This window comes from Prunus avium, chromosome 3, assembly GCF_965620075.1.
Source record: "Prunus avium chromosome 3, drPruAviu1.hap1.1, whole genome shotgun sequence".
In the NCBI taxonomy this organism is placed as follows: Eukaryota; Viridiplantae; Streptophyta; class Magnoliopsida; order Rosales; family Rosaceae; genus Prunus; species Prunus avium.
Genome location: NC_142286.1, coordinates 34,949,392 through 35,223,641, shown reverse-complemented (window position 1 = coordinate 35,223,641; position 274,250 = coordinate 34,949,392). Strand labels below are relative to the sequence as shown.

At 35.8% G+C, this 274,250-nt stretch overlaps 23 protein-coding genes, 1 long non-coding RNA gene and 2 pseudogenes across 29 annotated transcripts; 7 read left to right on the top strand and 19 right to left on the bottom strand.

Annotated features, from left to right (window-relative positions):
• Nucleotides 1-46,284: 46,284 nt before the first annotated feature.
• Nucleotides 46,285-46,995, bottom strand: LOC148296026 (secreted LysM effector LysM1-like). Its single transcript, XM_088251259.1, has 2 exons — nucleotides 46,836-46,995; nucleotides 46,285-46,737 (listed from the first exon to the last, which is right to left on the bottom strand). The coding sequence occupies exons 1-2, from the start codon at nucleotides 46,933-46,935 to the stop codon at nucleotides 46,559-46,561; spliced, it is 279 nt and encodes a 92-aa protein (XP_088107385.1). The 5' UTR covers nucleotides 46,936-46,995; the 3' UTR covers nucleotides 46,285-46,558.
• Nucleotides 46,996-54,797: 7,802 nt separating this feature from the next.
• On the bottom strand, nucleotides 54,798-55,440 carry LOC148296025 (Wound-responsive family protein). Its single transcript, XM_088249841.1, has one exon. It carries the CDS (start codon nucleotides 55,289-55,291, stop codon nucleotides 55,025-55,027), a length of 267 nt encoding a protein of 88 aa, XP_088105967.1. The 5' UTR covers nucleotides 55,292-55,440; the 3' UTR covers nucleotides 54,798-55,024.
• Nucleotides 55,441-59,747: 4,307 nt separating this feature from the next.
• On the bottom strand, nucleotides 59,748-62,460 carry LOC110772268 (vesicle-associated protein 4-2). Its single transcript, XM_021976698.2, has 7 exons — nucleotides 62,034-62,460; nucleotides 61,381-61,451; nucleotides 61,070-61,151; nucleotides 60,809-60,927; nucleotides 60,288-60,365; nucleotides 60,055-60,174; nucleotides 59,748-59,944 (listed from the first exon to the last, which is right to left on the bottom strand). The coding sequence occupies exons 1-7, from the start codon at nucleotides 62,308-62,310 to the stop codon at nucleotides 59,885-59,887; spliced, it is 807 nt and encodes a 268-aa protein (XP_021832390.1). The 5' UTR covers nucleotides 62,311-62,460; the 3' UTR covers nucleotides 59,748-59,884.
• A 1,921-nt stretch (nucleotides 62,461-64,381) lies between these two features.
• LOC110772204 (uncharacterized) lies at nucleotides 64,382-65,017 on the bottom strand. The gene has a single exon (XM_021976623.2). The coding sequence runs from the start codon at nucleotides 64,915-64,917 to the stop codon at nucleotides 64,489-64,491; it is 429 nt and encodes a 142-aa protein (XP_021832315.2). The 5' UTR covers nucleotides 64,918-65,017; the 3' UTR covers nucleotides 64,382-64,488.
• Nucleotides 65,018-65,680: 663 nt separating this feature from the next.
• Nucleotides 65,681-66,319, bottom strand: LOC110772244 (uncharacterized). Its single transcript, XM_021976672.2, has one exon. It carries the CDS (start codon nucleotides 66,209-66,211, stop codon nucleotides 65,930-65,932), a length of 282 nt encoding a protein of 93 aa, XP_021832364.1. The 5' UTR covers nucleotides 66,212-66,319; the 3' UTR covers nucleotides 65,681-65,929.
• Nucleotides 66,320-67,300: 981 nt separating this feature from the next.
• On the bottom strand, nucleotides 67,301-67,942 carry LOC110772209 (uncharacterized). Its single transcript, XM_021976627.2, has one exon. It carries the CDS (start codon nucleotides 67,820-67,822, stop codon nucleotides 67,547-67,549), a length of 276 nt encoding a protein of 91 aa, XP_021832319.1. The 5' UTR covers nucleotides 67,823-67,942; the 3' UTR covers nucleotides 67,301-67,546.
• A 4,416-nt stretch (nucleotides 67,943-72,358) lies between these two features.
• On the bottom strand, nucleotides 72,359-72,879 carry LOC110772200 (uncharacterized). Its single transcript, XM_021976618.2, has one exon. It carries the CDS (start codon nucleotides 72,769-72,771, stop codon nucleotides 72,502-72,504), a length of 270 nt encoding a protein of 89 aa, XP_021832310.2. The 5' UTR covers nucleotides 72,772-72,879; the 3' UTR covers nucleotides 72,359-72,501.
• Nucleotides 72,880-82,941: 10,062 nt separating this feature from the next.
• LOC148296024 (uncharacterized) lies at nucleotides 82,942-83,635 on the bottom strand. Its single transcript, XM_088249856.1, has one exon. It carries the CDS (start codon nucleotides 83,522-83,524, stop codon nucleotides 83,252-83,254), a length of 273 nt encoding a protein of 90 aa, XP_088105982.1. The 5' UTR covers nucleotides 83,525-83,635; the 3' UTR covers nucleotides 82,942-83,251.
• Nucleotides 83,636-84,938: 1,303 nt separating this feature from the next.
• LOC110772259 (uncharacterized) lies at nucleotides 84,939-85,414 on the bottom strand. The gene has a single exon (XM_021976689.2). The coding sequence runs from the start codon at nucleotides 85,344-85,346 to the stop codon at nucleotides 85,080-85,082; it is 267 nt and encodes an 88-aa protein (XP_021832381.2). The 5' UTR covers nucleotides 85,347-85,414; the 3' UTR covers nucleotides 84,939-85,079.
• Nucleotides 85,415-88,608: 3,194 nt separating this feature from the next.
• Nucleotides 88,609-91,913, top strand: PSB29 (photosystem II reaction center PSB29 protein). Its single transcript, XM_021976621.2, has 5 exons — nucleotides 88,609-88,903; nucleotides 89,461-89,728; nucleotides 90,543-90,759; nucleotides 90,883-90,998; nucleotides 91,503-91,913. Exons 1-5 carry the CDS (start codon nucleotides 88,714-88,716, stop codon nucleotides 91,564-91,566), a joined length of 855 nt encoding a protein of 284 aa, XP_021832313.2. The 5' UTR covers nucleotides 88,609-88,713; the 3' UTR covers nucleotides 91,567-91,913.
• A 194-nt stretch (nucleotides 91,914-92,107) lies between these two features.
• LOC110772201 (diacylglycerol kinase 1) lies at nucleotides 92,108-97,718 on the bottom strand. Of its 2 annotated transcripts, XM_021976620.2 has the most exons (14): nucleotides 97,265-97,718; nucleotides 96,998-97,009; nucleotides 96,662-96,870; nucleotides 96,386-96,508; nucleotides 96,148-96,276; nucleotides 95,563-95,648; nucleotides 95,135-95,258; nucleotides 94,542-94,590; nucleotides 94,210-94,292; nucleotides 93,584-93,651; nucleotides 93,416-93,493; nucleotides 92,949-93,033; nucleotides 92,744-92,860; nucleotides 92,108-92,636 (listed from the first exon to the last, which is right to left on the bottom strand). In XM_021976620.2, the coding sequence occupies exons 3-14, from the start codon at nucleotides 96,857-96,859 to the stop codon at nucleotides 92,316-92,318; spliced, it is 1,461 nt and encodes a 486-aa protein (XP_021832312.2). In that variant the 5' UTR covers nucleotides 96,860-96,870; nucleotides 96,998-97,009; nucleotides 97,265-97,718; the 3' UTR covers nucleotides 92,108-92,315. The 2 variants fall into 2 exon arrangements, with proteins under 2 accessions (XP_021832312.2, XP_021832311.2); XM_021976619.2 differs by lacking the exon at nucleotides 96,998-97,009 and having other exon boundaries at nucleotides 97,265-97,717.
• A 1,223-nt stretch (nucleotides 97,719-98,941) lies between these two features.
• LOC110772229 (coumaroyl-CoA:anthocyanidin 3-O-glucoside-6''-O-coumaroyltransferase 1-like) lies at nucleotides 98,942-99,523 on the top strand (the record flags this gene model as incomplete). Its single annotated transcript, XM_088250674.1, has 2 exons — nucleotides 98,942-99,188; nucleotides 99,237-99,523. Coding segments are annotated over 2 exons (534 nt in total), but the record flags the coding sequence as incomplete, so codon positions are not given.
• A 3,545-nt stretch (nucleotides 99,524-103,068) lies between these two features.
• Nucleotides 103,069-104,670, top strand: LOC110772242 (transcription factor MYB41-like). Its single transcript, XM_021976668.2, has 3 exons — nucleotides 103,069-103,308; nucleotides 103,402-103,531; nucleotides 103,634-104,670. Exons 1-3 carry the CDS (start codon nucleotides 103,176-103,178, stop codon nucleotides 104,478-104,480), a joined length of 1,110 nt encoding a protein of 369 aa, XP_021832360.1. The 5' UTR covers nucleotides 103,069-103,175; the 3' UTR covers nucleotides 104,481-104,670.
• A 5,088-nt stretch (nucleotides 104,671-109,758) lies between these two features.
• On the top strand, nucleotides 109,759-111,566 carry LOC110772243 (putative GPI-anchored protein At4g28100). Its single transcript, XM_021976669.2, has 2 exons — nucleotides 109,759-110,962; nucleotides 111,052-111,566. The coding sequence occupies exons 1-2, from the start codon at nucleotides 110,321-110,323 to the stop codon at nucleotides 111,382-111,384; spliced, it is 975 nt and encodes a 324-aa protein (XP_021832361.2). The 5' UTR covers nucleotides 109,759-110,320; the 3' UTR covers nucleotides 111,385-111,566.
• A 979-nt stretch (nucleotides 111,567-112,545) lies between these two features.
• LOC110772195 (equilibrative nucleotide transporter 3-like) lies at nucleotides 112,546-115,897 on the bottom strand. Of its 3 annotated transcripts, none has more exons than XM_021976610.2 (10): nucleotides 115,417-115,897; nucleotides 114,795-114,902; nucleotides 114,586-114,690; nucleotides 114,247-114,402; nucleotides 114,008-114,151; nucleotides 113,780-113,885; nucleotides 113,432-113,604; nucleotides 113,181-113,341; nucleotides 112,848-113,106; nucleotides 112,546-112,762 (listed from the first exon to the last, which is right to left on the bottom strand). In XM_021976610.2, exons 2-10 carry the CDS (start codon nucleotides 114,834-114,836, stop codon nucleotides 112,655-112,657), a joined length of 1,254 nt encoding a protein of 417 aa, XP_021832302.1. In that variant the 5' UTR covers nucleotides 114,837-114,902; nucleotides 115,417-115,897; the 3' UTR covers nucleotides 112,546-112,654. The 3 variants fall into 3 exon arrangements, with proteins under 3 accessions (XP_021832302.1, XP_021832301.1, XP_021832303.1); XM_021976609.2 differs by having other exon boundaries at nucleotides 114,795-114,861; nucleotides 115,417-115,896; XM_021976611.2 differs by lacking the exon at nucleotides 115,417-115,897 and adding an exon at nucleotides 115,282-115,367 and having other exon boundaries at nucleotides 114,795-114,861.
• Nucleotides 115,898-117,729: 1,832 nt separating this feature from the next.
• Nucleotides 117,730-119,410, top strand: LOC110772230 (tryptophan decarboxylase TDC2-like). Its single transcript, XM_021976652.2, has one exon. It carries the CDS (start codon nucleotides 117,745-117,747, stop codon nucleotides 119,278-119,280), a length of 1,536 nt encoding a protein of 511 aa, XP_021832344.2. The 5' UTR covers nucleotides 117,730-117,744; the 3' UTR covers nucleotides 119,281-119,410.
• A 222-nt stretch (nucleotides 119,411-119,632) lies between these two features.
• PETC (photosynthetic electron transfer C) lies at nucleotides 119,633-121,727 on the bottom strand. Its single transcript, XM_021976683.2, has 5 exons — nucleotides 121,566-121,727; nucleotides 121,222-121,463; nucleotides 120,553-120,670; nucleotides 120,140-120,322; nucleotides 119,633-119,887 (listed from the first exon to the last, which is right to left on the bottom strand). Exons 1-5 carry the CDS (start codon nucleotides 121,602-121,604, stop codon nucleotides 119,786-119,788), a joined length of 684 nt encoding a protein of 227 aa, XP_021832375.1. The 5' UTR covers nucleotides 121,605-121,727; the 3' UTR covers nucleotides 119,633-119,785.
• Nucleotides 121,728-126,380: 4,653 nt separating this feature from the next.
• CYCD6;1 (Cyclin D6;1) lies at nucleotides 126,381-128,646 on the top strand. 2 transcript variants are annotated; one of them, XM_088250013.1, is made up of 6 exons: nucleotides 126,381-126,801; nucleotides 126,996-127,046; nucleotides 127,249-127,344; nucleotides 127,425-127,626; nucleotides 127,737-127,867; nucleotides 127,968-128,646. In XM_088250013.1, exons 1-6 carry the CDS (start codon nucleotides 126,625-126,627, stop codon nucleotides 128,220-128,222), a joined length of 912 nt encoding a protein of 303 aa, XP_088106139.1. In that variant the 5' UTR covers nucleotides 126,381-126,624; the 3' UTR covers nucleotides 128,223-128,646. The 2 variants fall into 2 exon arrangements, with proteins under 2 accessions (XP_088106139.1, XP_021832317.1); XM_021976625.2 differs by having other exon boundaries at nucleotides 126,382-126,801; nucleotides 126,966-127,046.
• A 15,868-nt stretch (nucleotides 128,647-144,514) lies between these two features.
• On the bottom strand, nucleotides 144,515-145,911 carry LOC110772256 (transcription factor MYB15-like). Its single transcript, XM_021976684.2, has 3 exons — nucleotides 145,720-145,911; nucleotides 145,484-145,613; nucleotides 144,515-145,327 (listed from the first exon to the last, which is right to left on the bottom strand). The coding sequence occupies exons 1-3, from the start codon at nucleotides 145,850-145,852 to the stop codon at nucleotides 144,826-144,828; spliced, it is 765 nt and encodes a 254-aa protein (XP_021832376.1). The 5' UTR covers nucleotides 145,853-145,911; the 3' UTR covers nucleotides 144,515-144,825.
• Nucleotides 145,912-150,080: 4,169 nt separating this feature from the next.
• LOC110772213 (uncharacterized) lies at nucleotides 150,081-151,283 on the bottom strand. Its single transcript, XM_021976632.2, has 3 exons — nucleotides 151,105-151,283; nucleotides 150,851-150,980; nucleotides 150,081-150,750 (listed from the first exon to the last, which is right to left on the bottom strand). The coding sequence occupies exons 1-3, from the start codon at nucleotides 151,235-151,237 to the stop codon at nucleotides 150,174-150,176; spliced, it is 840 nt and encodes a 279-aa protein (XP_021832324.1). The 5' UTR covers nucleotides 151,238-151,283; the 3' UTR covers nucleotides 150,081-150,173.
• Nucleotides 151,284-158,199: 6,916 nt separating this feature from the next.
• On the top strand, nucleotides 158,200-159,870 carry LOC110772247 (uncharacterized). The gene is made up of 2 exons (XM_021976675.2): nucleotides 158,200-158,822; nucleotides 158,931-159,870. Exons 1-2 carry the CDS (start codon nucleotides 158,568-158,570, stop codon nucleotides 159,492-159,494), a joined length of 819 nt encoding a protein of 272 aa, XP_021832367.1. The 5' UTR covers nucleotides 158,200-158,567; the 3' UTR covers nucleotides 159,495-159,870.
• Nucleotides 159,871-161,268: 1,398 nt separating this feature from the next.
• On the bottom strand, nucleotides 161,269-165,492 carry LOC110772197 (uncharacterized). 2 transcript variants are annotated; one of them, XM_021976613.2, is made up of 5 exons: nucleotides 165,345-165,492; nucleotides 163,074-165,070; nucleotides 162,423-162,524; nucleotides 162,160-162,337; nucleotides 161,269-161,662 (listed from the first exon to the last, which is right to left on the bottom strand). In XM_021976613.2, exons 2-5 carry the CDS (start codon nucleotides 165,053-165,055, stop codon nucleotides 161,471-161,473), a joined length of 2,454 nt encoding a protein of 817 aa, XP_021832305.2. In that variant the 5' UTR covers nucleotides 165,056-165,070; nucleotides 165,345-165,492; the 3' UTR covers nucleotides 161,269-161,470. The 2 variants fall into 2 exon arrangements, with proteins under 2 accessions (XP_021832305.2, XP_021832304.2); XM_021976612.2 differs by having other exon boundaries at nucleotides 163,074-165,492.
• Nucleotides 165,493-165,874: 382 nt separating this feature from the next.
• On the bottom strand, nucleotides 165,875-168,777 carry LOC110772260 (G-type lectin S-receptor-like serine/threonine-protein kinase At2g19130 pseudogene; annotated as a pseudogene).
• Nucleotides 168,778-212,659: 43,882 nt separating this feature from the next.
• On the bottom strand, nucleotides 212,660-215,505 carry LOC110772262 (G-type lectin S-receptor-like serine/threonine-protein kinase At2g19130). The gene has a single exon (XM_088250824.1). It carries the CDS (start codon nucleotides 215,359-215,361, stop codon nucleotides 212,833-212,835), a length of 2,529 nt encoding a protein of 842 aa, XP_088106950.1. The 5' UTR covers nucleotides 215,362-215,505; the 3' UTR covers nucleotides 212,660-212,832.
• A 30,612-nt stretch (nucleotides 215,506-246,117) lies between these two features.
• On the bottom strand, nucleotides 246,118-248,941 carry LOC148296023 (G-type lectin S-receptor-like serine/threonine-protein kinase At2g19130 pseudogene; annotated as a pseudogene).
• An 8,692-nt stretch (nucleotides 248,942-257,633) lies between these two features.
• LOC148296022 (uncharacterized) lies at nucleotides 257,634-259,907 on the bottom strand. The gene is made up of 3 exons (XR_015834602.1): nucleotides 259,654-259,907; nucleotides 258,843-258,906; nucleotides 257,634-257,882 (listed from the first exon to the last, which is right to left on the bottom strand). It is a non-coding gene; the product is annotated as an uncharacterized LOC148296022 (long non-coding RNA).
• Between the last annotated feature and the right edge of the window lie 14,343 nt (nucleotides 259,908-274,250).

The window sequence follows — 274,250 nt, the reverse complement described above, 5'->3', positions numbered from 1 at the left end:
TAATATATTTGACTGATTTGATTAGTTAAATTAGTAATTATATTTTAATTATTATTTATTTAGTGAATAATTAGTATTAAATATGTTAATTAACTTCATGAATTATACTACTTAATAAATAGCACTTCAATTTTTCTTTTTCTTTGTTTCCTTTAATATTCACTAAGTAAATAATAACTAAAACATAACTACTAATCAAAGTAATTAAAAAAGAGATACATATTATGCTACTTAAAGGGTCTGTAAAATAGTATAGCCGCGCGGCTATACTATTTAAAAAAAAAATTAAAAACTGGGTATAGCCGTGCGGCTGTACTATTTTTACATGTAAAAAAAGAGGAGCCCAGTCATTAGGCGCCACGTGTCAAGACAACTCTACTTTTAAAAAGAATTAAGAACACAGAGTATAGCCGCGCGGCTGTACTCATTTTTGTTTTTTAAAAAAGAGGACCCTCCAGCGATCAGACGCCACGTGTCAGTATACTATTTTTGAAAAAAAAATCGTAGTTTAGCCGCACGGCTATACCATTTAATATATAAATTAAAAAAAGAAAAGAGGATCCTCCAAGTTTCATTAGTTTGTACTTTATATATTTTAATTTGCTAGTTTCAACATATCCAAAGTAGATATTAATAAGCCACTACTATATAATGTTTTAGTATAACTTTTATAACATATATTATTGGTATTCAATAATATATGACAGTGATTTGTATAATACGTGAACTTTGTGTGAATTATTGAAAATTGTAAAAAATATGGTTATTAAGCTTTAGAAATGCGTATGTACATGTACAATACGACTATTATATGTTTGCTTTTTAAAAAATAGTAGACATGTATAGAATACGAATGTATTATTGAAAAATACATACGTACATATATACTTATATATATAAAAGACTATAAGATATTAATTAAATTAAAGAAGTTGGGGGGAAAACAAACTATTTTTATATTTTTATAAAAAAAATTAAAAAAAAATAACATAAACACTTCTCCCGACGAAATTTCGTCGGCATAGGTCTATGCCGGCAAATATTCGTCGGATTAGGTTTCTCCCGACAAAAAAACCTCTGCCGACGAAATTTCGTCGGGAGAGGTCTTTTTAAAATATATATATATATATATATATATAAACTTAGGATGTTTAGGTTAATTAATTTTTGAAAATTTTATTTTTATTAATTAAATAATATATTTGACTGATTTGATTAGTTAAATTAGTAATTATATTTTAATTATTATTTATTTAGTGAATAATTAGTATTAAATATGTTAATTAACTTCATGAATTATACTACTTAATAAATAGCACTTCAATTTTTCTTTTTCTTTGTTTCCTTTAATATTCACTAAGTAAATAATAACTAAAACATAACTACTAATCAAAGTAATTAAAAAAGAGATACATATTATGCTACTTAAAGGGTCTGTAAAATAGTATAGCCGCGCGGCTATACTATTTAAAAAAAAAATTAAAAACTGGGTATAGCCGTGCGGCTGTACTATTTTTACATGTAAAAAAAGAGGAGCCCAGTCATTAGGCGCCACGTGTCAAGACAACTCTACTTTTAAAAAGAATTAAGAACACAGAGTATAGCCGCGCGGCTGTACTCATTTTTGTTTTTTAAAAAAGAGGACCCTCCAGCGATCAGACGCCACGTGTCAGTATACTATTTTTGAAAAAAAAATCGTAGTTTAGCCGCACGGCTATACCATTTAATATATAAATTAAAAAAAGAAAAGAGGATCCTCCAAGTTTCATTAGTTTGTACTTTATATATTTTAATTTGCTAGTTTCAACATATCCAAAGTAGATATTAATAAGCCACTACTATATAATGTTTTAGTATAACTTTTATAACATATATTATTGGTATTCAATAATATATGAGAGTGATTTGTATAATACGTGAACTTTGTGTGAATTATTGAAAATTGTAAAAAATATGGTTATTAAGCTTTAGAAATGCGTATGTACATGTACAATACGACTATTATATGTTTGCTTTTTAAAAAATAGTAGACATGTATAGAATACGAATGTATTATTGAAAAATACATACGTACATATATACTTATATATATAAAAGACTATAAGATATTAATTAAATTAAAGAAGTTGGGGGGAAAACAAACTATTTTTATATTTTTATAAAAAAAATTAAAAAAAAATAACATAAACACTTCTCCCGACGAAATTTCGTCGGCATAGGTCTATGCCGGCAAATATTCGTCGGATTAGGTTTCTCCCGACAAAAAAACCTCTGCCGACGAAATTTCGTCGGGAGAGGTCTTTTTAAAATATATATATATATATATATATATAAACTTAGGATGTTTAGGTTAATTAATTTTTGAAAATTTTATTTTTATTAATTAAATAATATATTTGACTGATTTGATTAGTTAAATTAGTAATTATATTTTAATTATTATTTATTTAGTGAATAATTAGTATTAAATATGTTAATTAACTTCATGAATTATACTACTTAATAAATAGCACTTCAATTTTTCTTTTTCTTTGTTTCCTTTAATATTCACTAAGTAAATAATAACTAAAACATAACTACTAATCAAAGTAATTAAAAAAGAGATACATATTATGCTACTTAAAGGGTCTGTAAAATAGTATAGCCGCGCGGCTATACTATTTAAAAAAAAAATTAAAAACTGGGTATAGCCGTGCGGCTGTACTATTTTTACATGTAAAAAAAGAGGAGCCCAGTCATTAGGCGCCACGTGTCAAGACAACTCTACTTTTAAAAAGAATTAAGAACACAGAGTATAGCCGCGCGGCTGTACTCATTTTTGTTTTTTAAAAAAGAGGACCCTCCAGCGATCAGACGCCACGTGTCAGTATACTATTTTTGAAAAAAAAATCGTAGTTTAGCCGCACGGCTATACCATTTAATATATAAATTAAAAAAAGAAAAGAGGATCCTCCAAGTTTCATTAGTTTGTACTTTATATATTTTAATTTGCTAGTTTCAACATATCCAAAGTAGATATTAATAAGCCACTACTATATAATGTTTTAGTATAACTTTTATAACATATATTATTGGTATTCAATAATATATGAGAGTGATTTGTATAATACGTGAACTTTGTGTGAATTATTGAAAATTGTAAAAAATATGGTTATTAAGCTTTAGAAATGCGTATGTACATGTACAATACGACTATTATATGTTTGCTTTTTAAAAAATAGTAGACATGTATAGAATACGAATGTATTATTGAAAAATACATACGTACATATATACTTATATATATAAAAGACTATAAGATATTAATTAAATTAAAGAAGTTGGGGGGAAAACAAACTATTTTTATATTTTTATAAAAAAAATAAAAAAAAAATAACATAAACACTTCTCCCGACGAAATTTCGTCGGCATAGGTCTATGCCGGCAAATATTCGTCGGATTAGGTTTCTCCCGACAAAAAAACCTCTGCCGACGAAATTTCGTCGGGAGAGGTCTTTTTAAAATATATATATATATATATATATATATATAAACTTAGGATGTTTAGGTTAATTAATTTTTGAAAATTTTATTTTTATTAATTAAATAATATATTTGACTGATTTGATTAGTTAAATTAGTAATTATATTTTAATTATTATTTATTTAGTGAATAATTAGTATTAAATATGTTAATTAACTTCATGAATTATACTACTTAATAAATAGCACTTCAATTTTTCTTTTTCTTTGTTTCCTTTAATATTCACTAAGTAAATAATAACTAAAACATAACTACTAATCAAAGTAATTAAAAAAGAGATACATATTATGCTACTTAAAGGGTCTGTAAAATAGTATAGCCGCGCGGCTATACTATTTAAAAAAAAAATTAAAAACTGGGTATAGCCGTGCGGCTGTACTATTTTTACATGTAAAAAAAGAGGAGCCCAGTCATTAGGCGCCACGTGTCAAGACAACTCTACTTTTAAAAAGAATTAAGAACACAGAGTATAGCCGCGCGGCTGTACTCATTTTTGTTTTTTAAAAAAGAGGACCCTCCAGCGATCAGACGCCACGTGTCAGTATACTATTTTTGAAAAAAAAATCGTAGTTTAGCCGCACGGCTATACCATTTAATATATAAATTAAAAAAAGAAAAGAGGATCCTCCAAGTTTCATTAGTTTGTACTTTATATATTTTAATTTGCTAGTTTCAACATATCCAAAGTAGATATTAATAAGCCACTACTATATAATGTTTTAGTATAACTTTTATAACATATATTATTGGTATTCAATAATATATGAGAGTGATTTGTATAATACGTGAACTTTGTGTGAATTATTGAAAATTGTAAAAAATATGGTTATTAAGCTTTAGAAATGCGTATGTACATGTACAATACGACTATTATATGTTTGCTTTTTAAAAAATAGTAGACATGTATAGAATACGAATGTATTATTGAAAAATACATACGTACATATATACTTATATATATAAAAGACTATAAGATATTAATTAAATTAAAGAAGTTGGGGGGAAAACAAACTATTTTTATATTTTTATAAAAAAAATAAAAAAAAAATAACATAAACACTTCTCCCGACGAAATTTCGTCGGCATAGGTCTATGCCGGCAAATATTCGTCGGATTAGGTTTCTCCCGACAAAAAAACCTCTGCCGACGAAATTTCGTCGGGAGAGGTCTTTTTAAAATATATATATATATATATATATATATAAACTTAGGATGTTTAGGTTAATTAATTTTTGAAAATTTTATTTTTATTAATTAAATAATATATTTGACTGATTTGATTAGTTAAATTAGTAATTATATTTTAATTATTATTTATTTAGTGAATAATTAGTATTAAATATGTTAATTAACTTCATGAATTATACTACTTAATAAATAGCACTTCAATTTTTCTTTTTCTTTGTTTCCTTTAATATTCACTAAGTAAATAATAACTAAAACATAACTACTAATCAAAGTAATTAAAAAAGAGATACATATTATGCTACTTAAAGGGTCTGTAAAATAGTATAGCCGCGCGGCTATACTATTTAAAAAAAAAATTAAAAACTGGGTATAGCCGTGCGGCTGTACTATTTTTACATGTAAAAAAAGAGGAGCCCAGTCATTAGGCGCCACGTGTCAAGACAACTCTACTTTTAAAAAGAATTAAGAACACAGAGTATAGCCGCGCGGCTGTACTCATTTTTGTTTTTTAAAAAAGAGGACCCTCCAGCGATCAGACGCCACGTGTCAGTATACTATTTTTGAAAAAAAAATCGTAGTTTAGCCGCACGGCTATACCATTTAATATATAAATTAAAAAAAGAAAAGAGGATCCTCCAAGTTTCATTAGTTTGTACTTTATATATTTTAATTTGCTAGTTTCAACATATCCAAAGTAGATATTAATAAGCCACTACTATATAATGTTTTAGTATAACTTTTATAACATATATTATTGGTATTCAATAATATATGAGAGTGATTTGTATAATACGTGAACTTTGTGTGAATTATTGAAAATTGTAAAAAATATGGTTATTAAGCTTTAGAAATGCGTATGTACATGTACAATACGACTATTATATGTTTGCTTTTTAAAAAATAGTAGACATGTATAGAATACGAATGTATTATTGAAAAATACATACGTACATATATACTTATATATATAAAAGACTATAAGATATTAATTAAATTAAAGAAGTTGGGGGGAAAACAAACTATTTTTATATTTTTATAAAAAAAATAAAAAAAAAATAACATAAACACTTCTCCCGACGAAATTTCGTCGGCATAGGTCTATGCCGGCAAATATTCGTCGGATTAGGTTTCTCCCGACAAAAAAACCTCTGCCGACGAAATTTCGTCGGGAGAGGTCTTTTTAAAATATATATATATATATATATATATAAACTTAGGATGTTTAGGTTAATTAATTTTTGAAAATTTTATTTTTATTAATTAAATAATATATTTGACTGATTTGATTAGTTAAATTAGTAATTATATTTTAATTATTATTTATTTAGTGAATAATTAGTATTAAATATGTTAATTAACTTCATGAATTATACTACTTAATAAATAGCACTTCAATTTTTCTTTTTCTTTGTTTCCTTTAATATTCACTAAGTAAATAATAACTAAAACATAACTACTAATCAAAGTAATTAAAAAAGAGATACATATTATGCTACTTAAAGGGTCTGTAAAATAGTATAGCCGCGCGGCTATACTATTTAAAAAAAAAATTAAAAACTGGGTATAGCCGTGCGGCTGTACTATTTTTACATGTAAAAAAAGAGGAGCCCAGTCATTAGGCGCCACGTGTCAAGACAACTCTACTTTTAAAAAGAATTAAGAACACAGAGTATAGCCGCGCGGCTGTACTCATTTTTGTTTTTTAAAAAAGAGGACCCTCCAGCGATCAGACGCCACGTGTCAGTATACTATTTTTGAAAAAAAAATCGTAGTTTAGCCGCACGGCTATACCATTTAATATATAAATTAAAAAAAGAAAAGAGGATCCTCCAAGTTTCATTAGTTTGTACTTTATATATTTTAATTTGCTAGTTTCAACATATCCAAAGTAGATATTAATAAGCCACTACTATATAATGTTTTAGTATAACTTTTATAACATATATTATTGGTATTCAATAATATATGAGAGTGATTTGTATAATACGTGAACTTTGTGTGAATTATTGAAAATTGTAAAAAATATGGTTATTAAGCTTTAGAAATGCGTATGTACATGTACAATACGACTATTATATGTTTGCTTTTTAAAAAATAGTAGACATGTATAGAATACGAATGTATTATTGAAAAATACATACGTACATATATACTTATATATATAAAAGACTATAAGATATTAATTAAATTAAAGAAGTTGGGGGGAAAACAAACTATTTTTATATTTTTATAAAAAAAATAAAAAAAAAATAACATAAACACTTCTCCCGACGAAATTTCGTCGGCATAGGTCTATGCCGGCAAATATTCGTCGGATTAGGTTTCTCCCGACAAAAAAACCTCTGCCGACGAAATTTCGTCGGGAGAGGTCTTTTTAAAATATATATATATATAAACTTAGGATGTTTAGGTTAATTAATTTTTGAAAATTTTATTTTTATTAATTAAATAATATATTTGACTGATTTGATTAGTTAAATTAGTAATTATATTTTAATTATTATTTATTTAGTGAATAATTAGTATTAAATATGTTAATTAACTTCATGAATTATACTACTTAATAAATAGCACTTCAATTTTTCTTTTTCTTTGTTTCCTTTAATATTCACTAAGTAAATAATAACTAAAACATAACTACTAATCAAAGTAATTAAAAAAGAGATACATATTATGCTACTTAAAGGGTCTGTAAAATAGTATAGCCGCGCGGCTATACTATTTAAAAAAAAAATTAAAAACTGGGTATAGCCGTGCGGCTGTACTATTTTTACATGTAAAAAAAGAGGAGCCCAGTCATTAGGCGCCACGTGTCAAGACAACTCTACTTTTAAAAAGAATTAAGAACACAGAGTATAGCCGCGCGGCTGTACTCATTTTTGTTTTTTAAAAAAGAGGACCCTCCAGCGATCAGACGCCACGTGTCAGTATACTATTTTTGAAAAAAAAAATCGTAGTTTAGCCGCACGGCTATACCATTTAATATATAAATTAAAAAAAGAAAAGAGGATCCTCCAAGTTTCATTAGTTTGTACTTTATATATTTTAATTTGCTAGTTTCAACATATCCAAAGTAGATATTAATAAGCCACTACTATATAATGTTTTAGTATAACTTTTATAACATATATTATTGGTATTCAATAATATATGAGAGTGATTTGTATAATACGTGAACTTTGTGTGAATTATTGAAAATTGTAAAAAATATGGTTATTAAGCTTTAGAAATGCGTATGTACATGTACAATACGACTATTATATGTTTGCTTTTTAAAAAATAGTAGACATGTATAGAATACGAATGTATTATTGAAAAATACATACGTACATATATACTTATATATATAAAAGACTATAAGATATTAATTAAATTAAAGAAGTTGGGGGGAAAACAAACTATTTTTATATTTTTATAAAAAAAATAAAAAAAAAATAACATAAACACTTCTCCCGACGAAATTTCGTCGGCATAGGTCTATGCCGGCAAATATTCGTCGGATTAGGTTTCTCCCGACAAAAAAACCTCTGCCGACGAAATTTCGTCGGGAGAGGTCTTTTTAAAATATATATATATATAAACTTAGGATGTTTAGGTTAATTAATTTTTGAAAATTTTATTTTTATTAATTAAATAATATATTTGACTGATTTGATTAGTTAAATTAGTAATTATATTTTAATTATTATTTATTTAGTGAATAATTAGTATTAAATATGTTAATTAACTTCATGAATTATACTACTTAATAAATAGCACTTCAATTTTTCTTTTTCTTTGTTTCCTTTAATATTCACTAAGTAAATAATAACTAAAACATAACTACTAATCAAAGTAATTAAAAAAGAGATACATATTATGCTACTTAAAGGGTCTGTAAAATAGTATAGCCGCGCGGCTATACTATTTAAAAAAAAAATTAAAAACTGGGTATAGCCGTGCGGCTGTACTATTTTTACATGTAAAAAAAGAGGAGCCCAGTCATTAGGCGCCACGTGTCAAGACAACTCTACTTTTAAAAAGAATTAAGAACACAGAGTATAGCCGCGCGGCTGTACTCATTTTTGTTTTTTAAAAAAGAGGACCCTCCAGCGATCAGACGCCACGTGTCAGTATACTATTTTTGAAAAAAAAAATCGTAGTTTAGCCGCACGGCTATACCATTTAATATATAAATTAAAAAAAGAAAAGAGGATCCTCCAAGTTTCATTAGTTTGTACTTTATATATTTTAATTTGCTAGTTTCAACATATCCAAAGTAGATATTAATAAGCCACTACTATATAATGTTTTAGTATAACTTTTATAACATATATTATTGGTATTCAATAATATATGAGAGTGATTTGTATAATACGTGAACTTTGTGTGAATTATTGAAAATTGTAAAAAATATGGTTATTAAGCTTTAGAAATGCGTATGTACATGTACAATACGACTATTATATGTTTGCTTTTTAAAAAATAGTAGACATGTATAGAATACGAATGTATTATTGAAAAATACATACGTACATATATACTTATATATATAAAAGACTATAAGATATTAATTAAATTAAAGAAGTTGGGGGGAAAACAAACTATTTTTATATTTTTATAAAAAAAATAAAAATAAAATAACATAAACACTTCTCCCGACGAAATTTCGTCGGCATAGGTCTATGCCGGCAAATATTCGTCGGATTAGGTTTCTCCCGACAAAAAAACCTCTGCCGACGAAATTTCGTCGGGAGAGGTCTTTTTAAAATATATATATATATATATAAACTTAGGATGTTTAGGTTAATTAATTTTTGAAAATTTTATTTTTATTAATTAAATAATATATTTGACTGATTTGATTAGTTAAATTAGTAATTATATTTTAATTATTATTTATTTAGTGAATAATTAGTATTAAATATGTTAATTAACTTCATGAATTATACTACTTAATAAATAGCACTTCAATTTTTCTTTTTCTTTGTTTCCTTTAATATTCACTAAGTAAATAATAACTAAAACATAACTACTAATCAAAGTAATTAAAAAAGAGATACATATTATGCTACTTAAAGGGTCTGTAAAATAGTATAGCCGCGCGGCTATACTATTTAAAAAAAAAATTAAAAACTGGGTATAGCCGTGCGGCTGTACTATTTTTACATGTAAAAAAAGAGGAGCCCAGTCATTAGGCGCCACGTGTCAAGACAACTCTACTTTTAAAAAGAATTAAGAACACAGAGTATAGCCGCGCGGCTGTACTCATTTTTGTTTTTTAAAAAAGAGGACCCTCCAGCGATCAGACGCCACGTGTCAGTATACTATTTTTGAAAAAAAAAATCGTAGTTTAGCCGCACGGCTATACCATTTAATATATAAATTAAAAAAAGAAAAGAGGATCCTCCAAGTTTCATTAGTTTGTACTTTATATATTTTAATTTGCTAGTTTCAACATATCCAAAGTAGATATTAATAAGCCACTACTATATAATGTTTTAGTATAACTTTTATAACATATATTATTGGTATTCAATAATATATGAGAGTGATTTGTATAATACGTGAACTTTGTGTGAATTATTGAAAATTGTAAAAAATATGGTTATTAAGCTTTAGAAATGCGTATGTACATGTACAATACGACTATTATATGTTTGCTTTTTAAAAAATAGTAGACATGTATAGAATACGAATGTATTATTGAAAAATACATACGTACATATATACTTATATATATAAAAGACTATAAGATATTAATTAAATTAAAGAAGTTGGGGGGAAAACAAACTATTTTTATATTTTTATAAAAAAAATAAAAATAAAATAACATAAACACTTCTCCCGACGAAATTTCGTCGGCATAGGTCTATGCCGGCAAATATTCGTCGGATTAGGTTTCTCCCGACAAAAAAACCTCTGCCGACGAAATTTCGTCGGGAGAGGTCTTTTTAAAATATATATATATATATATATAAACTTAGGATGTTTAGGTTAATTAATTTTTGAAAATTTTATTTTTATTAATTAAATAATATATTTGACTGATTTGATTAGTTAAATTAGTAATTATATTTTAATTATTATTTATTTAGTGAATAATTAGTATTAAATATGTTAATTAACTTCATGAATTATACTACTTAATAAATAGCACTTCAATTTTTCTTTTTCTTTGTTTCCTTTAATATTCACTAAGTAAATAATAACTAAAACATAACTACTAATCAAAGTAATTAAAAAAGAGATACATATTATGCTACTTAAAGGGTCTGTAAAATAGTATAGCCGCGCGGCTATACTATTTAAAAAAAAAATTAAAAACTGGGTATAGCCGTGCGGCTGTACTATTTTTACATGTAAAAAAAGAGGAGCCCAGTCATTAGGCGCCACGTGTCAAGACAACTCTACTTTTAAAAAGAATTAAGAACACAGAGTATAGCCGCGCGGCTGTACTCATTTTTGTTTTTTAAAAAAGAGGACCCTCCAGCGATCAGACGCCACGTGTCAGTATACTATTTTTGAAAAAAAAATCGTAGTTTAGCCGCACGGCTATACCATTTAATATATAAATTAAAAAAAGAAAAGAGGATCCTCCAAGTTTCATTAGTTTGTACTTTATATATTTTAATTTGCTAGTTTCAACATATCCAAAGTAGATATTAATAAGCCACTACTATATAATGTTTTAGTATAACTTTTATAACATATATTATTGGTATTCAATAATATATGAGAGTGATTTGTATAATACGTGAACTTTGTGTGAATTATTGAAAATTGTAAAAAATATGGTTATTAAGCTTTAGAAATGCGTATGTACATGTACAATACGACTATTATATGTTTGCTTTTTAAAAAATAGTAGACATGTATAGAATACGAATGTATTATTGAAAAATACATACGTACATATATACTTATATATATAAAAGACTATAAGATATTAATTAAATTAAAGAAGTTGGGGGGAAAACAAACTATTTTTATATTTTTATAAAAAAAATAAAAAAAAAATAACATAAACACTTCTCCCGACGAAATTTCGTCGGCATAGGTCTATGCCGGCAAATATTCGTCGGATTAGGTTTCTCCCGACAAAAAAACCTCTGCCGACGAAATTTCGTCGGGAGAGGTCTTTTTAAAATATATATATATATAAACTTAGGATGTTTAGGTTAATTAATTTTTGAAAATTTTATTTTTATTAATTAAATAATATATTTGACTGATTTGATTAGTTAAATTAGTAATTATATTTTAATTATTATTTATTTAGTGAATAATTAGTATTAAATATGTTAATTAACTTCATGAATTATACTACTTAATAAATAGCACTTCAATTTTTCTTTTTCTTTGTTTCCTTTAATATTCACTAAGTAAATAATAACTAAAACATAACTACTAATCAAAGTAATTAAAAAAGAGATACATATTATGCTACTTAAAGGGTCTGTAAAATAGTATAGCCGCGCGGCTATACTATTTTAAAAAAAAATTAAAAACTGGGTATAGCCGTGCGGCTGTACTATTTTTACATGTAAAAAAAGAGGAGCCCAGTCATTAGGCGCCACGTGTCAAGACAACTCTACTTTTAAAAAGAATTAAGAACACAGAGTATAGCCGGGCGGCTGTACTCATTTTTGTTTTTTAAAAAAGAGGACCCTTCAGCGATCAGACGCCATGTGTCAGTATACTATTTTTGAAAAAAAAATCGTAGTTTAGCCGCACGGCTATACCATTTAATATATAAATTAAAAAAAGAAAAGAGGACCCTCCAAGTTTCATTAGTTTGTACTTTATATATTTTAATTTGCTAGTTTCAACATATCCAAAGTAGATATTAATAAGCCACTACTATATAATGTTTTAGTATAACTTTTATAACATATATTATTGGTATTCAATAATATATGAGAGTGATTTGTATAATACGTGAACTTTGTGTGAATTATTGAAAATTGTAAAAAATATGGTTATTAAGCTTTAGAAATGCGTATGTACATGTACAATACGACTATTATATGTTTGCTTTTTAAAAAATAGTAGACATGTATAGAATACGAATGTATTATTGAAAAATACATACGTACATATATACTTATATATATAAAAGACTATAAGATATTAATTAAATTAAAGAAGTTGGGGGGAAAACAAACTATTTTTATATTTTTATAAAAAAAATTAAAAAAAAATAACATAAACACTTCTCCCGACGAAATTTCGTCGGCATAGGTCTATGCCGGCAAATATTCGTCGGATTAGGTTTCTCCCGACAAAAAAACCTCTGCCGACGAAATTTCGTCGGGAGAGGTCTTTTAAAAATATATATATATATATAAACTTAGGATGTTTAGGTTAATTAATTTTTGAAAATTTTATTTTTATTAATTAAATAATATATTTGACTGATTTGATTAGTTAAATTAGTAATTATATTTTAATTATTATTTATTTAGTGAATAATTAGTATTAAATATGTTAATTAACTTCATGAATTATACTACTTAATAAATAGCACTTCAATTTTTCTTTTTCTTTGTTTCCTTTAATATTCACTAAGTAAATAATAACTAAAACATAACTACTAATCAAAGTAATTAAAAAAGAGATACATATTATGCTACTTAAAGGGTCTGTAAAATAGTATAGCCGCGCGGCTATACTATTTAAAAAAAAAATTAAAAACTGGGTATAGCCGTGCGGCTGTACTATTTTTACATGTAAAAAAAGAGGAGCCCAGTCATTAGGCGCCACGTGTCAAGACAACTCTACTTTTAAAAAGAATTAAGAACACAGAGTATAGCCGCGCGGCTGTACTCATTTTTGTTTTTTAAAAAAGAGGACCCTTCAGCGATCAGACGCCACGTGTCAGTATACTATTTTTGAAAAAAAAATCGTAGTTTAGCCGCACGGCTATACCATTTAATATATAAATTAAAAAAAGAAAAGAGGACCCTCCAAGTTTCATTAGTTTGTACTTTATATATTTTAATTTGCTAGTTTCAACATATCCAAAGTAGATATTAATAAGCCACTACTATATAATGTTTTAGTATAACTTTTATAACATATATTATTGGTATTCAATAATATATGAGAGTGATTTGTATAATACGTGAACTTTGTGTGAATTATTGAAAATTGTAAAAAATATGGTTATTAAGCTTTAGAAATGCGTATGTACATGTACAATACGACTATTATATGTTTGCTTTTTAAAAAATAGTAGACATGTATAGAATACGAATGTATTATTGAAAAATACATACGTACATATATACTTATATATATAAAAGACTATAAGATATTAATTAAATTAAAGAAGTTGGGGGGAAAACAAACTATTTTTATATTTTTATAAAAAAAATAAAAAAAAAATAACATAAACACTTCTCCCGACGAAATTTCGTCGGCATAGGTCTATGCCGGCAAATATTCGTCGGATTAGGTTTCTCCCGACAAAAAAACCTCTGCCGACGAAATTTCGTCGGGAGAGGTCTTTTTAAAATATATATATATATAAACTTAGGATGTTTAGGTTAATTAATTTTTGAAAATTTTATTTTTATTAATTAAATAATATATTTGACTGATTTGATTAGTTAAATTAGTAATTATATTTTAATTATTATTTATTTAGTGAATAATTAGTATTAAATATGTTAATTAACTTCATGAATTATACTACTTAATAAATAGCACTTCAATTTTTCTTTTTCTTTGTTTCCTTTAATATTCACTAAGTAAATAATAACTAAAACATAACTACTAATCAAAGTAATTAAAAAAGAGATACATATTATGCTACTTAAAGGGTCTGTAAAATAGTATAGCCGCGCGGCTATACTATTTAAAAAAAAAATTAAAAACTGGGTATAGCCGTGCGGCTGTACTATTTTTACATGTAAAAAAAGAGGAGCCCAGTCATTAGGCGCCACGTGTCAAGACAACTCTACTTTTAAAAAGAATTAAGAACACAGAGTATAGCCGCGCGGCTGTACTCATTTTTGTTTTTTAAAAAAGAGGACCCTTCAGCGATCAGACGCCACGTGTCAGTATACTATTTTTGAAAAAAAAATCGTAGTTTAGCCGCACGGCTATACCATTTAATATATAAATTAAAAAAAGAAAAGAGGACCCTCCAAGTTTCATTAGTTTGTACTTTATATATTTTAATTTGCTAGTTTCAACATATCCAAAGTAGATATTAATAAGCCACTACTATATAATGTTTTAGTATAACTTTTATAACATATATTATTGGTATTCAATAATATATGAGAGTGATTTGTATAATACGTGAACTTTGTGTGAATTATTGAAAATTGTAAAAAATATGGTTATTAAGCTTTAGAAATGCGTATGTACATGTACAATACGACTATTATATGTTTGCTTTTTAAAAAATAGTAGACATGTATAGAATACGAATGTATTATTGAAAAATACATACGTACATATATACTTATATATATAAAAGACTATAAGATATTAATTAAATTAAAGAAGTTGGGGGGAAAACAAACTATTTTTATATTTTTATAAAAAAAATAAAAAAAAAATAACATAAACACTTCTCCCGACGAAATTTCGTCGGCATAGGTCTATGCCGGCAAATATTCGTCGGATTAGGTTTCTCCCGACAAAAAAACCTCTGCCGACGAAATTTCGTCGGGAGAGGTCTTTTTAAAATATATATATATATAAACTTAGGATGTTTAGGTTAATTAATTTTTGAAAATTTTATTTTTATTAATTAAATAATATATTTGACTGATTTGATTAGTTAAATTAGTAATTATATTTTAATTATTATTTATTTAGTGAATAATTAGTATTAAATATGTTAATTAACTTCATGAATTATACTACTTAATAAATAGCACTTCAATTTTTCTTTTTCTTTGTTTCCTTTAATATTCACTAAGTAAATAATAACTAAAACATAACTACTAATCAAAGTAATTAAAAAAGAGATACATATTATGCTACTTAAAGGGTCTGTAAAATAGTATAGCCGCGCGGCTATACTATTTAAAAAAAAATTAAAAACTGGGTATAGCCGTGCGGCTGTACTATTTTTACATGTAAAAAAAGAGGAGCCCAGTCATTAGGCGCCACGTGTCAAGACAACTCTACTTTTAAAAAGAATTAAGAACACAGAGTATAGCCGCGCGGCTGTACTCATTTTTGTTTTTTAAAAAAGAGGACCCTCCAGCGATCAGACGCCACGTGTCAGTATACTATTTTTGAAAAAAAAATCGTAGTTTAGCCGCACGGCTATACCATTTAATATATAAATTAAAAAAAGAAAAGAGGATCCTCCAAGTTTCATTAGTTTGTACTTTATATATTTTAATTTGCTAGTTTCAACATATCCAAAGTAGATATTAATAAGCCACTACTATATAATGTTTTAGTATAACTTTTATAACATATATTATTGGTATTCAATAATATATGAGAGTGATTTGTATAATACGTGAACTTTGTGTGAATTATTGAAAATTGTAAAAAATATGGTTATTAAGCTTTAGAAATGCGTATGTACATGTACAATACGACTATTATATGTTTGCTTTTTAAAAAATAGTAGACATGTATAGAATACGAATGTATTATTGAAAAATACATACGTACATATATACTTATATATATAAAAGACTATAAGATATTAATTAAATTAAAGAAGTTGGGGGGAAAACAAACTATTTTTATATTTTTATAAAAAAAAATAAAAAAAAATAACATAAACACTTCTCCCGACGAAATTTCGTCGGCATAGGTCTATGCCGGCAAATATTCGTCGGATTAGGTTTCTCCCGACAAAAAAACCTCTGCCGACGAAATTTCGTCGGGAGAGGTCTTTTTAAAAAATATATATATATAAACTTAGGATGTTTAGGTTAATTAATTTTTGAAAATTTTATTTTTATTAATTAAATAATATATTTGACTGATTTGATTAGTTAAATTAGTAATTATATTTTAATTATTATTTATTTAGTGAATAATTAGTATTAAATATGTTAATTAACTTCATGAATTATACTACTTAATAAATAGCACTTCAATTTTTCTTTTTCTTTGTTTCCTTTAATATTCACTAAGTAAATAATAACTAAAACATAACTACTAATCAAAGTAATTAAAAAAGAGATACATATTATGCTACTTAAAGGGTCTGTAAAATAGTATAGCCGCGCGGCTATACTATTAAAAAAAAAAATTAAAAACTGGGTATAGCCGTGCGGCCGTACTTTTTTTACATGTAAAAAAAGAGGAGCCCAGTCATTGGGCGCCACGTGTCAAGACAACTCTACTTTTAAAAAGAATTAAGAACACAGAGTATAGCCGCGCGGCTGTACTCATTTTTGTTTTTTAAAAAAGAGGACCCTCCAGCGATCAGACGCCACGTGTCAGTATACTATTTTTGAAAAAAAAATCGTAGTTTAGCCGAACGGCTATACCATTTAATATATAAATTAAAAAAGGAAAAGAGGATCCTCCAAGTTTCATTAGTTTGTACTTTATATATTTTAATTTGCTAGTTTCAACATATCCAAAGTAGATATTAATAAGCCACTACTATATAATGTTTTAGTATAACTTTTATAACATATATTATTGGTATTCAATAATATATGAGAGTGATTTGTATAATACGTGAACTTTGTGTGAATTATTGAAAATTGTAAAAAATATGGTTATTAAGCTTTAGAAATGCGTATGTACATGTACAATACGACTATTATATGTTTGCTTTTTAAAAAATAGTAGACATGTATAGAATACGAATGTATTATTGAAAAATACATACGTACATATATACTTATATATATAAAAGACTATAAGATATTAATTAAATTAAAAAAGTTGGGGGGAAAACAAACTATTTTTATATTTTTATAAAAAAAATTAAAAAAAAATAACATAAACACTTCTCCCGACGAAATTTCGTCGGCATAGGTCTATGCCGGCAAATATTCGTCGGATTAGGTTTCTCCCGACAAAAAAACCTCTGCCGACGAAATTTCGTCGGGAGAGGTCTTTTTAAAAAATATATATATATAAACTTAGGATGTTTAGGTTAATTAATTTTTGAAAATTTTATTTTTATTAATTAAATAATATATTTGACTGATTTGATTAGTTAAATTAGTAATTATATTTTAATTATTATTTATTTAGTGAATAATTAGTATTAAATATGTTAATTAACTTCATGAATTATACTACTTAATAAATAGCACTTCAATTTTTCTTTTTCTTTGTTTCCTTTAATATTCACTAAGTAAATAATAACTAAAACATAACTACTAATCAAAGTAATTAAAAAAGAGATACATATTATGCTACTTAAAGGGTCTGTAAAATAGTATAGCCGCGCGGCTATACTATTTAAAAAAAAAATTAAAAACTGGGTATAGCCGTGCGGCTGTACTATTTTTACATGTAAAAAAAGAGGAGCCCAGTTATTAGGCGCCACGTGTCAAGACAACTCTACTTTTAAAAAGAATTAAGAACACAGAGTATAGCCGCGCGGCTGTACTCATTTTTGTTTTTTAAAAAAGAGGACCCTCCAGCGATCAGACGCCACGTGTCAGTATACTATTTTTGAAAAAAAAATCGTAGTTTAGCCGCACGGCTATACCATTTAATATATAAATTAAAAAAAGAAAAGAGGATCCTCCAAGTTTCATTAGTTTGTACTTTATATATTTTAATTTGCTAGTTTCAACATATCCAAAGTAGATATTAATAAGCCACTACTATATAATGTTTTAGTATAACTTTTATAACATATATTATTGGTATTCAATAATATATGAGAGTGATTTGTATAATACGTGAACTTTGTGTGAATTATTGAAAATTGTAAAAAATATGGTTATTAAGCTTTAGAAATGCGTATGTACATGTACAATACGACTATTATATGTTTGCTTTTTAAAAAATAGTAGACATGTATAGAATACGAATGTATTATTGAAAAATACATACGTACATATATACTTATATATATAAAAGACTATAAGATATTAATTAAATTAAAAAAGTTGGGGGGAAAACAAACTATTTTTATATTTTTATAAAAAAAATTAAAAAAAAATAACATAAACACTTCTCCCGACGAAATTTCGTCGGCATAGGTCTATGCCGGCAAATATTCGTCGGATTAGGTTTCTCCCGACAAAAAAACCTCTGCCGACGAAATTTCGTCGGGAGAGGTCTTTTTAAAAAATATATATATATAAACTTAGGATGTTTAGGTTAATTAATTTTTGAAAATTTTATTTTTATTAATTAAATAATATATTTGACTGATTTGATTAGTTAAATTAGTAATTATATTTTAATTATTATTTATTTAGTGAATAATTAGTATTAAATATGTTAATTAACTTCATGAATTATACTACTTAATAAATAGCACTTCAATTTTTCTTTTTCTTTGTTTCCTTTAATATTCACTAAGTAAATAATAACTAAAACATAACTACTAATCAAAGTAATTAAAAAAGAGATACATATTATGCTACTTAAAGGGTCTGTAAAATAGTATAGCCGCGCGGCTATACTATTTTAAAAAAAAATTAAAAACTGGGTATAGCCGTGCGGCTGTACTATTTTTACATGTAAAAAAAGAGGAGCCCAGTCATTAGGCGCCACGTGTCAAGACAACTCTACTTTTAAAAAGAATTAAGAACACAGAGTATAGCCGCGCGGCTGTACTCATTTTTGTTTTTTAAAAAAGAGGACCCTCCAGCGATCAGACGCCACGTGTCAGTATACTATTTTTGAAAAAACAATCGTAGTTTAGCCGCACGGCTATACCATTTAATATATAAATTAAAAAAAGAAAAGAGGATCCTCCAAGTTTCATTAGTTTGTACTTTATATATTTTAATTTGCTAGTTTCAACATATCCAAAGTAGATATTAATAAGCCACTACTATATAATGTTTTAGTATAACTTTTATAACATATATTATTGGTATTCAATAATATATGAGAGTGATTTGTATAATACGTGAACTTTGTGTGAATTATTGAAAATTGTAAAAAATATGGTTATTAAGCTTTAGAAATGCGTATGTACATGTACAATACGACTATTATATGTTTGCTTTTTAAAAAATAGTAGACATGTATAGAATACGAATGTATTATTGAAAAATACATACGTACATATATACTTATATATATAAAAGACTATAAGATTTTAATTAAATTAAAAAAGTTGGGGGGAAAACAAACTATTTTTATATTTTTATAAAAAAAAATTAAAAAAAAATAACATAAACACTTCTCCCGACGAAATTTCGTCGGCATAGGTCTATGCCGGCAAATATTCGTCGGATTAGGTTTCTCCCGACAAAAAAACCTCTGCCGACGAAATTTCGTCGGGAGAGGTCTTTTTAAAAAATATATATATATAAACTTAGGATGTTTAGGTTAATTAATTTTTGAAAATTTTATTTTTATTAATTAAATAATATATTTGACTGATTTGATTAGTTAAATTAGTAATTATATTTTAATTATTATTTATTTAGTGAATAATTATTATTAAATATGTTAATTAACTTCATGAATTATACTACTTAATAAATAGCACTTCAATTTTTCTTTTTCTTTGTTTCCTTTAATATTCACTAAGTAAATAATAACTAAAACATAACTACTAATCAAAGTAATTAAAAAAGAGATACATATTATGCTACTTAAAGGGTCTGTACAATAGTATAGCCGCGCGGCTATACTATTTAAAAAAAAAATTAAAAACTGGGTATAGCCGTGCGGCTGTCCTATTTTTACATGTAAAAAAAGAGGAGCCCAGTCATTAGGCGCCACGTGTCAAGACAACTCTACTTTTAAAAAGAATTAAGAACACAGAGTATAGCCGCGCGGCTGTACTCATTTTTGTTTTTTAAAAAAGGGGACCCTCCAGCGATCAGACGCCACGTGTCAGTATACTATTTTTGAAAAAAAAATCGTAGTTTAGCCGCATGGCTATACCATTTAATATATAAATTAAAAAAAGAAAAGAGGATCCTCCAAGTTTCATTAGTTTGTACTTTATATATTTTAATTTGCTAGTTTCAACATATCCAAAGTAGATATTGATAAGCCACTACTATATAATGTTTTAGTATAACTTTTATAACATATATTATTGGTATTCAATAATATATGAGAGTGATTTGTATAATACGTGAACTTTGTGTGAATTATTGAAAATTGTAAAAAATATGGTTATTAAGCTTTAGAAATGCGTATGTACATGTACAATACGACTATTATATGTTTGCTTTTTAAAAAATAGTAGACATGTATAGAATACGAATGTATTATTGAAAAATACATACGTACATATATACTTATATATATAAAAGACTATAAGATATTAATTAAATTAAAAAAGTTGGGGGGAAAACAAACTATTTTTATATTTTTATAAAAAAAAATAAAAAAAAATAACATAAACACTTCTCCCGACGAAATTTCGTCGGCATAGGTCTATGCCGGCAAATATTCGTCGGATTAGGTTTCTCCCGACAAAAAAACCTCTGCCGACGAAATTTCGTCGGGAGAGGTCTTTTTAAAAAATATATATATATAAACTTAGGATGTTTAGGTTAATTAATTTTTGAAAATTTTATTTTTATTAATTAAATAATATATTTGACTGATTTGATTAGTTAAATTAGTAATTATATTTTAATTATTATTTATTTAGTGAATAATTATTATTAAATATGTTAATTAACTTCATGAATTATACTACTTAATAAATAGCACTTCAATTTTTCTTTTTCTTTGTTTCCTTTAATATTCACTAAGTAAATAATAACTAAAACATAACTACTAATCAAAGTAATTAAAAAAGAGATACATATTATGCTACTTAAAGGGTCTGTAAAATAGTATAGCCGCGCGGCTATACTATTTAAAAAAAAAATTAAAAACTGGGTATAGCCGTGCGGCTGTCCTATTTTTACATGTAAAAAAAGAGGAGCCCAGTCATTAGGCGCCACGTGTCAAGACAACTCTACTTTTAAAAAGAATTAAGAACACAGAGTATAGCCGCGCGGCTGTACTCATTTTTGTTTTTTAAAAAAGAGGACCCTCCAGCGATCAGACGCCACGTGTCAGTATACTATTTTTGAAAAAAAAATCGTAGTTTAGCCGCATGGCTATACCATTTAATATATAAATTAAAAAAAGAAAAGAGGATCCTCCAAGTTTCATTAGTTTGTACTTTATATATTTTAATTTGCTAGTTTCAACATATCCAAAGTAGATATTAATAAGCCACTACTATATAATGTTTTAGTATAACTTTTATAACATATATTATTGGTATTCAATAATATATGAGAGTGATTTGTATAATACGTGAACTTTGTGTGAATTATTGAAAATTGTAAAAAATATGGTTATTAAGCTTTAGAAATGCGTATGTACATGTACAATACGACTATTATATGTTTGCTTTTTAAAAAATAGTAGACATGTATAGAATACGAATGTATTATTGAAAAATACATACGTACATATATACTTATATATATAAAAGACTATAAGATATTAATTAAATTAAAAAAGTTGGGGGGAAAACAAACTATTTTTATATTTTTATAAAAAAAATTAAAAAAAAATAACATAAACACTTCTCCCGACGAAATTTCGTCGGCATAGGTCTATGCCGGCAAATATTCGTCGGATTAGGTTTCTCCCGACAAAAAAACCTCTGCCGACGAAATTTCGTCGGGAGAGGTCTTTTAAAAAAATATATATATATAAACTTAGGATGTTTAGGTTAATTAATTTTTGAAAATTTTATTTTTATTAATTAAATAATATATTTGACTGATTTGATTAGTTAAATTAGTAATTATATTTTAATTATTATTTATTTAGTGAATAATTAGTATTAAATATGTTAATTAACTTCATGAATTATACTACTTAATAAATAGCACTTCAATTTTTCTTTTTCTTTGTTTCCTTTAATATTCACTAAGTAAATAATAACTAAAACATAACTACTAATCAAAGTAATTAAAAAAGAGATACATGTTATGCTACTTAAAGGGTCTGTAAAATAGTATAGCCGAGCGGCTATACTATTAAAAAAAAAAATTAAAAACTGGGTATAGCCGTGCGGCCGTACTATTTTTACATGTAAAAAAAGAGGAGCCCAGTCATTAGGCGCCACGTGTCAAGACAACTCTACTTTTAAAAAGAATTAAGAACACAGAGTATAGCCGCGCGGCTGTACTCATTTTTGTTTTTTAAAAAAGAGGACCCTCCAGCGATCAGACGCCACGTGTCAGTATACTATTTTTGAAAAAAAAATCGTAGTTTAGCCGCACGGCTATACCATTTAATATATAAATTAAAAAAAGAAAAGAGGATCCTCCAAGTTTCATTAGTTTGTACTTTATATATTTTAATTTGCTAGTTTCAACATATCCAAAGTAGATATTAATAAGCCACTACTATATAATGTTTTAGTATAACTTTTATAACATATATTATTGGTATTCAATAATATATGAGAGTGATTTGTATAATACGTGAACTTTGTGTGAATTATTGAAAATTGTAAAAAATATGGTTATTAAGCTTTAGAAATGCGTATGTACATGTACAATACGACTATTATATGTTTGCTTTTTAAAAAATAGTAGACATGTATAGAATACGAATGTATTATTGAAAAATACATACGTACATATATACTTATATATATAAAAGACTATAAGATATTAATTAAATTAAAAAAGTTGGGGGGAAAACAAACTATTTTTATATTTTTATAAAAAAAATAAAAAAAAAATAACATAAACACTTCTCCCGACGAAATTTCGTCGGCATAGGTCTATGCCGGCAAATATTCGTCGGATTAGGTTTCTCCCGACAAAAAAACCTCTGCCGACGAAATTTCGTCGGGAGAGGTCTTTTTAAAAAATATATATATATAAACTTAGGATGTTTAGGTTAATTAATTTTTGAAAATTTTATTTTTATTAATTAAATAATATATTTGACTGATTTGATTAGTTAAATTAGTAATTATATTTTAATTATTATTTATTTAGTGAATAATTAGTATTAAATATGTTAATTAACTTCATGAATTATACTACTTAATAAATAGCACTTCAATTTTTCTTTTTCTTTGTTTCCTTTAATATTCACTAAGTAAATAATAACTAAAACATAACTACTAATCAAAGTAATTAAAAAAGAGATACATATTATGCTACTTAAAGGGTCTGTAAAATAGTATAGCCGCGCGGCTATACTATTTAAAAAAAAAATTAAAAACTGGGTATAGCCGTGCGGCTGTACTATTTTTACATGTAAAAAAAGAGGAGCCCAGTCATTAGGCGCCACGTGTCAAGACAACTCTACTTTTAAAAAGAATTAAGAACACAGAGTATAGCCGCGCGGCTGTACTCATTTTTGTTTTTTAAAAAAGAGGACCCTCCAGCGATCAGACGCCACGTGTCAGTATACTATTTTTGAAAAAAAAATCGTAGTTTAGCCGCACGGCTATACCATTTAATATATAAATTAAAAAAAGAAAAGAGGATCCTCCAAGTTTCATTAGTTTGTACTTTATATATTTTAATTTGCTAGTTTCAACATATCCAAAGTAGATATTAATAAGCCACTACTATATAATGTTTTAGTATAACTTTTATAACATATATTATTGGTATTCAATAATATATGAGAGTGATTTGTATAATACGTGAACTTTGTGTGAATTATTGAAAATTGTAAAAAATATGGTTATTAAGCTTTAGAAATGCGTATGTACATGTACAATACGACTATTATATGTTTGCTTTTTAAAAAATAGTAGACATGTATAGAATACGAATGTATTATTGAAAAATACATACGTACATATATACTTATATATATAAAAGACTATAAGATATTAATTAAATTAAAAAAGTTGGGGGGAAAACAAACTATTTTTATATTTTTATAAAAAAAAATAAAAAAAAATAACATAAACACTTCTCCCGACGAAATTTCGTCGGCATAGGTCTATGCCGGCAAATATTCGTCGGATTAGGTTTCTCCCGACAAAAAAACCTCTGCCGACGAAATTTCGTCGGGAGAGGTCTTTTTAAAAAATATATATATATAAACTTAGGATGTTTAGGTTAATTAATTTTTGAAAATTTTATTTTTATTAATTAAATAATATATTTGACTGATTTGATTAGTTAAATTAGTAATTATATTTTAATTATTATTTATTTAGTGAATAATTAGTATTAAATATGTTAATTAACTTCATGAATTATACTACTTAATAAATAGCACTTCAATTTTTCTTTTTCTTTGTTTCCTTTAATATTCACTAAGTAAATAATAACTAAAACATAACTACTAATCAAAGTAATTAAAAAAGAGATACATATTATGCTACTTAAAGGGTCTGTAAAATAGTATAGCCGCGCGGCTATACTATTTAAAAAAAAATTAAAAACTGGGTATAGCCGTGCGGCTGTACTATTTTTACATGTAAAAAAAGAGGAGCCCAGTCATTAGGCGCCACGTGTCAAGACAACTCTACTTTTAAAAAGAATTAAGAACACAGAGTATAGCCGCGCGGCTGTACTCATTTTTGTTTTTTAAAAAAGAGGACCCTCCAGCGATCAGACGCCACGTGTCAGTATACTATTTTTGAAAAAAAAATCGTAGTTTAGCCGCACGGCTATACCATTTAATATATAAATTAAAAAAAGAAAAGAGGATCCTCCAAGTTTCATTAGTTTGTACTTTATATATTTTAATTTGCTAGTTTCAACATATCCAAAGTAGATATTAATAAGCCACTACTATATAATGTTTTAGTATAACTTTTATAACATATATTATTGGTATTCAATAATATATGAGAGTGATTTGTATAATACGTGAACTTTGTGTGAATTATTGAAAATTGTAAAAAATATGGTTATTAAGCTTTAGAAATGCGTATGTACATGTACAATACGACTATTATATGTTTGCTTTTTAAAAAATAGTAGACATGTATAGAATACGAATGTATTATTGAAAAATACATACGTACATATATACTTATATATATAAAAGACTATAAGATTTTAATTAAATTAAAAAAGTTGGGGGGAAAACAAACTATTTTTATATTTTTATAAAAAAAAATTAAAAAAAAATAACATAAACACTTCTCCCGACGAAATTTCGTCGGCATAGGTCTATGCCGGCAAATATTCGTCGGATTAGGTTTCTCCCGACAAAAAAACCTCTGCCGACGAAATTTCGTCGGGAGAGGTCTTTTTAAAAAATATATATATATATATATATATATATATATATATATATAAACTTAGGATGTTTAGGTTAATTAATTTTTGAAAATTTTATTTTTATTAATTAAATAATATATTTGACTGATTTGATTAGTTAAATTAGTAATTATATTTTAATTATTATTTATTTAGTGAATAATTAGTATTAAATATGTTAATTAACTTCATGAATTATACTACTTAATAAATAGCACTTCAATTTTTCTTTTTCTTTGTTTCCTTTAATATTCACTAAGTAAATAATAACTAAAACATAACTACTAATCAAAGTAATTAAAAAAGAGATACATATTATGCTACTTAAAGGGTCTGTAAAATAGTATAGCCGCGCGGCTATACTATTTAAAAAAAAAAATTAAAAACTGGGTATAGCCGTGCGGCTGTACTATTTTTACATGTAAAAAAAGAGGAGCCCAGTCATTAGGCGCCACGTGTCAAGACAACTCTACTTTTAAAAAGAATTAAGAACACAGAGTATAGCCGCGCGGCTGTACTCATTTTTGTTTTTTAAAAAAGAGGACCCTCCAGCGATCAGACGCCACGTGTCAGTATACTATTTTTGAAAAAACAATCGTAGTTTAGCCGCACGGCTATACCATTTAATATATAAATTAAAAAAAGAAAAGAGGATCCTCCAAGTTTCATTAGTTTGTACTTTATATATTTTAATTTGCTAGTTTCAACATATCCAAAGTAGATATTAATAAGCCACTACTATATAATGTTTTAGTATAACTTTTATAACATATATTATTGGTATTCAATAATATATGAGAGTGATTTGTATAATACGTGAACTTTGTGTGAATTATTGAAAATTGTAAAAAATATGGTTATTAAGCTTTAGAAATGCGTATGTACATGTACAATACGACTATTATATGTTTGCTTTTTAAAAAATAGTAGACATGTATAGAATACGAATGTATTATTGAAAAATATATACGTACATATATACTTATATATATAAAAGACTATAAGATTTTAATTAAATTAAAAAAGTTGGGGGGAAAACAAACTATTTTTATATTTTTATAAAAAAAAATTAAAAAAAAATAACATAAACACTTCTCCCGACGAAATTTCGTCGGCATAGGTCTATGCCGGCAAATATTCGTCGGATTAGGTTTCTCCCGACAAAAAAACCTCTGCCGACGAAATTTCGTCGGGAGAGGTCTTTTTAAAAAATATATATATATAAACTTAGGATGTTTAGGTTAATTAATTTTTGAAAATTTTATTTTTATTAATTAAATAATATATTTGACTGATTTGATTAGTTAAATTAGTAATTATATTTTAATTATTATTTATTTAGTGAATAATTATTATTAAATATGTTAATTAACTTCATGAATTATACTACTTAATAAATAGCACTTCAATTTTTCTTTTTCTTTGTTTCCTTTAATATTCACTAAGTAAATAATAACTAAAACATAACTACTAATCAAAGTAATTAAAAAAGAGATACATATTATGCTACTTAAAGGGTCTGTAAAATAGTATAGCCGCGCGGCTATACTATTTAAAAAAAAAATTAAAAACTGGGTATAGCCGTGCGGCTGTCCTATTTTTACATGTAAAAAAAGAGGAGCCCAGTCATTAGGCGCCACGTGTCAAGACAACTCTACTTTTAAAAAGAATTAAGAACACAGAGTATAGCCGCGCGGCTGTACTCATTTTTGTTTTTTAAAAAAGAGGACCCTCCAGCGATCAGACGCCACGTGTCAGTATACTATTTTTGAAAAAACAATCGTAGTTTAGCCGCACGGCTATACCATTTAATATATAAATTAAAAAAAGAAAAGAGGATCCTCCAAGTTTCATTAGTTTGTACTTTATATATTTTAATTTGCTAGTTTCAACATATCCAAAGTAGATATTAATAAGCCACTACTATATAATGTTTTAGTATAACTTTTATAACATATATTATTGGTATTCAATAATATATGAGAGTGATTTGTATAATACGTGAACTTTGTGTGAATTATTGAAAATTGTAAAAAATATGGTTATTAAGCTTTAGAAATGCGTATGTACATGTACAATACGACTATTATATGTTTGCTTTTTAAAAAATAGTAGACATGTATAGAATACGAATGTATTATTGAAAAATATATACGTACATATATACTTATATATATAAAAGACTATAAGATTTTAATTAAATTAAAAAAGTTGGGGGGAAAACAAACTATTTTTATATTTTTATAAAAAAAAATTAAAAAAAAATAACATAAACACTTCTCCCGACGAAATTTCGTCGGCATAGGTCTATGCCGGCAAATATTCGTCGGATTAGGTTTCTCCCGACAAAAAAACCTCTGCCGACGAAATTTCGTCGGGAGAGGTCTTTTTAAAAAATATATATATATAAACTTAGGATGTTTAGGTTAATTAATTTTTGAAAATTTTATTTTTATTAATTAAATAATATATTTGACTGATTTGATTAGTTAAATTAGTAATTATATTTTAATTATTATTTATTTAGTGAATAATTATTATTAAATATGTTAATTAACTTCATGAATTATACTACTTAATAAATAGCACTTCAATTTTTCTTTTTCTTTGTTTCCTTTAATATTCACTAAGTAAATAATAACTAAAACATAACTACTAATCAAAGTAATTAAAAAAGAGATACATATTATGCTACTTAAAGGGTCTGTAAAATAGTATAGCCGCGCGGCTATACTATTTAAAAAAAAAATTAAAAACTGGGTATAGCCGTGCGGCTGTCCTATTTTTACATGTAAAAAAAGAGGAGCCCAGTCATTAGGCGCCACGTGTCAAGACAACTCTACTTTTAAAAAGAATTAAGAACACAGAGTATAGCCGCGCGGCTGTACTCATTTTTGTTTTTTAAAAAAGAGGACCCTCCAGCGATCAGACGCCACGTGTCAGTATACTATTTTTGAAAAAAAAATCGTAGTTTAGCCGCATGGCTATACCATTTAATATATAAATTAAAAAAAGAAAAGAGGATCCTCCAAGTTTCATTAGTTTGTACTTTATATATTTTAATTTGCTTGTTTCAACATATCCAAAGTAGATATTAATAAGCCACTACTATATAATGTTTTAGTATAACTTTTATAACATATATTATTGGTATTCAATAATATATGAGAGTGATTTGTATAATACGTGAACTTTGTGTGAATTATTGAAAATTGTAAAAAATATGGTTATTAAGCTTTAGAAATGCGTATGTACATGTACAATACGACTATTATATGTTTGCTTTTTAAAAAATAGTAGACATGTATAGAATACGAATGTATTATTGAAAAATACATACGTACATATATACTTATATATATAAAAGACTATAAGATATTAATTAAATTAAAAAAGTTGGGGGGAAAACAAACTATTTTTATATTTTTATAAAAAAAATTAAAAAAAAATAACATAAACACTTCTCCCGACGAAATTTCGTCGGCATAGGTCTATGCCGGCAAATATTCGTCGGATTAGGTTTCTCCCGACAAAAAAACCTCTGCCGACGAAATTTCGTCGGGAGAGGTCTTTTAAAAAAATATATATATATAAACTTAGGATGTTTAGGTTAATTAATTTTTGAAAATTTTATTTTTATTAATTAAATAATATATTTGACTGATTTGATTAGTTAAATTAGTAATTATATTTTAATTATTATTTATTTAGTGAATAATTAGTATTAAATATGTTAATTAACTTCATGAATTATACTACTTAATAAATAGCACTTCAATTTTTCTTTTTCTTTGTTTCCTTTAATATTCACTAAGTAAATAATAACTAAAACATAACTACTAATCAAAGTAATTAAAAAAGAGATACATATTATGCTACTTAAAGGGTCTGTAAAATAGTATAGCCGCGCGGCTATACTATTAAAAAAAAAATTAAAAACTGGGTATAGCCGTGCGGCCGTACTATTTTTACATGTAAAAAAAGAGGAGCCCAGTCATTAGGCGCCACGTGTCAAGACAACTCTACTTTTAAAAAGAATTAAGAACACAGAGTATAGCCGCGCGGCCGTACTCATTTTTGTTTTTTAAAAAAGAGGACCCTCCAGCGATCAGACGCCACGTGTCAGTATACTATTTTTGAAAAAAAAATCGTAGTTTAGCCGCACGGCTATACCATTTAATATATAAATTAAAAAAAGAAAAGAGGATCCTCCAAGTTTCATTAGTTTGTACTTTATATATTTTAATTTGCTAGTTTCAACATATCCAAAGTAGATATTAATAAGCCACTACTATATAATGTTTTAGTATAACTTTTATAACATATATTATTGGTATTCAATAATATATGAGAGTGATTTGTATAATACGTGAACTTTGTGTGAATTATTGAAAATTGTAAAAAATATGGTTATTAAGCTTTAGAAATGCGTATGTACATGTACAATACGACTATTATATGTTTGCTTTTTAAAAAATAGTAGACATGTATAGAATACGAATGTATTATTGAAAAATACATACGTACATATATACTTATATATATAAAAGACTATAAGATATTAATCAAATTAAAAAAGTTGGGGGGAAAACAAACTATTTTTATATTTTTATAAAAAAAATTAAAAAAAAATAACATAAACACTTCTCCCGACGAAATTTCGTCGGCATAGGTCTATGCCGGCAAATATTCGTCGGATTAGGTTTCTCCCGACAAAAAAACCTCTGCCGACGAAATTTCGTCGGGAGAGGTCTTTTAAAAAAATATATATATATAAACTTAGGATGTTTAGGTTAATTAATTTTTGAAAATTTTATTTTTATTAATTAAATAATATATTTGACTGATTTGATTAGTTAAATTAGTAATTATATTTTAATTATTATTTATTTAGTGAATAATTAGTATTAAATATGTTAATTAACTTCATGAATTATACTACTTAATAAATAGCACTTCAATTTTTCTTTTTCTTTGTTTCCTTTAATATTCACTAAGTAAATAATAACTAAAACATAACTACTAATCAAAGTAATTAAAAAAGAGATACATATTATGCTACTTAAAGGGTCTGTAAAATAGTATAGCCGCGCGGCTATACTATTAAAAAAAATATTAAAAACTGGGTATAGCCGTGCGGCCGTACTATTTTTACATGTAAAAAAAGAGGAGCCCAGTCATTAGGCGCCACGTGTCAAGACAACTCTACTTTTAAAAAGAATTAAGAACACAGAGTATAGCCGCGCGGCCGTACTCATTTTTGTTTTTTAAAAAAGAGGACCCTCCAGCGATCAGACGCCACGTGTCAGTATACTATTTTTGAAAAAAAAATCGTAGTTTAGCCGCACGGCTATACCATTTAATATATAAATTAAAAAAAGAAAAGAGGATCCTCCAAGTTTCATTAGTTTGTACTTTATATATTTTAATTTGCTAGTTTCAACATATCCAAAGTAGATATTAATAAGCCACTACTATATAATGTTTTAGTATAACTTTTATAACATATATTATTGGTATTCAATAATATATGAGAGTGATTTGTATAATACGTGAACTTTGTGTGAATTATTGAAAATTGTAAAAAATATGGTTATTAAGCTTTAGAAATGCGTATGTACATGTACAATACGACTATTATATGTTTGCTTTTTAAAAAATAGTAGACATGTATAGAATACGAATGTATTATTGAAAAATACATACGTACATATATACTTATATATATAAAAGACTATAAGATATTAATCAAATTAAAAAAGTTGGGGGGAAAACAAACTATTTTTATATTTTTATAAAAAAAATTAAAAAAAAATAACATAAACACTTCTCCCGACGAAATTTCGTCGGCATAGGTCTATGCCGGCAAATATTCGTCGGATTAGGTTTCTCCCGACAAAAAAACCTCTGCCGACGAAATTTCGTCGGGAGAGGTCTTTTAAAAAAATATATATATATAAACTTAGGATGTTTAGGTTAATTAATTTTTGAAAATTTTATTTTTATTAATTAAATAATATATTTGACTGATTTGATTAGTTAAATTAGTAATTATATTTTAATTATTATTTATTTAGTGAATAATTAGTATTAAATATGTTAATTAACATCATGAATTATACTACTTAATAAATAGCACTTCAATTTTTCTTTTTCTTTGTTTCCTTTAATATTCACTAAGTAAATAATAACTAAAACATAACTACTAATCAAAGTAATTAAAAAAGAGATACATATTATGCTACTTAAAGGGTCTGTAAAATAGTATAGCCGCGCGGCTATACTATTAAAAAAAAAATTAAAAACTGGGTATAGCCGTGCGGCCGTACTATTTTTACATGTAAAAAAAGAGGAGCCCAGTCATTAGGCGCCACGTGTCAAGACAACTCTACTTTTAAAAAGAATTAAGAACACAGAGTATAGCCGCGCGGCCGTACTCATTTTTGTTTTTTAAAAAAGAGGACCCTCCAGCGATCAGACGCCACGTGTCAGTATACTATTTTTGAAAAAAAAATCGTAGTTTAGCCGCACGGCTATACCATTTAATATATAAATTAAAAAAAGAAAAGAGGATCCTCCAAGTTTCATTAGTTTGTACTTTATATATTTTAATTTGCTAGTTTCAACATATCCAAAGTAGATATTAATAAGCCACTACTATATAATGTTTTAGTATAACTTTTATAACATATATTATTGGTATTCAATAATATATGAGAGTGATTTGTATAATACGTGAACTTTGTGTGAATTATTGAAAATTGTAAAAAATATGGTTATTAAGCTTTAGAAATGCGTATGTACATGTACAATACGACTATTATATGTTTGCTTTTTAAAAAATAGTAGACATGTATAGAATACGAATGTATTATTGAAAAATACATACGTACATATATACTTATATATATAAAAGACTATAAGATATTAATCAAATTAAAAAAGTTGGGGGGAAAACAAACTATTTTTATATTTTTATAAAAAAAATTAAAAAAAAATAACATAAACACTTCTCCCGACGAAATTTCGTCGGCATAGGTCTATGCCGGCAAATATTCGTCGGATTAGGTTTCTCCCGACAAAAAAACCTCTGCCGACGAAATTTCGTCGGGAGAGGTCTTTTAAAAAAATATATATATATAAACTTAGGATGTTTAGGTTAATTAATTTTTGAAAATTTTATTTTTATTAATTAAATAATATATTTGACTGATTTGATTAGTTAAATTAGTAATTATATTTTAATTATTATTTATTTAGTGAATAATTAGTATTAAATATGTTAATTAACATCATGAATTATACTACTTAATAAATAGCACTTCAATTTTTCTTTTTCTTTGTTTCCTTTAATATTCACTAAGTAAATAATAACTAAAACATAACTACTAATCAAAGTAATTAAAAAAGAGATACATATTATGCTACTTAAAGGGTCTGTAAAATAGTATAGCCGCGCGGCTATACTATTAAAAAAAAAATTAAAAACTGGGTATAGCCGTGCGGCCGTACTATTTTTACATGTAAAAAAAGAGGAGCCCAGTCATTAGGCGCCACGTGTCAAGACAACTCTACTTTTAAAAAGAATTAAGAACACAGAGTATAGCCGCGCGGCCGTACTCATTTTTGTTTTTTAAAAAAGAGGACCCTCCAGCGATCAGACGCCACGTGTCAGTATACTATTTTTGAAAAAAAAATCGTAGTTTAGCCGCACGGCTATACCATTTAATATATAAATTAAAAAAAGAAAAGAGGATCCTCCAAGTTTCATTAGTTTGTACTTTATATATTTTAATTTGCTAGTTTCAACATATCCAAAGTAGATATTAATAAGCCACTACTATATAATGTTTTAGTATAACTTTTATAACATATATTATTGGTATTCAATAATATATGAGAGTGATTTGTATAATACGTGAACTTTGTGTGAATTATTGAAAATTGTAAAAAATATGGTTATTAAGCTTTAGAAATGCGTATGTACATGTACAATACGACTATTATATGTTTGCTTTTTAAAAAATAGTAGACATGTATAGAATACGAATGTATTATTGAAAAATACATACGTACATATATACTTATATATATAAAAGACTATAAGATATTAATCAAATTAAAAAAGTTGGGGGGAAAACAAACTATTTTTATATTTTTATAAAAAAAATTAAAAAAAAATAACATAAACACTTCTCCCGACGAAATTTCGTCGGCATAGGTCTATGCCGGCAAATATTCGTCGGATTAGGTTTCTCCCGACAAAAAAACCTCTGCCGACGAAATTTCGTCGGGAGAGGTCTTTTAAAAAAATATATATATATAAACTTAGGATGTTTAGGTTAATTAATTTTTGAAAATTTTATTTTTATTAATTAAATAATATATTTGACTGATTTGATTAGTTAAATTAGTAATTATATTTTAATTATTATTTATTTAGTGAATAATTAGTATTAAATATGTTAATTAACATCATGAATTATACTACTTAATAAATAGCACTTCAATTTTTCTTTTTCTTTGTTTCCTTTAATATTCACTAAGTAAATAATAACTAAAACATAACTACTAATCAAAGTAATTAAAAAAGAGATACATATTATGCTACTTAAAGGGTCTGTAAAATAGTATAGCCGCGCGGCTATACTATTAAAAAAAAAATTAAAAACTGGGTATAGCCGTGCGGCCGTACTATTTTTACATGTAAAAAAAGAGGAGCCCAGTCATTAGGCGCCACGTGTCAAGACAACTCTACTTTTAAAAAGAATTAAGAACACAGAGTATAGCCGCGCGGCCGTACTCATTTTTGTTTTTTAAAAAAGAGGACCCTCCAGCGATCAGACGCCACGTGTCAGTATACTATTTTTGAAAAAAAAATCGTAGTTTAGCCGCACGGCTATACCATTTAATATATAAATTAAAAAAAGAAAAGAGGATCCTCCAAGTTTCATTAGTTTGTACTTTATATATTTTAATTTGCTAGTTTCAACATATCCAAAGTAGATATTAATAAGCCACTACTATATAATGTTTTAGTATAACTTTTATAACATATATTATTGGTATTCAATAATATATGAGAGTGATTTGTATAATACGTGAACTTTGTGTGAATTATTGAAAATTGTAAAAAATATGGTTATTAAGCTTTAGAAATGCGTATGTACATGTACAATACGACTATTATATGTTTGCTTTTTAAAAAATAGTAGACATGTATAGAATACGAATGTATTATTGAAAAATACATACGTACATATATACTTATATATATAAAAGACTATAAGATATTAATCAAATTAAAAAAGTTGGGGGGAAAACAAACTATTTTTATATTTTTATAAAAAAAATTAAAAAAAAATAACATAAACACTTCTCCCGACGAAATTTCGTCGGCATAGGTCTATGCCGGCAAATATTCGTCGGATTAGGTTTCTCCCGACAAAAAAACCTCTGCCGACGAAATTTCGTCGGGAGAGGTCTTTTTAAAAAATATATATATATAAACTTAGGATGTTTAGGTTAATTAATTTTTGAAAATTTTATTTTTATTAATTAAATAATATATTTGACTGATTTGATTAGTTAAATTAGTAATTATATTTTAATTATTATTTATTTAGTGAATAATTAGTATTAAATATGTTAATTAACATCATGAATTATACTACTTAATAAATAGCACTTCAATTTTTCTTTTTCTTTGTTTCCTTTAATATTCACTAAGTAAATAATAACTAAAACATAACTACTAATCAAAGTAATTAAAAAAGAGATACATATTATGCTACTTAAAGGGTCTGTAAAATAGTATAGCCGCGCGGCTATACTATTAAAAAAAAAATTAAAAACTGGGTATAGCCGTGCGGCCGTACTATTTTTACATGTAAAAAAAGAGGAGCCCAGTCATTAGGCGCCACGTGTCAAGACAACTCTACTTTTAAAAAGAATTAAGAACACAGAGTATAGCCGCGCGGCCGTACTCATTTTTGTTTTTTAAAAAAGAGGACCCTCCAGCGATCAGACGCCACGTGTCAGTATACTATTTTTGAAAAAAAAATCGTAGTTTAGCCGCACGGCTATACCATTTAATATATAAATTAAAAAAAGAAAAGAGGATCCTCCAAGTTTCATTAGTTTGTACTTTATATATTTTAATTTGCTAGTTTCAACATATCCAAAGTAGATATTAATAAGCCACTACTATATAATGTTTTAGTATAACTTTTATAACATATATTATTGGTATTCAATAATATATGAGAGTGATTTGTATAATACGTGAACTTTGTGTGAATTATTGAAAATTGTAAAAAATATGGTTATTAAGCTTTAGAAATGCGTATGTACATGTACAATACGACTATTATATGTTTGCTTTTTAAAAAATAGTAGACATGTATAGAATACGAATGTATTATTGAAAAATACATACGTACATATATACTTATATATATAAAAGACTATAAGATATTAATCAAATTAAAAAAGTTGGGGGGAAAACAAACTATTTTTATATTTTTATAAAAAAAATTAAAAAAAAATAACATAAACACTTCTCCCGACGAAATTTCGTCGGCATAGGTCTATGCCGGCAAATATTCGTCGGATTAGGTTTCTCCCGACAAAAAAACCTCTGCCGACGAAATTTCGTCGGGAGAGGTCTTTTTAAAAAATATATATATATAAACTTAGGATGTTTAGGTTAATTAATTTTTGAAAATTTTATTTTTATTAATTAAATAATATATTTGACTGATTTGATTAGTTAAATTAGTAATTATATTTTAATTATTATTTATTTAGTGAATAATTAGTATTAAATATGTTAATTAACATCATGAATTATACTACTTAATAAATAGCACTTCAATTTTTCTTTTTCTTTGTTTCCTTTAATATTCACTAAGTAAATAATAACTAAAACATAACTACTAATCAAAGTAATTAAAAAAGAGATACATATTATGCTACTTAAAGGGTCTGTAAAATAGTATAGCCGCGCGGCTATACTATTAAAAAAAAATTAAAAACTGGGTATAGCCGTGCGGCCGTACTATTTTTACATGTAAAAAAAGAGGAGCCCAGTCATTAGGCGCCACGTGTCAAGACAACTCTACTTTTAAAAAGAATTAAGAACACAGAGTATAGCCGCGCGGCCGTACTCATTTTTGTTTTTTAAAAAAGAGGACCCTCCAGCGATCAGACGCCACGTGTCAGTATACTATTTTTGAAAAAAAAATCGTAGTTTAGCCGCACGGCTATACCATTTAATATATAAATTAAAAAAAGAAAAGAGGATCCTCCAAGTTTCATTAGTTTGTACTTTATATATTTTAATTTGCTAGTTTCAACATATCCAAAGTAGATATTAATAAGCCACTACTATATAATGTTTTAGTATAACTTTTATAACATATATTATTGGTATTCAATAATATATGAGAGTGATTTGTATAATACGTGAACTTTGTGTGAATTATTGAAAATTGTAAAAAATATGGTTATTAAGCTTTAGAAATGCGTATGTACATGTACAATACGACTATTATATGTTTGCTTTTTAAAAAATAGTAGACATGTATAGAATACGAATGTATTATTGAAAAATACATACGTACATATATACTTATATATATAAAAGACTATAAGATATTAATTAAATTAAAGAAGTTGGGGGGAAAACAAACTATTTTTATATTTTTATAAAAAAAATTAAAAAAAAATAACATAAACACTTCTCCCGACGAAATTTCGTCGGCATAGGTCTATGCCGGCAAATATTCGTCGGATTAGGTTTCTCCCGACAAAAAAACCTCTGCCGACGAAATTTCGTCGGGAGAGGTCTTTTTAAAAAATATATATATATAAACTTAGGATGTTTAGGTTAATTAATTTTTGAAAATTTTATTTTTATTAATTAAATAATATATTTGACTGATTTGATTAGTTAAATTAGTAATTATATTTTAATTATTATTTATTTAGTGAATAATTAGTATTAAATATGTTAATTAACTTCATGAATTATACTACTTAATAAATAGCACTTCAATTTTTCTTTTTCTTTGTTTCCTTTAATATTCACTAAGTAAATAATAACTAAAACATAACTACTAATCAAAGTAATTAAAAAAGAGATACATATTATGCTACTTAAAGGGTCTGTAAAATAGTATAGCCGCGCGGCTATACTATTTAAAAAAAAAATTAAAAACTGGGTATAGCCGTGCGGCTGTACTATTTTTACATGTAAAAAAAGAGGAGCCCAGTCATTAGGCGCCACGTGTCAAGACAACTCTACTTTTAAAAAGAATTAAGAACACAGAGTATAGCCGCGCGGCTGTACTCATTTTTGTTTTTTAAAAAAGAGGACCCTCCAGCGATCAGACGCCACGTGTCAGTATACTATTTTTGAAAAAAAAATCGTAGTTTAGCCGCACGGCTATACCATTTAATATATAAATTAAAAAAAGAAAAGAGGATCCTCCAAGTTTCATTAGTTTGTACTTTATATATTTTAATTTGCTAGTTTCAACATATCCAAAGTAGATATTAATAAGCCACTACTATATAATGTTTTAGTATAACTTTTATAACATATATTATTGGTATTCAATAATATATGAGAGTGATTTGTATAATACGTGAACTTTGTGTGAATTATTGAAAATTGTAAAAAATATGGTTATTAAGCTTTAGAAATGCGTATGTACATGTACAATACGACTATTATATGTTTGCTTTTTAAAAAATAGTAGACATGTATAGAATACGAATGTATTATTGAAAAATACATACGTACATATATACTTATATATATAAAAGACTATAAGATATTAATTAAATTAAAAAAGTTGGGGGGAAAACAAACTATTTTTATATTTTTATAAAAAAAAATAAAAAAAAATAACATAAACACTTCTCCCGACGAAATTTCGTCGGCATAGGTCTATGCCGGCAAATATTCGTCGGATTAGGTTTCTCCCGACAAAAAAACCTCTGCCGACGAAATTTCGTCGGGAGAGGTCTTTTTAAAAAATATATATATATAAACTTAGGATGTTTAGGTTAATTAATTTTTGAAAATTTTATTTTTATTAATTAAATAATATATTTGACTGATTTGATTAGTTAAATTAGTAATTATATTTTAATTATTATTTATTTAGTGAATAATTAGTATTAAATATGTTAATTAACTTCATGAATTATACTACTTAATAAATAGCACTTCAATTTTTCTTTTTCTTTGTTTCCTTTAATATTCACTAAGTAAATAATAACTAAAACATAACTACTAATCAAAGTAATTAAAAAAGAGATACATATTATGCTACTTAAAGGGTCTGTAAAATAGTATAGCCGCGCGGCTATACTATTTAAAAAAAAATTAAAAACTGGGTATAGCCGTGCGGCTGTACTATTTTTACATGTAAAAAAAGAGGAGCCCAGTCATTAGGCGCCACGTGTCAAGACAACTCTACTTTTAAAAAGAATTAAGAACACAGAGTATAGCCGCTCGGCTGTACTCATTTTTGTTTTTTAAAAAAGAGGACCCTCCAGCGATCAGACGCCACGTGTCAGTATACTATTTTTGAAAAAAAAATCGTAGTTTAGCCGCACGGCTATACCATTTAATATATAAATTAAAAAAAGAAAAGAGGATCCTCCAAGTTTCATTAGTTTGTACTTTATATATTTTAATTTGCTAGTTTCAACATATCCAAAGTAGATATTAATAAGCCACTACTATATAATGTTTTAGTATAACTTTTATAACATATATTATTGGTATTCAATAATATATGAGAGTGATTTGTATAATACGTGAACTTTGTGTGAATTATTGAAAATTGTAAAAAATATGGTTATTAAGCTTTAGAAATGCGTATGTACATGTACAATACGACTATTATATGTTTGCTTTTTAAAAAATAGTAGACATGTATAGAATACGAATGTATTATTGAAAAATACATACGTACATATATACTTATATATATAAAAGACTATAAGATTTTAATTAAATTAAAAAAGTTGGGGGGAAAACAAACTATTTTTATATTTTTATAAAAAAAAATTAAAAAAAAATAACATAAACACTTCTCCCGACGAAATTTCGTCGGCATAGGTCTATGCCGGCAAATATTCGTCGGATTAGGTTTCTCCCGACAAAAAAACCTCTGCCGACGAAATTTCGTCGGGAGAGGTCTTTTTAAAAAATATATATATATAAACTTAGGATGTTTAGGTTAATTAATTTTTGAAAATTTTATTTTTATTAATTAAATAATATATTTGACTGATTTGATTAGTTAAATTAGTAATTATATTTTAATTATTATTTATTTAGTGAATAATTAGTATTAAATATGTTAATTAACTTCATGAATTATACTACTTAATAAATAGCACTTCAATTTTTCTTTTTCTTTGTTTCCTTTAATATTCACTAAGTAAATAATAACTAAAACATAACTACTAATCAAAGTAATTAAAAAAGAGATACATATTATGCTACTTAAAGGGTCTGTAAAATAGTATAGCCGCGCGGCTATACTATTTAAAAAAAAAATTAAAAACTGGGTATAGCCGTGCGGCTGTACTATTTTTACATGTAAAAAAAGAGGAGCCCAGTCATTAGGCGCCACGTGTCAAGACAACTCTACTTTTAAAAAGAATTAAGAACACAGAGTATAGCCGCGCGGCTGTACTCATTTTTGTTTTTTAAAAAAGAGGACCCTCCAGCGATCAGACGCCACGTGTCAGTATACTATTTTTGAAAAAAAAATCGTAGTTTAGCCGCACGGCTATACCATTTAATATATAAATTAAAAAAAGAAAAGAGGATCCTCCAAGTTTCATTAGTTTGTACTTTATATATTTTAATTTGCTAGTTTCAACATATCCAAAGTAGATATTAATAAGCCACTACTATATAATGTTTTAGTATAACTTTTATAACATATATTATTGGTATTCAATAATATATGAGAGTGATTTGTATAATACGTGAACTTTGTGTGAATTATTGAAAATTGTAAAAAATATGGTTATTAAGCTTTAGAAATGCGTATGTACATGTACAATACGACTATTATATGTTTGCTTTTTAAAAAATAGTAGACATGTATAGAATACGAATGTATTATTGAAAAATACATACGTACATATATACTTATATATATAAAAGACTATAAGATTTTAATTAAATTAAAAAAGTTGGGGGGAAAACAAACTATTTTTATATTTTTATAAAAAAAAATTAAAAAAAAATAACATAAACACTTCTCCCGACGAAATTTCGTCGGCATAGGTCTATGCCGGCAAATATTCGTCGGATTAGGTTTCTCCCGACAAAAAAACCTCTGCCGACGAAATTTCGTCGGGAGAGGTCTTTTTAAAAAAAATATATATATATATATATATATATATATATATATATATATATATATATATATATATATAAACTTAGGATGTTTAGGTTAATTAATTTTTGAAAATTTTATTTTTATTAATTAAATAATATATTTGACTGATTTGATTAGTTAAATTAGTAATTATATTTTAATTATTATTTATTTAGTGAATAATTAGTATTAAATATGTTAATTAACTTCATGAATTATACTACTTAATAAATAGCACTTCAATTTTTCTTTTTCTTTGTTTCCTTTAATATTCACTAAGTAAATAATAACTAAAACATAACTACTAATCAAAGTAATTAAAAAAGAGATACATATTATGCTACTTAAAGGGTCTGTAAAATAGTATAGCCGCGCGGCTATACTATTTAAAAAAAAAAATTAAAAACTGGGTATAGCCGTGCGGCTGTACTATTTTTACATGTAAAAAAAGAGGAGCCCAGTCATTAGGCGCCACGTGTCAAGACAACTCTACTTTTAAAAAGAATTAAGAACACAGAGTATAGCCGCGCGGCTGTACTCATTTTTGTTTTTTAAAAAAGAGGACCCTCCAGCGATCAGACGCCACGTGTCAGTATACTATTTTTGAAAAAACAATCGTAGTTTAGCCGCACGGCTATACCATTTAATATATAAATTAAAAAAAGAAAAGAGGATCCTCCAAGTTTCATTAGTTTGTACTTTATATATTTTAATTTGCTAGTTTCAACATATCCAAAGTAGATATTAATAAGCCACTACTATATAATGTTTTAGTATAACTTTTATAACATATATTATTGGTATTCAATAATATATGAGAGTGATTTGTATAATACGTGAACTTTGTGTGAATTATTGAAAATTGTAAAAAATATGGTTATTAAGCTTTAGAAATGCGTATGTACATGTACAATACGACTATTATATGTTTGCTTTTTAAAAAATAGTAGACATGTATAGAATACGAATGTATTATTGAAAAATATATACGTACATATATACTTATATATATAAAAGACTATAAGATTTTAATTAAATTAAAAAAGTTGGGGGGAAAACAAACTATTTTTATATTTTTATAAAAAAAAATTAAAAAAAAATAACATAAACACTTCTCCCGACGAAATTTCGTCGGCATAGGTCTATGCCGGCAAATATTCGTCGGATTAGGTTTCTCCCGACAAAAAAACCTCTGCCGACGAAATTTCGTCGGGAGAGGTCTTTTTAAAAAATATATATATATAAACTTAGGATGTTTAGGTTAATTAATTTTTGAAAATTTTATTTTTATTAATTAAATAATATATTTGACTGATTTGATTAGTTAAATTAGTAATTATATTTTAATTATTATTTATTTAGTGAATAATTATTATTAAATATGTTAATTAACTTCATGAATTATACTACTTAATAAATAGCACTTCAATTTTTCTTTTTCTTTGTTTCCTTTAATATTCACTAAGTAAATAATAACTAAAACATAACTACTAATCAAAGTAATTAAAAAAGAGATACATATTATGCTACTTAAAGGGTCTGTAAAATAGTATAGCCGCGCGGCTATACTATTTAAAAAAAAAATTAAAAACTGGGTATAGCCGTGCGGCTGTCCTATTTTTACATGTAAAAAAAGAGGAGCCCAGTCATTAGGCGCCACGTGTCAAGACAACTCTACTTTTAAAAAGAATTAAGAACACAGAGTATAGCCGCGCGGCTGTACTCATTTTTGTTTTTTAAAAAAGAGGACCCTCCAGCGATCAGACGCCACGTGTCAGTATACTATTTTTGAAAAAAAAATCGTAGTTTAGCCGCACGGCTATACCATTTAATATATAAATTAAAAAAAGAAAAGAGGACCCTCCAAGTTTCATTAGTTTGTACTTTATATATTTTAATTTGCTAGTTTCAACATATCCAAAGTAGATATTAATAAGCCACTACTATATAATGTTTTAGTATAACTTTTATAACATATATTATTGGTATTCAATAATATATGAGAGTGATTTGTATAATACGTGAACTTTGTGTGAATTATTGAAAATTGTAAAAAATATGGTTATTAAGCTTTAGAAATGCGTATGTACATGTACAATACGACTATTATATGTTTGCTTTTTAAAAAATAGTAGACATGTATAGAATACGAATGTATTATTGAAAAATACATACGTACATATATACTTATATATATAAAAGACTATAAGATATTAATTAAATTAAAGAAGTTGGGGGGAAAACAAACTATTTTTATATTTTTATAAAAAAAATTAAAAAAAAATAACATAAACACTTCTCCCGACGAAATTTCGTCGGCATAGGTCTATGCCGGCAAATATTCGTCGGATTAGGTTTCTCCCGACAAAAAAACCTCTGCCGACGAAATTTCGTCGGGAGAGGTCTTTTTAAAAAATATATATATATAAACTTAGGATGTTTAGGTTAATTAATTTTTGAAAATTTTATTTTTATTAATTAAATAATATATTTGACTGATTTGATTAGTTAAATTAGTAATTATATTTTAATTATTATTTATTTAGTGAATAATTAGTATTAAATATGTTAATTAACTTCATGAATTATACTACTTAATAAATAGCACTTCAATTTTTCTTTTTCTTTGTTTCCTTTAATATTCACTAAGTAAATAATAACTAAAACATAACTACTAATCAAAGTAATTAAAAAAGAGATACATATTATGCTACTTAAAGGGTCTGTAAAATAGTATAGCCGCGCGGCTATACTATTTTAAAAAAAAATTAAAAACTGGGTATAGCCGTGCGGCTGTACTATTTTTACATGTAAAAAAAGAGGAGCCCAGTCATTAGGCGCCACGTGTCAAGACAACTCTACTTTTAAAAAGAATTAAGAACACAGAGTATAGCCGCGCGGCTGTACTCATTTTTGTTTTTTAAAAAAGAGGACCCTCCAGCGATCAGACGCCACGTGTCAGTATACTATTTTTGAAAAAAAAATCGTAGTTTAGCCGCACGGCTATACCATTTAATATATAAATTAAAAAAAGAAAAGAGGACCCTCCAAGTTTCATTAGTTTGTACTTTATATATTTTAATTTGCTAGTTTCAACATATCCAAAGTAGATATTAATAAGCCACTACTATATAATGTTTTAGTATAACTTTTATAACATATATTATTGGTATTCAATAATATATGAGAGTGATTTGTATAATACGTGAACTTTGTGTGAATTATTGAAAATTGTAAAAAATATGGTTATTTCTGCACCATAAACTGAATCGCAAACTGGGCTAGTTTCTTCCTTTCCAAATCCAACTGCAACAAACATTATGCATGTGTTAAATATGAACAACTAAAAAGAAACAATTGTAAAGGAAATTGAGGAATTAAGTTAGGGAATAATTCTTACTGCCAAGTTGTCTACACTCAGCCATGGAAACCATTAGAAGAAGGGAGAGCAGTAAAATCAAGTTTATGATTGCCACTCTGCTGCTAGCCTTTGCCATTTGCTTGCACTTGTTTCTCTGAGTATATATAATACAGTAAAAACTCTGTGTTTCTTTGGGTTGCGCTTTTCTCTATATATTTATAGAGGGAAGCCCACAAAAAGAAACCAAGTTTGTGATAGGGAGCTTGGAACATTGTAACTTTGATATCCTTGGTTCAAGAGGGCCGGCTTCTGCATGTTTTAATTATAATTACTAGATTTGTTTGCAATGATAGTTAGAGGCTAATTTTCTATCGCTCAGTATATGTGAGGAACAATGTGGCCGGTTCACAAAATCTAAATATATTAAGCACTAGACATTGTAAGCCATAGTATCAACTTGTACGTCTTTGTATAGTATCAAAGTATGGAGTGACACTTGTGGATGCAGAAAAACTTTCTTGGGAGAGGTCCCCGCATATGCGCTTGATAGTACCTAGGAGGATTAGGCTTGGGCCATGCCTGGGGTACCTTGGGAAACCAAAAAAAAAAAGTATGGAGTGACACACTTGATAAGATTGCATGATATCCTTTATATCATTTATGTGGCATGCCTAAATTTGTAAGACATTGTTAATATGATATTGACTATCCACATTTTGCGTGTGATAGTATGCTATATATATAGCTTCGTGTTTTATACGTGCTTCACTAGTCTGTTTTGTTTAGTTTATGTGTGAACTTAATATAGTTGAATCATGAGATATTGGAAGCAATTAAATAAATGAATTATATAATTCAAACTGGGAGTAATGTAAGATTAATACTGTTCTTGTTTTTCTTGTTTGGCAGGTTGTTTTGGAGTTGTTAGCAACAATTATGATATGTGACAAATAGTCGAAGTTTCATATAAGTGCTAACAGCCAGAGTGATCCCCTAACTACTTAAAATCATCCACTTTAGTTAGTACTAACTTTTCTAAAACTAGAGAGATTAACAAGTCCACAACTCTATAGCCATCAGCCTCCACAGCAGCCTCTTCACAAAATCATAATGTTGAGCCAAATTTCTTCTTTGACACACCAATCGAGTACACCCATTTTGAATCATGGATAACATTTGTGTATTCTTTTTTAATGTTTTATTGCCTGTAAGGGTTGTTTGTGAATTTTTGCGAGCAATTGTGATATGTGACAATTAGATTGAAATTTTTTATATGCGGGTAAGTTGAATTTTAAATAGAACCATTATGGACTGAAACCAAATGTTCTATCTTCATGTATATGCAAATCTAAATAAAAGTATTCAAAGAGAATGAAGATGATACATGCAAATGAACATGACTATTACATGTGTTTTTATTTTTGTTCGGATTAGTTGTATCGAACTAATTGTGAGTAATCAAACAGAATGTAATACTTCATTATTCAAAATTTCCGAAAATCAAAGCTTGAGCTTCTTCCCCATTCTCCCTAATCACCATAGTTATGACAAGGTGAGGAAAGAAACCATAACAAGAAACCATAAAACAACACTAAACACTGATGACCAATAATAACTATTGTCCATCATTAATTGACAAAGTAATGAAAATACATTGGGAGGACATCAAAGCTCATATCCTCTTTATTAGTGCAATTAAGTGTTTCCTCAGTTGACAATAACTTGCAGCTCAGTTGGCACTCCCTTCAGTACAAAGCCATTGACCCACAAAGAAGTCGTCACAGTTGATATTAGGGTTGATAGAAAGGAAGAAATCAAAACTCAAGTTGAACTCCTGGCTAACAGAAGTACACGTATCACCCTCCTCTGCACCATAAACTGCAATGCAAACTGCGGCAGGTTTTGCCCCTCCAAATCCAAATGCAAACATGAATGCATGTATTAGATCATATATATGAAATCATTTAAAGGGAAATAAGGAATTAAGTTAAGATAATAATTCTTACTGCCAAGTTGTCTACTCTCTGCTGTGGCAATCATTAGAACAAGAGAGAGCACTAGAATCAAGTTAAGAATTAGTGCGACTTTGCTACCAGCCTTTGCCATTTTTTTTCACCTTCTTCCTCTGAGTATGAAGTATAAACTCTGTGTTTCTTGGGTTGTGCTGTAAAAGAGTTGCTAGGAGTCTATATATATAGAGAGAGCCAGCTAGGAACATTGTTTACTATGATTCCTTTGATTCAAGAGGGCCGGCTTCTCCATTTGTTTGCCATGAGATTTATTACCACTAGGAACAATTTAATGCGTGTAGCATTACTCATCATCACTCAGTTTATGTGGAGCATGGCCGTTTATAGATGCATTGGATTGTTCACTGCAGGCGATGGTATAATTTGGTGTACAGAATGATACAATTACCAGCCGTCTTACACTCTACTGTATACCACCGCTGTATTAACAATGACACTAAATAATAATTTAAAATGGAAAGTGAATTAACAAACTTTGGTTAATTATGAGTTTTTTGTTGTTGAATTTACTGATGGTAGCGGTATGTCATTTCTCTTTTTAAAAAAATATTTTCAATGGCAAATACATTCCAAACGTGGCCAGCATTTCCCACTCTTATGTCAGGCCATGTGCCTCGCTGATTTAGCCCTCAGTCCCGATGAAACAAAGCTGTGTAAGTTCTTGAACTGAGGGCTAAGAATGGTAAGGTTGATGGCGGTGGTGGCTGGCATTTGACAGCCACAAGGGGTCCATGATACTACTATTCTGGGATTGTCATGGTAGCGGCGTTTTCATGACAATACTTTACAGTAAGGTGCTTTTCAGCTCCATGAGCCCCTCTACACTCCGCTTCTGTCTTCTCGGCAGTTTTGTTTTCCTTAGAGCATTTCCAGCAATTGCCCCTTGCCATGGCCCGGGGGGAGGCAGTCACTATTCACGTGAATAGTGGTTGTCCTTGCAAAAAGCAATGTTGGTTTCCAGCAATTGCCCTAGTTTAGGGCAAACACTATTCATTTGTTTGTTTTTTTTTCACAAATTTGTTTACTTAAATAATTAATTTGGACAATATTTTCGGATAAGATTTTTGGGTTCCTACGTGTCAATACTATTCATATCTCATAATCGGATAAAATTTTCGGATAAGATTTTCGGTTTCAAATTTCAGATACATTTCAAAATTCAAATTTCATATAAATTTCATCTGAATTTCAAATTTCAGATAAGATTTTCACCCTCTAAAATTGCACCACGTGTCATCCTTATCCGCCAAAAATTTTCTATAAAACTAGAGCCTCAGCTCATACCTCTCACGCCATATCTTCTCTTCATTTTCATTTCTCAGATTTTAGAATTCATACTCCAATGGCAGACATGAACGAGGTCTTGGAGAGGCAAATCCGAGAATTTAGAAAAAGAAGGCGTAGACGAGCTGCAGGCAAAAGGGCGCAAGCAGAACTGGATATGCAAATTGTCACAGCAGTGGCTATGCATGACGAAGAAAACCAAAGCTGCGGTGGTTCACGAGAAGGTCGTGGCCCGAATGTGGACAGACATAGACATTCTCAGGGTAAGAATCTTCTGGAAGATTATTTTATCCCAACTTCTCTGTACTCTGATGTTGATTTTCGAAGGAGATATAGAATGCAACCTCATTTGTTCAATAAAGTCATGCATGATATTTGCAATTATGATGAATATTTTGTTCAAAAGAGAAATGCTGCCGGAAATTTGGGACTTCTTCCCGAGCAAAAGTTCACAGCTGTTATACGAATGTTGGCGTATGGCTCATCTGCTGATCAAGTGGATGAGATTGGCCGGATGGGGAAGTCCACTACTTTGGAGACCTTGGTGAGATTTTGTGATGCAGTCGAAACTCTGTACACCATGGACTACCTGCGCAGACCTATGCCCAAGGACCTGCAACGGCTTCTACAAAAAACCGAAGAGAGAGGATTTCCAGGAATGGTTGGTAGCATCGACTGCATGCACTGGCAGTAGAAGAATTGCCCGACCACTTGGCAAGGCGATTATGGGAATCGGAAAAGCCAAAAAAGCATCATCCTTGAAGCTGTTGCAGGTTTTGATACGTGGGTTTGACATGCTTTCTTCGGAGTGCCGGATCTCAAAATGACTTGAACGTCCTGGGTCAATCCCCGGTGTTCAATGATGTTTTGAGAGGTGAAGCCCTAAATATCACCTATCAAATCAACAATACTGTCTACCAAAATGGATATTATCTAGCTGACGGCATCTACCCGAGGTGGACCACATTTGTCAAGTCAATTCCGCCTCCCCGATCCTAGAAGCAAATTTTTTTTTCTACCTATCAAGAGGGGTACAGAAAAGATGTGGAGATGTGCTTTGGTATCCTCCAAGCCCGATGGGCTATTATTAGAGGTGCGGCACATATGTTTGATGAGGAGGTGCTGAGGAGCATAATGATCATGACATGCATCATCCTCCATAACATGATTGTGGAGGATGAGTATGATTATTCATCTGAAGACGTGTACGAACCAGATCCAATGAACACGGCCTTGACACGAATTTATGAAAAACCCATGGAGCCAAATGGAGAACCAGTGCAGCATGAATCGTTGGTTAGGGACGGTGGTGTAATGACCCATATGATTGATCGATATACGGAGATGCAATCGTCTTATATTCATGAACGACGTCAAGTTGACTTGATGGAGCATTTATGGGCGGTGAAAGGCAATGACGGTGAATGAAGTGAAGTGAACAAGTTTGTTTTATTTCTTATGTTTATGTTTTATTTTTTGTTATGCTTTTTTAGTTTAATGCTTTGGTTCTGGTTTGTTTATTTGTTATGCTTTGAATGCATGAATTACAACTAATTTGCAAAATAAAACATTAAAATACAATGAAAATAAAATACATGAATTACAACTAATTTTCAAAATAAAACATTCAAATACAATGAAAATAAAAGGCAAGCAAACTAACTTAATGGTTTTGATCATTTAACCAATCCGTGTTCCTAGGTCCATCATCACGAAAAAGTCGTCGTCTCATAACATCCCTTCGTTCTAGCTTTCAAAATTGTTTTGTTTCAGGGGACATATGGCTTTTATCCATGGCCATGGTTTCCCGATCCTGCTTCTCAATGTTTTGCTTGCGTACATACTCCCTTTCTTTTACACATTCCACTTGAAATATCCTCTCATCTTCTTGGTTTTTCCTCTCTATTTCAAGTCTCATGGCGCTTTGCCTTGCAATTTCCTCCAAAAATTTAGATGAATTACTAGTATAATTACTCACTCTCTTCGCCTTCGCCGCCTTTCTCCCAATAGGCCTCGGCTCCTTTTGGATGGGTGAGTCTTCACTCATCGGGGAATCGAGAGGCAAATCCGATTCCGTTGAATTATGGAGTGGTGTCTCGTTCAACACAACGGTCGGATCCGTGGGAATAATTCTGAAACGTTTGCAATTTTTGACTACCTCCCAACATTCATGATGGTAAAAGATTTTTTTCCTTGCCCAGTAGCACCAAACCACATTTGTGCTTGCACAATCTATTTATAAAAAAATATTGGAAATACAAGAAACATTAAAAAAATATTGGCAATGCAAGAAACATTAAAAAAATATTGGCAATACAAGAACTATTAACAAAATATTGGGTATTTATGAAATATTAACAAAATATTGACAATGCAAGAAACATTTATAAAAAAATATGAGGACATTAAAATTAATAAAACAAAAATTACAAATAATTTACCTCATCGGTAAGATTTTCCCCGCTTCTATGGTTGTCCATCACTTTTGCCAAAGCATTTCTCCATTTCCCCAACTCTTTATTGAGAATTTTCCACATACTAGACAATGCCATTTCCGTACGGGTTGAACCCGATCTTTCACAAAATTCGGAATGAATTTTTTTCCACATTTGAAAGAATTTTATCTCGTTACCCGTGACGGGACAATGAGAAATTTGGACCCAACACTCACACAACAAAACATCTTCCATGGTGCTCCATGCCCCAACACCGTCGATAGAAGAAGCCATAAAGATGATAAAGAAAAATAAAACTTGAAAGTGAATAAAATGTTGAGTAAAAAGTGAATAATAGTAGAAGTAGAAAAAAAATGTATGAGGATTTGGTGTTAAAAGTGAAGAGTAGTGATAGGTATTTATAGAAAAAAAATTCCAGTATTTTTTGGTATTTTTTTTTATAAATTTCATATTTTTTTTCATATTTTTATAGCAAAAATATTGGCTGCCGTTGGATTGGAGAGAGAATCGCAATCGGAGCGCCCAGCGAACGCCACGTGTCCCAGAGCCGTTGGGTGCGCGCAGGGCTGACGTCATCGATGAAGTCAGCACGCGGAGATCAAATTTTTTTACCGTTGGCACGTACATTGCACTTAATATAGTTGAATCATGAGATATTGGGAGCAAATTTGTATGCTATATATATAGCTTCGTGTATTATACGTGCTTCACTAGTCTGTTTTGTTTAATTTATGTGTGAACTTAATATAGTTGAATCATGAGATATTGGAAGCAACTAAATAAATGAATTATATAATTCAAACCGGGAATAATGCAAGATTAATACAGTTCTTGACCATTAGTTTTTACATATGTATTGTTTTAAAATGTCTTCTTGTTTGGCAAGTCGTTTCGGAGTTCTTAGCAACAGTTATGATATGTGACAATTAGATTGAAACTTCATACAAGTGCTAAAATCATCCAGTTTAGTTAGTACTAATATTTCTAAAACTAGAGAGATTAACAAGTCTACAACTCTATAGCCATCAGCCTCTTCACAAAATCACAATGTTGAGCCAAATTTCTTCTTTGAGACACCAATCGAGTACACCCATTTTGAATAATAGATAACATTTGTGTATTCTTTTTTAATGTTTTATTGCCTGTAAGGGTTGTTTGTGAATTTTTGCAAGCAAATGTGATATGTGACAATTAGATTGATATTTTTTATATGCGGGTAAGTTGAATTTTAAATAGAACCATTATGGACTGAAACCAAATGTTCTATCTTCCTGTATATGCAAATCTAAATAAAAGTATTCAAAGAGAATGAAGATGATACATGCAAATGAACATGACTATTACATGTGTTTTTATTTTTGTTCGGATTAGTTGTATCGAACTAATTGTGAGTAATCAAACAGAATGTAATACTTCATTATTCAAAATTTCCGAAAATCAAAGCTTGAGCTTCTTCCCCATTCTCCCTAATCACCATAGTTATGACAAGGTGAGGAAAGAAACCATAACAAGAAACCATAAAACAACACTAAACACTGATGACCAATAATAACTATTGTCCATCATTAATTGACAAAGTAATGAAAATACATTGGGAGGACATCAAAGCTCATATCCTCTTTATTAGTGCAATTAAGTGTTTCCTCAGTTGACAATAACTTGCAGCTCAGTTGGCACTCCCTTCAGTACAAAGCCATTGACCCACAAAGAAGTCGTCACAGTTGATATTAGGGTTGATAGAAAGGAAGAAATCAAAACCCAAGTTGAACTCCTGGCTAACAGAAGTACACGTATCACCCTCCTCTGCACCATAAACTGCAATGCAAACTGCGGCAGGTTTTGCCCCTCCAAATCCAAATGCAAACATGAATGCATGTATTAGATCATATATATGAAATCATTTAAAGGGAAATAAGGAATTAAGTTAAGATAATAATTCTTACTGCCAAGTTGTCTACTCTCTGCTGTGGCAATCATTAGAACAAGAGAGAGCACTAGAATCAAGTTAAGAATTAGTGCGACTTTGCTACCAGCCTTTGCCATTTTTTTTCACCTTCTTCCTCTGAGTATGAAGTATAAACTCTGTTTCTTTGGGTTGTGCTGTAAAAGAGTTGCTAGGAGTCTATATATATAGAGAGAGCCAGCTTGGAACATTGTTTACTAGGATTCCTTTGATTCAAGAGGGCCGGCTTCTCCATTTGTTTGCCATGAGATTTATTACCAGAGGATAAAAAATTTAAACGTATCAAAGACATCAACTTACAATCTAATGTGTGTAGCATTACTCATCATCACTCTCAGTCTATGTGGAGCATGGCCGTTTATAGATGCATTGGATTGTTCACTGCAGGCGACGGTATAATTTGGTGTACAGAATGATACCATTACCAGCCGTCTTACACTTTACTGTATACCACCGCTGTATTAACGACACTAAAGAATAATTTAAAATGGAAAGTGAATCAACAAACTTCGGTATGTCATTTCTCTTTTTTTTTAAATATTTTCAATGGCAAATACATTCCAAACGTGGCCAGCATTTCCCACTCTTATGTCAGGCCATGTGCCTAGCTGATTTAGCCCTCAGTCCCGATGAAACAAAGCTGTGTGTAAGTTCTTGAACTGAGGGCTAAGAATGGTAAGGTTGATGGCTACTATTCTGGGATTGTCAGCGTTTTCATGACAATACTTTATAGTAAGGTGCTTTTCAGCTCCATGAGCCCCTCTACACTCTGCCTCTGTCTTCTCAGCGGTGGTGTCGGCAGTTCCTCTATCGATTCCTTGCGGCTTTGTCTCGGTGTCTTAGGGGCGGAGTTAGAAACTTTGTACAAAGGGGGCATCTCAAATATTGAAATATTTTCCTTTACGGTGGTGACATTTGAATTAATTTTTTATTTGATACAAAATCCCTAAATTTGATTACTATACTCTATTATTTTATATATCACATTACCTATTTATTCATCATTAATACAAACAAAAAAATATTGAATCAAATTAAATGTATTTTGTTAAATATAGGTACTAGGAAAATTTGGATTGTAGTTGATTATTATAAAATTTAGAGTCAAAAGAAGACAATAAAAGAGATTTAGAAGGGGTAGTAATAATGACACCCCCCCGGCGGCTCCCTCCGCCCGTGGCGTCTGGTCTTCTCCATAGACCATGTTATGTTCCTCGACTCTTATAATGTCTTTCCTCAGTGATACTAATGCAGTCGAGGATGTTTTTAAAGTGTATATGGCACTTACCTCTTGGATTATGGTTATGTGTTGAAAGAGTTTCTTAATCTAAAACAAATGATTATTCGAACAAAGAATTGAACTTATGAATCTTATGGTCACATTTCAAGTGAAGAAAAAAACAGTTGAAATAGAAGAGAAATAAAATTGCTTGCTTGTGGTTACAATTTCAAGTGGAGAAACAAATAGAGATAAATAGTTTACCTAAGAATTCTCAATTGGTGCTCAAGGGGGCAAAAATGGAGACAAATAAAGTCAAGATGATTACCCACTAAAACATGGAGAGAAAATCTAACAAGTTTTTTGTTTCCTGTTTTATCATGTTTCTTCATCTTTATATATAGAATTTGAAAGTTTTTATACAATTTAGACAAAATTCTTCCATCCCCCAGTGAAGTAGCTTCCTACCGAGTAAGAATTCTATATTTGTCTCGCCTAAATGCTATATATAAGTCAATTCTATATTTATATAAGTCAATTCTATATTTGTCTCACCTGGGGCCATATATAAGTCTCTCGCCGGAAGTAGCCGGATTTCAACTTATGCCCGTAGGGCCTTTGCATCACGGCCGCGTTATTTGATTGCTCATGGCCCAATGTACTTATAGTATAATTTGATGGCATGTATACGACTATTATTTTACAATATAAACGATTTTAAATGGAATACTCTTGTTAATCAACAACATTTATGTATGTTGTGAAAACTTTTACCACCTAAGTTGTGATCGAGGCTTCAATTTCACAACTAAATTAAACACCAATTAATATTAGTCAATTCATTTTATTCAGTTAAGAAAATTTTAATTTTTAACATGAACTTGGGTTTTGTAAATTTTTTATTACTAGGAGAAAGTCTTGAAATTTATTGCTTTTCTTTTTTTCTTTTTTCTTTTTGTTGATCAATTGAAAGTTCCTTTCATGAAATTTAAATAAATAAATAAAAGAGAAAGAGATGAAAATAAAAGGTCCCATCTATTATTCATGGTTTTCCTCTAAATCTCCACAATTTAAGATTTTCTGTACAATTTACAAAGAAAGATTCCATCCGCGACAACTCAATCATGGAGTTACCTGTTTCAATTTAACCCAACTTTTTCCACACCTCAACGAGAGTCAACGGCGACTTCCGAGTTAAAAACTCCAACCATTCTTCGCCGGAAAATTCCAATCGCCGGCGATGTTAGCCCTGACCCCAGCAGTTCAAGTACATGACTTTTTGGATAGACTCGTCGGCCTGGTTCCGTCTCTCCTCACAAACTTGGGAGAAACCCGACCCGACTGCGCCTGATAGTGGGCGGAGATCCGAAGCGTCCCCGGCACCCCCCAAGCATCTCCTCCTGGTTAGCTGAAAGGATTTAAGACCGGATGTCCACTTAGGCCCCTGGTCGGCAGGGCCCTGCACCACGGCCACGCTCGCCGCCATCCAAACTCTGTTCAAATGGTTCATCTTCGATTTCTAGACTCTGAAACTCTGAAACTGATATTGAAATTATGGGTTGTTATTGCTTTTGCTGTTGTTGTTGGTGTTTGTGAAGTCCGTAAGAGTGTGAGTTTAGGAGACAACGGCGTTAATTTATAGGGAAAGAGGGAAGGAAATGAATCTGGGTTTGGCTGAAAAACCAGTGGTTTTTGAGAGAGCGGAAATGGTTTTGGGTAAATAAGTGGTGACTGGTTGGGCGTGGTGGCCCAGCTTCTTTTGGCGTTTCCTCAGTGCTTTGGATTGGAGGTATCGATAATTTTGATGTTTGATTGTGTCAAAACTCTGCAATTTGATTTTCTCCTCAATTTCTCGAGAATTTGAATTTCATATGTATGGTGAAGGGATGTTATAAGTAGATAATGTGTTTTTCTTTTATAAGATAATGAATTTACGCAAAACTAGATTACGTCAGTGAGTTTGTCTCTTTTCACTTTTTCAACCTTTTCTTCAAGTTTGATTTGACTCCATTCCTAATTGATAAAATAGAAAATAAGTGAATGATTGAATCATTAAATCAGATAAATAAATTTGATCTTAACTTTTATTTTTAAAATTTGATGACTCAATTATATACTAGCCTTTTCTCATGCGTTTTTGCACCTGCGAGAGGCTTTTTTAAAAAAAAATTAAATTAAAAAAGATAATGGGTAGTTGTGTTTTATAAAAATAGGATCTATTATCTAATTTTTCTTTTAATATGAAACAGTATGAATTTACCATATTATTCTCATTTAATTAATAATTTTAAGAATATTTTTTGATATTCTGAATGTTTTATTGTTCTCTATCTTTTGCTTTATATATATAGATAAAATTAATAATTAATTTAATAGTATTTCTCGTTCTAACAAAACGACATCTTAACTCTAAAATTCTACTTTCTATTGACAAAAAAATTAATACAAATTATTTAATTTTCTAGATGTTATATTTCCCTTTCTTTGATGTTGACGAGATATTATAAAATCTGTTATTTCCAACTTCAATTAGACTAAAGTAGCTCAAAACAAAGACTAGGAGAAAAGTAGTGTGAGATATATTTAATTATAGAAGATTCACACGGAAAGTTTGCGTACAATAATTCTGCAAATTATAGATAAAAAAAATGGGGCTAGAGTTATCGCGAGAAACAACGATATAAAAGAGAGACGAAGAGAAGGAGAGCCTATGAGCGAGAACAGGTGTCGAGCTTATCCGAATTCTCAGAGGACATCAGATGACTCAGCATCATGGATCCAATAAGTGTCCAACAACTTCTCTCTCTCTATCTCTCTCTAGGACTTGGACGCAAATGACCTCTTCAGCATGGGGCCCGGCCCGCCCACACGTCGTCGTCTTTTACGACTTAATCGTCGTATAATAGTAAGTTGTCGCCTCCGGGGCAATTTTGTCTTTTCGATAGTGATGGGAAAAGGATTTGATATGGAGGAGGGAGAGGGACACGTGAGGGGGTGGGGCCTCTTTTATGCGTTTTGGCGCCATTGGGTGGTCACTGTCATGGGGCAGGCATGGCTATCACGTGCTGCTGTGGGGTCCCCTGCTGCTGGCTATGGACTCTTCTTCTATTTATCCTGGCGTCTTCGGCGTTACAAATTACAATGAATAATAAACTAATTCTGTTTTGTTTCTAGCTAGTAGTTAGATTTATACAATTTTCGACGGATGAGATTGGATGCAATTACGGAATCGAACGGCTACCATTTTTCTTCTTTTGATTGAAAATAGGCCGACAACATTATTTTCCATAATTCATAGGAAATTGAAACAAAACAGGAAAACTGGAATTGTAATCCCCCGGTCTTTGTTCATATGAATCCAAGACGGTTTTTGTTGTACCTTGTACGGTGTACATCACGCTGATGTAGCATACCAATTCCGAGACAAATTTTGGTTAACAGTTGTACGGCATCAGCATCTCAAGTTTCAAAATATAAGGGTATTATTATCATCCTCCAAACTTGTCAATAACAAAATATAGAAAATTTTCATCTTTTTTAAACCTTGATGTTAGATTACGTTTTAATTTAGGCATATTATTCACGTCGATATGCTATTTTAAGGACATTCGTAAATATATCTTACGTGAATGATGAACGTAATCGAAAGATTAAAATCAAAATCTAATCTAAATAATAATACAAGAACATGTATTAGGATGAAGAGAACATAACCCTTGTGATCCATTTAAAAAACTCTTCTACAATGTAAGTTGTTGCTGGATATAGCTTAGGGTTTTCAGTTTTTGCAAGGATTGCATAAACCAGGATGATTTCATACAATGATTGGATTGGGGATCAAAATGCAAACTTGCTTCATATCCATAGGCCAATGGATATTTGTTTATTCTTATCACTATAGCAAACGGGTCGCCTTCATAAGGAGAGGTCCACCCACCTATCAGCTTTCATGAACATAATAATTGTATTTGCAATAATAATATGCGCAGGTCATTATCAGAGAGAGAGTGGGGGAGAGAGCTGGAACGGAACATATAGAAATAGTGCTTTTATAATAATCACTTTTAGACTTCTGCCAAAAAAATGAGAATCTAAAAACCCTGGTATTGAATGTTTGAACTTCCGTGATAGATTTTATTTTACACTGAGAATCTGAGATGGTGATGTGCAGCATACCAAAGGCTCGACCTTTAAGTATTATCCACTCATGCTGATTATGGATTTTTAATTCTCTGTGGGTTTCATAATTTACGCTTTAGCAAGAATTAATAAACAAATTTCACTAGGATGGGAACATAAAGATCTTCCAAAAAAGGTTAAAAAGTGTAGATAGTGTTACTTTTTTAATTTGAAATTACAGGAAGCAGGTATTTATCCAATTCTTTTATTAATTATATTATAAAAGCGGGATTACTACTTAGTTGGAGATTATTTTTTTAATACAAGCGATACAGGGGATGAGGGTTTCTTATACACACAACTAAAATGTCACGGGGGGTTTGAACATAAAACCTCTAATATGCAAATCAAAGCCCTTTTCTATTGGACTACACCTCGTTGGAAATTAATTTATAATTACAGGCAGCTGTATCCATCCATTGTCATTGGCTTACATTCCAATGTATTGACAAAGTAGTTTAAAAGATAAGATCTTCTCTTTATTCTCCATAACATCATATAATCTTTTTTTATTAGAGTAACTGCACACATATTCTTCATGCCTGAAATATAAATCTCTTTCTTTGGTTATATCTCAAAGATCATAGACATGCAAACAAAAAGCTAAGCAAAGATATTGCTACGAAGAAATGGTGTTTGTTTCCATTGGATGTCACAGTATAGAAAGCCCTGGCCAAGGTTCCCCAATATCTTCATATAATTTTTTTTTGATGAAATATCTTCATATAATTTGATGGATAAGTTTTGGTTAACATGTTAATTTATTGTTAGTGGACCATAAAATAAGTATTATACTCAGATCTCAATCCAGTTTCCTTTATTCTACATAATTAAGTTGGAGCGAAAATCTTGACATCTCAACGCGGTTTGAAGCTGTCACAACTCTGAATAATACCAAATAATTGTTGTAGTAATCTGATTCAGGATCCTTTCAGACAAAACACACACATAGATCAGGATCCTTGAAGTGTAAAAGTGTAAGCCAGCATGGCAGCAGAGTTGTTATGTACCTACTTACCCATAATCCATATAATCACTTCCATGGAGCAAATAATTGTAATACTCTATAAGACACTTGTTTGAGCCATGTGACCTAACCAAAGAAAAAGGATATATATATATAGAGCTTTCGTTGAGGGATCTCTAAAATAAACTCATGTGAAGGATACCCTTATAGGGCCCACTCCACATAGTATTTCACTAATCCAAACCGTCTATTTTGTAGATATTCATTCAAAGATCATTTCTACAAAAAATTCACTTGCATCCGATATCATTTAACCATTCAGTTAAATAATTAAAATTTAAGTATATCACCGTGTTCATTGATTTGGAATGTACAAATTCTATTTTTCCTTTGACAGCTTGCCACTTCTTCAGAGTTCTCATTATTGGAGTTGCAAATGTTAAAAAACCTGATTACTGCATGTCTGATGAAATTTGATAAGCTATCGAACTTCTCAAAACTTTGAATAACCCAATTCCATTCTATGTGGGAAAACAACCCAAACTGCATCAAACATTTCTACAAGAATACAAAATTCATGAAGAAAACTTATGGTAAGTAAATTAGCCGTATGGAGAGGTGTTTGTGTTGGATATCTCAAGAGAGAAGTGAGCCAAAACAGCCAGCTAGAACAGAGATCATAAGTTCTGTAAAAAATCACTATTGTCATTTATGCTATCTACAAGTACATTAGGAGACCTGAAGCAGAACTTCAGACTAATTTTTCTCATAAAAAGGACAAAGCAAAATTAAACAAAACAAGAAACAAAAATGTAACATCTATCCACAACGAAACATGTTTCCATTTACCTTTAGATTGCTCAACGGTCTTCCACACATGAATAGGCGACAATTCAATCATATATAGAAACTTTTACACTAGAGAAAGAAATGATCTAAACAAAAAGGAACATAACTCTACACTGAATCAACCCCTTCAACCTGCTGCTGGGCTAGGTACCTTTCCCTGCGCTCTTTCTACAAAGGAAACCATACATACCACAAGTAAGAATGTTTACAGTAAGAAATGTATAAAGCTCAACATCATCATTCTATCAAAAGAAACAAAAACATGTCAAACGCCTCACCCATTCATCTATGACTAGTCCTTCCCCTACAATTCGGGGGCCTGTTTCTTCTGGAGGCTTCTTTCGTGCTTCGAGGGCAGCCTCAGCCTCAGCCAATTGCCGCTTAAGTTTTTCCATTGCCTTTACAAAAATCAAATTGAAAGTGAAAAAGCTGCGGCCAAATTAAGACAAACAAAAAAGTATGCAGAGTGCAGGAAAATGACAGGTTAGCGATGCATCCACCATCTACTTACAAGGGTAGGGCGTTCAGGATCCAGGAAAACAACACGCAAAACCTGCTCAACCACGACTTGGTCCTTCTGCTCATCAAACTGCATAAATGCATGTAACAGTTAATGTTTAATATCTAGGAATTATGATGCATACTGGTTTCTATTTGTGATAGAAACAAAAATATACAGAACTTTTCAAGAATCAACGAGATTTATAGTAAGATCAACCTGATTGAGGAGTAGAAGATATATGTTCTAATTATAGGAAAGTTTCAATTAGAATTTCTGCAAACATTTGCTATGAAGTACATGACTTCTGAACGTTCACTAATTATATTGCCACAGCAGGCTATAGACAACAGAGAAAATGACCTCAGTTCTGCTATCTCAAGTCTACTTACAATATCTCTGATTATTTTGAGGGAATGTGAAAGTCCAGTAGTTATTCGTTCCATTTACATAGAAAAATTAAAAAACTATTATTGTGGAAAAGCAATGTATTAAGATACAGTAGAAGTTATACAAAATATCTGCAATTATACCAGTTCTGGTACGTAGTCCATATCTCCTTTCACTTTCAAGCTCATGATCTTGAACTTAACCCTGCTCTTCTGGTCTACTAGTTTTTCATTGCTCTCTGGAGGTTCCACAAACTTGAAGACTGTCAATCAAGTTACAATTTTCAGACGATAACTCACTAAAATCTAAAGTAGCTAGCATGTTATTTACTGCAAACGGAAATGAAAAATAACCCAAAAATGAATAGAAGAGTGCGTGAGGGAAGACCATGAAGAATGAATTACCAGTTGCAATAAGACTTTCACCCGGAGCAAGTATTCCCCCCGGAGGACGCATGTAACAACTCTTTGGTGCCGTTGTTTGGAACTAAAACAACCAACATGTAAGCAGTTAGGTGGTTCTGTTTGGTAATAAGCGTAACAGATCAAATTGACAGCAGAAAACTCCTAATGCTGTCATCCCCAATTTTCAATTCAATTGTTGTCCCAATTTGATCACAATACTGGTTTATGACTAGTTTCTGATATGTAAAAGAAGTAAAATACTTAATAAGGGGGAAAACACAAAAAGGGGTCTTAGAGGAGTCAATCGATACCTTGAAAGCTACATGAGACTTGCTTGTGTTTTTAATTCCAATGGCACTCTTGACCTGCTTACCAGGTTCATCTTCAGAGAAAACAGTCACAGAGTGAGGAAAAACATAACTAGCTTGAATCATCAATCGGCAAAGGAATTGAGCAAGCATTACACGTTTCTAATGATTAGCAAATATATCTTGAGTGAACATCTTATAAGAAATCCTGGGTGATGCTAACAATGTGAGAACAACCCATATTCGGATCAATGAAACCACTCCACACTAGACAAATGGATACATCATACAACAGAAACAAACTAAAGAAAGAGAATATCAGAAATAGAGACACCAATAAGAACCGACCAGATCAGCATAAAACAATTGGAACCACTGTAAGTCTTTAACTCATGAATTCAACAGATCATGCAACTTAAGCAAATCAAAGAACAAAGAATGCATCTCTATGTACTAAATGTCGAAGACCCAGATAAGCAATTGGCAAACCAGTGTAAGCTCAAAAACAGACATCATGAAACTAATTACTCACCCCAAAAGAAACAAAAGTTCCACCCTTTACCTTCAAAATTCTCAGAAAATGAAATAGATGACCAAAATCAAAACCATTATACAAACAACAAAGATAATTAAAGCAGACAAGGTAAGGGGCGTACATGGAAAAAAGAGCTTATTAGCAGGATCAAGACGGAGCCTCCTCCTAGCAGGAAGCAAAGACTTGGTCACATACGACACCGTACTGGCAGAATGAAGAGCCGCACGCTCCACAGACTCGTGAGTCTGACCCAGCTGGTGAACATTGTGCATAGAAGACAAGGTCGAAGACGACGACGAAGAAGAAGAGGAAGAGGCATTTCTCGACTGCCCAAATGGATTTTTGAATAGACTCCACAGCTTCCCATCAGGCCCAGATTTCTCAGCTTCCACAGCCATTCTCGACACCCGCCGGAAATTCGCTTCACGGTGGCCGCCGGAAAATGGGTTTCGCCGGAGATAGTTGGAAAAAAAGTGAAAAGAGAGATTTTGTTTTGAGCTAATTGAAGGCTGAAGCTGAAAGATTGAGGCTTTGGTGCAATGCGTGTTTTAGTTGTGTCTCTGGTTGTGAAAGGTCTTTATGATAGCCAATGCCAAATGTGGCCGAATGAGACCTTTCGCTCTGGACTTTTTGGATTGTCGGAATTGGCGGTGGTTACTTTTTACTCACTCTCCCTGTTGATGTTGGCTGGCAGTTGGTAGGAGAGCTTCAAGTTTGAAACTTTTGGGCTAAATATTGGCACTATATCTTAGACCCAAAAAAAAAAAATTTCCATAATACGGGATTTTAGACTAATTAACCCTTAATCTACTAATATTTTTATTTACAATACTAAAAGAGATATACAAAATCAGACGTAGATTAAGTCAATTGGCCGGGATAGTGAGTTCACCCCTTGCACCCGGATCCCTTCCTGTAGATTAGTGGTTTACAATAATTAACAGCTTGATAATGATTTACAACAAAAGAAAATGACAGATAGCAACAATATAGCTACCCATTGGTGGAAGAACTATTGCTTCGGATAACACTTGCACCAAATCAAAGTTCTCTTTCAAATCTTCTTATGATTCCTTTTTTCTTTCTTGTATTTTTATTCTGATAAAGGCTTAAAGAGGAGAGCATGGCATAAGGCCATCATAATTAAAATAGGCTATGATGTTTAGAGCATTAGAACATGTTCTGGTGGTGCCATGAAAGATAACGACACAGCAAACCCACCACTGATGCTCCCATGTGGCCCTCTTGTGAAAGGCATCTCATCTTTTCCAATATCCCAAATCAATGAAATCATGTTTCGTACACAATAATTTGACCTATACCATTTTTCATTTGATTTGGGGGCAATAACAACAGTTGCTAACTTGCTATGGTATAATCAAACAGCTTTTGCGTAAAGTTGCTTTCTGTTCTTTGTATCTTGTTCCACAGTCTAGAATAAGTTGATGGACCCAAGAGCTTATTGCTTGAAGATTAGAGCACTACCATATGACAGTAGCTACTTAATTCTATGCTCTAATTTCAGGATAGTGATTGATTGGACATAATTCAATTCGATTGTTTTTAGTCTAGGAAACATTTTACTAGGATTATGAATCATATTTTGTCATATAATTCAACCCACCGAACAGGCCTTAAGAGTAAAAGCATAGAGTTGTTATTTCCTCTCTTTTCAGAACAAATTCTTACAAGGATATGATGATATTAAGATTATAGATCAGGATGTGTACATCTTGAAATACACACACACACAAACATACATAATGCTTAGTGATGATTTCATAAACATGGAGGGGCATGCAGCATATCTTTCCAGCTCAGTTGGGTCCCCAACAGCTCAAGTACATAATTAGTCTAAGTGGTTCTTCTGATTGCTTCAGATTCAGAGTCCCCTGCTTGCAATATTTCTTCTTTGACTCCATTGTTGAAGATGTAGATGAAGAAGATTTTCCCGCTAGTGTAGACACTGGCATAATGTTGTTAATTAGTGCATGTTGGTAGCTCTGCAGGGATCTCCATTTGCTTAGATTCTTTTCTTTCAACTCCTCCACAGCTGCAATAGTGCCCAAAACAGCCCAAGCCTTGCTCTTCCACCTCATTTTTTAACTTTTGAATGATGGCCACTACCAGTAATTTAAAGAACAAAGTAGAATTTGTTACAGTAAGTTGGAGAGAGTATTGGGATAGTCATATAGAAGCATTGAGACTATCTAACTGAAGCCATAAATATGCAGAGAGAGAGAGAGAGCTAAGGGGGTGATGAGAGTGGAGGTGGTTTCACTTGGGTTGTGGTTTTTGGCCATACCAGCGGCTATTTTGTTCTTTTCAGCCTAGAATTTTGGGGGAAAGGTTGGTTTCAGTTTTCCTTTGGGTAGTAATAAAGTTGTGTTCTTCTTATGATCGGATTAGGCCAAAGCCAAGATGCTGTGCCAAATTTAAAACTTTAGTTAAGCAAGAAGAAAAACTGAATTTGGAAAACATATGTGCCCAATGTATTTTACTAAATTTATAAGAGCATTTGCGTTAAAAGTAATTTACAATGGCCTTAAGCTAAGCTAAGCTTAATTTGGTTGGTGTCAGTTGGGACCCCAAGAGTTAAGATACATCACTTTCCTCATAGACTCCTCTGACTGCTTTATTTTCTCTTCTCTCATGATCATGCTTGAAGCCATGGCAGAAGAAGAAGAAGACAGCTTCTTGGCCTGAGAAAAAGACCTGAGATGGTTCTTGGCTTGCTGGTGCACCAGTCTCATGGGATAGTTCCATCTGCACACCCCTTGGTCTTTCAACACTTCCACAACTCCAACTGTGGCTGCCACAAACCAAGCCCTACTTGCTGTTGCTGCACTCATCATCTTGATTTTCCTTTTTCTTGGGATGTAAGTCTCTTTTTTTTTTTTTTGGTCAAGGGATGTAAGTCTCTTAATTTGTATTGAAATTATGATAAGATAGGTCTTTTGCAAGAGAACAAAATTTGAGAAAGGTTGAGTTGAAATAATTGGCATGGAGGGTCTCTTTATATAGAAAGGAAATAATAAGTGACTTGAGCTGGATACATGATTGAGAAAAAGAAAAGGCCAAAATATTGGGAAAAAACCGGAGGCTACTACATCAGTTGCTGCTGGTTTTGAGCCAAGGAAATCCAGTGGATTTTCTGGTTTGAACTTTTCTGCTGGGGTACACAAGACATTGTGCGCACCTTGTTTTTTCAAAATAATAATGCTTTCAAGGCCACAGAATATATGGGAGAGTAAAAGCATTTGTCATCATTCCAGTGAATAAAAAAAATAGGAATTCATTATTATACCCAATATAAGAGTCTAAATTATTAAAAAATCTACAATATAGGAGCCTAAATTATTAAAAAATCTACATGAAATGGACTTTAGAAACAATATAAACAAAACTGCCTTTGTTTCTTAAAACAAACCCAACTCAAAACCTCATAAAAAAACAATATAAACAAAACTGCCTTTGTTTCTTAAAATAAACTCAACCCAAAACCACATAAAAAAACCCCAAAACACTCGACAATACATAATTTTTTGAATTGTTTTTGGATTTGTTTATAGAAATTAAATAGTTAGGGATTTATTTACTAGTTATGTACATTATATTGCATTCACTATTTTCTCTGGCTATGGACAAAATTATTTACTAGTTGGTACGAATTATTGGTAGGATCTGCATAGAAAATTTGATTTTAACCCCTTCCTTTCCTTAACAGACCATACATGATATAGATTTTAATGGTTAGGGCTAATGATCAGATATCAATTTTCATATTAATTGTATGTATCATAGAGAACTCAGAGATTTACAATTTACAATAATTTTGTAAATAAACAAAATTTCTTCAGGCTGCACAGCCTACACCAACCATGGTCAGCTTAACCGCATGTTTCCAGCTATCATCATGCCATGCCTCGAAACTTGAAATTTTGTAATCCAAGCCTGCCTTCAGTGCCAAATTGTATTGATCATCTTCTTCAGCTACAAATTATATAGTTGCTGAAATCAATTGGGTCCCCAGCAGCTGAGGTACATGACTTTCCTGAGAGACTCTTCAGACTGCTTCACCTTCTCATCTCTAAGCTTGCTTGAAACCAGAGCAGAGGATGCGGAAGAGAGCTTGTTAGCCTGAGAAAAAGACCCAAGTTGGCTCTTTGCATGCTGCTGCATTAATCTCATAGTATAATTCCACCTGCAGATCCCTTGGTCTTTCAAGGCCTCCACAACTCCAACACTTGCTGCCACCACCCAACCTCTCCTTACTGCTGTTGATGATGAACTGCTCATATTGATATCTTCTTCTGTAAACTCTTAACAAGAACACTCTTAAACTTGATGGGAAGTAAAACTGATGTTTCGAAGTGTTTGAATTTTGATGAAGTAAATGGGGAGTTGGTGTTGCTTTTATATGGATGGAGTGTGAGTGACACTAAAACTAAGCACATAAAATGTGGGAAAAAAAAAAAAAAAACCATGGGCTAGCTCTGGCTATTGGGGTTTTTGCTGGGGGTAGCCAGTGGTTTTTCCTCAACGGTGAGTCAGGATTGGGCTATTTGTCACATTCATTTTTTTTCTGTCAACTATTTGTAACGTTCATTGACGGAGACAAAATTGGGTTGGGTAGGACCAAAGCACACGGTTTTCCTTTATAAAATCCATTTAAGCCTCAGGTATGGGAGGAAAGACCACTTCTTTTTGTTTGTTTTCTAGTGGAAATTATCTTCTTCTTTTTTTGGTTTGGAGACAGTCCAATTGGTTTGAGTTAAGAAATATTTTAGAAGGAACGCTTCTTGGAAACTACTGGTGAAAATACTTGGGTTTGGAAATCCATTACTATATTGATATTATAATATTCTAAATTCATATTTCCAATAGGATACTACTTACCTCATTTGACTCATCAGCTATTGACAGGAATGTAGGATATTTTCCTTTCCAATAGAGCATGAGATGTATTGGCTGAGCCATCATGGCTAATCTCATGGCTAATCTTCTGTCCTAGTTTCAGATTGGGATGTTTGTAATCCTTCGAATTAATGAATAACTCTTTCAGATTAAAGAAGGAGATTCCAAATGATATGGTCATAGATTAGATACAAACTTGGCTTAATCTGAAAGTGGGAGTAGTGCAATTCTGTCAATCAATCCATCGTAGCACTAATTTGTGTGAGGAAATTTACAGTGTGGATGATCATGGCTCAACATTTCAACTTCAAATTCCATAAAACGTTTCCTTCTTCAAATCTACTGCTTTGAAATTAAACAAATTCAACTCAGACCTGTAGTGTTGATAAATCTTCCACTCATGACAAAATAAACAATGGGCAAAATATATACACAAAAAAACAGAGACCAAAATAATGATCAAGGCAACAATTCTCAGAAACATATATGTTTTATCTGGTAATTGTCTTAACATGACATAATTTACATCAATTTGCCCCAAGCAGACATGAATTGTCTGACATTTACAAGCACAAATGATTGTCAATATGTAACTATGTCCTCATTTGGTGGAGCTCTTCATGGGTTGTGTCATCCCTCGTTCATGCTCAAGCTCCATTGCAGCAACCGCTTGCACAAAAATGTGATCTTTTTGCTCTTGTTTTTGTGCTGATTGAATTAGTTGGGACCCCAGCAGCTCAAGTACATGACTGTCCTCAAAGACTCCTCTGATTTCTTCAGCTTTTCATCTCTGACTTTACCCAATGCAGCTGAGGCAGAAGAAGATGAGAGCTTGTTGTTGGCATGAGAAAATGACCTGAGTTGGGTTTTGGCTTGTTGGTGCACAGATCTTAAAGCAGAGTTCCATCTGCAGATCCCTTGGTCCTTCAGTGCCTCCACAACTCCAACACTTGCTGCCACAATAGCCTTGCTTGCACTTGATGAACTCATCATGATTATGATTTCTCTTCTCTTCTCTTCTCTTCTCTACTAGATTTTTCTGTCTTTGATTTTTTTGAACTCTTCAGTTGGTATGTGAATGTGTAAGTGTTTGATGAAGGAGATGAGCAAAGAGTGCTTCTTTATATAGGGGATTAGAAACGGTGTGCTTTTTTGTCTGCCCCCAAAAACTAGAGGCGGTTTCCTCAGTGAAAGCAAATGGGTCTTTTTCCTTTGGGATAGAAAAGCCAATGGCTTTTGTTTCATTTGGACCTTGTGGATGATGCACTATGAGCTCAGATATTACTCAACTGGACATCCAGATGCAGTGGAAATGATCAATTAAACATGGGTAGAAGTGGGATTTCAGAATTTTGATAAGCAAAACACTTTGCTGCCACGTGGGCACATGGTTTTGCTTTGCTTTCTTTTTTTTCCTTTTTTTATTATATTGAGATAACTGTACTTCATTCAATAACCAATCAACATAATACAACAAAAAGAAGGAAAGGGATGTACAAGTTTGGGCCTCTGTAAAAAAATCTTTGGCGTAAAAAACTCCCAAAAAGAGGAAAATTCGCCAAAAGGTAAAAAAGCGCCTCCCAGTTGACATCGAATACATAAATCAACAAGTAGCTTTTAAATCTGCAGCAAGCAAAGAACTCAATCAAGGAGGCTCCTCCTCTCCTCACTTCATGTATAAAAACCAGTGTTCCTAATAGCATATTGGGCTAGCTCATGAGCAACTACATTACCGTCCCGTCATTGCCATTCACACGAGAAAGATCTAAACCACAACCGCATCTTCTTAATATCTTCCACCAAGTTCCCTTTTACTTCAAAACACTCTTTGTCAGAATTGATTCTATCTACTGCCCCTTGCGCGTCTATTTCCAACACAATGTCTTGAAACCCAAAATTATGTGCGAACTTATATGTATTTATGCCCGCAGTTTAAGAGTGAAACTATTTGTTTATTTGGTTTGGTGTGGACCGTGGGGGAAAAACAAACATCATAGTATTGTTTGATGAGTATGATCTAATCTACATATTACATGAATTTCCTCCACGATAATTACATGAATTTCTTACATGATAATTAACGTGATGGTATTGCTCACCGCTAATTAAAAGTGGTGAGCAAAAATACAAAAAGAAAAGGTACCTCCCACCATTTCTGAAAGCACCATCAACACTTAATTTGATATAAAATGTGTGTTAGCATAAAAACTTTTTAAACTAAGTAGCTTGATTAATGTTCAAGTTTTTGGTGCATAGAATAATAAATTGTATATATCATAGAGAATTCAGGGGATCTAATAAACAAGGCTGAATTAATAATCAATTGGGACCCCAGCAGCTGAGCTTACATGAAACGAAAGCAGAGGATGAAGGTAGGAGGAAAGAAACCCATAAAATGTGGGCAAAACCATGGATGTGTTGGGCTTGTAGCTTACTAGCATTTCTTTGAGAAAGAAACCATTCAAGACAACGGATTTTACTCAATTATGATAAATCCTTCAGTTAAAACGAAGTAAATAATGGATTAATAAGAAAAAGCAAAAAGAAAAACGCGAAAAGAATGATCAAGGCATCAATTGCTCAGAAATATGTATGCTTTTGCTTTATATGGTAATTGTCATAACATAACATAATTTACATCAACTTGCCCCAAGCAAGCAAGCAAGCAGACATGCATGAATTGTCTGCCATTTACAACGATTGCGTTGGACAGTAGTATGTAACCCAACAAGTTTATATATCTTGATCATTTGATATATATAAAACTCAAGGAGCCCTTTCATGGGTTGTGTCATCTTTGTATTCATGCCCAAGCTCCATTTCAGCAACCGCTTGCACAAAAATCTGATCTTTTTGCTCTTTGTCTCTGTGCTGATTGAATTAGTTGGGACCCCAGCAGCTCAAGTACATGACTGTCCTCAAAGACTCCTCTGATTTCTTCAGCTTTTCATCTCTGGCTGTACTGAAAGCAGCTGAAGCAGAAGAAGATGAGAGCTGAGAAAATGACCTGAGTTGGGTTTCGGTTTGTTGGTGCACAGATGTTAGAGCAGACTTCCATCTGCATATCCCTTGGTCCTTCAATGCCTCCACAGCTCCAACACTTGTGCTTGACATCATGATTATGATTTCTTTCCTCTTCTCTACTATTTCTCTCTTAAATCTTTTGAACTCCTCAGCTGTGAATGTGAATGTCTGAGTGTATTATTGATGGAGAAGATCTCTCTTTATATAGGGGATTAGAAAAAGAAAAAAGGTGAACAGAGCTGGTTTTGTTTTCTTCTGTTTCTTATCCAGAGGTATGTGTGGATTGGAATATCACTCTTGTGTACGTGCAGAGGGATTGGGATATTCAGATAAGCACAACGTTTTGCTGCCTCATGGGTACATGGTTTTGATTTGAATTATTGTATTTTAGCCCGCGGTGTGGGAGTGAAACCATTTGGTTTGCTTGTTTAATTTGGAGTGTGAGGGGCAAACGAAAGAACAGTCACTTACTTATTTTGGACTCTTCTTGGAGTGTGGGCCAAACGACAGAACAGTCACATGATTGTCACAGGTGGATGTACATCGTTTGAGAATCAATTAGTATATCATAAAGAAGAAAGAGTGACATTGAAGCCTTTTATATACAAGTGAAAAATGTTATGATATTCTCAGAGAAGAAAAAAAAGGTTAATGACAATGTTATGAACAAAACAACATTATTTTCTCATTTATAACGAATTTTTAAGGGAAAAATTCAAGGGTACATCTAAAATCTAAAAGTCATAATTTAAAGTACAAAATTCATTCACATTAGATATAAAAAAAAATTAAAAAAATTAGGAATTCACCTGATTTTATAAATTTCTTATAATCATGCCTTCAAATTCCTAGGCTTGCATAAAACATCCAACTTAGAAAGCTTTGGTCGAATTGAATCACAAAGTTTTGGTTGATTTGAAGATTAAAAGTTCAAAAGACGTTTTGGTTGATTTGAAGAATAAAAATTCAAAAGACAGAGAGAACCAAAAAAAGGAAGAACAAACCAAGAAAAAAAAATCTGAAACATGTTAAAAACAAATGGGTGGTGCTAGAGGCATCAACTTTGGGCACCAACTCTCTAATAGAGGTGGAGCCCGCCAATACAACGGGTTCCACGCTTTATTAGAGAGTTGGTGCCAAAAATTGGTGCCTCTAGCATTTTCCAAAACAAATAGGTAAAAAAAATTGTTGGGTTAGGAAATTGAAAACAGGGGCCCGTTTTCTTTAGTAAAAGTCCCCCTATTTTACTTTCTTTGGTCTGATTGTCAAAAGGAATAAAGGGTTTATTTTAAAAAATTGAAGTGTACATAAATAATTTTTGGGTTTCTTTCAGAAGTGGGCTAGAAAAAAAATTGGAGCCCCAAATATTTTGGCCTATGCTATCGCCCAGCCTGCACAAGTTATGAGCCGGACTTGAGCACATCATTAGGCCTTTTTTATCCAAGTGATATTGCCGGAGGGAGGTGTTCTCATACACACATTGTTAATGAAACAATTAGTCTGTAAGTCAGATCCTTTTCCACTTAACAAGACTCAGCGATATCATAGAAGTTTGAAATTCGAATAATTAGTCTGTAAGTCAGATCCTTTTCCACTTAACAAGACTCAGCGATATCATAGAAGTTCGAAATTCGAATAATTAGTCTGTAAGTCAGATCCTTTTCCACTTAGTCTGTAAGTTAGATCCTTTTCCACTTAACAAGACTCAGTGATATCATAGAAGTTCGAAATTCGAATAATTAGTGTGTAAGTCAGATCCTTTTCCACTTAACAAGACTCGGGTCCTTTTCCGATGAACAAGACTCTGTTGACCTTGACCAAATGACAAGGCCTTTTGTTAACACTTCATAACCCTCTGTAAAGTTAATGAGGATTCTCTTTCTTCATTCTAAGTGAGATATCAGTATATTAAGAGTTAATTTTAAAGTTTTGGTTGATCGAAATGAACCGTCTGCCTTTTTATTTTGCCAACAATGATCAATAGGATGAGATAACCTTGTGTGTTCTTGTTGCCCCCAACTGAAAATTTTCAACTCGTTTGTTCTCTGTGTTTTGTTTTGTGATAATCTCATCTGGTTAGTTGATTGACTGCAAAATAGAACTTAAAGCGTCTCTATTTGAAGGAGGAACCATTAATAAAACCAACATGTGTTGAATTAGAATTCCAAATAAGTAAGCTAAGGTTAACCTGGTCGAGAATTGTCTAATTAATAGATCCAAAGTTCATTGATAAAAACCAAAGAACATAGATTTTCTTGTTTTTTTGGTTGATTGGGAAAATTTACATTCAAATAATGTATACAGCTTCAATTCAGTCTCAAAAATCTTCAAATCTTGAGGGACTTCACCATGAGCTCCAATTTGTGTCAATAAAGACCCCAACAGCTCGAGTACATGACTTTTCTTAGAGAATACTCAGCTTGATTGATTCATCTCTTCGGAATTCATTTTGTTCAAAACCATAGCAGCAGAAGATGAAGATGAAGATGAAGAAGAGAGTTCCTTGGTTTGTAAGAAAGATCTCATATTGTTCTTGGCATGCTGGTGCACAGACCTCATGGTGGTGCAACTCCATCTGCAGAAGCCTTGATCTTTCAAAGCCTCAACAGAAATGTGATCTTTTTGCTCCTGTTTCTGTGCTGATTGAATTAGTTGGGACCCCAGCAGCTCAAGTACATGACTGTCCTCAAAGACTCCTCTGATTTCTTCAACTTCTCATCTCTGACTTTACTGAAAGCAGCTGAAGCAGAAGGAGATGAAAACTTGTTGGCCTGAGAAAATGACCTGAGTTGGGTTTTGGCTTGCTGGTGCACAGATCTTAAAGCAGAGTTCCATCTGCATATCCCTTGGTCCTTCAATGCCTCTACAACTCCAACACTTGCTGCCACAATAGCCTTGCTTGCACTTGATGAACTCATCACGATTATGATTTCTTTTCTCTTCCTTACTGACCTCTCTTTGATGCTTTCAACTTCTCAGTTGTGAATGTGAATGTTTGAGTGTGTTGATGGAGAAGATGATCTTGAGGTGCTTTTTATATAGGAGATTTTTTTAAGAAAAGGTGGGCTTGTGGCAAAAACCAGAGCTGGTTTTGTTTTCTCCTGTTTCTTTTGGTAAGGTATGTGGATGTTTACACTATATGTGGGGATATTACTGTTTTGTACATGCAGATGCAGGGGACATGATGCAGTAGGCAGGGGTAGAAGTGGAATTTATGATTTTGGAGTTTGGATGAGCACAGAGTTTTGTTGCCTCAAGGGCACATGGTTTTGATTTAAATTATTGTATTTAGGCCCGCAGTATGGGAGTGAAACCATTTGTTTGCTTGTTTGATTTCGAGTGTGGACCAAAAGACAGAAACAGAGTCTCTAGTCACTTTATTTTGGTATGCGGGCTAATAGCAAGGTCTTAAATATCGGAGGTATTGGAAATATCGGAAGTCAAAAAATACGAAAATATTGCAGGAAATATCGGGATATTATCGGTATCGGAAAAAATTGAATAAAAACCACGGAAATTGTAAGAAAAACTTGGAAATTTTTATTGAAACTTTGCATGATGTTTATTTAGTCAATTATCTATTAGTTTATCACAAAAAATTGGAAGGAAATGCATTGCATGATGGATTTAACTGATTTAAGTTGATTATATAGCGAGCTGGCAAACACCGTAAGTGTAGAAAATATGTAGTAATTAATGAAAGAAGATTAAACACACTCATTTATATATAATGAATTACTATAATATTTTACACTTTATACATTGCATGGTAAGATACATGAGTGACTTAGTACCACATATAGTTCCTATGAGGTTCAAAATTTTCACTATCTTCATCATCTCTATGTGTAGAGTAAGTAAATTTTGAAGAGTAGTCATCAAATGATAAATCCCCAAAATAATTTTGCATGTAATTGTTAACATGCCACCCATATGGATCCGAGATTGGTTGACGTTGTCCATAAGCAAAATCATTTGAAAATTGAGTCTCTGATTCTTTCCATGAGTCACTTGATTCCATCCCAACAGGAATGGAATATGAAGGGTAGGGAAATGGTTGGTTATGAGTATAACCATAGTTACTACTTCCAACTCCAACAAAGTCCGAAGTTATAGATAACGAGTCATCTTCTTGACTTGACAAAGTCCCCTTGCCTCTTTCTCTACAAGTATAGTCCTTCCCTATGGCACCAATTCCTGGTCATGCCCGCCTACTGCCATGGTCCTCATCTTGTGTTGCATGCGTGAAGTTTGCCTCACCATCGGAAGTATCGGAGACATGCTTTCCGTAGAGTGCTCTCTTATCTTGTATCTAGGATGTTTTTATTGTTTCTACTGAAAAGTCTCTCTCTCTCTCTCTCTCTCTCTCTCTCTCTCTCAAAAGAGGCGTTGCCTCTATTTGTATTTTGTGTTGTTTCTTGATGTTTGAATTAATTGAATGAAGCTTATCAGTTTTAGCTTCAGTCTTCTTCCTTCTATTTTTCTTCTGTGTCTGTGTGAGAATATTTTGTTGCTTGAGCATTGAGAATCTGCATGCTAGTTGTGTTGTTTGGTTTGTTTGTCTGTGAGTTTGCTGGTGTGGGTTTTTCAGTTCTCTACATTTTTTGGGTTTCATATCGGGATATTATCGGGATATTATTGGGATATTATTGGGATATTATCGATAATATCTCGATATATTGCCCAAATCATTCATAAAATGTTGAAAATATATTCCCGATATTATCGGGATAATATCGGGATAATATCGATATATTGACGATAACACTATGGTTAGTTGTTAAAATATCGGACCCCCAAAAATCAGATATTATCGATATTTAATACCTTGGCTAGTAGTAGCGTCTGTGAGTGAACCCAGTGGTTTACTTGTTTGTAGTTGTGAAGATGGGAGCTTGAAAATGTCTCATATTGGATAGTTGATAAATTGCGCGAAGTTTGACTACTTCCTCCATTATCAATTGATTTTGGAGTGGAATCTCAACTTCCTTCAATAATTACATGAAGCTCACATGACTATAAAGCTCACATGATTATATATCACATTGGATAGTTGAGAAATTGTGTGACGTTGGACTACTTCCCCCATTGCCAATTAATTTTGGAATGGAACCTCAACTTCCTTTAACAATTACGTGAAGCTCAGCAAGATTGACCGCATGCTTCTGTGAGTTTGCAAGGAGGGAGAGAATCGTATTGTGTCCTGGCATTGCAGCAGAAGTAAGATTTGATATGAGTGTGTGTTTGTGGTTAAGGAGTTGATTTGAGAATTTGAGGATTTTGATTTGAGGAATTTGATGTATGAATTTGATTTTAGGATTTTGATTTAAGGAGTTTGATAATAGGATTTGATTTAAGAGGTAAGGAATTTGATTTAGGATTTGGGTTTGAATTTGAGGGTATGATTTGAGGGCCTAAAGACAACCTATGATCAATTGCTTTAATACCATCCTAAAATATGAATATGGTTTGAATACTTTAGGTTAATTGTATTCTTCTCCATAATGAGGTATATATAAGATTTTACAAGGGTACTTTACAAGAAAATATATACATAAATTAATTATGAGAATATCTCCTAATTATACAAGGATGTGTCAACTATATAAAACAAGGAAGTAAATCACCTAATTAACTTAGGAAATAAATCTCCTTGATTTAGTAGGTTAACTCATTTCAACAATTTGGGCCTTTGTAAAAAAATCTTTGGCCTAAAAAACACCCAAAAAGGAGGAAAATCCGCCAAAGGAAAAAAAACGCCTCCCACTTGACATCAAATACATAAATCAACCAATAGCTTTTAAATCTGCAGCAAGCAAAGAACTCAAACAAGGAGGCTTCTCCTCAATCCATGTTTGTGTTCCTAATAGCATATTGGGCTAGCTCAGGAGCAACTACATTACCATATCATCACTACCATTCACATGAGAAAGATCTAAACCACAACCGCATCTTCTTAATATCTTCCACCAAGTTCCCTTCTGCTTCAAAAACACTCTTTGTTAGAATTGATTCTATCTACTGCCCCTTGCGCATCTATTTCAAACACAATGTAGGAGTGAAACTATTTGTTTACTTGGTTTGGTGTGGACCGTGGGCAGAAAAACAAACATCATCGTTTCTTTCCTTCTCTCTATTTGCTTCGGCTAATTATAGGCGTGAGTCTATTATGTGTTGACATGTCATTAAAGAAATAGTGAGCATTATAATTAGGTTAATTGTCATTTGATGAGTATGATATAAAACTAAAGGAATTGAGAGAGAATTTAAGAGAGTATAGATGTAGAGAAAGCCATAAGAATGTTCTCTAGGCTTGTTCATCTTCTCCGTATCTTCTTATTGATATTGGTGCCTATTTATAGGCAGAATACATACATTCAAAATTACATAAATGTTCCCATTGATAGCATAATGGGTGAGTCATCTGGAAGGTATAGTTGGGTATGATCTCACATACATTAGGTATACTAAAGTATTGTGGGCATCCATTACATATATTTTATAACACTCCCCCTTGGATGTCCACAATACATGGAATATGCCTCATTAAAAACCTTGCCAGTAAAACCCAGTGGGACAAAAACTGGTCGAAGGGAAAAAGAGTACATAATCATGTGTAACATAAAAATCTGTGTATAGAACACTGACACGCGTGCGACACTGCCTCGTTAAAACCTTGCCAGGAAAAACCCAGTGGGACAAAAACCCGGACGAAGGAAAAAGAGTACAGTGTATGAAGATCTTTATTGATGGCACGCTCCCCCTGATGCCTGCAAAATTTCATTAGGCCATATTGTTGACCATCTTTCTAAATGTAGTAGTTGGCATTACTTCCTGTGAATTATTCTTGCAATATTGTAGGAATGCTCCTCCTGAAGAGTTACTCCCCCTGATAACTCCATACATGTCTTATATTGCTTATCACATTTGTTCTTCACTGATTGAGCTTTAGTAATGCCTGTATAAAACTTGCTCTTGTAGCATCATTGGAGGATGTATGTGTGTCTTCATTTATTTAATCCCTGTCGAAGTTAGAATAATATAACAATATCTAGACTATAAATATTTTACTACATACAATGGCTTGAATAATGACTCTAAAATATTTAAAAACTATGAGCTCATACTTATAAATGTTTGTCTGGTATAATCACTCACTCATACATATTCTTGTATGTTTTGAGGATACTTGCATATGCTATTCTTCATAAGCTCTTCGGGAGTCTAATTCTCATAACTTCAATCATTTGAATATGTTGCAACGTTTTGAATTCGAATTCAATCAAAAGTACTCTCTGAGGCAATTTATTCATTTCAAGTCGATTGAGTACTTACACTGAGCTTCAAGCTCTATAGTGAGCGTCAGGCTCTACACTGAGCGTCAGGCTCTATACTGAGCTTCGGGCTCTTTTCTCTTCTTCTAGATTTCTTTGTGCAATTTATATATTGCATGGCACATTATATCTCTTAGAATTTATTCTTTTGTATTCTTCAGGAAAATCGCTTCTGGTGATATGTTTTAGACACTTTATAATCTTTATAGATTTCTCATCTCAAATTCCTTTATTAAATTAGGGGAAGCCTTTGTAAACTCTTCAAGAGTTCTAATAAAATTCTTTATATATATACTGCAATGATGGTAAACTCATTTCCAAAATTTGGATTATTTATACATATAGATATTTATTAAGTTGATTATACCATATTCTCCCATAATACTTTAATCCTCACAAGGATCATTACAAGCCATCATTTGCTTCAGGCATTTTGAATTCTTCAGGAATTTTCATACATATGAATTTTCCATGAATATGCATAACATAGCTGCATATGTTTACCATCATAATTCCATGTCTTTACTGGGAAACATTGTGCCATATCATCAAGTGATTTATTTCACTTCATCTTAAACACCATTTTACAACATATACATTTTCAGATCCTTTTGGTGTTTTTATTTATAAGTTCGATCATTGCACTTTTTCAGGAAATTTTCAACTGTACTGGACTGCCTCTTCCAGTTGGCCAATCTTTATTTACATTTGTCGACAATTATAACAAGTGGTGCAATATCATCATGTATAGCCCTTAATAACTTTAAGTACGTACTATAAACCAATATATCATCAATTCGTGATCCCATCATTCTCATGTGCATGCGCATGCATAATTTATAAGCATCTCATTGCTTTCATTATTTTCTGGTACCAGTGCCATTTCAGAGGCTTTCATTGTCACTTCATGAACAAATATCTCTTCTAAAATATAGAATTTATAGAATGTGGATCATAACCTCTTCTAGAGCGTTATTTTAAATAGGGCTTAAACTTTGCAATTAATCTCCACTTCTGAGGAGTTTGGAACCTATAGATATGTCATGCTTCAGGCATCCAACATCTTTATCTATCATGCTTCAGGCATCCAACATATTACTCATTACTATGCGTTTGTATGTGCTTGAACTTCTGGCATTTGACTTACAGTCTTTTTCTGTCTGAATTTGCTTCTAGCATTTATCTTTTATACCAATTTGTTTGATGGGACAATAATAAACATATTCCATAATCATTCACGCCGTTCTTTGTTCTTTCAGGAACAACCAATTCTCCCCCTAACGACGAGAATTTTGCCTCATCAAGATGAATCCAGAAGTATTATAAGCATAGGTTTTTGGAGACAACAAAGAACAGAAACTTCAGGTTCACTTAATAGAATCACAAAGATACAGTATATCATAGAATCTCTGATTCTCAACAACAAGTGATAGGGAAAAAGCTTATAATATAAAAAGCAAACTCACAACGATCTATAAAAAGTGTGAGGCTTACAACCTTTCTCTGATCATTAGGATGTAGAGAGGTTACATGAAGAACATGAAATATACTGGTAAGATACTTGTTGTGATGGAAACGTACCATGCATCATGTTCTGGGGATATATCAACCATATTCTGATCCATGAAGCATATGGATCGTTCTCTTCTATCATATGTGAGAGAGGCATATATGTTCTAATGAACAATGTCCTCTGTTTCTTACCATAAATGGACCCAGAAGCTCAGTGAACGAGGCTGATACATGATCAAACAACTACTCTAACAAAGTAGGGGATCATGATCAAAGATAATCTTGCTTCTGAAGGTCTTGATCAAAGATAATCTTGCTTCCATGGAAATCTTCAGGATTCCTAAGCACGCCAAGTGCTGTTGAGAGAATTCAGGTTGATATCTCATCCTTTCTTTAGAAAGCAACAACAAAGGGGTATTATGAAACCGTCCAAAGGTGGGGAATATATATAGCAGAAATAAGAATATAGAAAACAGGTGGCTTAAATTTAAACCATACGTTAGTCCCTAATCAGTCAGATTACTTTTCATAAAATTCTCAATAAGACAATCCGGAATTTATGCAAAGAGTAAAACGATAAGAATTGAATCCTTTTTATACATAAAAATATCTCAAAGGTCGGATCGAATACCTTACCATGGTCGACAAGCTTGAGTGGGCAGAATAGATTTTGTGGAACAAGAATTCGAATTATATGGATGGTTGTCAGTTGCTCACCTATATATATGATGCTTACAATGCACGGTTCATCAGTAGATTACGTTTCCTACTTTCTGCCATTACTTAAGTGGTTTATTTCCACATCTTCTTCTCAAAAATGTCTTCCTATCCTCAAAATAATTTGGATTTGAATAATGCTCCCCAGGAGCAAGTATTGTTAGCTCAGAGATCAGATAGTGGGGTTGTCAATGACTCTCTGGTTGCTGGCATGCAGTATGCTGCATTAGTTACCAACTTGGGACAACGGCTGCTGGCCAGATCACAAGAGGTGCAGGCACTTAGATCTCAAGTCATAATACTGCGCAGAAGGCTGACTGAGGCTAATCAAAAACTTAGAAGACTGGAGAAAAGTAATAAAGATTTGGAGGAACTTGTTTCTGTGTTGCAAGTTCATGAGGAGAATGAAGAACACAAAGATTCTCCTACGGATGCCCAAATCTGAGGCATTAAATATTTTAGTAACTTTGATTATGTAATTTTCCCCTTTGTAATATAGAACTGCAAGTTCCAATTCTCTATAATAATATGAACATAGTATCCACTAAACCTTTAAATCATATGAACTTCAAGTCCATTTTTGAAATAATATGGATGACCAATAAAACTTCAGGTTCTTTGTAATCTTGATCTTATGATTCCCTAATTGTGATATCAAAAATATAGAACTTCAGATTCTATGTAAACATCTTGTATGTTTGTATTACAGAACTTCTGGTTCGTGGAAATTTATCTCATATATATAAAACTTCGGGTTCCATGAATTAAATTCCAAATAAACACACAACTAGCTAACAAACTTCATGTTCATGATATTCTTGAAAAATTAATTTCATATATTTGAAGCTTCAGGTTCAAACATGTGGATTCGATAATGAATTAGTAATTGTGCTTTGAATTTCAAATTTATATTTAAGCAAATGTTCACAAAACTTCTAGTTTTGGATTACACATAAAATACTGAAATGAAATAAATAAGATACAATAAAAGTAAGACAATAATTAAACTGCTGTAAAATAAATAGGTGAAACTTCTGGTTTTTCATTTAATTGCTCTTTTATGAGTTTAGGGAACTGCAAGTCCCTTTTTGTATAACGGATTATCCAAAATGGTTAATATTCATGCATAATACATTTGCCAGTAGATTTACTATTCGTGTGTCTGACACTATTATCATATTATCAAGGAGCTTCAAGTCCTGGTTTACATGTCAATGATTTTTGGGTCCGATCATATTTTCACAAATATAATTTCAAAGAGATTGCCAGCTCTCATTTTATTTCATTATTAAAGATCTTCAGGTCCTAATGTAGTATGATGAGGATCAAGGAACGTCAGGTTCCAATTTCTTGCATGATATACAATTCATCATAATGAACTTGTAAAATAAATTCTCAAAATAAATATGCAGTAAAATAAATTCATAAAGTAAATTGCTTGCTGTATGGGCGTTAATTCCGCACCATACTTTAAATAAAGTAAATGTACGATAAAATAAATGCGCTTGTATGAGTAATAATTCTACTCCATACTTTAAATAAAAATAAATAAATGTGGGGATAAAATCGCCACTTAATATAAAACGAACTTCTGGCCAATTTAGATTTACATGAATTTATGGACTTCTAGCCCTTCATTATATATATTAAAGATCAAGATCTTCTAGTCTTATTGATCATAAGTGAGCTGCAAGTTCGCAGGTATCCCTGATAATCAATTTCTTGTTTCTGCCATTTCATGATGATTGTAGCAATTGACCTTTCATAGGTTATGTTGAATAATCAAATAGATTATTAGGAACCATACATATTTAAAGATAATTATCAATAAAAGCCGAACACATGTAAGTATATTATATATTGTATGTATATATTAGGTAATATATTAATTTATTAAACTAAAATATAAAAGTATGGACGGAAAGCTTCTAGCAATAATATCAAAAAGTTTCAGAAAGATGCAATAAAGTAACATATATTTATAAAAGACAAATAAATAGAATTGATCTTTGTGTAGGATATCACCACGCATGCTCCTTAAGTGTATTTCATAAACATAGTGGATGGACACCTTTACTTGCACGAGCTTCTCCTGCACAACTTTACTTGCTTTTTATGGTCAATATGAATATATATAATATTATAGATATAATAATGTAATAAACTATCAGGATAAATAAAAGTAGAGGACTTATCTCTCAGATAGTCACTAAAAATTCTTTTTCCTTGTTTTGTGCCGTAGCCCTTTCAGTTGGCATCTCCTTCCTAAGCAGATCACAGTTCAGTCTCCATCCCATCCCTGGTAAGTCTCTCTTTGGTACAAGTACGACTTTTATGTAGTGTTTTCATGGGAGATAGAGGGATGGAGGCGGTGGGTGGTGTTTATCTAGATTGTGTTTTCTTTACCCCTTTCTTCTCTTACATGTTTGTATATATTGTTTTAGAGAGGATATTTGTAGTTGCAGAGGTTAGCAGCTAAGGCTTGAGATAGAAAGGTAATGAAGCAGAGGAGTTTGATCGGAGAACTCAGTTGGTATTTTGAAAGCGAAGTCGTGCTGATAACGTGATATAAAACTAAAGGAATTGAGAGAGAATTTAAGAGAGTATAGATGTAGAGAAAGCCATAAGAATGTTCTCTAGGCTTGTTCATCTTCTCCGTATCTTCTTATTGATATTGGTGCCTATTTATAGGCAGAATACATACATTCAAAATTACATAAATGTTCCCATTGATAGCATAATGGGGTGAGTCATCCGGAAGGTATAGTTGGGTATGATCTCACATACATTAGGTATACTAAAGTATTGTGGGCATCCATTACATATATTTTATCCGGAAGGTATAGTTGGGTATGATCTCACATACATTAGGTATACTAAAGTATTGTGGGCATCCATTACATATATTTTATAACAGAGTATGATTTAATCTATATATTACATGAATTTCCTCCACGACAATTACATGAATTTCTTGCACAATAATTAACGTGATGGTATTGCTCATCGATAATTAAGAGTGGTAAACAAAAATACAAAAAGAAAAGGTACCTCCCACCATTTCTGAGAGCACCATTAACACTCATTTGATATAAAATGTGTGTTAGCATAAAAACTTAAACATTAATAAGTAGCTTGATTAATGTTTAAGTTTTTGGTGCATAGAATAATCAATTGTATATATCATAGAGAATTCAAGGGATCTAATAAACAAGCTGAATTAATATTCAACCGGGACCTCAGCAGCTGAGCTTACTTGAAACGAAAGCAGAAGATGAATAGGAAGGAGGAAGGAAACCCCATAAAATGTGGGAAAAACCATGGGATGTGTTGGGCTATAGCTTTTGTTGGAGAAAGAAACCATTCAAGACAATGGATTTATCCCAATTAGGGAAACTCAATTATGTTTCACTACTAAATACTCAAATTTATAGGATCATAAATCCTTCAGTTAAAACGAAGTAAATAATGGATTAATAAGAAAGGGAAAAAAGAAAAACTCGAAAAGAATGATCAAGGCATCAATTGCTTAGAAATATGTGTGCTTTTGCTATATATGGTAATTGTCAGAACATAACATAATTTACATCAACTTTCCCCAAGCAAGCAAGCAGACATGAATGAATTGTCTGCCATTTACAACGATTGCCTTTCCCAGTAGTATGTAACCCAACAAGTTTATATATCCTGATCATTTGATATATATAAAACTCAAGAAGCCCTTTCATGGGTTGTGTCATCTTGTTTCAACTTTGTGTTCATGCCCAAGCTCCATTTCAGCAACCGCTTGCACAAAAATCTGATCTTTTTGCTCTCTGTCTCTGTGCTGATTGAATTAGTTGGGACCCCAGCAGCTCAAGTACATGACTGTCCTCAAAGACTCCTCTGATTTCTTCAGCTTCTCATCTCTGACTTTACTGAAAGCAGCTGAAGCAGAAGAAGATGAGAGCTTGTTGTTGGCTTGAGAAAATGACTTGAGTTGGGTTTTGGCTTGCTGGTGCACAGATCTTAAAGCAGAGTTCCATCTGCATATCCCTTGGTCCTTCAATGCCTCCACAACTCCAACACTTGCTGCCACAATAGCCTTGCTTGCACTTGATGAACTCATCACGATTATGATTTCTTCTCTCTTCTTTACTGATCTCTCTTTGATGATGTGAATTTCTCAGTTGTGAATGTGAATGTTTGAGTGTATTGATGGAGAAGATCTTGAGGTGCTCTTTATATAGGGGATTTTTTCTTAAAAGGTGGGCTTGTGGCAAAAAACCAGAGCTGGTTTTGTTTTCTTCTGTTTCTTTTGGTAAGGTATGTGTATGTTACACTATATTTGGGGTTATTACTGTTTTGTACATGCAGATGCCGGGGGTTATGATGTACTATACAGGGGTAAAAGGGGGAATTTAAGATTTTGGAGTTTGGATAAGCACGGAGTTTTGTTGCCTCATGGGAACATGGTTTTGATTTAAATTATTGTATTTAGGCCGGCAGTATGGAAGTGAGTGAAACCATTTGTTTGCTTGTTTGATTTCGAGTGTGGGCCAAAAGACAGAAACAGAGTCTCTTGTCTCTTGTCACTTTATTTTGGTCTGTGGGCTAGTAGTAGCGTCTGGGAGTGAAACCAGTAGTTTACTTGTTTACGTGCAAATTGCAGATGTGGTTGTGAAAATGTGAGGGTGATCAGATAGTTGAGAAATTGTGTGAAGTGTCAATTGATTTTGGAGTGAAACTTCAACTTCCTTCAATAATTATGTGAAGCTCACATGATTATATCTTATATTGGATAGTTGAGAAATTGCGTGAAATTGGACTATTTCCCTATTGCCAATTGATTTTGGAATGAAACCTCAACTTCCTTCAACAATTACGTGAAGCTCACGTGATTCTCATGTGTATGGACGGACAAGTGTCCCTAACATCTGCTGCCCCCAAAAACTAGAATGTTTCCTCTAAATTTCCATCACTCTTGTTGGAGAAGTGATCATGTTAGGGTTCACATGATTGTCGCATGTGGATGTATGTCGATTGAATATCAATTGGTATATGATGAAGAAGAAACACAACATACTAAATAAAAGTTGTAAATGAAATATCACTTAGTTAAGAGTTAGTTTGTTAGTTTGTGATAAAAGTGTCGTATATAGTTGATGAATTAAATGACTGATAAGATGGAATATCGACATGTCTAGTGTGTGTTTGTTTTATATTTGAAAAACGTAACGATATAAGATTTGATCTAAATGAACCCTTTGGATTTTTACATTACTTTTGTACTTGAAATTTGTCAACGATGATCAATAGGAAGAGATAACCTTGTGTTCTTGTTGCACCTAACTGATATAAACTTCAACTAGTTGGTTCTTTGTTTTTGGTTTTGTGATAATTTCAACTGATTAGTTGTTTGACTGAAAAATAGAACCAACGTTAATTGAATTAGAATGTGAAATAAGTACTGATACAGTAAGCTAATTAATATCACCTTTAGATCCAAAAACTAGTATTAAGAGATCCAATGTTCATGTTCATTGATAAAAAGCAAAATCTGTGATTTTCTTGTTGCAGGGTTGGGAAAATATACATTCAAATCATGTATATACAGCTTCAACTCAGTTTCAAAAATAAATTAAAGTGGTACATCCTCAACTACCTATAATATTGGAGGGATTTCAATAAGGGACCCAACAGCTCAAGTACATGACTTTTCTTAGAGAATCCTCAGCTTGGTTCTTCTCTTCAGAATTCATTTTGTTCAAAACCATAGCAGAAGAAGAAGACGAGAGTTCCTTGGCTTCTAAGAAAGATCTCATATTGTTCTTGGCATGCTGGTTCAAAGACCTCATGGTGTAACTCCATCTGCAGAAGCCTTGATCTTTCAAAGCCTCGACAGCTCCAACACTAACCGCCACGATCCAAGCTCCTCTTGTTGCACGCATCTTCAGTTAATTCAACAGAGCACTCTGCTTTTTTCTGTTTCTGGGGTGTTTTTTTTTTTTTTTTTTTTGGACCCTAACACTGAATGTATAATATATATATACACACATAAAGCAAAAAAAAAGACAAAGTGGTTTTGAGATTTGTGGAAATCCGGAAGCTGCATTTGTCCCTTGTAGATTATTATTGCATATAAGACAAATTATGCAGTGGTTTTCTGTGAGAAAACCTGAGGTTTTGCATCTTGTTTTTTGATGAAGCAACGGAAGAAGGAGCTAGCTCTATTATTGTGATCTCAGCTATTTGTCTCCTTTTGTACATGCTTTTCACCCATTCATCCCTTCCCTGCTGCTCTGTGTCTTTATTAATTTGCTTCCCTTCAAAACTGAAGGATGATGAGGGTGTATTTTTGTCTCCTGATACGTACGATCCATTTCGTGCTACTAGCTACATTCGTGTTTCATGTTATCAAATTTGTGTCATGCTCGTACCAACTTGTTTTTGTTCTACACTTTTTTGAATATGGAATTTTTTGAGCAACTTTTGGAAGGGATATTTTGATCATTCATCTATTTCTTTTTCCAAATATTGCTCATTTTCAATTTTCAAATGACTGCTTTAGTCCTATACGAGAGGCTACTCAAGCTGCGGTGATGAAATCACTCTTTTTGCTGTTAGAATCAATCGTCATCGTCCCCTACATAATTTAGCACGAAAACGAATTAATTAGACCCTGAATTACCACTTGATGATCCCATATTTTTGACAAAACTCATCTATCTTCACTACTTTTGAACTCTAAAAGCTAGTAGCCATTACTCCAATCAAGAGACACATAATTAGCCAAAACCCCGTTTAGCGTTAAACCAAAAGCCAAGAAATAAGTTAACAAAATTTGTAAAAATCAGATGCTGCAAGTATAGACTTTTTTTAAAAAATAAATAAATAAATAAATAAAGATTTGTTTACTTAAAAAGAAAAAAAAAACCAAGCAGTTAGCAGTGCTCTAGAAACTAAAAAGGCATCACCATGATAACTACACTCGTGCCTTGCCATCAAGAAAAATCCAAACCAGAATCTGATCTGCACAAGCCTTCTGAAATAAGGTTTCCTTGTACCACCTATGAGGCCATGAAGAAGAAGAAGATTGAAGTGGAAGAGAGACAGATGTGCTTAAGGAACGCCGAAAAGGTTGAGAAAGTCATGAATCTAATTTGTTGGGGCCCTAATTAGCCATGCCGTTTTTCCATACGATATCAATATACTTATGAACCTAACTACAATCATGCCGATATGATACGTGTACTGTGCATGATGTAATCTCCTCCTTGTTATACTATACGCAGCTTTTCTTCCTTCAAAAGAGAGTTGTGAGTTTTGTAATGGAAAAAAGCTAGCCCGCTTCTTAGGCTGTAGAGCCACACATCACTGCTTGATGATCTAATAAAATAAATGCTTACTTCTGCAGTTAATTTTCTTCTTGACAGGTACAAAATATTGTGCATGATTCATATGAAAAACAGTCCTGAGTTAGTTTTACAGCACAGCTCTTCATGAGTTTAAAACTAAAGATAGAAGAAATTAACAACTTAAGTCCTCTTGGAGAGAGACTAATTAATCTAGGATACTTTTATATTAGAGTGTCTGCTATGACTCATCATGTGTTAGGACCCCAGCAGCTCAAGTACATGACAGTGCGAAGCGATTCTTCTGCCTGCAGCTGTTTAAGCCTTTGATGAGTTTGATCACTAGTAGTAGTGCTGTTGTTTGCAGCAGCTTTATTGAAAAGTACTTTTGGTGTAAGACCACCATAAATTTCTGCTATAGTTGGCCTAGTAGAAGATGAGACAGAATAGTTGCCTTTAGGAGCAGAAGCAGAAGCAGAAGCAGGAGCTTGGCCATTAGTTCCTTGCATCATTGTAAGTGATTTGTGAGCCCTGCACTTGGAGTGTTATGCACTCAAATTAAGAATGAAATATATGGCTACAACTTGGAAGCCAGCTTCCATTTATAGACACAGAAGCAGCAGGGCAGCAGCATAGCTGGAAAATAAAGATTTAGAGGTTTTGTCCACAAAAAAAAATGGTGAATTTCCTTTCCTGGTTTGCTAAAGATCAAGAAATATCTCCTTTAGAAAAGAAAAGAAGAAAAAAAAGAAAAGCTTTTGTTGGGGTTTGCCACTTGGCAAAATCACATCACTCAAAGCCATTGAGATCTTGGGGTGTCCTGAGCTTTTCTTCTCATCTTTCCTGTTTTGTTTAAGAAGATAGTATCACAGTCACAGACAGAAAACTAAAAAACAATGCAGAGCACGTTGCTTCCATCGACATTGGAGGCAGAGAAGGCATATTTCCACATGAGTCGATGTTTAGCCTGTACACGTTTAACTCTACAACTGGATAAGATTGACACCTAACAATCCTTGCAACTTGCCCTTCTCCTTTTCTTCTTTCTTAAGAGTTGAATTTCGCTTTAATCTTTAGTTTCATTTTCTATGTTTGTATGTGTTTTTTTTTTTAATGTGCGTTTCTTATTGGTTATCGCCATTGACTGTTATGAATCTTCCAACACATTGATGTTAATCATTGATGTTGTACTCTATATCTATCTCTGCATATTCAACCTTAAGAAGTTTTCTCAACTATTTTTTCAATTTATGATATGAATTTTTCTTTGATTTAAGTAAAAGAATATATTATTTCTTAATCATGAATGAAGGGAAATCAAAACAAACTAAACCAAACCAAACCAAACCAAATTCATCATCAAAATGAATTGATTATACTACTATTTTGAGAATAAATCGAATCAAAATCATACCGAATTAGACATACTCTAAATCAAAACGACTTTTGCACATCTATAATTTTGACAATATTGATTAACGATGTTAGATATTATTTTAATTGGAGTTACACTATTTTCACCCCCTTTCAAATTAATCTCCCCGCAACCAATGATTAACATTTGAATGTCGACAATCATGGCTATAGGCGTCAAACTAAATTTAGACGGCACATAATCTAAATCAAAACGACTATCGCTTTCCATGGCCTCAATCAAAAAGAGAAGAAACAAAATAAACTGACTATCCAGTAAAATATCAGGCGGCCCGGTCCAATTCAGTCCGACCCATCACCATGTCTCTCTTTCAGATACCACTACACGAAACACATACCACTTGTCGAAAAACTACTGGATCACAACACTTGGATAAGCCTTTTCGTGGACCTCTATCTCTCTCACACTCTTTCCCGAAAATTATTTTATAAATTAAAATCCTAAAACCCACCAAATTCCCTCTTCCTCTCCACTATGCTCAAAATTTTCCCGGAAAATTTCCAACTCTAAATATTCTCTCTTCCAAAAATGGCTGCCGTTGCTTCTCTCTCTTTCTCGGCCCTGAGTCAATGTTCTGATAGAAAATCGGTAATCTCTTCTACTTGGAATTTGGCTTACAACTCCGAAGGTCTCCGGCTCCGTACGAGCTTTTCCTGCAATAATGGTGGTGTTCGAGCATCGAGTTCGAGTTCTCGTATGGTGATTCATTGCATGTCAGGTGGGTTTTGCTTAGTAGCTTTGTTTGATGCCATTAAATTGCTATCTTTTAACGTTGCTACATTTTATCAGGAACTAGACTGGACCTTGATTTTAAATAATTTTGTGTAGAAATAGTGAATTTTCCATTCATTTCTGCTTTTTTACCTCTTCGGCCTGCTATAGCTTACTAAATTAACATCGTTTAAAGTAAAATTAAGCTTTTAGTTCGATCTAATTTAGCTGTTATATTTTCTTTTTTTCCAAGTTATGCCTTTCCTTATATGTTAATAGTAGGAAGTTATTTTACTGATATGGAAAGGAATAATTTTTCTAATCATCTTGCCTTGATCATGTGGGATAAGAACAATGGAGCCTTGATGAACTAATTATCTAGCTAGATGTTCATATTCATCAGGACCCATCTTTGGTTCCTGAACCAATATGCTTGAATTTTATCAGAGTTTATATTAGTTAAATTTTTTTCAACAGACTCTTAATTTTTATTCCACAAGAAGTTTATAATTAAATCCTCCATAATTTTCTTGGTCTTCTTGTGCTTGCTTACTTGATGTGCAGGTGCGCCTACTGTAGCTGACACAAAGTTGAATTTTCTTAAAGCGTATAAGCGACCAATCCCTAGTGTTTACAACACTGTGCTGCAGGAGCTGATTGTCCAACAGCATTTGATTAAGTACAAGAAGTCATACCGTTATGACCCCGTGTTCGCCCTTGGTTTTGTCACTGTATTTGATCAACTCATGGATGGATACCCCAGCGATGAGGATCGAGAGGCAATCTTCCAAGCTTACATCAAAGCATTGAATGAGGACCCAGAGCAATACAGGTTTGTCACTTGTGTGGGATCTTCTCCTCTCTGTTTTTTTCCATTGCATAACTTTTTATTTCGAAACAAAGAAATGTGGTATGTAAACTGTGGCAAACTGACAATCGCATTATCTGAGGTTTCAAAATTATGAAAACTAAGTGAACATGTAAGCTACTAATTGAGATTGTGATAACCAAGAAAATCCTATTAAGAAGATATCTGAATCATGCAAACTGCATAATGCTACATCAGAGTTTCCTAGTTTATGCCAGAAGATTGGTTGATAAAATAATCTGAGACACATCCATTGAAGGATCAGTTTTGATATCAGAAAAACAAAGGGAAAACCACTGGTCATGGGATGCTTGAGGAAAAAAAAAAAAAAAAAAAAAAGGAATCCTAATTTGTTAAGTATTCTATCATTTTCTTTTTTATCTTGAAAAATCTAAGAAGTAGATATAATTTTTTTATATAAAAATAAAAATGGTGATTTAATTAATTTAATTCATCAACCACAGAAATGGTTTCTTCCTTTTCCTCTGCTTTTCCAAATGTAAACTGTGTCTAAGAATTTACACCTCTTTACACTACAAATATGTCATACTGGCCATGACCATGACCAATCATTTATGCTTCCCCTTCAGAAGAGTAATTTTTGTGAGGAAACAATTCTTAATCTGTTAACTGTCAAAACTTCTACTGCATTTTTTTTTTCCAGTGAGAGTGTCATGTGCATTTGAATTTTTATTTTTGCATGTAATCAATCTCTTTCTTATATATTTGAGAAAAGTCTCTACCTTTACTAGATAAGTTTCCATGCTAAGCACTACAGAATTGATGCACAAAAGTTGGAAGAGTGGGCTCGGGCACAAACTTCCAGTTCATTAGTTGAGTTCCCATCCAGAGAAGGAGAAATTGAGGGGACATTGAAAGACATTGCAGAAAGGGCAGCAAGCAAAGGAAGTTTTAGCTACAGTCGTTTCTTTGCTGTTGGGCTCTTTCGTCTTCTCGAATTGGCAAATGCAACTGAACCAACAATATTAGAAAAGGTTAGACTTGCCAGTCCAATGCATCAACATTACAACTCAATGATAGGTGTTAAGCCAAATGTTAAAATTACTGCATTTTGTGCTTGGTTGAGTTAATGACCGTTACAATTTGGTTGGTAACAGTTATGTGCAGCCTTAAACATTGACAAAAGAAGTGTGGACCGGGACCTTGATGTGTACCGCAATCTGCTCTCCAAGCTGGTTCAGGCAAAAGAACTTCTAAAGGAATATGTGGCCAGGTAACATATCCCTCAGCATGATGTCCGTTATTGAATTCATAGTATATTATATATGACAGATAAGATGGACATGATAATAATCCTCAAAATAGACTGAAGTTTTATAGATAGTTTGAACCTTCTCCTGTTCTGAACGTAAGTGCAAGGATCAAATACGTAAACATTAGCATGCATACAGGGTAAGTTCTGTAATCATAGAGCTTTTAAGTCTGAAGGTTCTTGTATTGGAATCAAGTATACACCTGTGGCTCTGGTACTAGTTGTCTCTACCTGATCACAATTCACACTACATCCACAATTGAAGCTATAATATTTAACCAGTTAATCCCCTAGACCTTATAAAGTTAAAATCCATAGCTTTAGTTCGATTATCTGCAGACTGTACCTCTTGGGGTATAATTTATGGGTTTTGGCTTATGATTCATTAAGGACGGAGAAGCTTTTGTGCTTACTGTGTTCCAATGGGTAACCATAGTATTTCAATGCAATGATTTTGGCTTTCAGGGAGAAGAAGAAAAGAGAAGAAAGGGTTGAAAGTCAGAAGGCCAATGAAGCAGTTACCAAATGAATGGGAGACTACCAATATGTTCACGAGTAGTCGGAGTGGTGCCTCCTTCAAAGCTGGTCACTCTCCACGAAGCTGCAGATCCCCAAATCTTTGAGGTAGAGTTGGAGTTTTTACACTTAGGCATGTACCTTTCCATCAACTTGTAGGTTTGCTGTTAGTGTATTGCTTGCAGTGCTGCTCCAGCAACAGCCTATGTTCCCGCGTGTCTACATATTTACTTTTTATTATTACCTTTTGTTTTAAAAAAAAAAATGTATTATAGCTTGTAACTACAATTCTTGATTTGCAATATTTGAATCGGGTTCTCCACAGTAAAGCTAAGTGCTAGTTTCTCGTTCTCACCCTAATCAAGTGCTTCCATAGCATCACTCTTGCCTCCATTGCCTAAGCTTGACTGTACAAGTAATCACGATTTTTATGCACTGTGTATACATATGATTGAGCCTACTATCATAAAGATTTCATCTTCCTGGTTCATTAAGTTTCTTTTACTTCAATGCTTGTACCCTTGTTCTGCAAGGCCTTGATGGGATCCAACGAATTTGAGAAGAATTATTTGCATTCGATTCATTCACATAAATCAATAATATACAGCTGGATAACAATTCTTCACAAAGAAATAAAAAGATCTTTCATGGTTGACTGCTGGAAATGGTACTAAGCTAAGATGGCAATGAAATCCCAATAGAAATCTCACTCGTTCACAAGGGAATTAGGATGGGACAGACAGGAATGACTTAATAAGAGGTTTAACTAAGCTGAGAAATATCAATTTCTTCTGGGAGCTTAAATGTGTCTGCTGCACCAAACTTCCTATACTCTGCTGATTCATGAGCTTCTTCATCTGAATCCTCTTCATCAGCTTCATGGCTGGTCGGTGACACGGGATTGTTAATGCTTTTCGACCTGCAGCCGTGCCTGGCAAGAATGTTCACCTGGCGAAGGTGAGAGATTTCCACCATGACAGTTTCATCATCAACTGGGAGGGGTTGCTTCCAAGGTTCGCCATCGATCCTCATGTACGTATGATCGATTGCACCCTTGTGAAACAGAAAGCGGATCCGGTGGGCCTATCACCGTAAGATTAGCATAAAATAAGCCAATTATGAACATAATTTCGGCTTGATCAAGATTCATTGCTGCAAATTATGTAACAAAACCATTTCATATTTATTACCTGGGTAAGACGAGTCCCATGCCCCTTTGGCGCAAGCAAAACAAGCCCATGCCATGCATCTCTGAAACCAACGACCTCAATGCGGCCATCGTCTACATGTGGAGGAGTAAATTCTCCCTGCAAAGTGAAATCCACCAAAGAATTTGTTAGACATAATAAATAAATAAAAATTGGATCCAATTCACTAAGTGATGCGTGAACCAACTTTATGCCTCCTCCTACTTGGCATTCCCCAAGGATTAAATCCACCAGAAAAGCTAGGTAAATTGAGGCACACAATTGACTTGATGCTGAAAATTGAAACGCAGAGGTTAATAAAGAATAATTGGACATTATTTGTGAAATAAAATCATGCATCAAGTACCACAGAGACGAGAAACAAAATATTAAATCAATTTAATTCTTGTGCAAGAGATGTTGCCCTTTTGCAGTAGAGCACAACACAGACTCATGAGAACGAAGTTCACCACCCATGCAAAATGAAAACGAGGGAACACAGTACAAGTAGTGCAACGAAATTTTTAAAGAGAAAAGTGACGTTGGACATAGGCAGCATGGAAATTTTTCTTAAAGGAACTGGAAAATTAATTAGCAACTGGATCAAATACAGAACTTGGCATGAATCCAAGATCAAGCAAGCTCAACTCAGTTATAATATAGACAACAATGTACCTTGGAGGAATTTGGAGCTCTTCCCATTGACCACCGTGGTTTTTCATGATCATCAACTTTGCAAATTGGTTTATGTTCCTATTTCAAGAGATATAGTTAATTTCATATTCAGTAAAGAAGATGCTAGAAGGTAATCCATTGCTGAACGGGCAATCTCTAGATGCTCACCGGGAAGAAGACTGAGAAAGGGAAGAAGAAAACCAGCCTTGTGAACGGGTAATCTTTGCATAAGTACTCTGTATTTAGGATTAAAGAAAAGAGCAGAGGAATAAGTAGTGCTTCTCTCTATATCATAATATACATGAGCAAGATCCAGTTAAACTGAATGACATGAATGCTGTAACAGATTTAACCGCACCAGAAAATTTACCGTATATGACTAACACTATAATAGTTCATGATAAATGAGGGGTTGCAGGCAAAATTACTAAGTTAATGAATTCATTTCTCCGAAAAGAACAGAATTAGAACCCTAAGGTCTTTCAGTTATTTAATGGATTGTGAATGCCTTCATCTCGCTGTTCATGTTAGCATCAGCACTAATGGTGTATGAGGATCAAGTTTAATAATGCGTGACAAATTCATCTATTGAGGTTCATGTACATTGCAAAAGTTAGCTGCTCTATGTGTAACACCTATGGCGTATAGTACCAACTAATATTTCTAATTTGCATCCTACCTTTTAGTTTGTGTTATCTATTATAAATTTTCTCAAGTAATTTAATATCAAATAATTATCATGATTTAACTACACGATATCCATGGATCATAATGGTTCTTCAAGAAGTATGTACCTGATTTGACAACTGGTTTTTAAACTTTTCGGGATGCAGCTTTCGCTCAGTATGAAACGCATATGATACTTGAGCATCCATCCCTACAACCATAAACATGTAGTCCATTTCAATAAACACAGTTAAGTAAAGGAAGATATTATCAACACTTATTTGGCTTATATACAGGAAAAAAGAAGATAAGATGCTAATTTTGAATATCACTACAAACAAGTGACAATGGTGGGACTTAAATCGACTCAGCAAAAGGAGACATTTTCTAGAAAGAATGAGATAGCTATGCAGATTAAGGCTCAAAATATTTGACAAGACTCCAAGGGAAGAACTCTTACCCATACTGAAGTAGTTCCAAAACCCCCCACGAAATGTATGGTAACCTTCCTGCAAAGCACCCAAAAATTTGTGTGTATAAAACAGCAGACCAAACGTGTCTCCAACAAGAAAGAGAAGAGCTTTGAGCCTTCACAAAAGGAACGCCAAACATTTAAAAGTGACACTTCTTTTAAACATCATTCCATCAGTTGATTACATTTTCTTGATTACTCCAATATAATTTTGGTTGAAATTTGTGCTTAGAAAAAGCGCATAAAAAGTGAAAAGTTGAAGGTTAACTCCATTTGGTTATATAGGTTGATGAAGGAACATGGCAAGAATAAAAAATTAGACTCTAGTTAGAAATCAGGCCCTTTTGCAATCATATGCAAGTGATATGCAATTTTGACACATCTAAGGTCAACAGTGAAACCATTAAATTTTAAAATCTATCTGCATTAGATTTGTTCAGAAACAAATCAACCAAGAACAGAAAGCTGGCTCAGCTCCTGAAAGATAGCTTGACTTAATTTGCAAAGTAACTGATTTTAACTGCCTGCTACTCCATGGATCTGGTTCTTTTCGCTACTAAAACAGATAAGAGAGGACTTACCACGCTCAGCTCGTTTGTATCAGAGACTCGGCCAAATGCATGCAAAGAATGTGGAAGCTCAAGAGGAGCAATGGGATCCAATGGACCATCTTTTGGAGTCTTCATCCTCATGAGGAGGTGCCAGCTATATCAGAATAAGGAAGAAAAAACAAAATCAGAATTTGCAATTACTAAAAAAGGAGAACTGGTTAAAACTTGCAATGAAGATGAAGGAGACTTAAGGAAAAAAAGGACTCAATAAAATTAGTCATCAAAGAATTCATACTTCAAAACTCCATCTGCAGACAGGTAAATCTATTATATGCAAACAATTAAGGAGATGATTTAAATGATGAGATGTGAATCATCTAGAAACAGTACTGTGAATCTACAGCACTTCGAATTTACAAAAATCAGGATGTAAAAAGAAACAATGATGACTGTCAAACCTGTCTATTTTCATTTCCTTGGCTTTCTTTACTTCATTCAAAAACGATTTCACAGATTGAGGATCTGTCCCGGGATTCTTCTTCCCCTGATAAATTATCAAACAGCATGTCATGCATGATGCAAGCGATCAATGGCTGCACTATTACCTTAGCCATGAGAATTACAAATCACTCAGAACATTTAAACTTGAGTAAAGTACAAACATGGCAGCACTACTTAAGGATTGCTGGTAAATATTGTGTCTTCAAACAAGAAATTGAGAAATGTATGGGTAGTATGCACATCTACTTGTAATAAATAAAAAATTCTGAGATTTTTGAAAGTAAAAAGAAAAGATTAAGAAGAGAACTAAGTCTACAATAAAAATGGCGCAAAATGCCCTTCCATAGAGTGCATTAACAAGTTGAACTCTGAAAGGTACAAGAATCAAAAAGACATGAAAGCAATCCTAGTTCTAACTACTGACTGCCTGCATAATATCAAAGCATATTGTGGTTTTGCATAAATGACAACTCAACCAGGCATCCAAATATGATTAAGGTCATTCTAGACCATAAAAGCCACTGGGACAGGAAATTGCCTACCCATCCAAATGCAAATGGAAGATTGTTTCCAGTTCCCAAGGGTACTGTTGCTATTGGGGGTGAATGAGATAATTTGAGATCAGAAACAACTCCAAGAAGCCAACCAGCAGTTCCATCACCACCTGCAACCTAGAGGATTTGGTACATGTCAGAAACAGGAAAGGGCAACAGCCTGCAAGGTCATGAAAAATAAAAATAAAAATAGCACACCATTTATGTTTATTATAATTTGACTCACAATTATTCTCAATTTCTCTTGAATCTTTGTAGCAACTTCATCCCCATTCTGCTTGAGTTTTTCAAGATTGGCATAGATTCGGCTCAGCACCTTATCAGGAGTCTCTTCCCCCAAATCAAAAACCTACAAATAAGCTAGTTCAAGATCAGATTCGCAAAAAAATTGAAATAAAAATAGCCGCTTAATGCAACCGCTGAAGTAATAATCAATCCATAATTTAAATTGAGAAATTTGACAACATTTGACCATACAGAAAAGAAAAAAATATATTAATACCTGAGTTTCATTGAGAAGGGAACGGTACGTTACAAGAAGATCCCCACCTAGCTGACCACCACTTCTGGAGTTGATAAACACTAAAACTGGACACTGGGGTACATCAGGTACTTTTTCACTCTCTGATTTTGGCACTAGTACATACTTTGGAATTTTGAAATTGTTCAAGAAGTCCTCCCCAGAGTTGGAATGTGCCATTTTTCCTCCAACTGTATTATTTAAATCATAATTAGCAATATTTTGTAATAAAAAGCCTGAAGATAGCCATTTCTACAACCAATATAATAGTGATTTAGAAATAAAAATAGTAACTTTGCAGGATACTGATGGACATACTCAAAATTCAGTCTATGCAAGATATCCAAACGCCAAAGGGCAAAGACATCATTCAAAGAAATTTTGTTTGGATGCCGAGAATACATACACAGGAAAAGTAACAGGAAAGAAAATGTTCAAATTTTGAATCTTCAAGTCTCAGCATGAAAAGAAATACAGTGTCTGGTGAAGCAAAAGATAAACCAACAATACAAATCCATTGGGTAAACTTGGAAAAGAGCTAAAAGTTCGAATTGGGTGAGAAGGCAAAGAAAGAAGACCAAATACCTATTGAGCCGAGGAGATGAGAGCCTATGACCATTTACCAGATAAGCTGAATGATGGAAGTGAGATTCTGAAATACCCGGGAAACAGAATTCAGGCGGAAAAGTAGACCTAATCTCGGGGAGAATATGCAGTTGAGGTTCAGAAGGGTTAAAGATGGAGGCTTTTCGGATCCAGAGAACCAAAAGTTGCAGAGAAAACGCGGAATGTGGAGATTATATGATATGATACAGTTGACTTGTTATTCTTCTTTCTAAAGCTCATTGTGGAGACGTGATCGATGCTATTAAGCATGACCGAAGGAAGCTATTAAAACGTGATCGAAATTATTGAAGATGTGAAGGCAAAGTAAATGTCTTGGATTGGAAATTACTACTATGCACAAGATGAAGGGAAGCGAACGTTCCTATTCTGTCGTTCTGTGCTCAACCTGTGAAAAGAGGATAGCGTTTGTTTTGTTATCTTTGACCAATCACGATATATTCGTATGACATAGCATTAAGGACCGAAATATAAAACATTGCTATTCTCTTTGCACCAGTGTTTCCCTCTTCTGATCATTCAAAAAAACCATGTTTGGTACGCGTTGCTAAAAGCACTTTTACAAAAGCACTTTTACGTAGCGAAAAGCGCTTCTAATTTCATCTAAAAGTCCTTTAAAGTACTTTGAAGTTTAGCATTGCCAAATGGAACATCTTTTTGGTATTTTGATTTGTGGTCTGATGTCGGATTCCGCTAGGAATCCTCTGGTGGGGCCCCGCTTCTGCTGGAGGCGCCTGGTTGGCTGCTGAAACAATGTGGGATTAGGGGACGCTGGGACCAACATTCCAACATGTCATCAATCGTTGTGGTTGTGGTTGTGGATTTGGATTTGGTTTTGAGAGTTGATTTTCTTCTTGATTTACTTTTTTCAAGGTAACTAATAATGATTCCGTGTTAGAGATTCCCATATGATCTGGCCCATTTGCGAACACGTTTATGCACTACCCATTAATATCACATAATATGGTGAATCAAAGTTATCAGAAAAAATGTGTACTAAAAAAAAAGTCATCAGAAAATGAGAAGTAAGGGGACACTTTCCATGAAGTTTCCTCACATTTTGTTACTTTCAACATCCCCTTCCCACCCAAACTTATTTCATCAAGACATCCCTCTCAAATAATTACGAGATATTTTGTATCTTTTCAGTTGTGCCTTTCACATATCTCTACCACACACATATTCATCTTACTACATGCCTACATATAAGACCCGAAATTAATTCATGTACTAGTGGAAAGTTGGTTTAAGAGGAATGCCAAGTCTCTCTCCACCAAAAGATTCAGCTCCCACAACTCTCTTCCCCTCACTTTCTTAGACTTGCCTTGGCTTTTTCCATGCACCAACCTGTTACACGCCTCTACTTCTATGAATTCCCTCACCCAACCCACCGTTTCACCCAAACTCTCCTTCCAACATTCAAACACTCTCTCTCCAACACTTATTCCCTCTCTCTGGTCACCTCACTTGTCCCCCACCTCCCACCATGCCTTACATCCTCTACTCGGCAAACGACTCTTCAGTCACACTCAACATTGTTGAGTCCACAGCCAATTTCAACCATCTTATTAATTATAGGCAACCACCAAAGGCATGTCAAAGAATTTGATCACCTTGTTCCTCAATTGCCTGATTTGAATAATAACATTAATAATATGCATTTTGATTTCAGTTTCCAATGGCATAAGCACATTTGTATTTTCAGTTCTTGCATTACAAGCAACAATTTTTCCAAAGTCTGGCATCTGCCTTGCTATAACGTATCGTCACGTTGTGGATGGACGATCTGCTAACCATTTCATGAAATGTTGGGCTTCTGCGCATAATTCTAGGGGAGACTTGTATATATTGTATATGAATCTCCTCCAGTCTATGACAGGGATATGATCACAGACCGAAAAGGTTATGATATGAGCCCATTTTGTTCAACCAGTGTACATCAGCTTGAGATCAGCATGGGGAAAATCTAATTCAACTGTTGCAGACAATAATGTTCGAGCAACAATTTGTCCTGACTCAATGCAAAAACGAAAATGTGGCGCCCCAAAAACACACTTGTCAAAATTTGTGGTCGCATGTGCTTTTGTATGGGTGTGTTTGATGAAGGCACAAGATTGTAGTGAAACTGGTGTGGCTTCAATGGAGGGTGATGATGGCTTCCACTTGGCAAGATATAAAGTTGTGGGTTGGGTTGGGTTGGGTCTAAATGTTGCTCCCTAGTTTGAGTGAGCTCCCTACCCAATAATCCAGACAGGGCCTAAGCTTTGGTCGAAGCTGGCCCAAAATTCAATCAATAAAAAGCCCGAGTTAATGAAAGCAAAAAGGGCAAGACCCAGTCCAAACTCTTTTACAGCATATCAACGGGAATTAGAGAAGCAAAAATAATAATAATAAACCATGAGATGTGGTGTTGTGGTAGCTCACCTCATTCCTTAACCATGAGGTTGGGGGTTCAATCCCCGCCCATGAGAATGAAGCGCATTTTGTGGTCAGTCGTTTACCTCCATTGGGAGAGCTCCCGCGGCGAAATGGATTAGTCACTACTATCGGCGGTGGATACCCTTGGGTCTCACCTAAAAAAAAAAATAATAATAATAAATTTTTTAAAAAGGTGCCAATATTCTAAAAAAATAAATACAGTCATAGTTCAGCTCAAGTAATTAAGAGCAGTTATATATGCACTCGAAATGAAGACTATAAAGAGAAAAAAAAAAATTGAGACGATCCCATCTCATGCATGTCATAAATATAATTGTGTTGAAGCCACTAAACTCATCCCCACCAGCCATTAATTTAGATATCACTAGTACCAAATCATCATCATATAAGTGAAGCCAAGCACAGTGGCCCAAAAATAAAAAAAAGGTTGAACAACCAACAACGTCGGTCATTTTACGTGTAATTTTGCCATGCATCGCATACAATCTTGGTACCACAATTCTTGTACACGTGTTTACAAGTGACAACAGCTAAGCCCTCAAGAAGGGGGTCAACGGTCAACGCCCATGTTCTCTGTATTCATATCTGTAATTCAATCCTCAAATTTATAGTACAAAAATATACATACAGATCTCATGTTGTCATACACAACACCTACGTGCATGGATGCATAGAATACTAAGAGGTCGATCTGTATTTCTCTTACATCCACAAAAAACTTAGATCCTAACTCATTTAAAAACAATTTGCTCGACAGATATGGGTTATGTCAGTTGATCTATGAATGAAGACCTAAAAACTAGATGGTTTTGATCGTTGGAAAAAATTTCGTATGGAACCTTAGAAGGCGTCCCTCAAATAAAATTATTTAAAGAATCCCTCAATAAAAAAGGAATATATATGTGTGTGTGTGAGAGGTTTTAATTTTGTTAATTAAGTACGTACACCCATAATTCTCTCAAAAACAGAAGCCATTGATATTCAAAGTTTGTTGGGAGATTTGAAGGCCTGACATCAACAAGAACAAGTTAGCTAGCAACGCTTTTATACACGATTCAATTAACCACCCAATTTTAATATAATACAGACAGGTGCTACCAACCTTAGATTTGCGACAAGTAATTACCTAAACTCGTATAATGTGTACGTATAGGCATAACGCATGCATCAAATTCATCATCACAAACCCTTCAACAAAGCAAAATTATTTATATATATAGTGACGATACACATACTGCATAAAACTTTCCACGAACACGTAAAATGGATATTATGGTTACATAATATTTGGGCACGTGTCACAGCCATAAAATTAAAGTTTCTAAAAGCTTCATTATTGCTGATCCAAAGAAATTAAATGATATGTGTGTGTGTGTCCTGTAGACAGCAAACAGGGAGACATGGATAACAATTATGGTTTGCTTAAAAATTAAACTATTTTGAGACATGGAATATATAATATTGATAGCGTATGAGCTGATCTTATAAACTACTTATTCTCCAAGTTCAACAGCTGAGATCATGGAATTGAAAACAAATGACCTTTTATACATCAAGATATGAATATTTAATGAACAATATTTCGCTTCCTGTTAATAGCAGTGTGGCGTTTTTTATGTATTATTTTTGCATGTGTGCTAAATTGTGATTGGAAGGAAGGACTCGGCAATATTTAATATGAGGGCGGAAAAACATCACTTCTTCTAGATTTTCTTTTTGTAGTTTGGGAAGTGGAAGAAGAAAGGTGAAAAGTGGAAAGCAAAGCAAACAAGCAAGCAGCAGCAGCAATTTGATTTGACTTCAAGGCAAAATCTCAGTAAGATTGATATATAATTAATAAAGATAATATTTGACAAATTTGGGTAATGTTAGATAGAGGTGGATGGACTACAGCACCTGATTTTGAATGACTCAGATTTCTTTGGTTTTGCCTTGTTACAATGCTACTGCAGATAAAAGAAGCACACTTGTTTGCTACGGGAAGAGGACATTTGTCAGTTCAGGATTGCAGGAGATGGGTTGACTTTGTTGTTGGAAAGTAGGAAGTACACCTGTTTCTGTTTGCTACGTGGCTGGATTGCAATGGCTTGATTTCTAAGACGCTCCAGCTTGGAAAGTTAGGGAACATGTGTTAACAACATGACACATCATCATGAACTTTTCTGGGTTTATTATTTTTGATTGATTAAAGGTGAGGAAAATCAAATAAACATTTTTTTTGTTTATCTTTTGTGCTAAGGCAATTCACAATTAGGTTCCTATCAATCTTCAAAACGGCAGCATTCAACATAGAACTAAATTTGTTTGACAAAATAAAAACATTGTGTCAATTATTGTAGGACCAACCAAAGAAAAATTTTCAATTATTTATCGTAGATTTCAACCAATCAAGAAATTTAGAACACTTTTAGAAAAAAAGACAAATTCTGAAAAAGATAGTCAAAGGATTCAATATTATCATGACAAAAAATAAAAAAAAACACGACATGAATCAAACTTCCGTTTTCTAATTTATCAATGATTGACAACTATGCTGAAATATTTTTTTTAAAAATCATATGTCTAAACTGCATGATCATGATTCCATGAAGTCCTTGAATTGGGATGCTAATCTTCAATGGCGAAACTAGAAATTTTTATAAAGGTGAATTATTATTTCTTATGACAATTAACGTAAATGAAGTGGAACGCTTATACTTCTTTCTTATTTTTTTCTGGGAAAATTATGTAATATTATATGATATTATGGAGCATTTTGCTGATGACAGGCAACGTAAATGAAATCAAGAAAGGCCTTCGACAACAAGTAACCTCAGAAAGTTGATAGAAAATATGATCAAATAGTGAATGAATCAGGAAACAGAAGGGATGGAAGCTTTTCTCCTTGTTGATAGCAGATCTAACAACCCTACCGGCCCATCATTTTCAGTACCTGGGTACATATATTTACGAAGAAAAGTTAAAACTAAAAAAAAAGTCAACCCCATTCGCCCAAAAGCATAGTTTGTATTATTCCCGCTGGCACAATTGTATCCATGCATAAGATTAATAAAACTACACATACCATGTTTACTTTTACATGTGACCCCCAATTCCTCGGCTTTTTTATTTTATTTTATTTTTATTTTTTGCTTTTTTGACGTGTGCTTATAGCTTAATTATATACCTAATATTGCATTCATATATACTGCACATAAATAAATGGACATGTGGCAGGAGGCCGGCGCCAAATCCCTTTGACTTCAAATCGTTTCTCAAACTTCATCCCTCCACTATATATATATATATGCCTCATCTTTCCCTTTTCATCAGCAACTTAATTGCACTGCTTTCCAATTATAAGTCACAAAGTAGCTTTGATTCGAAATCGAAACCTTCTGATCTCCAGCTCCACATCAAGTTTGATAACAACATCAGCTGTGCCACTGCCAAGATGGGAAGAGCTCCTTGCTGTGATAAAAATGGACTCAAGAAAGGTCCATGGACAACTGAAGAAGATGCTTTGCTCGTCGATTATATTCAGAAACACGGACCGGGGAATTGGCGAAACCTTCCGAAGGACGCAGGTGTGTACATGTACATATATATATATATGATCATGTTTATCAAACAGTTTGTTTTCATTCTAATTAATGATTGAAATGTAATTAAATGTATAGGGCTTGAAAGATGTGGGAAGAGTTGCCGCCTTAGATGGACGAACTACCTGAGACCTGATATAAAGAGAGGAAGATTCTCCTTTGAAGAAGAAGAGACTATAATCCAGCTACATAGCATCCTGGGAAACAAGTAAGCTTAATTATATGCTTAATTGCTAAACATATTTAATATGATTTTTTTTGTAATTAATTGCACCTCCTGATCAAATTATCTGCTTTCCAATAATGTCAGGTGGTCAGCTATTGCAGCTCGGTTGCCAGGGAGGACAGACAATGAGATCAAGAACTACTGGAACACGCATATCCGAAAGAGGCTCCTTAAAATGGGAATTGATCCGGTGACACATGCTCCGCGAATCGACCTTCTTGATCTGTCCTCAATTCTCAGCTCATATATGTGCAACAATCCAGCTGCTGCCCTTCTCAATTTGTCAAGCTTGCTGAGTAGCACCCAGCAGCAGCAACCGCTTGTCAATCCAGAGCTGCTAAGGCTGGCAACCAATCTGTTGTCAATCAAACAAGAAAACCCAGAATTGTGTTCCCAAAACTATAATCTCCATGATCAAAACCAGCTCGGCAATTCCCAGCAGCAAAATAGCCAAGTGCTCCCACCTTTACAGTCCCATGACCAGCTCCAAGATCTCATCCAAGGGGACTTTTCTGCTGACGTGGCGAAAATGAAACAGCTTATGCAAGTGATCAATGCGGAAGGGTACTCACCCAACATGACCAACTTTAACGGCCCCACATTTTCCCAAGAAAATATGGTTCCTTCAAATTTGGGGGCTGATCATCAAACTGCTGTTTGCCAACCAAGCTATGTGCCTTGCACTACTTCAAGTGATCCCACCAACATTCCTGATTTGCCCGAAAATTATTTCCAATCTTTGAATTACAACAGAAGTAGCGATTTCAGCTTCGATTCTGTTATGTCGACGCCTTATTCAAGCCCGACCGGGTTGAATTCATCGGGCACATACATAAACAGCAGCACAGAGGATGAGAAAGAAAGCTATTGCAGCGACTGGTGGAAGTTTGAAATCCCAGAGAGTGCTTTGGATATCAATGATATTATGTAGAGATCTTTTAGACTCAAATCTTCTGTTTTGTGTTTCTACTTTGATTTGATTTCTGGTACTAGTAGTTGATGTTGATAATGAGATTCTTTGTCGTCATTTTTTATTAATTAACTACAGGTTTTTTTTTGTTTGTGTGTACCAAAGTAGAGTTTGCATGCACATTAATTACTAATTAGGTTTGTTCCATTCCATGCACTGTGAAGAAAATATTCTTGTCAAAGCATATGTTATCATTTTCTTTGCCAAACTGTCTTAATGTTGTTTGAATTGAGTATATCCTGTCTTGTTACCACCATGCCGTCACCACTGGCATGCATGTCTGTTTGATCAGCTCTGCCAGCAAAAATAGATGAGTTCAAGGTTTAAACAATGTACAGTTCAATGGTTCTTGAGATCTCTACATATCAGGGAAGAAGAAACCAAAGTCTGGATGGGAACTATTGAACTTTTTCTTGTAGAACTTGGTAAAACAGTGAATGTCCATAGAAGTACGTACGTAAGTGAAATAATGCGTGAAAATTTGATCCTATATTTTCAGAGTTGATCTATTATCATTAGTTGCGTAGTTAATCTTATATTGTTTGTACATGCCCATCACTTACAAACTCGGATGAATTACAGAGAAGCAAACTATAGATATTTTTTGAAAAGTTCCAAAATCCTCATTCCGTACGTGTTCCATTAAATTTATGTAGTAGCAAGTTGTGAGGCACATAGAAAATACAGGTCAACGGGGTCTAGTTTAGTGAAAAATGACTTTAACTTGCAGACCAGATGTCTAAAGCTTGAACTCCAATGACAACATAATTGTGTGTGTGTGAGAAAACCCCTCACCACCAGTAGTTTAAACTGTCGCTATATATATATTCATAGTAAATGAATTAATGATTAATCCACATTTATCATATGAAGATGTTCATTGCCAAAACAAAAATTATCTCCCCTTTTATCTTTTCTTCACTCTTTTTTTATTGGGTCTAATTTGTACGCGTTTTGCATATTTAGCATATACAAACGTACATTGGTAGAACTCTGATGATGATCATTTGGCTTTTGAGTTTTTGCCACCTGCCAAGTATGCTGACCATGTATATGTAGTGGTGTGGTTGATCTGGAAGAAAATGAAGCTGCTTGTTCTTTTCATCTTGGTCAATCAGCTACACATTTTCGTGCGTCTTCGATCCACTTTCAGTCTTTCTCCTTGGCCTTTTCTCGACCGCCCAATATCCACAAACCCACCACTTACTTGTTCAATAAAAAATAAAACTCTGATTTCCAAGCTCATAAGTACTCAAAAAGTGTGTTTTTGTCTTCATTCACATGCCAAATGCCTCCTTCTATCTCTTCATATCATCATTGTCCCACCAGGAAGGAAAAAAAACACACAATCACATAATTTAGCAGGTATTGAATTATTGTGTGGAGCATACGTGCCCAGGCATGCTACCAAATAAAACAGATAGGATTATAATGTTAACAAATTAGTGGACTTTCTATCTGTAATGGGTTTTATATCCTTCCAACTTATTTTTTTAAATTTATTTTAATGTAACTGGCTTTGCCTTTCTGTATTATTGAAACTTATTTATGACGAAAAATTAAAAAAAAATGGGTTGTGGGAATAGAAAATGAGATTCTAGTTTGTTCCAATCACGCAAAGAAAGAATATTTGAAGTTGTGAAAGCTTTTCATCCACTCTGGAAAAAAAAACAAAAAAAGAAGCTTTTCTTCCACTTAAAGTGCGGGCAAATTCAACCCGACACATTTAATATCTCATTTTTTCATTAATTTTTGACATGTGATCTTCATTCAAGGAGTCAAGCAAAGCATGACATAATTATTGCTCTATAAATTCAAAACAAATATGTCTAGTCTAGGAGAAAATGAGTTTAGTAGTGAAAAAAAAGAAGGTGAGAAGGACTAGTGGCGGCTTGATTGATCGATTCTTTTTGTTATTCTTCACATGTTTTCATTGTTTTTTCAGAGAAAATGCGCATTTGGGTCCAAAAAAAACTTTCATTTGGTGGCTAGAACGACGATTTATTTGAAGACTTTGACACTCGACGACACATGTCCACCTTTCCTCTATTGATCAGGAAGATGAGGTAGAGAGAGCCGAGAATGGGCCTTCTTTCCCAAATTTGGTGGTTAATTGATTGGGAGCCGTGTAAATCATGAACAAGGTCTTCTGTTTCAGTTTGGGTTGAGGTGCTTATTACACCCAAACCAAGCTTGAACCGGCTCATTTTTCTTTGTCATCTAATCTAAAACGGGGATTGGGCAGAACACCATCAGGCCAATCTAAATCCTAATTACTTTACTTTAGTTTACCTTTTACACTTTTGATATTGATGATCACCATTAATATTATAAACTTAAATCCCTAACTCATCTAATCCCTTTCTTAAAATTTATGCATCTTCAAGGATAAGAAATGCTCTTAATTATTGTTCAATTTAGGATATGAAATTCACTTTGATATATGTGATATAACATTTGCATAATTAGGTTCAAGCTAATTCGGTCCAACTAATGTGGTACTACTCAGAGAACTTTACCTAACTCTAGCGAAAATTACCCTTGCCTTGGGGCTACGACACCGCTACAGCTTGCGTACATCGTGGAATTTGTATAGAGCTACGACACTGCTACAGCTCAAGTGCTCGCACCACCTCTTTCCAGTCTCATGGTTATGTTTCCCTTGCCTTGGGGGGCTGTTCTAAGAGTTGTTGGCTTATGGTGGCATATCTATGCTGGTTTAGTTTTTCGTTGAGTTTGATGTTGTTTTGCTTATTGGGTTGTTTTGTTGTTCTTAATCCAGTTAGTTTTGTTATTTCTATTTTTGTTAACCTGATGATATCATTATCTGGGACAGTCTGTTTATTCATGTTCATCTGATATTGCAGATTAGTCAAATTCCTTGGGCTTTCTTATTGGGTTGCTTTGTTTGTTGTTTATGTGCCCTCCCGGTTTTGGGGTGAGGTCTTGGAAGGAAGTTCAACTTTCGACAGAAAAAACAAAAAACATTTGCATAATTATGTATGAGACGAAATGACTGAACCAAACCGGTTATTAACTAAATTGATCTGGTTCGGTTATACTACTAGTTTGAAGGTTAAACATAATCATAATGTTGCAATAGTTAAGTATGCAGTTTGATACCTAAAGCTAATTAAATTGGACTATGTTTGCTCTCAATTTTTTTTAGTACAAGCAATTGGGGAAGGGATTTACTCAAACTAATTTGAGATATAACATATAAGATAAATTCATATTGAACGCACAATTCAGATTGTCACAATGATATCTCAAACCATGTACAAGTGATTAGTTACTGTGCACAGATACAAACTATTCAACACTCAAATCCTCACCCTTACAATCGACAATGCCCTGAATCTCCCCTGAAGACACCATACCATATATTTTCTTTTTGTACAGGGCATGCCAATACCCGACAACCACCGTACGTACTAGGAGACTGTATATACTAATAGCCTGCATTTGCAACAACACAATCATTGTACCTTTTAGGCTTTTCCTCTCCTACTTTCTACGCTCAATTACCAAAACCTTTGCGAGGAGGATCATCTATCTATTGCTTTTTCTTTTGATCTAATCTTCTTTGATAAAATAATCTCTGATTCAAAATGGTAAAGAAAAGCCAAGTCCATTAGCTTTTTTTAAGGACGAATGGGGCTTGCACTAAAACACACCAAAAGCCTAGTGATCTTTAACAAGTTTAAAATACAGAGGGGGGACCCAACCCAAGAGAGCCCAAGGGAGAGAAGAAGCTTTAACAAATCAAAGTTTAAAATGAATGTAAAGAAAAGAAAACCAGTGGGGCAAACGGGAGAGAGTGTTGAGCTTTTCCCAAAGGAACTTTTGGTTGGAATAATTTTTGCTTGATTGGCGCTTTATGTTTGTCTTGTCTTTAAACACAACATGCATCTCTTTTCATTTATTCATTTCTCCCTTGGACTGTTGCTCTCCCTTGTATATATAATTCCACAAACTCTCTCTCTCTCTCTCTCTCTCTCTCTCTCTCTCTCTCTCTTATCTTTTCTGTGATTTGGAACCTACTACTTGGGTTTTTTCTGCTAATTTTTCCTCTGTAGAAATGGAATATTGATATTGCAATAAGCTAAGATAATGGACACCATTTGGAACATTTTACAATTTTGCTTTTTCTGCATATAGAAAAGGGTTGGTAAAACAAACAGTCTTTTAAACTTTGGAGTGTGGCCATTCCATTTCGTTCCATGTGAACTGCAATGTAATGTCCTCTCTCTCTCTCTCTCTCTCTCTCTCTCTCTCTGACTGACCAGTTTTGTATTACTTTATGTTATCTTTTTGAAAAATAATTTGTGGAAAAGTTGAATGCATTGGCTGTCACGCAGGCACACGATGACTTTTGTCTGAAAGAGGAGCTATTACCTAGTAACCACACACGCTCAAGGTCACGCATATGGTGCTTGCTTGAAAGGGTTCAACACAGAAACGGTCAATTCCCTAGGATGCCCTCCCATTCCACTGTTGTTTCCTTTTTCATGCACAAGTTTCAATACACAAAAACTACCCCCTCCCTCTTTTACTTTCTCTTTTTAACCTTTACTCCTTTTTCATTTTTAAAGACTTTTTTTATTGAGTGAGACGATAATATATTAAACTCACACATACTACATAGATGCTAGAACTTGAACTTTTTTTTTCTTATTATTCACATTGTTCTTGTTGGCCATGCTAATTTCTCATTTATAATTATACCCTTTTAGCCTTTTTATTTACTCATATGGCTATTGCTTGCTTGGTTTATACTTTATATCATGATTAGATTATTAAGATGTCCTTAGCACAAAATATGACATCAATGGCTCAATGACCCTCTGGCCTTTTCTGTAGCAAAAGTAAGAAAAAGGCTATGGCAAGTTCATGCTGCTCAGCAATCACACAAAATTGAAAAAATAAAAGGAAAGAGAGAGGAGAGAGAGAGCACTTTCATTTCATATCATATCAGAGTGTGAGGAGGATAGAGAATGAAAAGGAAAATGACACCACAAGCTGCCAAATCTTTAGACAGCCTTTTTTTTTATCATGCATAAAAACCCAGTATTATACTACCCCTTCCTTCTCACTCTAGCCTCTACCAAACGAATATCTTCTATTTCTCGAGGACCCCACAACCCAACCCAATTGTCCTTTTCCTTTTTAAATAATTGAATCCAAAAGTAGAACCCTTTTTCATATAGTTCATTCATATACTATATAGTATAATACACAATTGATGAATGCCCACTGTACTTCGTGAGTGAACTATACACAGTAGAGAGAGCGTCTCTGCATAAATCGAGAGATCTCTCTCTCCCTCTCATTCAGCTCACGGTTCATCCTTCCTTTTTCATCTGGATTATAAACCCATCAAATCATATCCACCATTTCTAGAGAGAGAAACTCTCTGTTTTATCAGAAACAGAGACAACCGCAAAGAAAAGAGTAAAAGAAAAAAAACCGATCTTTCTTTCTGGGTGGGTTTCTCACAGTCTCAGTCCCATCTCTGCTCAGTTGTTTTGGCTTTTGCTCTGTTTAGGTCGTGAGGAGGAGACAGTGGGTGCCAGCAGCAGCCTTGCAGCCCCGAAAAGCAAAAACACAATGGCTGTCCTTTGAATATTTCAGAATCTCCTCCTTTTTCACCTTTACTATTTCATAATTTCAAAAAGAAGCATAAAGCTCTCTCCTTTCTCAAACAAAAACAAAACCAGATATCAAAGTCCTTATCTTTCACTCACTTTCGTCCTGCTCATCATCATTTTCCTCAGAAACAAACACAACTTCACCCCAAAATGCCATCATTTCCAACCTCCACCACTTTCACCTTCTTCCTTCTCTTGTTAATATCCAGCTTTAACATTACCCTCGCCGGTTTACTCGCTCAACCGATAACCGGTCACCCCCAGCCACTCAAACCGGGCGAGTACTCCAGCCCCAACACCGTCCCGGCCCTCCCTGCCCAAACCGCAACCCAAATCTGCCACCTCGACCTCTCCGACGAGCTCTTCGGCGGCGTCAGCCAAGCATGCGGCCGAGACCTCGACCGCAGCCGATGCTGCCCTGTCCTAGCAGCCTGGCTCTTCGCTGCCCATGCCAGGTCAGCTCTCGAGCTCCCCTCATCGGCTCCGGCTCCTTCCGCCGGCCTCGACCAGCCGATGATGCCGGACGACTCGCAGAAGTGCGTCAATTCCCTGCAGTCCTCGCTCGTGAGCCGAAACATCCGGATTCCTCAGCCGAACGCCAGCTGCGACGCCGTTTTGTGCTTCTGCGGCATCCGGCTCCACCAGATCGGCTCACTCAGCTGCCCCGCCGCTTTTAACGTGTCGCTAGGGTTTCACAATGCCACGCCCACCGCCGCCGTCAAGAACTTGGAGAAGAACTGCCGCAACTCTTCGTATTCTGGCTGCACCAAGTGCCTCGGCGCTCTCCAGAAGGTCAGTTTCGTCTCTCCACAATTCTATAACATATTTTGTTTTGTTTGACCAGAATGCCGTCTTACTTGACTGGTAAGTACTAATTGCAGCTCAAGGGTGGGAGCAAGAACGGAACGGCGGGGGACAAGTCCACGAGCGACAGAGCGAGCAAGATGTTCAACAGGGACTGCCAGCTCATGGGGCTGACGTGGCTGCTGGCCCGGAACAAAACGGCGTACATACCCACTGTATCGGCGGTGCTGCGGGCCATAATGTACAGTGCGCACCCACCGCACGAGTCCACGTGTAGCCCGGACCAGGAGAACATGCCGCTGGCCGTAGATTCACTGCAGTTCGATAAGGCGCAAGCGCCCGCATCGTCACCGTCCATTTTGTTGTTTCCGATTCTGCCCCTGATCATCTTGGTTTCTCTGTTTGTTTAGGGTGAGAGAGAGGGGATCAAGATTCAAGTCTTGGTTTTTGCCCAATTTTTTTGGTAATCCCTGTCGTGTCGGGTCACGTGATGCTAGTAGACAAACGGGGCTGTTGGGTTGTTTTTGTCATTTTGCCCACTGTAAATTTCAGCTCATAGTAAGTACAGCAGGGAAGGTCTTACTTTTACTAATTCAAATTTCTTTACATTTTCATTTTTAAAAAGCAATATCCCAAATTACTCATGTACTGAAAAGGGACCGGTGTATCGGGGTGCAATGGGACGGACACACTGTCTTCACAAACTGACTTATTCACGTCGGCAAAAAATGGGAACACTGCCTGCCTGGTACTATAATGATTTGGTCCTCAAGTGACTGGCTTGTAAGTGTGGGGATTGTTGCATGAAAGACTGGGTCAATGGGTAAGAATAGTAAAGGCAATTTGAGGTTTGAGACATTCTCTATCTGATTATTTATTTGTGGTACTGAAAATTTGTGGGAGTGCATTAATGGTAAATGATTTGGAATAAAGAAGCAAGGAGGGGCTAGAGAATTAAAGAAATGTGGTAGTGGTACCCAAAGCTCATTAATGACGATTTGTGTTGGGGGTGTTTGGAAAGCTACACAGAGAGATAGAAAATAGCATTAGCAACTCCCCATGACTGAGTATGTTGGTCGCATAGAAATGCAAAACTGGGGACACGAGATGCTAAGAATTTTGGATTATAAAACCCAAACACATTGTTATGTGAAGATTAGATGAATTAAATAAAGTTTTAATTAGGTAGTTTCACATCTTCTAGGGAGCGAATTGCGGATGAATTATTGTCGTCACGTAGCCCGGCTTGGATAAATGTTTTTTTTCGTGGACATCAATTTTTTGTTGGTAGCGATTTTGACACTCCTCTTTTGAACTAGTTTTTTTTTTTTGGTGCGGTCCATCGGCCTGTATAACTCCATAAACTTCGGGCCAAATAATTTTGACTTAAGCATGTCCAATTTCTCGGCCTCTACGCTTGTATCTAATGGCACAGTTTGGAGTCTAAATTTGAATGGGCATTTAGGCTGCATTTGTTTTGTGGGATAGAAAATGTTTTCCCCAATGCAGAAGCAAAGAATTAGTTCCAGTGCTTCCTAAATGTTCTTGTGAAATAAAATAAAATAAAAAACTGAAAAACCAAATATTTACTTCTACCATTTAATAATGAATCACCAAAAAACAGAATCCAGTTTTACTCTGACAAATTGGAACAACCTTCAAGTCAGTTAAATCAAATTTTTACCAGCCCTTGCCTATAAGCCACAGCCAATCAAGTGTTACACCTGCAAATATACCTACCAGTAGGAACACAACCAGCAAGTTTCCTAAAGCATTTTGCTCTGGCCCCTGCAAAACCCAAATTCTGATCAATCTTACTTCTTTAACTTGACAAACTGTTAAACTTTTCGAGTATAAAATGCAGTGCACAAACCTTGTAACCTTTGGGTGCTGAAGTAAGCACACAGACTGTGAGGTAACCATTGGATAAACCCAAGAAGGATGTGAGCATTATCATCCAGCCTTGGTCACCATATTTGGCAGTGAAATAGAATGCCGGGACGAGCAAGAAACGAGAAAGAATCACAACCATAAGCCCTCTACGATTTTCCAACTTGAGGAATTTCACCAGTGGAATGTATCTCCCAATCAGATCACTCACATTGTACATTGCAATCAAAACCAGTGCATACCTGACATGTATAACCCTAGATTTTAGAACAAAATTCTTGTTGACACCAAGTAACGTTATGTTTTAAGTACATACCATGTACCCAAGCTGTGTGATCCGGTGTCTTCGAATAAGAATCCAGGGAAAATTGACAAAGTGAGGGCATAGATTAGAAACATATCGAGTGCGTAATCGATGTTTTGAAGCAGCAATTGTTTGTTCCCCAGCCGCTCTAGATCTCTCTGCTCTTCCTCATCCTGCATGAATTTGCAGTGTTTTTTCTTAGAACATTAGAAGATGAATGGGTTGGGGCATTATTTGAGCATATGTTGGAGAGAATGACATACCGCTTCAGGCAATGTTTGGATGCCACCAGCAGCAAGGTCAGCAGAAACAGTTTTTGATCCTTCTGAAGCGGCCTTTGAGCGATAGTACTTAACAATTGGTAGCTTCGGAAAGGCAAAAGCATAAAGAATCACGCAGAGAAGCTCAAAGAATGAAGAGATTGCAAAGAACAAAACTGCAGTGGAAAAAGAAAGCCAGTGCTTTAATGTAAGTTGAACATGCACATATGTATATGGTAGGCAAGACCATGCACAGATACAAAATATCAGAAGATTTAAGTTTACGATGGTCCTAATGAAAACAGTAACATGTTCAACAACAAATATGAAAACTTGAAAACTGGAACCTACGAGCTCCTTTCCGAAGACCATTGTGGGAATTCTCAAATGCTGCCTTTGTAATTAACCTCAAAGCAGAGGTTAGGGCTCCTGATGCAGCCAAACCAGCAAGGAAAGACTGAACAGTTTGAAACAAGAAAACTCACAAATTTATAACCAGGTCCATAAATTTCGACAACTTGAAGGAAGACAAAAATGAAACATAGAGCTTGTAATTGTTATTGCAAAACAAATACTGACTTGGATGAGTTCTCCTGACATGAAAGAGAGGTCTCCAACCATTCCTCCTTGCACATGAGCATCTGCAATTCCAAAGGCAGCACTAATGGCACAAATTCCAATAAAAGTTCCGAGGCCTCCTCTCCCAGATGTAGCTAAATCCAACTATGGCAGAATGAAGCACATTTTAGAGGCTTAATCATATGTCTTCTCAATAGCAGCATTTGGTGATGTTAATTGAAGATTTAAATTGCACTTACAACTAGCACCAATAGAGAAGTTATGAAAAATAGGACATATCCAAATAGGTTTCTTTTCCTAGTATTCATCTTCGCCTCATGATACGACAAGATTATAATTGTTCCGAGCGCAAATGGCTGGTACATCAGAGTGAGGACCCTTGCGGGATGGTATCGCTGCACCAGGGGAAAAAAGAAAAATAAACTTCAACTGATGCGGCAATCCAATTCCAAATGCTACAACTGTCAAAACATATTGTCTACTTGCATATAACTCAAAGAAAATCTGAGAGATAGGTACAATGTAGAAACTAGATATTGTAGTTTCTGAATCGAAATCACATCGGATAGGACAGTTACCGGGAACAAGTCAGCATAGTAATCTTCTATTGTAAGCATACTGTTCCATGAAAAGAGGCATCCATTTCCCAGAAGCCAGCACACCACCATTGCAGCATACTTCCCCTATAATTGAGAACAAATGCATATCAGAAACTGGTTCAACAAATAGATTTGCTCTAATTGCAAGTTCATTCTAGTTTAAAGGAAACAAAAGAAGCGCTACAAACCTCAAGCTTAGGTGGGGGTCCATTTACATCAGGGCTTCCCATGATTGCCTCTATTCAACCAGCTCCCCTACAAGTTATGATATTATGGCAAATCTTTTGGTTTATTGACTACATAAAATAAGTCACCAACATCAAATCTTAGTGTGAATCTGCCGCTAAATGCAATAAATTATAGTCAACCTATCTTCAATGATTATGATTAAAGTATACATTCAAATTCTTGCTTGCACAGCAACCAGAACATTGAGGTTCAACCAGAGAAGGCTTTACACATTTAAGTGAGCATTGGTCCAACCCTTATCTACAATGCAAACGTAAAAATTGAATTCTAGCCTCTTCTTCCCCTAAAGTTTCATTACAAGTAAGAACAAATATGAGAAGTCCTCCCCAACCAACTCCAAATATTTCATTTTATTATGCAAGAAGGAACAAAAACATTAATCTAAACCAGCCCATTATAGATTTATGAATGCAACCAAGCAATCACCTTTGACTTTTATTCACCACTCTCTCTATGTCACATGAGAGAGAGACAGAGAGACAGAGAGAACCAGGGGTAGAAACAGAGCAGATAAACATGCAAAACTAAATCTTTATCCACAAAGGAGATATACGAACTTACTCTTTGAAGAAGGTGGGTGGGATTGGATATGTATGGTGGACTGAGAAAAGAGACACTTTGATCCTTCTGAATCTTTTACCAGAATCTGAATCTTCTGCCCCCTCTTTTATATGGTATTTTAAACCAATGGGAACAGAACACCCTTTTCAACAAAATACTACCCAAAAAAAAGGTGAAAACTTTTAGGCGTCTGCTGTGAAAATCCAGAGTGGCAGTGATGACGTTTGTGGGGGGCAGGGGAGATTTCTCTTCTGCTTCTGCGGTCTCCGGAACATTCACTAAATTCTAATCCAAACCAATTCTCTCCCTTTTTTTTGTTTCGCAAAGGAAAAGAAAAGAAAAGAAAATAGAAAATAAAGGGGGAAGAGAAGAGAAGAGATGGTATTGAAATGAAAATTATTAATTTGGAAGTGTTTGAGTTTGAGGAGGGCGTTAACGAGGAGGAGACAGTTGTTGGGTTTTCTTTCCATAAAAAAGACAAGGAGGAGTGAAACTCTGAAAGAGGACGCTTTCTGTGTTCACATTTTAGAGCAGTTGACTACGCCGTCACGGCGCCTATTACTCGTCACTTTCACATTCTACTCTAATTTTAATAACATATTTTTAGGAAAACATTATTATTATTATTATTATTATTATTATTATTATTATTATGTCATTTTATGATGTAACATTACATGTAATTTGTTGTAACATAACTCATTCGAGTCTCTGCCTTCACATATATATATTTTGTCAATGAGGATAGGAGAATTTGAATTTGAGAACTGTTTCAATATTAAAAAGAATAGTATATGCATTTGGCTGAGGATTTCTATGAGAAATTAATAAAAGAAGATGAAGAAAAGAAAGAAAGTAAAAAGAAGATGGAAAGAAAAATAGGAGGAGAAGACATCAACCAAAGTATCAAATTAAGCCCCTAATACCAACCAATTAACGAAGTCAATGAATACAATTGAAGAAATCTGGAATTGAATTGAAATATGATAATTAATGGCAATATCTTACCCGTTTTAAATGATATCATAAATATGAGTCATTAAATTAAAAAAGGAATGTAACCCTAAACCCTAGACAAACAAGAATCCGTGGACTGCACCCAACTTGAGGTTGAGTTTTTAAACCTAAGACCACTGATGTGTAAGCAAATGCTCTTACCACTAAGTTATGGACCCATTATTTGATTTATCTTTAATTTTCTGTGTTGTTTAATGGCTCCATTGAATCAATTTGAGGTTATAGAACCACTACTTAAAGATTATAGTCAGCAACCCAAAAGCCCATATATCCATTCCATTTTCTCCAGCAACCCTAGTATTCTCTTGTCCACTTTCTATGCTCTAACACGAAGGAGGGTTTAGCCCCAACTTATTCCAAAATCCAGAATCTGTCTCTGACTAACGGTGCTTCTTGGAAAAGCACACCTGTTTAGGTATGTTTTTGAAGATAGCAAATGGTTCCAAATCCATACAGACTACAGTTGCCTCCTACATAATTACACTCGGCTGCTTGCAATAATGTCCATTGACCCAAGCTAGCTAGCTAGCTACCAACTCTATTCTTTAAACCTTTTTGTTGTTACTATGAATTGCATATTCTCCATTCAACTCAATTTGAAGATAAACTTGAATTTTTATACATATATTTTCTGACTTCAGCCAGTCACTTAAGTCATCGACCTCCTTGTTTATTTCATGCATCATTCATGCAACCAATACGACTAATGTGGCAGTGATGCACCAAAAAGAAAAAAAGTGGACAGGCTTTTAACTAAGTCAATTGCAAATGTCAATCCGACACGAGCTCTAACTCTTCCATTTAATAGAATAGAAGGTTTAATGAGAACAATGTGGGAGTTCAAAATATTTTTCTAATATTAAATTAAATATTAGAAAATTTTCAATTTCTAAATCCTCCTCTTTCTCTACTAATGTTCTAATAATTAAATTTGATTTATTTTTAATTTAATATTTTTTAAAAATATTTTAAATTAAATAAACTAACAGAATTGAAACATTTGACATGATTTGCTAACAGTTGCAAATACAGTGACCAAAATCGAAAGATTGAAAGTGCGGTGACCAAAATTAAATTCAATCCTAATCCGAGTGACTAAAATTATAATTACCCCAAAAACATATATTCATACGTAATATTTCCCCCTGTTACATCAAAACTCCAAACCGCAAAAATTTCTCTTTATAAATAACCCCGTTACCCTCAACCCTTGCTCACTCATGCACGCTATATGCTCAAACCTCGTCCTCCTCCTCCTAGCTTTATCTATCTTCTTCTTCTTCACACAAACATTTTGACATTTTGATCAAAATGGGAAGCTTAGACGTGAACTTTACAGATTCTTCCTTGTCCCAAACCGACGTCTTCAAACCCTTAGACCCCGAAGACTTCCGCAAACAAGCTCACCAAATGGTCGACTTCATTGCCGACTACTACGCCAAGATCGAATCCTACCCTGTCCTCACCCAAGTCCAGCCCAACTACCTCCGCTCCCGCCTCCCCTCCACCGCCCCCTACCTCCCCGAACCCCTGCAAACCATCTTCCACGACATCTCCGCCCACGTGATCCCAGGCATCACTCACTGGCTCAGCCCTAACTTCTTCGCATTCTTCCCCGCCACCGTCAGCACCGCCGCCTTCTTAGGCGAAATGCTGTGCACTTGCTTCAACGCCGTCGGGTTCAACTGGCTCGCCTCCCCCGCCGCCACCGAGCTCGAGATGGTCGTCATGGACTGGCTGGCCCACATGCTCAAGCTTCCCGCGTCCTTCATGTTTTCATCGGGCACTGCTGGAGGTAGCGGTGGCGGTGGTGGTGTCATTCAAAACACCACCAGCGAAGCCATCTTTGTAACTCTCGTTGCAGCCCGAGACCGGAAGCTTGAGGCTTTGGGAACAAACGACGTGAAAAAGCTCGTCGTTTATTCTTCTGATCAGACCCATTCCACGTTCACCAAGGCCTCCAGGCTCGCCGGGATATGTCCTTCCAATGTAAGGTCTATCCCCACCAGCCGGGACTCCGATTTCGCTTTGTCTCCCGAGTTACTTCGTGCGGTGGTGGAGGCGGACGTGGAATCCGGGCTGGTCCCGCTTTACCTTTGTTTAACCGTGGGGACAACTTCAACCACGGCCGTCGATCCCCTCGAGCCGCTTGCCCACGTGGTAAACGATTACAACATGTGGGTCCATGTGGACGCCGCTTACGGTGGAAGTGCTTGTATTTGTCCCGAGTTTAGGCATTACTTGAACGGGGTGGAGCGAGTCGACTCACTGAGTCTGAGCCCGCACAAGTGGCTGCTCAGTTACTTGGACTGCTGCTGCCTCTGGGTCAAGCGGTCGGATTTGTTGGTCAACGCGTTGAGCACCAACCCGGAGTATTTGAGAAACCAACCCAGTGAGTCTGACTCAGTGGTGGACTACAAGGACTGGCAACTGGGCACTGGACGTAGGTTCAAGTCACTTAGATTATGGCTCGTGCTGCGTAGCTATGGCGTTGCTAATATCCAGAGCCACATCCGGTCCGATGTTCGGATGGCTCGAATGTTCGAAGGGTTCGTAATATCCGACCTAAGGTTCGAGGTTGTGGTGCCCAGAAAGTTTGCGTTGGTTTGTTTTCGGCTCAAGTCATTTTCTAGGGCCGAGCCGAGTTATGTTGACTCGCTGAACCGGAAGCTACTCGAGTGGGTGAACTCAACGGGTCGTGCTTATATGAGCCACACTGTAGTCGGTGGGGTATACATGTTAAGATTTGCAGTGGGGGCCACGCTTACGGAAGAGAGGCACGTTATTGCCGCGTGGCAGTTGATCAAGGATGGAGCCGATACAGTGCTCAAGGTCAAGGGTGTATGATATGGATCAGTGAACGTGGCCCAAAATAAGGAAGTATACAATCCAAGCTGTGGCTCTGTGATGTATCTATGGGGACATAAATTTGATTGTTGAGGGGTTCACGTTGGTTGTGTCACTTCATTTAATTGGTATAAACTCTTGTACAAAAATGTGGAAGAAGCTGCACAATTTAATAATATTCTCTTCTTGGCAAACTATTTGTGGGATTTGTGTCAAGGGTGAAACACGCTTTGTATATCCGTATTACTCTATAATTTCTCAAAAAACTATCAGTATACAAGGGTGAAATCGAACACATTTTTGCAAAAGCCACTAGTTTATACGTAAGAAGAGAAGATGAGAAGATGGCAGATTCCAAAAAAATTAGGTCCTCCTTGCATATTATATGCTTCAAATTTTAACAAAGATGAACCTTATGATACAAGTTGTTTATGAAGGAAGCAAAATGTAGTAGCGAAACATTTCAAATTACATGATATGATACGGGAGGGTTGCCTTGTGATGTTTAAGACCACCATGGAGCGTCACCGGTTCTGAAATCTGTTTCAACCCATGGAACAAACACCACCTTCCCTTCATCAATGTCAGCATGAGCCAACGCCAGAGACTGTTCGAGCAAGTCAAATTGAAACATTGGTTATTACAGAAAGAATGAGATGAAGAAACAGACTAAGCAATATGTAACATGCAGCATTTGATGGCCTAACAATTATGGGAAAAGTTGGGAGAACAAATTGTTGCATGATCCTTCACTTTGACAGAGTTTATGAATGCAGATTGTAGAAGCTAGAAACCGGTATCGATATACCATAAAGAAAAAGAAATTGGCAAGAGTTGATAGAAGTCTAAATTAACTCACCAAGGGTGCAGGTCCTCTGACAACCTTTCCTTGTTCATTGTACTGGGATCCATGGCAGGGGCATATGAACTTGTTCTCAGCCGTGTTAAATGGCACCACGCAACCAAGGTGAGTGCAGACAGCGTTGATTCCATATGTGGCAAGAGTTCGGTCTTTCTCCACCACAAGGTATGTAGGATCACCCTGATAATAAACAAAGAATCAAAATTAGTTTACCTTGTAAAAGTATGCATACTTCCCCAAGTTCTTAATCTGATTTTGGGAATGTTTTAGCACACCATGGAAATATATCATCAGCCCATAATGCTGCTGCCTGTATTGCAAATCAGGCTTGAACTTTTCGTATAAATTGAAATGGGGAGATGAAACCAGACGGTACATGTTTGTAGTTCATTAGTAAGATGTATCAATACCTTCAATCCTTGTGTGAGAGTCTTGTCACCAGGGCCATGAGTCTTAATCCATTCAGATGCAATCACGTCATTTCCAAGAGCATCCTTGGCAACTTGACCACCAGCGCCACTCCCGGAGCTATAATTGTTCTCCAATCAATCAAAATAACCATGTCAATGAGCAAACGATACACAATTTCAAGCCAAAAAAAAAAAGGATTTTGGTAGTAGAAATAGCAGTAAAGTAATGAACTTTTCTATCATGGTATCAAGAGACCTTGTTGGGCTCTTTAGTAGTAAATATTTGAGATAGGCCATTCACTACCTTAAATTAACTTTTTTCTATTTAAATATTTCATTTTCATTACACTTTCAGAACAATCCAATTTCTTGATTGTTCTGATTGAGGTTATGCAGAGCTAACTTTACATCAGTGGGCCAAGCAATGAGACTAACAGCTTATGCAAAGTAAATCAAGGTAAAAATTGATTGAATTTTTCAAGTGAATATTTTTCCCTAAGCTACATTGGGTTAATGAGTTCAATATTTACATGATATAGAGTAATCCAATTTCAATGAACTACCCAATAACAAACACAAAATCAATCACAATCAACAAAATACATACATGAAGATGAAAGAAAAAGGTATAAAAAAACTGGAAATTAGGAAAAGGGTAGGTGTACTCACCCAGGTGGGACAAAGAAAGTGGTATAAGGAACCAACATGAAGCCACTGGGAAGAGAGATGGCACCCAGAAGAAGCAGGTTCATAAGCTTCCTCTTGCCCATGTCTGGCACGCGATCAGCCGCAATACTGGATGCCTGGCACGTGATTCTCATTCCCTTTCCCTTTCCCACCATCTGGGTCCTCCTGGGTTTCACAGCAAGGGCTTGTGCTGATGAGAACATTGCACTCTTGCTTGAGCATAGCTGAAAAGAAAATTCAAACCCATTTATGACATAATTATTATAGCTCAACCCTCCAATCCAAACCCACATCAGGAAATTCAAGTTGGGTTTAGTTTGAGTTACCTGTGAAGTGGTAGCAGGAGATAGAGTAGAGGAAGCCATGCTGTGAGATTATTCTCTTGGAGATGTTACTGTTAGCTTCTTCTTTCTCTGGTTTTCGTGTAGTTGAAATTTGGTTTTGTAACGACCACAGCCGCTAGTGGATAAGGCGCAAAGCCAAAAGGGCGCCACATTACCACATGTTCAAGATCAAAGATTTTTATTTTCCTATTCTATACTAGAAACTTTGTAAGGAAAAAAAAAGTTTAACTATTATTTTAATAAACAATAAAAATTGAAGACGGAATTTAGCCTAGTGGAAAAGAACATTGACTTATTGATCAGATGTCTAAGGTTTGATCTCCCATAACATCATAGTTGTGTGTTTGTGAGAAGTTTCCCTCCCGTGTATAATTTAGACTATTGTTTGTACTAAAAAAAATAACATTGATGGGCTGGGATACCTAAGATTGTGATGGGCCGCCAATGAATTTGCCAACAAAGCTTGTTATTTGTAGAAATGGGCCATTGTGGTGATCTTGGTTTTGGAAATTGGGCTAACATTTTTGTTGGTGTGAAAGTTGAAACAATTTGCATGATGTCCATTTTTCATTCTTTTTGTGATGTGTGTGAAACATGTTTGTTTGGTAGTGACTTGGTCAGCATTACCAGAAAAAGGGTTTTTCTTCTGAAAGTGGAAACTGGGACAAGTGAGAATGCTTGGGGATCACTATTTCATGATTTCACATGAACCAAAAGTCAAATGCAATAGACAATTCAGCACATCACTTTTTTTCTCACTTAGAAACCCAACTTTTGACAGTAAAGTAAGAGCAATAACCAATTGTCTGCACTTCCACTTCAAATATAATTGGGTTATGCTTCTTTATCCTAGTTTATTGCACCCAAGTTTTGACATTCCACTTCAAATATAATTTGGACAATAGCTGTTATAGCCTGTTCAAAATAAAGAGTGTATATGAACAAGGGTGTTCTCTTGGTCCCTACATAGGGGTAGGACCATGAATTCCTGAGGACAACTCTTTACCCTAGCTATCGATGGACCAAAATTCAATGGTTGTCGCTCAAGTTTTTGATAAATTTTAAAATGTTAATCAATGAATTTTGATCAACTGTAATTAACTACGGTAATTTGTTCCGAAAAAAGAATTACAGTATTATAACTTCTTTTTTATTTTCCTTCTGTGAACTCTATGTGTGTGTGTATGCGTGAGATAAACAGACTTTATCTATGCCAAGCTGTTTTTGTGGTAGCTAGGAATTCGCATTCAGTATGCTGCCAATGAATTCTCCAGAGAACATAAATAATTGAGTATAGCTAGGTTTTCACTTTTGTCCCAAAGTAGAACCAGGCCCACTTCCCTGTCTCCGCCATGAATTTGCAAATGCAAATGAGAGAGAGAGAGAGAGAGAGAGAGAGAGAATGAATGATGATGTTATCTGCATGGGGGTATGGCGTGAAATATGCACTCATCATGTGCTTCCATCTCTCTCCCTTTGTCTCTCTCACTCACTCTGCCTTCTCACAATATCACTCCCAAAGCGTGCAATCTATCTCCACCTCCTCACTCTCTGCCACCCTCATCCTTTGGCAAATCAAAACTCTTCCATTAACAACCTAATTAATTAATTAATTAATCTTCCTTAATTTTTTATCTCACCCATATATATATATATAGCTAGAGGAGAGGAAAAGTAAAAGGGACTGTGCATATATTTGTGTTCCAAAGACTATATAAAAAACAAAGAGAGGAATTGTATTCTTTGGGTTTCTTTCTTTTTGCTTTCTCTTGCACCAATGTTGAGGAGAACGAAAGAGAACCTATTGTTTTCGTCAAAGATGAAGACACCCAACAACAACAAAGAAAGTAAAAGAAAGTAGGAAGAAAGAAATATATATATATATATAAGGTACCCATATCAATGATTAAAAGTAGGGGATCGAGATGGAGCAAGCTTGAAGCAACCCCCAAAAAAATAGAACGTTCTTCAAAGCAAATTAAGCATTTCGATTTAAGTGATAACACACACAAAATTAAGCTTCTTTGTCTCCCAGCTTACATTAATGGTAAAATACGATAACTTTGGATTCTTAGAAGTTGAAATTGAGTATGAATGGTACAATATGACTTGATTTTGACGCCATTACCATATAAGTTACAAGCATTGAAAGCCAATGAGCACCTAAATGCGGTTAGAATCCAAATTCAAGGAAATTATTATGTCGAAACAATGAAAAGGATGAATCAAATTTCGAAGGACAAAAGAAAATTTATTCAAAGGACATTCCGTGCATAATAATTGAATGGCATGATCTATAATTATGTGTTACGGTCTAATTATGATGAATGGCCGCACATTGTTTCTTTCTCTTGTTTTTTTTTTTTCTTTTCACTTAAGCACATTGCCAATGACATATGCCAAACCATCTTTATTTGGTATTTTATTTATTTATTTGCCAAGACTATGATGTCTTGATCACTACGTCAAGACCTAATAACTTCAAGTCGTCTATCAAGTATTAACTAGTTATTAATTTGGTTGTATTTCTCTTCTTCACATTAAAAAGAGACTTCAAGTTCGAAAGTCCCTAAAAAATGGAAAATACTTCTCTCCTTACTAAGAGCTCTTACATTCCTACCGATAGCATATGTGTGCCTAAGTTTTTCTTTTTATATTTTTGATGAATTATTTTTGTATATATACGTCAAATTGTGATTCACACGAACGAGGAGTATGCTCTTACAGTTAAGGAGGCAATCAGTATCCCCAAAACATTAATCTGCAAAGTCTCTATAACTAATAATTCTATTCTAACCATATAATGGAGGTTAATTAATTGGGATTTTTACTCTCTTTTTTTTAATGACATTTCCCTCTTTCTATACAAGAGCCATGTGGGTTTCCGGATCAAAAGTGATAGGTCAAAGTATTAATTCGATTGGTGAATAATTTCAAAAAAGTAGGTGCATTTGAGAATGTGGGGGGCCTTTTCACTCCACAAGACCAGTCGTATGAATGTTTGGCTTTTTGAGTGAGACTTATTGTAGCTCTGTTCTCATTAGCATTTTGGTTGATCCATTGGGGAGGGAGAGTAGACTATGGCCATGTATACAATCCATGTGGTAAAAAGGGACCTCGATTTCGGCTACTGCCATAGGGGGTGACATAAGATGCATATAAATAAAACCACGCTTTTATTTAGAAAGTTCTTAATGATCGATGGTCCTCCTTTGTGTCTCTGTCTCCGTCGACAGTCATAATCAAATATTATTAGTGAACACCACCGATTTAATTAGTCTCACTCACCCCAGCCAAAGCCTAATTATACTAATTATTTATTTATTTGGTATAACAAATATAAAGCATGCACGATTATTCACATGCATGTGTAATGTGAATATATGTGTGCATTAATGTTAACTGTACATATATTTTAATACAAGTCATAGTCTAAACTAGAGATAATAACCGGGATTTCTTATACACACATACAATTATGATGTCATGAGGTTTCGAACTTTAGACCTCTGGTCTGCAAATGCATATACATCCTTTCTTTATGTACATGTTTATCAAATTAATTTCAACAACGTATCTCAAAATTGTTATTTTAATTAAGGAGTATAATTTGTGGAATCATTGATGGCTATAATTTGAATGCATGTGTATGGTTGGTACTTACCATAATGTGCCTCCTAATTGGGTCGTGCCTATTAAGCACATTCAGTTATGATACCTTATTTCGAGTATTATTGGACAAAACTTAATTGCTAAGCTGTAAGGAAAGTAGCACTTACAACTTACAAGTTCCTATCAAAACAAATCACCACTTGTTGGCAACACATTATTAATGACATTATGTTATCAGGTAATAATCAACCATGATACGTTGTTAATTGAACTAGTTATGACATATGATTATAATTTAATTATATACATTCTGAGTGGTGATCATGCATGTTATGATGCAGTAAAAAGTAGTAAAATATTTGTCCTTTTATTAGTCTTTTTCTATTTGTAAGAAAGAATGGAGACTCATTCAATTTGGGACATATGCTCGAGCTGTCACTCTGCCATAGCCATGAAAAGACTGAATTATATTGTTTGTGACTTCGTGTTTGGGGATCCATCCATCCATCCATCCCCATCTTAATAAAGACTTTCACAACTGGAGTGGTTACATAGTTTGGTGTAAAGCGGCAACGTTTCAAACCTCCTTCTTGTTTCCTTGGTTGACTAATACATGGAGGAAGAGGGTGGGGAGAGTAGATGAAGAAGTTGAAACAATATTATTTTATTTCTAGACCTATGTTAGGGGTTTTTTCAATGCTTAGATTTCCTCGATTGAATAGAAGGCCGGATCATACACATATCAAGGAAGAAAATCATGAGTGATTTTCAATCTTACGATTTTCTCCCTTCATTTATACATGCATATACCGTACCTAGTTGTGATGTTATTGTATAAATAATACACTTTATTGTGCAAAAAAATACTAAATTAGATTCCAATGTTTCGTATTTCATTTTCATATATGTACATAAGAAATTAACAGTATTACCATTAACAGATTGTTAAACATAAGAAATTACTTGTATTTTAAAATACATAAACGTGGTTGGAAGTGTGGATTGGCTCAAATAGCCAAAGGTCAAAGCCCCCCAAGTTTTTACTCCAATCCAATCCAATCCAATCCAATCCAACCAATCCTATGTTGTGAGGTCCACTCTAAACTCCTTTGAGCTGCAACCCATCTGATCAAAACCCTCTCATCCTAATTTTTCTTTCCAAGTAGCATTACCATATGTCAGTGCAAATTGCAAAAACACTATAAGAAGATACAGTGAGAGTCATAGAGAGAGCTGTAAAGGAGTGAAGTCCAAGCCTTCACCCACACTCATTCACTGCAGCATACATACCCTTTTCTTTTCAGAAAACAAAAAAACACCACCAAATTCTCTGTTTTTTTTTTTATCTTACCACTTGCTTTGCTTTGCTTTCAACAATGTCTTTCTTGCTCTGTCCTCAGACTCGCTGAAAACTTTACCAGACTCATCCATGGAGCTCGACCTTGAAAACCCACTTACAATCTCCCATGACGTCCGCTCTGACACACTCACTTCTCTGTTTTCCCTTGAATCTGATCACATGCCATCAGAGACTTACTTTCAAACCCTTCAAGCTAGAGACTTTGACATCTCTATTCGAAGGGAAGCCGTAGCTTCCATCTCACAGGTACTAATTCTCATGAGAAATGAGAAAAAAAAAAAACCCTTAAATTTGCTCTTGTTTGCCAATTCAAGAACCCAGAAACTCTGTTTTTGCTCACTTTATTTTCCTTTTACTTTATGTGTTTCTTCTGACTTCTGAACTTGTTTTAATCTATGTTGTCCTTGCAGCTTTGTTGTAACTATGATAACCTTTTGCAGTACCTTGCTGTCAATTATCTTGACCGGTTCTTGTCCTGCCAAGGAATGCTGGTAAAGAAACTCACACCATGGTGTATGCTTCTTAAAAGATTAACAATTTGGAAGCATTTTTCTTGCTTTTGAAAACAAAAATTGTATGAATTAACAATTTGGGTTCTAAAAGAATGCAAATGCCAACAAAAATGGCACATTATAAATTGTTTCTGGGTTCAAGTCTTTTTGATGAGATTTAAAATGATGCTTGGTATAACAGCAACCAAAGCCATGGCTCATCAAGCTTCTTGCAATCTCCTGCGTTTCTTTAGCTGCCAAGATGAAGAAAGCAGATTTCTCTCTTGCTGATGTTCAGGTAAAACTACACATTTTTATTAATTTTGTATACTTTTTCATTCATGGTCTTAGATTTGATGAGTGTTTTGGTATGTATAGGGTGATGGAGGCATCATTTTCGACACGCAAACGATCCAAAGGATGGAAGTGCTGATTTTGGGAGCTCTAAAATGGAGAATGCGATCCATCACACCCTTCTCTTTCATTTCATTTTTCAATTCTCTGTTCAAACTAGAAGACCCACCATTGCTGCAGGCTCTCAAAGCCAGAGCCGCCCAAATCATCTTCAAATCTCAAAAGGGTACTTCCATAAGATAAAAACTTCGCTTGGAAATTTAATTCAGTTTCTGTTAAGAAATTAAATTTTCCACCTTGATGAACAGTGTTACCAAAACCTTCTGTTGTTTGCAGATGCAGAGCTTTTGGGGTTTAAGCCATCAATAATTGCTGCCTCTGCACTTCTCTTTGCTTCTCATGAATTATTCCCTATGCAATACCCCTGCTTTAAAAAAGCACTTTCCAACTGTTCATATGTAAATAAGGTAAAAGACCATTCTTTAATAAACACAATCTTGATCATTGTTGTATGAAAGTACGCATCTTTACATGTCAACTAATAATTATGTTTTTCTTTTTCTGCAGGAAAACATGTTGCAATGCTACAGTGCAATGCAGGACATTGAGGCTGATGGGTTCGATTCAGTGTTAGAGATGGTGTCTAGCTCAGTGACAGCAGCCAATGTGCTAGACCATAATTTTTCAAGCTCTGCAGAAAGTGGAAAGACTACCGTCACCGGCATGACCACCTTAAGATTGGAGAGGGACATGAAGAGGAGAAAAATTAGTGAATATTGTAAAGATCACAGGGTCCAAATTTCTCAGATCCAAAACTGCTGAGACCAATCTTAGCTATTTCCACAGCTTATCACTTCAATGGTCTCTTTGAGAGTGACACTAGCCCCAATAAAAAAAGAGAAAATGGTCAAGAAAACAAATAGAGAAAGAAAAGAAGAAAAAAAGAACTAATCGGAGAGAGAGAGAGAAAGAAGCAGAAGAAGTTTTTATCTCATGGATCATGGATAGACCAAACACTGTCAGTTACATTTTCTTTGGTAGGAGAAGAAATTAAAAGGAATTGTTCTCTCTTGTATTTTTTTTAAGCTATCTTCTTTTTGTTTTCTTTAGGAACCAAACAAAGACAAGAAGACATAATAAATCAACTTCGAATTGAATTTTTTGTTTTTTCAATTCTGTACGTGTTGGTTTTTAGCTTTGTTAGTTTCTGGAGAAGAAATAACAACCAGACAAACTCAATTCTGTATCTTGCTTGCAGCCAGCGCGGGAAAAAAAGGTTTTTGGATAAAATTACTCTTTTACCCCCGTCACAGTGTGACTCTGGAAGAAGAAATTGATGGGTTCTTTCTTTGCTTAAACAGTTACCAATAAATTTGGACAGCTGCAAAAATTCTCTGTTTCTTTCTGAGTTTATGTTTTTCTTTCTGCTCTGAGATTATGAAGTTATTGAAGCATCATTAGTTTCAGTTAAAATAAATCAAATCATGTGAGCCGTCTGATGGTCCCCATGGCCACCGCTGATGAGATTTCTTAATCAAAGATATCTATCTGGCCCAACTTTGGAGATTTCTGTTTCTGTACCTGGAAGATGATGGCAACTGCACAGAGGAAATTGGGACCACAAAATACAAATAATAATACAAATTTATGAATTACCCCTAATTAATTATAGACTAAGATACCAGATTTATGACACAAACGAAGCGTAATCATTGTTTAAGCCAGGAGCATAGTTGCAATAGACCAAAGGAAGATAAAAACAAAAAAGAAAAAAACAAAGACCCAGAGGAAGCAGTCTCTTTCTTGGTTTTGTTAATATGAAAAGAAAATTGTACTGTATGCAATACTAATTTGGATAACCAAAACATGTGAAATGCTGCGATATAAAATAAAATAATTTTATAACCAAAGTCATGTTTACTTGAAGAGACAAAATGTAAATATAGTTTGTTTTTTTGTATTTTTAGTACAAGTGATAGTTTGAACTACAGGAGAGGGGATTTTTCACACACATACAACTATGATGTCGTGAGAATTTGAATCTGAAACCTCTGGTCCGCAAGTTAAGGCATTTTTCCACTAGGTTAGACCAGTTAGACCATATTGACAAATCTAGTTTGTTTTGAGTGATCTAATCATTTTTTTTACGGACTTTCCTCTACTAAACTTAATTATGAACCCTTTTAAGTTCGAATGAATGATTAAATATGAAGGCAGTGTGGTGAGTTCTTCTGACATTATGTAGTTGGCCATCTGACCTGTTCTCTATAGATCAAAGGACCATTTTTTAACAATTCAAACCCATTGGTGAATTGATATTTTATATTCTATCAATATAATAAAAAGATTTATATAGAATAATAGAAGTACTTCTTTAAAATTCTGTTTTGAGTTTTGACTTGGAAGAGAAGTGGGTAGAGGTGGTAATTGCAGTGTTTTAGGACAGAGAGAGTACTGGGCCTGTTCTGTTCTTATATCATCCTCTGGTCCATGGACCATGGCAGCAGAACACTTCCCTTTTCCTACCTTAGGAATTTGCATTTTGACTGTGAGCCACTCATTGTCAAATTCATAGAGGTGGAGATAATGGCATAATTAACACAGAGGAAAAATTGCTGCTTAATTTCCACAAGGATTAATCCCTGTTTCCTGGTGATTAATTTGTCATGAGTTATTAATTTGGCAATTTTGGCAGATGCATGATTGCAAATGTTGTTTAGTTGTTGGCAGATTGCTTCTACTTTACCAACTATGTTGTAGTTTATAAGAAAGAAATTAAGGGCCATGAGATGTTTGCTTTGTTTTACAAGCATGCCCAAGTTTTTTTAAATTCCTATATGGAAAATACTTCCCTCCGTCCCATTTAAGTAGAAATTCCTACATTTCTGCGTATAAGTTTTTCGCTTTGTGTTTTTGATGAATTATTTTTGTATATGTGTGAAACTGATTCGCAAGAAGAAGGAGGCAAGCAGTCTCCTTCTAATATATTGAAGCCATAAAAATTGGAGCTAGCCTAGTTAAAGAAAGCATTATTATCCCTGTAGGACCAAGGTTTATAAAATTGTCTGACTAGCCAATTCCCTTTGCCAACTAAAAAGCACACGGGAAATAAATACCATAAGAACTAAGAAGTTGAAGAACAGAAGTGTTTTTATTGGTGGAGAGAAGAAGAAGCTTCTGTTGATTTTCTGAGTTGTTTTAATTTCCGGGTTTTTTGTTGTCTTTTTCTCTGTGCAAATACAGAGTGGCAATTGAAGTTGTGGATCCCCTCCCCTGCAGGCGCAGAGTCACATGGAGCCCGAGAGGTCTCTTATGAGCCATGACTGTACCAAAGTCACAATGATGAGCATCCAAACTTCATTAATGTGAGGGTTGCCTCGTTGTCTCCTTCCTCCTCTAGGTTTAAATGTAACAGCAGCAGAAACCAGAGAAAGCTTTTAAAACTCAATGCATGCCACGTAGTACAATACTTGCCATGACAGCGAAGGTGGCGCATTGTCTCTCCTTTAATGGTCATAGGCATTTGCTAATGCAGGGAAGAAGACCCCCTAGTGGCTTTCAATTTTGCTTTATGTTTTGCTTGTGACCAGTTACTAGCTACAATTATATATATCGTATTTGGATATGAGAGAGCTGTTATTGGCACTCCACGAAAGTCGTCGATCCTTAATTTAGTGTATGCATCAGTAATCAATATTGCAAGGTTAGGTTAGGTTAGGTGGGTATGAATATTAAACAGTGAAAGCAATGTGATTTTGCCAATTATGTTGGTGTTCGCAAGGGTCATTTCTTCAATTATTTGTACAATCAACACAGATGCGTAGAATGATATACATATATATATATATATATATAGGATCAGTTAATGGTTGGACCAAAGACAAAAAACATAGCCGCATTATCCATTATTTTTTACCAAAAACCATCGAATGTGAAATGTGGGTCTGGTCTTTAAACAATTGAAGCAGAGACTGTTTCTGTGATGGGCTTTCTCTTTGCTCAATCCACTATACAGAAGGAAATGGTCAGTTATCGGGCCGGGTTTAATAAGACTATTTTTAAAGGAGGGAGAATTAAACATAGAACCTTGGATGTAAAGGTAAATACTAAGGGCTCGTTTGGTACGTTGGATTGTACTGACTAATTTCTGTTAGATAGTATTAATTTGTTCCAGAGAGTACTGACTGTTTATCCATAATATTATAAGGCGTTTGGTGCTGTTCCGGATAAATAGTCTGACTAAGTTATACTGTGTTTGGTGCTGTTCCGGATAACATCGAATCAGACTATTTTTTCAAAAAATTCTTTGATAATTTAAGTGGAAATTGAAATTCAAATGACACGAATTTTTTTTGGTAAGATTCATATGACAAGATTTGTTTTTCAATTGTTTTGCCAAGATTTTTTTTTTTTTTTTTCATATAACCCGTTATCATAATTGTAATATCTCATAAAAATTCCAACATACTTGCATACGTTAATAAAAACAGTACCAAATAATGTATAATTCAAAGTAATCACATACGAAGGTGATAAGAGCAAAAGGAAAAATTGTTCATAAACTAAACTACATCAAAGAGTTAATCACAACTCCCTTGCCCAAGTAAGAGAAGAACAAATGTTTTTCTCATAGCACCATCCAATGTCAGGAATGTTCTCTCATCACTTGCTTTCTCCAAAATTAGCCGCAGTGCCTTAATTTGGTCATTAATAGACAAGTCCATCTTTGCCAATTCCGCAGCAATGTTAGGTCTTGGTTCTGATCCTTTCACCAAACTATTTGTTATAGTTTTCAATTGGTCAACAGACTCAGAAATCATCTTACCAAATGCTTTAGCCATTTCCTTTTGAATATCAGTATCTGCATTTCGTTTGCGGTTTCGACTGCTTGAGCCAGCTGAGTTTTGTTGATTTGATCTTGGCAAAGAGGCAGAATGATCTGGTTCAACTTCAACTTCCTCATCATCATCATTGACATCAATGTTATGCACAGGCTCATTCATCATTTCAGTGGGAGTTGCAGACCCTCTACCAGTTGCTCATCAACTTCCTCATTATCATCGTACTATTTCTACTGTTTAGTTTTTGTTTTTGGGTTGATCCACCCCATTTCATCAACAAAATACTCTTTACAACATGAGTTACAAGCCCTTCCAGGATCCAAATTTTTTATTTGCCTTGTATTTTATAAATTTTTTAGTGTGTCCGTCGTACCATTACGTGGTGTTAATGTTACTAAAATATAAAATGAATTTCCCTCCATATTGTTACATATAATTTTTGTTGTTGTTATATTTAGTGATTTTAATTCCAACTTACATCTAAAATAACAACCATTTAGATTCTTGTCAACTAATTTTCTATTTGGAGGAGAGCGTAAACTCAAACTTCATTGACGATCATTGATAAAAATAGTGGTTTCCTTTGGGGATCTAGATTTTTGTTTGCGTTTTTAGTGATACTATATAATTAAGTAGATTTATATTTATATTTAAATATTTTGTCTATATAAATTTCTAAATACTACTAATAACGATATCATTTTTCACATAAGCACGATACAAGCATAAAAAATACACATGTAGGATTCCACCTTACCAAAAAAGCAAGGGTTGATTGATACAATCATGGGTTTTTAATTGTAGAGGTTCCTGAACTTTACCTCAAGTTGCAATTGGGTACCCGAACTTTTTTTTTTGAGGTAATTAGGTCATCCAACTCTCTCATTGGTCTCAATTGAGTACTTCCGTCAATTTGGCCGTTAATTTGAGGGCTAAAAGGGTCCAGCTTAATTAAAATATTTTAAAAAGAAAAAAAAAATTGAAAAAAGTGAAAAAAATAATTAAATTAAAATAATTAAATAATATTTAAATAAATAAATAAACTTAAAAATAAATATCCAAATCCCTCTCTCTCTCTCTCTCTGAGCTCTGAGCTCTGCCTCTCTATCTCTCCCTCTCTCCCGTAACCCATACCCCCTCCTCCTTATCCCACCCCCTCAAAACCAATGAGAGAAAGCCAAAGAACGTACTCTACCCTGAAACCCTCCATAGTCCCGACATCAAGACAGATTGAAGTTGTTTGGGTTTTGTATATTATGTGAAATAGAGTGTTCTGTTTTGTGTCTTTTTCTTGACAAGAAAAGCATCTCCTTGGGGTACCCAAACCAAGGTTTTCGGCAAAGAAGTTTTTGCAGGTTGGGTTGGGATATGGGTTTTGAGGGGGTGGGATAAGGAGGAGGGGGGAATGGGTTACGAGAGAGAGAGAGAGAGAGAGAGAGAGAGAGAGAGAGAGAGAGAGAGAGAGAGAGAGAGAGATGAACACAAATGGTATACTAGTGATTTACCCATTGAACTTGTACTTAATTTTTGATTTGCCCCTATCCTTTTTTTTTGGAGAAAATTAAGGATATTACTTTTTTTTTTCGCCAATTACCCCCCTACCGTCTAAATCTGCAACATTTCATCCAAGTTGCCGTTAAATATGAGGGCAAGTGGTCAATTTATACGTTAAAAATAAATAAAAATGAGATAAAATAATTTGAAATTTGAAATAATAATCAATAATGATAGAAATAAAGTTTTTATTAAAAAAAAAAAAGAGTTGAGAAAATGGCATCCTCTGAATTTCTGCTTACCAACCCCATTTCCTATAAGCCTCATACCAACCCCTTCTTTCCCAAAATCAAACACATCTCATACAACAACACCAAAACCTCCACCATATATTTGAACAAAAAAACCCACATGCACTTATTTGAACACATAAAAAAACCTAGATCAATTTGATAAAAAATCGTACAAGGGGCAGAGGGGTTGTGGCGAGGTGGTTGATTTTGTGGGTGTCGAGGATGGACCTGGGGTTTGGGGGAGGGGAAGAGAGAGAGAGAGAGAGAGAGAGAGAGAGAGAGAGAGAGAGTGTGTGTGTGTGTGTGTGTGTGTGTGTGTGATGGTTGTGGGGTGGTGGCTGTAGGAGGGTGAGTTGTTGAGAGAGAGAGAGGGAGGCTGCGATGGGTAAAGGGGTGGTTGTGGGTTTGGGGGTGTGTTGCGAAAGGGGAGGTAGTGACAGTGGGGAGGGGGGATGGGTTGCGAATTTGTCTTGGGGTGAGTTGCAAGTGGGGAAGAGGGTGAGTTGCAGGTGGGAAATGAGTAGTCATGTTGGGGAAGAAAAAGAGAGGGGAGGGGGGGGTCTGTGGGTAGGATAGGTTTTTGTTTTGTTCTTTTTTCTTTAATTTTTTCTATAAAAATTTATTTATTTTTAATGATTTAACTAAAAATTGGATGAAATGTTGATGATTTAGACGGTAGGGGGGAAATTGGCGGAAAAAAAAGTTCGTATCCTTAATTTTCCAAAAAAAAAGGGAATAGGGGGTCAATTGAAACCAAGGTACAAGTTTAGGGGGGAAATCTGTTGGCGAGTCCTTACTTAGTTAGGACTTTGGTTCCTTATTTCATTAGAAATTTGGTTACTTATCAATTATTATTTAGTCCTATTGTAATAGAGATTTACTTCCTATTGTAATTTAGATATATTTCCTATTTTATTTAGGGTTAACACCTCTTTGTACTTGTATAAATACCTCCATATTGGAGAAGAATAAAATATGAGCATATATATATATGAGTATATCTGAATATTTGCCCTACTTTGTTTGACATGGTATAAGAGCCAGGTTTTCTTGTGACCTGTGTTTGCGTTCTCCTTGCAATTTAAGTGCTCTCCTCCCCACCTCTTCAAGGTGGGAGGGGGAGTGAAAAGAATATGTTTATTGACGTATCCCCATTAGCTTGACATATTCCCATGAAGATGTTGCTTATTTCTTGACTCCGACGACCTCTTCTCTTCAGGGGGAGAAGAGGAGTGAAGAGAAGTTGTCTGTGTGAATTAGCTAAAGTTGATATGGAAGAACTGTTGTTGTTGCTGTTGTCGTTGTCGTTACCTCTACTACTGTCGTTGATGTTACCGTTGCCGCTATTGTTGCCGTTGTTATGGTCATTGCCGATGATGTTACTGTGTTTTGATCTGTCTCTACCCTAACCCTAGAGACTACTACCCTATAATCCTAGTTTGCCGCCGCCGCCGCCGCCGCCGTCTACCTTGCTACCGTCATCGCTGCCTACCTTGCTATTGTCACCGCTGCTCATCTATTCCGCTGCAATTTAACCACCTATCTGCCATGGCTGATTCTGCTACATCTCAGTGTTAGTCAGTGCATGTTTCTCAAGTATCATTGATCATATGGCTCCATCGACCCCTTCTCTTCAGGGGGAGAAGAGGAGTGAAGAGAAGTTGTCTCTGCTGTTGCTGGTGCCAATGCCTTGTATTGCTGTTGATGATGCCTGTTATGTCTCTGCCTTGTTGCTCTTGTTGGTGCCAGTATTGTTGCTCATGCCTTTGCTGGTGTGTTTGCCTTGCCTTACCCTATTTTGTAGGGTTTGGTTTCTACCTTATCTACTGCCGTGCTCACAGGGTTTCTGTGTTCTGCCTTATCTACTGCCGTGCTCGCAGGGTTTCTGTGTTCTGCCTTATCTATTGTCGTGCTCGCAGGGTTTCTGTGTTCTGCCATATCTATTGCCGTGTTCACAGGGTTTTTGTGTCCTTTGCCGTGTTCACAGGGTTTCTGTGTTCATTCTCCGAAAGGAAGTATTTATAATACAAGGTTACAAACCCTAGTAGGGTTGAATTGGGAAATAAGAGGAATCCTAATTACATAATATCTATACAAAAGGAAAAATAAATGAAACCCAAATAGAATAGGATATATCTCGCCAACACTCCCCCTCAAGTTGAAGCAAAGACGTCACGCATGTCCAACTTGTCAAGCGAGTTGCGAAAGATACTTGTAGAAACAGCTTTTGTAAGAACATCGGCTAACTGATACTCTGAGCGGATGAACGGAAAGGAAACAATCCCCGCATCCAACTTTTCTTTAATGAAATTTCGATCAACCTCCACATGCTTTGTACGATCATGTTGAATCGGGTTATGAGCAATTGCAATCGCAGCCGTATTGTCACAATATAAATCCATGGGTTTCTTAGGCCCAAAACCAAGGTCTCTCAATAATCTCATCAACCATAGTAACTCAGATACACCATGAGCCATTCCCTGATACTCGGCCTCAGCACTAGATCGAGACACCACCTTTTGTTTCTTGCTCCTCCACGTAACAAGATTGCCACCAACAAACATAAAATACCCAGATGTTGAGCGCCTATCTGTAGCTGAACCTGCCCAATCAGCATCTGTGTACCCTTCCACATATGTATGACTGTACTTGGAAAACATTAACCCCTTGCCAGGAGCCCCTTTGAGGTATCTCAAAATACGTGTCACAGCACCCATATGATCTTCACTCGGTGAGTGCATAAACTGACTCACTACACTCACTGCATATGCAATATCTGGACGTGTATGAGCCAAATAAATTAATTTTCCCACAAGCCGTTGATAGCGCTCCTTATCAGTAGGAGCTTGATCAGGATACAACCTCAACTTGTGATTCTGTTCACTAGGAGTATCAATGGGTTTACAATCCAACATTCCAGTTTCTGCAAGAAAGTCCAAAACATATTTTCTTTGGGACAAAAAAATACCATGCTTAGATCTGGCAACTTCAATCCCAAGAAAGTATTTCAAGTCACCTAATGATTTCATCTCAAATTCAGATGCAAGATATTTCTGAAGATTCTGTATTTCTACCTGATCATCTCCAGTTACAATCATATCATCAACATAAATTATTAAAGCTGTCAATTTACCTCTGCGACGCTTCAGAAATAAAGTATGATCCGCATTACTTTGTACATATCTAGACTTCCTCATAGATGCAGCAAACCTCCCGAACTAAGCTCTTGGAGACTGCTTTAATCCATACAATGATTTCAGTAGCTTGCACACCATACCCTCTTTAGCGGTCACAAGGATACCTAGTGGAGGATCCATGTATATTTCTTCTTTGAGGTCACCATGGAGGAACGCATTCTTGACATCAAATTGTAACAGTGGCCAGTCATGATTAGCAGCTAAGGATAAGAGTACGCGTACAGTGTTGAGCTTAGCTACTGGAGCAAAAGTCTCCGTGTAATCCACTCCATATGTCTGAGTATACCCTTTTGATAACAATCTTGCCTTATAATGGTCAATGGAACCATCAACCTTATGCTTCAAAGTAAACACCCATCTGCACTCAACTGCCTTTTTTCCTTTTAGTAAAGGAACTAACTCCCAAGTAGCATTCTTGTTCAAGGCTTACATCTCAACATGCATTGCATCTACCCAGTTTTGATCAGATAGAGCATCCTGCAACTTAGTTAGCACACATACACTAGATAATTGACACAAATATGATGTATATGACTTAGATAAACGATGAGTTGACATATAATGGTTAATGGGATATTTTGACTTGGCATGTATATCAGAAGAATATTGCACTTTAGGTTTCCCACGGGTAGTACGTGGGGGCAAAGAATAGGTAGGCACATCACTAGAAAGTACCTCATTATCACGACTTGATTGAGGCAATGGCAGGACAGAGGGGGGGTCTTGTATCAATTTCATTTGTACGAGAGTCGTTAGTATCACTGTTATGTCATTCTGAGAGAGGCTCAAAAAATCCAAAAATATCATCCGACGACCGGTCGTGACATTCCTGGCGACTGGTCGCGTCACTCGTATCGGTACTGTTGTCGCTCGTCGAGGGAAGCGACCGGTCGTTTTCCATGTGCGACCGGTCGTTTTCAAGCAGATTCATTCGAGACCAGTCGCCCACTTCCACGCGACCGGTCGTATCCAGACAGATTCGTTCGCGACCGGTCGCGTTATCCTCGCTACCGGTCGTATCCATACAGATTCGTTCGCGACCGGTCGTTTCATCCAAACGACCGGTCGTTTCCTATGCGCCAGAAATTCCTTCTTCAGGTCCAAGATCTTCCATATTTTTCACTCCGAAACTCTTCAATTCTCTCCACTTCTCCCCCTGAATTGAAGAGGAGGGAGAAACATAATAGGATACTTCTTCATAAAATGTGACATCCAAAGTGACATGTACCTTCTGAGTAGGCGGGTGATAACACTTATAACCATGGTCTTAAATATCGATAATATCCCCGATATTATCCCGATAATATCTGATTTTTGGGGGTCCGATATTTTAACAACTAACCATATAGTTATCGTCAATATATCGATATTATCCCGATATTATCCCGATAATATCGGAAAGATATTTTCAACACTTTTATAAATGATTTGGTCAATATATCGAGATATTATCGATAATATCCCGATATGAAACTCAAAAAATGTAGAGAACTGAAGTAGCTCATTGAACTGATTTGGGTACTCTACGGAAAGCATGTCTCCTAGAGTAATACAAAAGTAGCTCATTGAGCTAATAAACAAAGCATGTCTAGCCGACAGAATGCTCACATGCTTTTACAAAATGGATAAAATATAAAACTTAGCTTTGGATTCCTGGCTTGGTTTATAAAATGGATAAAATATAAAACTCACCAACGTTTTTTCAACTTACATTACTTACCCTACCATTCAACCACTCACCTGCTTTTACTTACCCTACCATGGCAGTAGGCGGGCAGGACCAGGAATTGGTGCCATAGGGAAGAACTATACTCGTAGAGAAAGAGGCGAGGGGACATTGTCAAGTCAAGAAGATGACTCGTTATCTATAACTTCGGACTCTGTTGGAGTAGGAAGTAGTAACTATGGTTATACTCATAACCAACCATTTCCCTACCCTTCATATCCCATTCCTGTTGGGATGGAATCAAGTGACACATGGAAAGAATCCGAGACTCAATCTTCAAATGATTTTGCTTATGGACAACGTCAACCAATCTCGGATCCATATGGGTGGTATGTTAACAATTACATGGAAAACTATTTTGGGGATTTATCATTTGATGACTACTCTTCAAAATATACTTACTCTACACATAGAGATGATGAAGATAGTGAAAATTTTGAACCTCATAGGAACTCTATGTGGTACTAAGTCACTCATGTATCTTACCATGCAATGTATAAAGTGTAAAATATTGTAGTAATTCATTATATATAAATGATTATGGTGTGTTTAATCTTCTTTCATTAATGACTACATATTTCTACACTTACGGTGTTTGCCAGCTCGCTATATAATCAACTTAAATCAATTAAATCCATCATGCAATGCATTTCCTTCCAATTTTTTGTGATAAACTAATAGATAATTGACTAAATAAACATCCTACAAAGTTTCAATAAAAATTTCCAAGTTTTTCTTACAATTTCCGTGGTTTTTATTCAATTTTTTCCGATACCGATAATATCCCGATATTTCCTGCGATATTTCCGTGTTTTTTGACTTCCGATACTTCTGATACCTCCGATATTTAAGACCATGCTTATAACCCTTCTGAGTAGTAGAATAACCAATGAAGACGCAACGGAGAGCACAAGGATCAAGTTTACTCCGTTGATGGGAGTAGATATGAACATACACAACACACCCAAACACCTTCGGAGGTAACTTAGAGATCGAAACCGAAGGAGTATGAGCACACAACACATCAAGTGGGGTCTTGAAATCAAGAACCCGACTATGAGTACGGTTAATCAAGTAGGCGGCGGCCAAGACACCATGTCCCCAAAGATGATGAGGAACAGACATATCCAACATCAGAGAGCGAGCAACTTCAAGTAACTGACGATTCTTCCTTTCAGACACACCATTCTGTTGAGGTGTGAATGGAGTAGTAGTTTGGTGAATGATACCTTGATCACGAAAGAATTGGGTCAATGTATGATTCACATATTCACCGCCATTATCAGTCCGAAATACACGAGCATGAAACTGAGTAGACACCATGGCACAAAAGTTAGGAAGAATAGAGGCAACATCATGTTTATTCTTCATCAAATACATTCATGTTAACCGAGTGCGGTCATCAATAAACGTAACAAACCAACGGAAACCATGAGAAGTCATACGAGCGGAACCCCAGACATCAGAATGTACTAACTCAAAAGGCAAAGCAGCTTTATTATTACTTAAGGGAAAAACAGTACGGTGGCTCTTGGCCATTACACAAGTCTCACATTTGAAACTAGACTCATCACACGAACTAAATAACGAAGGAAACAAATGTCTAAGATAACCAAACGACGGATGTCCTAAGCGACGATGCCATAACCAAAGTTGTTGCTTGTCTTTGACACTGCCACTCGGAGCTTTATTAGCGACACAACCACGAACTGCTGCTGCCGGCAACTGTAAGTAATACAACCCCCCTATCCGTTTACCATGCCCAATCTTCTCGTGAGTTCTGAGATCCTGAAAAAAACAATGGGTAGAATAGAAGGTAGCAGACGCGTTAAGTGTATCAAGTAAACGCCCAACAGATAACAAATTGCAATGAATATTGGGGACCAGGAGTGCATGAGATAGAGGTAAAGAAGGAGTGAGATGGATGGTACCTTCACCAGTAACTGGGGAAGGTAAACCATTAGCACTAGTAATATAGGGGTTACGAGGGTTATGCGACAACTCATCAAACATTTTATCATTATAAGTCATATGATCAGAAGCACCAATGTCAATTATCCAAGTAGTAGAACCCATACCTGGCATAGTATCGGAAGCACACAGATTTGCAGATGGAGCCGGAGGACGGGCCTCATTAGGAGTCACAGTGTAAGTGGCCTTGGGGCCATACATACGAGCTTTGTAGTCAGCAAACCAATCAGGGTAACCATGCTCCTTAAAACACTTCTCAGAGTAATGATTCCCATTACAATGGCGACATTTAGGCGGTCCTTTAAGAGAGCTAGGAGTAGAGCCAGAAGGACGAGACCCAGTAGAAGAACCAAATTTTCTGGACGGAGAGCGACCGGTCGCGTCGTGCTGGGCGACCGGTCGTTGACGGGCTGGGTCAACTTTGAGAGCCAGCGATCCTCCTCCAAGCATAGCGGACTGACGGGTGTCTTCCTCCATAACCATAGCATAGGCTTCGAGAGGAGGCGGGACAGGACTAAGAGCAAGAATACGGCTATGGACACCATCATAAGGTGGATCAAGTCCGCCAAGAAAATTATAAACTCGATCGGCTTCAATCTCTTTCAAACGACGAGCCCCATCAGTAGAACAGCTAAACTCATGCGGACGCAGACAATCAATCTCTTGCCAGATAGCATGGAGTTTTTCATAGAACACTTTTACAGATTCACCATTCTGACCTGTAAGTATGGACTGCCGTCGTAGTTGAAACAAACGAGAGCTATTCTGAGTCACAGTATAGGTCTTCCGAGCAGCCTCCCAGATATCAAAAGCAGTATCACCATGTTCAGACAAGGCACGAACTGGTTTAGTCATGGAATTGAGAAGCCATGACTGCACCAGACAATTATCTTCTTCCCATTCGGCATAGGCATCGGACTCTAGAGACGGAGCAGGCTTCTTCCCATTGATCCAACTTGCCATACGACGACTAGTAATTGTAATACGCGCACCACGAGACCAAGAGGCATAATTGGAGCCATCCAATTTGTTAGAAGTAATCTGGGTAGAGTAATCACGCGGCGAATGTGCCTCCTTCGGTGTAGACACACTAGTACCAACCACAACCTTGGAATCATCACACATGATAGTAGTGGAAACAAACACAACACAAAGCACAAACACAGCACAGGTACAGGCACAAGAACCCTAAAAGAAATTAGGGCACACAGTAGAACACGGGTGGGCACAACACACACAGGTCACCAAAAACCTGGCTCTGATACCAAGTCAAACAATATGGTAGAATATTTTCAGATCTTATTTCATTCTCCGAAATGAGGTATTTATAATACAAGATTACAAATCCTAGTAGGGTTGAATTAGGAAATAAGAGGAATCCTAATTACATAATATCTATACAAAAGGAAAAATAAATGAAACCCAAATAGAATAGGATATATCTCGCCAACAAAATCACTAGTATACCCTGAACACAAATGAAAGCAAAAGAAAAGGTGAAAACCACAGGAGGAGGCTAAGAGATTATGGAATTGAGAAGTTTCCCTGAAGAGGAGAATTGTTGGGTAGGGTAAGTTTCTCTTTCTCACTGCTTTTTTTTTCTTTGTCTTTCTGAATTTCCGGAACGTTGGAATTTTCTGCACAAAGTCTCCTCTAATAAATGGTTTTCCAAAATAGTCAGATTCTTAAGGTGGGGTTGTTGGTTTGATGATGGAAGAAGAAGGTGGCTTTCCAAAATAGTCAGATTCTTGAGGTAGGGTTGTTGGGTCGATGATGGAAGAAGAAGGTGGAGTTGGGATCGATGCTGGAAGAAGAACCCAAAAGTACGCTTTTACCCCCTCATTTTGATGGACAAATTGGCAGAGTTGGATGGTTAGACCCAATTGGAACTATTTGTCGAGTTAACGGATGTAATTGCCTTAACAAAAAGTTTGAGGACCCAATTACAACTGGAGGCAAAGTTGAGGGACGTCTATAGTTAAAAACCCTGCAATCAGTAGAGGAAATTTGAAGTTCGGTCTCTTTCAATAGTTGATCGACTGAAATGACGGAGGGGTCCGGGGCTACGACACATTGGGATAAGTGCAATCCTAGGCATCCACTCAGTTTTTATTATAAAAAAAGTATTGTGATGTTATTAAATAACCTATATTAATTAATTAATTAATATATTTATTGTACCACATGGTGCCCTACCCAGCTAAATCACATGTGTCCTCCACGACTATGCCTCGTTGTTGCAAACCCATTCCCAAAAGGTTTGTTATTATATTACTTTTTTTTTATTACAAAAATCGCTAATGAGTTTTTTTCTACGGACAACGCTGGTGAGTTTTTCTCTCAAACTTTATATTATCAAGTTTTAATTAGGTTGATTCATTTAATTAAAATTTGTTAATCTTTCTCTTATCTTCAATGGTTTTCTCTCTACATATGATTTTTTTCAGTTTGTGAAAATTTGATTTTATTTATTTTAATGCGTCTTTTAATTAATTTATATGCAACAAGGTTGTTATGCAAAACGATTATAAAATATGAAAACTCGTCGAGGACAATTATAATTGTAATGAATAGACAATATAATTTTTAATATTTTAGTATGTATTTGTGAGTATATTCTGTGAGAGGCATAAAATTCTAACTGAGAGGGTTAGTATAGTTCAAAGCTCTCTTCTTTAATTGATCCGTTTCTTGACAAACATGCAACACCTCTGTTCCCACTCGCGTTTCTTGTTACAGCAAAAAGTTTGCCGTCAAAAGCAAACGGACCCCAAATAGGCCCCACCATTACATCTATCTACAGTGAGTTCTCTGAAGTTGCTTGAAAGTTCAAATTAAGCTTTCTACCATTGCGCATGATGCATGTTTTGTCTGCTTTCTTCTGATTCTTCATGAGGTGGCAGATCAATTAAAAATATAATTTATTCTAGAACACTTGAAAGAGATAGTTTTAAACCATGAGATATGGTGTGGTGGTAGCTCACCTCATTCCTTAACCATGAAGTTGGGGGTTCGATCCTCGTCCATGGGAATGGAGCGCATTTCATGGCCAGCCGTTTACCTCCATTGGGAGAGCTCCCGCGGCGAAAGGGATTAGTCACTGCTGTCGGCGGTGGATACCCTTGGGTCTCACCTAAAACAAAAGAGATAGTTTTACACCAATATATATGCTATCAACATCATGCAATCCTTTATTCACACTATATCTGGGTATCAATCTATTGACAAAGAGTAGAAAGATGTGCGCATCCGAGGCTAGATTCCCCTTGGTGTTTAAAAAAATAAAAAGCTGGTAAAAAATATTAATTTGCTTTTTAAAGTTACAATCGAAATAGTTTCTACATACGTGCGTTTTACTTTTTGTCCCATGATCATTCAAATTCACATTTAGATTTTACGGTCTAAGTTTGATTTACTAATTTCTGTCTGTTAGTTTATTGATCTACTAAAACGTTCTTTATGATTTCTCCACTCCACGTTAAATTTCAGAAAAATATGTGAGCGACCCGCTACTAGCAGCACCGATATTGCCTACAGCTTATCATTTACATAAACCAGTAAGTGTGAAGTTTTATAACCAAAAACCGAGTGATATTAGTAATGAAACCACACATTATATATTGTATTTTATTTAGACTATGCATGAGCAGACTAGCTAGTAGCAAACAGTAAACATGCCATGTCTCTTTCTCACTCATAACAATCAACAATTATTCATGCAAGTGCAAGTAATTTTGGTCAACTTGTGATCAGAAGGATAAGCTTAATAACAAGCTAGCCCAAAATTCGAAGCGTTTTTAGTGTTGGCAAAGAAGTTTTATTGCATGATCTACATTTATACTGAAGGTGCTGAGAATTTTTATTCCACAAGCGCTAATTATGCATTTGCATTGTTACCCTAATTTAATCAATATTCTCTTGCCATGTTGGCATCACCTGGAAGAACAAATCCATGTCCATGTCCCCTATATCATAGAACGTTAAGGATGGTGATGATAAAACTTCCTCCTCCCTCAAGTAGTTAACTGGATAGTTACTTTGGACCTTCAATTGAAATGGTTCGGTCCAAAAATCTCCGCTCGATTCATTAAACCAACTCATAGTAGTAGATGCAGATGCCTGATTGGAGCTCAGGGAGGAGGAGTCACTGGAAAATGTTTCGGGGGACAAGGGAGAGCTCTCCAAAATTTGGTGAAGAGAAGCATCAAATTTTGGACCACTTTGAGCTCCTAATTCTGTGTTTTGGCTAGTTACAGTTGGGGAAGACTCGTGCTTACAAGGCTGCTCTTTGGCTAATTGAGATGATGTTGGATTTTGCTTTGTGAGATTCTTAATGCGGGTGTGCCAATGATTTTTGATTTCATTGTCTGTTCTTCCAGGTAATTTTGCAGCAATCTGTGACCATCTGCAAAGGACAAAAATTCGTAAGACTTTACTCATAAGACCTTTAATTTATGTTCCAATAGAATATTATAGTTGTAGAAGTACACTAGCTACCTATATTGTAGCTAGTGGGTTTCAAAGTCATGAATTGAAGAGGAAATATATATCTAAGCCATACTTGTTTCCAAATTCTTCATGCAATTTGAGGATCAAATCGTCTTCTTCTTGAGTGTAATTTCCCCGTTTTACACCCGGTCGAAGGTAGTTGGTCCATCTCAGTCTGCAACTTTTGCCACACCTAGATATACCTGTGATCATATGCAAAACCAGGCTGCAATTATATGTGTTGCTTTATGTGTTCTTATGATTCAAAACAATATTGGAATTGAGAAAATTATCTGCAAACTTACGCACCGGCAAATTTGGGAAGCGAACGCCAGTTCAAATGGCCATGTTCTTCAATATAGGCTCTTAACGTGTTGTCTTCTTCAGGACTCCATGCCCCCTTCTTCACTCCACTTTTGTCGTAGAATGGGGCTCTTACCATCTCTCTCTCTCTCTCTCTCTCTCTCTCTCTCTCTCTCTCTCTCAAGTCAAGTTTGTTTTAGGTGATCAAAATGACACTCTGGCATATTTATACACTCCAAAATCAAAATGCCTCATGCTTATCAATATATCAGGGATTGATGTGACCAAATTTTCCAACTCAATAATTGCATCATTTTTACTATGAGGGTAAATTAAAGAAAGAAAAACAAAAGGGCTTCGAAGATGCATCTTTTGATATAATATGCGTGCGTATTTTAAGCGTAAAGAGCGGCCCTATATATAGAAGATGCAGTGAAAATGTTTTCAATTGATTATATAAAAAAAATAGGATCACGATGAGAGTGGACAAAAAGTGTCACATGAAACGGGAAGGAAGGGCCAATTCAATAGGAAAAGTGCAGCACTACGATTTGGCCACATATTTTTTTGTTTATTTTCTCTAACTTCATTATTACAAGTGCTTTTCTTGGTGGTTGTCTAGAATTATAATAATTATTTTTTCATTCTTATGGAGACTGTTGATTTCATCATGGATACATCTGCGTCATGGGAAGACCGACTATGACCAAAACTTAAAAAGTAAAATCATCGTTTCATTCATGAGACGATTTTCTGAAATTGTTATATGTAAGTTTATAAAATGCCTAGTTAAAATTTACTTTGAAAAGTCTGTCTCAAGTAAATTAGGCTAGATAAATTTTCATTTTTCAAAGTGGATTGATTAAAAAAAATAAACGGTTCGAATAATTGAAATATAATATGAGTTGATCTCTTAAAGATATCGCTCAAATAAGTGGATCTCTCAATTGAAATTCTTTGACCCTTTAGTTTGCGAAAATGATTGGATGGGAAATCATTTCCCAAGTTGTCTCCTAAGGGATGGGAAAATTGAAGATTCATTTATCATGTTTGGTAATGCTGAAAAAGTAACTAAGAAATACCACTTTATTTCATTTCCAATATTTGGTTTGTATATGTATGAAAATCAAATTTTTTTTTTCAATTTTCCAATTAAACCCTTGTTAGAAATATGAAATAAATAAAGTACAAAATATAATACCAACAGTCTTTGTTGTTGGATAAAATTATAATTTTAAATTGTTAATGGGGACAAATTAATCATGAAAAACATGCATTTAATGCTGGCCTTGGTTTTTTATGGGAAGGGAAAATGAAATTCAAGGGAGATGAAGGGTTTTTTTATTTTCCCCATCTTCAATCATGTGTCACGAAACCATTTCCTATGTATGACCAATTTCAAATGATTTCTCAATCTCAAGCCTCTTTTCACACTCTATATATATAAATAGCATATACAAAGGTTTCATGGATGGATCCATGATATGATAGGCAACATGGGGAGCATCTTATCTTGATTCTTGTCCCTTGTAAATGTTTCCATAATTAACTAATTAATTAAATAACCATGGAAGGTGAAATAAATAATTCATAAAATATTAATTTGAGGAAGATGACATCACATGTTGTGATGATGAGTATGATGCTTCCATGAAAGGACTGTATACATATTTCGACAGCAAGTGACGTAGAAGAGGCGATGTCATCAATGGTTGGACCTAGAAACACTAATTTTACGATATCAAAATTGTCGGTTTTGTTTAGCGATCGTTAATTTTAATTATAATATTAGTACGTTTGTTTCTCCGAAAAGATAACGTGGTTTCATTTCACACTCCATTGACTTGAAATTTGAATAACTCGGTTTGAATTGAAGCACGTGTAGCACAGGTCAATGGAAATTTGTTGTTCTATCATAGCTCATAACAATTCTTTATATAAAAAGGCTTTATGTTAGTAGATATTAATTATACAAAGTGTTTAATTAATTGTTTTTTTGGTACAATTAATTGTTATAAACAAATTTTGTACAAAAATTTCACTTGTTTCAAAGTAAATAATACGTCTGCTCAACACTACAAAAAAATTTAATTGTATTTTACAATGTAATTTCGTACTTAAAACAAAATAAATAAATGACTCTGGTTAATACGTTTTTATGTTTATTAATTTATTACTCCTTTTATCTTTTTGGGTCAGTCTTTGATTCCTTTTTCTTTCGATTAGTCTTTAACCCCTTTTTCTTTTTTAGTTGGACGACCATATCCGCAAAGATAAGCTTATGGGTGGAATCAGATATATTTTGATGGGTGGGCTAGTTATATTTTTTAGCTTAAATTCTAATTTTTTTTTTTTCGATTGACTAGTTTTCATTAAACTTTATTATAAGACAAATACATATTAAATATAATAAAAATATACATATTATCAAAATGAATGTATGCTCGACAAATATAATTCGAAGTGTTTCTATTCAAGTTGTGGCCTGCGATCATTAAGAGAATTGAATTTTTTGTCATTGAAAATAAATAATTAAATTTCACATATATATTAGTTGTAAACACAAGAAGAATAGGATTAGGTTAACATATTATTCTGTTTTTGAAAACCTCTTATCATTATTTACTGCGTCTGTAATTTTGAGTTGAAGGACTTGTGAGGGATTTTATTGAGTCTAATGTTAAAGGACTTTTTATTTTTTATTTGGTGAAAAAAGGATAGCCCTTGCCAATTTAAAAAAAACAAAACAAAAAAACAAACAAGGCTGCTAAGCAATTAGGAGGAGAGGATTTCGCTCAAAGCAAAAGGCAATAGACTTGGAGGCATATGAATCACGTGGATTATATAACATGAACATTGATTAAATCATGTGATTAAAAATAATCAATTATGGCGGCTACATATAAGGTTAAAACTATTACTATTCTCAGTCAAAATAATATTTTCCTCCCTGATAAATTGATAATTTCTATGCCATCAATTGGTGATAGGATACGACAAGTGTTTGACAAGGTAATCGACATATACGACAAGTCGCAAATATAACAGCGCACTGAAAGCCAAACGCTATTATTAACCATTAACCCATTAACTATTAACCGAGGACTTGAGAGGATAAAATTGTCCAATGCGGAAAAGCCCTAATCATATGAAATGATCTTGTACTTAATTTTATCATTTTGATTTGCGCACTCAACACAATATGTACTGAATTATGTTCATGTCATTTCATGTCGTGTTAATTTTATCTCGAATCAGATTTAATACATACACAAGTACAATTGCGTATGTTTAGATTCGAGTGCTAATTTCTTTTCCCTGATTGGTTACATATTATATTCACTAGCATTTTGTTTAGTGGTAGATTTTCTCCATTTGATTGGAGGAGGTATCTTATGGTAGTATAGCTTCATTATGTGTGGATTTTCTCATTGTAAATATCCTTATAATTTGTTTTTATAATTTATATTTAAAAAAAAAAAAAAAAGCAAAACACATAATAACAATAAATAAATAATCATTTGAATTATAATTGACAATTGGTACAAATTAAATAATAATGAGCCAATTAATGGCTCTAAGAGTCCTTGGCTTAATCAACAATAATGATCCTTAATTATGCCAATAGAGTTGCTCATCATCTAGTATGATTTTCCCTATATATAACTGAGATTTGTATATGGTTGAGCAACCACATTATATTATTTGGGATGTTTTGATTGTACTCTCTCCTTCTATCCTCCTTCTCTCTTTCTTCCTAATAAAATCATCCCATCATACGAATAAACCAGATTACCTCTCCCCATACTTGTGGATATACTATTAATTGGTGCTTTGGGTTTAGGGGTGTTTGGGAGACATTGTGACCATATGTCTTGATGAAAGTTGAGCGGGATTTGCTTTTCCACTTGTAGGTATTCTCTATCCCCAACTCCCAAACTAGTAGAGAGTTCTATCTCTCATATGATCTTCTTACACAACATCGAATGCAATGGCTTTATGGATCCTTTTTCAATTCCTAGTGAGCTGGGTCTTCAAGACGTAAAATTGTTTTTGCTCATTGTCTTGCAATATTTATGTTTATTGTTTGCCCTTTGTGGGGCTATATTCTTGTAATGCCCTTTTATTAATGAAATTACTGAGGCTATAAAAAAATATATATGATGTGATTGGTTAATTATCTATGCGATTAACTCTCAAAATCTCACAGGATATTATCATATATGGAACTCTTAGCTCTACACACCCTAACATCAAAGGAATGTTACTGTTTGATTTATATTATGAACTATATTTTATATTTTATTTTCAGGAAACTTATATATATATATATGTGTGTGATTTGAGATATTTAAACCAGAAAAACGTAATAAAATGCATGCATTTCCATTCCAAAAGACCTCCAAGCATAAAATTTGAAATCAGATAAGCTGATTTCATGTTGTGTGTTACAAGAAATCTCAATCAAACAGTGGATAGAAAAACTCGGAATCCATGGAGGGAGTCAAAAGACCACATGGGATGTAGGAGGTATCAGCCAAAAATGGCTCGGTCCAGAAATCATCGCCGAACTGAACATCTGCATATGCTTCCATGGAACTAATAACATTGTCCTCTTCCACATAATTAACCCAATTATCATTATTCATGCTGCTTAAAGCAACCGCGGCATTGTCTGTGGTCAAGGACGAGACTTCACTCGAGGAGGGTTGCGGCGACGACAGTTGGAAGATATTATCAAGATGATCATGATCAGTTTGGGGCACTTGAAGATGATCAGCTGTTTCATCTGCATTTGGAGAAATTGCAGCATTCTTAGTTAGCTGATCGACGGTTAGCTCCACAAGGCCTGAGCAATTGGGTGTTTCTTGATCATCAGTTTGTGTGACTGATGATGATGATGATGATGATGATGAAGATGATGAAGATGATGGGTTGTGGTGTTTATTGTTCATGCGTTTCTTCAGGTTTGTATGCCAGTGATTTTTTATCTCATTGTCTGTTCTTCCTGGTAGCTCGGCCGCTATAGCAGACCATCTGCAAATTACAAGAAAAAAAAGCATGAGATTTCATGTGATCTTCTTGGCCATATGATATCAGAGAAAGAAGCATAAATTTATTAGCACGAATTACATACCTATTGCCCAACTGCTGGTGTAATTTGATGATAGTTTCCTCTTCTTCTTGGCTGTAGTTTCCTCTCTTGATGTTTGGCCTCAAATAATTCATCCACCGCAGTCTACAGCTCTTCCCACACCTCGACAGACCTAATCTCAAAGTAAAACCAAATTAATTAGGCTAAGAATGAATCAATAAATGATTGAGGAACTTTAAAAATCAATTAGAAGTGATCATGATTATCATCCACTTAATAATTCATGTCTCTCTCACCTGCAAACCTGGGAAGTTGGCGCCAATTCCAGCAGCCATACCTAGTGACATAAGCTATGAGCTTGCTGTCTTCCTCCGGTGTCCATGTACCTTTCTTCATCCCATTCTCATCACGGCAAGGAGTTCTAACCATTTTTCCTAGTTTCTCTTTGCTCTTCTCTTGTGAAGTCTGAGTAGAGAAGAAGAGTAGTTTGTTTTCAGGTCCTACCGGAAGTTGAACTCTCACTTATTTATATCGTCCCCAAAAACGTGTCGCACGCAATAGAGTATTGATAATAATATGTATATTTTTCAGGTTTGGGGACCCACAATCCCATTTGAATCAGCGTATAGTATTTACACGTAAACAAAGTGGTCAGTGTTTCAAAATGGGGCCCCCAACCTTAATAAGAGAGAAGATTCATTGGAGTCCATATTTCTTTATTATTATTATTATTATTTTTCATATGAATAAAGACTGACTTGACTCCATATAACTATATTTGTAGTAAACAGACACGAGTGCATATAGCCAGCTTCAAGGAAACAGGCCCTGCTTTCGATGCTTGCCAGCAGCTTCCTTCGTACCCTAACATGCACCTCACACCATGTGTGACATGCACCAGAAAACGCTTCTCATGGAGCCGTGAATTAAATTTGGCTCATATCAATTCAAGTCAACCCGAATAATTTGGCAACCTATGTACGAATTGTGTGGCCAAGGATGGCGCCAGTAAAGCAATACTAATTTTGGACAAAATAGAGAAAGAAAACCAGCCACAAATTCATGAGGCCAAATAAGTCCACTCATAGTACAGATTCAATTAACAGAATCATGCTAGGTGTGGCTAAAGCTAGAATTGTAGGATTGGAGACCGAAATAAAAAATAAAATATATATTATTTAAAACTTATATGTTAGGGTTAAATATTTTAAATTTAATTAATTATGTCTAATTTATTTTAGAGGGGCTATTAACTTAAATTACAAATTGTATTATATATTATATTTACTATATAGTAGAGGAGGGAGGTCAAAAAACTAGGCTTGTAAATGGATCGGAGCATCTGAAATCATACCTGACTCGATTTTATTTAAAACAAATTCAGACCAATCCGATTCATGGCCAAAAAAATTCAAACCACCGATAAACCAATAGTAATTTTGGACAAAATAGAGAAAGAAAATCGGCCACAAATTCATGACAAGAATATCGTGATTCATGGCCCCACTCATAGTATAGATTCACACATCAATTTCAATTAATAGAGTGATGCAAGGCGTGGCCAAGCTAGAATTGTAAGATTGGAGACCAAAATAAAAAATAAAGTATATAAAATATATATGATTTAAAACTTACATATTAAGGTTAAATATTTGAAACTTAATTAATTATGTCTAATTTATTTTAGAAGGGCTATTAACTTAAAGTACAAATTGTCTATTATTAAGTGTATATAATATTATATATTATATACTATAAAGTAGAGGAGGGAGGTCAAAAAACTAGGGGTGCGAAGTAGGCCTGTAAATGAATTGGACATAGAGCGGAGCATCTGAAATCATACTTGACTTGATTTTTTTTAATAAAAATTCAGATCGATCCGATCTGAAAATCCGATGGATCATTAACAACTAGATCCATCTCCGATTTGTTGAATTATCTGATACCGAATATGATAATCCGATTCGAATTCTTTTATGTCATATATACAAATAATTGAAAAATAATTTTATTTATTTTCAAAGAATTCACAAGATTGTTACATATGCACATATATATATATATATATATATATATATATATATATATATATATATTAAGTAAGTAAAAATAAAATAAAATGAAAATTATGTTATATCAAATGGGATCGGATCAAATTAGGCAAGATTCAAATTTATTCCGTTAACTTAAGGAATTAACGAATTCGAAATATAATAAGGTTATCGAATTACGCCATTAAATTCATCTCCTATTAATTAGTATCTGCAACATTTCTTGACGATGGAAGCAACTTAGTATTAAAGTATACGCAACATGTATGTGGCAACAATAAGGACAGAGATTTAATTAGTAGTAGCGTGACGATGGAAGCAACTTAGTATTAGTAAGAGGTTTCACACCACATGTGAAATGGATTTGTATTCCTGTTCGTACGTGGGGTTTGAATCACGTTTGGCGCATATACGTACTTGATGCGGTCAATGAAGAACCTTTCTCTCTCAAGAAATGAGACGGAACCAACACCAAGCTTTTCTCTTTATTTTCTGGGGACGACTATGACTAATTACTGGGAGTGGGACCCCCGTTTTTAATTACATATACTTACGTGGTCCTCACACGTAATTTTTTTTTTGGTCGGAAGTCCTCACTCGTAATTAAGGTCTCGAGAAATAGGAGATTAATTAAGATGATGAGATGAGGTCGTCTTAATTATTTTCTTAATTGATTTTTAGTACAATTAATTAATTTGTATCTAAGACTCCTGTTGAGAATGTTGTCCCTCCCACCCTCCTTTGAGACCTTTTAAGAACAGTCAGAGAAATTCTCCAAGTTTAAAGCGAGACTGAGGTGGTCAAGCATATTCAAAAACTGCAAAACATCACTTTCAACTTTATTGTAAACTTCCAAACAATTTCAATGACTTTAAATCTAAATTTGGCAATAATATTTTATTTTTTTAAATATCTAAGAGCATCACTAGTGGGAGGGTGTATTTTCGGGGGTGTAAATGCTTTTTTTGCTCCAATGGGAAAGGATGTAAATCCAAAGATGTATATTTGATTTGTTTGTGATAATTCATTTTTGTGCTTTAACTTTTTAAAATTAATTTTGTGTGTGTTAAATTTATTTTATTTTTTCAAATAAATAGACCTAAAAAAAATTTAAATTTGAAGAACATATGACTAACATAAAAATATCTATGTATAAATTTATAATTTATTTTAAACATTTTTAGGTATTTTTTATAATATTTCATACCATTGGAAGTGCAATACAAATTGCATGAAATCTGGGCCTTCCATTTTGGATTCCAATCTATCTCAACCATTGATCATAGAGCTATTGGGGATTGTAGTGCACCACTTGGTGTGTTGACGTCAAGTGGGGCCCTCAACATAATTTTGTATGACGTCTGAAGAGTGATTCTAACCTTCGCTTTCCCTTTTTCTTCTGTGGGTCCGGCCTATAAAGGAGGTAAAAAAGGTTGAACATGTGCATCTAATTTTGCATCTTCACGACTGTGATGTATTTTTACAACCATTTACACATGCCCATTGCATGTGATTCTGACAACAAAGTGTGTATATTTAGCATACACTTAGCTTTACACCCCCCATTGGAGATGCTCTAAGCTCACTCTATCTTGTGGGGACTTATAATTCTAGTAGTGCTTGAGAGTATTTCAATTTATACTTACCTTAAAAGGTAGAACTACAATTCTTCATTTGCTTTTGATAAAAAGGGGATAAAATTTTATCAGATCAATAGAAAGAAGGCACACTTAGGACACATATTGTAAATGGATCCATCCCAATAGCAATATGACGTACACGAACCAGCCGAAAAGCTGAAATGATATGAAGATAATCACTAATCTTTGAGATTTTTTTCTTTTTGTAGAAATTAAAGAAGGATGTCCGAATTCTAACCTTTTAAAAAGTTGAAGTAAATGGTCTCATACTTTCTACTAAGTACTATAGAGTTATAAGCCTCTATCTTTCGAGACTTTTCTAAGTACTAAAAAGAGCGTTTATTTTCAATATTTATAGAGTTTTATCTTATCGTAAGAATAGAGAGGATATGAAGAATATTTATTAACTTGGAGGACCCCAAAAACATATTATTATTTGGTGGGAAGCAAAATACAAGCACAAAAAAACAAGATCATAACAAGTAGACTTGAAGCATTTTGTTGTTTTCCTTTAATGGATACAAGAATTCAAAGAGCTTAGTCGATTGTTTTTGTATGTATTGAGTAAATTGTTAATGGTGTCGTCTCTTTAACTCACTTTCTAGAACCAGGCAGGCCCACAGTACGTGGCAGTCGTGACTCATCAGGCTTGAATTTCATGCATGTATAAAAGAAAAGATAAAAAGCATATTTGCCTCGTTTACTTTCCTAATTCCATGTAAGAAGATAGAAAGTGTGTTGACTTTGAATTCAAAGTCAAGCATTTCATGTGTTCTCAAGATTATTGAGCACTCTTTGTTTGTTTCTCACTTCTCATGTTCTCACTCTGTCCCCTTCCCATTTGATCCTGACCTTACCGTCACTACCCAAGATACACCTAAAGCTTTATAAACAAACACAACTTATTTTGTTGTTCTGTTCACATACACACACACACATATATATATATATATATATATATATATATATATATATATATATATATATTTATCTAAATCTACATCGACTTGGCAGCTTCTTTGAAGGTAAGGAATAAAAGTTGAATTTTATAACGTTGTATACTTAAATTCCCACATATGTACGCATTGCTAATGGAATAGTTCAAATTCAAAGTCCAACAACATATGAATTTTATGTTGCTAAAAGAGAAATAACACTTGGCATATACAAGTAAGATGACCGCTTACTACATCATGGACGGTCGAGAGTCACATTTTATTCGTTCGACTATAGTCTCCAAAATTTTAGGACCCACCATGTGCCAATACCATTCATATAGTCAAAGTCTAATTAATTTGAGATGTCAAGTTAATTTCCCAAAACAAACTTTATTGTTGTTGAAGACAAAAGAAAATTACAAACTTTATTGTTTTCAAACCAAAATTTCCAAACCACAAGGAAAAAAAGCGGAAATTTAACATCTAAATAGAAGGATGATGTTGAGATTGTCCCAATAAATTAGCCCTAGCATCTGTTGTAAAAATTAAATTAATACTACATGTGTATGTCTGTGTGTAAGACTCACCTACGAAGCAGAGACTTCGTCTCCCACATCTCATGCATTACATGATTGCATCTGCTGCTACCAAACCATTTTCTGTAGAGAGATCTTTTCCCTTTTGGTATTTAAATCTTGGAGCAAGGTCAACCCCAAAATACCAACTTGGTTCCTTTTTTTCTTTATTGTTTTCTTTTGTTATTGGACTAAGTCACAGTCAAGCTTTAAGTTATTTTTTCCCCAGAGGAATTCCGCAGATGATCAGACTTGACTGAAATACTTGGTGTTTTTTTAATTAAAAAAAACGACTTCAGTAATTTGAGAGCTGCAAGATTTTAATGTGTTTAATTAAACTCACTCGTTTACTTATATAATATTGATATCGTGCGCGTTTCTGGGGAAGTTCATCCCAACTGTCTAAATTCTTATGAACCCTAGTCAATGCATTGCTGCTGGAGTTTAGTTTTGAACCAAGTCCTTTTTTTATTTTTAAAAAAACATAAGTATTTTGTTCCTTTCTATTTTTCTATTGTGGGTCAAAGAGAGCATTAATTTTGTACTTGGATTAATTTTCTATCCATAAAATCCCATTCACATAATTTTCTAGTCAGTTGGGTTGGGTCAAGAAATGCTTGTATGGCCTCTGGGACCTTCCATCCCCAAGGATCTTTCATGGGTTTGTTTCCTTTGTTTTTGGGGCCTTTGGTCTCAACCCAAACTTAATTAATTTTGATTGAGCCAGAACTTCAAACCCAAACCCAAACTTTATTTAATTAGCATCAAATCAGACATGTTTCACCAAGCTCATGAATGTTCTTTTAAAACAAACAAAAGAAAGTTTACAACAAAGATCCTCGTTGGATTTTTTTTGAATACAAGTGATACTCTAAACTACAAAGGGTAAGGAGATTTCTCTCTTTCACACACACACACACTATCAAGGGTGTCATGGGGTTCGAATCTGAGACCATTAATATGTAAGTCAAGACCATTTTCCACTGAGCTAGACTCCATTGACTCGTTGAATCTTTTGATATGCCTAGAATATGCATTATGTATATTTATTCATTGTCCCTTTGAATCGACTGATGCTCACGTACTCACAAAACTTGTAAAAATCATGCTTGTACCTAATATACTCCTACAAAAACTTACCGTAATATACAAGACATTTGATATAGGTGCATTATGTCCAACTTTTCCCATTTACGTATACTTGTAGATTCTCAATATAGAAGTAGTTTGCACCAATTGAAATACAAAGACAAAAAAGTATGATAATATTGGCATGTCCTATAGCTGTTGTTGTTGTTGTTGTAGCTTTCCTTTGTCTTGTGACATATGCCATACGCCAACCCAAATTTTGTTTGTTTTCTTTTTCGGGTCAAATCACAACCTACAGATTCATATTCAGACATAGTCATATAAGGACCAAGCATTTTCGAAAATAAAAGGGAAAATTATTTAAATATTAATTCAATGAAGGGGTTCGATGTTTTCTAAATAAGCAAAAGGAATCATACAATGTCAAAATCAATGTCGAGACTAGAAAATTTATTCAATTTTTTCTTAATCGCATATTCATGGATTCTACGAGTGCTAAAAGACAATGAAACTTGTCAAACTCGCATTAATTTGCCCCACCTAATGAACTCTTAGAAAAACTTAGCATTCAAATTTAATGGACGGCCATTGCATCCCACTATCTCGCAAACCCTCAAATCTCAACCACACCAACTAACTCATTATAACCCATTAATCCACCTTACAACAAAAACAAATAGGAATTATAACCCTAAACCTTTCTCATGCAAAAAAATTCTTACCAATAAAGCTTTCCATTGAGGAATCCTTAAATAAGTTTATTTGAAGGACGTTCTTATGGAGTCCATTTACATTGTATTTTCATAATTCGAATTATCTATTTTTAAAGTATTCATTCAAAGATTATCTCTGTGAAAAATTGTGTTCTCTTGAACTACCGGAATAGTCGATTTTGTTGATCACAATTGGATGTCTTGATGATTTCCGATTGTGCTAATTTTTTGCAAAAATGATTTTTGAATGAAGACTTAATTGTGTTGTGTTGTGTAATTACCTATAGCCATAAGAAACCAACTGAAAGCACCAAAACAAAACTTCAAAATCTTGGATCGCTATGTAGCTTATAAAATCATTACATGACTTAAAAAAGTCTGAACTTTTTTGGATGACTTTAGCAGCAGTGTTTGATAAATGAACTCCAGATGTTTCAATTTGGACAGGAGAGAGAAAACAAGATAAGCATAAAAGATCCCCCCTCGTATTTAACTCCCAAACTCCCGAGTTCCAACCGAGCACTTGTTGTTTTGTAATTGAAAAACAGGAAACCATGCCGGCCTTGAACACCCAAAACACCAAAATAAACACAGAAGAAGATGAGTGTCTCTGTTTCTTTTCTTGCTCTTTCCTCGTTTTGACCAAACCTTTAATAACCCACTTACCATATCCATTATATGTAACCTTCAAACCCCATTAATTAGCGTCTTAACACGAAGCCCGTTTTTTTTCCTTTAAGTTTTGCAGACATAATGAAAAACGTTCCAAAACCAAAACCCAAGTTTCTGCACTGTTTCCGACCGGTCGTGGACATGGACATGGTGCTCGAGTCGAAAGGTGTAAGGATTGTTGAGAAGAAGGAGAACAAGAACAAGAACTCTTTGTCGACTAAAACCATGTCTTTAGACAGAGGGTGCTCTGTCAAGTCAGAGAACACGAAAATGCCTCCTCGTCCAAACCGAACGTTTTCTCGGGCGATCAAAGCCGTTGTGTTTGAAACAATTCTGGTCAGTGATCTTAAAGCCTCAATTTTTGACAGATATGGATATCTGGGTTGGTTTTGTTTCTGATTTATAACGAAGTTTTTTATTATTTCTTTTTTGCTATTTTTACAGGCCAAAAGAGCTCGTGATCGAAAAGGTTACAGGCAAGACTCGTTTGGATCAAAAAGTTTTTCGGTGAAAAGTGAAGCATCTCTGAATTTGGGCAGCGATGAATTGATGAAGGTTGAAGAAACCAAACCTAATTTGGAGACGTCGCATTCTTCTCCTCCTAGTTCATTATCACCATCATCAATATCACGTTCAAGTTCGATTTCAGAATCCAAAAGATTGTCCAAAAATTTATCAGACTCAACGAAACAGAGCAAAAAAAACCAACATGACCCTGCAGTGAAATCAAAGAACACGCAAATGAGTTCCTCTGATTTCAACTCTGGGATATATTTTCTTCTCATAAGCCTTGCGATCACAGTGTTTTGGGGCAGGGTCTTTGCAATCCTTGTCGCATCAACTTGGCTCTACTTTTTTCCAGGGCGTTATAATGCAAGTAATGTGAAGCCGGAAAACGTGAGAAAGTGGTCGGAGGCAGAGTGCAGAGACAACAAGAAGAAGGTCATAATGGAAGGGTTGATTGAAAGGAAGAACCACCACAGCCACAGAGAAAACAGAGGGCATTAAATTTTTGACGTGAAAATTCTCTGTTTCGTGTTTGCTTTTGCTTCTCTGCTTGGAAAGGACAGCAGCAGTGAGTTTATTGTGTAGGTGCCTTGTGGCAAAATAGAGGAAGGGAAAAAAAAAAAAACAGAACATTCTGTATCTACATTTACTTCTCCTCTGTTTTGTCGATTTCTCATGTTTTATGTAGTTAACAATGTATTATACTAGCCATGCCACAAAAAATTGCAAGTGGCCATTTTGTGGTTGATTGTGTATTTCTATATATAGTATCAATCTGGGATCATTGTTTTAGGCAAATTTGAGAATCATCATCCTCTGCATACAGAGAAACATTTGTGTGTAACATGAATAACACTATTTTGCTAATTTCGGGCAATTACGATATGCCAAATGGAAAAGTTATCACTCGTGATATAACCATAATTGACTGAGAATATGAAAATAGTGTTATTACCATTTCACAATTGCATATAAGATTTGGCTCACCATCAAACGATGTTCATCATGTTAGTGGTCGTTTTGACAATGATGATTTGAGCAGTAAAATCTTATAAGAACTGGTACATAAACTGCAACTGATGTTGATGTGCCTTTTTTGAAAAATTAAATATCCTTTTCTAATTTCTCACCATTGTTTATTGAGGAGGTTCCAAGGCATCTCCCTCCCAGGAAGAATCAAGCTGAGTTTAGACATCAATGCACTATCTGTTTTTGTTTATTTGGTTGGTGCTTAGCAGAACTTAGGCACCTTTGGCAGCATTTAACACATGGTTAATTACATGTCCTTGTTTTACTGTTTTTTCCAGTTTGTCTTAATTGCCTTTAAATATTGAGGTAATTTTAACTTTACCTATACATGTACATTTCTATCTCCTCCTCTAGGCTTTATAGCCAGGCCTGGACGTAAACCACGCAACTGATCTCATCAATAATATCGAAAGATCTCGAAGTTTAATAGCATTTAAGGGTGGCAAACGATTCTTTACTAACCCTACCAAGATCCAGAAAGATGGTTGGATTTTGGAGGCTTGGTGTCTATATAATTCAATGGGTGTCTGCCACGTGGATTTCAGGCAGTTGAAGTAATCGTTACCTGTGATTGTTAAAGCAAAAAACTATCAACAAGGTAAAAGTTTTGGACAGGTAGGGTGCAAGGCAATGTTTGAGCTTTCAAGTTTCTGCACTTGCCTTCTTTCCTGAATTAAACCAAAATTAAAAGAAGAAAGATTGTCTTTTGGTCTTTTTCTCTACTTTAATTAATAAAAAATCAAGTGGCAAGGCAGGGATTATTTAAGGGTTTCTATCTCTACATGTAAAAGGAAGATCAGAAAGAAAGGGACAGAGTGCTGTGCTTTATCATGTTTATTGCAAAAGCTGGAGAAAAGGGTTAGGCCATTCACTTAAAAGAAAACCCCAAAATCACATATATACTCTCTGTCTCTGCCGTCTGGCAGTTTTCTTAACCCCAGACCTCCACCAATACAAGTCATAAGAGATTACTGTAATCTAATCGTCTAATGAATGCAATCCAACAGCCAAGATTAGAAATATGCAATCAATTCTTAACTTAAATACTTATTGAAGAATCTCCCTAACTACAAACCACAAAAAGAGGGCACAATGACAATAATGATATGGAAAGGCATCCAACTCTTCTTTTGCAGCCGTGGATTTCACATGTTTCTTCAGATTTAGTTAAAGCTTGGTATAAAAAGTAGGCCATGGAGATAAGTCCTCCCGTGGCACTTGGGCACTTTATATGGAACTATATGAATAAAGATGATAAAAGGAACATCGCTAATCAATTTCAATAGCTACAGAAAGTTTTCCTGTTATCTACAAAATTAAGACACAGAAGTACTGAGGAGTACAATGTTCCTTCTCCTTTTACCCTTTACAGATGTTTTACCCTTTACAATGGAGGCAAACCCGAATTCACAAAAGCCAGTAAGAAAAATGGTCTTATTTGTATGTAACTATTTATAATGTGTTTTTCGAGAATTGAAGAACTCATAATCTGGATGCCTGTTGAACACCATTACTTTATCCTTGAAAACGCAACCTCTGGCAAAACGTATTGCATTTGCCTCCAATGTTCTGAGCCTTTCTTTGAGAATTTCTGCACTGTTAGAAGCTGTAGGTATTTTGGGATCAAACCAGCCTTCACCCTACAACAGAAAAAAAATAAATATATATTGTGACAAATTGTGTCAATACCAAATAAATTTTCCTAAGTGAGAATCTCTCACAATTATCATTCTTCAAAGGATTACAGCAAGAAAGTTCTACATATTGGCTTTGATGCTGAAAAAAAAAAGCAGTTGAGTTCTGAAGTATAGTCTACTTTGGGTCCCTGACTCAATTTTTTTAATGCAAGAGTGAAGAGACTAGGCATGAAAACTTATTTATTCTGTAACTGCTAGGCCTCATACTAGGACTTGCTCAGACTTGACTGTAAATTTTGAAATATCCGAGTAATATGGCAAAACTCTTAAAATTATTGTCACAGCTAACCATCCTATAGGGTTGCCAGACACTTCCAAACTGTCACGGAGCATAGCTTTATGTACTGTTCACCATATTCATGTTGCTCATCACTCTCACATATTAAAGTGATATTGAAAAAAATACAGAACATAAAAGATAAAGAGTGTCGATTTCTTACCTGTGCGTTGTAGCTTTGCAATCCTAACACAGGGGAGAGAATCCGACTTGTGTGTTCATTGGAAGCATCAGTTGGAAAAGGTCTCTGAGCAAAATGTCCAAGTGAGTGGTAAGTCAAGAATGATGCACGGAAGTTTCGTTCTGGAATTTGATATATAGGATACCAGGCCACTGAAAACCTGAAATCCACATTAACCCAACTTTCTTCAATATGCTCAAATTAGTCATCAAACCAGAAATATGAGTAGAAAAATTGATTCTCACCAAGAGGCAGGATGTAAATCATGCAAATTCAGACAATCTAGTTTTGATGGGTCACCAAATATGTGATGATTAGAAGTTCCAACACCAATTAGCTCCACAATTCTGCAGTCAATAAGGAAATCAGGTATATATAACCTGGACATTTTATCTCCCAGAAAAAAAAAGAAAAAAGAAAAGATTAACATACAAATTAAGAGAAGTGGGGAATATACAGAATTTCAAACATGAAATTAAATCAGCACTCAAAAGTGTACTAAATCCAACACATTTGGAGTCCTTTGTGTGCATACTTCATTGCCAAGCTTCTAATCTTGAACCAAATTATAGGTTATCAGGTCATTTCTCACAGCCTAAGATACTCTTTCTTCTTTGTTGTTTCAAATATAGATCAATCATATTGCATCATTATTTTATACTTTAAATGTAAAAGGAATCCCATTTCTATATATCTACTTGGAAGTTGTGATATAGTCTCCCTCAATAACTAGGTTCCAGAATAAATTGACATAAGTGTAGACAGAAAGTGAAAAGCTAGAGAAGTAAATGAATGTCGTTAGCATCAATCCAATTTTGATAACTGTCTGCAAGATGAATAGAACAATATAAGAAAAAAAGACAACATATCTTGTCATAAGAGTTGCAAGAACATACTTATTGTAGAAAGGCTTTCGCTGATGTGGCTGCTCGGATTCAAAAAATTCAAATATGAGCTCACAATCAGGTGACCAATCAAAAGAACCAACAGGCTCCTTGACCGAATCAAAGTTCTCTGTCCCTGCCTGAGGATAGTTCAGCTCTGCTGCTTCTGCAGAATATATGGAATTTAATGTTTTGGAACCAGGGTTGTTGGACCGAAACAATTGAACAGCAGAAAGGGAAGGAGCAAAGTGGGCATGGAATGACACTGAATCATTGAGGTTTCTAGAATCATCTGCCTTCACATCCAATCCATAGTTCCCTGGTTTCTCATACCAGTTCCAAACAGTGCGAAGTGATAAGTTTGGTGTCTGGTGCTTGCATAGGAAACTATGAGATAGCTGATCGTCCAAACAAACAGAACATTTTTTATGTTCGTATGAAGAAGCAATAACAGGAGCAGCGCAGTGGATGAATCTTTCAAACTCTGCAAGTGGACACCCCATTCTAAGGTGAACAACCTCAGATGCTAACTGCATTCTGTAAGAAGCATTTAGAGCTTCCACTGCAATTTGTGAGCCAATTAGGAACTCAACGGTGTCCTTTGGTCTTATACCATTTGCTTCACAACCATTACTTTCAATTTTCTGATCTTCTACCTCTGTAGTGGACTTATGAAATGTTGGGTGCTCATAATAAGCCGAAGGAAATTGATGGCTAGATATTGAGTTTGTGCCTTTAGTTTCAGAAAATGTATCAGATGAAGGAGAAGGAATTGAACTTCCTTCTGGATGGATATTACCCAACCCCTTGCTTAAAACTGGTAGGTCAAGATTTGAAGCATTGCAAGTATCAGCAGAGCAAATCCCCTCCATTGGCCTGGACTCTTTTGTACCAACAGGTTTCCACTTCTTAGAACTTGCTCCAGTAGTAACATCTTTCCTAAACTTATGATCACTATGATATCCAAATTCTGAGTATTGTCTACCGTCCAAAGGAGAATATAAACACCTACCCGAATTATGTTCCATGATTGGAATCTTCATGAATTTATGTGGTTGATTGCCATTTATCACACCTTGAGTAGATATTTTAGAATACACAAAGGATGAGTTCAAACAGAGTTTATAACCATGACTTGCAACATGATGATCATTGTAAAACATTCTTTTGGCTGTATCTCTATTCTTGTAATGGTGCATGCCAAAAGGAACCTGTGAAAATTCTTTTTGATATGAAACAAACTTATCATGCAACCCAAAGAAGTTTGCTCTACAATTTCCAAGTCCTTTTTTCCCATTGCAATTCAACCTCCGTTGAGAAGCAACCCATTGTGGTGCTTCACCCAATACTCTCCGGGGCGTTCTCCCATAAGCACCACTGTTGTGTCCAGAAAAAACCAATGCATTAGCTTCCAAACTATTACCATGCTCAACCCAGACACTATTCTCTACAGCTGGATATTTGTAACTTGGTTGTTCCTTCACCCAGTGCCTTTGTTGATCCCTAGCAGTACGCTGCCTCTTCTGCCACTTCTTTACAAAAAATCTATTTTCTTTTCCATTGTGGGCGCAGGCTCTGCCACTTCCAGTCTTGTTATCTTCACAAACACTGCCATTAGAACCTTCAAGTTCGACCTTGCTGCATTGAAGTACAGCAGAGGGGAGGCTGCCCTGAAGATCCTCAAGAAAACTATCACTTCTTACTTCATCAGACCCATGGTTGCTCATCTTTGAACAGTTATTAGAATTCTGAATACCAACTGATGAACAGTTCTGGGTATGATCAGGAAACCCATCATGGGAGCAGATGGGAAGTTTCTTGTCACCATCACATGGGAGATCATACTTCTCAACTAACTTCCCTTTCTTCTTATTCCATTTCTTCTTCTTCTTCTTCTTCTTCTCATAAATCTTTCCATCTGGATTATCCGTACATAAAGATATATGATTGGGTTCAAAATTTTCCCCTTTTTGGTTCATCGCCTTTCCGTTCATATTCTTTAGACGAATCTAATCACACACCAAGAGGTACAAAAGAAAAAGAAGGGTTCATTCCATCCTCAAAAAACTTGCACACAGCAATTCAATCTCATCCAAAGAAACCCTAACAAACCCAATTTTTATGTGGTCTCTTTTTCAAGGAAAAATCCAATCTTTTTCAGTAAAATTCATAGAAAGTAAAGGGAGAAACACAACAAGAGCCACAGAAGATTGAAGGAAAACTATTTTCTATAGATTATATTTGTAATGAAAAAGAAAATCATAATAGTTGCAGAGAGAGTACCTGAGAGAGAAAGAAGAAGGCGCGTAATGAGAACGAATTTGAAAAGCAAAAATTAGTTGGGTTCTTTCTTGGGGTTTAACGGTTGGTTAAGGTTTTAAGCACCGGTTCTCTTATGGTGTGATGGGGGTGCACCACTGTTCATGAGTTTGGCTTTGTATGTTTGCCATCTGTTTGCTACGCTGTCGTTTTTGCTCTATCCATTTTATGTAGATGAATTAAAAATGATGGCACAATCTTGCGATTCTTTTATCAAACTTCCTTTATTTTTCTCTAATCTCTTTCAAGAAGAGCAACCCTCAAATATTTAATCTCACCAAATACGAGCATATCTAAGAGTAACAAACTCTCATTTTGATTACATTTGAGTCTAGCTATTAAATCGTCTATTTATGTGGTTCAATTGAGACACACACGATAATGGTTCAATTATAGTTTTCGGTCCAATTTTCATTTGTGCAAATGAAGCTTTTCAACTAGAAACAGAAATTTTATCTCCAAAGACTTTGTTCTGAAGCAAGGCTCTTGGAATATATATAAACAATAATACAATTATCATACCAAATTAAAAGTAGTTATATAAAAATATATAATAAAAATGACAATTACTTAGAAGGCTCAAACCAAATGACCAAATGGAAAAGGCACATCAAGTGTTTATTTGATGCTCTTCTTCAGATCTCTTGGACATGGTTGAAGATGTGGTGCTCTTGGTCTGAGAGGAAGCTGTTGAAGTGTTATTGCTCCTTTGATGTGAACTCTGGCTTGAGGATGACTCAGTGAAGAAGATTATGTGCTCCTGGTCCTCTCCAAGGACTTGGAGAGATCTTGGTATTGGTGGCAAGTTGACATCTGAAACTCCCTCAAGGATTTGCACTACCTGGCCCATTGATGGCCTATGAGCCTCATCATCTTGAACACACCAGCAAGCAACTCTACAAATCCTTGTGAGCTCTTGTACATCAGCATTTCCATCTAGCCTGGGGTCTAATAGGCTCAGCACATCAGTTTCTGCAGTGATTATCTGGCTAGCAGCCCAACTTGGGAAGAATCTAACTTTGCCATCTTCAGATTGCTCAGAGTTTCGCCGTCCCGACACGAATTCAAACAGCATCATTCCATAGCTGTAAACATCAGCTTTCACTGTTATTGCCACTCCTGAAATCCACTCTGGTGCAAGATAGCCTCTTGTCCCTCTCATGGTTGTCAGGACCCTGCTGAAATCTCTTCCAACAAGCTTTGCAAGGCCAAAGTCTGCCACTTTTGGACCAAGTTCAGTATCTAAAAGAATGTTTTCTGGCTTTATGTCACAATGTATGATGCAATCTCTGCATTTCTCATGAAGATAAGCCAACCCTCTTGCTGTCCCGAGAGCAATTTGGTACCTTGTTTTCCAATCCAAAACATTTGGACGCGTATCATGGAAAAGGTGAGAATCCAATGATCCATTCGGCATGTAATCATAGACCAACATCCTTTTTGTACCTTCAGAGCAGAACCCGCGAAGCCGGACAAGATTGACATGTTGAATTGTCCCAATTGTGCTCACTTCAGTTCTGAATTGCTTCTCTCCTTGGCTGACACTTTCAAGCTTCTTTACTGCTATGACAGATGAATCAGGCAGGGTCCCTTTGAAAACAGAACCAAAGCCTCCTCCCCCCAATTTTTCTGAGAAATTCTTTGTTGCATCTTGCAGATCTCTGTATCCAAAGGCCACCAATGAACCCTCTACTGCTTTTCCCGTTCCAGTCACTCTCTTCCTTTGTCTCAAGATTACAACCAAAATAAGGCCTAGGAGAATTGCTATTCCAGCAGCTGAGCCAGACACAACACCAATAATCAATCCCTTATTGCTTTTAGGACCCTTAAACTCTGAAGCTGCAAGTCTGAGGTACAAAGTTATTCCCTGACTATCACTTGATGTGAGGTTTTGCAGATTGAAGAGGTCTCCGATCCAAATTGAACATCCACTGCTATTATAAGCATAAGCAGTGCAAGAGCAATTATTTAAGCAGATTAATTCACATCCAGCAAACGTCTCAACGTTCACAGACTGCATATTTTCAGGCAACGACATCCTAGCCATTTTCAGAAACTGGTCTTGCTTCCCGTCAGCACTAGTAGCATTCTCACAATGCAGAGGGGTTTTTCTTTTACACCCACCAGAATAAGCCTGCAAATTCCAATCCCTCTGCAACTTTGGCTCAAAACCTGTCAAACAATTACAGGGGACCGTGCTTACCTCGTTGCAACTGCCGAATGCCCCGCATAAATCATAAACTTCACATTGCTTTCTTGGTTGGCTCCAAAACAAATTCCACTCGCTGGTCTTCAACCATGAGAGTTGCTGAATCTGCCCTGAGGTATGCATCACGAATCGAGATATTATCTTATGATCATAAAGAGAATAGGTGAAATAACTTTCGTTTTTGTTTGTAACATAGCTGAAATTGTAGATATAGTTAAGCCTCATCTCAGGAACCAAGCTGAAAATACGTGACTTTTCATCCCATGCTCCACTGGTCCAATACTGTCTAGACCTCTTCCAAAATATGAGATACGCATTACTTCCATTGGGGTCAAGCTCAAGAGTGAAAAGACCTGGTGCAGGATCCTCTGAACTCTTCCATGAAGTGAGAATTAAGGTTTGATTGGTGACAGTGTTGACTCCAATTCTAGCTCCTGGTAGCCATGTATGAGCTGGATGATCAAAGCTTTGCCACAAAGGCTCTGATGTATTAGCATTAGACCCAGCAGTTCTTAAGACAAGGTTTCCACTATCTAAAAGAACTGCTTGTGCAGAACCTGAGGTGGTGGTGGAGGATAAATTTGTGGACCAAATTGGAGTGTTGGACTCATTAAAGAGAACTAAATTACCATCTGAGATCCTCAAGACTGAAGAAAATCTATCAGAAACTGGTGTTTCCCTATTTGCCACCCAAACTATGGTCTCCAAAGATACTAGTTGTTTAGAGTACCACATGCCTATATAGTAGTTTGAAGAATTACCTGGTTTGAAGAAACCCAGCTCAAAAACCTTTCCTGCAGAGACAATGGTTCGATCACCAGAGATAGATTGGTTTGCAGCGATGGTGTCAGCTGCAAGGCAAACATGGGTTTTGAGATGTAGGCATAAGCAAAGCAAAAGCACCAAACTTTGTTTGGTTTTGGCATCCATGGCTGCACAAAACCAATTTGCAGACAAGTTCTAGATACTGTATTGCACCAAGAACTTAAAACTTTAAAGAAAGGAGAGAGAGAGAGAGAGAGAGAGAGAGAGAGAGAGAGAGAGAGAGAGGACTTGAATTTTCTATTCTACCAAGAGAGAGAGGACTTTGAATTTTCTATTCTACCAAGAGAGAGAGAGAGGACTTAGAATAGAAGAGAGAGGACTTGAATTTTCTATTCTACCAAGAGAGAGAGAGAGGACTTAGAATAGAAGAGAGAGGACTTGAATTTTCTATTCTACATGGTTTTGGTCATTTGGTGGAGATTGGACTTGGGCAGCCGCGCGGCAAAATATCATCGTGTGCCATATGTGGCAAAAAGTCAAAGATAAACTCTTGTGCTTTATTGCTGTTTTTTTATATTTTAATTTATTTTTTTTGTTTTTTTGGTAGTGGTTGTAATAACTTGTATCCTTCCTTCCAGGGCAGAGGCAAATATTTTTCCAACCAATGTAACTTGTGGCTGGCGGTTCATCAGATAGAAAATCATCACTGGTTGGGTTCATACGGAAGCAATCTCAGCCGTTCATTTCATCTGTTTTTGTGTGATAAATGTTCATACCAACCTTAGTACTTGAAGGGAAAAATCCAACAATAAAGACTCATTCATCGCAGCCCTGCTCGTTGCTTGGTTCTATCTTGACCTCTGGTCAAGCATTTTTAGCTAGTTGGTGGCCTCAATGTGCTCCACCACTACTAACTTAACTTGTGCATTATTGCAGGAGCGTGGGGGGTTTAATTAATAGTCTTTGATAGGTCTTTGGTGGCCTCAATGTCTCTTACAATTTGCATATATGAATGATCAATTTGGGATATTTATTAACAAACATGCAGCATAAATATAAGGGGATTGCTGGCAAATCACTCAATTGTTCTTTGGCAAAGTTGTTGTTTTCGTTTATTTGTTCGCTTTTATGCGCAGGTAGATCGTTGGAAATCATATTTTCCCCAAATCTGTTACGGATGCGATGGTGGGTGTGGCTGCAATGGGTTGTGTATTTGAGATAGAGAGGAAGCAAGATAGCATTGTGAGAGGCAAAGTAGCTGGAAACTAGTGAGTCAAGTAGAAGAGAGAGTTCTCAATTGTATCAAGGTGTTGAGCAAGGGTGTGAGAGAAACAGATTGTGAGGGTAGTGTTCTAAGGGGTTTTCAGTTGTAAACCAAAGTTGTAACCTATCTTCATTAGTGAAATTTCTCAAGGGGATCACCAAGAGGATGTAGGCAAAATTTGCTAGGCTCATTGGTTGTTTTAGAGTTTTGGTTATGTTGGGTTTGTGGACTTTGTTTGGGTTTATGGTTAATTGTGGTGATGTGAGCTAGTTTTAGTGTATCTTTTGTCCGCGTTAGTTGTGTTTTTAGCATGTTAGTTTGTTGCCCTCTTGGGATTGGTATTTTAGATGTCTTATTGACGTCTTTGATACCGTTGAAGTTTATCTAATGAAGTTTATCTAATGAAGTTTCTATTTGATTATTTATATATAAAAAAAAACTTCTCTCTAACCTTCTCTTTTGGACTTTGTTAAGCTCATAATTTCATACATATACATACCTTATTTACTTACTCCTTTTGCTTAGTTTCTTAGAATTCTGAGTCATTTGCCTATCTTTATGTGTTTTGTAGGCCAATAGAGAAAGAGAGCATAATTCATGCAATTCAAACATGTTAAGGCCTGATTTGGATAAATGGAAGAAGAGCTTAAAGACAAACCCATTTTAGGCTACATTCCCTTGCCAGTCCAGTTTCGTATGTCACATTGTTTCAGCAACCTACACAGCTCGGATGAGGCAACATCGTTCATGCAAGTTGTTCCAATGGGTGTCTATTATAACATATCCAAAATGCAGCCTCATTGGATAAATATGGAGTCTATCACCTGTCAAATACAGAACCATGCTCATGATGAATTTTGTCTGTGCTGTCAAATGAGTTAGCAATTTGTTTTAGCCTTAACTTCTTTCTTCAACCTTGGATTGGCCCAAATGACATGTGATTGGAAAGATGACATTCTAAACTTCAAGATGGAGGGCTCAAAGTCGTCATTGCTTAAGGGAAGACCAATTCGCGAGCCCTTGAAGTTGCTGGTCATGCTAACCTAAGGATGAGCTAAGTGTGTTGGTCATTCTGACTTAAGCATGAGGTGTTATTGATTATGGGGAAGTTAGGTGAAGCGGATTCATTACTTATAATTGGAGTGGAGTTTTGCAGCAGCTAAAAGAAATAAAAGAAGATGAAGTGGGAGTTGTAACACTAAGCCTAAAGAGAAGAGGAACTGTTTTCAAATGCAGTTGTGTGTTAGGTGAAGTGGGTGTGGTTAGTGAACTTAATTGTATAATCTGATTCACCTAACCCCTGTGCCTATAAATAGAGAGTCTCCAAAGAGCTAAGGGTCAATAAATTCAAATCCATCATTTACACTTACATTGTACACAAAGAGAGGGAGAGTTGAGAGTCACAAAGGGAGAGAAGAAAGAAGGCAGCAGTTGGGAGGCTTTGGCCTCCTGGCAGCCATGGAGATGAAGCTTTTCCATCTCTAGCATGCTGTCCTTATCTTCTTCTCCTCCCTTTACCTTTTATTTTCTTCTTGTGTTTCCTTAGCTTTACTTTGTTTTTCTGTCATTAGTTTTAATAAACATCTTTCTGGTCTTGTATTATGGTTTGAGTTTATAAAGTTTGATTTCATTCATGAATTCTTCTTCACTGTTTTAATGGAGCTGTTTTGCATCCTTTGCTTTATCACCTAAGGTTTTATGCATTATGCTCTTGTTGGGAAGGTTTGGGGATCATCTTCATTCCATCCATTAGCGACTCATGAACTACATAGAAATGGTTCATGTGATTTGGTTTCTGGAACTCCTAATGTAAACACCATGCTTTGGGGTCTTTGTGATGTTCAATGCAATCTGATCCAAACACCATGGACATATTTGTGAGCATCATTATGAGTGAATCAATTTGTTTACTTGCTGCCATAACATGATTCGAACAATTAGGGTGGATTCTAAAACCTCACCATCTTGTCTTAGTTCTTTTCTTTCTTCTTGTTTTATGTTCTTTTATTTTCATTTCTGTTTTATGTAGGGAAACTGAATTGGATCATTCAATCACCAATCCCTGTGGAATCGACCTCGCACTTACATATGCTATACTACCGAACGGCTCGTGCACTTGCGAGTATCACAAGTTGAGGATGCAGCTGAATCAATTATGGAGCAGCTGAATCGATGCAACAGACCTTCTCCATTTTCCTAATCACATGTGTCACTTTACTTTACACTTAAAACAATGTCATTAATACTTGAGACAAGCTAGCTTTTGTTTTTCTAATCACATGCGTTACTTTACTTCCCCGATATCAACGAACTCCAAATAAGTGAGGGTCGATACCCCAATCCAGCTTCTAGAAAATTACAATGCGGAAAGTATCGGGCCTTGAAAATTCTCGTTGCCAAGGAATTACAATAGAAAATAATCTCCAATTTTGTTTTGCAAGGAGAGCTTGATTAAAAGCCTCAAGGTCTCTAAATCCCAATCCTCCAATCTGCTTGCTCACACATAATGTCTCCCATTTAGTCCAATGAATACCTCGCATATTCTTACTTTTAGACCACCAGAATTTAGCCATCAAGCCATGAAGTTCCTTACACATCCCCTTAGGCATCCGAAAACAACTCATCGAGTAGGTGGGCATAGCCTGTAAAACAGCTTTAACCAGGATCTCTTTACCCGCTCTAGATAGGAGCTTTTCCTTCCACCCACTAATTTGTTTTCCAATTCGATCTTTGACAGTCCCGAAAATCTGCTTTCTCCCCTGCCAGTCACCATAGGCAAACATAAATATTTTTCATGGCAAGACACCAACGAAATTTCCAATAAATCCAAAACTATTTGTTTTTCAACAGCAGTAGCATTTGGGCTCAAACTTAACGCTGACTTTGTGAAATTGATATTATGCTCGGAAGTCTCCTCATACACTTGAAATATATTCTTCATTGCTTCACAAGACTCTTTAGTTGCATCAAGAAAGAGAATACTATTGTCATCAAAGAATAAATGATTGACTGATGGAGCTCCATGAGCAATTCGAATCCCAAGCAAACTCCCTGTTGGTTTTAAAACATTTTTAAGAAGTTCATTTGAATATTAAACATGCATTTAATCAAATTAATCGCAGCGGAAGAATATGGTGGTTGTTTAAATTCAAAAACAAAACTTCTTCCAAGTATCTTAAGCCATGAACATTGATATGTTTTTCATAAATGAAAATTCAAGAGAAAGGATAAGATCTAATTACCCTTGAAGCAATTATATGAACCAAGTTGTGTTTTGGTCTTCTCTTGATGATTTTCCTTTGTTGATCTCCTCTTGATCTTTCTCCTCCTTGTGAGCCACAAAAGTATATGGCCTCTAAGTCTCCACACCAATGAAACCTTGAGATGAGAAGAGGTATCTTGAGAATACAAGGATGCTAGTACAAGATTCTCAAGATTGGTTTCAATCTAAACCCCTTTGAAAGAAGATTGTGTTTCACTCTTGAAAAACTCACAACTATCTCTCTTTGATCTCCCAAACCTCTTTGGTTGATGTTGGATTGTGTTTGTGTGTCAAATGAGCTTATGGAAACAATTCCCATACACATTTACTTAAGCATTTTCGGCCAAACCCCATTGGGCTTCCAAAAATGGGCCTTATGACACTTAAGCCATAATTTAGGTGTCTTAAGTCCATGGGCTTGATACCCAACCATTTGGGCTTCTCATTAACTATTATCGAGGCCCAAATACATTTTTACACGTAGTAAATTATCCACATCAAATCAATCAAATTGATTTCCTCATTCTCATTTGTATTACTCAAAGTTAACCATTTAAGGTGTGCGATCCATTAGGTTCTAATTTAGCAAGGCAGTGGGAAAACATTAGAACTCTTTCTAACCAACTGGAATTAAAACCCCCTTTTAATTCTTCCTTTATTTGAATCGACCACAATCAATCCTAGGACTTCCACAAGCCAAGAGTGACATCTAGCAATATATCATGGCTACCCAAGCTAATTAGAATAGATGAAGAACCTATTCAGTTGGAATTGCAATGCAATACGGTCCTTCTCTTATACAATGTTTCCAATCATATTATTAGGGTACGGATTGATAATGTCAAACCCCTAATATGATTAACCTCATATGATTCAATAGAACATAATTAAAACCACTTTCTAAATCATGTTCAAGTACTTCGGCCGAAGATTCACTGAATCATATCTTGAAACATTCTCCTTACTTTATCAAGGTAGAGATTCCTTATTGTACATTCACATGCCTCTATGATGAATTAAGAGATCCCAATAACACATAAGGAAAATCTTTTACGACTTGCCTTTGTGAGCTATCAAAGATCAATAACGCATCACAAGACAACCATGATGCCTCAGGTCTAAGGACTAATTTGCATTATTGCAACTATGAGTTCTCGTTTGACATATAGATAAATACTTCATACGAGAACTCCGGTTGATCGCGTTCAGTGTACTCATTCACTAATGAGCACCCACATACTTGTATTAGTGTCAACTACACAAATGGTTTGAGACCAACCATCCTCATCATTGAGCATACATAGTATGTGCCAATCTTGACGGTTTATCAATGCCCATTTGATAACCTTATGATTAGGAACATTTTGGGATACTACAGTTAGAGATTAAAGGTCTCCCGAATCTAAACTTCTTTAGATGACTTTATCTCTTATTTAGTACACCCTGGACTTTTGTTTCTTTACACGACATAAAAGATAACAAAATAATATTGCCCTTTATTTATCATATACGAAATGTATTCTAAGGAGATTACATCAAATGTATTGGCTCTTAGGGCACATTTCTAACAATCTCCCACTTGCACTAGAGCCATTTAGCCATGTATCTAATACCCATTTTCTCTGTATGTCTATCCAGTTGTGACTGTGACATAGGCTTAGTGAGTGGATCTGCTACGTTGTCTGCTGATGCAACCTTTAGGATGCACACATCACCATTCGAAATGAGTTCTCGAATCTTGTGGAATTTTCTTTCAATGTGTTTGGATCTCTGATGAGACCTTGGTTCCTTGGCTTGAGCTATCGCCCCATTATTGTCACAGTACAAAGGCACTGGTGACATTATGGTTGGAACCACATTTAGTTCGGTAATGAACTTTTTCATCCAAACAGCTTCCTTTGCCGCTTCTGAGGCAGCAATGTACTCAGCTTCAGTGGTGGAGTCAGCCGTAACACTTTGTTTACAGCTTCTCCAACTAACAGCGCCTCCATTCAGAATGAAGACATACCCAGATGTGGATTTACGATCATCAACATCAGATGCGAAATCAGAATCGGTAAACGCTTCCACTTGTAACTCTGATGTTCCTCCATAAATAAGGAACATATCCTTAGTTCTTCGTAAGTATTTAAGGATACACTTAACGGCTCCCCAATGATCTAATCCTGGGTTTGACTGATATCTACTTGTTATACTAACAGCATAACTGATATCCGGTCTTGTACAAACCATGGCATACATGAGACTCCCTATTGCTGATGCATAAGGGATTTTACTCATCTGCTGTATATCTTCAGGAGTTTTCGGACACATGTTCTTAGAAAGGTGAAGTCCATGTCTAACTGGAAGTAACCCTTTCTTAGATTGTTCCATATGAAATCTCTTTAGCACCTTATCTATATACAAGGATTGAGATAATCCAATTATTCTCTGAGATCTATCACGATAAATCTTTATACCAAGTATATAAGATGCCTCTCCTAAATCTTTCATTGCGAATGATTTAGTGAGCCACAGCTTCACTGAAGATAGCATTCCTATATCGTTTCCAATAATCAGTATGTCATCTACATACAACACTAGGAATACTACCGAACTCCCACTGACCTTTTTGTACACACATTGGTCATCCATGTTTTGCATGAAGTCAAACGATTTGACAACTTCATCAAAGCGGATGTTCCAACTCCTAGAAGCTTGCTTCAACCCATAAATGGATTTATGTAGCTTGCATACCTTATGCTTATCAGCTGTAGAAATGAAGCCTTCAGGTTGATCCATGTATAATTCTTCCTGAAGGTGGCCATTAAGAAAAGCCGTCTTCACATTCATTTGCCAAATCTCATAATCATGGTATGCAGCTATTGCAAGCAAAATCCGAATAGACTTTGTCATAGCAACAGGAGAGAAGGTTTCTTCATAGTCAATCCCTTCTCTCTGCTTGTAGCCCTTTGTTACTAGCCTTGCCTTGTAGGTTTCTATTTTCCCATCAGAGCCTATCTTCCTCTTAAAGATCCATTTATTTCCTATTGGTACAATACCAGGAGGCGGATCAACTAGAGTCCAGACTTGGTTGGTATACATAGAATCCATTTCGGATTTCATGGCTCCAAGCCATTTCTGTGAGTCAATGTCTGACATTGCCTCATTGTAGTTCGAAGGGTCTTAAATATCCTTACAACCACTTAGGAGATTTAACTCTCCTTCGTTTTCATGAAGGAAACCGTAATACCTCTCAGGCATTCTTCTAACCCTACTTGAACTACGCGGAGTTTGTGTCATATCAGTTTGTGGATCTGGGATTGCATTCAGTTCAGTGTTGATTTCTAGCTCTTTGGACAATTCCTTGAGTTCTATCTCATGTCCCCCTTTCCCATCAAGAGCGTATTCTCTTTCCAGGAAGGTAGCTGACCTTGCGACGAACACCTTTTGCTCGTCGATGTGATAGAAGTAATATCCCATAGTTTCCTTGGGATACCCGATAAATCTACACTTCACTGACCTTGCATCTAGTTTATCCACATCTTGTCTTTTGACATATGCTGGACAACCCCAAATCTTGATATAACCAAGACTTGGTTTCTTCCCAAACCACATTTCGTATGGAGTTTGTGGAACAGATTTGGAAGGCACTCTATTTAACAAATGAATTGCTGTTTCAAGTGCATATCCCCAAAAGGATATAGGTAAATCAGTATAGCTCATCATGGAACGAACCATATCCATTAAGGTTCGATTTCTCCTTTCAGAAACCCCATTATGTTGTGGAGTCCCTGGTGGAGTCCATTGTGATAAGATGCCATGTTCCTTGAGGTAATCAAGAAACTCTGTGCTTAAGTATTCACCTCCTCGATCAGATCTAAGGATTTTAATACTCTTGCCTGTTTGGTTTTCAACTTCATTTCTGAATTCCTGAAACTTTTCAAAAGATTCAGACTTATACTTCATTAAGTATAAGTACCCGAACCGTGAATGATCATCAGTAAAGGTAATGAAGTATGAATAACCTCCCCTTGCGTTTGTAGACAAAGGTCCACAAACATCTGTGTGGATTAACCCCAACAACTCTGTAACTCCTTCTCCTTTTCCTGTAAAAGGAGACTTGGTCATTTTACCTTGTAGACAAGATTCACAAGTAGGCATAGGAGCAGGGTCTAAAGATCCAAGGCATCCATCTTTTGCCATCCGGTGAATCCTATCTTGGCCAATGTGTCCAAGTTTGAGGTGCCACAATTTAGTTGAGTTATCCACTTCTCTAGGCCTTTTAGGTCTAGGTGCATCTTTATCTATACAGTTAATACTACCATTCATTTCTAAATGAAAAAGACCATCAATCAAATTTGCATAAGCAATAATTCGATTATTATGTGAAATAGAACAAAGTAGTTTGTCAAACAAAACAACAAATCCGTCTCTTAAAAGCATAGAGACAGATATTAAGTTCTTTACACAACCAGAAATGAAATAACAATTATTCAAATTCAGGGTCTCCCCGGAAGGTAGATTGAGACGATAGGTGCCTACAGCTTTGGCAGCTACCTTAGTGCCATTACCCACAGTTAGCACCATTTCTCCTTTTCCGAGTCTTCTACTTCCCACTAGTCCCTGCACACAATTGCAAATATGTTGACTAGCTCCTGAATCAACTATCCAGGTAGAAGTATTAACTGTAAAAACTGATTCAAGAACAAGAGTGTTACCTTCCGAAGGCTTGTTCTTTAAGCTTGCGAGGTAATCCTTGCAATTTCTCTTCCAATGTCCATCCTTTCCACAGTGAAAGCAAGTTCCTTTCGGTTCCTTGCCTTTCTTTGTTATTTTTCTTTCCTTGGGTTTTAGAAAACCTTTCTTCTTCTTTCCCTTATCCTTACCTTTCGGTTTGGATTTGGAAGAGGAGGAAGAACTCTTTTCAAACACCGCCACTGTCCCTTTCAGCCCTTTATCCTTTGAGATATTCTTTTCAGCTACTATAGCCATATTGAGTAGCTCAGATAAGGAACTTTCCATCTTTCCCATATTATAGTTCATAACAAATTGGGAAAAATCTGATGAGAGGGACGAAAGAAAAAAATCTTGTTGAACTTCAGCATTAAATGGACAATCCAATTTTTCTAATTTCTCAAGTAATGATATTATCTTAAGACCATGCTGATTAACCGGAGTCCCTCTTGTCATTTTTGTGTTGACAAGTTCACATATTGTATTGAATCGCAAGCTACGAGTAGCTTCACCATAAAGCTCATTAAGGTGAAGCAATATGGAAGCACAATCTTCCATATCTTCATGTTGTTTTAGTAGCTCATCATTCATGGATGCTAGTAAGTAACATTTACCTCTACTATCATCCTTGACATGCTTCTCATAAGGAGTTATTTCTTCCTGAGTAGCTTCTTCGTCAGGAGCAATATGTGGTGGGGCTTGTGTCAACACATAATCAATCTCATCCATTTTAAGGACAAGTTTCATTTTGCGAAGCCAACCCGGATAATTCGTGCCATCAAGGATGTAATTGTTAAGTATCGATGAGATTGGGTTTTTAGCGGCCATTTGAAAAATTCTGCAACAACGTAAACAAATTTTAGTTTAGATTAATCTTCTACCAAAAAAACTTAGGGTCTTTAAGACATGATGGTAGCTCCCACTATTTTTGGCAAATTTCATATCCCTCTTGAAATCCGAGAGTTTCCGTTGAAACTCTTAGTGGGGATGTGAGTCTCATTTTCATATAGTTTTCCTCAACCTAACAGTTTGTTGGATTGCTATCTTACTAATGAGAGGATACTCTTATCCAATCACATCATTCATGTGAATACCCATCACTATGGCCTCTAGAGAACTAGACCTCAACCTAACAGTTTGTTGGTTTCGTTCGTCTTAGTTAAGTTATTCCCACCATGCTTGTGGGTATAGGGTTTCAAGCATGACCTCAACCTAACGATTTGTTGGCCACACTCGTTATCTATCCGCACTACATCAAGTATGTGTAATAGGCTTCCCTTGGATGGTTACAAGTACTGGATGTTGCCTCACTGAGGTACAACAAAGTGTAAATGTGCCACCCAATAAGAGACTACCATGGTGGAAGGCCACAAAATAGCATTCAAAATGCCATTTCGCTTATCAACTTAATATTGCTTTGAGGGTAGTTGAATTGGTCTCATTTTAATCCAATTTTAATCCTGTTAAAATTACCTATCTAATCTCATTAAATGGTTCCCAATGCAACATATTAGTAGCACATAATACTCCCACTAAATATTTTAGAAACCATTTTCTTAAGATAGCGAGAATACATGGTGCTACTAATTGGTTAATTATTGTCATTACCGAACATTCAAATTGCATTGGGCTTATATGATGATTATGGACTTTCTTGTTGATCCAACACGAGCCACCATGTTGGATCATGGTCTTGGAAGGTGATTCATTTTAATTACGCGCGCATAAAAATAAATTAGGCATGAAAGCCATTTCAATATTACATAGCCAAATAAATTAGGCATGAAAGCCATTTCAATATTACATAGCCAATCAAAAATGAATACATATCCAATAAGCGGCCAATCACATAGCTCAATTGTTTGGTCTAAGTCCATAACCATCCTTTAATTATTTAAACGCTTTAAACAATTAAACTAGCAATGTAAATACATGCTCTTGGATTGCATACATATGTGGGTTTAATTCAAGTGGTAACCATATTCAAAATAAATTTACCATGGAGTGAAAACGTTTTACTACAATAGCAAAAGTAATTGTGGAAATCTTTTGGACATAGTTACACTTATCATATATAGTAATTAGTTCCAAAACCATTCAACAATTAATAATGGATCCAAAGTTGATCCACTAGGGAGTGGGGTTAAAGCATGCATTTGTATAATACAAAGTGGTGATCATGATTATTCCAACAAGGTGAATAATCATGAATGTGACTAGGTAGGCCAACCACACTCACCAAAGTAATCAAAAATAATTTTAGTGTGGTAGGAAAATAATTAGTGATATGAATAAATTGATCAACTTTTGCATTTTATATCAAATCACCAACATTTATACCTAGAAAGCCCCACACACTCACCAAAGTAATCTTATTAATTTTAGTGGTGGGTAAAAGTTTATTAAGTGGAAACATTTTTTTTTTTTGAAAAACTTTTAATTTTATAATAAAACACCATCATCATCTTTTGACCTATTTTGGTGGAAAATTCCACTAAACACAATCATCAAAATTAGCCACCTAACTTATGGATCAAAAAGATCCCATAACAAGAACATCAAGAACACCAAGAACATGCATATGAACTTATATGAATGTTCATGCTATTTCCGGAAAAATCCATATTCCATTTTAACCATCTCATGCTCTTAATATCATATATTTCATGAAGTTAAAATCATGGGGGTTTTAATGCAACTATGCTCTAATGTTCATACATACATATATGCATTCAAAGAGAGCATCAATCATCAAAACACAAATCCGGAAATTCAAAATCCCAAACAACCCCTTTCACTCCATTTGATTTTTATTCAATCAAATCAAAATAAATCAAGTATAACTATTATACTTTCAAATGAATTCACAACCCACATATGCATCTCTAAACCCTAGAAACATATCAAGTTCATGACCTATGGCTCTGATACCAATTGTTGGTTTTAAAACATTTTTAAGAAGTTCATTTGAATATTAAACATGCATTTAATCAAATTAATCGCAGCGGAAGAATATGGTGGTTGTTTAAATTCAAAAACAAAACTTCTTCCAAGTATCTTAAGCCATGAACATTGATATGTTTTTCATAAATGAAAATTCAAGAGAAAGGATAAGATCTAATTACCCTTGAAGCAATTATATGAATCAAGTTGTGTTTTGGTCTTCTCTTGATGATTTTCCTTTGTTGATCTCCTCTTGATCTTTCTGCTCCTTGTGAGCCACAAAAGTATATGGCCTCTAAGTCTCCACACCAATGAAACCTTGAGATGAGAAGAGGTATCTTGAGAATACAAGGATGCTAGTACAAGATTCTCAAGATTGGTTTCAATCTAAACCCCTTTGAAAGAAGATTGTGTTTCACCCTTGAAAAACTCACAACTATCTCTCTTTGATCTCCCAAACCTCTTTGGTTGATGTTGGATTGTGTTTGTGTGTCAAATGAGCTTATGGAAACAATTCCCATACACATTTACTTAAGCATTTTCGGCCAAACCCCATTGGGCTTCCAAAAATGGGCCTTATGACACTTAAGCCATAATTTAGGTGTCTTAAGTCCATGGGCTTGATACCCAACCATTTGGGCTTCTCATTAACTATTATCGAGGCCCAAATACATTTTTACACGTAGTAAATTATCCACATCAAATCAATCAAATTGATTTCCTCATTCTCATTTGTATTACTCAAAGTTAACCATTTAAGGTGTGCGATCCATTAGGTTCTAATTTAGCAAGGCAGTGGGAAAACATTAGAACTCTTTCTAACCAACTGGAATTAAAACCCCCTTTTATTTCTTCCTTTATTTGAATCGACCACAATCAATCCTAGGACTTCCACAAGCCAAGAGTGACATCTAGCAATATATCATGGCTACCCAAGCTAATTAGAATAGATGAAGAACCTATTCAGTTGGAATTGCAATGCAATACGGTCCTTCTCTTATACAATGTTTCCAATCATATTATTAGGGTACGGATTGATAATGTCAAACCCCTAATATGATTAACCTCATATGATTCAATAGAACATAATTAAAACCACTTTCTAAATCATGTTCAAGTACTTCGGCCGAAGATTCACTGAATCATATCTTGAAACATTCTCCTTACTTTATCAAGGTAGAGATTCCTTATTGTACATTCACATGCCTCTATGATGAATTAAGAGATCCCAATAACACATAAGGAAAATCTTTTACGACTTGCCTTTGTGAGCTATCAAAGATCAATAACGCATCACAAGACAACCATGATGCCTCAGGTCTAAGGACTAATTTGCATTATTGCAACTATGAGTTCTCGTTTGACATATAGATAAATACTCCATACGAGAACTCCGGTTGATCGCGTTCAGTGTACTCATTCACTAATGAGCACCCACATACTTGTATTAGTGTCAACTACACAAATGGTTTGAGACCAACCATCCTCATCATTGAGCATACATAGTATGTGCCAATCTTGACGGTTTATCAATGCCCATTTGATAACCTTATGATTAGGAACATTTTGGGATACTACAGTTAGAGATTAAAGGTCTCCCGAATCTAAACTTCTTTAGATTACTTTATCTCTTATTTAGTACACCCTGGACTTTTATTTCTTTACACGACATAAAAGATAACAAAATAATATTGCCCTTTATTTATCATATACGAAATGTATTCTAAGGAGATTACATCAAATGTATTGGCTCTTAGGGCACATTTCTAACACTCCCTATCCTTTCAGCATTCTACAACAACCTTGAAAAGCCTTCACCACACATTAAAAATAAGTATGGTGAAAGGGGGCACCCTTATCTTAACCCTTTCTGAGGAACAACAGACTTCAGTCTGTTTGCCAAAGATACATTGTCAATTATATCATCCTCAATTGTAATCGAACCACCAGTACCATGTTCCTTATGTTTAAAATAGGACTAACGTCATTTTAGTCCCTGGAGGTTTAGGGTCATTATCGAAATGGGCCCCCACGTTTCAATTTCATCAATGTCGTACCTGACATTTCAAAAACTTACCAATTTACACCGGCCGTTACATTGACCGTCAGGTCAGACGCTAAATGATAACGTGGCAGTCGTGGGTCCCACCACATAATCTAACTAGCCAGTCGAAGTAGTCCAGACGAAGGGCATTTCCGGGAAATTAAAATTTTTTTTAAAAGGAAAAATGTTTGCGTTGGCCTCGCCTTCCAAGGATCTCGTTCCAATATCCAAGGCTTGGACAATGAAATCGAACAAAACAAAGGAAAAAATTTGTTGTTTCTGAGATTTCGAGAGAGACTGAGACTGAGAGAGGGTTTCTTCGAAATCTTGAAAGAATCTTCATCCAGTGCAAAAATCAAATTGCAAACGAAGGTTTGGGAAAGAACTGAAGAATATGAGTTGGGCACTTCGTCCCAAAGGATATGGACAACCTTTCTACGGTACGTAAGGGTTACTATGCTAAGATTCTTGGCAGATGGTGTTTTTCGAGTGAAACTTGCGTATTGGAAACAAGGGTTTTTATAATGGATGTTGATTGTGAGTTTCGAGTTAGGTGTGTCTTACTATTATTGTATCAATTTAAATGGCTTTTGTATGTGGTCCTACAATGACAGTAATGCTTTCCTTTTGTGTATGTGTGTACTGGCATGAAAAGTTTGGCTTTTGTGTCTTTTTGTGTGGTAAAATGATTTGTCTTTTATATTTGGAAAATGATTTGTGTCTTTTTGTATGTGTAAACAGCCTTGAATGTATTTTTGTTAGGGACTAAAATTTATGTGTGCCTTTTGACATGTAGGGGATGAGGATGAATTTTCTAGTGAAATGTACCACAATGGTGAACTAAGAGGTAACTATTATGTGAATGGGTCTGTTGATTGGTTTGATTATTGTGATAAGGATAGAATGTCAATGACTGAGATAGATGGCATGGTAAAGGAGTTAAGGTACGAAGGTATCATTAACTACTGGTACAATATTCTAGGTGGTCATTTTGATGGTGGCCTAGTTAAGCTGAGTGAGGATGCAGATGTTTTAGACATGCTAACATTTGTGCCAGACACTAGGTTGATAAATATATTCCTAGAACATGTGTTGGCATGTAGTCAAGAGCAGTTTTACAGTCAAGTGGCTTCAAATATTTTTGTAAATTTAGATGATGAATGAAGAAGGGTTGAATCAAGAAGGGTTTAATGAACAAGCAAGTGGACAAGGCAAAGAGTTGAATCAAGAAGGGTTTAATGAACAAGCAGGTGGAGAAGGCAAAGAGTTGAATGAAGAAGGGTTGACTGATGAAGCTTCTACAAAAGGCAAAGAAAAGGCTACTGTCAATACCACTGTCAATAACGAGGGTTCTTCTGACAAAGGCAAAGGCAAACATAAAGTGACGGATGACATGTCACATAGGTTCAAGGCTGCTTTTGGTAAAAAAAGATGCAAGGGATTGAGGAGGAAAAATAATGTTCAACAGAAAGACAAAGAAGCTGTGGAAGGAACTGTTGAGGGCATTAGGACTGAGTCCAAAAGCCATTCCATGAAGTTGAGAAGTGGAAGTAGATATGCAAATGCTGCAGATTTTGATGATGATTCTGCTGATAGTGAGGACTATGATTATGTGATTTCCAAGAACTTTAGTGAAGATGGAGATGAAGATGAAGATGTTGCTTCTTTTGAAAAATGGGTGGATGACCAAACTGAATGGACAGGGGTGAAAGAAATTGGGAATGAGGCTGCTCCTGATTGGCCTACAGATGTTGAATTGGATTATGAAGATTCTGAGTGTAAGAATTATGCCAACTGTAATTCTGACCATGAAGGTGATAAGAATTGGCCAGAGTTCAATGCTGCAACTGACATGGTAGATCCAAAGTTTGATATTGGCATGTTGTTTACTGATTGTAAGGTCTTTAGGGCAGCTGTCAGAGAACACGCCATCTTCCAGAAAAGGGATGTTGTATTTATTAGGAGTGAGGCTTTGAAGCTGAAGGCAGTTTGTGGGGACCCAGATTGTAAGTGGATGATATATGCTTCAAAAATGCAACATGAGAACACATTGCAAGTGAAGAAATATGTACGTGAGCACACATGTACACAGTTATGGGAGAACCCTACTATCAAGTCAACTTGGATAAGCAAGAAATATGTTGAGACATTAAAGACCAATCCTCAGTGGCCAGTCAGCTCATTCAAGGAGACTGTTGAGAAGGATTATAATACAAGGGTGTCAAAACAACAAGTGTATAGGGCAAAAGAGAAGGCACTACAGTTGATTGAAGGAACTTTTAATGAACAATATTCAAGAGTATGGGATTATTATCAGGAATTAAGGAACACTAATCCAGGAACCACAGCAATGGTTAAGTGTGATTTCAAAGAAAAGTTGGGGAAACCACAGTTTCAAAGGTTGTATGTTTGTTTAGGAGCTGCTAAGGAAGGGTTCAAAGCTGGATGCAGGCCCATTATAGGTTTAGATGGGTGCTTTTTGAAGAGCGTTTATGCAGGGCAACTGTTAACTGCAGTGGGTATAGACGCCAACAATGAAACTTGGGTGATTGCATACGCAGTTGTGGAATCAGAGTGCAAGGATTCTTCGATTTGGTTTCTGGAGCTATTGGTTAAGGATTGTGAGATTGTTAATCAATTTGGCTTCACCTTTATATCCGACAAACAAAAAGGTTTATTGCCTGCTTTTGAGCAAGTGGTCCCTAATTGTGACCATAGGTTCTGTGCAAGATATCTTTTTAGCAACTATAGGATATTGTTCAAAGCAAAAAGCTTGAGAGACAAGTTTTGGGAAGCATCATATGCAACCACTGTCCCCCACTTTACAAGGGCCATGGAAGAACTTAAAAAACTGTCAAAGGATGCATATGAATGGCTCACCACTCCAGATAAACCTCCAAGGCATTGGTCAAAATCATACTTCAACACTCATTTGAAGTGTGACATGGTGTTGAATAATCTGTGTGAGTCTTTCAATGGTACCATATTGGAATGTAGGGATAGACCTATTCTTACAATGTTGGAGTATATTAGATGTAAGCTGATGAAGAGAATACAGGGAAGAAGGTGGAGGTAAATAAAGCCAAGGCAGGTGCTTGTGTGGCAATGTAGTCAAGTGTAGGTAAATTCCAAGTGTCAGCTGGTGGCCATGCACAATATATTGTGGACTTGGAATTAAGGAGTTGTTCTTGTAGAGCATGGGATTTGCAGGGATGGCCTTGTGTTCATGCTATTTCAGCCATAAATTATAAAGGGGGTCTTAATGGCATGGAATTTGTGGATGACTGCTATTTGACAACAACTTACTTGAAGACGTATGATAATCTCATACTGCCTATGAATGGGATGGATATGTGGGGTAAGACTGAATTTCCACCATGTCTTCCTCCTTCTTACTCTAAACAGCCTGGAAGGCCAAGAAAATGTAGAAAGAAAGAAGAGGGAGAGCATAAGGGCAAAATGAAGATGGGAGAGTCAAGCAACACAGCTGAAACTGCATTGTCTCGTATTCCCAACACACAAGACTCTCTCAAATGTGGGCAATGTGGTAAAAAGGGGCACAATAGGAGGACTTGCCATAGGAATCTTCCCCCAAAGGCCAAAACTGCAAGTAAGAGGAAGATAAGTATTGAAAATATCCAGGTATAGCAACTCAATCTTGCACAATGTATTCCTTAATACTACTTATTTTTGTTGCATCTTGACAAATATTTTTATGTTGTAGACCACTATTGATCCATCCCAAGTAGCGACTTTAGTTGGTCCAAGCACCAAAAAGAAAATATCCAAGCCTCCAAGGCGGGCAAAAAGGGAAACCTCTGGTAACTAACTTCTGTTTATGATGGTTCTTATCAATTTTCTTCAAATTCCAAATCCTCTCTTAACATCCTGAATAATCTGTGCAACCAAAACCAAGTAAGAAAGGACATGCCACTTCTCAACCTGCAGTGGCCTCAACTTCATGTCCTGATTCATCAACTTGTGCATCAACTACAGGATCAAATGTTGTAGATTGAAGCTAACTGAAAAAGGGAATCATTACAGTTTGGGGTTGTTAGACGGGCATTTTGTATAACTTAATGACTTGTGATTAGGGGTTGTTTTTGGTCATTTGGTCATGTGTAACTTAATGAATGACCTTTTTGATGGAAGTAATGGTATTCACATAAGCTTCAGCCACTGTGAATGCAAATACATCCACTAATTGCCATTTTGGAATGGATTTCACAGGACAAGAAATATGTAATTGTGAATGTATTATCTGCCTATTTTGAGCCCATTTTGATTGGAAAATTTTCTAAGTTATTGTTTGCATAATTTGACTTCATTTAGCACATGTATTAATTTAGGCATTGCTTGTTTTGGCAAAATTTTCAAACTTCATTTCTCTTTACATTGTTTTGGGCATTCACTTCATTTACATGTCATTCACTGCAAATGTTGCCTTCGCAATCCCATTAACAAACAAAAACTTACTAAATGCATTTCATGTGTGCCTTAACCATTACATAGCAATTCAACCCTTACAAAATCACTTACAAAAGCACACAAACAACACAAATACCCCAATAACCAACAACCCAGAAACACTTCATAGCATGGCAGAAAATAATTTGAAACTCCTCTTTTTGTTCACTCCAGATCCACGCATCCCTCCCAAAATGAAGCTTGCAAACAGTACCCATGAAGCCACCACCAACACCCAGGCGACCTTTTCCCTTTGTCTTGCCTTTACCACTGATTTCTCCAGCTTGTTCTGCGATTTTAGAAGCCCAGGAATCACTGCCTTTGACAGTTCACACATTTCTGGATCAAACCATGCCCAGAACTGGCAACCCTTAAAACCCTTATTATTCTCACGTACCTTTGCTGCACACATGGAAAATCGCCTCCCAGGATTTGAATTTGTCAAGAGGTTCGAATTGTAGCAGCCTTGCCACCCAACACATCGGCGCCTCTTCATCCATTCCAGGCATCCAATCGCTTCTAGATCTTCTTCGCTAGTTTCCTCTGGCCTTCTTTCAAGATTTCGAAGAAACCCTCTCTCAGTCTCAGTTTCTATCGAAAACTCAGAAAGAACAAATTTTTTCCTTTGTTTTGTTCGATTTCATTGTCCAAGCCTTGGATATTGGAACGAGATCCTTGGAAGGTGAGCCCAACGCAAACATTTTTCCTTTAAAAAAAAAAAAAAAAAATTCCCGGAAATGCCCTTCGTCTGGACTATTTCGAATGGCTAGTTAGATTATGTGGTGGGACCCACGACTGCCACGTCATCATTTAGCGTCTGACCTGACGGTCAATGTAACGGCCGGTGTAAATTGCTAAGTTTTTGAAATGTCAGGTACGACATTGATGAAATTGAAACGTGGGGTCCCATTTCGATAATGACCCTAAACCTCCAGGGACTAAAATGACGTTAGTCCTTTAAAATAATTCCCATGTGGCCCACCGCTAGACCCTCTATCTCCTCCCACTCCTGGACAATTCCCTTCTTTATTCCCAAAAGATCGTCGACTATTCCTCTCTTCCTCCTGCTTCCTTGGACTAATAGTTCTCCCCCTACCCACCTTAAACTTTGAATGTAACCAGGAACCATAAGGCTTTTCTTTTGCTTCCTTCTCTATGGCACTCACAAATTTGCACTCCTTGACTACATGGCCAATCCTTCCACAAGCATAACAAAAATCAGGTAGTCGTTCATATTTGAACTCAATCACTACCTCTAAAGAGTGGTCAAATTGCAGCTTCATCACTCTGCAAAGAGGTTTGGTCACATCCAACCGAACCTTAATACGCAAATACCTACCCAAACATTCACCGTTTGCTCTTTCCATCACATCAATGCATTGACCCAACCTAATTCCAATCTGGTCCCTAGTCATAGCAGTCATTTTATTTAACGGCATATTGTGCGCTTGAACCCAAAAATCAGCATTATGAAGAACCATTATGTTCGGTGCTCTATTGTAGGAATTTCAAAACATTTTTCCAAAGTTCATTTGAATATTAAACATGCATTTAATCAAATTAATCGCAGCGGAAGTCTAAGGTGGTTGTTTAAATTCAAAAACAAAACTTCTTCCAAGTATCTTAAGCCATGAACATTGATATGTTTTTCATAAATGAAAATTCAAGAGAAAAGATAAGATCTAATTACCATTGAAGCAATTATATGAACCAATTTGTGTTTGGTCTTCTCTTGATGATTTCCTCTTTGTTGATCTCCTCTTTGATCTTTGATCTTTGCTCCTTGATCTTTCTCCTCCATGTGAGCCACAAAAGTATATGGCCTCTAAGTCTCCACACCAATGGAACCTTGAGATGAGAATAAGTATCTTGAGAATACTTGGATGCTAGTGCAAGATTCTCAAGATTGGTTTCAATCTAAACCACTTTGAAAGATGAAAGTGTTTCACTCTTGAAAACTCTCATTTTTCTCTCTTTGATCTTCCAAACCCATTTGGTTGATGTTGGATTGTGTTTGTGTGTTAATGAGCTTATGGAAACAATTCCCATACACATTCACTTAAGCATTTTCGGCCAAACCCCATTGGGCTTCCAAAATTGGGCCTTATGACACTTAAACCATAATTTAGGTGTCTTAAGCCCTTGGGCTTGATACCCAACCATTTGGGCTTTCCGTTAACTATTACTTAGCCCAAATACGTTTTTACACGTAGTAAATCATCCACATCAAATCAATCAAATTGATTTCCTCATTCTCATTTGTATTACTCAAAGTTAACCATTTAAGGTGTGCGATCCATTAGGTTCTAATTAGCAAGGCAGTGGGAAAATATTAGAACTCTTTCTAACCAACTGGAATTAAAACCCCTTTTTAATTCTTCCTTTATTTGGATCGATCACAATCAATCCTAGGACTTCCACAAGCCAAGAGTGACATCTAGCAATATATCAAGGCTACCCAAGCTAACCAGAATAGATGAAGAACCTATTCAGTTGGAATTGCAATGCAATACGGTCCTTCTCTTATACAATGTTTCAAATCATATTATTAGGGTACGGATTGATTATGTCAAACCCCTAATATGATTTATAACCTCATGTGATTCAAAAGAACGTGATTAAGAACAACTTTCTAAATCAAGCTCAAAATACTTTGGCCAAAGATTTACTGAATCACATCTTGAAACATTCTCCTTCTTTATCGAAAGTAGAGATTCCTTATTGTACATTCACATGCCCCTATGATGAATTAAGAGATCCCAACAACACTTAAGACAAATCTTTTACGGCTTGCCTTTAAGAGCTATCAAAGATCAATAACGCATCACAAGACAACCATGATGCCTCAGGTCTAAGGACTAATTTGCATTATTGCAACTATGAGTTCTCGTTTGACATATAGATAAATACTCCATACGAGAACTACGGTTGATCGCGTTCAGTGTACTCATTCACTAATGAGCACCCACATACTTGTATTAGTGTCAACTACACAAATGGTTTGAGACTAACCATCCTCCCAATTGAGCATACATAATATGTGCTAATCTTGACGGTTTATCAATGTCCATTTGATAACCTATGATTAGGAACATTTTGGGATACTACCGTTAGAGATTAAAGGTCTCATGAATCTAATCTTCTTTAGATTACTTTATCTCTTATTTAGCATACCCTGGACATTTGTTTCTTTACACGATGTAAAAGATAACAAAATAAGTTTGCCCTTTATATATCATATACGAAATGTATTCTAAGGAGATTACATCAAATGTATTGGCTCTTAGGGCACATTTCTAACAATCTCCCACTTGCACTCGAGCCACATAGCCATGTATCTCATACCCATTATCTCTGTATGTCTATCCAGTTGTGACTGTGACATAGGCATAGTGCGTGGATCTGTTACGTTGTTTGCAGATGCCCCATCTAATGGTAACATTTTTCTATGTGTTTGGATCTCTGATGAGACCTGGGTTCCTTGGCTTGAGCTATCGCCCCATTGTCATCACACAGTAAAGGTACTTGTGAAATTATGGTTAGAACCACATTTAGTTCGGTAATGAACCTTTTATCCAAATAGATTTTATTGTAGCTTCGAAAGCGACAATGTAATCAACTTCAGTTGTTCTCCAACTAACTACGTGTCCATTCAAAATGAAAACGTACCCTTAGGTGGATTTTCAATCATAAAACAATAAATGCTTCCACTTGCTACTCTGATGTTCCTCCCAGATGAGGAACATGTCCTTAGTCCTTCTTAAGTATTTAAGAACATACTTGACTGCTCCCAATTGATCCAATCATGGGCTTGATTTATATCTTCTAGTTATACTCGTATAACCAATATCATGTCTTGTACATGATATGACATATATGAGAATCCCTATTGCATATGCATAAGAGATTTTACTCAACTGTTGTATCTCATAATGAGTTTTTGGACACATGCTCTTAGAAAAGTGAAGTCCATGTCGTACTGGAAGTAAACTTTTCTTAGACTGTTCCATATGAAATCTCCTTAGCATCTTATCAGCATACAAGGATTGAGATAATCCAATTATTCTCTTAGATCTATCAGGATAAATCTTTATTCCGAGTATGTAAGATGCTTCTCTAAAATCTTTCATTGAGAATGATTTAATGAGTCACAGCTTCACTGAAGATATCATTCCTATATCGTTTCCGATAAGTAGTATGTCATCTACATACATCACTAGGAATACTACCAAACTCCCACTGACCCTTTTGTACACTCATTGGTCATCCACGTTTTGTATGAAGTCAAATGATTTTGACAACTTCATCAAATAGGATGTTTCAACTCCAAGAACCTTGCATCAACCCATAAATGGATCTATGTAGCTTGCATACCTTATGCTTATCAACTTCAGAAATGAAGCCTTCAAGTTGATCTATAAATAGTTCTTCCTGAAGGTGGCCATTCAGAAAAGCCGTCTTCACATCCATTTTGACAAATCTCATAATCATGGTATGCATCTATTGCAAGAAAAATCCGAATAAACTTTGTCATAGTGACAAGAGAAGGTTTCTTCATAGTCAATCCTTTCTCTCTGCTTGTAGCCCTTTGCTACTAGCCTTGCCTTGTAGGTTTCTAATTTCCCATCTAAGCCTATCTTCCTCTTAATGATCCATTTATTGCCTATTGGTACAATACCAGGAGGAGGATCAACTAGAGTCCAGACTTGGTTGGTATATATAGAATCCATTTCGGATTTCATGGCTCCAAGCCATTTCTATGAGTCAATGTCTGACATTGCCTCATTGTAGTTCGAAGGGTCTTCGATATCCTTACAATCACTTAGAAGATTCAACTCTCCTTTGTTGTCAATAGGGAAACCATAATACCTTTTAGGCATTCTGCTAACCCTACTTGAACTACATGGAGTCCGTGTTACAACAGGTTGTGGATCTGGGACTACATTTAGTTTATCCGCATCTTGCCTTTTGACATATGCTGGACAACCCCAAATCTTGATCTAATCAAGACTTGGTTTGTTCCCAAATCACATTTCAAATGGAGTTTGTGGAATGGATTTGGAAGGCACTCTATTTAGCAAATAAATTGCAGTTTCAAGTGCATATCCCTAAAAAAGGATATAAGTAAATCAGTACAGCTCATGGAACTCATTTTAGAAACTCCATTATGTTGTGGAATTCCTGGTGGAGTCCATCGTGATAAGATGCCACGTTCCTTAAGGTAATCAAGAAACTCTGTGCTTAAGTATTCACATCCTCGATCGAATCTAAGGATTTTAATACTCTTGCCTGTTTGGTTTTCAACTTCATTTCTGAATTCCTGAAACTTTTTCAAAATTCAGATTTATGCTTCATTAAGTATAAATACCCGAATCGTGAATAATCATCGATAAAGGTAATGAAGTATGAATAACCGCCCTCTGTGTTTGTAGACAAAGGTCCACAAACATCTAAGTAGATAAATTCCAACAGTTTTGTAACTCTTTCTCCTTTACCAGTGAAAGGAGACTTGGTCATTTTGCCATGTAGACAAGATTCACAAGTAGGCATAGGAACATGATCAAATGATCCAAAAGGTTCCATCTTTTGCCATCCGGTGAATTCGATCTTGGCTAATGCCTCCAAGTTTAAGGTGTCACAATTTAGTTGCGGTATCCACATCTCTAGGCCTCTCAGGTCTAGTTGCATCTTTATCCATATACAGTTAATGCTACCATTCATTTCTAAAATGAAAAGGGACCATCAATCAAAATTGCATAAGCAACGATTTGATTGATATGTGAAATAGAACAAAGCATTTTGTCAAACAAAACATCAAATCCATCTCTTAAAAATATAGAGACGGATATTAAGTTCTTTACACATCCAGAAATGAAATAACAATTATTTCAAATTCAGGTCCTCTTCGGAGGGTAGTCTAAGATGTTAGGTGCCTATTGCATTTGCAACTACATTAGTGCTATTTCCCACGGTTAGCACCATTTCTCATTTTCCAAGTCTTCTACTCCCACTAGTCCATGCACACAATTGCATATATGTTGACTAGCTCCTGAATCAACTATTCAGTTTTGAAGCTTTAACTGTAATTACTAATTTTAGAACAAGAGAGTGACCTTCGGAAGGTTTTTCTCTTGAGGCTTGCAAGACATCTCTTGCAATTTCTCTTCCAATGTCCATCCTTGCCACAGTGAAAACAAGTACCTTTCAGTTACTTGTCTTTCTTTTGTATTCTTTCTTCCTTGGGTTTTTAGAAAATCTTTCTTCTTATTTCCTTTATCCTTACCTTTTGTTGGATTTGGAAGAAGAAGAACCCTTCTAAAAATTGCAACTATCCTCTTAACCCTTTATCTTTTGAGATATTCATTTAAGCTACTATAGCTATATTGAGTAGCTCATATAGGGTATCATTCATCTTTCCCATATTATAGTTCATAACATATTGGGATTAACTAATGATAGGGATGAAAGAAAGAATCTTGTTGAACTTCAACATCAAAGAAAAATCCATATTTTCCAATATCTTATGTAACGATATTACATTGAGATCATGTTGATTAACCGGGAACCCACTTACCATTCTTGTCATAACAAGTTCACATATGGTAATATAAGCTAGGAGTAGCTTCACCTTTTCATGGATGCCAACATGCAACTTTTACCTTGGTTGTCATCTGACACATGCTTCTTATAAGCCTTTGTCTCCTCCTCAATGGCATATGGACCAAGAGGGGTATGTGGTGGGGTTTTTCTTATACACAACTAATCTCATCCAATTATAGGACAAGTTGGTGTTTGTGCATCAAACCGGATAGTTCGTGTCATCTTGGACGTTTGAGTCAAGTATATTTGAGATTGGGTTTGGGATGGTTAATTTGAAATTATGCAAAAACGTAAATAGATTTTAATTTAGATTAATCTTCTACCAAGGACTTAGGGTCTTTAAGTCATGATGGTAGCTCCCACTATTTTTGGCAAATTTCATATCCCTCCTGAAATCCGAGAGTTTCCGTTGAAACTCTTAGTGGGGATGGGAGTCTCACTTTCACATAGTTTTCCTCAACCTAACAGTTTGTTGGATTGCTATGATACTAATGAGAGGATACTCTTATCCAATCACATCATTAATGTGAATACCCATCACTATGGCCTCTAGAGAACTAGACCTCAACCTAACAGTTTGTTGGTTTCGTTCGTCTTAGTTAAGTTATTCCCACCATGCTTGTGGGTATAGGGTTTCAAGTATGACCTCAACCTAACAGTTTGTTGGCCACACTCGTTATCTATCCGCACTACATCAAGTATGTGTAATAGGCTTCCCTTGGATGGTTACAAGTACTGGATGTTGCCTCACTGAGGTACAACAAGGTGTAAATGTGCCACCCAATAAGAGACTACCACGGTGGAAGGCCACAAAATAGCATTCAAAGTGCCATTTCGCTTATCAACTTAATATTGCTTTGAGGGTAGTTAAATTGGTCTCATTTTAATCCAATTTTAATCCTGTTAAAATTACCTATCTAATCTCATTAAATGGTTCCCAGTGCAATATATTAGTAGCACATAATACTCCCACTAAATGTTTTAGAAACCATTTGCTTGAAATAGTGGAAATACATGATACTACTAATTGATTAATTATCATCATTACCGAACATTCCAATTGCATTGGGCTTGTAGGATGATTATGGACTTTCTTGTTGATCCAACACGAGCCACCATGTTGGATTATGGTCTTGGATGGTGATTCATTTTAATTACGCGCGCATAAAAATAAATTAGGCATGAAAGCCATTTCATTATTACATAGCCAATCAAAATTGAATACATATCCAATAAGCGGCCAATCACATAGCTCAATTGTTTGGTCTAAGTCCATAACCATCCTTTAATTATTTAAACGCTTTAAACAATTAAACTAGCAATGTAAAAACATGCTCTTGGGTTGCATACATATATATGGGTTTAATTCAAGTGGTAACCATATTCAAATAAAATAAATTTACCATGGAGTGAAAACATTTTACTACAATAGTAAATGTAATTGTGGAAACCTTTTAGGCATAGTTACATTTATCATATATTGCAACTAGGTCTAAAACTATTCAACAATTAATAATGGATCCAAAGTTGATCCACTAGGGTGTGGGGTTAAAGCATGCATTTGTAAAATACAAAGTGGTGATCATGATTTTTCCAACAAGTGAATAATCATGAATGTGACTAGGTAGGCCAACCACACTCACCAAAGTAATCAAAATTAATTTTAGTGTGGTAGATAAATAATTAGTGATAGGAATAATTTGATCAACTTTTGCATTTTATATCAAATCACCAACATTTACATCTAGATAGTCCCCACACACTCACCAAAGTAATCTTATTAATTTTAGTGTGGTGGGTAAATATTTATTGAGTGGAAACATTTTGAAAAACTTTTAATTTAATAATAAAACACCATCATCATCTTTTGACCTATTTTGGTGGAAAATTCCACTAAACACAATCATCAAAATTAGCCACCTAACTTATGGATCAAAAGGATCCCATAACAAGAACATCAAGAACACCAAGAACATGCATATGAACTAATATGAATGTTCATGCTATTTCCGGAAAAAATCATATTCCATTTTAACTATCTCATGCTCTTAATATCATATATTTCATGAAGTTAAAATCATGTGAGTTTTAATGCAACTATGCTCTAATATTCATATACATATATGAACACAAAGAGAGCATCAATCATCAAAACACAAATCCGGAAATTCAAAATCCCAAACAACCCCTTTCACTCCATTTGATTTTTATTCAATCATATCAAAATAAATCAAGTATAACTATTATACTTTTAAATGAATTCACAACCCATATATGCATCTCTAAACCCCAAAAACATATCAAGTTCATGACCTATGGCTCTGATACCAATTGTAGGAATTTCAAAACATTTTTCCAAAGTTCATTTGAATATTAAACATGCATTTAATCAAATTAATCGCAGCGGAAGTCTAAGGTGGTTGTTTAAATTCAAAAACAAAACTTCTTCCAAGTATCTTAAGCCATGAACATTGATATGTTTTTCATAAATGAAAATTCAAGAGAAAAGATAAGATCTAATTACCATTGAAGCAATTATATGAACCAATTTGTGTTTGGTCTTCTCTTGATGATTTCCTCTTTGTTGATCTCCTCTTTGATCTTTGATCTTTGCTCCTTGATCTTTCTCCTCCATGTGAGCCACAAAAGTATATGGCCTCTAAGTCTCCACACCAATGGAACCTTGAGATGAGAATAAGTATCTTGAGAATACTTGGATGCTAGTGCAAGATTCTCAAGATTGGTTTCAATCTAAACCACTTTGAAAGATGAAAGTGTTTCACTCTTGAAAACTCTCATTTTTCTCTCTTTGATCTTCCAAACCCATTTGGTTGATGTTGGATTGTGTTTGTGTGTTAATGAGCTTATGGAAACAATTCCCATACACATTCACTTAAGCATTTTCGGCCAAACCCCATTGGGCTTCCAAAATTGGGCCTTATGACACTTAAACCATAATTTAGGTGTCTTAAGCCCTTGGGCTTGATACCCAACCATTTGGGCTTTCCGTTAACTATTACTTAGCCCAAATACGTTTTTACACGTAGTAAATCATCCACATCAAATCAATCAAATTGATTTCCTCATTCTCATTTGTATTACTCAAAGTTAACCATTTAAGGTGTGCGATCCATTAGGTTCTAATTAGCAAGGCAGTGGGAAAATATTAGAACTCTTTCTAACCAACTGGAATTAAAACCCCTTTTTAATTCTTCCTTTATTTGGATCGATCACAATCAATCCTAGGACTTCCACAAGCCAAGAGTGACATCTAGCAATATATCAAGGCTACCCAAGCTAACCAGAATAGATGAAGAACCTATTCAGTTGGAATTGCAATGCAATACGGTCCTTCTCTTATACAATGTTTCAAATCATATTATTAGGGTACGGATTGATTATGTCAAACCCCTAATATGATTTATAACCTCATGTGATTCAAAAGAACGTGATTAAGAACAACTTTCTAAATCAAGCTCAAAATACTTTGGCCAAAGATTTACTGAATCACATCTTGAAACATTCTCCTTCTTTATCGAAAGTAGAGATTCCTTATTGTACATTCACATGCCCCTATGATGAATTAAGAGATCCCAACAACACTTAAGACAAATCTTTTACGGCTTGCCTTTAAGAGCTATCAAAGATCAATAACGCATCACAAGACAACCATGATGCCTCAGGTCTAAGGACTAATTTGCATTATTGCAACTATGAGTTCTCGTTTGACATATAGATAAATACTCCATACGAGAACTACGGTTGATCGTGTTCAGTGTACTCATTCACTAATGAGCACCCACATACTTGTATTAGTGTCAACTACACAAATGGTTTGAGACTAACCATCCTCCCAATTGAGCATACATAATATGTGCTAATCTTGACGGTTTATCAATGTCCATTTGATAACCTATGATTAGGAACATTTTGGGATACTACCGTTAGAGATTAAAGGTCTCATGAATCTAATCTTCTTTAGATTACTTTATCTCTTATTTAGCATACCCTGGACATTTGTTTCTTTACACGATGTAAAAGATAACAAAATAAGTTTGCCCTTTATATATCATATACGAAATGTATTCTAAGGAGATTACATCAAATGTATTGGCTCTTAGGGCACATTTCTAACATCTATTACCATATGGTGTTTTCAGTAAGACTAGGTTTTTTTAAAATCAAAATTCCAAGGTCCCCCTCGTATCACCATCTCCTTATCAAGCATAGTTGTGAACGTAAATAAGGAAAGATGATCTCGCAGGTCCTTCACACCCACCTCTTGCATCGTACCCTAGGCCCTCAACATGGTTTGTTTGAAAGCCTCACGATTGAAACCTTGATCAGTAAGCACCGTCCCTACCAAACAAAGATGGAGCTGCTCATTCATCGTTGTCGTATCATCTGGTTTGATTTGAAGGCCATCTTTTTCTTCGTTAGTTAATGACAACACCTTATCAAAAGAACAGACCACTTCCTCCACATCTTCCTTTGTAGCCATAAAATCCATGTTATCCATCATGGATAACCAGTTTCAAAAAACCCCCCCAAACGGCAGACAAGTAGCCGCCAAGAAAACCTAGAAGAAAACTAGGAGAAAAAACCCTAATAGACTCTCACCAAAAAGTCGGGAGAGAGGAATGTATACACTTGAAAATTTTCTTCATTCCTAACCAAAAGAGAAGGTTAGAGAGAAAGTTGATAGCATTCCCCTAAATATAAATCAACCATATTACTGATGATGATGTGACAAATCATATAAATTTTCATGTTACCTTCCCATAATTTAATTTATTTTTGTTGTTGTCAAAGTCTGGAAGGGGGAATGGAAGGTGTCATTGGGATTCCAACCTATGAGTACTGATATGCACGCAAATGCTCTTACCACTGAACTACTGACTGTTAAGCTCATAATTTCATACATATACATGCCCAATTTACTTACTTCTTTTGCTTAGTTCCTATAATTCTAAGTTATTTCCCTCCCTTTGTGTGTTTTGTAGGCCAATAGAGCAAGAGAGCATAATTCATGCAATTCAAGCATGTTAAGGCCTAATTTGGATGAATGGAAGAAGAGCTTAAAAGACAAACTCATTTTGGCTACAGCCCCCTGCCAGTCCAGTTCCGTAGGTCATATTGCAAGCTTTGTTTCAGCAACCTACACAGCTCGGATGAGGCAGCATTCTTCATGAAAGTTGTTCCAATGGGTGTTTACTATAACATATCCAACATTCAGCCCCATTGGATAAATATGGAGTCTGTTACCTAGCAAACACAGAGCCATGCTCAGGATGGATTTTATCAGCGCGCAAAATGAGTTAGCAATTTGTTTTGGCCTTAACTTCCTCCTCCGACCTTGGATTGGCCCAAATGACATATGGCTGGAAAGAAGACATTCTGAACTTCAATTTCGAGTGCTTAAAGTCCTAATTTGATTAAGAGAAGCCCAAGTTGTAAGCCCTTGAAGTTGCTGGTTATGCTGACCTCAGCATGTGCTGGTTGGATGCTTGGTCATGGTGAGCTAGGTATGAGCTATCATTTCTGGTTGGAAGCTTGGTCATGGTGACATGAAGATGAGCTAGGGCTGCTGGTGGGATCTATTGGTGAAGTGCATCAACCAATTCAGATTTTATAATGCAAGTGTTGTATGCATTAGTGAAGTGCATCAACCAATTCATCTTTTATAATGCAAGTGTTGTATGCATTAGCCATATTGAATTCAGATTTGTCACTCCCCTCTCCCTATAAATACCACATCCATTCCACATTCAAGACACAACAAATCCTGAGATTCACAACCCCCACAATTCACTCCAACCATCCTCAAACACTCTCAAAATCCCAAACACTCCAACAATCACCAAAACAACTCCAGCAAACCTCTCTTCCATTTCCCTACGAATTTCATCTTCCTTAGCCATCACCACTCACTCAAACTCATCCCAAATCACCTCCATATCCTTCATACATCTTTCTAGAAGTGGGGAAGCTCTTGGAGAAGCATTAGAAGTGGAGAAGCACTTGGAGAAGCCTTGGACACCACAAGAACTTCAGAAAAAGGGTTTTTCTACTCTTATTGTATTCATTATGTTTTCTCATTTCTGTTCAAGTCTCTTTTCCATTATGAGTAGCTAAATCCATAACTAGGGCTTCGATGTAACCTAACATGAATATTCTGGGTTTATAAGTTTGGAGTTTCAAGTTTGATTCATGATTCATGTTCTTATTCATTATGCTTATAAGTTAACATGCTTGTTTGAATGATTGATCACCATTAGAACTTGTTTGTTAACTATCTTGGTTTGAATTAAGAGTATACACCATGCTTTAATTCGAATTGAACTATGAATAGGAAGAGTATGTATGGACATTCGACAACAGGGATTAGATACATACTTGGTTGTTTAAAATGTTCTTCTATGCTTAATGGGTTCCTAATGCTTAATTTTAGGTTAGACAACAAATGATCAAATTAGGGAATTAGGAACACAAGGTTAGGACCAAACACCATGGCCTAATCATACTTTAGCTAGAATCAATCTTTGAATCTGAATTAGACTTGTTACTTGAATCTTTATAACCCAGAATTGAATTGTTATGGTGATTCGAATGCCCTAGTCTCAAAATCTGTTTTCCAACTCTTAAAACCACTCTTTGTTACATTTGTTTACTTGTTTTTGTTTGCAATTTCATTTTGCTTCTTTTGTTCAACAATCACAACCACTCTTGTTTTAAATTCTGTTTTAGACATAACCTCCTACTTTCTTGAATTTGGTAATCTAAGTACATAACTAGTTTTAACTTCTCAGTCTTCGTGGGTACGACCTCGTACTTGTCTTGCTATACTACTAATTGCCCCGTACAATTGCGAGTTAACATAATATTAACAACAAATTTTGGCGCCGTTGCCGGGGAAATGGCCAAGCCAAACTGAGATCAATCCAAAGAACCCAGAAGCCAAGGCCATTCATGTGCTCAGATCAGGTAAGATCATTGATAATAAAGATGATTCTAATCTTTCAAATGATGTTGTGATTGTAGAAAATGAAGAGGAGGAGACCATGGCCACGGAAGGAGAACAACTCAAAACTTCTCAATCTGCTCCTAAGGCCAAATCAGATTCTCAGAAATCCGATCAATTCCAATTGCATAAAAGGGATGACAAATTTGTGCCACCACATCTTCAAGAAGATAGATACGTGCCACCCGCTCCATATGTTCCACAGATTCCATTTCCAGGCCGTCTTAAGAAAGCAAAGCAAGATAAGGCTTTTAAAGAGATTTATGATATTTTGAGTAAAGTTAATATCAATTTGCCTTTGCTTGATCTTATTGAACAGATTCCTGCATATGGAAAATTCATCAAGGACTTGAAAACTCACAAGCTCAATTTCGCTCCAAATGAAGGAGTAAAGCTCGACCAGAATGTAAGTGCTGTATTGCAAAGGAAGCTTCCACCAAAACTAGATGATCCTGGCAGCTTTGACATTCCCATTAACATTGGAGGCAAGAAGGTTGGAAGAGCCATGTTGGACTTGGGAGCAAGCATCAATGTTTTGCCATATTCAGTTTATCAAGAGCTTGGCTTAGAAGGGATGAAGAAGACTTCAATGCGACTTGAACTAGCTGATCATTCTATAAAATATCCAAAAGGTATTGTAGAAGATATTCTAGTTCAAGTTAATACACTAATTCTCCCTGCTGATTTTGTAGTGATGGACATGGAAGACAATCCAAATGGAGATCGTGTTGATCCCATTCTCCTAGGCAGGCCATTCATGGCCACTGCAGACACAATCATCAAAGTGAAAGATAGCACTCTCTCCATGACTGTTTTGGGTGAAACTGTTGAATTTAAAATGCTTAATGCTCTATCTCAACCTTCTATCTCTCTTGATTCTTGCTTTTCAATTGATGTTGTGGATCATGAGGTTTCTTCCAAAATTTTGCAGAGAAAGTCTAATGATGCTCTAGAAGCTGTCTTAACACAAGAAGAGGAAGATCTTTGTGAACCGGAGTTCCAAGAAGTGGTGGCTGCCTTAGAAGTGTTTCCGCCATACCCACCATCCTTTAGGCCACCAATCGAGCCTCTTGGACCATCATCCACGAAATTGGAGCCATCCATTGTCATCCCACCAAAGCTAGAACTTAAACCTCTTCCCAATAATCTTAAATATACATATTTGGGTGCTAACGAAACTCTCCCTGTTATAATTGCTGCAGGTCTCTCCTCACATGAAGAAGAGAGCTTAATTAAAGTTCTAAAAGAGCATAAAACAGCCATTGGGTGGACCATAGCAGACATCAAAGGAATTAGTCCAAGCATGTGCATGCACCGGATTTTAATGGAAGAAGACAGCAAACCATCTCGTGATGCCCAAAGGAGGCTAAATCCCAACATGAAAGAGGTGGTTAGAGCTGAAGTTTTAAAGCTACTCGATGTAGGAATCATCTACCCAATTTCAGATTCTAAGTGGGTAAGCCCTGTGCAAGTTGTTCCAAAGAAGTCCGGAATCACCGTTGTGAAGAATGAGAAGAATGAGCTAGTTCCTACACGAACTGTCACTGGTTGGAGAGTTTGCATTGATTACAGGAAGTTGAACACATCCACTAGAAAAGATCATTTCCCCTTACCTTTTATTGATCAAATGCTTGAACGTTTATCTGGCCATGCTTACTATTGTTTTCTTGATGGTTTTTCAGGTTATAATCAAATTCCCATTGCTCCGGAAGACCAAGAGAAAACCACATTCACATGCCCATTTGGTACGTTTGCTTATAGAAGGATGCCATTCGGTTTATGCAATGCCCCAGCAACTTTCCAAAGATGCATGATGTCAATCTTTTCAGATATGGTGGAACGATTCATTGAGGTATTTATGGATGATTTTTCAGTTTTTGGTTCCTCTTTTGATAATTGTCTTCACCACTTGTCTCTAGTGCTTAAAAGATGCCAGGAAACAAATCTGATTTTGAATTGGGAGAAGTGTCACTTCATGGTGAGACAAGGCATTGTACTAGGCCATGTGATTTCAAGCAAGGGAATCGAAGTGGATAAAGCCAAGATCGACCTCATCTCAAATCTTCCACCCCCTACCTCTGTTAAAGGAATTAGAAGCTTTCTAGGTCATGCTGGATTCTATAGAAGGTTCATCAAAAATTTCTCAAGCATTACAAGGCCATTGTGTAATCTCCTTGCTAAGGATGCTGTTTTTGAGTTTAATGAAGCTTGCATGGAAGCTTTTTCTACCTTGAAGAGGGAGCTAACTTCAGCCCCTATTATCATAGCTCCGGATTGGTCTTTACCATTTGAAATAATGTGTGATGCCTCTGACTTTGCTATTGGTGCAGTTTTAGGTCAAAAGAAGAACAAGCTGCCCCATGTGATTCATTATGCTAGCCGGACCTTGAATGATGCTCAAATCAACTACTCCACAACAGAGAAGGAGTTGCTTGCTGTAGTTTTTGCTTTAGAAAAATTTCGTTCTTACCTTGTTGGTTCTAAAGTAATTGTTTATTCTGACCATGCAGCCCTTAGATACTTGCTCACTAAGAAGGATGCCAAACCACGCTTGATTAGATGGATTCTCTTGCTGCAAGAATTCGATTTGGAGATTCGAGATAAGAAGGGATGTGAGAATGTGGTAGCTGATCATTTGAGCAGAATTGTGGTTGAAGAAAAAGGAGGAGCTGTGCTACCCTTGAATGAGACTTTCCCTGATGAACAACTATATGCTGCCCAAGTCAAAGAGCCATGGTATGCTAATTTTGTTAATTATCTTGCTTGTGGTGTTCTTAGAAATGATCTAACTTCTCAGGATAAGAAGAAGTTCTTTTCCATGGTGAAACATTATGTATGGGATGAACCTTTCTTATTCAAGCATTGCCCGGATCAACTCATCAGAAGATGTGTTCCAGAAGAAGAGCAAGAAAGCATACTTAGGCATAGCCACGAATTGGCCTGTGGAGGTCACTTTGGAGCTAAGAAAACAGCACTTAAAATTCTACAATCTGGTTTCTTTTGGCCCACTCTATTTAAAGATGCATTTAATTTTTGTGTTAAGTGTGATAGGTGCCAAAGGATGGGGAACATAAGTCGCAGGAATGAAATGCCATTGAATAACATACTTGTTGTGGAGCTCTTCGATGTGTGGGGTATTGATTTCATGGGACCATTCCCATCTTCCTTTGGTTATACTTACATACTTGTTGCTGTTGATTATGTGTCTAAATGGGTGGAAGCCATAGCCACCAAAACCAATGATTATAAGGTGGTGCTGAAGTTCTTGAAGGATAATATTTTCACAAGGTTTGGTACTCCAAGGGCTGTCATTAGTGATGGAGGCAGCCACTTCTGTAACAAGCCATTCGAAGCACTCATGAAGAAGTACAACATCACCCATCGAGTCTCTACACCATATCATCCGCAAACTTCTGGTCAAGTGGAAATAAGCAATAGAGAAATTAAGCACATCCTGGAGAAGGTGGTGAACAATACAAGGAAAGATTGGGCAGCCAAGCTCAATGATGCATTATGGGCTTATAGGACAGCATATAAGACTCCTATTGGAATGAGCCCTTATCGTCTTGTGTTTGGGAAAGCTTGTCACCTGCCAATGGAGCTTGAACACAATGCTTTTTGGGCCATCAAGAAGTTAAATTTTGATCTAGACAAGGCAGGCCATGCAAGAAAGTTTCAGCTGAATGAATTGGAAGAAATTAGACATGAGTCTTATGAGAATGCAAAGCTTTACAAAGAACGAACCAAGAGTTACCATGACAGAAACATTCAACGGAAAGAGTTCTCCAAAGGTATGTCAGTTCTTTTGTTTAACTCACGTTTGCGTCTCTTTCCAGGAAAATTGAAGTCTAGATGGCAAGGCCCATTCACCGTGGTCAATGTTTCTCCCTATGGAGCTGTGGAGATTCAAAACCCTAAAGATGGCTCGACTTTCAAAGTAAATGGACAATGTTTAAAGCCATTCTATGAGGGAGTTTCAGCTGGCATCCAAACTGGCCATGTGGTAGATCAACTTCCCTTCGTACCATCAACTTAGCTGATTGCACAATGTCTTGCCAAGACAGTAACTAAGGCGCTTCTTGGGAGGCAACCCATGTGTTCAAGAAGAAGGTGCTTGGTAGCAATCGACCTAATCGCATCAAGGGGGAGCATTTCAATCCTTTCTCTTTACTTGTTATTATTTTAAATTTCTGTTTTTTTTTTTTTTTTTTTTTTTTTTTTATAAAAATTTAAAAAAAATAAAAAAATTTAAAAATTTAAAAAGATTTTTCATATGAGCTAACTTATGGTAACTCCAGTGAGCACTTCCGTCAATACAGTGTCTAGGAGTTCTTTAGGCGACACCTTCGGTGTCTAAGAAGTTTGGGTTTTAAGCGGGACCATTGTGACCCCTCCAACCTTCCCGGATCCCCTGGCTGTGTTTTCTGAGGCCCTTAACTGGTCATCCATGAGTTGCTTATATATTCATTTTTTTTATTTTTTATTTTTCCTAAACCTTCTTCTAAACTTTTCCCTTTATCATTTGTTTGTTCTCAATCATCTTTTGTATGCTTTCACATTGAGGACAATGTTCAATTCAGGTCTGGGGGGAAGGTTTTCAATTTCAATTTTCTTATCCATTTGTGTTTTCAATTTTCGTTCTCTTGTCACAATTTTTTTTTTATTTTTTTATTTTTTTTATTTTTTTTATTTTTTTTATTTTTTTATTTTTATTTTTTAAAGAATGTCATACAATCAATGCTATGGAGCTGCTATTTGAGGTTTTCATATCAGAATTTTGCACTTCACAAAGCTTTTGCTCTTAGAATTCTGGTGGCTAAAGTACCACGCTCAAATTCTTGAAGGAAAATAGTGGAGACTACCCTAGTGAGCTATATCGAGCCTAATTGCTTTCTTGAGAGGGTTTAAAGTGTTCTATTTCTCATCCATACTTATTTTCTTCAATTCACTCTAATTGATCTCATTATTCCATTTTGATTGAATACTAAGGATGATTCGCTTTTGCAGATATCATGTGCTTGCTCTCATTCATGAATGAACTCATTGAAGTGATGCTAGGCTATGTGTGCATAACCATTCTATGTGCTTTCTTTTCACCCTACCTATATGTGTGTTCCATCAACCCTCTTGAAGCCAAACACTTAAAGCCTTTTCTTCTATCACCCTCATCATTTCCCTACCTTTGTATCTCAATCTGAGATACTTGACCTATTGTAGCCATACCCTATAGCTTAGAAATATACCAAGGTGTGCCAAGATAAAGTTTGAAGCAAGGAAGTTGCAGCCATGTACCTAAATAAAGATGATGTGAATCTGTGCAATGAAGTTAATGAAGATGCAGATCAAATCAACGAAGATGAAAGTGTTTCGATTTGATCTAAGTGTGAAAAATAAAGTCTATGCCAGGAGATACCATGAAGTTTGCTGCCATGCCAATCTAAATCAATGATGCCTTGCAGATTAATGAAGCATGCAACCTTGGTATGTTCTTAAGTTATTTGTTTTTCCTTCCAATTCTTCCATTTCCCCTAAACCTTAGCCTTTCATTACAACATTGTGAAAGACCTAGCTGATCTTTGAGGATGTATTCATGGGTGCTGGTAAGTATGTGTGTATCTCTATTCTTAGTATTTAATTCCTTTCATGAGATCTAACCAAATTTGTGCTTCTATTTCATACACTCACTTATGCTTTCTTGAGAGAATTAAAACATAGGTTCTGAGTGATTGAGTGTTATCTGTGAGAATTAGAGTCGAAGCATGTTCTCTATTCAAGGTTTGAGTGTGCTTGCTTTGAAACTGTGTGCCTTTGAGCTATAGCTTCCACTTGTACACACTGATTGATGACCTATCTTGGCAACTCTATGGTGTTGGAGGTATGACTAAAACTTTCTTTCATTTTCATTAGTTGATTTCAAAGTTGTTTTTCTAACCATTTTGTTTTGTAGAGTTAGAAAAACGTTTGTGGGTATCGTATCTGTTAAACCCTCAGGAGACACAACTCCTCCTACTAGGGATGCCTAGAGGTTTAAAGGCTTGTTGCATACGCTCAATGCAATCGAGTTACCTACGAAAGTGGTCTAGTTAACTTCTTGTTTTGTTTTTATCTTTGTTTCTCTTTTGTTTTGCTCGAGGACTAGCAAAATCTAAGTCTGGGGGTGTGTTAAGCTCATAATTTCATACATATACATGCCCAATTTACTTACTTCTTTTGCTTAGTTCCTATAATTCTAAGTTATTTCCCTCCCTTTGTGTGTTTTGTAGGCCAATAGAGCAAGAGAGCATAATTCATGCAATTCAAGCATGTTAAGGCCTAATTTGGATGAATGGAAGAAGAGCTTAAAAGACAAACTCATTTTGGCTACAGCCCCCTGCCAGTCCAGTTCCGTAGGTCATATTGCAAGCTTTGTTTCAGCAACCTACACAGCTCGGATGAGGCAGCATTCTTCATGAAAGTTGTTCCAATGGGTGTTTACTATAACATATCCAACATTCAGCCCCATTGGATAAATATGGAGTCTGTTACCTAGCAAACACAGAGCCATGCTCAGGATGGATTTTATCAGCGCGCAAAATGAGTTAGCAATTTGTTTTGGCCTTAACTTCCTCCTCCGACCTTGGATTGGCCCAAATGACATATGGCTGGAAAGAAGACATTCTGAACTTCAATTTCGAGTGCTTAAAGTCCTAATTTGATTAAGAGAAGCCCAAGTTGTAAGCCCTTGAAGTTGCTGGTTATGCTGACCTCAGCATGTGCTGGTTGGATGCTTGGTCATGGTGAGCTAGGTATGAGCTATCATTTCTGGTTGGAAGCTTGGTCATGGTGACATGAAGATGAGCTAGGGCTGCTGGTGGGATCTATTGGTGAAGTGCATCAACCAATTCAGATTTTATAATGCAAGTGTTGTATGCATTAGTGAAGTGCATCAACCAATTCATCTTTTATAATGCAAGTGTTGTATGCATTAGCCATATTGAATTCAGATTTGTCACTCCCCTCTCCCTATAAATACCACATCCATTCCACATTCAAGACACAACAAATCCTGAGATTCACAACCCCCACAATTCACTCCAACCATCCTCAAACACTCTCAAAATCCCAAACACTCCAACAATCACCAAAACAACTCCAGCAAACCTCTCTTCCATTTCCCTACGAATTTCATCTTCCTTAGCCATCACCACTCACTCAAACTCATCCCAAATCACCTCCATATCCTTCATACATCTTTCTAGAAGTGGGGAAGCTCTTGGAGAAGCATTAGAAGTGGAGAAGCACTTGGAGAAGCCTTGGACACCACAAGAACTTCAGAAAAAGGGTTTTTCTACTCTTATTGTATTCATTATGTTTTCTCATTTCTGTTCAAGTCTCTTTTCCATTATGAGTAGCTAAATCCATAACTAGGGCTTCGATGTAACCTAACATGAATATTCTGGGTTTATAAGTTTGGAGTTTCAAGTTTGATTCATGATTCATGTTCTTATTCATTATGCTTATAAGTTAACATGCTTGTTTGAATGATTGATCACCATTAGAACTTGTTTGTTAACTATCTTGGTTTGAATTAAGAGTATACACCATGCTTTAATTCGAATTGAACTATGAATAGGAAGAGTATGTATGGACATTCGACAACAGGGATTAGATACATACTTGGTTGTTTAAAATGTTCTTCTATGCTTAATGGGTTCCTAATGCTTAATTTTAGGTTAGACAACAAATGATCAAATTAGGGAATTAGGAACACAAGGTTAGGACCAAACACCATGGCCTAATCATACTTTAGCTAGAATCAATCTTTGAATCTGAATTAGACTTGTTACTTGAATCTTTATAACCCAGAATTGAATTGTTATGGTGATTCGAATGCCCTAGTCTCAAAATCTGTTTTCCAACTCTTAAAACCACTCTTTGTTACATTTGTTTACTTGTTTTTGTTTGCAATTTCATTTTGCTTCTTTTGTTCAACAATCACAACCACTCTTGTTTTAAATTCTGTTTTAGACATAACCTCCTACTTTCTTGAATTTGGTAATCTAAGTACATAACTAGTTTTAACTTCTCAGTCTTCGTGGGTACGACCTCGTACTTGTCTTGCTATACTACTAATTGCCCCGTACAATTGCGAGTTAACATAATATTAACAACAAATTTTGAAAATCTTTTTAAAATTTTTAAGATAAGAAACAAAAACAAATTAAGATAAAATGGAACAACAAACCATAGACAAAAATGAACTAAGTACTGTAAACAAATTCAAACAAACAACATAAATTGTTGTACTAAAAGAAACAAACCAAGAAACCAAAGAAAAAAAAAAAACAAACAGCACTTTCTATCACCCGTTTATCACCATTTGGACAGATTCGTTTCTATGTTTTTCAGCTTCGACCTCTGTTCAGTTTTTAGGTTATAACTTTCCAACCGTAAGTCCAAATTTTACGTTCTTTATATGGTTGGATTCAGCATAGAAAAACAAAGAACTCAGCGCGGACCAAAAGGCAAAAACAACTACGGAAATAAACAGAATTCAAAGAAGAGAAAGGATTGAAATGCTCCCCCTTGAAGCGATTAGGTCGAATGTGATGCACTTGGAGGTCGCGACTTCTCCCATTGCTCCACACTTCCCATTCTTATGATTGAGGTTGCCATCTCTCTCCATTTTTATTAAGCTGTCATAAATTGCTTAAAACAAATATAGAAAACTTGAAACAGAGTTAAAAGATTAGGAAATAAAAACTAAAATGAAAAGGAAAATCAACACACATCCAATTTCATGCTTCAAAGTAACAAGCACCAATGGGTTGTGTAAGCTGGGACTTAAACCCAGTTCTCTTGCTTGTTGGGCAATTGTCCTTTTCTGTTGGACTACAAACACAACTTGTCCATTAACGTCATTAACTTTAAAACTTGAAATTGTCTAGAAAAACATGAAAATGAAAAATAAAAATAAAACAAGTAGGGAAAAGAAATAGAACCAAACTATGTTGCCAATCCCCGGCAACGGCGCCAAAAACTTGTTGTGTAGATACAGCTTCACCAAAATGGATTCAGTTGCATCCTCAACTTGTGATACTCGCAAGTGCACGAACGGTTCGTGCACTTGCGAGTATCACAAGTTGAGGATGCAACTGAATCCATTTTGGTGAAGCTGTATCTACACAACACTGACCCGTTGGCATCTTCTCAAAAAATTAGTGAACATAAAATTTGAGATGATATTTGGTGCCTCAAGCCACGGAAAATCTATAATGAGGAGTTTAGAGTGAGCAACTTATTTGAGAGTTCAATCCTACTATCAACAAATGTGAGAAAATCAATAGACTTAAACATTTTAAATAGTTTGATGGTGGAATTGAAGTTCTCAAGCCAGCCTCCAAGCTATATTTCCATGTTGTTTGGGTTGGCCATTTTAAGTTGTCTCATCTCATGTTGTTGCCGACAAGCTTTGTAAACTTTTAAGTATAGATCTGGGCTACTGAGTCATGGTATTATTTAGACCCCAAAAAAAAGGTCATGGTATTATTGTCTCAGGACTTCTCTGTTAGAAGATTTGCCAGGGCTATTTAGAAGCGGTTGTTTCTTATTATTGGGCCACAGGCCCCATAACACCAAAAAACTGCAAACTCTTCCACAACAATAAAAATGGGATTTTGTCAAAATTAATTTCTTACCAATCGATTACTGTCATGAGTTTCAAATCAGAAATGAAGCGTAGTGATGTCTTTTTTCGGTTCTTTAGTGCATTACTTCCTCAAGCACCCACATTACCACTTCAAGCGTGGACATTCTCGATCAATCACGGTATGCCACATATAGTAACGTTTCTACTTGATATACTGTAATTGGTTAGAAATAACAAAACAGTGCTATCCTCATTTCACACAAGTTCTTATGCTTTTTTAGGGTACGCTAGGCATATCGTCTTTGTCATCCAATACCAAAATAGTGAGTAGGTTATGTGGATATGGACATGAGACTTTACAGCTATTATCTAGCTTCATTATAATTGACATTTTGATAGCGGGCAACAAGCTCGAAAAGTAAAGGCCATTCATGTCTAGGTCCTCAAACGCCTAACCCACAGTGAAAGACAAACTGATCTTGCCTTCCCCATTTCGGCCCAAATGAATCGTTGGCTTCTTGTCCAGCAGCTACAATCCACCAACCTCTCTCTTCCAAGTTTCAACTCAAATCCAATGAGCCCATTCAACCGTACAAAACTATTTGTACGCTTCTGATTTTTCCTTCCCGGAAATTACCTTCAAATCCAATAACGACATAATGTTTCTGAATCACATACCACGCCACGCGTATGAATTAATTAATCCAAAACAGACAGACATGTCATTATCAGCTCATCCCGGCAATTCACAGATAATAGGAACATGAACCCACCACCGTCCGTACACATCCAACCTTCCTCCTCGAGCTTCCAGCTAACCAGCGCAGCCCCAACAGCCTCCGGTGGGACCAGCGGTAGGTCCCGATCGCCGTCGATTTAAGCGAGGAGAGCGCCTTCGCCGTCCAATGGAGAATATAAACACCTACCCGAATTATGTTCCATGGTTGGAATCTTCATGAATTTATGTGGTTGACTGCCATTTATCACACCTTGAGTAGATATTTTAGAATACACAAAGGATGAGTTCAAACAGAGTTTATATCCCTGACTTGCAACATGATGATCATTGTAAAACATTCTTTTGGCTGTATCTCTATTCCTGTAATGGTGCATGCCAAAAGGAACCTGTGAAAATTCTTTTTGATATGAAACAAACTTATCATGCAACCCAAAGAAGTTTGCTCTACAATTTCCAAGTCCTTTTTTCCCATTGCAATTCAACCTCTGTTGAGAAGCAACCCATTGTGGTGCTTCACCCAATACTCTCCGGGGAGTTCTCCCATAAGCACCACTGTTGTGTCCAGAAAAAACCAATGCATGAGCTTCCGAACTATTACCATGCTCAACCCAGACACTATTCTCTACAGCTGGATATTTGTAACTTGGCTGTTCCTTCACCCAGTGCTTACATCATCAGACCCATGGTTGCTCATCTTTGAACAGTTATTAGAATTCTGAATACCAACTGATGAACAGTTCTGGTATGATCAGAAAACCCATAATGGGAGCAGATGGGAAGTTTCTTGTCACCATCACATGGGAGATCAGACTTCTTAGCTAACTTCCCTTTCTTCTTATTCCATTTCTTCTTCTTCTTCATCTCGTAAATCTTTCCATCTGGATTATCCGTACATAAAGATATAGGATTGGGTTCAAAATTTTCCCTTTTTGGTTCATCACCTTTCCGTTCATATTCTTTAGTCGAATCTAATCACACACCAAGAGGGCACACAAAAGAAAAAGAAGGGTTCATTCCATCCTCAAGAAACTTGCACATAGCAATTCAATCTCATCCAAAGAATCCCTAACATACCCAATTTATATGTGGTCTCTTTTTCAAGGAAATTAGTAAAATTCATAGAAAATCATAATAGTTGCAGAGAGAGTACCTGAGAGAGAAAGCAGAAGGCGCGTAATGAGAACGAATTTGAAAAGCAAAAATTAGTTGGGTTTTCTTGGGGTTAACGGTTGATTAAGGTTTTAAGCACCGGTTCTCTTATGGTGTGATGGGGGTGCACCACTGTTCATGAGTTTGGCTTTGTATGTTTGCCATCTGTTTGCTACGCTGTCGTTTTTGCTCTATCCATTTTATGTAGATGAATTAAAAATGATGGCACAATCTTGCAATTCTTTTATCAAATTTCCTTAATTTTTCTCTATTCTCGTTCAAGAAGAGCAACCTTCAAATATTTAAACTCACCAAATACGAGCATATCTCAAGAGTGACAACTCTCATTTTGATTACATTTGAGTCTAGCCGTTAAATCGTGTATTTATGTGGTTCAATTGAAACACACTCGACAATAGTTCAATTATAGTTTTCGGTCCAATTTTCATTTGTGCAAATGAAGGTTTTCAAATTAGAAACAGCAATTTTATCTCCAAAGACTTTGTTCTGAAGCAAGGCTCTTGGAATATATATAAACAATAATACAATTATCATACCAAATCAAAAGACGCTATATAAAAATATATAATACATATGACAATTACTTAGAAGGCTCAAACTAAATGACGAAATGGAAAAGGCACATCAAGTGTTTATTTGATGCTCTTCTTCAGATCTCTTGGAGATGGTTGAAGATGTGGTGCTCTTGGTCTGAGAGGGAGCTGTTGAAGTGTTATTGCTCCTTTGATGTGAACTCTGGCTTGAGGATGACTCAGTGAAGAAGATTATGTGCTCCTGGTCGTCTCCAAGGACTTGAAGAGATCTTGGTATTGGTGGCAGGTTGACATCTGAAACTCCCTCAAGGATTTGCACCACCTGGGCCATTGATGGCCTATGAGCCTCATCATCTTGAACACACCAGCAAGCAACTCTACAAATCCTTGTGAGCTCTTGTACATCAGCATTTCCATCTAGCCTGGGGTCTAATAGGCTCAGCACATCAGTTTCTGCAGTGCTTATCTGGTTAGCAGCCCAACTTGGGAAGAATCTAACTTTGCCATCTTCAGATTGCTCAGAGTTTCGTCGTCCCGACACGAATTCAAACAGCATCATTCCATAGCTGTAAACATCAGCTTTCACTGTTATTGCCACTCCTGAAATCCACTCTGGTGCAAGATAGCCTCTTGTCCCTCTCATGGTTGTCAGGACCCTGCTGAAATCTCTTCCAACAAGCTTTGCAAGGCCAAAGTCTGCTACTTTTGGACCAAGTTCAGTATCTAAAAGAATGTTTTCTGGCTTTATGTCACAATGTATGATGCAATCTCTGCATTTCTCATGAAGATAAGCCAACCCTCTTGCTGTCCCCAGAGCAATTTGGTACCTTGTTTTCCAATCCAAAACATTTGGACGCGTATCATGGAAAAGGTGAGAATCCAATGATCCATTCGCCATGTAATCATAGACCAACATCCTTTTTGTACCTTCAGAGCAGAACCCGCGAAGCCGGACAAGATTGACATGTTGAATTGTCCCTATTGTGCTCACTTCAGTTCTGAATTGCTTCTCTCCTTGGCTGACACTTTCAAGCTTCTTTACTGCTATGACAGATGAATCAGGCAGGGTCCCTTTGAAAACAGAACCAAAGCCTCCTCCCCCCAATTTTTCTGAGAAGTTCTTTGTTGCATCTTGCAGATCTCTGTACCTAAAGGCTACCAATGAACCCTCTACTGCTTTTCCCATTCCAGTCACTCTCTTCCTTTGTCTCAATATTACAACCACAATAAGGCCTAAGATAATTGCTATTCCAGCAGCTGAGCCTGCCACAGCACCAATAATCAATCCCTTGTTGCTTTTAGGACTCTTAAACTCTGAAGCTGCAAGTCTGAGGTACAAAGTTATTCCCTGACTATCACTTGATGAGGATTCTTGCAGATTGAAGAGGTCTCCGATCCAAATTGAACATCCACTGCTATTATAAGCATAAGCAGTGCAAGAGCAATTATTTAAGCAGATTGATTCACATCCAGCAGTAGGCTCAACCTTCACAGACTGCTCATTTTCAGGCAATGACATCCTAGCGATTTTAAACTGGTCTTGCTTCCCGTCAGAACTAGTAGCATTCTCACAATGCAGAGGGGTTTTTCTTTTACACCCACCAGAATAAGCCTGCAAATTCCAATCCCTCTGCAACTTTGGCTCAAAACCTGTCAAACAATTACAGGAGATCGTGCTTACCTCGTTGCAACTGCCGAATGCCCCGCATAAATCATAAACTTCACATTGCTTTCTTGGTTGGTTCCAAAACAAATTCCACTGGCTGGATATCTCCAACCATGTGAGTTGCTGAATCTGCCCTGAGGTATGCATCACGAATCGAGATATTGTCTTGAGATTATAAAGAGAATAGGTGAAATAACTTTCGTTTTTGTTTGTAACATAGCTGAAATTGTAGATATAGTTAAGCCTCATCTCAGGAACCCCGCTGAAAATACGTGAGTTTGCATCCCATGCTCCACTGCTCCAATACTGTCTAGACCTATTCCAAAATATGAGATATGCATTACTTCCATTGGGGTCGAGCTCAAGAGTGAAAAGACCAGGTGCAGGATCCTCTGAACTCTTCCATGAAGTGAGAATTAAGGTTTGATTGGTGACAGTGTTGAATCCAATTCTAGCTCCTGGGAGCCATGTATGAGCTGGATGATCAAAGCTTTGCCACAAAGGCTCTGATGTATTAGCATTAGACCCAGCAGTTCTTAAGACAAGGTTTCCACTATCTAAAAGAACTACTTGTGCAGAACCTGAGGTGGTGGTGGAGGCTAAATTTGTGGACCAAATTGGAGTGTTGGACTCATTAAAGAGAACTAAATTACCATCTGAGATCCTCAAGACTGAAGAAAATCTATCAGAAACTGGTGTTTCCCTATTTGCCACCCAAACTATGGTCTCCGAAGATACTAGTTGTTTAGAGTACCACATGCCTATGTAGTAGTTTGAAGAATTACCTGGTTTGAAGAAACCCAGCTCAAAAACCTTTCCTGCAGAGACAATAGTTTGATCACCAGAGAGAGATTGGTTTGCATCGATGGTGTCAGCTGCAAGGCAAACATGGGTTTTGAGATGTAGGCATAAGCAAAGCAAAAGCACCAAACTTCGTTTCGTTTTGGCATCCATGGCTGCACAAAACCAATTTGCAGACAAGTTCTAGATACTGTATTGCACCAAGAACTTAAACTTTAAAGAAAGGAGAGAGAGAGAGAGAGAGAGAGAGAGAGAGAGAGTGGACTTGATGGTTTTGGTGATTTGGTGGAGATTGGACCTGGGCGGCTGTGAGGCAAAGTCATCATGGTGCCATTTGAGGCAAAAAGTCAAAGATAAACTCTTCTGTTTGCAAGTAAAATTTTGTCACATTTGGAGAAACTCAGGTCATGTGGTCAACCAACCATGCAATAAGATTGGACAACAAAAAGACCATGTTTGAACGGAGTTTGATGCAATCTGTAGCTTTGTCACCCGCAATGGACCAAGTCAATCAATCTGCGTTTCAATTGTTTCATTATTATGGTAATATAGAAATGAGCCGCGCCTTACTTACGTTTGAGCAAATTTATATACCTTCTTCAATAGTCAACAAGAATTCAGTCATAACCAATTCTACTATCTACCCACCAACAGATTTTCCTTTTGTTTTGCCGTGTTGAAAAGGCTACACAAATCACTTTCTTTGCTAGATTTGTGCTTTATTGCTGTTTTTTCGTTTTTTTGGTTTTTTTTTTGGTAGTGGTTGTAATAACTTGTATCCTTCCAGGACAGAGGCAAATATTTTTCCAACCAATGTAACTTGTGGCTGGCGGTTCATCAGATAGAAAATCATCACTGGTTGGGTTCATACGGAAGCAATCTCAGCCGTTCATTTCATCTGTTTTGTGTGATAAATGTTCATACCAACCTTAGTACTTGAAGGGAAAAGTTCATACCAATCTCAGCCGACTCATTCATCGCAGCCCTGCTCGTTGCTAGGTTCTATCTTGACCTCTGATCAAGCTTTTTTAGCTATTTGGTGGCCTCAATGTGCTCCACCACTACTAACTTAACTTGTGCATTATTGCAGGAGCGTGGGAGGTTTAATTAATAGTCTTTGATAGGTCTTTGGTGGCCTCAATGTCTCTTACAATTTGTATATATGAATGATCAATTTGGGATATTTATTAACAAACATGCAACATAAATATAAGGGGATTGCTAGCAAATCACTCAATTGTTCTTTGGCAAAGTTGTTGTTTTCGTTTATTTGTTCGCTCTTATGCAATGGTGGGTGTGGCCGCGACGACGCTTCATCAGGTGGTGGTGGTAGGGTTCGTCTAGGCTTATGGGTTGTTTTAGGGTTTTGGTTATGTTGGGTTTGTGGGCTTTGTTTGGGCTTATGGTTAATTGTGGTGATGTGAGCTAGTTTTAGTGCATCTTTTGTCCGCGTTAGTTGTGTTTTTAACATGTTAGTTTGTTGCCCTCTTGGGATTGGTATTTTAGATGTCTTATTGACGTCTTTGATAGTACCGTTGAAGTTTATCTAATGAAGTTTCTATTTGATTATTTTAAAAAAAAAACACTTCTCTCTAACCTTCTCTTTTGACCTTGTTAAGCTCATAATTTCATACATATACATACCCTATTTACTTACTCCTTTTGCTTAGTTGATTAGAATTCTGAGTCATTTACCTCTCTTTATGTGTTTTGTAGGCCAATAGAGAAAGAGAGCATAATTCATGCAATTCAAGCATGTTAAGGCCTGATTTGGATGAATGGAAGAAGAGCCTAAAGACAAACCCATTTTAGGCTACACTCCCTTGCCAGTCCAGTTTCGTATGTCACATTGCAAGCTTTGTTTCAGCAACCTATACAGCTCGGATGAGGCAACATCCTTCATGAAAGTTGTTCCAATGGGTGTCTAATATAACATATCCAAAATTCAGCCTCTTTGGATAAATCTGGAGTCTATCAACTGTCAAACATAGAACCATGCTCATGATGAATTATGTCTGTGCTGTCAAATGAGTTAGCAATTTGTTTTGACCTTAACTTCTTCCTTCGACCTTGGATTGGCCCAAATGACATGTGGTTGGAAAGATGACATTCTAAAATTCAAGATGGAGGGCTCAAAGTCATCATTTGCTTAAGGGAAGCCCAATTCGCGAGCCCTTGAAGTTGCTAGTCATGCTAACCTAAGGATGAGCTAAGTGTGTTGGTCATTCTGACCTAAGCATGATGTGTTATTGATTGTGGGGAAGTTAGGTGAAGTGGATTCATTACTTATAATTGGAGTGGAGTTTTGCAGCAGCTAAAAGAAATAAAAGAAGATGAAGTGGGAGCTGCAACACTAAGCCTAAAAAGAAGAGGAATTGTTTTCAAATGCAATTGTGTGTTAGATGCAGTGGGTGTGGTTAGTGAACTCAATTGTATAATCTGATTCACCTAACCCCTGTGCCTATAAATAGAGAGTCTCCAAAGAGCTAAGGGTCAAGAAATTCAGATCCATCATTTACACTTACATTGTACACAAAGAGAGGGAGAGTTGAGAGTCACAAAGGGAGAGAAGAAAGAAGGCAGCAGTTGGGAGGCTTTGGCCTCCTGGCAGCTATGGAGATGAAGCTTTTCCATCTCTAGCATGTTGTCCTTATCTTCTTCTCCTCACTTTACCTTTTTATTTTATTTTTTATTTTTAAATTCTTGTGTTTCCTTAGGTTTACTTTGTTTTTCTGTCATTAGTTTTAATAAACATCTTTCTGGTCTTATATCATGGTTTGAGTTTATAAAGTTTGATTTCATTCATGAATTCTTCTTCACTGTTTTAATGGAGCTGTTTTGCATCCTTTGATTTATCACCTAAGGTTTTATGCATTATGCTCTTGTTGGGAAGGTTTTGTTATAAAAAATATAGTTTTCCTTTTCCGTAAAGCCAAATACAAAAACATTTATATTGTAAATAACTTATAAATAAATTGGAAAGCTTTTAAGGTACAATGAAATTTAAGAAAACAAAATAATAGGTAAGTAAAAGCAAAATAAATAATAAGTAAGAAGGTGAGTTTGGTACGGTGAAGCACGTCAAAGACGTTGTCCTAAAGCCTTTATAGCCTCCCTACGTGCAGGTACTGACGGTCTACAAGACTCCAAGATACGACCCCTTGTACACAAACTCAAGATCCGCTATGAGCACGTTCATAGACGGATATGGGTATCCAAGTCACAGAACCATTGCCAAAATAATAATATAAAGTAGAGAATATATATAAAAGTAGAAAATAAGAGAATTAGTTTGTGGTGGTGATTGTGGTATGTGATATGTGATATTCTGATGGTGTGCTGTGTGTATTTCAAATGTGAAGGAGGAGTGGCCTTTTATAGGCATCCAAAAACATGTAACCTTCACCAACCATAAAAGTTCACCAACCAAAAAATTAAAGCATTCACCAACCAGAAATAAAACCTAAATATTAAAAATTTATAACCCCCACAATAAATAAAATAAAACAGCCAAAATAAATAAATTAATAAAAACGGTTAAATTTTTAAAACCTTTTAAAATTCCAACAGGTTTGGGGATCATCTTCATTCCATCCATTAGCAACTCATGAACTACATAGAAATGGTTCATGTGATTTGGTTTCTAGAACTCCTAATGTAAACACCATGCTTTGGGGTCCTTGTGATGTTCAATGCAATCTGATCCAAACACCATGGACTTATTTGTGAGCATCGTCATGAGTGAATCAATTTGTTTACTTGTTGCCATAACATGATTTGAACAATTAGGGTGGATTCTAAAACCTCACAATCTTGTCTTAGTTCTTTTCTTTCTTCTTGTTTTATGTTCTTTTATTTTCATTTTCGTTTTGTGTAGGGAAACTGAATTGGATCATTCAATCACCAATCCCTATGGAATCGACCTTGCACTTACATATGCTATACTACCAAACGGCTCTTGCACTTGCGAATATCACAAGTTGAGGATGCAGCTGAATCGATGCAACAGACCTTCTCCATTTTCCTAATCACATGTGTCACTTTACTTTACACTTAAAACAATGTCATTAATACTTGAGACAAGCTAGCTTTTGTTTTCCTAATCTACCCTTACTAAATGTATTAACTTTTATGTTTCTTTCAATTAATCCATTTTTTTTTACAACTTTCTTATCATCTTGTTAAAAGTTAAACAAGAAAAAAAAAGGTCAGATTCTTTATTAAAAAAAAATCAATAGGAAACAACCTAAAAATTAGTTCCAGATGGCGGAAATGGATGAGATGGTAACAAAAATTCTTGGAACACCTATATCATTCCATCGATCAACATCAACATGCATCCAAGACCCAGGAATTTTCATACATGTTTGTTTCCACGTGAATTTGCATTTTTCACCACACGCGTGGTTCTTCATCAATATATGATATATCTCTTTTAAATTAATTTTTTAACAACGTAATAAGAAAATTGTAAAAAATAAATAAAGGATAAATTGATGGAAACATGAAAGTCAATATTTAAGGTGCCCTATATTTAATAAGGGTAAGTTTGTCTTAAGTATTAATGACATTATTTTAAGTGTAAAGAAAATGATACATGTCATTAGGAAAAGGGAGAAGGTCCAAAAGAGAAGGCCTTTTTTTTTTTTTTTTTTGTTGTTGTTGATGAAAGGAATTTCATTCAATAATCAAATAGCATAATACACTGAGAAGAAAACAAATGGATGTGCAAACTTGGGCCTCTGTAAAAAGCCTTTAGCATAAAAAACCCCACAAAGGAAAAAGAGCACCTCCCACTTGCCATCAAATACAAAGATCAGCCATTAGCTACTAGATATGTAGAAAGAAAAGGAGTTAGCCATAATGGCTCCTCCTCAATCCATGTGAAAAAACCAGCGTTCCTAGTGCCATATTGAGCTAGCTCATGGGCAACCTTGTTACCTTCTTGCCGTTGCCAATTACACGAGAAAGATCTAAACCACCCCTGCATCTACTTGATATCTTCCACTAGATTCCCTTCCGCCTCAAAACACTCTTCATTAGAATTGATTCTATCTACCGCCCCCTGCGTATCCATCTCTAGCACAATGTCACGAAAGCCAAGATCATATGTGAACCGAAGACCTTTGTTTGCGGCAATTAGTTCCATAGCTTGTGCACTAAAATGTCCTAGCACTTGTCGAGAACAAGCAGCCATAAACTCCCCATTTCCATTGCGAATCACTGCTCCAACTCCTCGCACTAACCTAGCAAGTTTGGCTGCCCCGTCAACTTTAATTTTGTACTGACCATCCAATGGGGCATGCCAATTAACAGAACTCTGACTGAGCCCTTGCCTTCTATGGGAGCATATAGGGGCAAGATTTACAGAGTAAAACTCCATCTGATAAGCCAAAGCTTTATTAAACACTAATACACTCTCAAGACTTCGTCCTTGAAACAACATTTCTGTCATTCCAAATATCCCAACATAGATAAGCAAAAAGATCCACCTCCTCTTTACTTGAGACCACAATCATAGCTTGCCAAAGTTCCTTGAAAGATGTAATTCTCCACTCATGTCGATTTGCGCTCCAGTGTGATAAAGACCATATTGCTTTCACCTCATTACAAGCCCATATTGCATGAATAACTGACTCCACTTTCTTCCCACAACGTGGACATATTGGAGAATTCAAGATCTTCCTATGGTAAAGATTTTATCTGCAAGGCAAAAACCCCCGTATACATCTCCAAAGAAAGAATTTGATTTTATTAGGCACCTGCAAATTTCATAGTTTTTTCCATAACAATGTACCATCTTGTGTCGAGGACCCTTCCATGCCATTTTCCCTCTGCTTCTTCATGCATGCAACCATATAACCACTTCTGACTGAGTATTTGCCACTTCGATCATAGTGCCAAATTAATTTATCCTCTCTACGAATTGAAGCCAATGGAATTTGGAGGATAGCCTTTACTTCTTGTTCCCAAAAATTAGCTTTTAGTAACTCTTCATCCCATTATCTGGCTGCAGTAAACAACTCACATACTTTCATAGAAGCATCAAATTGTAGCGTTGAGATAATCTTGAAATTCATTGGTAAAGGCACCCACCGATCCTGATAAACTTGTATATCTTCACCATTTCCAACTCTCCACCTCAAACCTGCCTTCAACAAATCCTTCCTCCATATCAACAAACTCCAAATAAGTGAGGGTCGATGCCCCAATCCAGCTTCTAGAAAATTACAATGTGGAAAGTCTCGGGCCTTGAAAATTCTTGCTGCCAAGGAATTACAATTAGAAAATAATCTCCAACTTTGTTTTGCAAGGAGAGCTTGATTAAAAGCCTCATGGTCTCTAAATCCCAATCCTCCAATCTGCTTGCTCACACATAATGTCTCCCATTTAGTCCAATGAATACCTTGCATATTCTTACTTTTAGACCACCAGAATTTAGCCATCAAGCCATGAAGTTCCTTAAACATCCCCTTAGGCATTCGAAAGCAGCTCATCGAGTAGGTGGGCATAGCCTGTTAGGCCTGGGTGCAGTCCGGTTTGGACCGGTTTCTCGCTTAAAATTGTAACCGAAACTGCACTGTTCATCCGGTCCAATTCGGTCTGGTTTTTAACTAAAACGAGTGGCAAAACCGAACCAATCCGTACCTATAAAGACCGGTTCGGTTATTCCGGCTCACGGTTTCAAACTGGTTTTTTTGTTTTTGTTTTTGTTTTTTTGTTACATACACATATCTAATCACTTCCTCTGCAACCCAAAGCCATATAAGAAAAATCTCAAACATAAACAAAGGAATACAAATAAACCAAGCTAAAAACATATTAAAAAATAACATATCTAAACTGCTAAACATATTCACCAAACAAATGCCCACATATCTAATTTTAGATCTACAAGAAGAAAGAGAGAGAGAAACAGAAATAAACCAAACACCAGAGGAAAGAGAAGAAAATCGCAGAGAGAGAAGGAGAAAAACCAGAGCAAGAGAAGAAAATTGCACCAGAGAAAGAGTGAGGAAAAAGAGAAGAAAAAAAAAGGAAGAAGAGAAGGAGAGAGAGGGAGAGAAAAAGAAGAGGAAGAAGAGATGGAGAGAGAAGGAGAAAAAGAGAAAAGGAAAAAGATGAGATGGATAGAAAATAAAATAAAATGAAAGGAAGAAGATGAAGAAGAGACTTAGAGTGAGGGAGAAAAAGAAATAGGAAGAAAGAAGAAAGAAAAGTGGGGGAGATGAAAAGATGAATCTGACAGGAAAAATAAAGTAACATTGAAAAGATGAAAGCATGCCTTGCGTCAGTTTTGGGAAATTGAGAGAGAGAGAGAGAGAGAGAGAGAGAGAGAGAGAGAGAGAGAGAGAGAGAGAGAGAGAGAGAGAGAAGTGAGATTTGATAGGATTAGGATATTAAAATATGGCTTGTTGGACTAGGGCAATGGACTTGGGAAATTTGGGCTTTTTGTTGGTATATTGAAATAGTTGGGTTTAGGCAAAAAAAAATTGGTATTTTAAATATAAATATTGTTGAGGCCCAAAAATCCAAGGGCTAGGCCCAAAGTTGTTCTTAGCCCGGCACAAATAATTAGTTGCAAGAAAAGCCCCAATGGGGACATAAAAAGGAATTGTAGAACACGCCTACATAAGCCGTGGGTCACGTATTACTCCAAGCAAGCATGCGCAAAAGGGCCAAAAATGCGACGGCTTTATAAATTCACGCTCATGAACCTATCCGATGCCATTTAATTCGATCTCGGCTTAATATGACGCAATAAAACTCAAGCACAAGCACGACAAATAAACACGCGATGCCGTCAAGCCACGCTACAAGCTCAAGTGGGCCCAAGCCACGTAATTACCCGGGGCTTGCTGAGAAGGTTGTGGTATGGAAGGAAACAAGCAATCACAGGGTCCATTGAGGGTTCGAGGAACGAAATTTTTAAGCCACTTGGGAGCATTAAAACTCAAGCCCGTTCTTCGGGCCCAAACACTTGGGTTAGCATGAGAGAGGGAGAAAATTAATCCAATAGGAGAATATCTAGTTTGCTACAATACTTGGACAAACCTACATCAGTAAAAAGCCCAAAATGAAAACAAAGGGGTTGTTTCCAGTAGCTTGACGAAAACCCATTGAATGTTGGAAATAGCATGCTGATAACCCAATACTATGCACAAAGCCCAGCCCAGCGCTTTATAAAAAACCCAGCATCGTGCTCCACCCTTATTAGACCTCCAAGGTGGTCAACGAGGGACCATAGCAGGGACCAAAGGAAATCTATGTACGTAGAAGGAATACCCACTGGACAAATGACTTCATCCCTTCTCTCCTTTCCTCTTCGAGCTCCAGTTGGAAAACCAAGGGAAAAAGCAAGTGGCGCCTCACCCCCCTGGGGAGACCTAGCTGTACAGAAAACCTTGGAACTCAAAGGGGCCTGCACTCTAGTGGAAGAGATTTCACCAAAAAGAGCAAATGGAGAGAAGCGAAGGAAAAGTGGGAATAGAAGATTGATAGAATTAGAGTCCTGAGCGCCTATAAAAGAAAACTCCCTCTACCCAACAAACACACACCATTCCAGAGCAAGACCAAGCTTTGTCAAGCAACCTGGAATTTACCCCATCTTTTATTCCCATCGTTTCTTTCTATCTCTGAGATAAAAACTTTCCTAATTTTCTCTTCTTCCACTCTAAACCTTCTTTTCTGAAAGAAATTCATGCTTTGATCTCTCTCTCTCAAATTGCTAAACTTGTGAAGGCTTAGCTCCCATGCCACAAGCTCCTCAAGCTAAGTCACTAATAAATTTGATATGTTCTTCTTGTTGTTGGTGAAAAGAACCCAAACGTATTTTTTTTAGGCTTCAGCAAGTCTTTTAAAAATTCTTTTGGGAGTCTGGTTCTTGAACTCAGGCATCAGGAGGTTTTGTTCGTTTTCTTCTTACAGCAGCCCAAGCCCATTCGTCAGGCTGCTGGAATAAAAAGACCCCTACAAATATATATAATATAAAAATATATAAAAATTAATTCTATTGGACATGTTTGGATTGGACCGGTTCCTTAGGGTGAAAAATCAGAATCGGAACCAGTCTGAATCGGTTCGGTTTGGATTTGTCTCGATTTTTGACTTTTTCAGTCAACATGGTTTTTTTCGGGTTGGTTTGGTTCGGTTTTGCGGTTTTTCGGTTCCGATGCCCACCCCTATAGCCTGTAACACAGCTTTAATCAGGATCTCTTTACCCACTCTAGATATGAGCTTTTCCTTCCACCCACTAATTCGTTTTCCGATTCGATCTTTGACAGTCCCGAAAATCTGCTTTCTTCCCCTGCCAGTCACCATAGGCAAACATAAATATTTTTCATGGCAAGACACCAACAGAATTTCCAGTAAATCCAAAACTATTTGTTTTTCAACATCGGTAGCATTTGGACTCAAACTTAATGCCAACTTTGTGAAATTGATATTCTGCCCGGAAGTCTCCTCATACACTTGAAATATATTCTTCACTACTTCACAAGACTCTTTAGTTACGTCAAGAAAAAGAATACTATCGTCAGCAAAGAATAAATGATTGACTGATGGAGCTCCATAAGCAATTCGAATCCCACGCAAACTCCCTATCCTTTCGGCATTCTACAACAGCCTTGAAAAGCCTTTAGCACACATTAAAAATAAGTATGGTGAAAGGGGGCACCCTTGTCTTAACCCTCTCTGAGGAACAACATGCCCGAATGGATTACCTTTCCAAAGCACCGAAAAAGTAACTGTTGTTAAGCAATCCATTATCCGTTTTACCCAAGGTCTAAAATATCGATGGTATCGAAAATATTGGTAGTCTAAAAACAAGGAAATTTCGATGGAAATATTGGGATATTATCGATATCGATAAAAATTGAATAAAAACCACGGAAAATGTAAGAAAAACTTGGAAATTTTTATTGAAACTTTGGAGGATGTTTATTCAGTCAATTATCTATTAGTTTATCACAAAAAATTGGAAGGAAATGCATTGCATGATGGGTTTAACTGATTTAAGTTGATTATATAGCGAGCTGACAAACACTGTGAGTGTAGAAAATATGTAGTAATGAATGAAAGAAGATTAAACACACCATAATCATTTATATATAATGATTTACTACAATATTTTACACTTTATACATAGCATGGTAAGATACATGAGTGACTTAGTACCACGTAGAGTTCCTATGAGATTCAAAATTTTCAATATCTTCATCATCTCTATGAGTAAAGTAAGTGTATTGTGAAGAATAGTCATCAAATGATAAATCCCCAAAATAGTTTTGCATGTAACTGTTAACATGCCACCCATATGGATCTGAGATTGGTTGATGTTATCCATAAAGTGTTGGCGGCGCAAATCTCACGTCCTGGTGCTCCGGGCCGAGGGGATATGCGTTAACACGTGACGTCCTTCTTTTGGATGCAGTGCAGTTGTGCGCGGTCGTGCCAGCACTGTCTACCTTGCGTCGAGATGGTGATGTGGTTTGGATAGAATGGTTTAAGTGGTGCGCCTGTTTTGAGTCTGACTTCTAATCAAACGATTGTGACCGAGAGAGGAACTGATCTCGGCCGTCAGGTTCACGGCCTGAGCTACAAGGCCGTTTAGTGGTGGTGTTGATGGTGGGTTTTGGGCGGTGCTCCGATGCGTTGCTCAGAGAGCTACGGTCGTATGATATATGGGGTGAATGAGAGCGTAACAAAAATGGTGCTCCGGCGCCTTGAAAATCAAGGGTCGTATGATATATTGATGAATGGATTTTCCTTACAATCTATCACTACTCCTAGGAAAACAAGTAAAGGTATTGAAAGTGCATTACCGGAAAATATAATTTGCTCTGTGGGAGGCTTTTGGTTTGGTGTTTGAACCCTTTGAATGCAGCTTGAGCTTGGTATTTATAGGAAGAGCTCTGGAGGAGTAATCGAGGCTGAAAATCTGCATGATGGAGCCTGATCAGAGCAAGTGGGTAGTCCAATCGACATTTGGGATCGTGAAGCATGGTGGTGTGACCCCATAAATCCTGGTAAATCTCGACCGCCGCCCTGATCGTGGGTTTTGCGCCTCTGGCCGGGGGGACGCATTTAATGCCCTGGTCTGGTGGTTGGTGATCTGACCTCAAGTTGTAAGAATATTTGCACCTAACCACTCTGATTTTTATCACCAAATCCTGACTTTAGTCACTTCCCCTCTTCCCTCGTGCATTAAATGCCTTCTTGCGGCTAGTGGATTTGCTAGTCAGAGGCGTTACTTCATTAAATGAAGTGTGGGACCTTGCTGCCACGTGGCGATTTGACTCCAATATCTTTGGCCGTGTCTCTTTCGTCCTTTGGCCTCGGCCCATAATGTCGTGGTCGAGGCCGAGATGATTATACCTTTGCAGCTTTTCCTTTGTCTCTGGGAAGACAAAACGCCACGTTCCAGTTCATGAATAGGTGCTAGGGCCGAGCGGAAACTCCTTCGGTCATTTTTACGACCGTGATTTATTAGGCACAAACATAAACAAAATCATTTGAATCTCGAATTCTTTCCATGAGCCGCTCGATTCCATCCCAAAAGGAAAGGTCAAAGACTCACATTCTTATGTGAAAATCTGATTCTTACAAAAACAGTTCAAAACAAAACCATATAAATATACATATTAGCATATTATCACAAAAACATAAACAACATGTTTGTTAAGGCGTTGGAGGAGTGAAATGGCAAGGGTTTTGCGTGTGTGCTTTGTGTTCCCCCCCCCCCCCCCCCTTTTTTTTTTTCATTACATCGATATTATAGCGATATTTTGACAAAATATTGCTGAAGTGTAAGTGAAATTATCGATATCGATATTTATACGATATGTGTATGGATACGTTCCGAAATATCCGTGATTTGAAAAAACGATAATATCCTCGATATTTCGTCAATATTATTGATATTTTATACTATGGTTTTACCCACTCTGAAGCAAATCCCAATCTCAACATTAGTGCTTGCAAAAAGGACCACTCTACTCGATCATAGGCCTTAGCCATGTCAAGTTTAATGGCCATCTTCATTTGTTGCCCATTCTTCAAACCTTTCATAAAATGCATTGTCTTAAAGGCTGCCATCACATTATCAAGAATTAGACGTTGGGGTACAAAGGCACTTTGCGACTCGAAGATAACAAAAGGCAATAAGCACTTGAGTCTATTTGCAAAAGCCTTTGCAATAATTTTCTAAATAACTGTACACAGACTTATTGGTTGTAAATCAGTCACTCTGGAAGGTGTTGGAATCCCACATCGGTTGGGTGAAAGAAATGAAATGGATTTTAAATAGAATTACCTCACTCTAACTAATATCGAGGCCTTTTGTGGTAAAACCCCACACTTGACGGATTGGGCAGGTGGTAAAGTAGGGACAGTATCGATGTTGTTCGAGTGGGACCCATCGGGCAGATCCAAAATTCAACAGTCTGCACCTTGGAATTAAGGAGATTAGAGTATGATTAAAATCTTGGACACTGCTTTCTCCATTCAATATCTGCAGCACTTGTGCGATACCTCGTCCCCTACAATGTGCCAGTAGCGTTGATAGAAAAGAGCCGGCATTCCATCATGCCCCAGTGCCTTCGTAGGATACATGTGAAACAATGCAGTCTCCACATCTGTTCTAGTAAAAGGTTGGAGTAATTGGTAATTCATCTGTTGTGTCACCTTTGGCTCAATCACCTCTAAGACTCTCTCCATATCCCTACCACCTGAAGTAGAAAATAATTATTGAAAAAATTGCAGAACATCAAACTAATAACTTGCTTATTTGTTTGCCAAAAATGGTCTTCGTCAAACAACCCTTTTATTGTATTTTTCTGTTCCCTTGTGTTGGCTCTTTTGTGAAAAAACTTGGTGTTTTTGTCCCCTTCCTTTATCCAAGCAACCCTGGAACGTTGCCTCCACATTACCTCCTCTTTCTCGAGTAAAATAACAATGGTCCTTTCTACTTTTTTCTGTAGTAACACTTGATCTTGTCCCATTCGCCCCTGTAAAACCTCCAGTTCCTTATGGGCAGCAGCAAGCTGCTTTTGCACATGCCCAAAGGTTAATTTATTCCATTATGCCAATTTCCCTGCACAATTCTTAATTCCCTCCTTCACGCCTCCCATAACATCAGTGGAATCCCAAGCCTCACGAATAATATCTTCACAGCCTTTCTCAAGTGTCCACATTTGCTCAAAATGAAATCTTCTTTTCTCCTTTGCCTCCACCGTGGGGGTTTCATTCAATAATTCTCCAAGTATCGGATAGTGATCTGACCCCGATGCTACTAAATGATATGTCAGAATATGACCATAATCCGCACTAATTCTCCAATTAACTACACACATGTCCAACCTTTCCTCCACCGTAACCCGACTCGGGTATGTTCTAGCCCAAGTGAAAGGATATCCTTGGTATGGGACACTACACAAGTTGCAATCCACCAAAGCTTGGCGAAAGGAGTTCATTTGATATGTTGGGCGATCTCTCAAACCTGTTTTCTTTGAAGCCATCAAGATTTCATTAAAGTCTCCGATGACTAGCCAAGGTCCATTCACTGACTGTGAGAGACGTCGAAGTAACTCCTAAGAAAATCTTCAATTTTGGGTTTCTGGATTCCCATAAAAACCTGTCAAACAGAAGCAATAATTATTTGAGGTTTTAACTGATACATGTATATGACCTGTTGAGTATGGTAACAAATTCACCTCCCAACTAGTTGTCCACATCAATAATAAACCTCCCCCCAACCCCACTCTACCCACAGAAATTCCCCTTGACATACCACATTGAAATCTTCTATTCTCCATTTGAGCTTTCGTCATCCGCGTTTCCATAAGAAACACCAATTTGGGTTTTTCCTCCCTTAAAATACGCTTGAGAGAATGGAACATCCCAAGGGTCCCAAAACCCTAGACGTTCCAACTTAAAATTCTCATTGTTCGTGGTGGGCTAGTCCCGCTAGTCCCACCACGTGTTCTATCTCAGCAATTTTAACCTCTTTCTCTATCTTCACTTTTTTGGTTACAAATGTATTTGTAACAATTTTGTCATCACATTTTCTTTTTCCCCCTCCTTTCCCACATTGTTTTCAAGCCCACTACCTGTATTTTCTCCAATCGGTTTCACCAGTCGTGCCTTGCGCTTCCATCTCCCTCTACCTACTTTAACCAAATCCTCTCCCCTCGTTTCAGAACTACTAACGTTGTCAATTTGCATAAGTGCAGATTGTTCCTCTTTATTTGCCATATATGCTTATTCCACTTTCTCAGGCACACTTTTCAATTCGTTCTCTACATCAGCATGTGCTCCTCCTTTTACAATAGTGTCCTCATTATTTATTAAGCTGCCCAATATCTTATGAAAACAAACTGCCACTGTCTTAACATTGTCTTTCGAAATGGACTCGACTTCACCTTTTTGAATGTCTGCCTGATTTATCAACACATCTCAATCTCTCTTACTTTCCATATCACCCCCCAATTCTATTTTTCTGATCACTCAGAATGTTAGGCTTGGTAGATGGCGCATCAGCAGCTACTGCCTGTGTTGTCTCCCAAGCTACCTCGCGCAACGCTAGTTGAATTTCATCTTCTTCAGCTTTCTGGCAGCGAGCAGCCTCTGCCAATTTCTCAGCCAATCAATTCCCCTTCACTGATTGTGAATTTACTCTCCCCTTTACCACCCCCCTTTTAGACTTCAGTCTGTTTGCCAAAGATGCATTGTCAACTATATCATCCTCAATTGTAATCGAACCACCAGTACCATGTTCGTTATGTTTAAAATAATTCCCATGTGGCCCACTGCTAGACCCTCTATCTCCACCCACTCCTGGACAATTCCCTTCTTTATTCCCAAAAGATCGTCGACTATTCCTCTCTTCCTCCTGCTTCCTTGGATTAATAGTTCTCCCCCTACCCACCTTAAACTTCGAATGTAACCATGAACCATAAGGCTTTTCTTTTGCTTCCTTCTCTATGGCACTCACAAATTTGCACTCCTTGACTACATGGCAAATCCTCCCACAAGCATAACAAAAATCAGGTAGTCGTTCATATTTGAACTCAATCACTACCTCTAAAGAGTGGTCAAATTGCAGCTTCATCACTCTGCAAAGAGGTTTGGTCACATCCAACCAAACCTTAATATGCAAATACCTACCCAAACATTCACCGTATGCTCCTTCCATCACATCAATGCATTGACCCTACCTATTTCCAATCTGGCGCCTAGTGTTCGGTTCATTTTTACACATGATTTTTCATGTTATTCACCTATTATTTTGAGTTAGTTCTTGACATTTTATAGCTTTTTACTTCCTTTTGGTGTTTTCTTAGATTTTACCTTGGTTGTGATGAAAATGAGCTAAAAGTGCATTATTAGTTATAAATTCTGTTTTTGTTCATTTTCGTAGGTCAACTTCTTGGCCTGGGATCAACATGCTCTGGTGCTCGGATGAGGTCATGATCTTCATGAGACTTGTTCCAATGGATGTTAACTACAACATATCCAAATTTGAGCTCCATTGGACAAGTATTGCCTATCCAACCAATCCAGCATGTTACCACAGTTCTGGAAATCCGGATTTGGCCAGCTTTTACCTCCCTTGTGTCATCTTAACTTCTTGTTACCATAACCCTTGGTAACAAGGAATTACATTTGTAAAATAGATATTTTCTGAGCTTTTGGCATCTTTGTGAAGTCAAAGCTCCATCATGGCAAGGGGACAATGGGCTAAGGCTTTATCAAAGGTGGTAGTTTTATATTAAAAGGTAAAAGCTGGAAAGGAGGAGAGAGGGAGGAGAAGTCAAAATTGCAATCTGATATTGGGAGCCTTTGAACGTGGAAAGCAATTGAATTCTGTCATTCTACACAAGAGAGCAGATTTTGGAGAGTTTGGAGCTAGGAGAAAGCCAAGGTGCAGCCAAGCAAAGTGGAGAAGAAAGCTTCCACCATTGATGAGCTTGAAGCTTTCACAATTTTCTCAAAATCTGTAAACTCTTTCTAATTTGATTTTGAGTTTGTATTTGGAATAAGTATGAGCAACTAAACTCCATAGCTAGGGCTTAGGTTGAAGCCCTAAACATGATTACCTTATTGTTTTGATGCTTGAGTGTATGAATTTCTAGATGTTGTTGATGAACCCCATTCACTAATTGAATTTTATGATATGTGTTTGCTTCCTTTGCTTAATCACCTTAGGTTGTATGCATGTAGCTAAAGTTGAGAAGTTGTGTAAGATAACCAAGAACACAATTTCTAATTAGCAACAAATGATTGAACTTGTTTAAGTGAGCATCATGTGAATTGGTTTCTTGACAACAATTGATGAATTCCAATTCACCAAATTAATCTATCCTTGATGTGTGTTTTCCTTGATTGATTACCTTTGAAAGCATGCTTCTTGAGGTTGTTGGGATTATGTGTATCTTCATGTTTTCCTAAGCAATAGATGGATGGAGTAAGAACCATCCATGTGAATTGGTTTCTTGAATACCTAATGTAAACACCATGCTATTAGGGTTCTTGTGATGTTCATATTCTCTTTGAACTTAATGGGTTTTCCTTGCAATCGAATCGAAGTACGAACCATACCTAGGTTCGGTTATGAGGAGGGCACAAGTATTGTAGCACGAACCATGCACTTTACGTATATTAGAGAGAATCAATGCGTCTTGAGCCACGACCCATGGTCTTGATTGCGAACATCTTCATCAATACATTTAGAGTTCATCACTTGAGTATCCATGAACATGGGTAGAATTGTTTAGGGTGGATTCCGAAACCCTAGTGTTTGTTACATTTTAATTTCACATTTTGATAATTCATCTCTGCCATTCACATTTAAATTCAAAGTCCATTTACTTTCATGCAATAGAAATAGGTCACTTGAACCAAATCAAAACCCCCCCCAATATGTGTGTGAGTTGCGTGTTTGACACATTTTGTGTCTTTGTCACTGAATTTTGTTTGTTTTCGTAATTGTTTTGGACGTTTGGTTCGCGCAGTGTTCTTGCATTTTCTGTGCTGATTCCAACCGTATAAAGAACGTGAATTTTGGATAAACGGTTGGAAAGTTATAGGTCAAAAACTGGACAGAGGTCGAAACTGAAAAACAGAGAAAACAACTCTGCCCAAAAACGAGATTTTCACTGTTCACAGCACTGTTTATGGGTGATAAATAGGTGATAAAAGGGTGATAGAAAGTGCTGTTTGTGTTTTTCTTTGTTTTCTTGTGTTGTTTCATTTCTTTTATCTTCCTTACTTCATTTTTAGTTTCCAATTTGTATTGTGTTTGTGTGTTGTGTAAAATTAGTGTTCTTTACGTACTCAAATTAGAACTTATAGGAAACCGACAAGTTCTTCGTGGGATCGACCCCGTACTTACATAATCTATACTTCATTAGATTCGTGCACTTGCGGGTATTTTTAATTGGTTGTTTGCACATTAATTTGTGTCCTTTTAGGAATGCAACAATTTTTGGCCCCGTTGCCGGGGAACTGGCACGGTTGCTTATTTGTTTTGTTTGAGTATGTTTAGAGTACTTAGTTTTATTTTTGTTTATTGATTGTTGTTTCATTTTATCTTGATTTGTTTTTGTTTCTTTTTCTTACAGGAATATCCGAGGAGTCACCTCCACCATCTCCAATGGCAGCCGCAACTGAAATTGTGGAACTTACTATGTAAGAATACTCCAATAAATTTGTGATGGAAGAAGCAAATGTTTTTGGCTCATTTCATAATGAATTGCCTATGAATGAATATTTCCGACAAACATACAATTCGGAGTGGAGAAATAATTCAAACTTCTGGTGGACCGACAATCCAAATTTTCAACAAGGGTCATATCAACCATATCAAGGCCAACATAATACTTGTCCACCTTCTGGTCAACCCCAATATTATAATCCACCACCACTTAGTCAATCTCACCAACCACCTCAAGGACCAACTTTGGAAAAAATTGTTGCTTCAATGGTTAGACACACAGATAGTTTCATCATGCAGAGGAATGACACCCATATGCAGAGGAATGATACCCACATGCAGAAAATGGTTAAGGCCATTGCCAATCTAGAAAATCAAGTGGGGCAAATTGTCACAGCTTTGAGTCAAAGGGAACCTGGCATGATGCCTAGCCAACCAGTGATTAATCCAACTGGGCGTGAGCATGTTCAAGCAGTTACCTTGAGAACTGGTAAGGTAATTGGTGAAATTGATGGTCCTAAAAATTTGATTCACAATGTTGATGACATGCAGGTTGAGGAAGTGATTATGCCTAATGAAAAGGATGAAATCAACAAAGAGAAAGATACACAAGCAGCTTCTTCATCCGAGTGGATCCCAAAGCATGAACTTGCAAGAAGGGCAAGAAAGGAGAAGGTAAGTCGTGAACCTACTGATGAAGATATCTTACGTGCTCCTTTTCCTCACAGGTTGATGAGTTCCAAAAAAATTCAACATGCCAAGGACATATTGGAAATCTCCGAAAAAGTGCAAATCAACATTCCTCTCTTGGATGCAAACAAGCTCAAGGAATACGAAACTATTGCATTAACGGAAGAGGTTTCTGCTGTTTTGCAAAGGAAGCTTCCTCCCAAGTTGAAAGATCCAGGAAGTTTCACAATTCCCTGTGTCATTGGTGATAAATTGTTTGAAAAACCTTTAATTGATTTAGGTGCTTCAATTAATCTAATGCCTTATTCTGTTTTTGAAGTACTAAAGGAAGATAAGCTGAACATCCATGTTCCAAGTACCAATCATATGTTCAATGTCATTCATTCTACTCAAATGAGAAGGCCACCCGATCCTAAATATGTGCCTCCTCCATCTAATCCACGTATTGAAAAGCGCTTAAAATTGCTTTTGAAATCTACTCATGCGCATAAAAAGAAAAGAATACGAAAGGGGTTGATTAGATGGCAAAGAGATTTGAAGAAAGTTCTTGTTCGGCACAAGGAGGCGATTGAGCCAAAACCCCCCAAGTGACCATAGTATGTTGGAAGTCCGGCAAAAGACTTTAAACTTAGCGCTTCTTGGGAGGCAACCCAAGGTGAATAGAAGAAGTTTGTTGTCGTCCTAATCGCTTCAAAGTGGAGTTTCTCTAGACTCAAACTTACTTTTATTTTACTTTATTTATTTATTTTTCTTTTGAGTTAGGATTTCAATCTCCAACCAAGGTAATTTCGATTTTCTTGTTATTTCTCTTTGTTTTTCTTACTTTTGCTTTCCTTTACTTATTTGTGTTTCTATTTTGTTGTTAAGTTTGGGAAGTAGATTGCTTCATGATTGCACACTCAGAATTTTGGCTCAAATGCTTATTTCATTCCATAACATGTGATTACATACACAAACGTGAAAATGCGTACATAAATTCCTAATCGCATGTTCATTGTTGCATTCTGCGCCACTTGAGGCTTCTGCTAATTGCCTCTGTCTGTTCTTGCTTGTAGAACCTGCAACAGCTCTACATGATCTTCATTCCTCTTTTGCAGCATCTCTACATGCTGGTGGGCATTGTAGAGCCGCTTCTGCAGGTCCGCCACCTGAGCTTTCAGGGCCGCCACCTCCTCACTCAGTGCCCCGCACTCTCGTGTTCTCGCCAGTAGGCGCATGCCTAGATTTGTGGCAGAAACCGCGTGTTGCACGTTTAGAGTTTGGGACTCCTCCACTGCCACATTGTCCGACCGCTGTGCCATATGCAGATGCACCGCAGGTGTGAGTCTTCTCACAGTTACACCTTCCGACAGAGCAGCTCTTATTAGCACGGCCTCAGAGAAATTCGAGGCCGAGCCATGATGATATGAAGAGTTTGGGAAGACAAGGGTTGGAGGAGCCCGTATCTGGGCATTTGGTGGTGCAAGGGTTAACTCAAGGTTAAGGTCATCAACGAGCATATCTGAGGATGCCATTGATTTTTATCTCTGGTCTATTTGATGGTTTTTCTTGAGTTTGCAGGATGAAATGCAAGGTACTCCTCATTTCAGCCGAGAAGCGGTTTAAATAGACTTATACTCATAAGGGAGCCGACACCACTTTGCATTTCCTGCGCAATTTGCGGTTGCGTCCAGTTAATAGGGAAGCACTTTCACTTTCACTTTACTTTCTTTTCCTCCCTGTTTTCTGGTGCATTGTGTTTTGATTTCTTTTTAGTTTGTCGTCTTTGTTTTATTTCCGTTGGGGACGTATGCTTTATTTCTTTTTCGTTTGTCGCATTCCCTTTATTCCAGTTTGGGAAGCGTGTTTTGTTTTTCTTCTTTGTCTTTTGCAACTTTCTTTTCTTTTATTTCATTTCCGAAAACGAAAAAAAAAAAATAAAAACTAAAAAAAAAAAAAAAAAAAAAATTTGCACCGAAAGGCAAAGACAAACAGGCACACCAATAATACACTAGAATCACTTTTTTCCAGTGCTCGGTGTCTCGACCATAGGACCTTTGAGTCTAGCCCTACGGCTATCCTCTTCCGAGGCTTCAGGTGCAGTCTCTTGGGGCTCATCACTCGAGCTCCCAAAGATTGCATTCTTAGCTTGAGCGTAACCACTTTTGTGGTCTGTTTTCTTGCGCTTTCCCGGTCGGTCTATGTCCTCCAGCTGCTTTCTCATGTCATGGGCGTAAACACTTACCATCTTGGAGAGATTTTTGTTCTCTTCCCGCAACGCTTCCAGCTGGTGTCGATTCACCTCTAGTATCCTTGCCCTTTCCGTTTTTAAACTTTAATAATACTCTGGCACTCTTCAACCATACTTCGCTCTGCCGCCAACTGACCTCTTAGCACCTCCACCTCATGGGACTTCGCAATTAGGCGATGGCCCACACTTGCGAATGTTGCTGTGCTTTGCACGCTTAGTGCTAGAGCATCGCTCACGACCCGGTTGTCATCCCTTGCTCCCAGCACCCGTATATCCTTGGGAGTCACTAGATTTCTAGCAACTCCAAGGGCAACATCGTTGTCCAGCAGTATCGAGTCATTCACTGTCACGTGCCCCCGTGCAGAGGCAAAGTAGGGCATCCACACTGGTGCCACTGCTTGGCCTCGAGTCTGAGTCGGTGGAGCTAGGTTGAGATCCAACGAGAATGGGTAGGAAGAGGCCATTTGAACTTTCTTTTCTTTTGTTCTTTCTTTTCTCTTTTATGTGTTTCTGAGTTTGTGTGTTTTTCCCCAACTCTTTCTCTTCTTCTTTTATAGAGTTAGTTCTACGTAACCCTAGCCGCTGCGCTTCTGCGTTTTGCGCGGCTCTTACGGCCTATCCCCTTAGGTCGCCTCACCTATCCCCCAACCCCTTTAATTGCACTTCTGCCTTTCAGCGCTTTCAAGAAACGAAAGTCGTCACGCCTTCCTATGAAGGCAATAATTCTGGCTTGGGACCGTGAGAGAGACCTCTGCTTGTCGGCACGTCTCTCACTTTGTATCCCATGACTCACAGGAGCCGAGACATCAGGGCCCACTTTTTTCTATTTTTCTGAGTCCTCGCTCTTTGTGCTTCTGACTCAGTTTCTTTGTTTTATATACTTCCTTCGCTTTTGGGCTTTCGTTTGGGTTGGGCTTTCATTTTGGTTTGTGCGTTTCTTTGGGTTGGATTTCTGCGTGCGTAGGACTGTTGTTAGGGCTTACTGTTCTGCTTGTTTTGTTTTGTTTGGTTCAGTTTGGTTTTGTTTTGTTTTGTTTCGTTTTGTTTTGCAGCCGTGTTGTAGTTGTATTTTTTGTTTGTTCTTGTTTCTACTTGCTTTATTCCCTTTATTTCTTGTTATAACATTGTTGATGCATAAATTCTTTAACATTGAGGACAATGTTTATTTCTAAGTTTGGGAAGGGATAGCAAGTCTTTTTCGTTTCACTTAAACTCTTGCTTTCTTTTATTTTGTTTTCCTTTCAGTTTTGAGTTTTTTTTTGTTTTCAAGTCACTTTCCGGACATATATGATGAGATTGTGATGAATGTTTACACGACTTGATTGAAAATGCTATAAAATAAATAAAAAAAATTTGTTATTCACTAAATGGCATCGTTCTAGCATGATATGTTTGAAACACTCTATGCACTTGCCATTTGTTTCATAATTCTCCAGTTGGGGGACTTACATGATCCAAAGGATTGTATCAAGCATGAATTAGACTTGTATAACCATATAATGTGAGCTTTGAGCCTTTTGCTTCAATTCATGAGTGTTATACACATATTCTTATTTTTCTTGTCATCTGAGTTGTTGTTTGATCTCATTATTCATTGATTTGGTTGAGCACTTAAAAGTCACTCATTATTGTGCAATTTGATTACATGACATTTGAGAAATGATATTAAGGCCCTCTTTGGACCGTTTGTGCCTTTCAAGCTAACCCTATGCATGCTTAAGCATGATTTTCCATTGATAACCACCTTGAGCCTATATGTATGCCTTTTCTTTCAAGTAACCAATTATTACTTCTAGCCTTAGCCTGAAAAACAAGAATTTACCTTTCTAAGGAACTCATGAGCTTTAATTTAGATGTGTTTTTCATGCTAAGTTTGGGAAGTTTGTTATCTAAAAAAAAAAAAAAAAAAGAGTACTTCACTCAAAGGGTGAAAGAAAAGAGAAGAGTTGTGGTTAAGTGGCAATGGTTTCAAATTCAATTCCATGTTTCTTGGTTGTTCGAATGGAAGGAAGGAGTGTGAATCAAAATATTGTGGAGGTATAAGGCTTTGTGGTCTAATTGATCACATATATAAAATAAATAAATAAATGAGTGAAAATCTCATGCGTGATGTTTCAAAGTCTTTTAGTCAACGATTATATGCTCTTACATTGTGAGTTCCTTGGACTTTGTTGTATCCATATCCTTCATTTCTTACTCACCTTGCACCCTTAGCCCCATTACAACCTATAATAAAGACCTAAATTGATCCTAAATGTCATGTGGTGGAATTGCACACATTCTTCTTTTAAGTGTTTAGCATCCTTCTTGAGATCATATTCATGCATGTTTTTCATCTTGCTAATTGTGAGTTAAGTCCCTAATGGTTTAACTCTATTCTCATATTTACTATTGAGTGATGCATTGTACCCCTCTTCCGAGTGATTCATTTGTGAGAGGACAACTTTGGTGAGATTTGAAGTTACATTTGTGCTTGGTATGATTTTTGAAGTTATGTGAAAACTGAAATTGGAGAATGAGTTCCATTTGGCCATCACACTACTACACTTGAGCATGTTGTGTTCTGAACTTTGCCACCTTGTGACTAATGTCTAAACTGAGTTTTTCTTTTGAAAACCTTTGAGTCGTTTGCATGAGTCACTCTCTCTTTGGAAGGTGTTCGGAAAGTTTTGTTTCGAGCCTTGTTTTAGTTTCTGTTTTGCTCGAGGACTAGCAAAAGATAAGTTTGGGAAGTTTGTTCGGTTCATTTTTACACATGATTTTTCATGTTATTCACCTATTATTTTGAGTTAGTTCTTGACATTTTATAGCTTTTTACTTCCTTTTGGTGTTTTCTTAGATTTTACCTTGGTTGTGATGAAAATGAGCTAAAAGTGCATTATTAGTTATAAATTCTGTTTTTGTTCATTTTCGTAGGTCAACTTCTTGGCCTGGGATCAACATGCTCTGGTGCTCGGATGAGGTCATGATCTTCATGAGACTTGTTCCAATGGATGTTAACTACAACATATCCAAATTTGAGCTCCATTGGACAAGTATTGCCTATCCAACCAATCCAGCATGTTACCACAGTTCTGGAAATCCGGATTTGGCCAGCTTTTACCTCCCTTGTGTCATCTTAACTTCTTGTTACCATAACCCTTGGTAACAAGGAATTACATTTGTAAAATAGATATTTTCTGAGCTTTTGGCATCTTTGTGAAGTCAAAGCTCCATCATGGCAAGGGGACAATGGGCTAAGGCTTTATCAAAGGTGGTAGTTTTATATTAAAAGGTAAAAGCTGGAAAGGAGGAGAGAGGGAGGAGAAGTCAAAATTGCAATCTGATATTGGGAGCCTTTGAACGTGGAAAGCAATTGAATTCTGTCATTCTACACAAGAGAGCAGATTTTGGAGAGTTTGGAGCTAGGAGAAAGCCAAGGTGCAGCCAAGCAAAGTGGAGAAGAAAGCTTCCACCATTGATGAGCTTGAAGCTTTCACAATTTTCTCAAAATCTGTAAACTCTTTCTAATTTGATTTTGAGTTTGTATTTGGAATAAGTATGAGCAACTAAACTCCATAGCTAGGGCTTAGGTTGAAGCCCTAAACATGATTACCTTATTGTTTTGATGCTTGAGTGTATGAATTTCTAGATGTTGTTGATGAACCCCATTCACTAATTGAATTTTATGATATGTGTTTGCTTCCTTTGCTTAATCACCTTAGGTTGTATGCATGTAGCTAAAGTTGAGAAGTTGTGTAAGATAACCAAGAACACAATTTCTAATTAGCAACAAATGATTGAACTTGTTTAAGTGAGCATCATGTGAATTGGTTTCTTGACAACAATTGATGAATTCCAATTCACCAAATTAATCTATCCTTGATGTGTGTTTTCCTTGATTGATTACCTTTGAAAGCATGCTTCTTGAGGTTGTTGGGATTATGTGTATCTTCATGTTTTCCTAAGCAATAGATGGATGGAGTAAGAACCATCCATGTGAATTGGTTTCTTGAATACCTAATGTAAACACCATGCTATTAGGGTTCTTGTGATGTTCATATTCTCTTTGAACTTAATGGGTTTTCCTTGCAATCGAATCGAAGTACGAACCATACCTAGGTTCGGTTATGAGGAGGGCACAAGTATTGTAGCACGAACCATGTACTTTACGTATATTAGAGAGAATCAATGCGTCTTGAGCCACGACCCATGGTCTTGATTGCGAACATATTCATCAATACATTTAGAGTTCATCACTTGAGTATCCATGAACATGGGTAGAATTGTTTAGGGTGGATTCCGAAACCCTAGTGTTTGTTACATTTTAATTTCACATTTTGATAATTCATCTCTGCCATTCACATTTAAATTCAAAGTCCATTTACTTTCATGCAATAGAAATAGGTCACTTGAACCAAATCAAAAACCCCCCCCAATATGTGTGTGAGTTGCGTGTTTGACACATTTTGTGTCTTTGTCACTGAATTTTGTTTGTTTTCGTAATTGTTTTGGACGTTTGGTCCGCGCTGTGTTCTTGCATTTTCTGTGCTGATTCCAACCGTATAAAGAACGTGAATTTTGGATAAACGGTTGGAAAGTTATAGGTCAAAAACTGGACAGAGGTCGAAACTGAAAAACAGAGAAAACAACTCTGCCCAAAAACGAGATTTTCACTGTTCACAGCACTGTTTATGGGTGATAAATAGGTGATAAAAGGGTGGTAGAAAGTGCTGTTTGTGTTTTTCTTTGTTTTCTTGTGTTGTTTCATTTCTTTTATCTTCCTTACTTCATTTTTAGTTTCCAATTTGTATTGTGTTTGTGTGTTGTGTAAAATTAGTGTTCTTTACGTACTCAAATTAGAACTTATAGGAAACCGACAAGTTCTTCGTGGGATCGACCCCGTACTTACATAATCTATACTTCATTAGATTCGTGCACTTGCGGGTATTTTTAATTGGTTGTTTGCACATTAATTTGTGTCCTTTTAGGAATGCAACACCTAGTCAGGGGCGGATCCACAGAGGAGCAAGGGTGGTCAATTGACCCCTGCAACCTCTGAAATCCTCCATTAGAGCGGCCAAAGTTGACCCTCGCAAAGTGTTCGACGAAATGCCCCAAAGAAGAAGCACAGCGCGAGCAGTGCAGATGGAGGAGAAGAAGCACAGAGCGCAGCGCGCGCCTTCTTTTTTTGGTTAGCTCGACGTCAAAACGACGCCGTCCCATTAAACCACAGCCAAAACGCGCGCGCCTTCATATTTGTTTTGTTCGTTGGACGCCAAAACGACGTCGTTCTACTAAAGGCTTTTTTGTTTTTTGGTTGTTGTTGGTTTTTTTAAAACCTGGCCAAAATGACTTTGTACAGATTGCCTTATTTCCATTTTCAACATTTAAGTAAATGTCTTTGTCCTTTTACTTTCATTTATTTTTATATTACTCCATTTACTTAAGTTTACAATGTAAATAAGGAAGTACCCCCTATTTGGATTCAAATAAAAATACTAGAAAATCAAATTCCCACCAAATCAAAATATAAAAAATTGGTTTTAGTTCAATATGCGATTTGAAATAAAAATGAAGGCTTATTAAGTCAATATATACTTCATATAAAAATCTCATAAAATCAGGCTTTCTTATTTGATATGTAGGAAATGAAAGCCGCCAAAAATTATCTTCAGAAAATGATAATTCTGAAAAAGCATTTTTCATACTTAGCCAAAATTATCTTTGTCCTTCAATACTGACAAAACTGCTGTGGACGAGACAAATTATTTTAGTGCTCATTGTGTTGCTTCGGCAGAAAATGTAGGATTGCATATGCTAGCGAGGAACCAAGAGTGTGTCTCATTGACTGCTTTAGTCACAACCTTGAAGGCAGAGATTGCTAACTTGCAAGGGAAACTCAAGCAATCGAACCAACATATACAAGCACTAGAGAGGAGAAATCGAGACTATGCTGAGCTGGTGAAGGTCTTACAAACTCGTGTATCAAGAAGAGAAGGATGAGGATTTGAGATGAAGAAGTTGTTGTTGTTGTTTTTTTTTTTTTTTGGTTTAGTAGAGATGTTTCTGGTTTATTGCAATGTGTATCTATTTTTTGAAGTTGATGCAGTTCTAATGAACATGAGTGTTTTGTATGGTTTTATCTATTAACTATGAATTCGAATATTATCGTTTCATTTCGATGAGTTTATTTTGTATAGAATTTTTTTTACAACCTTTTATACGTTGACCCCCGTAATGAAAATTCCTGGATCCGCCACTGCGCCTAGTCATAGTAGTCATTCTATTTAATGGCAGATTGTGCGCTTCAACCCAAAAATCAGCATTATGAAGAAACATTCTGTTCGGTGCTCTATTACCATATGGTGTTTCCAGTAAGTCCAGGTTTTTTTTAATCAAAATTCCAAGGTCCCCCTCGTATCACCATCTCCTTATCAAGCATAGTTGTGAACGTAAATAAGAAAAGATTATCTCGCAGGTCCTTCACACCCACCTCTCGCATCGTACCCCAGGCCCTCAACATGGTTTGTTTGAAAGCCTCACGATTGAAACCTTGATCAGTAAGTACCGTCCCTACCAAACAAAGATGGAGCCGCTCGTTCATCGTTGTCGTATCATTTGGTTTGATTTGAAGGCCATCTTTTTCTTTGTTAGTTAACGACAACACCTTATCAAAAGAACAAACCACTTCCTCCACATCTTCCCTCGCAACCATAAAATCCATGTTATCGATCGTGGATAACCAGTTTCAACCACCCCCTCCCCCCCAAACGGCAGACAAGTAGCCGCCAAGAAAACCTAGAAGAAAACTAGGAGAAAAAACCCTAACCCTAGGCAGGGGGTAGACTCTCACCGAAAAGTCGGGAGAGAGGAATGTATACACTTGAAAATTTTCTTCATTCCTAACCAAAAGAGAAGGTTAGAGAGAAAGTTGATAGCATTCCCCTAAATATAAATCAACCATATTGTTGATGATGATGTGACAAATCATATAAATTTTCATGTTACCTTCCCATAATTTAATTTATTTTTGTTGTTGTCAAAGTCTGGAAAGGGGAATGGAAGGTGTCATTGGGATTCCAACCTATGAGTACTGATATGCACGCAAATGCTCTTACTACTGAACTACTGACCCGTTGGCATCTTCTCAAAAAATTAGTGAACATAAAATTTGAGATGATATTTGGTGTCTCAAGCCATGGAAAAGCTATAATGAGGAGTTTAGAGTGAGCCACTTATTTGAGGGTTCAATCCTACTATCAACAAATGTGAGAAAATCAATAGACTTAAACATTTTAAATAGTTTGATGGTGGAATTGAACTTCTCAAGCCAGCCTCCAAGCTATATTTCCATGTTGTTTGGGTTGGCCATTTTAAGTTGTCTCATCTCATGTTGTTGCCGACAAGCTTTGTAAACTTTTAAGTATAGATTTGGGCTACTGAGTCATGGTATTATTCAGACCCCAAAAAAAAGGTCATTGTATTATTGTCCCAGGACTTCTCTATTAGAAGATTTGCCAGGCCTATTTAGAAGTGGTTGTTTCTTATTATTGGGCCACAGGCCCCATAACACCAAAAAACTGCAAACTCTTCCACAACAATAAAAATGGGATTTTGTCAAAATTAATTTCTTACCAATCGATCACTATCATGAGTTTCAAACCAGAAATGAAGCGTAGTGATGTCTTTTTTCGGTTCTTTAGTGCATTACTTCCTTAAGCACCCACATTACCACTTCAAGCGTGGATATTCTCGACCAATCACGGTATGCCACATATGATAACTTTTCTACTTGACATACTGTAATTGGTCGGAAATAACAAAACAGTGCTATCCTCATTTTACACAAATTTTTATACTTTTATAGGGTACGCTGGGCATATTGTCTGTCATCCAAAACCAAAATAGTGACTAGGTTATGTGGATATGGACATGAGACTTTACAGCTATTATTCAGCTTCATTATAATTGACATTTTGAAGTAAAGGCCGTTCATGTCTAGGTCCTCAAACGCCTAACTCACAGTGAAGACAAACTGGTCTTGCCTTCCCCATTTCGGCCCAAATGAATCGTTGGCTTCTTGTCCAGCAGCTACAATCATCAACCTCTCTCTTCCAAGTTTCAACTGAAATCCAATGAGCCCATTCAACCGTACAAAACTATTTGTACGCTTCTGATTTTTCTTTCTCAGAATTTACTTTCAAATCCAATGGGTTTAATCAACCAATAACGACATAAGGTTTCTGAATCACATACCACGCTACGCGTATGAATTAATTAATCCAAAACAGACAGACATGTCATTATCAGCTCCTCACGGCAATGGTTGCATTTACATCAATTCACAGATTATAGGAACATAAACATTATCTCTCCGTTGACTATGGGCATGAGTTCAATTAAACATCCATGTCCTAAGGACAAACGATACAGAAAATTGTTCATTTAAAGACATGACCGGCCAATTTATCTAATTCAAACTAGTAGTTTAGAGACTATCCCTTTGTCACGAAAAAAAAAAAGTAATTTGTCTCATCATGTCCCTCACTGAGTCATCATCCTTCATTATAAATCAATACTTGCAAGGATGTTTAAATCTTCATGAGCATTGTTGATTTTAATAAGGTTGCATAACAGAGCAAGCAACATTCTCCAACCTCCAAACCACAATTAACTTTCTTCGTATTAAAATAGAAATTAACCTCTTTTTTTTGTGTGTGGATATTTAAATTCATCAAATAGTATAGCATCCAACCTTTGGAGCTTCCCGCTAACCAGCGCAGCCCCAACAGCCTCCCGCGGGGACCAGTGGAAGGTCGCGATCGCCATCTTCGATTTAAGTGAGGAGAGCGCCTTCGCCGTCCAACGGAGAATATAAACACCTACCCGAATTATGTTCCATGATTGGAATCTTCATGAATTTATGTGGTTGACTGCCATTTATCACACCTTGAGTAGATATTTTAGAATACACAAAGGATGAGTTCAAACAGAGTTTATATCCCTGACTTGCAACATGATGATCATTGTAAAACATTTTTTTGGCTGTATCTCTATTCCTGTAATGGTGCATGCCAAAAGGAACCTGTGAAAATTCTTTTTGATATGAAACAAACTTATCATGCAACCCAAAGAAGTTTGCTCTACAATTTCCAAGTCCTTTTTTCCCATTGCAATTCAACCTCCGTTGAGAAGCAACCCATTGTGGTGCTTCACCCAATACTCTCCGGGGAGTTCTCCCATAAGCACCACTGTTGTGTCCAGAAAAAACCAATGCATTAGCTTCCGAACTATTACCATGCTCAACCCAGACAATATTCTCTACAGCTGGATATTTGTAACTTGGCTGTTCCTTCACCCAGTGCCTTTGTTGATCCCTAGCAGTACGCTGCCTCTTCTGCCACTTCTTTACAAAAAATCTATTTTCTTTTACATCGTGGGCGCAGGCTCTGCCACTACCAGTCTTGTTATCTTCACAAACACTGCCATTAGAATCTTCAAGTTCAACCTTGCTGCATTGAAGTACAGCAGAGGGTTGGCTGGCCTGAAGATCCTCAAGAAAACTATCACTGCTTACTTCATCAGACCCATGGTTGCTCATCTTTGAACAGTTAATAGAATTCTGAATACCAACTGATGAACAGTTCTGGTATGATCAGAAAACCCATCATGGGAGCAGATGGGAAGTTTCTTGTCACCATCACATGGGAGATCAGACTTCTTAGCTAACTTCCCTTTCTTCTTATTCCATTTCTTCTTCTTCTTCTTAGGTTTTAACGGTTGATTCAGGTTTTAAGCACCGGTTCTCTTATGGTGTGATGGGGGTGCACGGTGCACCACTGTTCATGAGTTTGGCTTTGTATGTCTGCCATCTGTTTGCTACGCTGTCGTTTTTGCTCTATCCATTTTATGTAGATGAATAAAAAATGATGGCACAATCTTGCAATTCTTTTATCAAACTTCCTTAATTTTTCTCTAATCTCACCAAATAAGAGCATATCTCAAGAGGGAAAAACTCTTATTTTGATTACATTTTAGTCTGGCCATTAAATTGTCTAATTATGTGGTTCAATTGAAACACACTCAACAATGATTCAATTATAGTTTTCGGTCAATTTTCATGTGTGCAAATGAAGGTTTTCAAATTAGAAACAGCAATTTTATCTCCAAAGACTTTGTTTTAGCTCTTGGAATATATATAAACAATAATACAATTATCATACCAAATCAAAGAAGCTATATAAAAATATATAATACATATGACAATTACTTAGAAAGCTCAAACCATGACCAAATGGAAAAGGCACATCAAGTGTTTATTTGATGCTCTTCTTCAGATCTCTTGGAGATGGTTGAAGATGTGGTGCTCTTGGTCTGAGAGGAAGCTGTTGAAGTGTTATTGCTCCTTCGATGCGAACTCTGGCTTGAGGATGACTTAGTGAAGAAGATTATGTGCTCCTGGTCGTCTCCAAGGACTTGGAGAGATCTTGGTATTGGTGGCAGGTTGACATCTGAAACTCCCTCAAGGAGTTGCACCACCTGGCCCATTGATGGCCTATGAGCCTCATCATCTTGAACACACCAGCAAGCAACTCTACAAATCCTTGTGAGCTCTTGTATATCAGCATTTCCATCTAGCCTGGGGTCTAATAGGCTCAGCACATCAGTTTCTGCAGTGCTTATCTGGCTAGCAGCCCAACTTGGGAAGAATCTAACTTTGCCATCTTCAAATTGCTCAAAGTTTCGTCGTCCCGACACGAATTCAAACAGCATCATTCCATAGCTGTAAACATCAGCTTTCACTGTTATTGCCACTCCTGAAATCCACTCTGGTGCAAGATAGCCTCTTGTCCCTCTCATGGTTGTCAGGACCCTGCTGAAATCTCTTCCAACAAGCTTTGCAAGGCCAAAGTCTGCCACTTTTGGACCAAGTTCAGTATCTAAAAGAATGTTTTCTGGCTTTATGTCACAATGTATGATGCAATCTCTGCATTTCTCATGAAGATAAGCCAACCCTCTTGCGGTCCCCAGAGCAATTTGGTACCTTGTTTTCCAATCCAAAACATTTGGACGCTTATCAGTGAAAAGGTGAGAATCCAGTGATCCATTCAGCATGTAATCATAGACCAACATCCTTTTTGTACCTTCAGAGCAGAACCCGCGAAGCCGGACAAGATTGACATGTTGAATTGTCCCAATTGTGCTAACTTCAGTTCTGAATTGCTTCTCTCCTTGGCTCACACTTTCAAGCTTCTTTACTGCTATGACAGATGAATCAGGCATGGTCCCTTTGAAAACAGAACCAAAGCCTCCTCCCCCCAATTTTTCTGAGAAGTTCTTTGTTGCATCTTTCAGATCTCTGTACCCAAAGGCCAACAATGAACCCTCTACTGCTTTTCCCATTCCAGTCACTCTCTTCCTTTGTCTCAAGATTACAACCACAATAAGGCCTAAGAGAATTGCTATTCCAGCAGCTGAGCCTGCCACAACACCAACAATCAATCCCTTATTGCTTTTAGGACTCTTAAACTCGGAAGCTGCAAGTCTGAGGTACAAAGTTATTCCCTGACTATCACTTGATGTGAGTTGTTGCAGATTGAAGAGTTCTCCGATCCAAATTGAACATCCACTGCTATTATAAGCATAAGCAGTGCAAGAGCAATTATTTAAGCAGATTGATTCACATCCAGCAATAGTCTCAACCTTCACAGACTGCTCATTTTCAGGCAATGACATCCTAGCCATTTTCAGAAACTGGTCTTGCTTCCCGTCAGCACTAGTAGCATTCCCACAATGCAGAGGGGTTTTTCTTTTACACCCACCAGAATAAGCCTGCAAATTCCAATCCCTCTGCAACTTTGGCTCAAAACCTGTCAAACAATTACAGGAGACCGTGCTTACCTCGTTGCAACTGCCGAATGCCCCACATAAATTATAAACTTCACATTGCGTACTTGGTTGGTTCCAAAACAAATTCCACTTGCTGGAACTCTCCAACCATTGGAGTTGCTGAATCTGCCCTGAGGTATGCAGCACAAGTCGAGATATTATCTTAGGATCATAAAAAGAATAGGTGAAATAACTTTCGTTTTGTTTGTAACAAAGCTGAAATTGAAGATAGAGGAAATGTAGATAGAGTTACGCCTCATCTCAGGAACCCCGCTGAAAATATGTGACTTTGCATCCCATGCTCCACTGCTCCAATACTGTCTAGACCTATTCCAAAATATGAGATATGCATTACTTCCATTGGGGTCAAGCTGAAGAGTGAAAAGACCTGGTGCAGGATCCTCTGAACTCTTCCATGAAGTGAGAATTAAGGTTTGATTGGTGACAGTGTTGAATCCAATTCTAGCTCCTGGTAGCCATGTATGAGCTGGATGATCAAAGCTTTGCCACAAAGGCTCTGATGTATTAGCATTAGACTCAGCAGTTCTTAAGACAAGGTTTCCACTATCTAAAAGGACTGCTTGTGCGGAACCTGAGGTGGTGGTGGAGGCTAAATTTGTGGACCAAATTGGAGTGTTGGACTCATTAAAGAGAACTAAATTACCATCTGAGATCCTCAAGACTGAAGAAAATCTATCAGAAACTGGTGTTTCCCTATTTGCCACCCAAACTATGGTCTCCAAAGATACTAGTTGTTTAGAGTACCAGATGCCTATGTAGTAGTATGAAGAATTACCTGGTTTGAAGAAACCCAGCTCAAAAACCTTTCCTGCAGAGATAATAGTTTGATCACCTGATCGGTTCATAATTGTATATTATTTCTTACCCTTCTAGCTTATGATTTGGTTATGTTTTTGAGTTAAACTTGTGCTTTTAATCCTTTTTGTGTTTATCTTTCAGTTAATTGAGCTTTAGGTAACAATGATGGCTTTGGAGAACATAATTCATGCAATTCAAGCATGTTAAGGCCTAATTTGGATGAATTGATGAAGAGCTTAAAGACAAATTCATTATGGCTACAGCCCCCTGCCAGTCCAGTTCCGTAGGTCATATTGCAAGCTTTGTTTCAGCAACCTACATAGCTCGGATGAGGCCGCATTCTTCATGAAAGTTGTTCCAATGGGTGTTTACTATAACATATCCAAATTGCAGGCCCATTGGATAAATATGGAGTCCGTTACCTAGCAAACACAGAGCCATGCTCAGGATGGATTGTTTTCAGCGCGGAAAATGAGTTAGCAAATTGTTTTGGCCTTAACGTCTTCCTCCGACCTTGGATTGGCCCAAATAACATATGGCTGGAAAGAAGACATTCTGAACTTCAATTTCGAGTGCTTAAAGTCCTAATTTGATTAAGAGAAGCCCAAGTTGTAAGCCCTTGAAGTTGCTGGTCATGCTGATCTCAGCATGTGCTGGTTGGATGCTTGGTCATGGTGAGCTAGGCATGAGCTATCATTTCTGGTTGGAAGCTTGGTCATGGTGACATGAAGATGAGCTAGGGCTGCTGGTGGGATTTATTGGGGAAGTGCATCAACCATTCAAGATTTTCTAATACACGTGCATCACCCAATTTAGATTTTCTAATACAAGTGCATCAACCATTTCAGATTTTATAAAACAAGTGTTGTATGCATTAGCCATATTGAATTCAGATTTTTACTTCTCCTAGGCCTATAAATAGGGAGGTTCTCTAAGCTTGTAATAACACCCCAAGGGGGGGAGCTCTCAAGCACTTCTCTAGAGCTCCCTTCCCTTATCTCCCTCAAATTCTCTTAGTTTCCCTTTGTAGTTCTCAATTGTTGTAATATGATCCTTTTACTAAATCTTCAAACACTTCCCAAACACTTCTCTATTCTCTTCCAAGCATTCTCCAATTCCTCAAACACATGTCTCTTCCCTTCCAAAGTTCTCAAAGTTCTCCAATTTTCCAAACGCTCTCTCTTCCAAAATCCACAAAGTTCCCAAACACAATTCCCATTCTCTTCCAAATTCCCCATGTTCTCAAACACTTCTCCCATTCCTTCATCAAATTCTCAATGTTCCCAAACACTCCTCCCTTCTCTTTCTCAAACACATCTCTCCTCTCTTCCAAAAGTCTCCAAATCTCTCAAACACATGTCTCAACCTTTCCAAAATCCTCAAAGCTCTCAAACACATGTTCTTCCAAAATCCTCCAAGTTCTCAATACTTTCTTCTCCCTCTCAAAGTTCTCAACACTTTCTTCTCTTCCTCAAAGTTCTCTTAATTTCCTTAATGTTTTCGTAGTTGTAATTTATTTTTCTTGTAATGTACATTCTTTCTTCTTGTTTTGTTTCTTTTGTTTTTATTTATGTTTTGTGTAGGAAAACTGAATTGGATCATTCAATCACCAATCCCTGTGGAATCGACCTCGCACTTACATACGCTAAACTATCAACGGTTCGTGCACTTGCGAGTATCACAAGTTGAGGATGCAGTTGAGCCCATTTTGGTGCAGCTGAATCTACACAACAAGTTTTTGGCGCCGTTGCCGGGGATCGGTAACATTGTTTGATTCTATTTGGTTTTCCTACTTTTTATTTATTTTTATCTTTTTCTTAACTGGACAGTTTCATGTTTTAAAGTTAATGACGTTAATTGACAAGTTGTGTTTGTAGTCCAACGGACAAGGACAATTGCCTGACAAGCAAAAGAACTGGGTTTGAGTCCCAGCTTACACAACACCCAAAAACAAAAAGGTTCAAGTAGCATGTTGATTATTTCTAGTTTATGGTTTCATTCACTTGCTCTTAATTAAATATTTTGTTCAAGTTTACATAAACACCATATGACTCTTGGACTGATTAGTGAATGAATGGGTAGATATTGAAGACAAACACCATGTTTAAATTCTACTTGGTTCTCTATTGTTCTTCTTGTTCTTAATGGGTTCGGAATTTGTGTTTAGACTAAACACCATAGCTAAATGCTTTTTCTGAATACTTGATTAAAACCACACACCATATGGATAATCATATTTGAGAAAGAACGAACTTCATAAGTGACAGGACCCGCCCCGGATTTCCTCGGAACCCGGGTCGGATCCCGCCTAAATATCCGGCCTTTCTACCAAATTTTTGGCAGAGTCTCCCCTGTAAACAGGACATGACCCAAAAATTTCAACCTGTCAAAAACACAGATATTTACAACCCAACAGCCAGCATGCATTACACAATACATAGCGTTTACAAACTGTGGCCTCCGGCCTCAAAATACCAAAATTCTAACTGGGCAATAACAGAGCATCTAACAGAATTCAAAGAAAATAAAAGTGGGAAGGAAGTTTAACGATTTTACATAGCACAGAGGCCCTGAGAAGGCTCAAGTGCTGAAGCTCGTGAAAACAGGAGCACAAGGCACGGCACTGCGGCTCGTTCCAGTCAACTACTGGCTGTGGGGCGCAAAACAGAAAATTGTGAGTGGACAAAACAACGTTTAGTTCAATTTAAACCAAAGTAGTATAACCCCACTGTTGGAAAACCATGCATGAACTCAATACATTAAAAACCATTATATTCATACATATATAGTTTGCTCAACCCGAGCTAAATCCGAAATTCAGTGAAACTTGCAAATCAACCCACCCAAACCTTTCCTTACAAAACCCAAATCAAACTCTCGAAACCCGTGCCCACCGGCACGACGGGCGGGGAAGTATCCTCGCTCAAAAATAAGAACAATTGCATAACACTAAAATATGAGAGATACACTCTATATATATATATATATATATATATATATATATATATATATATATATATATATATATATATATATATATATATATATATAAGACACACCTAATTGTACCGGGGAAACAATCCAACAGGGGATTGTTGACTAGCTCACAATTATCAGCCCTCAAACGGACTATGTGGCTAGGGACAAGCCGTCCAACTGGGGGACTAACTCTCAGCCAGCACGTACGGACGAAGAATCAAGACCCGTACGCCTGTAAACAGTCCTACGCGCGCAGACTACCCAATTAAGGGTCTACAGCGACACCCCGTTAAGGTATGCCCCGGGTTCCGATATTTCCAAGTATCACATTTCCATAATCCATTCACAAATCCAGGGGGAGGTACACGGGGTAGTGCTTATAGCACTTCACTGACAATCTATACCACATCTTTCCACAACTCATAAAACAACCCCGTACTTCCCACACATAGCCCTCAAAGATAGATAACAAATCACATATATCAATTCATATATACTCAAGATACTTAGAATATCAAAACCCAGAAAATATACCAAATACTTACGAACATATTAGTTTCACTTTAAAGCACAAATTAACTGTCAGTAAATCCTTAAATTCTTATACATGCAATTTCCAAGATAAATCCATGCTATTTATTTGAAAACAAAGTCCACTCACAGGTAGTCCCACGCTGCGTGACCCCGAGAGGGTTCTGCCTGCTCCGAAGGCGGAGTCGGATTACCTATTTCAGAATAGGAATACGATATAAAAATCCAACTCTTCAAAATAAGACTTTAAAATAAAATCCTAGTTTTCCCGGGTTTCTAGTACGCACGAGGAACGAGACACTCCTAGGGTCCACCTAAGAGTTTCAAACGCTGGAAAAGTCTCGGAAGACACTCGGTCGACCGGACGGTCAAAACTCACGATTGAACGGTTATCGTAAATCATAAACTTTAAATTATTGAACCGGAACATCCGGGGCTCCGATTCACAATCCGTGAATTCCTATACGATCCTAGGAATACCAAGAACAACATACGTGAAATTGGGTTTGATCCAACGGGCCAAACACATCGAACCCAAAAATCACATAATATGTCAAATTGGTTCGAGGCCCAAACGATATCCAAATTGGGATCCGTAAACTCCTACGCGCTCGTGACAACACAAGGATCATTCTAGGATAAAATGTCTCTCTGCTACAGTGCCACGCCACACGCGCCGACAGCACGTGGGTGTCCAAAGCGATAACCACTCGCCGGAAAAACTTAACATCTTGACTCCAAACTCCTACTCTAGGTAATACACCTAATTTGGAACCACTTTTCTTCTTAGGTGAAGGCCAGAAAATGGCCGGAAGTGGCCCAAAATGGTGGCCAAAACTGCCAGTTTTCTTCAATTCGAAATTTGAGTTATAAACTCTCAAAATTTCTGGAAACCTAACCAACAGGCAGCTAGAGCACGAAAAATAGATGAATTTTCATACCTCACTCGTCCAATTTGGTTGAGAAACGAAGGAGAACGAAGACCTCAAAGTTACTGAAATTTCCGACGACGTTTCTGCGTTTTCCGGCGGCTGTCGACGACTCCAGGTGCGGTGCTGGCCGGGGAAGAGAGAGGAGGAGGTGGCGGTTCGATCGAGTCCGGTCTTGGCTCAGGTGGCGGCCGGTGATGGTGGCTGCGAAGGTGAGAAGGTGGCTGGGCAAACCGGAGAGGAAGAGACGCACGGGAGAGAGAGAGAGAGAAATGAGAAAAAGAAAAAGGAAATCTGATTTTAATAAAATTCAAGTTCCACTTATTTACAGTTTTGCCACTAAGGGTTTTTACCTCGTAACTTTTTCGTTACAAGTCCGAATCGAGCCTACCGCGTGTCTACGGACTCGGCTCAGTACCATCTTCCTAAAAACACCACTTGCTGCCCCAAACTCTCTCCGGATAAGAATTGACCTTTTTGCCCCCACTTCAAAGGCAAAATTGGAAATTCCAAATTTTAATTAAATTAAATCCAATCTTAATAATATTTTGGGTCGGGATGTTACAATCTACCCCCCTTAAAGAATTTCGTCCTCGAAATTTACGTACCTGTCAATAGAAGAGGTAAGGATACTGGACCCGCATCTGCTCCTCGGGTTCCCAAGTAGCTTCCTCTACCGTCTGACTCCTCCACAACACTTTCACCATGGGGATAGACCTGGAGCGCAACACTTGTTCTTTTCTATCCAGAATTTGCACGGGTTCCTCATCATATGACAAATCTTCTCTCAACTCCAAGGGTTGCTGTTCTAAAATGTGAGAAGGATCAGGCATGTACCTCCGTAGCATGGACACATGGAAAACGTCATGGATCCGAGATAGTTCCGAAGGTAAGGCAAGTCTGTAGGCAACTGGTCCAATGCGTTCCGTGATCTCATACGGTCCAATATAACGAGGACTTAACTTCCCACGTTTACCAAACCTCATCACACCTTTCCAAGGAGATAACTTTAAAAATACCCAGTCTCCAACTGCAAACTCAAGATCCTTGGACCGGTTGTCCGCATAACTCTTCTGTCTGTCTTGTGCGGTCTTAAGCTTCTCTCGAATCATCTTTACCTTTTCAGTCGTGTCCCGAATACTATCCACTTTTTCCACTTTCCTGTCACCCACCTCATTCCAACAGACTGGAGTTCTACACATCCTCCCATATAAAGCCTCAAACGGAGCCATCTCAATGCTCGAATGGTAACTGTTATTATACGCAAACTCCACCAAAGCAAGGTGAGTATCCCAACTACCTTTCAACTGTAACACACAGGATCTCAACATGTCCTCTAGAGTCTGAATGGTTCTTTCTGACTGTCCATCAGTCTGTGGGTGGAAAGCAGTACTGAAACGTAACCTGGTGCCCATAGCCTCATGTAGACACTTCCAGAATCGAGAGGTAAACCTAGCATCCCTGTCCGACACAATGGACACAGGAGCTCCATGCAATCTCACCATCTCACCTACAAAGAGCTTCGCCAGCTTCGTCAAAGAATAGGTTTCCTTTACAGGTAGGAAGTGAGCTGATTTGGTGAGTCGATCAACTATCACCCAAATTCCGTCATACCCACTTGCAGAACGTGGAAGTTTAAAAACGAAATCCATTGTAATATGCTCCCACTTCCATTCAGGGATCGGGAGTGGCTGCATAAGTCCAGAAGGCTTCTGTCGCTCCGCTTTCACTTGTTGGCACACCAAACACCTACTCACATACTTAGCAATGTCACTCTTCATATGCGGCCACGTGTAGTACTCCCGTAAGGTCCGATACATCTTAGTGCTACCTGGATGCATAGAATAAGTTGAACAGTGAGCTTCTTCCATAATTTCTCTCTTCAGGTCGTCGCCTTTCTTAGGTACGCAAAGACGAGTTCCAGCTACCAAAGCTCCATCTTCTCTTATAGCATAATCCCTCCGTACACCACTTTCTACTTCTGATCTTATCACACAAAGATTAGGATCTTCTAGTTGTGCTGCAATCACCCTTTCGATCAGGATAGGCCTCACATACAAACTAGCAAGTATTGCACCCTGTTGACTCCATTCCAACTCTACCTCTTCCTTCCGTAGTTCCCCCATCAACGGAATATAAACCCCTTTAAAATGAGCTATACTCACATTAATACTCCTACTCAAAGCATCAGCTACTACATTGGCTCGACCGGGATGATACTCAATTGTACAGTCGTAATCCTTAATCAACTCCATCCAACGTCGTTGTCTCAAGTTCAATTCCTTCTGAGTGAAGATATACTTGAGACTCTTGTGATCAGTGAAGATCTGACACGTCTCACCATACAAGTAGTGTCGCCAAATTTTGAGAGCAAACACCACTGCAGCAAGTTCCAAATCGTGTGTAGGATAATTCTGCTCATGCTTCTTGAGTTGCCTTGAGGCATAAGCAATCACCCGATCATGTTGCATCAAAACACATCCCAAGCCTTGCAATGATGCATCACTATAGATCACAAAATTCCCTGAATTATCTGGAAGAGCTAAAACAGGTGCGGTGGTCAACCGCTTCTTCAACTCTTGAAAACTCTGTTCGCACTCCTCCGTCCACTCAAATTGAACGTCTTTCCTTGTTAACCGTGAAAGAGGTGCTGCTATCACGGAGAATCCTTCCACAAACCGACGATAATAACCTGCTAACCCCAGGAAACTCCGTACTTCTGTCACACTAGTGGGTTGCACCCAATTCACAACTGCTTCTATTTTACGTGGGTCCACATAGATTCCTTCTGCTGATATCACATGTCCAAGGAATTCCACTCTATCCAACCAAAACTGACACTTACTGAACTTGGCATACAGCTCCGTCCTTCTCAACGTCCTCAATACCGACCTCAGATGCTTCTTATGACCCTCCAAAGTTCTAGAATAAACAAGGATGTCGTCTATGAATACAATCACAAAGCGATCCAAGTAAGGTCGGAACACTCTGTTCATGAGATCCATAAACGCTGCTGGAGCATTAGTCAATCCGAAAGGCATCACCAAGAACTCATAATGGCCGTAACGAGTCCTGAATGCTGTCTTCGGAACATCCTCATCTCGTACTCTGAGTTGATGGTAACCCGATCTCAGATCGATCTTAGAGAAATACTTAGCACCCTTCAATTGATCAAACAAATCATCGATTCGAGGCAAAGGATATCGGTTACACACTGTCACCTTGTTCAATTGTCTGTAATCAATACACAGCCTCATGGTTCCATCCTTCTTCTTTACAAACAACACCGGTGCACCCCAAGGGGAAACACTAGGTCGAATAAATCCAAGATCTACCAACTCCTGCAATTGAATCTTTAACTCCCGCAATTCTGCTGGTGCCATCCTATAAGGAGCTTGATAAATTGGATTCGTGCCTGGAAGGAGTTCGATAGTGAACTCGGTTTCTCTCTGAGGAGGTAAACCAGGAAGATCATCCGGAAAGACATCGGGAAACTCACGAACAATAGGAACATCCTCCAGATTCAAAGTGATCTCCTGAGTATCAATGATGTGGGCTAAGTACCCCACACATCCCTTCTTAAGTAACCTTTTCGCGGTTATGGCAGAGATGAGACAAGACGGAAGAACTCTACGCTCTCCACAGAACATGACTTCAGGTTGTCCCGAACTTCTAAACACTACCTCTTTCCTGAAACAATCTACCGATGCACGATGCTTTTCTAACCAATCCATTCCCAAGATAATGTCAAGATCTACCAAATCCAAGGGAATCAAATTCGCATCTAACATTGCATCTCCCACTTGGACATAACAACCTTTGAGCACCATGTCCGCAAACAGGACGTCCCCAGTAGGTAAAGAAATACTAAAACTTCCTGCCATAGGTGTGGGTCTAACACTGGCATATGGTACAAAACTACGTGCAATGAACGAATGTGTGGCCCCTTCTGACAATCTTCCACCAATAATAAGCATTCCCTTTCAGAAGGAAGACAGACAACCGTACCTTGTCTTCCTCTGGACACTGTAAGACATCAAAAATTCTCTCCAAATCAGTAAGCCAAGCCTCAACATCAATAGGGTCTGCACTTCCAAAGAATTCTTTAGCTCCCATATCTTTGACTCTTTTGATGTCTGAACCTTCCTGCTCTCGTCTCCCTTGCATGGTTCCTTGCATGGCAGTAGCCATATTTTGGGCAAGCTGTGTGGTAAACTGATTAGTGAACTGGTTCATCACTTGTTGCCAATCCAACATATTCTCACCAGCTTGCTCTCCAACAGGTGGTGGTGGTGGAGAGGGTGGTGGAGATGGAGATGGAGGTGGAGGATTGGGTCCATATCTCTGAGTACGACCACGACCTCTTATCCGAGCACCACGACGATGCATGATTCTAAACCCAAGAAACCACCAAATCATTAGTACCAACACGCAAAAGAAGCATGATAGTCCCAAGAAAAGAAACCTAATGCTCTGATACCAAGCTGACAGGACCCGCCCCGGATTTCCTCGGAACCCGGGTCGGATCCCGCCTAAATATCCGGCATTCCGCAGATGCCGGGCCCATGTACTAAAACCCGAGACTTTCTACCAAATTTTTGGCAGAGTCTCCCCTGTAAACAGGACATGACCCAAAAATTTCAACCTGTCAAAAACACAGATATTTACAACCCAACAGCCAGCATGCATTACACAATACATAGCGTTTACAAACTGTGGCCTCCGGCCTCAAAATACCAAAATTCTAACTGGGCAATAACAGAGCATCTAACAGAATTCAAAGAAAATAAAAGTGGGAAGGAAGTTTAACGATTTTACATAGCACAGAGGCCCTGAGAAGGCTCAAGTGCTGAAGCTCGTGAAAACAGGAGCACAAGGCACGGCACTGCGGCTCGTTCCAGTCAACTACTGGCTGTGGGGCGCAAAACAGAAAATTGTGAGTGGACAAAACAACGTTTAGTTCAATTTAAACCAAAGTAGTATAACCCCACTGTTGGAAAACCATGCATGAACTCAATACATTAAAAACCATTATATTCATACATATATAGTTTGCTCAACCCGAGCTAAATCCGAAATTCAGTGAAACTTGCAAATCAACCCACCCAAACCTTTCCTTACAAAACCCAAATCAAACTCTCGAAACCCGTGCCCACCGGCACGACGGGCGGGGAAGTATCCTCGCTCAAAAATAAGAACAATTGCATAACACTAAAATATGAGAGATACACTCTATATATATATATATATATATATATATATATATATATATATATATATATAAGACACACCTAATTGTACCGGGGAAACAATCCAACAGGGGATTGTTGACTAGCTCACAATTATCAGCCCTCAAACGGACTATGTGGCTAGGGACAAGCCGTCCAACTGGGGGACTAACTCTCAGCCAGCACGTACGGACGAAGAATCAAGACCCGTACGCCTGTAAACAGTCCTACGCGCGCAGACTACCCAATTAAGGGTCTACAGCGACACCCCGTTAAGGTATGCCCCGGGTTCCGATATTTCCAAGTATCACATTTCCATAATCCATTCACAAATCCAGGGGGAGGTACACGGGGTAGTGCTTATAGCACTTCACTGACAATCTATACCACATCTTTCCACAACTCATAAAACAACCCCGTACTTCCCACACATAGCCCTCAAAGATAGATAACAAATCACATATATCAATTCATATATACTCAAGATACTTAGAATATCAAAACCCAGAAAATATACCAAATACTTACGAACATATTAGTTTCACTTTAAAGCACAAATTAACTGTCAGTAAATCCTTAAATTCTTATACATGCAATTTCCAAGATAAATCCATGCTATTTATTTGAAAACAAAGTCCACTCACAGGTAGTCCCACGCTGCGTGACCCCGAGAGGGTTCTGCCTGCTCCGAAGGCGGAGTCGGATTACCTATTTCAGAATAGGAATACGATATAAAAATCCAACTCTTCAAAATAAGACTTTAAAATAAAATCCTAGTTTTCCCGGGTTTCTAGTACGCACGAGGAACGAGACACTCCTAGGGTCCACCTAAGAGTTTCAAACGCTGGAAAAGTCTCGGAAGACACTCGGTCGACCGGACGGTCAAAACTCACGATTGAACGGTTATCGTAAATCATAAACTTTAAATTATTGAACCGGAACATCCGGGGCTCCGATTCACAATCCGTGAATTCCTATACGATCCTAGGAATACCAAGAACAACATACGTGAAATTGGGTTTGATCCAACGGGCCAAACACATCGAACCCAAAAATCACATAATATGTCAAATTGGTTCGAGGCCCAAACGATATCCAAATTGGGATCCGTAAACTCCTACGCGCTCGTGACAACACAAGGATCATTCTAGGATAAAATGTCTCTCTGCTACAGTGCCACGCCACACGCGCCGACAGCACGTGGGTGTCCAAAGCGATAACCACTCGCCGGAAAAACTTAACATCTTGACTCCAAACTCCTACTCTAGGTAATACACCTAATTTGGAACCACTTTTCTTCTTAGGTGAAGGCCAGAAAATGGCCGGAAGTGGCCCAAAATGGTGGCCAAAACTGCCAGTTTTCTTCAATTCGAAATTTGAGTTATAAACTCTCAAAATTTCTGGAAACCTAACCAACAGGCAGCTAGAGCACGAAAAATAGATGAATTTTCATACCTCACTCGTCCAATTTGGTTGAGAAACGAAGGAGAACGAAGACCTCAAAGTTACTGAAATTTCCGACGACGTTTCTGCGTTTTCCGGCGGCTGTCGACGACTCCAGGTGCGGTGCTGGCCGGGGAAGAGAGAGGAGGAGGTGGCGGTTCGATCGAGTCCGGTCTTGGCTCAGGTGGCGGCCGGTGATGGTGGCTGCGAAGGTGAGAAGGTGGCTGGGCAAACCGGAGAGGAAGAGACGCACGGGAGAGAGAGAGAGAAATGAGAAAAAGAAAAAGGAAATCTGATTTTAATAAAATTCAAGTTCCACTTATTTACAGTTTTGCCACTAAGGGTTTTTACCTCGTAACTTTTTCGTTACAAGTCCGAATCGAGCCTACCGCGTGTCTACGGACTCGGCTCAGTACCATCTTCCTAAAAACACCACTTGCTGCCCCAAACTCTCTCCGGATAAGAATTGACCTTTTTGCCCCCACTTCAAAGGCAAAATTGGAAATTCCAAATTTTAATTAAATTAAATCAAATCTTAATAATATTTTGGGTCGGGATGTTACAATAAGCTAGTTTGATTACTTTGTTGCTTATTACTTTGAAGCATGAAATTGGATGTGTGTTGATTTTCCTTTCCATTTTAGTTTTTTTTATTTCCTAATCCTTTAATTCTGTTTCAAGTTTTCTGTGTTTGTTTTAGCAAGTAATGTCAGCTTAATAAAAATGGAGAGAGATGGTAACTTCAATCATAAAGATATGGAGTGTGGAGTAGTGGGAGAAGTCGCGACCTCCAAATGCATCATGCTCGACCTAATCGCTTCAAGGGGGAGTAGTCCAATCCTTTCTCTTTAGTTGTTTTGTTATTACTTCAGTAATTTTAATTTTCTATTTCTTTTATTTTTTAAAAAAAAATTTAAAAAGATTTTTTATATTAGCTGACTCGTGGTAACTCCAGTGAGCGTCTCCGTCAATACAGTGTCTAGGAGTTCTTTAGGCGACACCTTCGGTGTCTAAGAAGTTTGGGTTTTAAGTGGGACCTTTGTGACCCCTCCAACCTTCCCGGATCCCCTGGCTGTATTTTCTGAGGCCCTTAACTGGTTATCCATGAGTTGCTTGTATATTTGTGTGTTTAAAAAAAAAAAACCAAAAAAAAAATATATATTTTTAAAAAAAAAAAATTTAAAAAAAAAATTTTTAAAAAAAATTGAAATTTGAGTTTTTATTTAATTTTCCTTGTAAATTGCAATTTGGAACTTCTTTGTTGTGTTTTTTTTTTCTTTGTGTGGTCAGTTAGTTGTAAATAATAATAAATTTAAAAAAAAAAAAATCAATTTGGAAGTTCTTTGTTTTCTTTTATGTTCTTTTTTTTGTTTTGTTAGGTTAGTTTATTTATTTACGTGGTGTGGTTAGTTAGTTTATTTCTGAGTGTTAAAAACACATTTTTATTTCATTTCAAACATTACCAAAAAGTAAAAAAAAAATAAAACAAAAAAAACAAAAAAAAACATTCAAGTAAATTAAAAATAAAAACAACTTCTTCATCTTCATCTTCATCTTCATGGCATGCCTCTATTGTCTCTTACTTGCAGAATCTGCAGCAGCTCCACATGATCCTCATTTTTTCTCTGCAGTGCTTCCACGTGCTGATTGGCACAGTATAGCCGCTTCTGTAAGTCCGCCACCATAGCCTTCAAGGAAGCTATTTCCTCGCTCATCGCGGCACACTCCCGTGTTCTCGCCAGCAATCGCATACCCAAATTGGTAGCCGAGACCGCATGGAGAACAGTTAAATTATTGGACTCCTCCACCGCTGCTTTGTCAGACCTCTGTGCCACATGCAGATGATCTGTCGGTGTGAGCTTGCTGCCAATCATGCCTCCAAGCAGCGCTGCTCTGTTCGGCATTGCCTCAGAAAAGTTCGGTATTACCTCAGCAAAGTTTGAGGCCGTACCGTGATGATATGTGGAGTTTGGGAAGACATGGTTTTGAGGAGCCCTTATCTGCGCATTCGGTGGCGCAAGGGAAAATTCAAGGTTTAGATCATCAAGGTGAGTGCATGAAGATGCCATTGCTTTGTTTCTGGATTTTTTTGATGTTTTTCTCTGAATTTGCAGGAAGAAATGCGGGGTGCTCTTCTACTTCACCGAGATGAGTTTAAATAGACTTATGCAGATGAGGGAGCCGAAAGCACTTCGGATCTCGAGGGTGCTATCCTGTGCTCTTTTCTCTCGGATCCCTTCATTTCTGGCGCAAATTGCGAGCGCGTTTTTTTTAAAGGGAGCATGTCTACACTTTCACTTACTTTTGCCTCCCTGTTTTCTGATTGCTTTGTATTTTTGTCTGTTATTTCCAGTCATTTTGTTTTTCTTTTCTTTTGTTTAAGTTTCGAGAAGTGTGTTTTCCTTTTCTTTTTATTTTATTTTATTTTTCTTTATTCATTGTTTTTCTTTTTAATTTAAAAATAACTTGTTTTCTTCTTGTTTGACAGGTTTCTTAATAATGTAGTTGGAAGAAGAGACAAAATTAAAGATGCGTCTTGGACACCTGGTGCAAGAAACCCAGCTCTTCTTTTAAATTCTTGTTTGAATTGCGTGTTTATTTCAGTTTATTTATTTATTTTATTTTTTATTTAATTAGGTAGTATAATTTAAAACTCATAGGATATTCTTTGAAGGAGCTAAATTTTTGGTAACTCCAGTGAGCAACCGCAGTCTATACAATGTCTAGGAGTTCTTTAAGGCGACACCTTCGGTGTCTAAGAAGTTAGGGTTTTAAGTGGGACCATTGTGACCCCTCCAACCTTCCCGGAACCCCTGGCTGTGTTTTCTGAGGCCCTTAACTGGTCATCCTTAAGTTTTTCTCTTAAAAGAAGAAGCAGTTATTTGTGTATTTACTTAACTAAAAATTAAAAAAAAAAAAATCTTGTTTGGGTCTTCGTGTTTTTGTTTGATTGTCGTTCTTTAAATTTAGGGTCAATCGTTTCTTTGAGATAGCTAACGTTTTTATTAAAGAAAAAAAAAACACAATACACTTTAAATTTAAATAATAAATAAAAACTGAAATCATTTCTTCTTGGCGCTCGGTGTCTCGACCATAGGAGCTTTGAGTTTGGCCCTCTGGCTGTCCTCTTCCGGGGCTTCACGCACAGCCTCTTGAGGCTCATCACTTGAGCTCCCAAAGATCGCAATCTTAGCTTGAGCGTAACTACTCTCGCGATCTGCTTGCTTGCGTTTACCCGGTCGGTCTAGGTCCTCCAGTTGCTTTCTCATGTCGCGAGAGTACAACTCTACCATCTTTGATAGATTTTTATTCTCGTCTCGCAATACTTCTAGCTGGTGTCGATTCACCTCCACAATCCTTGACCTCTCCCTTTTCAAGCTTTTTATAGCACTCTGACAGTCTTCAACCATACTTCGCTCCGCCGCTAACTGAGCTTTCAGCACCTCTACCTCATGGGACTTCGCAAGTAGGCGATGACCCAAACTTGCAACACATGCTGTACTCTGCACGCTCAGTGCCAGGGCATCACTCGTGACCCGATTGTCATCCCTTGTCCCAAACACACGTATATCTTTGGGAGTCACTAAATTTCTGCCAACTCCAATAGCAACATCGTTGTCTAGGAGTATTGAGTCATTGACAGACACAGGCCCCCGTGAGGAGCCAAAGTAGGGCATCCATACTGGTGCTACTGCTTGGCCTCGTGTCTGAGTCGGTGGAGCTAGGTTGAGATCTAACGAAAAGGGGTAGGAAGAAGCCATTTGATTTCTCACTTTTTTTTTCTTTTTCTTGCTTCTTTTCTCTTTTGTGTTTCTGAGTTTGTGTGTTTTTTGTTTTTTTTCCCGTCTTTTTCCTTCTTATAGATGTAGACTTTGACAAACCCTAGCCGTTGCAGCGTCTAAGCGTTTTCTGAATATCCAGCGTTCCTCGAGTCCCACAATCTTCTCACTTTCCAACCGTTTCCAACTCATTTGTCACGACTTGCTTTGTCTGAACGGACGCGTTCAGCAAAGTCGTCGCGCCTTTCCATGGCCCCGTAATTTCTGCTTGTGGAGTCTGCGGCGCCTCTTTGCGTCGACACGTGTCTCGCCCTGTCTGTTGGTCCCTTACACTGAACCGAGACAAAATTAGGACCCATGTTTCAGAATCCAATTTCACGTTTCATCTTAAATTTAAAAAAAATTTATAATTAAAATTTAAACGTGTGGGCTTCGGATTTCATTTTGGGTCGGGTTTTACCGTTGTTGGGTTAATTTCATTTTGGGTTGGGCTTTCAATTGTTTGGGTTTCAGTTTGTGTAAGACTATCTGTTAGGGCTTACTGTTTTGAGTGTTTTACTGTTTCGTGTTTTTTTTTATTTATTATTTTTTTATTTGATTGTTTGTTTTGTAATTGTTTTATTTTATTTTTGTATGTTTTGTGATTTTTATTTGCTTTAATACCCTTCATTTGTTGTTATGACATTGTTTGTGGCTAATTTTTAAACATTGAGGACAATGTTCATTTCTAGGTTTGGGGGTATTGGAGTTTAGCAAGTAAATTTGGTTTTTCTTAAAATTAAAAAAAAAAAAATTAAAAATAATAATAATTGAAAAAAAAAAAAAAAATTTTTTTTTTTTTTTTGCTTGTTTTTATTTTAAGTATTGTTTTGTTTTGTTTTTGTTTTGAGTCACTTTCCGAACACTTATGATGAGATAGTGATAAATGTTTGCATGACTTAAATGAAAATTGGATTTCATTTTATTTTAGTGTTTTTTTTATTTATTAAAAAAAAATTTAAAAAAAAATTGGCATTGTTCTATCATGATATGTTCGAAACCTTTGCACTTGCCATTTGTTTCATAATTTTCCAATTAAAGGATTTGCATGACCCAAAGAATTGTATCAAGCACAAATTAGACTTATATAACCATATAAAGTGAGCTTTTGAGCCTTGTACTTCATTTCATGAGTGTTATATACATACTCTTATTTTCTTGTCATCTAAGTTGTTGTTTGATCTCATTATTCATTGATTTGGTTGAACACTTAAAAGTCATTCATTCTTGTGCAATTTGACTTCATGACATTTAAAGAAATGATATTAAGGCCTTCTTTGGATCGTTTGTGCCTTTCAAGCTAACCTTATGCATGCTTAAGCATGATTTTCCATTGTTAACCATTTTGAGCCTACATGTAAACCTTTTTCTTTCATTTACCAATTATATTTCCTCGCCTTAGCCTGAAAAACAAATATTTACCTTTCTAAGGAACTCATGAGCTTTAATTGAGATGTGTTTTTCACACTAAGTTTGGGAAGAGGTGTTACATTTCGAAGAAAAAAAAAATTCACACAATTGGTGAAAGAAAAGAGAAAAGTGGTGGTTGAATGAAATTTCATTTTTGGGCCTTCAAAATAAATTGGTGTTTGTTGAATTAAAGGAAATGAGTGAATCAATGTAAATGAAGGTATAAGGAGTTTTGATCATGTAAAAGAAAAAAAATCTAATCGTGATGATTCGAAGTCTTGTAAATAATTATTTTATGCTCTTACATTGCGAGTTCCTTGGACTTTGTATTATCCGTACCTTTCATTTCTTACTCACCTTACACCCTTGGCCCAATTACAACCTATGTTAAAGACCTAAATTGATCTTAAATGTCATATGGTTGAATTGCATTCATTTTTCTACTTTTAAGTGTTTGGCATCCTTCTTGAGATCATATTAATGCAAGTTCTTCATCTTTCTATTTCGAGTTAAGTCCTTATGGTTTAACTCTATTCTCATGTTTATAACTGAGTGATGCATTATAGCCCTCTTCTGAGTGATTCATTTGTGAGAGGACAACTTTGGTGAGATTTGAAGTTGAACTTATGCTTTGTATGATTTTTGAAATTGTGTGAAAACTAAGATTGGGGAATTTGTTGCATTTGGCTATCACACTACTACACTTTGAGCATATTGTGTTTAGAACTTTGCCGCTTTGTAAATAATGTCTAAAAATTGAGCTTTTATTGTTAAAACGTTTAAGTCATGTGCATGAGTCATTTCTCTTCAGAAAATGTTCGGAAAAATTGTTTTAAGTTCTTTGTGTTTTTTGTGTTTGTTTTTGTTTTTAGTTTTGCTTAAGGACTAACAATCTTTAAGTTTTCTAATTAATTTGTTTTACAGAGTCAGTAAAACGTTTGTGGGTATCGTATCTGTTAAACCCTCAGGAGACACAACTCCTCCTACTAGGGATGCCTAGAGGTTTAAAGGCTTGTTGCATATGCTAAATGCAATCGAGTTACCTACGAAAGTGGTTTAGTTAACTTCTAGTTTTGTTTTTAACTTTGTTTTGTGTTGTTTTGCTCGAGGACTAGCAAAATCTAGGTTTGGGGGTATTTGATCGGTTCATAATTGTATATTATTTCTTACCCTTCTAGCTTATGATTTGGTTATGTTTTTGAGTTAAACTTGTGCTTTTAATCCTTTTTGTGTTTATCTTTCAGTTAATTGAGCTTTAGGTAACAATGATGGCTTTGGAGAACATAATTCATGCAATTCAAGCATGTTAAGGCCTAATTTGGATGAATTGATGAAGAGCTTAAAGACAAATTCATTATGGCTACAGCCCCCTGCCAGTCCAGTTCCGTAGGTCATATTGCAAGCTTTGTTTCAGCAACCTACATAGCTCGGATGAGGCCGCATTCTTCATGAAAGTTGTTCCAATGGGTGTTTACTATAACATATCCAAATTGCAGGCCCATTGGATAAATATGGAGTCCGTTACCTAGCAAACACAGAGCCATGCTCAGGATGGATTGTTTTCAGCGCGGAAAATGAGTTAGCAAATTGTTTTGGCCTTAACGTCTTCCTCCGACCTTGGATTGGCCCAAATAACATATGGCTGGAAAGAAGACATTCTGAACTTCAATTTCGAGTGCTTAAAGTCCTAATTTGATTAAGAGAAGCCCAAGTTGTAAGCCCTTGAAGTTGCTGGTCATGCTGATCTCAGCATGTGCTGGTTGGATGCTTGGTCATGGTGAGCTAGGCATGAGCTATCATTTCTGGTTGGAAGCTTGGTCATGGTGACATGAAGATGAGCTAGGGCTGCTGGTGGGATTTATTGGGGAAGTGCATCAACCATTCAAGATTTTCTAATACACGTGCATCACCCAATTTAGATTTTCTAATACAAGTGCATCAACCATTTCAGATTTTATAAAACAAGTGTTGTATGCATTAGCCATATTGAATTCAGATTTTTACTTCTCCTAGGCCTATAAATAGGGAGGTTCTCTAAGCTTGTAATAACACCCCAAGGGGGGGAGCTCTCAAGCACTTCTCTAGAGCTCCCTTCCCTTATCTCCCTCAAATTCTCTTAGTTTCCCTTTGTAGTTCTCAATTGTTGTAATATGATCCTTTTACTAAATCTTCAAACACTTCCCAAACACTTCTCTATTCTCTTCCAAGCATTCTCCAATTCCTCAAACACATGTCTCTTCCCTTCCAAAGTTCTCAAAGTTCTCCAATTTTCCAAACACTCTCTCTTCCAAAATCCACAAAGTTCCCAAACACAATTCTCATTCTCTTCCAAATTCCCCATGTTCTCAAACACTTCTCCCATTCCTTCATCAAATTCTCAATGTTCCCAAACACTCCTCCCTTCTCTTTCTCAAACACATCTCTCCTCTCTTCCAAAAGTCTCCAAATCTCTCAAACACATGTCTCAACCTTTCCAAAATCCTCAAAGCTCTCAAACACATGTTCTTCCAAAATCCTCCAAGTTCTCAATACTTTCTTCTCCCTCTCAAAGTTCTCAACACTTTCTTCTCTTCCTCAAAGTTCTCTTAATTTCCTTAATGTTTTCGTAGTTGTAATTTATTTTTCTTGTAATGTACATTCTTTCTTCTTGTTTTGTTTCTTTTGTTTTTATTTATGTTTTGTGTAGGAAAACTGAATTGGATCATTCAATCACCAATCCCTGTGGAATCGACCTCGCACTTACATACGCTAAACTATCAACGGTTCGTGCACTTGCGAGTATCACAAGTTGAGGATGCAACTGAATCCACTTTGGTGCAGCTGTATCTACGCAACAAGTTTTTAAAGAAATGATATTAAGGCCTTCTTTGGATCGTTTGTGCCTTTCAAGCTAACCTTATGCATGCTTAAGCATGATTTTCCATTGTTAACCATTTTGAGCCTACATGCAAACCTTTTCTTTCATTTACCAATTTTATTTCCTCGCCTTAGCCCGAAAAACAAATATTTACCTTTTCTAAGGAACTCATGAGCTTTAATTGGGATGTGTTTTTCATGCTAAGTTTGGGAAGAGGTGTTACATTTCGAAAAAAAAAAAGAGAAAAAAAAAATCACACAATTGGTGAAAGAAAAGAGAAAAGTGGTGGTTGAATGAAATTTCATTTTTGGGCCTTCAAAATAAATTGGTGTTTGTTGAATTAAAGGAAATGAGTGAATCAATGTAAATGAAGGTATAAGGAGTTTTGATCATGTAAAAGAAAAAAAAATCTAATCGTGATGATTCGAAGTCTTGTAAATAATTATTTTATGCTCTTACATTGCGAGTTCCTTGGACTTTGTATTATCCGTACCTTTCATTTCTTACTCACCTTACACCCTTGGCCCAATTACAACCTATGTTAAAGACCTAAATTGATCTTAAATGTCATATGGTTGAATTGCATTCATTTTTCTACTTTTAAGTGTTTGGCATCCTTCTTGAGATCATATTAATGCAAGTTCTTCATCTTTCTATTTCGAGTTAAGTCCTTATGATTTAACTCTATTCTCATGTTTATAACTGAGTGATGCATTATAGCCCTCTTCTGAGTGATTCATTTGTGAGAGGACAACTTTGGTGAGATTTGAAGTTGAACTTATGCTTTGTATGATTTTTGAAATTGTGTGAAAACTAAGATTGGGGAATTTGTTGCATTTGGCTATCACACTACTACACTTTGAGCATATTGTGTTTAGAACTTTGCCGCTTTGTAAATAATGTCTAAAAATTGAGCTTTTACTGTTAAAACGTGTAAGTCATGTGCATGAGTCATTTCTCTTCAGAAAATGTTCGGAAAAATTGTTTTAAGTTCTTTGTGTAATTATGTTTGTTTTTGTTTTTGGTTTTGGTTTTGCTTAAAGACTAACAATCTTTTAAGTTTTCTAACCATTTTGTTTTGTAGAGTTAGAAAAACGTTTGTGGGTATCGTATCTGTTAAACCCTCAGGAGACACAACTCCTCCTACTAGGGATGCCTAGAGGTTTAAAGGCTTGTTGCATATGCTAAATGCAATCGAGTTACCTACGAAAGTGGTTTAGTTAACTTCTAGTTTTGTTTTTAACTTTGTTTTGTGTTGTTTTGCTCGAGGACTAGCAAAATCTAGGTTTGGGGGTATTTGATCGGTTCATAATTGTATATTATTTCTTACCCTTCTAGCTTATGATTTGGTTATGTTTTTGAGTTAAACTTGTGCTTTTAATCCTTTTTGTGTTTATCTTTCAGTTAATTGAGCTTTAGGTAACAATGATGGCTTTGGAGAACATAATTCATGCAATTCAAGCATGTTAAGGCCTAATTTGGATGAATTGATGAAGAGCTTAAAGACAAATTCATTATGGCTACAGCCCCCTGCCAGTCCAGTTCCGTAGGTCATATTACAAGCTTTGTTTCAGCAACCTACATAGCTCGGATGAGGCCGCATTCTTCATGAAAGTTGTTCCAATGGGTGTGTACTATAACATATCCAAATTTCAGGCCCATTGGATAAATCTGGAGTCCGTTACCTAGCAAACACAGAGCCATGCTCAGGATGGATTGTTTTCAGCGCGGAAAATGAGTTAGCAATTTGTTTTGGCCTTAACTTCTTACTCCGACCTTGGATTGGCCCAAATAACATATGGCTGGAAAGAAGACATTCGGAACTTCAATTTCAAGTGCTTAAAGTCCTAATTTGATTAAGAGAAGCCCAAGTTGTAAGCCCTTGAAGTTGCTGGTCATGCTGATCTCAGCATGTGCTGGTTGGATGCTTGGTCATGGTGAGCTAGGCATGAGCTATCATTTCTGGTTGGAAGCTTGGTCATGGTGACATGAAGATGAGCTAGGGCTGCTGGTGGGATTTATTGGGGAAGTGCATCAACCATTCAAGATTTTCTAATACAAGTGCATCAACCATTTCAGATTTTATAAAACAAGTGTTGTATGCATTAGCCATATTGAATTCAGATTTTTACTTCTCCTAGGCCTATAAATAGGGAGGTTCTCTAAGCTTGTAATAACACCCCAAGGGGGGGAGCTCTCAAGCACTTCTCTAGAGCTCCCTTCCCTTATCTCCCATCCTTCATCAAATTCTCTAAACTACTCAAACACTTTCTCCTCCCTTCTCCAAATTTCCCAAACACATTTCCCTTCTCTTCCAAACATCTCCATGTCTCAAACACTTCACAAACACCTTTCTTTCCCTTCCAAAGTTCTCAAACATTCTCCAATTTTCCAAACACTCTCTCTTCCAAAATCCACAAAGTTCCCAAACACCACTTTCCTTACTCTTCCAATATTCTCTTCTTCAAGTCTCCATGTTCTTCAAACACTTCTCCACATTCCTTCATCAAATTCTCCAAATTTCTCAAACACATCTCTCTTCTCTTCTTCTAATCCTCAAAGCTCTCAAACACTTTCTTCTCCCTTCTCTTCTTCTAAATTCTCCAAACACTTCTCTATTCTCCTTCAAAGTTCTCCATGCTCTCAAACATGTCCCAAACACTTTCTCTTCCAAATTCCCAATGTTCTCAAACCTTCTCTTCCAAAATCCTCCAAGTTTCCAAACACTTTCTTCATCAAATTCTCCAAACACTTTCTCAAACAATTCTGTACTTCTACTTTCTTCTCCAAAAAGCCTCCATGTCCTTAACCACTTTTCCCAAACACTTCTCCTTTCTTCCTCAAATGCTCTCTTTAATGTTCTCTAAGTTGTAATTTATTTTTCTTAATGTACATTCTTTCTTCTTGTTTTGTTTCTTTTGTTTTCATTTATGTTTTGTAGGAAAACTGAGTTGGATCATTCAATCACCAATCCCTGTGGAATCGACCTCGCACTTACATATGCTAAACTACCAACGGCTCGTGCACTTGCGAGTATCACAAGTTGAGGATGCAACTGAATCCACTTTGGTGCAGCTGTATCTACGCAACAAGTTTTTGGCGCCGTTGCCGGGGACCGGTAACATTGTTTGATTCTATTTGGTTTTCCTACTTTTTATTTATTTTTATCTTTTTCTTAACTGGACAGTTTCATGTTTTAAAGTTAATGACGTTAATTGACAAGTTGTGTTTGTAGTCCAACGGACAAGGACAATTGCCTGACAAGCAAAAGAACTGGGTTTGAGTCCCAGCTTACACAACACCCAAAAACAAAAAGGTTCAAGTAGCATGTTGATTATTTCTAGTTTATGGTTTCATTCACTTGCTCTTAATTAAATATTTTGTTCAAGTTTACATAAACACCATATGACTCTTGGACTGATTAGTGAATGAATGGGTAGATATTGAAGACAAACACCATGTTTAAATTCTACTTGGTTCTCTATTGTTCTTCTTGTTCTTAATGGGTTCGGAATTTGTGTTTAGACTAAACACCATAGCTAAATGCTTTTTCTGAATACTTGATTAAAACCACACACCATATGGATAATCATATTTGAGAAAGAACGAACTTCATAAGCTAGTTTGATTACTTTGTTGCTTATTACTTTGAAGCATGAAATTGGATGTGTGTTGATTTTCCTTTCCATTTTAGTTTTTTATTTCCTAATCCTTTAATTCTGTTTCAAGTTTTCTGTGTTTGTTTTAGCAAGTAATGTCAGCTTAATAAAAATGGAGAGAGATGGTAACTTCAATCATAAAGATAGGGAGTGTGGAGTAGTGGGAGAAGTCGCGACCTCCAAATGCATCATGCTCGACCTAATCGCTTCAAGGGGGAGTATTCCAATCCTTTCTCTTTAGTTGTTTTGTTATTACTTCAGTAATTTTAATTTTCTATTTCTTTTATTTTTTAAAAAAAATTTAAAAAGATTTTTTATATTAGCTGACTCGTGGTAACTCCAGTGAGCGTCTCCATCAATACAGTGTCTAGGAGTTCTTTAGGCGACACCTTCGGTGTCTAAGAAGTTTGAGTTTTAAGTGGTACCTTTGTGACCCCTCCAACCTTCCTGGATCCCCTGGCTGTATTTTCTGAGGCCCTTAACTGGTTATCCATGAGTTGCTTGTATATTTGTGTGTTTAAAAAAAAAAAAACCAAAAAAAAAATATATATTTAAAAATAAAAAATAAAAAATTTAAAATTTAAAAATAAAAAAATAATTTTTTTTTTTTTTTTTTTCAATTTCACTTAACATAAATAAAAACAACTTGTGATACTCGCAAGTGCACGAACCGTTGATAGTTTAGCGTATGTAAGTGCGAGGTCGATTCCACAGGGATTGGTGATTGAATGATCCAATTCAGTTTTCCTACACAAAACATAAATAAAAACAAAAGAAACAAAACAAGAAGAAAGAATGTACATTACAAGAAAAATAAATTACAACTACGAAAACATTAAGGAAATTAAGAGAACTTTGAGGAAGAGAAGAAAGTGTTGAGAACTTTGAGAGGGAGAAGAAAGTATTGAGAACTTGGAGGATTTTGGAAGAACATGTGTTTGAGAGCTTTAAGGATTTTGGAAAGGTTGAGACATGTGTTTGAGAGATTTGGAGACTTTTGGAAGAGATGAGAGATGTTTGAGAACTTTGAGGATTTTGGAAGAACATGTGTTTGAAAGCTTTAGAGAATTTGATGAAGGAAATGGGAAAAGTGTTTGGGAAGTGTTTGGAGAAGAGAGTATTTGAAGAATTTAGAAGAAGAGAAAGGAAAAGTGTTTGATATTTAGTACAAAGAAAATTTAATAGAATGATCTTATTACAACAATTGAGAACTACAAAGGGAAACTAAGAGAATTTGAGGGAGAGAAGGGAAGGGAGCTCTAGAGAAGTGCTTGAGAGCTCCCCCCCTTGGGGTGTTATTACAAGCTTAGAGAACCTCCCTATTTATAGGCCTAGGAGAAGTAAAAATCTGAATTCAATATGCCTAATGCATACAACACTTGTTTTATAAAATCTGAAATGGTTGATGCACTTGTATTAGAAAATCTAAATTGGGTGATGCACTTGTATTAGAAAATCTTGAATGGTTGATGCACTTCCCCAATAAATCCCACCAGCAGCCCTAGCTCATCTTCATGTCACCATGACCAAGCTTCCAACCAGAAATGATAGCTCATGCCTAGCTCACCATGACCAAGCATCCAACCAGCACATGCTGAGATCAGCATGACCAGCAACTTCAAGGGCTTACAACTTGGGCTTCTCTTAATCAAATTAGGACTTTAAGCACTTGAAATTGAAGTTCAGAATGTCTTCTTTCCAGCCATATGTTATTTGGGCCAATCCAAGGTCGGAGGAAGACGTTAAGGCCAAAACAATTTGCTAACTCATTTTCCGCGCTGAAAACAATCCATCCTGAGCATGGCTCTGTGTTTGCTAGGTAACGGACTCCATATTTATCCAATGGGCCTGCAATTTGGATATGTTATAGTAAACACCCATTGGAACAACTTTCATGAAGAATGCGGCCTCATCCGAGCTATGTAGGTTGCTGAAACAAAGCTTGCAATATGACCTACGGAACTGGACTGGCAGGGGGCTGTAGCCATAATGAATTTGTCTTTAAGCTCTTCATCAATTCATCCAAATTAGGCCTTAACATGCTTGAATTGCATGAATTATGTTCTCCAAAGCCATCATTGTTACCTAAAGCTCAATTAACTGAAAGATAAACACAAAAAGGATTAAAAGCACAAGTTTAACTCAAAAACATAACCAAATCATAAGCTAGAAGGGTAAGAAATAATATACAATTATGAACCGATCATCACCACAGAGAGATTGGTTTGCATCGATGGTGTCAGCTGCAAGGCAAACATGGGTTTTGAGATGTAGGCATAAGCAAAGCAAAAGCACCAAACTTTGTTTGGTTTTGGCATCCATGGCTGCACAAAACCAATTTGCAGACAAGTTCTAGATAATGTATTGCACCAATAACTTAAACTTTAAAGAAGGAAGAGAGAGAGAGAGAGAGAGAGTGAGAGAGAGAGTGGACTTGAATTTTCTCTTCTACCCCATGGTTTTGGTCATTTGGTGGAGATTGGACTTGGGCAGCTGTGCGGCAAAGTCATCATCGTGCCATTTGTGGCAAAAACTAAAAGATAAACTCTTCTGTCTGCAAGTAAAATTGTATCACCTTTGGAGAAACTCAGGTCATGTGGTCAACCAACCATGCAATAAGATTGGACCACAAAACCATGTATGAACAGAGTTTGATGCCATTTGTAGCTTTGTCAGCTGCAATGGACCAAGAAATGAGCCGCGCCTTACTTACGTTTGAGCAAATTTATATACCTTCTTCAACAGTCAACAAAAATTCAGTCATGACCAATTGTACTATACCAACAGATGAACAAAAAGTTTGAAACTTGGACCCATTGGCTAGATTTTCCTTTTGTTTTGCCGTGTTCGAAAGGCTACACAAAT

Excerpts from the sequence above, each read along its gene's own strand:
- LOC110772256 (XM_021976684.2), bottom strand. The coding sequence starts at position 145,852 with ATGGTAAGAGCCCCATTCTACGACAAAAGTGGAGTGAAGAAGGGGGCA. Across the intron at positions 145,614-145,719 it reads TTCGCTTCCCAAATTTGCCG|GTATATCTAGGTGTGGCAAA; the intron begins GTGCGTAAGTTT and ends ATATGATCACAG. Across the intron at positions 145,328-145,483 it reads CATGAAGAATTTGGAAACAA|ATGGTCACAGATTGCTGCAA; the intron begins GTATGGCTTAGA and ends TGTCCTTTGCAG.
- LOC110772259 (XM_021976689.2), bottom strand. The coding sequence starts at position 85,346 with ATGCGTGCAACAAGAGGAGCTTGGATCGTGGCGGTTAGTGTTGGAGCT.
- PETC (XM_021976683.2), bottom strand. The coding sequence starts at position 121,604 with ATGGCTTCCTCTACTCTATCTCCTGCTACCACTTCACAG. Across the intron at positions 121,464-121,565 it reads CTCCTGCTACCACTTCACAG|CTATGCTCAAGCAAGAGTGC; the intron begins GTAACTCAAACT and ends TTTTCTTTTCAG. Across the intron at positions 119,888-120,139 it reads TCAGAGGACCTGCACCCTTG|TCTCTGGCGTTGGCTCATGC; the intron begins GTGAGTTAATTT and ends TTGCTCGAACAG.
- LOC110772209 (XM_021976627.2), bottom strand. The coding sequence starts at position 67,822 with ATGATGAGTTCATCAAGTGCAAGCAAGGCTATTGTGGCAGCAAGTGTT.
- LOC148296025 (XM_088249841.1), bottom strand. The coding sequence starts at position 55,291 with ATGAACCATTTGAACAGAGTTTGGATGGCGGCGAGCGTGGCCGTGGTG.
- LOC110772200 (XM_021976618.2), bottom strand. The coding sequence starts at position 72,771 with ATGAGTTCATCAAGTGCAAGCAAGGCTATTGTGGCAGCAAGTGTTGGA.
- LOC148296026 (XM_088251259.1), bottom strand. The coding sequence starts at position 46,935 with ATGGCAAAGGCTGGTAGCAAAGTCGCACTAATTCTTAACTTGATTCTA. Across the intron at positions 46,738-46,835 it reads AGAGAGTAGACAACTTGGCA|GGGCAAAACCTGCCGCAGTT; the intron begins GTAAGAATTATT and ends TTGGATTTGGAG.
- LOC110772262 (XM_088250824.1), bottom strand. The coding sequence starts at position 215,361 with ATGGATGCCAAAACGAAACGAAGTTTGGTGCTTTTGCTTTGCTTATGC.
- LOC110772195 (XM_021976610.2), bottom strand. The coding sequence starts at position 114,836 with ATGGGAAGCCCTGATGTAAATGGACCCCCACCTAAGCTTGAG. Across the intron at positions 113,342-113,431 it reads TCCAAACATTGCCTGAAGCG|GATGAGGAAGAGCAGAGAGA; the intron begins GTATGTCATTCT and ends AAATTCATGCAG. Across the intron at positions 112,763-112,847 it reads CAGCACCCAAAGGTTACAAG|GGGCCAGAGCAAAATGCTTT; the intron begins GTTTGTGCACTG and ends TGGGTTTTGCAG.
- LOC110772204 (XM_021976623.2), bottom strand. The coding sequence starts at position 64,917 with ATGCCAATTATTTCAACTCAACCTTTCTCAAATTTTGTTCTCTTGCAA.
- LOC110772247 (XM_021976675.2), top strand. The coding sequence starts at position 158,568 with ATGAAAAACGTTCCAAAACCAAAACCCAAGTTTCTGCACTGTTTCCGA. Across the intron at positions 158,823-158,930 it reads TTGTGTTTGAAACAATTCTG|GCCAAAAGAGCTCGTGATCG; the intron begins GTCAGTGATCTT and ends CTATTTTTACAG.
- LOC148296024 (XM_088249856.1), bottom strand. The coding sequence starts at position 83,524 with ATGAGTTCATCAAGTGCAAGCAAGGCTATTGTGGCAGCAAGTGTTGGA.
- LOC110772244 (XM_021976672.2), bottom strand. The coding sequence starts at position 66,211 with ATGAGCAGTTCATCATCAACAGCAGTAAGGAGAGGTTGGGTGGTGGCA.
- LOC110772197 (XM_021976612.2), bottom strand. The coding sequence starts at position 165,055 with ATGAACGGAAAGGCGATGAACCAAAAAGGGGAAAATTTTGAACCCAAT. Across the intron at positions 162,338-162,422 it reads GATTTACATCCTGCCTCTTG|GTTTTCAGTGGCCTGGTATC; the intron begins GTGAGAATCAAT and ends TGTGGATTTCAG. Across the intron at positions 161,663-162,159 it reads TGCAAAGCTACAACGCACAG|GGTGAAGGCTGGTTTGATCC; the intron begins GTAAGAAATCGA and ends TTTCTGTTGTAG.
- LOC110772243 (XM_021976669.2), top strand. The coding sequence starts at position 110,321 with ATGCCATCATTTCCAACCTCCACCACTTTCACCTTCTTCCTTCTCTTG. Across the intron at positions 110,963-111,051 it reads GCCTCGGCGCTCTCCAGAAG|CTCAAGGGTGGGAGCAAGAA; the intron begins GTCAGTTTCGTC and ends TACTAATTGCAG.
- LOC110772213 (XM_021976632.2), bottom strand. The coding sequence starts at position 151,237 with ATGGTTAGAACTCCTTGCCGTGATGAGAATGGGATGAAGAAAGGTACA. Across the intron at positions 150,981-151,104 it reads CCAACTTCCCAGGTTTGCAG|GTCTGTCGAGGTGTGGGAAG; the intron begins GTGAGAGAGACA and ends CTTTGAGATTAG. Across the intron at positions 150,751-150,850 it reads CACCAGCAGTTGGGCAATAG|ATGGTCTGCTATAGCGGCCG; the intron begins GTATGTAATTCG and ends TGTAATTTGCAG.
- LOC110772268 (XM_021976698.2), bottom strand. The coding sequence starts at position 62,310 with ATGGCTGTGGAAGCTGAGAAATCTGGGCCTGATGGGAAGCTGTGGAGT. Across the intron at positions 61,152-61,380 it reads AGTCTCATGTAGCTTTCAAG|TTCCAAACAACGGCACCAAA; the intron begins GTATCGATTGAC and ends TGGTTGTTTTAG. Across the intron at positions 60,366-60,808 it reads TGGACTACGTACCAGAACTG|TTTGATGAGCAGAAGGACCA; the intron begins GTATAATTGCAG and ends GCATTTATGCAG.
- PSB29 (XM_021976621.2), top strand. The coding sequence starts at position 88,714 with ATGGCTGCCGTTGCTTCTCTCTCTTTCTCGGCCCTGAGTCAATGTTCT. Across the intron at positions 89,729-90,542 it reads GAGGACCCAGAGCAATACAG|AATTGATGCACAAAAGTTGG; the intron begins GTTTGTCACTTG and ends TAAGCACTACAG. Across the intron at positions 90,999-91,502 it reads CTAAAGGAATATGTGGCCAG|GGAGAAGAAGAAAAGAGAAG; the intron begins GTAACATATCCC and ends TTTGGCTTTCAG.
- LOC110772201 (XM_021976619.2), bottom strand. The coding sequence starts at position 97,298 with ATGGTCATAGGCTCTCATCTCCTCGGCTCAATAG. Across the intron at positions 96,509-96,661 it reads CCCTTCTCAATGAAACTCAG|GTTTTTGATTTGGGGGAAGA; the intron begins GTATTAATATAT and ends GCTTATTTGTAG. Across the intron at positions 92,637-92,743 it reads ATGGGACTCGTCTTACCCAG|GCCCACCGGATCCGCTTTCT; the intron begins GTAATAAATATG and ends TTACGGTGATAG.
- LOC110772230 (XM_021976652.2), top strand. The coding sequence starts at position 117,745 with ATGGGAAGCTTAGACGTGAACTTTACAGATTCTTCCTTGTCCCAAACC.
- LOC110772242 (XM_021976668.2), top strand. The coding sequence starts at position 103,176 with ATGGGAAGAGCTCCTTGCTGTGATAAAAATGGACTCAAGAAAGGTCCA. Across the intron at positions 103,309-103,401 it reads AAACCTTCCGAAGGACGCAG|GGCTTGAAAGATGTGGGAAG; the intron begins GTGTGTACATGT and ends TTAAATGTATAG. Across the intron at positions 103,532-103,633 it reads CATAGCATCCTGGGAAACAA|GTGGTCAGCTATTGCAGCTC; the intron begins GTAAGCTTAATT and ends CAATAATGTCAG.